The 288,358-nt window shown below is 41.3% G+C and overlaps 7 protein-coding genes, 1 long non-coding RNA gene and 1 pseudogene across 26 annotated transcripts; 5 read left to right on the plus strand and 4 right to left on the minus strand.

Moving 5' to 3' along the window:
* The first annotated feature begins 2,162 nt into the window (after positions 1–2,162).
* LOC133504024 (E3 ubiquitin-protein ligase RNF14-like) lies at positions 2,163–11,351 on the plus strand. Of its 2 annotated transcripts, XM_061826144.1 has the most exons (8): positions 2,163–2,335; positions 2,754–2,769; positions 2,866–2,884; positions 2,962–3,651; positions 3,742–3,820; positions 8,360–8,572; positions 9,753–9,925; positions 10,020–11,351. In XM_061826144.1, the coding sequence occupies exons 1-8, from the start codon at positions 2,188–2,190 to the stop codon at positions 10,146–10,148; spliced, it is 1,467 nt and encodes a 488-aa protein (XP_061682128.1). In that variant the 5' UTR covers positions 2,163–2,187; the 3' UTR covers positions 10,149–11,351. The 2 variants fall into 2 exon arrangements, with proteins under 2 accessions (XP_061682128.1, XP_061682127.1); XM_061826143.1 differs by having other exon boundaries at positions 2,754–2,884.
* A 3,024-nt stretch (positions 11,352–14,375) lies between these two features.
* Positions 14,376–28,396, minus strand: zmat3 (zinc finger, matrin-type 3). 5 transcript variants are annotated; one of them, XM_061825313.1, is made up of 6 exons: positions 27,983–28,396; positions 16,568–17,292; positions 16,356–16,496; positions 15,833–15,999; positions 15,382–15,485; positions 14,376–15,250 (listed from the first exon to the last, which is right to left on the minus strand). In XM_061825313.1, exons 1-6 carry the CDS (start codon positions 28,134–28,136, stop codon positions 15,042–15,044), a joined length of 1,500 nt encoding a protein of 499 aa, XP_061681297.1. In that variant the 5' UTR covers positions 28,137–28,396; the 3' UTR covers positions 14,376–15,041. The 5 variants fall into 5 exon arrangements, with proteins under 5 accessions (XP_061681297.1, XP_061681298.1, XP_061681299.1 ...); XM_061825314.1 differs by lacking the exon at positions 27,983–28,396 and adding an exon at positions 26,203–26,329; XM_061825315.1 differs by lacking the exon at positions 27,983–28,396 and adding an exon at positions 25,011–25,504.
* Positions 26,409–81,566, plus strand: LOC133503582 (phosphatidylinositol 4,5-bisphosphate 3-kinase catalytic subunit alpha isoform-like). 2 transcript variants are annotated; one of them, XM_061825309.1, is made up of 30 exons: positions 26,409–26,543; positions 26,620–26,946; positions 27,282–27,379; positions 30,576–30,821; positions 31,169–31,258; positions 37,526–37,619; positions 37,703–37,871; positions 38,618–38,744; positions 42,586–42,795; positions 45,482–45,576; positions 45,851–46,006; positions 49,578–49,823; positions 50,053–50,138; positions 53,553–53,658; positions 55,745–55,897; positions 56,101–56,235; positions 61,458–61,582; positions 62,047–62,128; positions 62,563–62,727; positions 66,749–66,799; positions 66,939–67,042; positions 67,136–67,307; positions 69,519–69,625; positions 69,737–69,858; positions 69,980–70,058; positions 70,166–70,336; positions 70,459–70,576; positions 76,305–76,456; positions 76,726–76,888; positions 79,258–81,566. In XM_061825309.1, exons 6-30 carry the CDS (start codon positions 37,564–37,566, stop codon positions 79,363–79,365), a joined length of 3,258 nt encoding a protein of 1,085 aa, XP_061681293.1. In that variant the 5' UTR covers positions 26,409–26,543; positions 26,620–26,946; positions 27,282–27,379; positions 30,576–30,821; positions 31,169–31,258; positions 37,526–37,563; the 3' UTR covers positions 79,366–81,566. The 2 variants fall into 2 exon arrangements, with proteins under 2 accessions (XP_061681293.1, XP_061681294.1); XM_061825310.1 differs by lacking the exon at positions 66,749–66,799 and having other exon boundaries at positions 26,410–26,543.
* Positions 81,567–81,890: 324 nt separating this feature from the next.
* On the minus strand, positions 81,891–97,932 carry kng1 (kininogen 1). The gene is made up of 10 exons (XM_061825318.1): positions 97,758–97,932; positions 92,116–92,165; positions 91,490–91,567; positions 87,541–87,678; positions 86,994–87,110; positions 86,735–86,810; positions 85,782–85,951; positions 85,556–85,666; positions 85,357–85,455; positions 81,891–83,878 (listed from the first exon to the last, which is right to left on the minus strand). Exons 3-10 carry the CDS (start codon positions 91,544–91,546, stop codon positions 83,603–83,605), a joined length of 1,044 nt encoding a protein of 347 aa, XP_061681302.1. The 5' UTR covers positions 91,547–91,567; positions 92,116–92,165; positions 97,758–97,932; the 3' UTR covers positions 81,891–83,602.
* Positions 97,933–98,209: 277 nt separating this feature from the next.
* On the plus strand, positions 98,210–106,821 carry lamp3 (lysosomal associated membrane protein 3). 5 transcript variants are annotated; one of them, XM_061825320.1, is made up of 10 exons: positions 98,210–98,345; positions 100,136–100,245; positions 100,729–100,811; positions 100,883–101,690; positions 102,486–102,590; positions 102,722–102,804; positions 105,783–105,908; positions 106,007–106,079; positions 106,174–106,344; positions 106,416–106,821. In XM_061825320.1, the coding sequence occupies exons 4-10, from the start codon at positions 101,657–101,659 to the stop codon at positions 106,553–106,555; spliced, it is 732 nt and encodes a 243-aa protein (XP_061681304.1). In that variant the 5' UTR covers positions 98,210–98,345; positions 100,136–100,245; positions 100,729–100,811; positions 100,883–101,656; the 3' UTR covers positions 106,556–106,821. The 5 variants fall into 5 exon arrangements, with proteins under 5 accessions (XP_061681304.1, XP_061681308.1, XP_061681309.1 ...); XM_061825324.1 differs by having other exon boundaries at positions 100,729–101,690; XM_061825325.1 differs by having other exon boundaries at positions 100,136–100,191; positions 100,729–101,690.
* A 698-nt stretch (positions 106,822–107,519) lies between these two features.
* mccc1 (methylcrotonyl-CoA carboxylase subunit) lies at positions 107,520–124,540 on the plus strand. The gene is made up of 21 exons (XM_061825312.1): positions 107,520–107,538; positions 108,329–108,446; positions 108,550–108,679; positions 109,110–109,153; positions 111,853–111,992; positions 112,086–112,181; positions 112,459–112,580; positions 112,680–112,827; positions 113,847–113,968; positions 114,049–114,160; positions 118,011–118,092; positions 118,166–118,293; positions 118,377–118,560; positions 120,926–121,035; positions 121,107–121,323; positions 121,418–121,504; positions 122,576–122,625; positions 122,704–122,841; positions 123,041–123,148; positions 123,827–123,898; positions 123,984–124,540. Exons 3-21 carry the CDS (start codon positions 108,624–108,626, stop codon positions 124,116–124,118), a joined length of 2,151 nt encoding a protein of 716 aa, XP_061681296.1. The 5' UTR covers positions 107,520–107,538; positions 108,329–108,446; positions 108,550–108,623; the 3' UTR covers positions 124,119–124,540.
* Positions 124,541–124,855: 315 nt separating this feature from the next.
* On the minus strand, positions 124,856–233,791 carry atp11b (ATPase phospholipid transporting 11B). Of its 9 annotated transcripts, XM_061825304.1 has the most exons (32): positions 233,430–233,791; positions 212,843–212,959; positions 211,364–211,453; positions 209,314–209,394; positions 208,875–208,982; positions 206,185–206,313; positions 202,541–202,644; positions 202,421–202,468; positions 201,226–201,290; positions 199,242–199,323; positions 198,998–199,148; positions 193,939–194,136; positions 193,541–193,699; positions 193,255–193,442; positions 191,587–191,655; positions 184,557–184,630; positions 184,309–184,412; positions 177,166–177,347; positions 166,440–166,643; positions 166,150–166,303; positions 163,608–163,710; positions 161,895–162,040; positions 160,613–160,672; positions 153,457–153,584; positions 151,959–152,097; positions 151,513–151,536; positions 150,457–150,522; positions 149,630–149,733; positions 148,347–148,512; positions 147,097–147,182; positions 133,216–133,367; positions 124,856–128,147 (listed from the first exon to the last, which is right to left on the minus strand). In XM_061825304.1, the coding sequence occupies exons 1-31, from the start codon at positions 233,454–233,456 to the stop codon at positions 133,265–133,267; spliced, it is 3,459 nt and encodes a 1,152-aa protein (XP_061681288.1). In that variant the 5' UTR covers positions 233,457–233,791; the 3' UTR covers positions 124,856–128,147; positions 133,216–133,264. The 9 variants fall into 9 exon arrangements, 7 of the variants coding, with proteins under 7 accessions (XP_061681288.1, XP_061681285.1, XP_061681290.1 ...); XM_061825301.1 differs by lacking the exon at positions 147,097–147,182; XM_061825306.1 differs by lacking the exons at positions 147,097–147,182; positions 233,430–233,791 and adding an exon at positions 210,418–210,512 and having other exon boundaries at positions 212,843–212,892.
* Positions 233,792–270,484: 36,693 nt separating this feature from the next.
* Positions 270,485–281,778, minus strand: LOC133503008 (uncharacterized). Its single transcript, XR_009795601.1, has 3 exons — positions 281,691–281,778; positions 280,276–280,376; positions 270,485–270,829 (listed from the first exon to the last, which is right to left on the minus strand). It is a non-coding gene; the product is annotated as an uncharacterized LOC133503008 (long non-coding RNA).
* Positions 281,779–282,303: 525 nt separating this feature from the next.
* Positions 282,304–282,422, plus strand: LOC133504195 (5S ribosomal RNA; annotated as a pseudogene).
* The last annotated feature ends 5,936 nt before the right edge of the window (positions 282,423–288,358 follow it).

The following is a 288,358-nucleotide window of genomic DNA, read 5'->3' on the forward strand; positions in this document are numbered from 1 at the left end:
GTGTCCCAGGCAACTGCAGTAGAAACAGCGCCCCTCCTGTCGGCAGCGCAGGCGCTCCTTAGCCGGCCTGTCGAGACCCTCCACCTGCATGGGCTCTGCCGTGGAGGAAAGAGTGGGCGCCTCCGTCTCTCCCTCGCCCAACGTGTCCATTTGCCCCTGAATGACAAGTCTCTGGTCGACCTTGACGGCCAACGCGATGAGGGCGTCCAACGAAGGAGGGAGATCCACGGCGATGAGAAGACTGCGGATCTGCAGAGAGAGCCCCTGAAAAAAGGTGTTGTGGAGGGCGTCCTCGTTCCATCAGCTCTCGGCGGCCCGGATCCGAAACTTGATGGCGTATTCCGAAACGCGACGATGACCTTGGTGAAGCGCCATGAGCAAGACCGCCACCTTGCGTTCCGGCGCCACTTACTGGAACACCTGGGTAAGAGCACAGACAAAAGCCGTCCAGGAACGACATCTCTCCGAGTTACGACTCCATTCTGCCGTGGCCCATGCTTCCGCCCTTCCCGTCATGTGGGAAATGACGAAGGCGATCTGGGAGCGGTCCGTGGGTAAGGCGGACGACTGCAGTTCAAAATGGAGGCCGCACTGGGCGAGAAAGGGCTTGACGTTCCCTGAGTCACCTGAGAATCGCTCCGGTCGGGAGAGCGGTGTTATGGTGGCATGGTGGGACTCCGCAGCAGGCGGAATGGGCGGAACCGGAACAACAGGCGGAGTGGCCACCATCGGCGTGGCAGCAGCGGTAGCTTTGGAGGCTCGCCACGGCTACAGCCGGGCACAAATCTCATGGAACCTCTGATTCGTCACCTGGAGAGCAGCCTCCTGCTCGACCAGGTGTCTGCCCTGGACTTGCAACGATCGGCAGATGGCTTCGGAGTTGGCTGGGTCCATGTTGTGGCCAGATCGTTCTGTCATGAACGAGACTCGAGGGCGGACCCAAATGCACGACTCCGGAGGCGACCAAGCAGTACAGAGGAAGCCTTTATTTGTTTCAAGGTCGGTAATCAGTGAGTCAGTCCAAACAAGCAGAAGTAGCAGTAGCGGCAGGCTTACAGAGTTGGTCGGTACATGGAAGGTAGACGTCAGGAGTACGGAAGTGCGGGAACGAGGCATGAGAGGCAACGATCTGGCGAAGGACCAGTCGTCCCCAGGGTCCTATATATACCGGGTTCAATCAGTCGTGATGTGGCGCAGGTGTGCGCCTCCTGATTAGCTAGCCACGCCCAGCCCAGGCTCGAAGGCAGGGGCATGACACTGACCACACACCGGAGCCCAGTGCTTCTCAAGTAGTGGGGTTGCGTTGCGATGCCAGCGGGCTATGTGAGATCCTGAAGAACATGATTTGCATACATTTTCAGGGAAAATGATGCACTTCATTTCAGACTGAAAGCAACAATAAATGTATTCTATATTGATCTTGGTCTTCTTTTGTATTTCAATGTTCATCAGGATTAGATTAAATTATCCTTGATATGTAACAGTACTGATATAGAGATGTATTTGGGCTGGAGCGAGGTTGCACTTTTTTTTTTCCTTCTTCCTAGTGGGGTTGTAACAGAAAATTTAGAAGCACTGCCCAAGCCCACACAGCACTGTTTGGGTCCTCTTTTACTCTGTCAGCTCCCCTTGTATAGGTGCACGTATGTGAATTTTTTTTTCTCTTTGAGGTGTACAATGCAAGTATACAGCAGAGTTCGTTGAATTTCCTTTTAAACAGTTTTAATAATAATCATTTTAAGATTTGATTGAACTTAGGTCAGATTCCCGTGTGCCTGGATAAATCTAGTTTGGGATTGCAACACATACAGGCTGAAGTGTGATTGGCCCCAATTAAAAAAAATTCTTATGCAGCCAAGCTAAACTACGAAAGACACCGTTACGATACATTATTCAGCCTACATCTTAAATTGTATTTCAGGAGAATTCCAAGGCATGTCCGGATGGCATGATAATAACAGCATAATGTTCCGATTAGCTGTGTCATACAAGCAGAGCAGGGCAAGCAAGCTCATGGGCAGCACAGTAGTTGGTGCAAGTACTTGTTTGTTACATCATGCAGATGAGTCATCTGATTCCCACCCCCCCCCCAAAAAAAAAAAAAAAAAAAAAAAAAACCTTGGGGCATCCAGGAAACAACAACAGGAAGACAAGGTGAGAGGTGGTGCTCGTCATTTGACTGCGGGAATGGACTTGGAGGAGCAAGAAAATGAACTGCTTGCTCTCCACAGTATCTTTGGGTCAGAAGACTTTGTTCGCCATGAATCCAAGTCTGCCGGAGAAATACGAGTTTCAGTGGAGTTACCGTCGGGATATTTGCTGTCACTAACGGATGGTAAACAATGTTTTGTGTCGTGTTGATTTAGTGTAGAAATGGGACGTGAATTTTGGACAACTGTAACATTTCACATTCATTGCAGTTTACTGTGTAAAACACGATTACAAGATGTGCGTACATAAGTGTAAGTAACAGACGTTGGTTTAAGGAATTGTGGTTCAACAGAATATTTAAAAAAAAATAACTGAGAAAACCTGTCAGAGAAAAGTGCTAAAATATAGAACAGTTGGATTTGTATTCAAAATTTCAGTGAAGCTCAAATTAAGTTTACCCGTAAACACATTAGGTCCATCCTAAATTTCAGCCAAAAGATGAATAATCCAAATTTTTTGTCTGGTGTCTCTAATGAATATAATTGTAAATGCAGTTTAAATTTCACACGAAACTTTGTCATGTTTTTTTTTTTTTCCCAAAGGTGAAGCATTGAAGCAGTACGTGATATCATTCCTTCCTTCACTGATTTTAACCTTTGAACTCCCTGATGATTACCCCTCTTCCTCTCCTCCTTCCTTCACTCTTTATGGTAGCTGGCTGACTCATAAGCAGGTAATCTGTGGTACACGTGAACGTTTGTGTGGACATGTTGAAATGATTCAAACTGGACTTTTGCCCTGAATCTCCAGCTTGCAGCTCTAGGAGCTCACCTTACTGATCTCTACCAAGCTGCCGGAGATGTGGTTCTCTTCTCCTGGATACAATTTCTAAGAGAAGATACTATAACATTTCTCAACATCAATTCGGGTATGGAGCTGTCCAACGAGCCCAGTACCCCATACAACAGTCAAGAAACAAAAGATGTTGCATTCTCAGAACAGAAAAGTCAAAATACCCGGACTTCAGGATCCAAAGATGACGTTTCGTTTTTTCTTGTTAATGAATGGACAGACAGTAGCAATGTTGATACTCGGGAGTGCGCGACCGCAGACCCCTGCAAGATGGACCGAATTAATATAACATCATCATGTGCTGATGACAAAACATGTGGAAAAGGAGCTGGAGACAAAACAAGAGACACTTCCGATGAAAACCGACCCTTCTCTCGTCCCACACTGACTCCAGCGCAAACTCTCCTGTCTGAGATACTGAGCCACGATGCAGTCCAAGGACAGAAAGTTTTTCAAAGCACAATTTATAACTGCGCTGTGTGTTTCATGAGCTACCTGGGTTCAGAATGTGTTCAGATACCAGAGTGTGGTCACGTCTTCTGCCGGGCCTGTCTCGCTGAGTTCTGCAAGGTCCAGATAACAGAGGGAAATGTCCGTGGTGTCACCTGTGCTCAGGCAGGCTGCACAGCCTTACCCACCCAAGCACAAGTGAAGTACAAATGTTTTTTAAACTACTCATGTCCTCTGGACTGTTGGTCATTCTGCCATCTTTAATTGCCTTGAGTTTTGATTTGGAAGGTGAAGAGTCTGGTCGGAGAAGAACTGTTCAGACGCTACGATCATCTTCTTTTGCAATCCACCCTGGACTGTATGGCAGGTAATATACAGTATGTGTGCATTTCATAATGTAATCGAGCTGAACATGAACTATCACATAAAACTCAAAATAAACTGTTATTTTGAATCTCAAGATAAAAATGAGGATTTTGGCATGGACTTTTTGACTTAATTTGCACAGTTTTTGCATGGTTTGCATTGTAACACAAAGAAATTCTTGAATAAGTGAGGATTTGTCGCCAATAAGTGTTTTAAATTAGGAATGAGGGTTGGACAAAAACAAAACAAAACAGAAAGTTAAATACATTTTTAAATTGGTAAAACTAAACAAAGGTGGGCGTGGGGGGGTGCTGCGGCGGCGAGACAGAACAAAGTTGTTGAGGACATGGAGAATGACTTTTAGAACAGCTTCAATGGAATTTTGGTCAGCTGTCCGGTGTCTCAACATGGGCAAGCACTGTGAATAGGGGTCGTGGTCTTCAGTTTCAGGGTCCCAGTGTGGATGAGATCTGCCCAGAGGCTGTGGATGATGTGGGGCTGTCCTGGTGACAGGGCTCTGCAAAACCACTTGGGCATAAGGGACAGTGTTAGACTGGCTTCCCCGCTTGAGCTGCTGCCCCCATGACCTGAACTCGAATAAACAGAGGATGATGGATGGGGAAAAAGAAAAAAACATGACTAGGTTTATCTGTGGATGCAGAGTGGGTGGGCGTCCACTGTATGTTCAACATCAGTCAAAAGTTTTAGAAGATGCACATTTCTCTATCTTTTTTTCCAGTGTAAATTAATCCAGTTTAATTTCTCTTTTTATAATGCCATGCAATCAGAACAAGTAAACTATTCAGGTTACCAAAGAAATCATAGAATTAGTCTACAAACAAAAATGTATTCTAAATCTTTGATTCATTAAAGTAAAGCATAGAAAATGTATTTCTATCACGCATTTTGTACACAAGGTAATGCAATATGCTTTACATATTTAAAAGCATGTAAGAACAAAGAAATAAAACATTTAAAACAGTGAGAAAAAAAGTCTAATCAAAACAGCATATGATGAAAGAAATATTTAAAGACAGAAATACTCCAAAAAGCATGAGAAATAAGTTCTTAACTTGGATTTAAAAACATTCACACTTGGGTGTGATGTCTCTTCGGTTGGCTGGCAACTTAATACATTTTTGTGCAGTATAATAATTAAATGCTGCTTCACCATGTTTGCCTTGGACTCAGCGCTCCACTATTTGCCCTGAGTCAGTTGATCTTGGAGATCTTCTGGGTTTTTTTCAATAAGCATTTCTTCCATGTATTCAGGACCAAAACCATTTAGTTATTTATAAGCCAGCGGCAGAACTGAGTGGGAGCCAGTGTAAAGACTTTAGAATTGGAGTGATATGGTCTGACATCTTTGCTCTGGTCAGGAACCGAGCTGCAGCATTCTGAATGAGCTGCAGCTGTTTAATGCTCTTTTTGGGGAGACCTTTCAGAAGACCATTAGAGTAGTCAAGTGTGCTTGAGATAAAAGGATGGATGATCTTCTCCCGGTCAGCTTGACACATGAGAACACCAAAGTTTCGGACTTGGTGTTTGGTTTTAAAGATAGTCAGTCCAGGTATTTACTAACAGCAATTCTCTTTTCTTTATTGCCAAAAACAATTGTCTCAGTTTTGTTGTGCTTTGGTTGAAGAAAACGTTCGCTCATCCAGTTAATCTGGTTTCGACAGTGACACAAAACCTCAATTGAACTGCAGTCATATGGAAACACTGCTAAATTTAACTGTGTCATCTGCATAGCTATAGAATTTTACCCGAAGGTAGCATATACAGGCTGAACAGGAGGGGCTCAAGAACTGACCCTTGATGGACCCCATAGGTCATAGCCATTTGTTGAGATTGAGCACTTCCAATGGTAACAAAGTAACTCCTATCTTTCAAGTAGGACCTGAATCATTTAAGAACTCTTTCATTTAGTCCTACCCACATTTCCAACTTGTTCAGCTATTTTATGATCTACTGTATCAAAAGCCGCACTCAGATCCAACAAGACCAAAATGAAAACTTCCTGAGTCAGTATTCAACCTTATATCATTGAGCACTGTGAGATTCAGCAGATTTTGTCTTGTGATGAGTTCAGAAACCTGATTGAAATTTGTCAAATAAATAATAATAAAAGGAATTGCTGAGTTGATTGAAAATAACTTTCTCAATCTTGGGTATGAAAAGGAGATTTGACATGGGTCTATAGCTTGCTAACATGCAAACGTCCAGCAGTCTGTTTTTTAGAGACTTAACGTCAGCTACATTTAAGTGCTGCAGGAATCTGGCCAGACTGAAGTGAGCGATTATTTGCTGAAAATCAGCTGGCACAAAACTTCACAATAGTTTTGAAAAAGTCAGATGGTATTGAACTTGTTGATGGTTTCAGCTCCTGAACCCTTTCCTCTAGTTTGTTAGTCAACTGTAAAATTCTGACATGGTAATAATAGAGTTTTCCATGTGGCTTCATATGTAGTAACATTTTATCATTTTGTGGATTTGTGCTGATAATTACCTTGATTTATTAATTTTTTTTCACTAAAATGGGCAAATTATCAGCTGTTAGGAGTTGTGGAGCTATCGGATTCGTGGAGGTTATGACCTTGTCAACCACAGTAAACAGAGTGCTGCATACGGAGCGTGGTGGCAAAGACGCCACAGGGGGACGGATGCTGTAATCCAAGTGAAACCCCGTAGGAGAGGACAGAGCTTGGCGCTTCTGACAATTCATCTTGCAAATCTTCATTCCCTTCTCAACAAAACAGATTAGCTTCATCTCCTGATAAGAACCAGCGAATACTCCCAATGGAACTATAGAGCTAGTACCGTTCATATTGACCGGGCGGATCGCATCGCGGCGCTGACAGGGAAAACAAAAGGCAGTGGGATATCCAAAAGTATATATATACACTTTTATACCAATGAGAAATAGAAATAGAGTCACTGTTCTTGAACTGTAAGCCATATTACTTGCGGTGTGAGTGTCTGAAAATACAGCGAGCAGCCTAGACAAAAACACAGATGTTACAGTGTATGTCAGTTTCTGTGAGTTGTGTGCCCCAAAAATAATTTCATGGATTCAATAACAACAAACCTTGGTTTACTGCCAATCTTAATTCACTTCACCAGGCTAAAGAGGTCCCATAATGTAGCAGGGGATAGGTACAATTTCAGTAGAAACCATCAGACTAAATTGCAAAGAAACTTCGCAAAAGGGATTAGGCAGCAAATATGGAAAAACAATTTGGCGCAAACAACTCCAAATCAGTCTGGCACGCATTATAATCAATAACTAATTACAAGTGACGATCCCCCAGTAGATGACAACAGTGGGCTAGCCAATGACCTGAACCGCTTAACTGCAGATTTGAAAAGGACACTTTGACACCCACCTCGTTTCACCACCGACCACTTCAACATGTTCGACTCCATTGACCATTCATGTAAGATGCACCTTCAAAGAACAAAAGATTAACAAAGCTGCAGGGACAGACCTTCTGTCCCCATCCTTTCTTAAAGTCCAAGAAATACCAACTGGCTTAAAATGATCCACCATCATCCCGGTCCCCATAAAACCTGAAATTTTGGGTCTAAATGACTACAGCCCTGTTGCCTTGACATCTGTGGTCATAAAGTGCCTTGAACACCTCGTGCTGGCCCACCTCTAGAGAGTCGCAGGTCCTGAGCTGGACACACAGCAGTTGGCTTTTTGCTAACTGGTCTGTGGATGATGCAGTCAACATGGGTTTGCACTTCATCATTGAACACCTCAACAGCATGGAAACCCATGCGAGGATCTTGTTCATGGACTTCAGCTATGTGTTCAACACTATTATCCCCAAACTCCTCTCCTCCAAGCTTGTCCAACTCAGAATCTTGCCTGCCATCTGCCAGTGAATCTACAACTTCCTTTCCTTTGCACAACTGTGAGTTAAATAAAATACTCCTTGTCAATTCACTATTGTTTTTCATACTCGAGATGTATGTCGTACTAGGGTGCCTCCAACTACTGGAGACAAATTTTTGTGTTTACATACTTGGCCAATAAAGTTGATTCCGATTCTTACTGATGATTTCAGAAAAGTGTTGCCGTTGACCCATGACTAATTCTTGACTAAAATTACAAAGACTTTGTCTGTTTGAGTCAGAGTAAATTTGGAGTTTAGTTTTTCTCACTTGCATTCTGCTTTCTTGCACTTTGATTTCTAGCTCTTAGCCATCATTGTGCTCCTCTAAGGTGTTCGACATCGCCTAAAGATCGTCTTAGTATTATTAGGAGACATTAGAGGTTACATTACATGCTATAATGTGCATAATGTTAATATTGTCCAATGTAAAATTGAATGATCATAAAATGGATAATTTCAGTTGTGTTTTGTTATTGGAAAACAACAAACGTTTCATAAATCCTGCAGACTGTCGTTGGCCCTTCAAGATATAAACACAAAAGCATTTTTTTGTATGCTGTTGATGTCACTGTACTCCACAAGTCCTTTGTGTTTTAAGCCAATAGCATACGAGTTATATATATTGTGATTTTCTTCAGATGTGATGTACTGTCCACGACCCTCCTGTGCATCGCCTGTTGTTCTGGAGGAGGGCAGCTGTTTGGCGCTCTGCTCCGTCTGTGGCTTTGCCTTCTGCGTTACCTGCAAAAAGACCTACCACGGAACGAATCGTTGCAGGCCAATTGGACTGACAAAGACCCAGCGAAAAAATGACCCAGAGCAAGGCAATGCACACCTGCCCCGATCTCTCGGTAGGTTTTGTAGGAGGGGCTCAGGAACCTATGGCTCGCCAGCCATATCTGGGTGTTTTGATGGTTGCATTTGGCTCAGAGAGCCCTCATAACGACATACTGTTCATGTAAGTTCTGTCATGTAGGCAACGCAAATGAGGCAGAGACAGTTTGTCCTTGTGGGGTTGCTGTAGTTTTCTGTCCAAAATGGAAGTCGATCTGGACAGGTGCAGAAGGGTTGAACGCAAATCGTGTAGAAAGTAATTGTGGAAAATGATGAGGCCGGATTTGAACCCTGGCTTCTTAGAACTGCGAGGCAACCAGTTCTCCATCATTCCATCCAAACCAAAATAAATTTCATGAGTTGATCAAATGGGCTCCGTGAGTTGGCATTTGTTAATTAGTGGAGAATACTGGTGCTAGCAAACGTTTGTATGGCTTTTCTTTATGACAATCACCTACAACGAGCAACTCTGCTCCCGACTTGTTACTGGCCGGCATTAAAAGACAAACCTTTGGAGTATTTCAGATCTTCAGCCCGTTAAAGAGAACAAGCACAGCACACCCACAACTAAAAACATTACAAAAATAATTGCGTAAATGTGAGTTGTATATTGATCATTTGTTTTTAAAAGAAATCCTCTTTATTGTACTGAACATGCACACAAAATGTGTTCTCTGCCTTTTACCCATCACAGTGAAAAACTTGCTGGTGGAATGCAATGAAGCAGGGGGCAAATTGAGGACCCGGGGAGCATTTTGGGCTATTGGCGTCTTACTAAAGGACACCACACCCATGAGTCCAGGAGATATTGACACATTGTCCTTTTGGGGTTTTCAACCTCGATCCCTACGGTGACAAGCATTGGGCCATGGGTTTTATGTCTTTCACTGGCCCATCAAAATCTGAGCCGCTTATCCTTACAATGGTAGTGGGAGTGCTTGAGTCTATCCCAGCTATCATCAGGCAGGAGACCCTGCCCTGAACCCTGAACTGGTTCCCATTCACAACTGCACTGTTAGCTATATAACAGTGATATAATGATGTAATGAAAAATTATTATACATCCATTACGTATCTTGTATCAAACGTACAGTGTTGAAAATGCATAATTGTTCTAAACGTTAGAGGAAATAAATACATAAATAACTCTAAATGTGCGAATATCAACACATTTTGATGTTTCCTTCTATGTTTCAGTGGGCATGAAGGCTCTTTGGGATGACTATGCCAGCGGCAGTGAGCAGAGGAAGCGTCTGCTCGAGAGCCGTTATGGTCAAAATGGTCTGTTTCTCACTCTTGAAGGCTGCTTAAGTGAGCATTGGATTGCTTTCAATAGCAAAAACTGTCCGTGGTGCTTCTGCAGGATACAGGTTCAGTATCTTTACTTTGACTTGTTTTGCTCTTTTGTGGGTACTTTAAAGAAAAAAGTGTTTGTCTAATTCCTCTATGTACTATGTGTTGCAGAAAAACGAAGGGTGCAACATAATGACGTGCTCTCAGTGTAGACAATTGTTCTGTTGGGCCTGCCTGACCAGGCTTCCACACGGGACTGTATATCAACACTTTCAGGACAGTGCATGTTCTCGCTACTAGTGTGACCAAGAGCCTCAGATCGTTTGGTGATCTGAGTGAATGTGTGGTTGAGTTTAGCTAGTTACTAAATCCAAGGGGTCACTTTCTTTTTCTTCCCTGTCCTGTGAATTATTAAATGTTATAAAAATATGAAAGCATAACTCTTCGTATGGTATTAGTGTGAAGAGACTATGCACATGGATGAAATTTTTGGTAGTTATTTGTTAATGAAAGTAAAACCCACAGTGCTCACAGAAATAACCTGAATCTGACAATAACCTGATGAAAATCAGGCATTGCTTCTGAATTGTTGTTCAACTGAAATATTTAATTGAAAAAAAATCATGGAACAGGCATGAACGTAAATGATGGTAACCATCCATTTTATGAGCCGCTTATCCTCAGAAGGGCTCATGAGTGCTGGAGCCAATCCCAGTAGTCATCGGGCAGGAGGCAGGGTACGCCCTGAACTGGTTGCCAGCCAATCACAGGGCACATGGACACAGACAACAGTCACACTCGCAATCACACCTAGGAGCAATTTAGTGTGTCCAGTTAATGTGAGATGTTTTCGGGATGTGGAAGGAGGCCGAAGTGCCTGAAGAAAACCCACGCAGGCACGGGGGAAACATGCAAACTCCACACAGGCAAGGCTGGGCTTGAACCCTGGGGCCCTGAGGCCAACGGTTTACAGCTGCTCCAACGTGCCGCCTGTCTAGTTTCGGTTTATTTAAAAAAATATACTTTACTTTGACTCTTTGGTTTTTGGATTGTTTAGTTTTTTTTAGTTTCAAATTAAATATTTTTTGAGATTCCTGGATTCCTGCCTTGCATCCCCACTTCCCTCCACTTGGGTCCTCCACACCTTGCAGTACCTTCCTCACCATCACCAGCCTCGACTGTGACAATTTGTTCTGTATACAATCAGTAGTACCACTGACTTGTGACTGTTGTTTGTTACTGTTCTTACTATACTGTACTCTACTCACTGTTCCTCCGATAAGTACTTAATTTACTTTCTGTTATAGATACTTACTATTATCAACTCTAGTGATTAGCAGCCTTCCTGAAAGAAGTACCAGTAATAGAAATAATGAGTCATGGTAAGTGCAGCGGAAAATAACAGTTTCACATAACAATGTTGTTTATTCTAACCTTGGACTATGCGAGGTGAAAGAGAATATAATTGCTATAATAAACATTTCACATCGGTTATTATTATAATATTTATGTTTATTCTTCATTAAGAATATACACAAAGTTTGAGCCTTCACTCATCCATAATCATCCAGTGATGAAAGTTAATATCATTCAGTGGCAAATTTCCCTTATGAACAGCATCATGACAATTCTAATGCCCTTGTGTCAACACAGTATAGAAAAACATGACATTTTCATAAACGTAGAGAAATATAGTATATACTCAAAACTAGTTCAAGTTATTGGGTATGCACATATAGAAAATAATCCCAAAAATGCACTGTCTATCAGTGCTGTCTGAAACTCATTTTGGGATGGGGGCAGGGAGGGGAAGGGACAGAAAATACTTCCAATGCTGATTGTATATCAGTATTGTCAATCTTCATTCTGTGTGGACAAAGGGATTGCCTGCTACAAAAATTCTCACAGTAATTTACCAAATTCCTTCAAGTACCACAAAGGATTCATGAAGGGGTCTCAACTTCAGTAAGACTTTAACCTCAATGTTTTTTTATTATGTTAAAATTGTTCACATTGATCATTGTAAGGGAATGTACTTTATTCTCATTATATCCCACAGTAGTTTTTTTGTAGTACAGCAATGTATGAAATAGCCCATTCTTTTCCAAATTAGAAAACTCAGAGGACACCCCTAAGAGCTAAGACCACTTCCAAGGTTCATGTAAAATTTCCTGAGAAATTAATGGACTTTTTAAATCTGGGCTGGAATTGAATGGGTTTATCACGACCGCATGCTGCACTAGCCTAAACCCAGTTACAGAACTTTGCTGTAAGAGGAAAAAAAAAAAAGCAGGTAACGTTTACTCGATTTACTTTCAATGTTCATGCAAACGATCTACATAACTCTTGATAAAAATCATTATTTTTCTTAGAAATTCCTTTTGACAGTCATTTTGTGGCCTCTTCCAGGATACTTGATATAGCATGTCCCCGAAAATGAAATGATCTAAAAGCACAGTTTCCTGTGGCATTTATACAGTTGTACAGTGTATGCATTTGTAAAACAATACAGTACATACTGTATCTGAGATACTGCAACTTTTGCCTATTGGATCCAAACACTGTTCTTTTCAGATAAATAATGCCAGAGATTGCATGTAAATCAAATCCCAGTATTTCTACAAGGAGGCAAGGTTTAAAAAATAAAAACACAGTTCAGCAGTTTCTTCTGTCTCCCTCGTTCGCTCATGTGCATGCTCTAGTCTCGAAAGACCCCCCCTATAATGAATGTCTAGTCATGCTATGAATGATCACAACAACCCAACCAAGTGTGCTGAGAAATGTGACTCTTGTTCCGCTAGCCAAAGTTTATGTACGGGGTACATCTAATGATGTGACTGACTTATATGGGGGTGGACACAATGACACTGCTTCACTGATGATTGATCAGGCAGTTTAGACATTTTGGTTCAGATGAATCCGCTCTAAGGCCTTGAGCAAGACACCAAACCCAGCGTACGGAAAGGTGTCCTGGGATCAGTCATGTGATGGGGTTGCATTGTGTGTGTGTGTGTGCATGTACATTGCAATACCAATTCAAGAATCTTACAAAAGCTTTAAAAAAATCCCAAATAAAAGTTTGAAAAATAAATAACCATCTAAATTACTGATAAAATACTTAGCAAAATTATTCATACCCTGGCTAAATTATGAAAACAAGTGAAGCTTACTTGGTGAATTAATACTGTATTTGAAACTAACCGTATGAGAAAGAGGCACAACCCTTCGTACGACCTGCCAACTGCAGAAGAGCTGACGATTAGATGACTTCAGTTTATTTTGGGAGAAATTCCTCAGCATTTCAGTATCAGAACCCTGTCCTGTGTTTGAGCATATTTTGTGAAAGATGACTTCGTAAACATTGCATAGGTTACAGCTGCCAGAATGGTGGGTCTCTCTCCACCACTTGCAAGTACTCACATTCCAACAGTAATATTTAACTGCATCACTTCACCACCACATTTGGACCAAGCAAGCACGAACAATCAATTTAGCACTTGCAGCTAGAACGAGCTACGATATCTGTTCCTGCGGCATGATTTATTTATTACGAATCATCTGTAGGGTGAGACCGACCTTGTCTTGCGACAGTCTAAACTCAGCTCACGTTCCCTTAATGGGAGAAAAATCAATTGCTTTGTGAATTATGTTTCACAATTACAGGGAGCTTCACATCGAAGCTCAAGACAACGTTGCTTAAAGATGCCAAGATATAGCAACTACCACTCGAAGCAGAGCTGGTTTCCAGATTCAAATTCACGAGAACAGCAATCCCATTTGAACATAGTATTGAACACAGAGGGCAGGTTTATATTGTGGATCTGCACTTTTTTTTCCCTCCCAATTTTTTTCTAAAATTTGCCCAAACTTGTAGAAATGACAAATATTATCCATCCATTTTCCTGAGCGGCTTATTCTCACCTGGCTTGCGGGAAATCTGGAGCCTACGCCAGCTATTGTTGGGCAGGAGGCAGGGTACACCCTTCAACTGGTTGCCAGCCAATCGCAGAGCTCTCATTGAAACAACCATTTGCACTCACATTGACACTTACGGGCAATTTAGTCATCAATTAACCTACTAGGCGTGCGAGGGATGTAGGAGAAAACCGGAGTGCCCGGAGAAAACCTACACAGGGACGGGGAGAAAAAGCAAACTCCACATAGGCGGGGGCGGGAGTAGGAGTAGTAGTAGTAGAGTATGAATAATTTTGATTTTGACTGTAAATGGTTAGTCTTTTTAGTAGATAGATGACAATTATAGATTCTAAATATTTACATTAAGATTATTTGACAATAATATTAACATATCAAATATGTACAGTTGTATATTTGAAGAGTTCAGACACAAAAGCAGATTTATCCATTTTTGTTGTTTCTGTAGATTATTTGATTTTTCATCAATATAATTTGATGATAAATAAAACAATCTACAGAATTGATATAATTTGATTACAAATCAAATCTACAGAAACAACAAAAATGGATATATCTGCTTTTGCATCTGAACTCTTCATCTATACTGTTTGTGCAATGTAATAATTTATTTGAAGATGAAATTATACAAAGCAATTACATACATGGGAATATAGAAAAATCATCAGTAATCTGACCTAACTACATTGCCAGAATAGTCAGACAAAGCTTATATTTAATAACTCAGTTTCCTTATTACTGAAGGCACAAACAAGGCCAGCCATGGTGAAGCCTTAAGCCTGATACAAAGGACCCATCGGGGTCAGCAAATTCTAACAGATTCATGTAACACGATATTTTTCATGTTTTATTCTACTGCCACATGATTTTGGTTGTGCTTCGGATTTGATCCGATTCATAAATAAAACGACCCCGATTGGTTTGGTGTCTTATGTCACCTGTTATCTTTGTGATCCAACCAATCATGCTACATTTGGTGCAGTGAAGCTACAAGACCTCTTTAGATTAAACTGCATCCTGAGTTGGACCGAAACAAACGAACAAACAAGTGGAGCAGATGTGTAATTTCCCTACATACCACAAAGGCTCACTTTTTTTCTAATTTGTCTGGTGGATTTAACAAAGTTGCAGTGTTACGTTTCAAATACATTTTGACATTAATCGCTCAGTAAAATACCCCGAACAAATATTTTCCATCATTTTGGTCTCATCCGGTTCCCTCAATCCTTCTTTGTGCCACTACTCCTTTTCCCTGCGCTCTTAGCTGTAGCCCAAGTTCTCCATCTCGTTGCGGTACCTCAACTCTGACACTTTAGCTTTGTGTTGCTTGCTTTCCAGATGCTGCCGGAAGTCTGTTTCTTGTTCGGCACCACAGTTGCACATGGAGCAGTAGAACTGTCCGCTGGGGGTCACACACATAGCTAAATCCCTGGGAATTCGCTGCCTTGGTCTGGGGTTGTAGTATGGGCCTGGAAACAGAAGAAATTAAATAAAAATTGGAACTCTAACGAAATGACAAAAGTTACATTAAAAGTGTACAAAATCTGCACACTTGGAACAAATCTGAACTATCATATTGCTGTATGATTGTCTAAATTACCTTGCATGGAGGTAGGAAACTGAGGGCTACGGCGACTTTTCACCAGTCTGTAGTCACTGCCATCTTTCTTGTTCCTTCTTTGGTTTACTTCATTACTACAGTCCCTGAAATAAAGAGGTCCTGAGCGACAATCAATTAAACATGACAAGCTGTACAGTATATGTAACGGGCCTAAAACCTAAATCTTAGCATTTAACACTTACCGCTATCAAATCTGATTAGATCAGATTATACATTTTGTTCTTAAATAGGATCCTCTTTGACCTTGGATCCAGAAGGAAAAACATGACTCAACATGAAAGAAACTATTACTCCTGTTTAGATATTCCCAAGCTGTGCAAAAAATGTTTGCATACTTGATTTTCAATGAATGTTTAAATGCATAACTCAAGTGCAAATTGTTTTATTGCAAGCACGTGTTACAGCAAAGTGAGTAATACCATGAAGTTACATGTTATGGGTGCTGTGTTGAGCCTCAGCGAGCCGTAGTTTCTTTGCGTGGTTCTTTCCCTGGTAGTGAGCCTGAGCAACTAACAGTGAGCTGAAGGAGGCATCACACATCTTGCAATAGTCATTCTCTGTGGCCAAAATTACCCTGGTAGGCCCCTTATACAAAGCCTGAAGACACGGGACAAAGGAGTGGTGTTTGATTGTCAGAGGGGTTAAACAGCAAAAGAGAAACAAACAAAAGCAGGAAGTATTTGCACAAATAATTACACTTAGTAAACGATCCTTTTCAAATAGCTAAATCATTAATGCAATCTCTTCAATGTTGAAGTGTTATTCATTTCTCATACAAGTAAGTGTAGCTAGACTGAGCCAAAGTCCATAAAAAGCACACGTGCTGCCCAAATTGTTATTACCTACCACCTCCTTAGAGAAATCTAACTTTAGCTGGCAGATTGTCTACTTCAGCAAACTGCATCTCACCTCCTCCAACAAAACTTGGGAACTCGATAGGTTTGTGCCTTTACCTGGCTTGTAGCATCACCGTCGTTGGATCCTGAGATGAGGTTTGTCTGTCCAGCTACCTCAAGGACTTCAGGGATCCTGATGGCTGGTGGTTGCTGACTGCCAGCTAGAAAATTACGCAACTTTTTATTGTGGTTCTTTCCCTGGAAAAGAGTAAAGTATGTTATTCACCTATTTAAATCTTACATAGGCGAATGTGTTTTAACCTGCTAACCTGGTAGTGAGCCTGTGCCTGCTGAGCTGAGTTGACAGTAACATTGCAGAGTTTACAGTACAATGGTTTGCAAAGTTCTTCCAGAGCAAGAGTGTCCTCCTCCCTGCCCAGAGGAGAGCCCTCTTCCTGAGGCTGCTCACTGGCTGTGGCTGCCTGACCTTGAAGAGGAACTGGTAGAAGACTGGACACTGGGGATGAGAGGAGGGGAGGTCCAAGTCTTAGGGGTAGTTTTGAGATTTCTGGACTAGGGATTAGAGGGGAAGACCTGGGGCTAGGTGGCAGGGGGAATCTGTTGGCTCCTGTGGGCACAGGGGGAACCAACGCGTGCGCACAGCTCAAAGGAGGAGGGCCCAGTGGTTGTGTGAGGTCTAAGGACGGAGGCACCATTGCTTGTGAGTGGTTTAGAGATGGAGGCCCCAAGGTGTGTGGCAAACCAGGAGGCCCGAGCGGCTGAGCTGGAACCATTGATGGGCCCAAACTATGTACAGTTGCAATGGGAGGAGGCCTCAACATGTGACTAGCAGTGATAGGAGGGGGAACCAGAGTCTGGGCAGGAAGTACATTTGGCGGTCCAATTGTTGTTGTGTGGCCAACTGGAGGAGGGCCAAGAGACTGTGTAGGCACCATCGGTGGAGGTCCCAGCTGGTGCAAAGGGTCCATGTGTTGAAAAGGCTGCTGGGCATGGCTGAAGAGACTGAGTGAAGGCTTCAACATGGTCTCTGGACCTGGGGAGGGGGAGATATGATCTTATACTATGCATTTACATTAATTTGACATAGTAGAAGTTTGTTGTAACAGCCGTGGGATTGCTATTACTACAAAGAATGCACAAACACTAGAAGAGCACTCTAATTTGCTTGGCATTTTTTTTTACTGGACTGTATTTTATTTGAGCTTGTCCAACCACATTGGAAAAAGTACCAGTTTTCCACAACTATAAATTCATCATAAAGGTACTACTGTAGTTGGTAATGAATTAGTTTCATTTTAAAGCTACTTTCTAATTCTGTAGATTGACAGGAGATGACTGATGGAATTCTTTCCAGATGTACTAAAAAATGTCATGTTGTATTATTTTTTTCGTTTTGTTTTAATAAGAGACATATCGCTACTCCACAAATTTGGAGCATGAAAATCAACAATCAATAAAACATCTCACCCTCATGCTTTACCTCTTGCCAGGGTTAATAAATTGTGCATAAACCGTACAACCACAGTAACCAACTGTGCTGTTGTGTGACAATCAAAAAGTCAGTTCTGCATGGAAGATGGGGCAATGATAATTCTTAAAACCATGTATACAGACAATCTATAATGCGGAGGCCACATATTAAAGCCACTTTTCACTTTTAATGCTTTATGATGTCACCTTATTCACAGAGTGATGAATGATGATGGTCTGGATTATTTTGGGAGGAAAATTGATAAATACCAATAGTACAGCAACAATAGATTTTACAGAGCTGTGCGGAGAGTGGTCTGATGATCAAACCAGCAGTCATCTGAGAGAAGCCTTGACATCATAGACTTGTTCATTATTTTACACTCATTTTCTCAATGGTCCGATTTTGGGTACATAATCGTACTTCCAACTGTTTAGTGGCTATAGTATCTTCCTTGATTGCAGATGTGCAACTCACTCTAATTTTACAGCAACATTCGCAACCACGGGTAAAATCAAGCTGCATTACTTGGCAACATTATTAAAAGCCACTTGATACCACCATGCATATTGCAAAACAAACACACTTGGCTGCGTCATCCTGACACGTTTCTTGCGTGTTGCGCCCCTCTTTAATTTCTGTCTGTATACATTCTTAACACCTATCTAAAATGTAAGAAACGTAATGCTATTAAGAACAGTGTTTTGATTTTTACACCCAAATTAACTGTAGTATACAGTGAAGAAAATAAGTATTTGAACGCACTACTATATTGCAAGTTTTCCCATTTAGAAATCAGAGGGGTCTGAAATTTTCATCATAGGTGGATGTCCACTGTGAGAGAGATAATCTAAAAAGAAAAATACAGAAATCACAATGTATGATTTTTTTTTTAATGATTTATTTGTGTGATACAGCTGCAAATAAGTATTTGAACGCCTGAGAAAACCTATGTAAATATTTGGTACAGTAGCCTTTGTTTGCAATTACAGAGGTCAAACGTTTCATGTAGTTGTTCACCAGGTTTCCACACATTGCAGAAGGAATTTTGGAACACTCCTCCACACAGATCTCTACATCAGACAGGTTTTTGGGCTGCCGACGAGAAACAACTTTCAGCTCCCTCCAAAGATTTTCTATTGTGTTTAGGTTTGGAAACTGGCGATGCCACTCCTTGGTTTTTCTGGCTGTATGCTTCGGGTCATTCTCATATTGAAGACCCAGCCACGACCCATCTTCAATGCTCTAACTGAGGGAAAGAGGTAGTTCCCCAAAATCTCACAATACAGGGCCGCGGTCATCCTCTCCTTAATACTGTGCAGTTGTCCTGTCGCATGTGCAGAAAAACACCCCCATAAAACGATGCAACCACCCCCGTGCTTCCCAGTAGGGATGGTGTTCTTGGGATGGAACTCATCATTCATATTCCTCCAAACACGGTTAGTGGAATTATGACCAAAAAGTCCCATTTTGGTCTCATCTGACCACAAAACATTCTCCCATGACTCCTCTGTATCATCCAAATGGTCATTTGCAAACTTTAGATGGGCTTTGACATGTGCTGATTTAAGCAAGGGAACCTTCCTGTCACGTCCCATCGGAACACGGGTAGGACCCAAATGCAGGACTCGGATGATGCAAGGTAGTTCAAGGAGAAACGTTTATTATATGCCGAGGTTGGGGATCGAGCAGGCAGTCCGGTGCAGCAGCGGTAGTTGGGACGTCGGGCGAAGAGAGCAGGTGAGCGGGCAGGCAGGAGTCGGTACACAGGAGAACGATCAAGGCAGGCAGAAGTATCAAAGGAGTCAGACTTACAAGGTTGGTCGGAGAACGGGCGAAGGTCGGTACACACAGGTTGTCGATCAGGGATACGAGAGTGCTGGAACGGGACATGAAGCTCAACGAACTGGCCCCGGCCAGTCGTCATCGGGGTCATATAAATACAAAGCATAATCAGGCTGCATGAGGCGCAGGTGTGCACCTCCCAATCAGAGCACCCGCACAGCTCGTGCTGGAGCGGCAGGATCATGACACTTCCATGCCATGCATGATTTCAAACCATGATGTCTTTGTGTCTTACCAACCGTCACCTTGGAAACGGTGGTCCCAACTCTTTTCAGGTCATTGACCAAGTCCTGTCGTGTAGTCCTGGGCTGATTCTCACCTTTTTAAGGATCATTGAGACACCTCGAGGTGATATCTTGCATGAGGCTCCACTACGATTGAGATTGACCGTCATGTTTAGCTTCTTCCATTTTCTAATGATTGCTCCAACAGTGGACCTTTTTTCAACATGCTGCTTAACAATTTCTCCATGCCCTTTGCAGCTGTGTGGAGTTGTACAATATTGTGTCAGGTGTCTTTGGTCTTGACCATGTTACAAGTTTGAGTCTTACTGATTGTATGGGGTGGACAGATGTCTTTATACAGCTAACAACCTCACACATGTGCATCTGATTCAGAATAATACATGATGTGGAGGTGGACTTTTAAAGGCGGATCAACAGGTCTTTGAGGTTCAGAATTCTAGCTGATAGCTGTTTAAATACTTATTTGCAGCTGTATCACACAAATTGTTAAAAAAAAAAAAAATCATACATTGTGACTTCTGGATTTTTCTTTTTAGATTATCTGTCTCACAGTGGACATGCACCTACAATGAAAATTTCAGACCCCTCCAAGATTTCCAAGTGGGAGAACTTGCAATATAGCAGGGTGTTTAAATACTCATTTTCTTCAGTGTATCTTACAATATGCAATCACAAGTTATGAAATGGCAGTTGTATGGCTGTGATTTGGCTTCCAGTAGACATAATTGATTGCTTCAAAGTATTTGTGTAATTTTACATTAAAAAGCAATGACTAATCTACTGTACAGTGACAGTAAGTGAAAGTATGGTGATGACTTCAGTATGAAGAAAGCCCAGAGGCAGTAGTAGGTCAAGTGAAAACTGCAGGACAGAAAAGCTTCACACTCCAATGGGGATTGGAAAGATTAGCATAAGCCAGCAGCAATGCAGTTGAGCACACGGACCGTTTCACAAGGATGCACATTCACAACGATAATAAAACTCTTGGGCTTCTTCAGGTGACAGCCTGAAGTTGGGTCCTGCACATGTAGATCAGAGAACGTACAAAGAAATAAAATAAAATGAAAGAAAGAAATTGAAAGTCGTCTGTTTATTGTTTGGAGACTATACACTCCTTGAGTGACAGATTGTGTGCCTGTGTGTGTGTGTGTGTGTGTTTGTGCACAAACATAGGGTCCGTAATCATCCAACAGCTGCGTCATAGCTTTCATTTCGCATCCTACTGGTTGCCCAATAGCAGCATTGCATGGACTCAAAATAACATTCACTTGTTTATGTTTCCAAATGGGCACCAGTGGCTCAAGTCACCTGGCACGCCTGACCTCAGGAGAAAGCTCTGTTGGACATCACCAGAGTCCTGTCATTTGGAAACTGACACTGTATCCACTTCAACGGTAAAAGATGTGTGGCTTCAATAAATACATCTCATTTTGCATTGATTTCGACAAGTGTCGGGCTTTCTCACTTTCAACCAACCTTGGCAACCAAAAACATGACCAATTTATGACAAAGTATTTTTGTTTATCTATACATGCCAGTAATGACTGGCAAAAAATGAAATGCTCTTTCACCAATTAGCAGAAGGTACAAGGAACTGGTGCATCCATTATTATTGAGGTATACTGTATTGTATACAGTGGACCTTTTCTGCCATTTACACAATGTGGGATGTTAACACACTTAGCTCTTACCTGTTCTGAATGAAGAAGGTTTTACATCTTATAAGGAATAGTTCCTATAAACAGAAATGTCTCTTGCTCTTTGTTCTTGTTACTACGTTGTTCCTTGTTCTGAATGAATGTCGTACCAGGGCAACATCGACTGCCGGAGAAAAATTCCTTGTGTTTTTACACATTTGGCCAATACAGCTGATTCTGATTTTGATTTGTGATTGGTCGTGTGCTCTGAGATATTTCTAATGCAAAATATGTGCCTTGGTCGGTAAAGGCTGTATTATTATACATCTCAATTTGATATTTGTTAGTGCTTGAAGTCATCTTGGTCCTAATGTCATCACACCCACTTTATCTACAGTCATCACAAAAGTGAATCAAAACCTAGTGCATTTGATGAATGAATGCTTGCATGACAAAACCAAATTTTAAAAAGTTGATGACGTAGAAGAATCTAAATTATTTGAGTGACTGTATTTGTTATTTGCATGGTTCAGATTTATGACTTGACTGTACACTGAGGGGGTTCTTGGCTTAACTTTTGAAGGGATATAATTTCGTCCGTCTTTAAATATTAGCAGTGATTGACATGCAATCTCTTGGAAATGCTGAACTGAAACAGACCTGCCTGTAAAGATATGTGCTTTGCAATACACTGATAACTTACTGATTTACCACTTCAATGTACAGATCTTAAAAAGTGACATTTACATACAAGCACAGTATTAAAGTACATGGACTATTCTTTCTTTATTATAATTTTCTGCACATACTCACTGTTTTACAAATATCCCAAAATAGATTCAACCAACAGTTAATGTGTTATTTATTTGGGACTTTTGAAACCTTAACGCAGCAATCTGCAACTAATTTTTGACTGTGGCCAACTTCTTTGCTGACAGTTTAATTATGAGTTGAAATTTTATTTTCCAAGAAAATTCTGATTTTCCCTTCTAAAAAGAGAACCTTTTTGTCTTATTTGACATTTGAAACAAGAATAATATGAGCCTCTGACTCCATTAAGGACAAAGGATTATATGCAACATTTTATAGTCATAAATCAGCCCAAATTAACTTGGCTCGAGATCAGTGTAACTCAATAGGAAATGTGCGACAGAAACTTTTGGTAGAAAAATGCCAATATGTTTCTTATTAGTTGCGATAAAAATGTAATGTTTAAACAGGACATTCTCAGATTTTTCACTGGCCACGTCCGCTTGAATCATCTCTTTGCTGACCACCCAAAGAGCGTGTTAATCAACAGATTTACTTCAAACATCACAGAAAACAGAAATTAATAGTTCATCACATTGATCTACCTGTTCATCCATCCATCCATTTTCTTAGCCGCTTATTCTCACGAGGCTCACAGGAGTGCTGGAGCCTATCGCAGCTGTCAATGGGCAGGAGGCAGGGTACACCCTGAACTGGTTGCCAGCCAAACGCAGGGCACAGAGAGACAAAACAGCCAAACTCACAATCACACCAAGCAGCAATTTAGAGCGTCCAATTAATGTTGCATGTTTTTTTGGGATATGGGGGGAAACATGAGTGCCCGGAGAAAACCTACGCAGGCACAAGGAGAACATGCAAACTCCAAACAAGCAGAGCCGGGATCGAACCCGGGACCTCAGAACTGTGAAGTCAACGCTTTCCAGTTGATCCACCGTGCTGCCCGATCTACCTTTTAATTGTGTCAAAATTTTATGAATATGTGTTTGGGGAGGCAGGCTCGGACCACCCTGGGACCAACCACCCTCCCTTCCTCCGGCTCAGCAACTTCATACACCAGTTTATTAACATTTTTGTCATTGGTGTTCATCCATCCATCCATCCATCCATTTTATGAGCCGCTTGTCCTCACTAGGATTACGGGAGTGCTGGAGCCTGTCCCAGCTATCATCGGGCAGGAAGCGGGGTACACCCCGAACTGGCCAATTGCAGGGCACATAGAGACAGACAACAGTGACACTCACAAGCACACCTAGGGGCAATTTAGAGTGTCCAATCAATGCATGTTTTGGGGATGTCGGAGGAAAACCATGCAGCCACGGGAAGAACATACAAACTCCACACAGGTGGGGCTGGGATTTGAACCTCAGTCCTCAGAACTGTGAGGCCAATGCTCAAACCAATTGCACCACCATGCTGCTAATATGATGTTCATTCACTAATAAGTTATATGGACATGTAATAGGTTTGCATGGTCATGATCCTGAACAGGACAGGTTTAACAAAAGAACAAAAAGGATTTTGGAGCAACATTGCAAGTCCAGGACTGGTGTGATGTGACCTTCAGCTGGTTGAAGTTTGAGCTTTCAAATTCAAAAGTGTAAGGGTAGCGATAAATCCTCCTGTTCCCCAATTTCTCCCCTCTTGTGGTGTCCACGTTTTTTTGCTTCCCTTAGGATACAGTACCCTAGATACAATACTGACTTTCCCTGCAACACAGACAACACTCAACTGTACACCGCACTGAAACCAAATATATTAACTTATCTATCCAAAACATTCTTCACCTAAATGACTCCAGTACTGAATTCATCATAACCAATCAATCAGATTCCTCATCCAGCCATATAAATGATGACTCTCCCCATCTGAGTGTCTTAAGAAAAATAATAATAATCCAAGGAGGCTCTGAATTTAGGTATAATTCTTTGCTTTGATCCCCAGATAACCAAATTCATGCCATCCACTCAAGATTTGTACTAGTAGGGCGAATGAACAAAATTAATCCCTTCCTTTGTCTGTCAGACCTAGAAAAGATCATCCATGCCTTCATTTTGTCTAGGTTACTGTAATTCACTGGATGCTGGCATCAGCATCTAAAAAATTAATCACATGTACAAAAGATATACAAATTCATTCAAAATGTTGCTGCTGGATTTGTAAACTCCACAAAATGAAACACAATACCACTTACTGGCCTTCACAGGCTACATATGAGTTTTAAAATTGATTATGAGATACTGTACTTCTAATTTTTTTTTTTTTTTTTTTTAAAGCATTACACTGTCATGCTCCTTCTTATATATTTTTGAACTGCTAACTCCGCATTAGTCTACCGCTGTGTGAGATTATTCCTCTAAAATCATTTTCAGAATAAATTAAGAGTAATTACAGTATAAGCAGTGGGAGAGAAAAAAAATCTGCATTTTATTTGCAATGACTAAATTACAACCATATAAAACTCGCATTTTGCTTGCAGTTTATTCTCGGTTTCTGCATTCCAAAAATAGGATACAAAGTCAGTTTTCTTGGACTCACTGAGGCCAAATATGTGCAGACTTAAGATTGACTTTTACATTTTTTTTTTTTGTGGTAAGAATAGCATTGCCAGTTCTGATTTGCGCTTTGTCAAATATTTTTATGCAAAATTATTCATAGGAAAGCTTTGATGCAGTTGTGCATATATCAGCTTCTGACATTTTCTTTTGGACACTAAAACTCTTGGAGTTGAATTCCTTGTCAAATGTTTTTGTTTTTTTTAATGTTAAAATGAAGACACACTAACCTCTTCCTTTCTTGGAGTTTTGCAATCTCGTGAGAGCCATGGAGAATCTCTAAATAGCCCAAAGTTTCTTTTTCTTTGGGTGTTTTGTCATGGTGCCTACCCGGATCGGACAGGCTTGGATCGGAGGACCCGGCTGTCGCTCTACCTTGCGTCGGTCCGGGCGACGCCGGGTCTTTCCTGCTGGATCCTGTTTTGGCCAGATCGTTCTGTCACGACCCATCGGAACGGAGGTAGGACCCAAATGCAGGACTAGGCAGATGCAAGGTAGTTCTGGGAAAAACGTTTATTATTCAATGGTCGGGGATCGGGCAGGCAGTCAGGTGCAGCAGCGGTAGTTGGGACGTTGGGCGAAGAGGGCAGGTGAGCGGGCAGGCAGACGATCAAAGCAGGCAGAAGTGTCAAAGGAGTCAGCCTTACGGGGTCGGTCGGAGAACAGGCGAAGGTCGGTATACACGGGTTGACGATCAGGGATACGAGAGTGCTGGAACGGGACATGAACCTCAACGATCTGGTGAAGAGCCAGTCCTCATCGGGGTCCTATATATACGGGGGATAATCAGCCCGCATGAGGCGCAGGTGTGTGCCTCCCAATTAGCGCAGCCACGTAGGCACCCGCACAGCCCGGGCTGGAGCGGCAGGATCATGACACTACGGTATTTTGATACACAAACCATGGGTGACTTGGCATTATCGTACAGCTCTTGGAGGTGTCCAGTATACGTCTACTTCAATGACTGATTAATTGATATTACAAGAAAAAAAAAATACTGGACAGCACAGTGAAAAACCCGTGTTAATTTGGTGACTTTGCGTTTCCTTTGTAATTGGTATAATTTGAATACAGTACTATAAAGCCAGAGAATTTGAATTTAGTTGGCACGGTGACTCAGCTGGTAAAGCGTTGGCCTCACAGTTCTGAGGTCCTGGGTTCAATCCCGGACCCGCCTGTGTGGAGTTTGCATGTTCTTCCCGTGCCTGCGTGGGTTTTCTCCGGGCACTCTGGTTTCCTCCCAGATCCCCAAAACATGCAACATTAATTGGACACTAAAAACACTAAATTGCCCCAAGGTGTGATTGTGAGTGCGACTGTTGTCTGTCTCTATGTGCCCTGCGATCGGCTGTTCACCAGTTCAGGGTGTACCCCTGCCTCCTGCCCGTTGACAAGATAAGATTGATAAGTTCCAGCACTCACCCTTGTGAGGATAAGCGGTTATGAAAATGGATGGATGGATGCCATCTGGTTGGCTGGTGATCAGTCCATGGTCTGTCATGCCCCTGGCATCCTCCCCAGGCTGGGCGTGGCCAGCCAATTAGTCGGGACACACCTGCACCGTGTTTTGACTGATTACACCCGGTACTTATAGGACACAGGGGACAACGAGTCATCCACCAGATCGTTGATTCTCATGTCCCGGTTCACATTTACACCTTGGGACAATTAAGAGTTTTGATTTGAATTAACATGCATGTTTTTGGAATGTGGAGGGAAGCCGGAGTCCTGCAAGTACAGGGAGAACGTCCACACTCTTCACAGTAAGGCTTGAGTTTCAAAATCCCAAATCTCACAACTGTAAGGCAGATGTGCTAACCACGAGCCCATCTTCCGAAGGGATCCCGAGGGGTTCCCAGACCAGCCAAGAGACATAGTCTCGCCTGTTCCCTGAACATCCTAGTAAGCCTGCCTCTTTTGGTACTGCTGCTTTTCCTGACTGACTCGCTGATCATTGACCACGGACCGAATAAAGGCTTTCTGGTACACTACCTGCTTGCCTCTGGAGTCGTGCATTTGGGTCCGCCCTCGAGCCCCGTTAGTGACAGGGTGTGGTCTACCTATCAGGCAAAGTCAGGTGCAATCGGCTCCAACTCACCTGCAGGACCCAATTCATGGGCACCGCCATGGAAAATTGATGAATGGATTAATTCATCCTAATGTACAGTATGTTGCTATTTTGCCTTACTCTAAAATGACTGTGTACTATGTTATTTGAACTACTATTGCAGAACAATATGTGGTATTATTTAATGTTTAAGACATATTTCCCTCAAGGGGTTGTAAAATGTTGAATTATTTCTACTCGAATTAAAGTTGTGATGAACAGATTAATGCCAGTAAAACATGACGAGAGTTGCATATATCTGTGTAAAATTAGTCATTGTATGGATGCTGTGAAAGTTGAACATTCACATTTTAGAGAGCGGCAACTCCATCAAGACACATAGTACGTCTACTCAGATTGCGCTAAAGCGACGGTATCCCTTTGCTGTGCACAGCCCCTAGGGCCCACGTTCAAATGATGTCATGGAATTGCTATGATATGCGATGATGTCTATACCACGAGTGTCGTCATGAATCATTCATGGCGATTGAGGTAAGTGAGAGACCGTCGGTCCCACTCAGAATTCATTCACATGCAGTGTATGCAGAGATTGAAATGGGATTTCTACATGGACAGATGTTATGTGACAAGGACTTGGGAGAGGAATTCTTTAGCATTTTGCTTCAGCATGATGGTCATGAAGAACAACATTAGCGACAACTGTGGGGGTGTAACCCATGAACACTTTTCTGTGGCGTGATGCGTGACTGCATGTCACCATCCGACTGAATGTGTAGAGCCCAAAAATGACAGCCGCATGCACTCAGCTCGGAACCTGATCTGGCAACAACGCTCAACGATGACATAAGTCAACCGTTGCAATTGTGTTCAGTTACAGAATGGGGACAAGATCAAGCCGTGGGTCTCCTTGGGTACTTAATGCTTTAAAAAAAAAAAAAAAAAAAAATCTGTGGATCCGGACATCCACAGCCTTTCCAATGGGCTAGCATCATGCAGTCCTCCTCCTTTTTACATTTACCTCTATCTTTCTCTGGATAATCAGTAAGTATTTCTCGTTTCTTTGTCTCTGCACTGTGACGAGTAAAAAACTGTTGACATCCAGTCGCAGGTTCTGCACGGCAAGGTTGTCCTTACCTGGCAAACGGGACAGGTAATGGCTGCTGCTGTTGTAGGTGATAGGGGACGAAGTGCAACGCCTGCACAATTGTGCACTGTGGTAGAACGCCGCATCCCCGTTCCTTAGCTGCAGCGCCATCACGGCACAGTCATCGCTTTGCCGACTTGTCATAGAACAGCGGGCGTTTGGGCTAGATGACAGCGCCTCGCAGTCGCTGAGGAGTGGCGGTGTTTGCCATCGAGGGGCGACATCCAGGGCTGACGGCTACACAAAGGAAAAGCAACAAGCTCACTCCACACTTTCACAAATGTCAAGTCCCATTTCACATCATTGAAGCATAGGGGTAACACATATATCCACAGAAGAGATCGGCGCTGAGGATGTTTACATAGCACCCCCCTCTGATGGTAAAGTCCACGCCCGATGATTTGCATGACGAGCGAAATAAATTCGCTTGTATGTACACCGACCTCTTCGTCTCTAACACTCATCTCTCCCTTATGGAAAGCAATTATAGCTGGACTCCATGTCCTTCGTATGCAGGTTAAGGTCCTTGTAGGCTACTAGTTGTAACGGGTTTTCTAAATAAAATAAAAAAAAGCCCGACTACCGACACTTTGGGCAACTACTTTAAAACGAAACTTAACTAGTATTGTGCTATTTCAACAACATTGCTAGACTCACATGTGCAGAATCATGTATCATAGAAAATGCTTAATAAATGAGTGTAGTGCACTGATGTCAAACTCAAGGCCTAGGGGGCCAAATCTGGCGCACCACATAATTTTATTTGACCAGTGAAACCAAATCATGGGCACCAAATGCATGTTTCTTACTAAAATACCAAAAGTACAAATTGACCATTTTTAATAATGTTAAGATATGATAATTTTTTGTTACCAATATCCGTTTTAAAATACCCTGAATTGTGTGTGTGTATATATATATATATATATATATATTTTACTAGCTTCTGATTTCAGAACTGTTTATCCATCCCTTTGTTGTATATGTGTACTAAAAATTAGGGGATTATACATTTACGTGGATTCACTCAGCAGCACGGTGCTGTAGAGTGTTGGAGTTCTGTGGACCAGGGTTCAAATCCTGATCCACCTCAGTTTGACTCCCGTGGTAGGAGTGAACATTAATCTGGATAGCTGGATAATATAAGCACTAGGTTGGAGTCGAAAGACTCACAAATTGCTTTTTAACATTTTTAGGCAAACTTAATACAATACTGTGTGAAAGTCAAACTCACTTATTTCAGTCTGTTTTTTTAATGCAGTAAATTTTCCAGCATTAACGACAAATAAGAACAAATATGTACACATTGTTACAGCGTATGCAAACGTGTATGATTGGTCTCACTCTTGTGACCTAGGTGCTGAAGTTTCTATTTTGATTGATATTAGTTTAAATCAGTGAATTCCTCCCTTTCAAGATACATTAAAACATTTAACAATTGATCAATATCGAGGATAATAAGGGTGTACTCCACCTCCTGCCCAAAGTTGGCTGGGATAGGCTCCAGCTATCTCCCGTGACCCTCGTGAGGATAAGCAGCTCAGAAAATGGATGGCTTTATTAAACTAGTCTTGGAAATACCTGAGACAGATTAATTTGGCTTGTATTTATCTCTTATTTCTCCACTTTCTAATCATCCATCCATCCATACATCATTACCATCCTGGAAAGTTAAAGTCTTACAAGATTGATCATAACTGTAATGTTTCATATTTTATATCCAGCATGCATTCCATACGCACCAGAAATGGCTTTATTCTGTGAAATCGTGCAGACTCACATTTCCACTCCCTTGTTACTCTGTTCTAAATAGTCCTAATTCCTATATTTCATTATGGTTGGTGGAGTTAGTATTCACACCATCCATCCATCCATCCATCCATCCATCCAAATTGCTTATCTTCACATGCGGACTGGGGGTGAAGCCAATCCCATTTATCTTCACGTACACTCTGACCTGGTTGCCAGCCAATCAAAGTCCACATAGAAACAAACAAGTATTGACACTCATAATCACACCTAAGGTCAATTTAGAGTCTCCAATTGATGCATGTTTTTGGGATGTAGAAGGAAACTGGAGTTCCCGGAGAAAACCCATGCAGACATGGAGAGAACATGCAAACTCCTATTATGATTATGATTACATGGTTTGTCATCCTGGCAGCACGGTGGCGCAACTGGTGAGAGCGTCGGGCTCACAGCTCTTGAGGACTGTAGTTTGCATGGTCTCCCTGTTGGTTTGGTAAAATGTGACACTTTTAAATACACAAGAGCACCTGGTGAAGTCAGGTGATGCAATTTCTGGGCCATTCAAGAAACTGGGGCGGGACCTCATGTTAAATGCTTTCCTCCTATATTAATCTAAAAATAACAATGACATAGTTCTTATCATTACAAAGGGGACGTGACATAGGTGCAGGCAGTGTGGGTTCAGTTCCCACTCAATGACTGTGTTGAAATGTACCTTGCGACCGATTTTGTGACTTGATAGAGGCACACACATGAGACATGAGGGAGGACCCGCTTTGCTGCAAAACTTGAACTAAGCATGCTGGTCTCGTTCTCTTTCACTATAACAACAAGTTACTGTTGGAACAACAAGGAACACGGTTGCCATGTGGATTAAAGCGTCCACCCAAGGACCGGAGAGCATGGAGATTGCCTCTTTACTTCACCGGTATTGAGAGACATCAACCGCCCCCCACTGAGGAGTTGGCTGGGGGGCTGGCTGGCTGGCTGGCTGGCCGGCTCGCGTTAAACGTGCCAATTCTACACCATCATCTTTACACCGTATCCCGCGTTGACACTCATGGAAAAGGAAACGGGAAGGTAAGTCATGTAGCGCAGTATGTTTTGTCTCGTTGGCAAGATGATGAATGTTTTAGCAAGCCAAATGACAGACTGTACAGACGACTACTAGTGAACAAGAAGCTAGCTAACTGTCCCCAAACGTATACGTATTATTAAAAACAAAATGTGTATAATAATGGACAGAAATAATTTGGCTGTGTGGGGTACTTGTCAGTCAATTTTTATATTGTATACGGTTTATCACGACCCCTCGTTATGTCACTGGGAGCATCACTCTGCTGTCATTTTCAACTTAGCTAGTCTCTTTACTAGCCTAGTTGCTAATATCACCCACGATTGATTTGAGTGTTGTTGTTTGCGTTCAGTTTTCTCACTCTCCACACATCTGAGTGACAGCTTGAGGTTGAATTGCAAGATGAAGGGTGGAACCAGGCCGTCATCTACTGCTCTTTGAGGTTTGTGTACTATTTATCACCATACTAGTGACACATTTGTCTCTACTGAATTTTGACATCCTGTGTTTTTGGAAGGGATAAGCTGATGGTACTTCATTTGAACTACAGAAGTACATTCTGTAACTATAAGTTGTGTATCTTGACCGTTGAAAATGTGATCATTTTTAAAACAGATGTTTAACTTGCTTTTTTTTTTGAAAGTTGAGAATGGTTCTTGAGTTCGTCAACATGTTATTCCACATCCATTCACCTAGCTCTTACTTATTTCCGAATTCAAAGCAAGCCATTGTAGAGGCCAATGTTTCCCTACTCCCCATATCCTGTGTTGTGAGGAAGCTTCCTTTTTTGGCCCAAAGTGGTTAGCTGCATCCTGGTCAGGGTCACAGCTCACAGAATCGCTCAATGCAAATTATTTTCTTACTTTGTTTATTATTATACAAGCTCGTTTTGCATAGCAACACTACACATTATTGGAATTTACTTTGCTGTTAACTTCTCGGCTGTTTTCATTCAGTGGGATAAAAAACTGGAACATCTAAAAAGGGTCGGAATACTTATGATATTTTTGGCACTCGTTTGATTCATTTTGGTATTAAATTGGTAACATTAGAGTTTCCTGCCAATAGACTGTGGATAATTTATTATCCAGTGTATAAAACCTTTTCAGTAATTTAGATTGTGTAAAGTTTTTTTGTTTAACCCAGTGGTTCTCAAACGTTTTACATGGAGTACCACCTTAAAGGTCAAGTGTCATGAAATGGATGCTTTTTAGTATGTTGTTAATGTAAAAGCGGCAGCTGGTATGGAGCTATACGTTTTTTTCACCACAAAACATGATTTTGACGCATGTGGATTTTGTAACTCCCGCCATGAAAATCCTCTCGAGGGATTTGTTTTCGACAAGAGCCAGGAAGTGGTGGAGGCAGTAGGTCGCTTAAGCGGACTCGTTTCTTTCTATTAGTTCTAGCTGCGGGAAGATAGCTTGTTGTTCCTTTGTGTTAGCCAAAATGCCGACTCGTTGCATTGTTGGATATTGCTCGAACACTCTGGAGGATGGATTTACCCATCATAAGTTACCAAGAGATCCAGTTCGTCGTGAAAAATGGATTGCACGGGTGCAAAGGACGAGAGCTTTGTGGGTTCCAAATGACAGGTAGGTGTGTATACAGCTACTAAAAAAAAATAATAGTTTGGGGGACCACGTAATCTGTTTTAAAACATTTCTGATACCTCGCTCAGGAGTTCGGTATCAAATTTTAATAGGATTGTTGGAGATAGGCACACAGAAATGAAGACAAGACACACTTCTGGCTACCAACAATTGGCACTTTATTGGTCCCACACAGAAATGGTAACACAAGCACAAGCACAAATCACGTGGTATGAAGCTAAGTAATATCCAACCAGCTCTTAGAAGAATATCCAGCTCTTACCGTGCGCCAATAGGAGGGAGAGCCAACACTCCAGGTAGAGCAAGCTTCAATACCGGCTGGGCGTCCGTACGCAACCCGCAGCAGACTCTACCGAGAGTATCCAAAGTTCTCCTTTTATACTCTAAGCGTGTGCGGAAGGAGGGGTGAGTGGCCAATTCATCCCACCTGACGCCACACTATTCTTTGTTACCAACAGATGGCGTTGCACGAGCTCATATGTTATGTTGAAACATCCTTTTATGATTTCGCTGGTTATACAGAGCTATTGCGAACATCTTTTAGGGTATACAAAGCTATTGCGAACATATACGAAGCTATTGCGAAACATATACGAAGCTATTGCGAAACATCTTTTAAATATGGAAAAACACCACAATAAAATTATTCATACTTCATAATCCATCTTTCATAACGTAACAAAAGATCCGTGTACGTATGACAGGGGTGCTAAATGTGTCGATGTGCGCGTCGGACGGCTTCCGCGTCGGGCTAGCCGGCGAAGGCTTCTGCGTCGTGCCTTGTGGACGAGCACGGCTTTGGTCGGGCTGGCTGATACATACTGTCTGGGAGTCTGTTGTTAATTAGAAGTGATCCGCATATCATCTAAATATGGCTCGAAACAATAGGGTAATATTGCCCCAGACACTTCACTTGATTGTGAGATGTTCTCTTCTTCAAAAAGAGCTTCCATGTCTGAAGGGACGTGTCCCATAGTAGGGGCCACAGCGTGTTTTCAATGGCGAATGTCCGGGGTGACATCACGGACAGTAGATGCAGCCAATATGGCGACCACTTTGATGTCGAATGACACTTCTGCAACTCCGCTCATATTTATTTTTTCGTATGGACATTGATGTGAATAATGTTATATGTATTTTTCATTTCAATATCTATTTTAGAATGTTTATAGAGATGACACTTGACCTTTAAATAAATACTTTGCTCTCCAAGCACCACCATATAGACCAAGATTAAAATACAGCAACACATTAGAATTAAGTGTTCATAAAGATGATGCAGAGGTTTTATTACTAAAAAAAATACAATGAAATATGATTATGTGCCACTGTAGCATTACAGAGTTTGGAAATTAAAACTGCGCTTAGTAGGAAAACAAGATGTAAGGTAAAAAGTGTAGTTCAAGAATGATAGCTTGAAATATAATGCACATAAGTTAAATAAAATTTGTACTTAAATGTTTGAAAATAAACAGTTCTGAAGGTTCAAAATAAATTAAAATGTTTGGTACTGTACTTAACGGTAAGGTAAATCCAACTCACTTGCACTTAAAAATGAATCCTAATGCAAAAATAAAAAATCTTAAGGACTGGTATATAAAAAATACAGAAAAGCTGTTGCTACTACTCCCTTCTTCTTCTTCTTTTCTTTCCTTTCGGCTTGCCGTTAGGGGTCGCCACAGCGTGTCATCTTTTGCCATCTTAGCCTATCTCCTGCATCTTCCTCTCTAACCCCAACTGCCCTCATGTCTTCCTCACCACATCCATAAACCTTTCTTTGGTCTTCCTCTCGTTCTTTTGCCTGGGAGCTCCATCCTCAGCATCCTTCTACCAATATACTCACTCTCTCGCCTCTGAACATGTCCAAACCATCGAAGTCTGCTCTCTCGAATCTTGTCTCCAAAACATCCAGCTTTGGCTGTCCCTCTAATGAGCTCATTTCTAATCCTATCCAACCTGGTCACTCCGAGCGAGAACCTCAACATTTCATTTCTGCCACCTCCAGTTCAGATTCCTGTTGTTTCTTCAGTGCCACTGTCTCTAATCCGTACATCATGGCCGGCCTCACCACTGTTTTGTAAATTGCCCTTCATCCTAGCAGACATCTTCTGTCACATAACACACCAGACACCTTTCGCCAGCTGTTCCAACCTGCTTGGACCCGTTTCTTCACTTCCTGACCACACTCTCCATTGCTCTGTATTGTTGACCCCAAGTATTTGAAGTCGTCGACCCTCGCTATCTCTTCTCCCTGTAGCCTCACTCTTCCCCTCCACTTTTCTCATTCACGCACATATATTCTGTTTTACTTCGGCTAATCTTCATTCCTCTCCTTTCCAGTGCATGTCTCCATCTTTCCAATTGTTCCTCTGCATGCTCCCTGCTTTCACTGCATATGACAATATCATCTGCGAACATCATGGTCCAAGGGGATTCCAGCTAACCTCATCTGTCAGCCTATCCATTACCACTGCAAACAGGAAGGGGCTCAGAGCTGACCCCTGATGCCGTCCCACCGCCACCTTAAATTCCTCTGTCACACCTAAGGCACACCTCACCATTGTTCTGCTGCCATCATACATGTCCTGTACTATTTTAACATACTTCTCTGCACACCAGACTTACGCATGCAGTACCACAGTTCCTCTCTTGGTACTCTGTCTAGGCTTTCTCTAGATCCACAAAGACGCAATGTAGCTCCTTCTGACCTTCTCTGTACTTTTCCACGAGATCCTCAAGGCAAATAATGCATCTGTGGTACTCTTTCTAGGCATGAAACCATACTGTTGCTCGCAGATACTTACTTCTGTCCTGAGTCTAGCCTCCACTACTCTTTCCCAAACTTCATTGTGTGGCTCATACTTTATTCCTCTATAGTTCCCACAGCTCTGAACATCCCCTTGTTCTTAAAAATGGGAACTAGAACACTTTTTCCTCCATTCTTCAGGCATCTTTTCGCCCGCTAGTATTCTGTTGAATAAGTTGGTAAAAAAACTCCACAGCCATCTCTCCAAATTGCTTCCATACCTCTACCGGTATGTCATCAGGACCAACTGCCTTTCCAGTTTTCATCCTTTGTAGTGCCTTTCTGACTTCCCCCTTAGTAATCATTTCCACTTCCTGGTCCTTCACTCTTGCCTCTTCCACTCTTCCTTCTCTCTCATTTTTCCTTCATCAACTTCTAAGTAAAAGTATTCTTTCCATCTATTTAGTACACTACCGGCACCAGTCAAAACACATTTCCATCTCTATCCTTAATCACCCTGACCTGCTGCACATCCTTCCCATCTCTATCCCTCTGTCTGGCCAACCTGTAGAGATCCTTTTCTCCTTCTTTCGTGTCCAACCTGGTGTACATGTCTTCATATGCCCTTGTTTAGCCTTTGCCACCTCTACCTTTGCCCTACGTCGCATCTCGATGTACTCCTTTCGCCTCTCCTCAGTCCTCTCAGTATCCCACTTCTTCTTCGCTAATCTCTTTCCTTGTATGACTCCCTGTATTTTGGGGTTCCACCACCAAGTCGCCTTCTCCCCTTTCCTACCAGATGACACACCAAGTACTCTCCTGCCTGTCTCTCTGACACCTTGGCTGTCGTCGTCCAGTCTTCCGGGAGCTTCGGTTGTCCATCGAGAGCCTGTCTCACCTCTTTCCGGAAGGCTGCACAACATTCTCCTTTTTCAGCTTCCACCACATGGTTTCTCTGCTCTACCTTTGTCTTCTTAATCTTCCTACCCACCACCAGAATCATCCTACTACTACCATCCTATGCTGTCGAGCTACACTCTCCTACCACTACTTTACAGTCAGTAACCTCAGTCAGATACAGTGCACAAAGATAATCACAAAATATAATCTACCCGCGTGGTTCTACCTCCGCTCTTGTAGGTCACTATATGTTCCTCCCTCTTCTGGAAATAAGTGTTCACTACAGCCATCTCCATCCTTTTTGCAAAGTCCACACCATCTGCCCTTCAAAGTTCCTTTCCTGGATGCCGTACTTACCCATCACTTCTTCATCGCCCCTGTTTCCTTTACCAATATGTCCATACAATCTGCACCAATCACAACTCTCTCGCTGTCTGGGATGCTCAGAACTACTTCATCTAGTTCCTTCCAGAATTTCTCTTTCAACTCTAGGTCACATCCTACTGTGGTGCATAGCCGCTAACTACATTATACATAACACCCTCAATTTCAAATTTAGTCTCATCACTCGATCTGATACTCTTTTCACCTCCAAGACATTCTTAGCCAGCTCTTCCTTTAAAATAACCCCTACTCCATTTCTCTTCCCATCTACTCCGTGGTAGAATAATTAAACCCTGCACCAAACTTCTAGCCTTACTACCTTTCCACCTGCTCTCTTGGATGCACAGAATATCAACCTTTCTCCTAATCATCATGTCAACCAACTCCTGTGCTTTTCCTGTCATAGTCCCAACTTCAAAGTCCCTACACTCAGTTGTAGGCTCTGTGCATTCCTCTTTTTTCTTCTGACGCTGGATCCGGTTTCCTCCTCTTCTTTGTCTTCGACCCACAGTAGCTGAATTTCCACCGACGCCCTGCAGGTTAGCAGTGCGGGGGCGGGCGTTGTTAACCCGGGCCACGACCGACGGTATGGGATTCTTTAGATGAACGCTCATATTTGTTTGGCACAGTTTTTACGCCGGATGCCCTTCCTGACGCAACCCTCTGCATTTATCCGGGCTTGGGACCGGCCTACAGATTGCACTGGTTTGTGCCCCCATAGGGCTGCATTTTGCTACTTCATTCTGTTCAATTTTATTTAATGCTTTAAGTGTTGTGTATTCTATATCTATTTATTTCAATGATTCCTTCGCATACAACTAGAGGGAGCTTCTATAGTGCATACCACTAGTAGTACTCATACCATACTTTAAAAATCACTGGTTTAATCAAATTGAGGGGTAATTGTAAGCTACCAGATGGAAAGGCCTCAACGAAGATGGAGACTTTGATTGTCCTAGTGCTTGTGAATGAATGTTGTTTGTGCTCTTGTTTGATAATACTGTGCTCAGCAATTTATTTTTGTGCCTGGGTGAATGCTGAAGTACAACTATCCTTTTGGTTGCAGCTTTTCTGTGTGGCTAAACTGGGGGACAAGAGAGGAAGATGCCTCCCAGGCCATCCTCAGGGGAATTATGGGGCATCCACCTGATGCCTCCCAGGTAGATACGTGCAGAATTCAGATTAGATAAAAATATTATTTGGTTACCCATGCAGTTGACAAGAAATCAGTGTGTATTTGCAGGATCTTGGTGGACTGCCTGTTGCCCAATGGAATGATTCTGACGTTGGAGTGCCTCCGTGAGGCCACTCTCATTACCATCAAACATGAGCTCTTTAAAGAAGCCAGAAAGTATCCCCTCCATCACCTCTTGCAGGAGGAGACTTCTTATATCTTTGTCAGTGTTACTCAGGTACTTGAATATTCTGACAGACAATAATCCATCACAAAAGGTCCCCAGATTAGTGTTTGTGTAAAAATAGTGGCTGAATGTTTCATAATGCCAAAGCTACTGTGTCAAAAAAGTTCCAGGAATAGAGTCACCAAAGATATATGAAAAATGTGAATTAAAAAAATACAAGATTTCCCCTCCAAAATAATTCCCCAAGAATCTTGAATCTTCCCTGTCTTCTCTGCCAACACATTCATGCAAACCTGGAAGGAGTCTTCCAGAGTTCCTCTGCATCTTTGTTACAAGGACAGTCTTGATGTTCTCCCTGAGATTTCACCCTTGAGCTTTGGACAAAAAAAAAAAAATCACATGCAGCCCAGATTGAGTGATAAACAATGTTGATCTAGGGTGATGATGTTCTTCTCTGATAGGAATTGTCAGATACTTTATGCGTAGGAACATTGTCGTGGTGAAGCAGACACGAGTTATCCTGCCACAACCCTCTCCTGTTGTTGCACTCCTAACAAAACAAACGCCGAACAATCACTTTGTGGACGTCTTGGTTGATAGTTTGGCCCGCAGTGAAGGAGAAACCTTGTTGTTTGTGGTTCAGATTGATGAATAGTTTTATGACAGCAGGTTTTGGACACTTTGTAAATGATTTAGCTGTCTTAGGTTTTGTAACAACTCTCCACAAATCTTCACTGTTGATACTCATGAGAAATGAAATAACAGTGAGGAGACAGACTCACTTGTCCTGTCTACAGGAAGCTGAGCGGGAGGAGTTCTTTGACGAGACTAGAAGGCTGTGTGACCTCAGACTTTTTCAGCCCTTCCTCAAGGTCATTGAACCTGTTGGCAACAGAGAGGAAAAGATCCTTAACAGAGAGATTGGTGAGTCCCAATAAAACCAGACACAGTGGATTCTGTTATATTTTGCCTCATTAATGCAAAGAGTCTTCTTCTTTTCCTTTCGGCTTGTCCCGTTAGGGGTCGCCACAGCGTGTCATCTTTTGCCATCTTAGCCTATCTCCTGCATCTTCCTCTCTAACCCCAACTGCCCTCATGTCTTCCCTCACCACATCCATAAACCCTCTCTTTGGTCTTCCTCTCGCTCTTTTGCCTGGGAGCTCCATCCTCAGCATCCTTCTACCAATATACTCACTCTCTCGCCTCTGAACATGTCCAAACCATCGAAGTCTGCTCTCTCGAATCTTGTCTCCAAAACATCCAGCTTTGGCTGTCCCTCTAATGAGCTCATTTCTAATCCTATCCAACCTGGTCACTCCGAGCGAGAACCTCAACATCTTCATTTCTGCCACCTCCAGTTCAGATTCCTGTTGTTTCTTCAGTGCCACTGTCTCTAATCCGTACATCATGGCCGGCCTCACCACTGTTTTGTAAACTTTGCCCTTCATCCTAGCAGACACTCTTCTGTCACATAACACACCAGACACCTTTCGCCAGCTGTTCCAACCTGCTTGGACCCGTTTCTTCACTTCCTGACCACACTCTCCATTGCTCTGTATTGTTGACCCCAAGTATTTGAAGTCATCCACCCTCGCTATCTCTTCTCCCTGTAGCATCACTCTTCCCCCTCTACTTTTCTCATTCACGCACATATATTCTGTTTTACTTCGGCTAATCTTCATTCCTCTCCTTTCCAGTGCATGTCTCCATCTTTCCAATTGTTCCTCTGCATGCTCCCTGCTTTCACTGCATATGACAATATCATCTGCGAACATCATGGTCCAAGGGGATTCCAGTCTAACCTCATCTGTCAGCCTATCCATTACCACTGCAAACAGGAAGGGGCTCAGAGCTGATCCCTGATGCAGTCCCACCTCCACCTTAAATCCTCTGTCAAACCTAAGGCACACCTCACCATTGTTCTGCTGCCATCATACATGTCCTGTACTATTTTAACATACTTCTCTGCCACACCAGACTTACGCATGCAGTACCACAGTTCCTCTCTTGGTACTCTGTCATAGGCTTTCTCTAGATCCACAAAGACACAATGTAGCTCCTTCTGACCTTCTCTGTACTTTTCCACGAGCATCCTCAAGGCAAATAATGCATCTGTGGTACTCTTTCTAGGCATGAAACCATACTGTTGCTCGCAGATACTTACTTCTGACCTGAGTCTAGCCTCCACTACTCTTTCCCATAACTTCATTGTGTGGCTCATCAACTTTATTCCTCTATAGTTCCCACAGCTCTGAACATCCCCTTTGTTCTTAAAAATGGGAACTAGAACACTTTTCCTCCATTCTTCAGGCATCTTTTCGCCCGCTAGTATTCTGTTGAATAAGTTGGTCAAAAACTCCACAGCCATCTCTCCAAATTGCTTCCATACCTCTACCGGTATGTCATCAGGACCAACTGCCTTCCCATTTTTCATCCTTTGTAATGCCTTTCTGACTTCCCCCTTAGTAATCATTTCCACTTCCTGGTCCTTCACTCTTGCCTCTTCAACTCTTCCTTCTCTCTCATTTTCTTCATTCATCAACTTCTCAAAGTATTCTTTCCATCTATTTAGCACACTACCGGCACCAGTCAACACATTCCATCTCTATCCTTAATCAGCCTAACCTGCTGCACATCCTTCCCATCTCTATCCCTCTGTCTGGCCAACCTGTAGAGATCCTTTTCTCCTTCTTTCGTGTCCAACCTGGTGTACATGTCTTCATATGCCTCTTGTTTAGCCTTTGCCACCTCTACCTTTGCCCTACGTCGCATCTCGATGTACTCCTTTCGCCTCTCCTCAGTCCTCTCAGTATCCCACTTCTTCTTCGCTAATCTCTTTCCTTGTATGACTCCCTGTATTATGGGGTTCCACCACCAAGTCTCCTTCTCCCCTTTCCTACCAGATGACACACCAAGTACTCTCCTGCCTGTCTCTCTGATCATCTTGGCTGTCGTCGTCCAGTCTTCCAGGAGCTTCGGTTGTCCATCGAGAGCCTGTCTCACCTCTTTCCGGAAGGCCGCACAACATTCTTCTTTCTCAGCTTCCACCACCTGGTTCTCTGCTCTACCTTTGTCTTCTTAATCTTCCTACCCACCACCAGAATCATCCTACATACTACCATCCTATGCTGTCGAGCTACACTCTCCCCTACCACTACTTTACAGTCAGTAACCTCCTTCAGATTACATCGTCTGCACAAAATATAATCTACCTGCATGGTTCTACCGCCGCTCTTGTAGGTCACTATATGTTCCTCCCTCTTTTGGAAATAAGTGTTCACTACAGCCATCTCCATCCTTTTTGCAAAGTCCACCACCATCTGCCCTTCAAAGTTCCTTTCCTGGATGCCGTACTTACCCATCACTTCTTCATCGCCCCTGTTTCCTTTACCAATATGTCCGTTACAATCTCCACCAATCACAACTCTCTCGCTGTCTGGGATGCTCAGAACTACTTCATCTAGTTCCTTCCAGAATTTCTCTTTCAACTCTAGGTCACATCCTACCTGTGGTGCATAGCCGCTAACCACATTATACATAACACCCTCAATTTCAAATTTTAGTCTCATCACTCGATCTGATACTCTTTTCACCTCCAAGACATTCTTAGCCAGCTCTTCCTTTAAAATAACCCCTACTCCATTTCTCTTCCCATCTACTCCGTGGTAGAATAATTTAAACCCTGCTCCCAAACTTCTAGCCTTACTACCTTTCCACCTGCTCTCTTGGATGCACAGAATATCAACCTTTCTCCTAATCATCATGTCAACCAACTCCTGAGCTTTTCCTGTCATAGTCCCAACATTCAAAGTCCCTACACTCAGTTGTAGGCTCTGTGCATTCCTCTTTTTCTTCTGACGCTGGATCCAGTTTCCTCCTCTTCTTTGTCTTCGACCCACAGTAGCTGAATTTCCACCGACGCCCTGCAGGTTAGCAGTGCCGGGGGCGGGCGTTGTTAACCCGGGCCACGACCGATCCGGTATGGGATTCTTTAGATGAACGCTCATATTTGTTTGGCACAGTTTTTACGCCGGATGCCCTTCCTGACGCAACCCTCTGCATTTATCCGGGCTTGGGACCGGCCTACAGATTGCACTGGTTTGTGCCCCCATAGGGCTGCATTCATTAATGCAAAGAGTAAGGAGGAGAAATGCATGTTCAGGATAGTCCATCCGTCCGTCCGTCCGTCCATCCATCTATCCATTTCCTTAGCCGCTTATCCTCACAAGGGTCGCGGGTGTGCTGGAGCCTATCTCAGCTGTCAACTGGCAGGAGGCAGGGTACACCCTGAACTGGTTGCCAGCCAATCACAGGGCACATCGAGACAAACAGCTGCACTCACAATCACACCTAGGGGCAATTTAGAGTGTCCAATTAATGTTGCATGCTTTTGGGATGTGGGAGGATACTGGAGTGCCCGGAGAAAACCCACACAGGCAGGGGGAGAACATGCAAACTCCACACAGGCAGGCCTGCGATTGAACCCGGGACCTCAGAACTGTGAGGCCAACGGTTTCCAGCTGATCCACTGTGGCGCCCGTCCATCGGTCCATTACCCTAATTTCAAATAAATCAGGCTTTATAATTGCAAAATAGTCCTTTGAACGGCATCTGCATTACTTCAATTGTGAAATAAAGTCCCATGATGATGCATTGGTATTAATAATATAATAAAGTTGTACATGTGGGTTACTAGAATTGGGAAATGGAATTAAATTATTTAAGGTTAAAATGCCTCAGCACAAACTTTTTCTTTTTGTGGCAGGTTTTGCTATCGGGATGCCAGTGTGTGAGTTTGACCTGGTCAAGGACCCCGAGGTTCAGGACTTCAGGAGAAACATTCTGAATGTATGTAAAGACTCTGTTGAACTGAGAGATGCTAGCGGTCCCCACAGCAGAGCCCTCTATGTTTATCCACCCAACATAGAATCCACACAAGAACTCCCAAAACACATTTACAGCAAGTTGGACAAAGGTAGGCACCTGATCATTTTACTTCCATTATTTGAGATAATGAATAATTGAAGTACAATAGGAAGTAATATATGAGCTTTTATAGCTTTCATTTTGAAACAACAGTTATAAATCAAGCGCTCAGTGAATTGATAATGGTTTGCTACTTGGCATTTGTGGTATTTGAAAAGTACAGCAAGAAGGGGTTCAACTCAAATCGATCGTCTGCAGCATCAACTCAATCATTCAGGATGTTGAAAAGTACAGTAAGTAAGCCCGCACCTATAGTACTCTTGGTGGGCAAAACACTAGTCTTTACACAATCAGGATTTTTGGGGCCGATCACCGGGTTTAAAAAAAAAAAACAATAACCGATCACCGATCCAATCACAAGATGGAGCAATGAGTCTATTTAATTCACCTGTTCATTTACTGTACATACTTGTGTATATAATTGTTAAAAAATATACATTTACAATAAATACTTTATATTTGTTCATCTATTCATACCAGTGAGGTATTGTAACAGACAAATTAATTCTATTACAAGGTAGTAAGCACATCTAGCAATTAATGTGCTCTGAGCCCTTGGCCATTCGTTCATTTGTATCCCTCATTGTGGCCAACCCATACATGGAGAACACAAAAAGGAACTGTTTTCGCTCCAAGTAATTGATACATTGGGTACAGAATGTATTCAGACCACCTTAAAATTTGTCACCGTTATACAGAAGCCATTTTCTAAATTCATTTGTTCATTTCCCCCCCTCATCAATGTACACACAGCACCCCTCCCCTTATTGACCAGAAAAAAACACAATTGTTGACATTTTTGTTTTTTTCTTCGAAAGGAAAACTGAAATTTCATACACCCATAAGTATTCAGACCCTTTGCTGTGACATATATTTAATCGTCCATTTCTTCCGATCATCCTTGACGGTTATATAGCTTTATTGGAGTCCATATATGTTTGATCATACTAATTGGACTTGTTTAGGAAAGCCACACACCTGTCTCAACACAGCTAACAATGCATTTCAGGGTAAATGAGAATCATAAGGTCAAATTAACTGCTTGAATAGCTCAGAGACAGCATTGTGCCAAGGAACAGATCTAGCCAAGGTTACACAAAAATTATGTTGCACTCAAAGTTCTTAAGACCATAATGTGCGTCCATAACCATGAACCTCCTTAAATGGAAGACTTTTGGAACGACCGGAACCCTTACTAGAGCTGCCCATTGGCCTAACTGAACAATTGGGGGAGAAGAGCCTTAGTGACAGAGGTAATGAAGAATCCAAAGATCACTGAGGCTGATTTCCAGAGATGCAGTCGGGAGATGAGACCAAGTTCGAGAAAGTCAACCATCACTGCAGTCCTCCACAAGTCAGGATTTTATGGGAGAGTGGCTGAACGGAAGCCTCTTCTCAGTGCAGGACATATGAAAGTCCGCATGGGGTTTGCTAAAAAAACACCTGCAGGACTCCAAGATGGTGAAAAATAAGATCCTCTGCTCTGATGAGACAGAGAGAGAACTTTTTGACCTTAAATCTAAGCAGTATCTGTGGAGAAAATGAGGCATTGTTCATCACCTGTTCAATAAAGTCCCAATAGTGGAGCATGGTGGTGGAAACAATAAGCCATGGGGGTGTTTTTCAGCTGCAGGGACAGGACGACTGGTCACGATCAAAGAAACATAAATGTGGCCAAGTACAGGTATATCCTGGACAAAAACCTCCAGAATGCTCAGGACCGCAGACTGGGCCAAACAGCTGACCTTCCAACAAGACAGTGACGCTTAGCACGCAACTAAAATAACGGAGTGGGTTCAGAACAACTCCGTTATTGTTAAAAATGGCCCAGCCAGGTCCATGACTTAAACTCAACTAAGCATCTCTGACCTGGACCTGGAAATCAATGTCCACCAATGTTTACTATCCAACCTGACAGAACTGGGGAGGATGTATAAGGAAGAATAGCAGAGGATCCCATAATCCAGGCATGAAAAACATCTACAGGTTTTATCTCAAAAAGGGGCTTCTACTAAATTCCTGAGAAAAGGGTTCAAATACTTATGTAATAATTAAGTTTTTCTTTTTTAATGAATCTGCAAACATTTCCAGAATTTGTGCTTTTTTTTCAGTCAATATGGGGTGCTGTTTGTACATTTTATGAGGATTTTTTTTTTTCATTAAATCAAATGATTTTAGTCCGAAGATAGCTGGAATATTCTTCAGAACTCCTGTGACCCTTGTGAGGATAAATGGCTCAGATAATGCATGGATAACAATGAGGGAAATATTTAAGGGGTCTGAATATTTTATGTACTCACTGCACATCCAGCTCTTCCGGGGGAATCAGGAGGCGTTTTCAGGGCAGCCGAGAGACATTGTCTCTCCAGCATGTCCTGGAGGTCTCTTTCCGTTGGGATGTGCCCGGAACGCCTCACCAGGGAGGCATCTGGGAGGCCTTTAAATTAGATGCCCCAGCCACCTCATCAGAGGACCAAGCTTCTCACCCTTTCTCTAAAGGAGAGTCCTAACATATTAATAAAAACTACTCTCTTCTTGTACACAGATTAAAAACATTTCTACTCATTTATTAGTGAATGAAACCCCGTATTCTTGCTTGACGAAAAACATTGATTTATTGATCCAACAGATTTCTTCAACTGTGCGAACTTTGAACTGTCTCCTATCCATTTTAGGTCAAATTATTGTTGTAATTTGGGTGATTGTTTCTCCAAATAATGACAAACAAAAGTATACATTGAAGATCAACCACGATTGTGTGCCTGAGCAGGTCAGTGAATATCTCCTTACACGTACACACACGTGCACACTCGTATTCACACTGAATAAACCTTACTTAAATGAATGAATGAATGAATGAATTTGTGAGAGCCTTTCTGTACACCACATTATTGTATCTGAATAATCTCCCGAGATATACATATGAAAGCATATGTAGTTGCTGAACATAAATGGATCTGGTTTGCTGTTCAAACATGTATCTTGTCATAAAGGCTGTTTTACCAAACCAATAGTTCAGACTTTTTCTCATTTGTTGATTGCAGGTGATTGCAGAGGCCATTCGTAAGAAAACACGCAGTATGCTGCTCTCCCCTGAGCAATTAAAGATGTGCGTTCAGGAATATCAGGGTAAATACATCCTCAAAGTTTGTGGCTGTGATGAGTACCTGCTGGAAAAGTACCCAATCAGCCAGTATAAGGTAAATGACGGGAGCATAACTTTTATGTATAGCATCTTAACTCATAATAGCAGTGTTGGGAAGTTGCCCAATTACAAGTATTGGTGTTACTAGTTTAACTCTGAGGTTGGAAGTATCGAAGTACTTGAATTTTTTTTTTTTTTTCTAGGGTATTTGCATTTGTATGTCAAGAGTATTTTTCTGGTGACGTTTTACTTTTACTTCTTACCATTTCTTGAACAAATCTTTTCCTTTCTACTCTTTACATTTAAAAAAAAAAATAGCTCGTTACTTTTAAAACATTCAAAATTTAGAGATGACACAACGTAAAAAGCAGGATGTCCAAAACTGAAAGTAAGCGAGCCAAGCGGATCGTAGACTTGACTCTCTACTTTTAGCCATGTGCCCAATGCTGACGCTGAGCCAGTGAGGTGAAGTTTGGGTACGTTCCATTTTGCTCAAATAGTGGGGTCAAAGTGTCCGTTAATTCCATGTTTGGGGAAGCCAAAATAACAAGGATGGTTGTACGATTGCTGACTTGTACAATCACAGCAAGGGAAGTCCAAACTGGAAATAACCCTTTAGAGTGAATATATTTTGGTCTTTTTTTAAAAAGTGCTTACAATGAGTGAACCATGTTAGTTTCGTAAAAAACTATCTTGTTAAAGTCTGTCTGTCTGGCAGCAAATTATGTCACTTTTTAGTGTAAGTTCCAATAACTTTTGGCCAAAACAAAACCATAACGCCGCACAAATCCAGCTTTTCTTTTCATTTTTTTTCTAACAATATAATTTTACTTTTACTTTATTTGAATAGAGCAAATACATGCTCATCCTTTCATTTAAACCTACCTGTTTACTTTGTTTGTTTTGATCATCATTGACCCCAGAGAAAGCACATCAATCATCTGGAGAGAGAGAAAATTCTCACTAAGAGGATTTTATTATTAGGCTGAAAAATGTCCATTTACTTTTTACTTAAGTACGTTTATAACAGTGTACTTTTACTAGTTGTTTTTTGCACCACTATCAGCTCTTATACTTAAGTACTGAATACTAGTACTTTCAAAATCACCGTTTTTTAACATTTCTCAATATTGTTTATGACGTTATTGTTTTCACCATCAAATATACTTTGTAGTGGAGCTAATTTAATGATCACATAACGCAGTGGCATCTACGTACGGGGTCATGATTTTTGGAGCTTATCACCGAGTTAAAAAAAAACAACAGTAACAAAATAATAACTGATCACTGATCCAATCACAAGATGGAGCAATGAGTCTATTTAAAAGACCTGTTCATTTACTAGAAAGAGAGGTCATGAACATGACGTCACAGTTTGCATGGCGCCATATTGCCTGTCAAACCTAGCTGCTCTGCACTGCGGGAGCCGTTGAACCAGAGCAGATTTTTCAAATTGCCCGAGACCTGTTGTGCTTTTGGTTGTCACAACAGATGAGACAGATATTCAAAGAGATCATTCTATGGAATACCAGCTGAAAAGACCAGGAAATATCAATGGATTTCAGCAATTAAACATAATGTATGGTGCCCAACCAAATACACATGTCTGTGTAGCGATTGCATCATTTTAGGTGGGAATTATTTTTCATCTCAAATTACAAAGTATTTATAATGCCAAGTTGACTCATTTGAGAGACAACAGATGAGGCAGAGATTCAAAAAGATCATTCTATGGAATACCAGCTGAAAAGACCAGGAAATATCAATGGATATCAGCAATTAAACATAATGTATGGTGCCCAACCAAATACACACGCCTGTGTAGCGATTGCTTCATTTCAGGTGGGAATTATTTTTCATCTCAAATTACGAAGTATTTATAATGCCAAGTTGACTCATTTGAGAACAATGCATATTTTTTAAAAAAGAAAATAAACCATCTGTCACAGCAGAGAGGTTAACGTGTGGCCGCAATCGCTTCCGTGTACGTTCCGTGGAGACGACTCATAGTTAATGAATGAGAGTTTGTGCAAAACCAGGGCTCATTTATTTAAATATTGGTATTTGTATTGAATACTAGCTGAAAAGATTGGATTCCGGCAAAGGTTAACGTGTGGCCGAATACGCTTCCGCGTTCACGAGCCGTCAACCCGTTGTCTTTTTTTTGTTTCAATCATAGTTAATGAATGCGAGTTTGTGTAAAACCAAAGGTCATTCAATTAAATCTTGGTATTTGTATTGAATATCAGCTGAAAAGATCGATGGATTTTGGCAAAGGTTAACCTGTGGCCGAATACGCTTCCGTGTTCACGAGATGTCTGCCCCGTCAATATGTGGGATTTATTTCTGATTGAGAACAAATCCAGCAACTAAGTACCGATATTTGCATGTGTCCAGACTTTTATACGCTTTCAAACTTTTCTGTGTAAATCTTGACAACTTACTCACTAGATACATGTGTATTTTCAGTTATCCAAGACACGCGGAAGCAAATTAACAGTCCAATTTCTTATTGAGAAAAAACATCGACTTTCGGCATTAAATATGGGTCCTGTATGGCAAGTGTCTCTCATTTTTCCACGTACCTTCATTTATTATCATCTACCATTATGTTTCACGGCATCAGACAAAACTCTGTATGTCGTGCTGTAAGACGTATTTTCGTTTCGTCTCAATAGAATTAACTTTCTACAATGGTTTGTTTGACCGGCAATATGGCGAGTCACATTAAAACTAAAATTATCACACTACAGCAAACAGAATAGCATCCATTTATCCATTTTATGAGCTGCTTATCCTCACGATTCTGACGGGAGTGCTGGAGCCTATTCCAGCTGTAATCGGGCAGGAGGCAAGTTACACCCTGAACTAGTTGCCAGCCAATCGAAGGGCAGATGGAGACAGACAACAGTCGCACTCGCACTCACACCTGGGGCAATGTAGACTCTCCAATTAATGCATGTCTTTGTGATATGGGAGGAAATCGGCGTGCCTGGAGAAAACCCATGCAGGCATAGGTTATTGGTATATATATTTTATATATTGATTGATATGGAATCGGATCGCAACCTAAAGAATCTAAATCCAATTTTGCAGGTAGCAATGGATTTTTATAATGCCCAGCCAAAATGTATCAATTCACAAAAAAGCAGAACTTGATTTTAATAAAGATGTCGCTGCATTCACAATATTCAATAGATAAAATTACAATGACATAATTTAGTTGGACCATGAGACAACAAAAACTGGATAATTGGGGACAAATTAGTTCTTGAAGTAGTTTTATCATTTTCTTAATTCTTTTTTTTTTTACTTTGGTTGCTGCATTTCTCTGTTTGGGACCAGCCTCAGTGTAGCAAAGCACCGTTTAAAGGAGATTTAGTTTAATACACTTTCCATGTACTTTGTTGAATGGAAAATTGATTGCTTGTGATAAAGTTGTAGAATTGTCATAAATGAGATAGTATGTTCTGAAGAAGGTTTTCAGATGTTTTCTCAGGGCTTGGGGGAAAGTACTGAAAAGCAGTAAAACCTGTTACGTAAAAGCTTCCAAAAGTTCCCTTTTCTTCTGGAAGCCTGTTGTACTGTGTGTATTTTATATATGAACCCTGTCTCTTTCCCAATAGTACATTCGTAGTTGTATCATGCTGAGCAGGATGCCTAACTTGATGCTCATGGCGAAGGACAGCCTCTACACCCAGTTGCCTACTGATAACTTTGTCATGCCATCATACTCCCGCCGCATCTCCACTGCATCGTCGTATATGAATGGCGAGGCAGCTGCCAAGTCACTATGGACCATCAATGGAACGCTGCAAATACGGATCCTCTGTGCTACCTATGTTAACGTCAATATAAGGGACATAGACAAGGTGGGAATAGCCATATTTCATGGGACAAATATATATACACTTTTTGATACTGTACTTTCTTTTTAAGTTTTGAACTTACTTTCTTTAGAAAAAAGTGTGTATATGCAACAATAGTTGAACTCATGATGGAGGTTATTGTTAATGAATGCATACCAGTAAACTGTGCTACATCAACATTATGACTGATGTATTTTTTCTTTTTTTTTCTCATATTGTTCAATTCTTGTAGATTTATGTAAGAACGGGTATTTACCACGGAGGAGAGCAGATGTGTGACAATGTGAATACACAGAGAGTGCCCTGCTCGAACCCCAGGTAACATTTCTACCAGCTTTGCTTTTAGTCACATTATAGTCCTTGTTGGAGCGTTTACTACATTTACTCTGCTGGTGTAATAAAACAATCTAAGGGAGAAGGAGAAATACAGTAAATAAAAAAGATAACATTATTTGATTGTAGTCTTTCTTTAAATACATACCTATCAGAAATAAAATCAGATGACATTTTGTTCTTGGAGAAGACTCCTAATGTTTAATCCAGCCCTACAGGGGCACAAGCCAGTGGTATCTGTAGGCCGGTCCCAACCCCGGATAAATGCAGAGCGTTGCATCCGGAAGGACATCCTGCTTAAAACTTTGTCAAACAAATATGAACGTTCAGCAAAAGAATCCCATACCGGATCGGTCGTGGCCCGGCTTAACAATGTCCGCCTGTTAGGTCCAAAGCACGGACTTCTCACTCAATGTGGCTCCGGCACCAGGATAAAATGATTGAGACAGAGGCAGAGTTATTTTTTACCAAACTGCAGTTTGGGGAGAACTCGGGGAAGAAGAACATATTCTTCAGCCCGCACGTAAGACTCTCTCCGAGCCCCTCCAAAGCCACACATTTTATTGAGCTTCACACATAGGGTGGGGGAGAGGAGGTTTCACAAGACAAGTAAGGTTGTTTTGCAGAGACAGTTAATCTTCTCAAGGCCGGGTGTCCTCTGATTAGACACAGTTCTTCCTGTTACAAAAACCCACAAGAATGCAGCTATCATAAATTTGCAGTCACCTCGAGCTCTTAAACTTCCCATAGACAAACAGCACACACACGCATCCCTGCACAGCAACAGAGTCATTAAAAGAGATTTATGACACATGAGGTGATACATTTCACAGGCCTCTGTGAAATGTGTAAGCTTATCTTACACCGCCCCCGACACTGTTAACCCACAGGGTGTTTTATACGTATAATGTGATTTGCAGCTATGTCCCACTGCTAGGATGTGACCTTGAGTTGAAAGAGAACTTCTGGAAGAAACTTGATGAAGTAGTTCTGAGCATTCCAGACACAGAGAGAGTTGTGATTGGTGCAGATTGTAATGGACATCTTGGTGAAGGAAACAGGGGCGATGAAGAAGTGATGTGTAAGAACGGTGTCCAGGAAAGGAATTTGAGGGACAAATTATAGTGGACTTTGCAAATGGGCTGGAAAGGACAGTAGTGAACATTTCTTTTCCAGAAGAGGCAGGAACATAGGGTGACCTACAAGAGCAGAGGTGGAAGCACACAGATGGATTATATTTTGTGCAGATGATGTAATCTAAAGGAGGTTACTGACTGTAAAGTCACGGTAGGGGAGAGTGTAGCTCGACAACATAGAATGGTGGTGTGTAGAATGACTCTGGTGGTGGGGAGGAAGATTAAGAAGACAAAGGTAGAGCAGAGAACCATGTGGTGGAAGCTGAGAAAGCAAGAATGTTGTGCGGCCTTTCGGAAAGATGTGAGACAGGCTCTCGATGGACAGAAGGAGATCCCGGAAGACTGGACTACGACAGCCAAGGTGATCAGAGGGACAGACAGGAGAGTACTTGGTGTGTCTGCTTGTACGAAAGGGGAGAAGGAGACTTGGCAGTGGAACCTCAAAATGCAGGATACAAAGAAAGAGGTTAGCAAAGAAGAAGTGGGACACTAAGAGGACTGAGGAGAGGCGAAAGGAATAAGTTGAGATGCGATGTAGGGAAAAGGTTGCGGTGGCAAAGGTTAAACGAGGCATATGATGACATGCACACCAGGTTGGACGTGAAAGAAGGACAAAGGATCCCTCTACAGGTTGGTCACTCAGAGGGATACAGATGGGAAGGATATTTTCTAAAGTTGATGAACTAAGAAAATTAGAGAAGGAAGAGTTGAAGAGGCCAGTGGGATGGACCAGGAAGTGGCAATGATTAGTAAAAGGAAAGTTAGAAAAGCACTAAAGAGGATAAAAAACTGGAAAGACAGTTGGTCCTGATGACATACATGTGGCGGTATGGAAGCAATTATGAGCGGTGGCTGTGGAGTTTTTGACCAACTTATTCAAAAGAATACTAGTGGAAGAGAAGATGCCTGAAGAATGGAGGAAATGTGCTAGTTTGCATTTTTAAGAACAAAGGTGATTTGGAGTGCTGTGGGAACCATAAAGGAATAAAGTTGATGAGCCATACAATAAAGTTATGGTAAAGACTGTGGACTGTAGACTTAGGATAGACGTCAGTATCTGTGGGAAACAGTAGGGTTGCCTAGAGAGAGTAACCTAGATGCAGTATTTGCCTTGAGGATGGTATAGGAAATGTACAGAGAAGGTCTGAAGGGGCTATATTTTGTTTTTGTGGATCTAGAGAAAGCCCATGAGAGAGTACCAAAAGAGGAACTGTGGTACTGCATGCACAAGTCTGGTGGTGACGGAGAAATATGTTAGAATCGTACAGGACGTGTATGAGGGCAGCAGAACAATGGTGAGGTGTCCCGTAGGTGAGACGGAAGAACTTAAAGTGGAGATGGGACTGCATCTGACATCAGCTCTGATCCCCTTCCTGTTTGCTGTGGTCATAGATAGGCTGACAAATAAGGTTAGACTGCAATCCCCTCTGACCATGATGTTCCCAGATTATATTGTGATCTGCAGTGAAAGCAGGGAGCAGGAACAATTAGAAAGATGGAGGCATGTACTGGAAAGGAGAGAAGATTAGCTAAAGTAAAACAGAAAATATGTGTGTGAATGAGATTGGTGAAGGGGGAAGAGTAAGGCTCCAAGAATAAGAGATAGCGAGGGTGGATGACTTCAAATACTTAGGGGTCAACAATCCAGAGCAATGGTTTATAAAACACTGGTGAGGCCAGCCATGATGTACGGATTCGAGACGGTGGCACTGAAGAGACTACAGGAAGCAGAGCTGGAGGTGGGAGAAATGAAGATGTTGAGGTTCTCTCTAGGAGTGAGCCGGTTGGATAGGATTAGAAATGGTTTTATTACAGGGACAGCCAAAATTAGATGTTTTGGAGACAAGGTTCGAGAGAGCAGACTTCGATGTTTTGGACATCTCCAGAGACGAGAGAGCGAGTATATTGCAAAAAGGGTGCTGAGGATGGAGGCGCCAGGCAAAAGAGCAAGAGGAAGACCAAAGAGAAGATTGATGGATGTTGTGAGGGAAGACATGAGGGCAGTTGGTGTTGGAGAGGAAGATTCAGAAGATGGGTTTACATGGAAAAAGATGACGCACTGTGGCGATCCCTAATGGGACAAGCCGAAAGGAAAAGAAGAAGCGTCCCAATTTCATATTGTTTAAAAGTCTCTCTCTTTCTCACCAAAGTACCGTGTAGTTTCATTGTAAAACCTTCTACGTGATCCTCATGTTTTCCTTTCTAGATTCACTATTAGGTCATTGTGCTGTTTCACAAATATGCTCTCATTTTTTCTATACAGGTGGAGTGAATGGTTGACTTATGACATGTACATTCCAGATATCCCGCGAGCTGCCAGACTTTGCCTTTCCATTTGCTCAGTCAAAGGCAGAAAGGGAGCAAAAGAGGTACATTAGAAAGCAATACGAGATTGCAACATGCCACTGTAGCTACCGTTTGAAATTCATGTGATGAGTTTTGATGTTCTCTCTAGGAGTGAGCAGGTTGGATAGAATTAGAAACGAGCTCATTAGACAGACAGACAAAGTTAGAGAGAGCAGACTTTTATGGTTTGGACACATCCAGAGTGGAGAGAGTGAGTATATTGGTAGAAGGGTGATGAGGATGGAACTGCCAGCCAAAAGAGTCGGAGTAAGACCAAAGAGAAGGTTGATGGATGTCTTTGGTTCTACTTAATGGCTAATCTCGGCGTGTGGTAGCAGAATATGTCATCAGAAATTATCAACAAAAGGGGTGTTCTTTTAGGACAGTACACTATTTGTAGCATGAATATCGGTCTTAAATTGATCACTTATTTGTTATGTGTCAAGCAAGAACCATCATCCATTTCCTACTACTTGTTAAATTTACAGTCGATACTAATCCAATATTTTTTAACAATAGCGTAAATGATTAAATTGTGTAAAATTTTGAGTGTCTGCATTAAATCAAACTTTTGTTTTGCAGACCTCTGATTTATGTTCTCTCTCTCTCTCTCTCTCTTCTCTCTTTCTCTCTCTCTCTCTCTATCTCTCTCTCTCTCTTCTCTCTTTCTCTCTCTCTCTTCTCTCTTTCTCTCTTTCTCTCTCTTTCTCTCTCTTTCTCTCTCTTTCTCTCTCTTTCTCTCTCTTTCTCTCTCTTTCTCTCTCTCTCTCTCTCTCTCTCTCTCTCTCTCTCTGGAAAAGAGTTGAAACACTAGTGGGGACAAGTGCGTGTGCGTGCACGCCAGACATTGATATTGTAAACAAACACCAAGGGTTGGTCCTTTCCCCTGTGGTGCTCTGCCAGGTTCAGGTTAGGTTTGCGGATGTTCTTTCATGAACCACCTGAATTAAAGATGAACACCTCTGTACAGCAGCCTTTTTGTACAAGCATTTACTTTAAATAGACAACAATTTAAGTGGCTGCCAACAAGAAATGCTGTCTACCTCCCCAGCCGTTTATCACTTGCCTCCATCACTGACCTTCAATGAAGACTCACTTTGTAGATCACAATGTTATCTTAAACCTTCCTTTGGTGTCAGTAGAAGTGCTAGTAAAACAAGATTCTTTAAGTATGCCTGAAGATGAAATTAAAACACTATATCCATCCATTTATTATCTGAGCTGCTTATCCTTAAAAGGGGCAGTAGTGGGGTGGGCCCTATCCAAACTATCTGTGGGAAGGAGGCGGGGTACACCTAAATTGGTTGCTAGTCAAACGCAGGGCACATATGAATAACCAATCATTAGCACTCACAATCACACCTTTGGGCAATTTAGATTCTCCAATTTATGCATATTTTTGGGATGTGGGAGGAAATTGGATGCCCAGAGAAAGCCCATGGAGGCACAGAGAGAACATTGAAACTCCACAAAGGCGTGGCCAGGAATTGAACCTCAGAACTCACCCATCTAAGCAATCGCTCCACTGTATATAGGACATAGAAAAAGAATGAACTTTTTTCACTCAGAAAGAAAACATTTTGATGTTCACTCTTGTACTGGGTTTGCTAAGATTCCAACTTTAATGTTTTTCACTGAGCATTATAAATTGACAACAATTTAAGACAGTTAATTTAACCTTTTGTGTAATTGTATCTTTAATGGTGAACGAGTATGGGAATACACATATGTGCTGACTACTACAGTTGACACTTTTTTTAAATAAATGTTTATGTCAAAAAACAGGTTCATTAATTCTTTAAAATGCCAAGACAAGTAATTTCACCTTACAATAATTCCATGGGACTCTAGTATTTTTCAAAACCCATTGATTTATAACTTGTGAAAACAGACCCATGGCAAAGCTGAACAATCCTAAATTAGAATCCGCAACAAATCTCCACAGATACACAACTCCAGCGTGTGTGTTTATTTTGGTATTGTGATTGTTTTTTTTTTTTTTTTTAAGATGAGAAGCTACGCAATGGTTTAAAATGCATAGTCTCACCATGTACATCCTGATTCATTTGGTACTTCCTCTTACTCATTTCCTGCCCCTTTTTCTTTAAGGAACACTGTCCTCTGGCTTGGGGTAATGTCAACTTGTTTGACTACACCCACACTCTGGTGGCAAACAAGATGGCGCTGAACCTCTGGCCTGTTCCTCATGGCCTAGAAGATCTTCTCAACCCTATAGGTGTTACAGGCTCCAACCCCAATAAGGTTAACATCAGCTTCTCAAATACCATAACACAGAATAGACAATTCTGTTGAGTTGAGCTGTCAAAATGCATTTATTGCCTCAGTAGAATTCAGTGTTAGGTCTCTGAGTAGAAGCTCCACAAACAGCCAATACCAAGTTAGCTAAATATTGCACCTCTTTTCACGGATTGGGCTGATATTCACAGTGTGACTCCATTGTACAGGAAACGCCATGCCTGGAGCTGGAATTTGACCACTTTAGTAGTCCAGTCAAATACCCAGATATGAATGCTGTGGAGGAGCATGCTAACTGGTTCATCTCAAGAGAGCTGGGATTTAACTACAACCTCTCTGGACAGGTATCACCCTTTGCCGATTCATGGTTCACCAAGGTTTTTTTTTTTTTTTGTTTTCCATATTTTCACTTATTTTCACAATAGTAAACGTCTTAAATTCTCTTCTAAATAGACGATGCGCCACAGTAGACATGACGCCTGACAATGTGGTAGACCTTATGTGCACACTGAGTTCCAATATGTACAAATGTTGTTGTGTGACTTGTCCAACAAAAGTACACTTAAGCACACTGGTTTCACTGTTAGCATGCATGCCAGCAAGTATTTTAGCGTGTATGTAAGCAGTCCCTGTGATTTGACTGGCGCGTACTCACTCTCACTCGCAAATCTCCATTAGGGTACGAAAAATCACCCATGTAAAATTTGTTACGAATAGAAATACATAGATGTTGAAAAATGTCGCTTATTTTGTGTAGTCTTGACCAATGTTCCCTCTAAGCCGCGCAACTGGGCACTTGCGCACTTGTCCCACACTCAGCGTACATGAATTTTATATCTTTATATCTGCGTGCATGACTGACCACACCCGTACATTTTTCAAATGTGTCAGCTACCAAATGATGGTGATCACAAGGCAGTGATGAACGATTGCATTTCACATCTCGAAGCAGAAGCCCTCCCTGTGTAGGCATGAAGAGTCCTGCAAAGCATACAGGGAGGAGGTAACTAGCATTTAAAGTGCATGTTTTGTCTCCTTTATTTCGTGAGTCATTCTTTTGTTTTATTATTTGGTAGTTATGCTATTCAGTTTGCTGTGGTGTGATAATTTTAGTTTTGATGTGACAACTGGAGTGTGGCCAACATCATCAGTAGTGACCTGCCTACACAAGCAGCATGTGGGGCAATGTAAGCTTCTTCTGGTTACAGATGTGAAATGCAATTGTTCCTCACTGCCTCGTGAGGGCCATCATATTGTAGCTTACATACATGCAGAAATATGTGCTGGCATGCATGCTGACAGTTTAACCAGTGTGTATTAATACTACATTCATTATTCATGGATTTTCGTCGTTCGCTTGGGTAAAAGAAATAATGCAGCCCTATGGGGGCACAAACCAGTGGAATCTGTAGGCTGGTCCCAAGCCCGGATAAATGCAGAGGGTTGTGTCAGGAAGGGCATCCGGCGTAAAAACTGTGCCAAACAAATATGAGCGTTCATCTAAAGAATCCCATACCGGATCGGTTGTGGCCCGGGTTAACAACGCCTGCCCCCGGCACTTCTAACCTGCAGGGCATCGGTGGAAATTCAGCTACTGTGGGTCGAAGACAAAGAAGAGGAGGAAACCGGATCCATCGTGAGAAGAAAAAGAGGAATACACAGAGCCTACAACTGAGTGTAGGGACTTTGAATGTTGGGACTATGACAGGAAAAGCTCAGGAGTTGGTTGACATGATGATTCGGAGAAAGGTTGATATTGCATCCAAGAGAGCAGGTGGAAAGGTAGTAAGGCTAGAAGTTTAGGAGCAGGGTTTAAATTATTCTACCACGGAGTAGATGGGAAGAGAAATGGAGTAGGAATGATTTTAAAGGAAGAGCTGGCGAATGTCTTGGAGGTGAAAAGAGTATCAGATCGCGTGATGAGACTAAAATTTGAAATTGAGGGTGTTATGTATAATGTGGTTAGTGGCTATGCCGCACAGGTAGGATGTGACCTAGAATTGAAAGAGAAATTCTGGAAGGAACTAGATGAAGAAGTTCTGAGCATCCCAGACAGCGAGAGAGTTGTGATTGGTGCAGATTGTAATGGACATATTGGTAAAGGAAACAGGGGCGATGAAGTAATGGGTAAGTACGGCATCCAGGAAATGAACTTTGATGGGCAGATGATGGTGGTGGACTTTGCAAAAAGGATGGAGATGGCTGTAGTGAACACGTATTTCCAGAAGAGGGAGGACCATATAGTGACCTACAAGAGCGAAGGTAGAAGCACACAGGTGGATTATATTTTGTGCAGACGATGTAATCTGAAGGAGATTACTGACTGTAAAGTAGTGGTAGGGGAGAGTGTAGCTCGACAGCATAGGATGGTGGTGTGTAGGATGACTCTGGTGGTGGGTAGGAAGATTAAGAAGACAAAGGTAGAGCAGAGAACCATGTGGTGGAAGCTGAGAAAGGAAGAATGTTGTGCGGCCCTTCGGAAAGAGGTCAGACAGGCTCTCGATGGACAGCAGAAGTTCCCGGAAGCCTGGACTATGACAGCCAAGTTAATCAGAGAGACAGGCAGGAGAGTACTTGGTGTGTCTTCTGGTAGGAAAGGGGAGAAGGACACTTGGTGGTGGAACCCCAAAATACAGGTAGTCGTACAAGGAAAGAGATTAGCGAAGAAGAAGTGGGACACTGAGAGGACTGAGGAGAGGCCAAAGGAGTACATCGAGATGCGACGTAGAGCAAAGGTAGAGGTGGCAAAGGCTAAACAAGAGGCATATGAAGACATGTACGCCAGGTTGGACACGAAAGAAGGAGAAAAGGATCTCTACAGGTTGGCTAGACAGAGGGATAGATATGGGAAGGATGTGCAGCAGGTTAGGGTGATTAAAGATCGAGATGAAAATGTGTTGACTGGTGCCAGTTGTGTGCTAAATAGATGGAAAAAATACTTTGAGAAATTGATGAAAGAAGAAAATAAGAGAGAAGGAAGGTACTGCATGCATAAGTCTGGTGTGGCAGAGAAGTATGTTAAAATAGTACAGGACATGTATGATGGCAGCAGAACAATAGTGAGGTGTGCCTTAGGTGTGACAGATGAATTTAAGATGGAGGTGGGACTGCATCAGGGATCAGCTCTGAGCCCCTTCCTGTTTGCAGTGGTAATGGATAGGCTGACAGATGAGGTTAGACTGGAATCCCCTTGTACCATGATGTTCGCAAATGATATTGTGATATGCAGTTAAAGCAGGGAGCATGCAGAGGAACAATTAGAAAGATGGAGACATGCACTGGAAAGGAAAGGAATGAAGAAATGGCCGAACTAAAACAATATATGTGCGTGAATGAAGAAAGTGGAGGGGGAAGAGTGAGGCTACAGGGAGAAGAGATAGCGAGGGTGGAGGACTTCAAATATTTAGGGTCAACAATCCAGAGCAATGGTGAGTGTGGTCAGGAAGTGAAGAAACTGGTCCAAGTAGGTTGGAACAGCTGGTGGAAGGTGTCTCGTGTGTTATGTGACAGAAGAGTCTCTGCTAGGACAAAGGGCAAAGTTTACAAAACAGTGGTGAGGCCGGCCATGATGTACGGATTAGAGACGGTAGCACTGAAGAAACAACAGGAAGCAGAACTGGAGGTACCAGAAATGAAGATGTTGAGGTTCTCGCTATGAGTGAACAGGTTGGATAGGATTAGAAATGAGCTCAGGGACAGCCAAAGTTGGATGTTTTGGAGACAAGATTCAAGAGAGCAGACTTCGATGGTTTGGACATGTTCAGAGGCGAGAGAGTGAGTATATTGGTGGAAGGGTGCTGAGGATGGAGCTGCCAGGCAAAAGAGCGAGAGGAAGACCAAAGAGATTTATGGATGTGGTGAAGGAAGACATGAGGGCAGTTGGGGTTAGAGAGGAAGATGCAGGAGATAGGCTAAGATGGAAAAAGATGACACGCTGTGGCGACCCCTAACGGGACAAGCCGAAAGGAGAAGAATAAGAAGCTTGGGTAAAAGGAATGTAACCCCCACGAATAATGGGGGGACACTGTACTAACTAAAACCAAGTTGGGGCATAATCATCTCCAGGTGCTTGGTGTTTTCACTTGATGTAATTCATGACTGTTACTCATCAAACAATGTATTGAAAATGTTAGTGGCAATTCTCAAGTGCAACTGATACCACATTTACACGGCTAAGATGAGAAGGGCACATTCTGTTATTGGTTTGTGATATAAGCATGTAGTTCATTGCATTTGCTGAGTACATGCCTACACAAGTATGGATCTGTGATATGGCAGAGACAACAGTGAGTACAAATAAGCACTTCTTTTGCTTCTAGTTAGAGGTGCTGTGCTTTTTTTTTTTTTTTGGGGGGGGGGGGGGGGGATGTCAATTGCAATTTACCGGTCCACTAAACTAGGTATTTTTTCTGTCCTATCCATTGTATTATAAAAGTGGGACTCAGTGGGATACTATTCACTTCACTTTGGTTGTAAAGTATCTTAATTATAATTTTCATTATTATGTTATCGCACTGAATGATAGACATGAGGTAGTTGCTTTGAATTCTAATTTAGGTAAAAGTGGCCATCGGGTATCTTTATCCAGGTCTCTCAGGTACTGGGTGACACAAAGAAGGGACAAAACACAGTTTTATTTATTTATGATAAAGGATTAAGGAAGAGTATTAAATTATACCTTTATGTGTAATTTGAGTTGTTTGAGAAGCTTTCCTAAGAGGTCCTTATGCATCACAACTAGGGTTTCCTTAGAAATTGAGTGATTCTGATTCCAGTTCCTTAGTTCAATTCTGGTTCCAAATGATTCTTGATTAAGATTCTTTTGTGGCATGAGGTTAAAAAACAAAATTCCATGGTTTAAACAATGGGTGTAGAAATTAAAATTTCAATTCCATTAAAATTGGGACGTTGTGTTAAACAAATTAAACCAACACAATGTTTTACAAATCATCGACCTATATTTATTGAATACACTACAAAGATAATATATTTCACTCACTCAGTTAACTGGAACTTGACTTGACTGAAGTTCCCCTCATTGTTGGCTGAAGCTCAGAGCACATCAGACACTACATATTGTAAAAGGTGCCCTTGCAGAATATCATCTTATTCCAAGTGTTGCACTGAGGCATCTGGTCACCCATGTTTACAAATTAACACATTTTTGTCGGGCACCATTGTGCACAGCAACGTCAACCTGTGTATTTTTCTTTGTTGCTTTACGTCACTTTGTTGATTTTAACCACTTATTCACTTGGAACCGAATTTTTTAAATTTGAAGTTTTCAGAGAAAACCAGAACATTGGTCCCAGGTCCAATCGATTCTCGATGCCCAACCCTAATCACTACTGCAGGTAGTCCAGGCTTCTTTTGTTTTGCACAGTGATGACACGGCTGAATGCCTGCATTTCCCTCGAGTAAGTGTACTCTACTGTGCAATAAAACTCGGGGCAGTGATTGAAATCTAGCTTTGTATCCTTGTATTCCTCATCTGACATGGGAATATTATATAAGAATTATATCAATAACAACAGTGTATATGTATCTTATTGCTGTTGTGTTTCAGAGCAATCGTGTGGCGAGAGATCATGCCCTGACAGAGAGTGACATAGATCAGTTGGGACAGCTCAGTAACAGAGACCCTCTCTCAGAAATCACTGAACAGGAGAAAGACTTCCTGTGGAGACATAGGTAGTTGGCTCGATAACTTATAGATATTAATGACTACTAATAAATTCAGAAGTCTAAAGTCACACTTTAATTATGATATAATGAAGCTGTATGAGCCAGCCAGTGTGAAGTTTGCAGGTTCTCCCTGTGCCTGTGTGGGTTTTCTCCAGGCTGTCTGCTTTCCTCTGACATCCCAAAAATATGAATTCATTAAAGACTCTAAACATATATAAGAATGAATTCTTGTTTGTATTTACCCTGAGATTGGCAGGCGACCAGTTAAGGGTCGCTTCTTGAAGATAGCTGTTTCTAGTACTCCCACAACCCTAGTGAGGATAAGAAGAACAGTAGACGAATGAATGCATGAATGGAGCTGTGTACATTCCTGTACAAAATGTTTCTTTTAGCTTTTTAATCACAAATACAGTATTTAACATAAGCTTGTTTTACATAAACCTTGTTGATACATGCCTTCCCTTTACCAGGCACTATTGCATGAATTTCCCAGAGATCCTTCCCAAGATCCTTCTTGCTGTCAAATGGAACTCCAGAGATGAAGTAGCCCAGGTATTGTCATTATTATTCATGATACATCTTGCCAATATTTTAGAGGGTAGTTTTGATGTATCTACTGACAAATGCAAAGCATTATTTATTTTATTTTTTTTACTCTGAACTGTTAGACAGAAACCTGTCAAAATTTGGTAACATTCCTATTTTTTTTTCCTAAACTCTATACTATTGATCAGTCCCCATTTTTATTTTCACAAAATACTGACTAATCTAAAATATTGAAAATGGCTGCCTCTCTTTTACAATACAATGTTAATGGCTCAATAAACATTTTTTGGGGTTTCCTGAAAAGTGGTTGTTTTGGAGATACAAGGATTCTGCGTAACGTCAAGGATATGTAATTTAAGTACAATACATTTTCTTCTCAAATACATTTGTTGTCACTTCACAACAAACTCAATGTTTTTGTCTTTTTTGGTGTGCCCTAGATGTACTGCCTATTGAAGGAATGGCCATCTATCCGTCCAGAACAGGCCATGGAATTGTTGGACTGCAACTACCCGGACCCCATGGTTAGACACTTTGCTGTACGCTGCCTTGATAAATACCTGACTGATGACAAACTGTCTCAGTATCTCATCCAACTTGTACAGGTATGTGTTCTGTCTCTCTCAAGGGTTTGCAAACGTTTTGACTCCAGTGACCCATCATCAAATGCTAATTAAACATTACTACCTTCCCTACCCTAAATACCATAGGAATTTTATAATTGCCTATTTCCAAGTAAAAACTCATAAGGATGGCAAGTTTTTTTTTTTTAGAGAGTAAAAGTAAATTATCAGAATAAAATTGTATTTTTTCAAGAACAAATGTAAGCTCTACAACAGGGGTGGCCAACCTGCAGGTCTTGAGCTGCATGTGGCTCTTTGTCTCCTTTTATGCAGCTCTCGTGAAGCCACAAAAGCATATTGAAGCTCTGTTTATGTAGTGCACGTGCGCGCGCGCTTTGCTAGAGTTCATTGTGGTAGTTGCGAGAGCGCTTGCATTTATTACAGCTTTTACAGGTTTTGTGACAACAAGCTCAGTGTCTTGGGTGTGTGTGTCGATGGCTGTGTGATAAGTGACTGCGCATGGTTAAAAGAGTGCATTGGCAACCGGGGAGAGTGGTTTTATTTTTCCCGCCACCCAACTCAGCTGTGCAATGAGAGAAGGGAGTTAACCCCAAGGAGGATGACCTCTGTTCCAGAGAAGACATCTCCTCTGTGTCTCCCAACCATGGTCATGTGACCATAGCAGGAAAGGTTTACATGGTATTTTCACAAAATTGGTATGTGCATTGAATGAAAACCTGACCCCAGTCGGATCGTGATCTTTGGAGAAAATAATTTGTCAATTTTACCTGAAAAATGCAAAGTTAAATGAAAATATGTGGATGAACAGGGGACATTTTTACCACTTTTTTTTTTTTTTTTTTTTTTTACTGTTGAGCACAATGGCTAGCCACACTGGCTTTTTTGTCAGACGTCTATCGCATTTCACAGCTTCAAATCTTGACTTCAGCTCACTCCATACTTACATCGTCCCAGAATTTCCAAGAGGACTGAACTTTACAGTCACAAGTTTGTCATTTTGAAAGATGGAACAGAAAAGCAGATGCAGTTTTTTAAAGAAATAATTACGTATCCAGAGACTAATGCTTGCATCATGTCAACTGCCTTGGAACATTGCAAGGGGCAAAAAGCCAAACAATGAAGGAGAATTTATTAAAAAAATGCCTTAGCAATGTTTTCTACTCCTGAAAACAAAAAAAAATTAAACAAGTGGTATCAGACCTTCAACTGTCCATTCACACTGAATAGAGAATAACGTTAGAGAAAATAAAAGGTTGGAAAGTCGGACAAATGCACTGACGTGACTGACACAGCCCAGGTGTGAATTTTCATTCGTATGGTGTTTAGTGATCATCAGTGTGAACTCAGACAGTTACAAAAAATTTTTAAAGCTAATTATGTTGTGTAATATTGGCTCATTTGGTTATGCAAGGCACACAAACATACATTTAAACATAAGGCACCCTCAATATACTTTAAAGTAAATATGTTTTAAATTTTTGTAGTGGGTAGATCTTTGTAACTTGGTCATTCTATTTCATTTTCGGTCACTCAAAAAAAAAAAAACGTGAAAAATTGCAAGGGGCTGGATGCTTGAGAAGTAGATCCTGGGGTAAAAAAAGTCTGGACACCCCTGCCATACATTACCATGGCTACTGATTCACAATTGCAGTCAGACGTCCAATCTTTTGAGTATTTTAGTCTTGCATTAAATGATAGTTGTGACATACAAGATGAGACTTGGTTGAGCTGGTAGTTTGTCTGTGTGAAAGAGTACACAATAAAATTTTTTTTAATTACTGGTCTGTGGTCTTGGTGCTCTGTAGGAGTTTTTTTTTTATCACGTTGATATGTGACATTTACAATAAATCTGGCTGAGCAAAGGTATGTTTGAGGAAGGTTAAATGTGGCTCTTTCATGTTTATGATTTGTCTCTTTGCCGTAACGCAGAAAAAAATGGCTCTTGATCGCTGACTGGTTAGTCACCACTGCGCTACAAGAACAAAAACATACAAGATGGGACAGAAAGTACAGATGTTTTGTACGTAAATTATAACTGCAAACAACTTTTATTAACATCAATGTGTTCATATTAAAATAGCATTTGACACAATCAAATGTCTGTCTTCATAGATGCATTTCTGAAGGTTACACTCCCTCAAACATTGCTCTGTTGATTTGGTCTGGGATGTTTGGTCTTGTTTGATCTGTGACGTCAATTAAATTTCTTTTCACTTATTTATTACTTCAGTATATCCATCCATCCATCCATGTCGATTATCCTCACGAGGGTCGCGGGGAGTGTTGGAGCCTATTCCAGCCGTCAACTGGCAGGAGGCGGGGTACACACTGAACTGGTTGCCAGCCAATCACAGTATGTATATATATATATATATATATATATATATATATAATATATATATATATATATTATATATTACTAATACCAATACTGATTGGACCAGCAGGATGTGAGTGAGTGTCCTCACACGGCACAAAACAGAAAAATAGTAGGTTTGCTGATCAAGATTTTAATGACTTCATTGCCAGAGGGGAAATAAACTGTTCGAATGCCTGCTACTTTTGACATTCATTGATCTGTAGCGGGAGTCACTGATAGTGTAGGGGTACACAAGCCTGCATTTGGTGCGGCCAGCGTGCGATCAATTCCCGCTCAGTGATGGTGTCGATATCTGCCCTGCAACTGACTGGCGACCAGTTCAGCGTGGAGTCCGCCTTTCACCCGGAGCTAGCTGGGATAGGCTCCAGCTTTCCCGCAATCCTTGTGAGGATAAGTGGCTTGGATAATGACATGACATGATCTGTAGCGTTTTCCCGACGGAAGGTACTGGAAGAGCTGGTGGCAGGGATTTGGAGGGTCTGAAAGGATCCTGCCTTCTCTGGAGCTAGTTCACGTTGCATCCAAGTCCTCCATAGTGGATAGCATGATAATGACAATCCGTTCAGCAGTTTTGACTGTCCATTTCAGTCTGAGTCTATCATTTTTTGTGGCGGCCCCAAGGCAGACTGTGATTGAGGTACACAGTACTGATTGGAAGAACTGTCTCAGCAGCCCTTGTGACAGGCCGTGCTTCCTCAGAAGCTGCAAGAAGTACTTTGTTTGCTGGGCTTTTTTGAAGGTGTAGTTGATGTTCGTCCCCCACTTCAGGTCCTCTGAGAATGTAAAAAAGACAGATTACAGTCTGCAAAAAGACACCCAGACAAAGATCTTAACTGCTGAAGACATGTCCTCTGGTATGATGAAACTAGAGTGTGGCTGTACGACCAACGTTACATATAAAGGAAAACAGGGGAAGCTTGTAGACCTGAGAACACACTAACTTTGAAGCATGGAGGTAGCAGCATCCTGTTTTGGAGCTGTTTTGCTGCAGCAGGTACTTTATCTTTTCTTGAATTTGACGACATCATGTAGAAAGAACATTACATGGGGATTTTGAGAAAACATCTCAAGATATCAGCCAGGAAACTAAAACTTGTGCGCAAATGGGTCTTCCAAATGAACAAAGCTAAAAAAATGTTTAAAAAGTGGCTTCAGGGTATCAACTTCAATGTCTTTGAGTGGCCATCACAAAACCCTGATCTGAATCCCATTGAACATTTGTGGGCAGATTTGAAAAGGTGTGCAGGAGCAAGGCAACCGACAAACCTGAATCCGTTACACCATTTCTGTCAGGAGGAATGGGCCAGGATTCCACCAGAGTACTGTCAGAAGCTTGTGGAAGGTTACCCAAAATGTTTGACCCAAGTCATGCAGTTCAAAGGAAAAGCTACTTGATACTACAGAAATGTATGTAAACTTTTGACCGTAAAGAATATATTATTGCTGTAATCAGACATCTTAAACATCTTGAAAGAAACTAAAAGGTAAATATAACATCTCTGTTCATCCTGGGATTTAAGATTTGTGTGGTGACCAGTGATACACCAAAATTTAAGACGAAAATGGGTCAAAAGTGCAGTTCTGAGCTCTCTGTATGGATATATGCACCCCCCACCCCCCAAGCAGATATTTTGTAGAAAAATATTTTGTGTCTGCCCCTAGGCTATGGCTTGCACACCCTTGTTTGAGAACCACTTTCTGAGAAAACCTATCGTAAGGAAACTGTAATTTTGTAATTTTTGCATTTGTCTGAAATGGAATACAGTTCATGGATTTTTCTGTTTTTGTGAGGTTTTAGGTGTCTTACTGTCAGTTTCAGTGATTGTTAAAAGTTTTTTTCTCTTTGTGCCAGGTTATAAAATATGAGCAGTACCTTGACAATCCTCTGGCCCGTTTTCTACTTAAAAAGGCACTAACTAATCAAAGGATAGGACATTTTTTCTTTTGGCATCTCAAGTGAGTTAATTCAAATGTAACTTTCTTCTGTCTATCTTTTTGGTACAATTGATTATTTTTATTATTAATCTAATCTTTTTTTCTTTCTCATAGGGCCGAAATGCATAATAAAAATGTCAGCCAAAGGTTTGGCCTACTTTTAGAGGCTTACTGCAGGGCCTGTGGCATGTACCTCAAACACTTAAGCAGGCAGGTGGAGGCCATGGAAAAACTCATCAATCTCACTGATATCCTTAAACAAGAGAAAAAAGATGAGACACAGAAGGTAATCTCATTCAGAATATTTCCCAACATAGTTCTATTTATTTGATAATTATAACAGGTTACAAGGGCTTGTTTTTCTAACTGGCATTCTTGCTGTTGAGGCAAGTGCTCACCAAGAGTAATTAGCAAATCTGCACAACACATATTGTCTCTGATAAACTAATGCAGAGGTGCTCAATGCATCAGTTGATCGTGAGGCAATTTTGGTCAATCGAATGTCTCCCCACCCAAAAAAAAAAAAAAAAGATGCCAGCCTCTCATTCATCCCGTCCCTTGATCCAGGTGTGCCCAATATGTTGATCATGTCTCATCGATTGACTCACAGTCGGTTTGACCAATCCTGGCCTTTTCTGACGTGTCACGAGACATGTGCCCATAAAGACGTGTTCTAACAAACTGACGTATGTCTCTTGCTTTTTTTAACGGCTGTCGCAGCCCCCACCCCATTTATTTATTTATTCCCTCCCCTACCCCCTCGTAGATGCGTGGAGGTTGCCTACTTGAAACGTCGATCATGTGGCAAAAAAGTTTGGGCCCCTCTGAACTAATGTGTTGAATTGTTTAATCAATTAAAGTGAAGAAAATAACTATTTGAACACCCTTCTATATTGTAAGTTCTCCCACATAAAAATCATCAAGGGGTCTCAATTTTCATCGTAGGTGCATGTCAACTGTGAGAGAGATAATGTAAAAAGGAAAATCCAGAAATCACAATGTATGATTTTTTTTTAACGATGTATTTGTGATACAGCTGCAAATAAGTATTTGAACACCTGCCCATCAGCTAGAATTCTGACCCTCAAAGATCTGTTAGTCCGCCTTTAAAAGTCCACCTCCACTCCATGTATTATCCTGAATCAGATGCGCCTGTGTGAAGTCGTTAGCTACATAAAGACACCTGGGCACCCCATACAATCAGTAAGACTTAAACTTGTAACATAGCCAAGACCAAAGAGCTGTCCAAAGACATCAGAGACAAAATTGTACAACTCCACATGGCTGGAAAGGGCTATGGAAAAATTGCCAAGCAGTTGCCAACTGTTGGAGCACTCTCATTAGAAAATGCATGAAGCTAAACAAAACGGTCAATCTCAGTCGGAGTGGAGCTCCATGCAAGATATCACCTCGTGGGTCTCAATGATCCTTAGAAAGGTGAGGAATCAGCCCAGGACTACACGACAGGACTTGGTCAATGAACTGAAAAGAGCTGGGACCAACATTTCCAAGGTGACTGTTGGTAATATGCTAAGACATCATGGTTTGAAATCATGCATGGCACAGAAGGTTCCCCTGCTTCAACCAGCACATGTCAAGCCCTGTCTTAAGTTTTGCAATGACCATTTGGATGATACAAAGGAGTCATGAAAGAAGGTTTAGTGGTCAGATGAGACCAAAATAGAACTTTTTGGTCATAATTCAACTAACCGTATTTGGAGGAAGACAAATTATGAGTTCCATCCCAAGAACACCATCCCTACTGTGGAGCGTGGGGGTGGTAGCATTAGGCTTTGGGGGTGCTTTTCTGCACATGGGACAGGACAACTGCTCTGTATTAAGGAGAGGATGACCTCAGCCTTGTATTGTGAGATTTTGGGCGACAACCTCTTTCCCTCAGTCAGAGCATTGAAGATGGCTCGTGGCTGGGTCTTTCAACATGACAATGACCCGAAGCACTCAGCCAGCAAAACCAAGGAGTGGCTCCGTAAGAAGCATATCAAGGTTCTGGCGTGGCCTAGCCAGTCTCCAGACCTAAACCCAATAGAAAATCTTTGAAGAAAACTAAAACTTTGTGTTTCTCAGTGACAGCCCAGGAACCTGTCTGATCTAGAGAAGATCTGTGTGGAGGAGTGCGCCAAAATCCCTCCTGCAGTGTGTGCAAACCTGGTGAACAACTACAGGAAACCTTTGATCTCTGCAATTGCAAACAAAGGCTACTGTACCTCATATTTACATTGGTTTTCTCAGGTGTTCAAATAGTTAATTTGCAGCTGTATCACATAAATAGTTAAAAAAATCATACATTGTGATTTCTGGATTTTTCTTTTTAGATTATCTCTCTCACGGTGGACATGCACCTACTATGAAAATTTCAGACCCCTCCATGATTTCTAAGTGGTAGACCTTGCAATATAGCAGGGTGTTCAAATACTTATTTTCTTCACTGTATGTGCTCATGTTGTTGGTCTGTGTGTGGGGGTGTTCATGTGGGTAGGTTCAAATGCGATTCTTGGTGGATCAGATGAAAAGACCTGACTACATGGATGCACTACAGAGTTTCACCTCTCCTCTAAACCCTGCGCACCAACTGGGCAACCTAAGGTATCCTAAGGGGTACTGCTTATGCATATATGTGTGAAAGAATGTGCCAATGTGTTAAAAGAAAGCTATAAGAAAAAGATTAATAAATAATGTAAGATTGTTTATTTTCAGGTTAGAGGAATGTAGGATCATGTCATCGGCAAAGAGGCCATTGTGGCTCAACTGGGAAAATCCGGACATCATGTCTGAGCTACTCTTTCAGAACAATGAGATTATCTTCAAAAATGGAGACGGTAAAATACATCATGCATGATGATTCTATTCTCATAGTAGTAATTCATTATTATTGTATGAACATAATAATGTTTAAATGGGTATTATTAGTTTAGACTGTCTTGTGTTTTTGTGCTGTAGACCTCCGCCAAGATATGTTGACTTTGCAGATTATCAAAATCATGGAGAACATTTGGCAGAATCAGGGACTGGATCTACGGTAGATACTTACATTAGCTCATTGTATTCTTTCTCAGTGTATACCATTGCCTTTCCACCTTAATATCAGGAGCTTGTCATTTGTATGCACTTACTTTTTGTTTACAGCATGCTGCCATATGGTTGTCTATCATTAGGAGACTGTGTGGGTCTCATTGAGGTGGTTCGCAGCTCACACACCATCATGCAGATTCAATGCAAAGGTGGCTTGAAAGGGGCTTTGCAGTTTAATTCTAATACTCTCCATCAGTGGCTCAGAGACAAGAACAAGGGAGAGATGTAAGTCCTCAATGTCATCATCGCATCATTGCTAATGCTTTTCAGCCTCATAACGAAATGCCAATTTAATCATCTTCATCCTGTCTCTTCCCATATTTTTATTTTATATAAATAAATTGCAGGTATGATATGGCTGTGGACCTTTTCACAAGGTCCTGTGCTGGCTACTGCGTAGCTACATTTATTCTCGGGATTGGAGACAGGCACAACAGCAACATTATGGTCAAGGATGATGGGCAGGTAACCACATAAACACACTTGTATAAAAGCACTACAATGTTTACACATGAATACAGCTTGTCCTCTTAAAATACGTGTGGATGCACAACTCTAGGACAATTGACCCCTCTGTAGAAATTGCGTCATCGCTGACCAATCAGAGGCCAGAGATCTGCATAAACCACGCCCTTTTTTGGACCCGCAGTTCCCTCAGACAACGTTGCATGGTCCAGTATAGCTTTTGCGAGCGTTTTATCGCGTATTTGGGTTCTTTAACAATAGATATGGTTAAGAGGTGTAGTCACGGACTTTGTAGTAGTGACGACAGGTATCCTGAAAGGCTAGTTGGTGGAGTTCAATTCGTACCCTTTCCAAAACCGAAGACCCAGTACGAAAAATGTCTTCGATGGATCAAACTTTGTTGAAGACCGCATCAACCACTGAATCCATCTAAAATCAACCGGAACAGAAGACCGAGTACGAAAAATGTCTTCGATGGATCAAACTTTGTGGAAGACCGCATGATCAACTGAATCCATCAACCGGAACAGATATGTTTGCACGAAGGTAAGCCCTATATTTGATTTTCAATACATGTCTCATATCAATGAATTAGCAGTTCTTCGCTTGCATAACATAGCTACGTGTGAATGATTGACACACTTGATCTGTGTTGAGCGATATTTTGCGATGATCTGACTGCACAACATGTCGCTTTGTTGCTGGCTACGGTAAACTGGACTGTGTTTGCACGAAGGTATGCCCTATATTTGATTTTCAATACATGTCTAATATAAATGAATTAGCAGTTCTTCGCTTGCGTAACATAGATAAATGTGAATGATTGACACACTTGATCTGTGTTGAGCGATATTTTGCGATGATCTGACTGCACAAACGTGTCTCTTTGTTTGCGGTGAGCTAAGCTAAACCGGACTAGCAGTCCTAAAAGCCTTCAACGTGCACCGAGACACCAAGACTGAAGGACGGATGTTTGAGGACACTAAAGTAGTGATTGTCGTACTCGGTCGGGACTTACGTAGGTTCGGCACTAATTCAAGAATAATTATTGAGGGGAGCGCGTGACGTTACACAAAGAAAACGAGAGAAACAACTCGTAAATCAAACCTCGCCTTCTTTTCCTTCATACGGCGGTTCACAAACGGCTATACAGACACACATACAGAATCTGCACACAAGTGTGATAGGTAACACGAAAATAGGAAACTGTCAATGACGAATTCGTCTTTGGGTTATAATATATTATGTGGCTTCTCGGTCTTCCTCTGACTCCAGAAAGATGTCGCGCTAATATCAATGGTTTCTCCGCCGATATGCACGTAAATACCATTGAAATACCCCTCGCTGAAATACTTGAAGCCCTGCTGTCTGCTTTTCAACGATATTTCACTGTTAGCTAAGAATGCGAGTGAGAAATCAGCCAGTAAATTGGACAGTTTCGCTCTATTCTTTTCTTGCTGCGCCGCCATTTTTGCCAATTGTTTGTCTGACGTTAGCGCACGTGGCGTGACGTCACTTCAGGAGGCGTGGTTAAGTGCCCTGTACGGAGGGGTCAATTTTCCATAAGTCACAGTTTCACTTACAAACGTGAGGACACGTCTCACCTTCTGCACGCCAAAATTCAAATGATCTACTTTTCAAGCACCCAACCTCTCACCATCAACCGCCGCGGCTGGGGGATGAGTGGGGTGGACAGTGCACGCATGGATCGCCCGGAAGTGTTGTGTGCTAAGAGCCAATAAAGCGAGTATAACAGCGAGTTGATGCTTTGTGTTATTACTACTCCCGTCATTGAGCAGACAAAAATAACAATGTACAAGCGTTTAAGCCAGAATAGATAGTTTTTGACTGACGTGACACAACTTCTTTAGAAAGCGTTCGCCATTTTGGATGGGTGAATTCGAGTAAACAAACCGTAACTAAACAGAAATCATTTCAGAAAGGTGTATGAATGGGGGTGCACTGCTATGTTATCAGTTGGTCAAACGAAAGTGGCCTTTGTAAAGTGTCTTTCTTTATACTGCCAGCTTTGATCAAGAACCAGTGCGATAAAAATTAGCAGTTATCAACTAAACTGCGACAACTATGGCTGTCTCATATCAGCAGAGCCGATCGGTATTGGATACGTTTTAGAATTTCACACCGACTTAGCAATAACGAAGTTCTGTGAAGGAGAAGTATTCTTTTGGGCCAAGGGCCTCCATAATACTCGTGTGAATGCAATGCATGTCTCTCAAAATCTGTATTTTCTCTCAGCCCATGAAAGCAACTAAAACTGAATTGAATTCCCCCCACCTCCCACCCCAGTACTCTATAAGGAATCCATAAAAGTAAGTAAGTTTTTTTCGGCTTGTCCCATTCGGGGTCGCCACAGCGTGTCATCTCAGATGAACGCACATATGTTTGGCACAATTTTTACGCCGGATGCCCTTCCTGACGCAACCCTTCTCAGGGAGTGGAAGCCCCAGTGGGATACGAACCCACAACCCCTGGTTTACCAAACCAATGCTCACCACTGAGCTACGGGGCCTCCCTATAAGGAATCCATCTTAATCTTTATTTTATTGTTTCACGTATTCAGTTTGCACTTGCTTTTATCATCCCTCCCAAAGCGATTGTTATGTGCACATTTGCAAAAACTAAAATAATAACACTGTACACCTCTTTTGTTGGTAAAAGCAACATAATTTAACACAACGCTGACTGTAATCACGCGAATGAATACTTTCAACAGCATTCACTCAGAAATTAAGTAGCCTCAGTGTCAGGTTCACCAATCAGACATTCATTAAACAGGACAAAAAAGGAAGCAAAGACACCAGTTCAAGTCTCGCGAGGAGAGAGGAGAGGAATTGTCTCGTACAATTCACTCTCTGATTATCCTCTCCTCAGCACCTCTATTTATTTAGTTTTAAGACGCCCCTTATTTACATGGATGTTACAAAAAAGAGACGACAAACAAAACAGTTTAAAACAAGGTGTGCATGTTTGTTTGTGTGGATGTGTAGAAGATTGCTGAATACATGTGTGGTCATCATTTCTTTAACAGGCAGCAGTTCTAACAGTTCTGATGATTAGATGTTTTTGTTCTTGCTATCTCCTGCTAGGAGGCTGCCACGTTATCTAGGGCAGAGCAAAGCATTTCTTTATTGGAAGCAAATATATGATAATTATGATCATAATTATTCCTACACTCAGCTTACATATTTAAATTGCATTGTGCACTTCACTAACCTTAGCAGTGTGGAGACACAGGTTACTTACAATGGATACCGCCACATCACGAACCCAGCCATTGATGAATTGGTTGTAGGCCTCCAGACCTTTGTAATTCTTTAGTTGATCAATGGCATAAGCGTTTGTCAAGAAGAGGAGATAGTTGGCGATGTCTGAATAGGTTACCGACGCCCACAGTTCGAAATTGTTGCTCCATTTGTGTTTCTCCAAGGCATATGGGTCGATATTGTCGTCTTCTTGTCGTAACGGTTTCTTGAAACAACATCTAAGGAGTCCCGATAACTTTCCAGTCTTTTTAGCTGCCATGCGTCACTTTTAACAGTCGAACAAAAATTTATGTAACTCCGGTCTGTATGTAAAAGCGTGTAGAGTGAACCCATCCAACATGCCCGCATGCCTCGGATGAGGTCACGTGGTCGAAATTATGAGGAGGCGCCACTCCCCAGCTCTTGGTCCAGTACAAGTCCTTTGTCAGGTTGCGGATGACAGTCACGTTGAACCGACCAGAGACACGGGAACTTGAGCTTGTACCAATGTGTCAGGGTGGATACCACCTATAAATCCGAATTTTGAGCAGCCCAGTAACTGAACTGCCGGTGGGAAAAAAATAACCAGCGCCTGGCCTATGGTCTTGATCTTGGGGGCCAGAACAGACAGTGGAGGCTCAAGCCGGGACCATCCTGAGGGCAAACAGGCTGGTGCTAAAGTCCGTGGCCGGTCGCTGTAATAATGTGCACCAAAACTCCCTTCCGGGAGAACCTATGATGGAGACTGGGAAAGGGGAACAGCAGGTGGACCCCATGGTCCAATCGGGGAAGCCATACGCCTATTAATGCTCGCAAGCTTTTGCCTGGTCTCACAACTCCTAAAAGTCTTCTACGGTGCCACGACTAAAACAGAAGCAAAAAGCTTCCCCTGTACCACCAGAACACTCGGAAGAGTACTTTTGAATGTCTCTGACAAGGGGGACTGGGTAATCTTCTTGTGGTGGCTTGTCTGGATCAAAAGAGACATAATCTGATTGAGCTCCCTCGTCATGATAGCGAAAGCTTGCAGAACCACGTTGCTAAAACCCACAACAGAGGGGTATACACTGCTGTCCTGCAGGGATGCAGAGAAAATATAAGATGAGCCAGTGGAGTATTAAAGTCATGCGTTGAACAGCATCATCGGTTTTTGTGAGAATATTGTTCATCACCCAAACACAGAGGCTGAGGACACTGCACGGTAGACCAAACTGGCTCTTCCGGGGAAACAATGAGGGACAATATGAATGGCTCAGCATCCGGCATCTGGTCCAGGCCAGCACTAGCAAAAGCATGCATGCATCATGGCCATTACGTGACAGTCCACTGAAAGCCGATCAAAAGAACCAGCGTCCCTCCTTCACGAATACAGGTCCCTCAATTAATCCCCTGCTGTGGGGAGAGAAAAGGCAGACGAGAGCTTTTTGTCTGAAGGAGGCAGTCTCCGGAGCCAACTGAGACTGTTGTGGAAGATCCAAAAGCAATAGCTCGAACACATTGCCCAAGACAGCCTTCATCAAGGCATCCACCACACTCGATCAGCTCCGAGTCAGGGTCAGGGATATTTGATACATAGACACGGAGTGCTGACCATTATCATCATCCTAGAACAGAAACACCTAAGATGCCACGGAAATGGCTAGCAAGCACTGGCGTTGGTGGCTCATTCGCTGAAGTAGCAGGGTGACACTCCAGCAGGAGAGACCTCATCGTGGCCAACTTGGTGTGTAACTAATCCACCTCCATTGTGAACCGCTGCTTGGATATTCTTGAAGGGGCAGGACCCACTTGTAGCCCCATCATGGCGCTTTGAATGTCTCAGCTAACACATCTGCAGCTGTTCACCAGCATTCCTCAGCCCCAGAGGCATTCAGTTGCCACTCAAGCTCAAGTAATTAGACAAACACGTACCAAGGGGGGCAAAACCGAAGCACTGAGTGCAGTGGCACAGTTACCAGTGGCCTCAAAGATGGCACAGTTGGAGAAGCTGTAACAATGTAGGCTGGTAGAGGGGGCGCAAATGCTGCCATCACAAGTAACTGGCGCCAACCAAATAGAAAAATGAAGTGGGGAAAAAAGAAAATAAATTAGTGAACATAGCTTTTTGGCACATGACTTTGCTCAGTTGTGCATGTGGAGAGGGAACATTCAGTGCTTTCAGCGCCACCTTCTGGCGGTCAGTAGGGATGAAGTGGAACTACATTGGCACCAAAGCCCTGTTTAATAAGAAAGGAGGACTACTTTTCTAAGCAAACAAAATTATAGTTTTTCAACAAATATTGGGGGTAGGTTCCCACCAAAAATCTGAGAGTAGTTGAATTTGGAAGTAGGGAACTGCTAATGGTCTGAGGAACACAGTACTGTACTATATTGAAAGAGATTTTACATCAGAGGGTAAATTACAGTAAGAGAAAAAAAATGAGCAACAACTTCTTCCATCCTTTCCTCTTTCTCCTGTGCCTCAGTTATTTCATATAGATTTTGGACATTTCCTGGATCATAAGAAGAAGAAATTTGGCTACAAGAGAGAGAGAGTACCCTTTGTATTGACACAAGACTTTCTAATTGTCATCAGTAAGGGCTCCCAGGAGTGTGCTAAGACCAAAGAATTTGAGAGGTAGACATGCCTTTTAAATCCATTCCCTACTAACCAGTTAATCTGTTACTTTATTAATAATAACTGTTATTGCTGTTATTTTCAATTTGCAACCTTACCTGAATAATCATTGTAAGTGTTCAACTTAATTAGAAACAAATGCTGTCACACGTAATGTACTTTTAGAAGTCTAATACTGTATCATAATAATGATAATCATACTGCCTTTGATATGTGATCTGTCTTTTTGGGTTGTGCAAGCACATTCATGTTTCCTTTATGCGCTGCAGGTTCCAGGAAATGTGTTATAAAGCCTACCTGGCCATCCGGCAGCATGCCAACCTGTTCATCAACCTGTTCTCCATGATGCTTGGCTCCGGCATGCCCGAGTTGCAGTCATTTGATGACATTGCCTACATCAGGAAGACCTTGGCCCTTGAAAAAACAGAGCAGGTACATTTCAGATAAGATGTTATTGTTTGTTTTTAAAATGCTCACAGCAATGGATGGGCCTTTGAAAATTAATTGTCTAAGATATTTTTCACACCAACATTTTCTTATGAACAGATTTATATGGCAGCACAGTGAATAAGTGTTTATTCGTCAAACAGTTCTGAGATTGGGTTTCTTCTTCTGTAGTATTTGCTTCTTCCCACACTTACCTTGGTTTTCTGAGGGTATTCTGGCTTCGTCCCACATTCCAAAACGTTGCACTTGAAGTGTAATTATAAGTCTGAGTAGTTATCCATTCAGGGAATCGGCATATCTATGTGGTGCATCATTGTTGTAACCAGCACCTGAGTTTGTGGGATTTATTATACACTTAGAAATGTATGTTTAAGACACACTTGTCTGGCATAATTTTGTCAAAAGTATTTGGTAATTTACTAGTGTTATTGAAGAAGATAAGTCAACTTTCATAAATAATGCCTTTATTTTATCATAATCCCAACCTATAAGAGAGAATCATTAATACATAATCTATTGTTTGTGAAACAAATTAATGTATTGCTTGTGTTTACTGAAAACTACATAAAGACCTTTTAGAGGCCTCATAGCTCAGTGGTTAGAGCATTGGTTTGGTAAACCAGGGGTCTTGAGTTTGTATCTCACTGGGGCCCATACTCCCCAAGAGGGGTTGCGCCAGGAATGGCATCCAGCGTAAAAACTATGCCAAACAAATATGAGCGTCCATCTGAGATATCAGGCTGTGGCGACTCCTCACGGGACATGCCGAAAGAAACATATAGACCTTTTTTTAAATTGAATTGCAATTGCAGGACTGACCAGAAAAAAAATCTCAAATTTGATTATTTTCCAAAATTGTTCGGCCTTAGACCAAAGACATATGTAATGTAAAAATATTTGGCCAAGAAATTGAGTTAAAGTGAGGGGAGGAGCTTCATATGGGCAGGCCAAGCAGGAGCAACATAGAATGGCACTGTGCCCGACAGCTTTGCACATCTGCCTCACAGTTCGGAGGACCCAGGTTCAAATCGGGCCTTGCCAGTGTGGAGTTTGCATGTTCTCCCCATGCCTGCCCGTGTTTTCTCCTGTAATCTGGTTGCCTCCCACGTTCCAAAAACATGGATGGTATTTTTTCTCTGGGTATGAATTTGAGTGGGAATGGTTGTTTATACAGCAGTATGCAAATGTCTGGGCACTCCTCTGAGATTTCACCATAATTTGCTCTAACTTTTTAAGAGAAGATCACAACAATAAGATTTTTTTTCTACAGAGATGTAGAGATCAGAGTGTTTTCTAAAATTTGGAGAATATCATTACATAGTTTTATGATGATAAAAAAACAAATAAAAAATTTAAATGGGATGTGAAAAATTCAGCCACCTTTTATTCACATTCATTTCAAACCCTGGTGGAACCGATCATGAAAAAAATCCATTTAATCGTTGCTGGCTTTGCTTGTCCTAGGTTATTTCTGGGGGAGTGCGAACATGGGGGTCTCTAATTAACTCTCCATTGACCTGAAAAACAAGATAATTCATTATTATGAAATCGGAGAAGGGCTCAGATGGTTGGTATAAAAAGTGTAACTCTGGGAGGTTTTTATCTCAACGGTCAGAAATGTAGTGCAGAAATGGACAGCTACAGGAACAGTCCTTGTGAAGGAAATGTATTGTTGGCTTAGGAAACCTACAGATGAAGGATGTTTAGAATGGTGACAGAAAAGCCACAGACCACCTTCAGTCAGTACAAAGCAGTGAACTGCATTATGCTACCTTTGTAGCAACAATCCCTGCTACCTGCAGTGGTCCTCTTTGGTGGCAAACTTTGTTCTTTTTTATCCATCCATCCATTTTATTAGCCGCTTATCCTCACGAGGGTTGCGGGAGTGCTGGAGCCAATCCAAGGTGTCATCAGGCATAAGGCGGGGCACACCTTGAACTCGTTGCCACCCAATCGCAGGGCACACAGAGACAGACAACAGTCGCACTCACAATCACACTCAGGGGCAATTTAGAGTCTCCAATGAATGCTCGTTTTTGGGATGTGGGAGGAAACCAAAGTGCCTGGAGAAAACCCATGCGGGCACGGGGAGAAGATACAAACTCCTACAGGTGTGGCCGGGATTTGAACCCCGGTCCTCAGAACTGTGAGGCAAACACTCTTCACCTGTTCCACCGTCCTGTTCTTTTTAATCTAATTGCTAAAAAAAAGAAAAGACAATGAGTTACTTAAAAATGAGAAAACAGTGATCTTTTGAGTAACCTGGCACCGACACTTGGTGATACAATTGTTAGATAATTGTCCACATTATCCAATCTTTTCTTCTGTCTTGCTGTTATTCTTCCTTTATGCAGGAGGCTTTGGACTATTTTATGAAACAGATGAATGATGCTCACCACGGTGGGTGGACTACTAAAATGGACTGGATTTTCCACACAATTCGACAACATACACTAAACTAAACTATACACAAACTAATTCAAACTTTTATAGTTGCTCTTACATTTACCCCCTCTTCTTCACTTCTTCACACTCAATGATGCCCTTGTTTGGAGTCACCCCTCTTGGAATTTCCTTTTGAGAGGATTGTTGTCTCACTTAATGCAGTCTCTGTTTTTGGTTCTGGAAAACCAATGACCATTGCACTTCAACTACTTAAACACTACTTGCAAAGGAGAAATACCAGTTGCTCAAAAGACTGCATCAGTATTGTATTCATCCAGCTGCACATCTTGCTGATTTCTTAATTCTGCACTGTGGCCCCCACCCTCAAAAAGGTTTTCTTGGAAAACCTTTCCTTGTCAGTGCCATAAAGAGGAAGACACAGACACAAAAATGAAATGAACGCACAGTTATTTCAGTATGGGAACCTGTGATGGCTCTTAGTCTTTAGTCTTCCACTATGCTCGTGGCGAAACTGTCCCTGTGAGCGCCATCTTTGCCAAAAATCAAACCCAACTCGTAGCCTTCAAGGCATATTGTATGTCTCCCCCAACTTCAAAGAAACAGAACTTCACCATCCGGAGAAGTTCTTGGTGGTGCACCTTGAGATTTTTCAACCAACATCAAGGTGATGTTGCCTCTCCAGCAAAACCAAGATCAACAATGACTTTCAAAGGATGTTGTGTGTCAGTTCACTTCAGTAATTTTTTTTCCCTGTTAGCCTGCATCTTGCATCTCCAGTCGTCACATCAAATTGTCAGCGATTAGGTCATATTTGTGTAATGAGGCATGATTTTCTATTTTTTTAATAATCTTTTTAGACCTTTCACCTGAGCAAAGCAGAAACTCCTGCAATGGTTTCTGTTATCTTTGCACTGACTGCAATTTTGATTTCCGTGATTTGCTGTATTTTTGTGATGCAAAACAGACAATGGGGGCAGTTGTTGAGAATTGTGGTTTTACTTTCACAGACATCCAGGCGAATGTCTCGTCTTCCTGTTCTTAAAAAAATGCCTTTTGCTTCACAGCATAAAACCCCAATGTTCCACAATGCTGAAGCCCGTGCTGATTGCTACCACTATTGTAAAATGCATTACCATGATGCTCTTGAGAATGTAGGAATTTACTTGACGATATGGCACCATGTGACTTTTATTACTATGATGAGTATGGAATTTTCAAACTGCTAGGAGGTTTTGAGTGTAACCTTACTTCAATCCTCGCCCCATCCCCTCGATTATCTGCCAAAATGCCACAGCTCAATAATGTGATATATACATAACTCATATACTCTCACTCTCTCTCTCTCTCTCTCTCTCTTTTTTTTTTTTTCGACCAACCACATTGTGTTCCTCTGAGAGGAAGTGAAGTTTCACAGGCCCTAGAAGAAAGTACCTCATACTTCTCATTTTCAAGTCAGAAGAGTGATGTGAAGTTTTAATCTTCCTCTCTCTCTCCCTCTCTCTCTCTCTCATATATATAATGTTAAGACAACATGTGAGTGTATATCCATCCATTTTATGAGCCGCTTATCCTCGCAAGGGTCGCGGGAATGTATGACTATATTCCAACAAAGAATCAAATGGAAAAATAGGCAAGGTGATCAATTTACCAAACGATCGGGTAAGAATGGTGACATAATCTGTGGATTTCTAAGGCAAACCATGTTGCCGTGTGCATGTGGAACAACACTATTTGTTTTTGCCCTTGATTTTTCTCGAGAGCTGTCCAACTCCTTGTTTTTCATTTTTGTTTCTAACTGGAGTTAAATAATCCAGCCAAGAAACTATTAAACTAAATAGTGTCCTTTGTGAAAGGCTGTGTGTGCCTGCATGTGTGTCTGCATGTGTGCATTACAAATGAGTCACACGCCTCCTGTCTCTACAATTTTTGACTGGCTATTGGAGTCGCACTGCCACCATTTATGAAATAATAATTTCAATGAAATTAGAGCCATGAAAGGGGGCCAGAGAATGCTGATTTTTTTTTTTAGCCTGACGTGCCAACGTAATATTTCATTGGATCAGAAAATCCGTTGCGATGTGAAGTATAAATGCAAAGTTACATTGCAACATGGCTAAAATCTATTTAATTGCCTACCACCGGCCGTATATCCACTCACTTTTATGTCGTGTGATCAAATGCATTTTTTTTTTCACGCTGGTCAAGGTTCATCATGCAGTCTGGCATATCTGTTACAGACTTTTTTTTTTTTTTTTGGATGTTTCAGTGTTGGCTCTGTATGAAAACTGTGATGGAGTGTTATGCAGTATTCATGTAAAGTTCCACTCCAACTTTTTAATTTATTATCAAAATGAGTGTGTTTAAAAGTCCTTGTCTGTATGTGTCAATGTACTGTAGTTTTTGTTTATATGGTTGCAGGTTGCAGAACTGAATTGGCGGGTCCCAGTGTGTGCATTTTTGTGTCCACACGTCTCCATGTGTCAGTGTTTTTTTTTTTTTTTTTTTAAACATTGCTTGTAAGGAAATCCAGAGAGTGTGTGTGTGTGTGTGTGTGTGTGTGTGTGTGTGTGTGTGTTGTGTGTGTGTGTGTGTGTGTGTGTGTGTGTGTGTGTGTGGAGGGGGGGTCAAATGAAAATATTCAATGGATATTAAAGGAAGTATAAATTGCACCACAGTTCTGGTGGATTTTTTTACATAGTGTAGATAAACATTGCAGTCTCTTTGCTAATGTGTGCGTTGAGCTACGTGTAAGTGCATTTTTTTGTCAGCCATTTTTTGAATGTGATTTAGCATCGAGGCCACTTTTTCCATGCGTCGTTAAGTAGATGATACTTTTAAAAACAACAGCAAGCCTCAAAATTATAATTTCCAGCAGAGTACGCTTGTTGAAAATGATTATGCTTTATGCTCTATTAAACTGCTAAAATTTAAAGTTTTTTTTTTTTAAATCTGGCTTTTTTGGTGATTTAACCTTATAATGCACAGAGAATTGTGAACTCAAACTGCTTGAACTGTTGGGTCATGTTAACAAATATGTAAACAGGACACAAAAATAGTACAATCCAGTGCAATACAAATGCACATATTAATGCAAAATGATGAAATTGAATTGTTTTTGATTGTGTTACTCTTTGGATCCCAATTTTGTGTTAAATTTTTCAAAAACGTTGTTCTCTCTTGAACCTGCTATAGTTATGAATGTAACTGTTTTATTTCGTGGAGCCTGAAACGGAACCGAATCGGAGGGTTTGAATTTCCTGCTCATGTAAAAATACAGACTCTGCAGTTTGGATGAAGTCATTGTTGGTTCCCACTTGTGATCAATCTTCTAAAAATGACTCAAAGGAGAACAATTCATATGCAGTGATTTATTCATGTCCTATCTTTCCATGACATAACATGGTGACAAAACCTTAGCCTATACTATGAATGTATATTGGGCCGACGTGTTTTATTTTTTTGTGCATGTGATTGGGTGAAGATACCTCTATATTGTGTCTTCCGTCAAAGCCACAAGTCACAAGTACAGTATATTAAATTATGAATGCCTTAAGTTTGCTCCCATTTGGAATGCCTGACAGATTTGTCTCATTACTGTGTTTTTGTTTTTTAATTGTATATTACATTTCTGTCTGGCTGCTTGGTCATAGGGTAAATGTTTTTACCCGAACTGACTAACTAACCAACGGAGTGTTCTGAGATGATGTACAAATACATTTGTTAAACATTCACAAGACTCTGTGTGTTTTTGTACGAAGTTCGGACCCTTCGGTATCAGTGCAACAGGCCTCTTAATAAAACATTTGAACCTCCGGAGGGAAGATGTATTTATTCTTTCGACTCTGTCACCACTTTTGAGATAAATTTATTTGACAAATCTTATCATTTTGGAGGGGAAATCTACAGTACGTTCTCCTAAGCCAAAGTTTTGGGTGTACAACTTTTTCATATAATCACTTCCAGTAGGGGTGAAATCAAATTTTATACCATGACAACAGTCCAGAAAGCTCAAACAACTTTAATTTTTTTGTATGGACCGACTAAGAAAACATTTTGGCACAAAGTCATGATTTCAAAATGTATTCGATGGTATTATATACAAATATTTCTCGCTGTATGTATTGAGTGGACTGAAGTCAATTAACATTTCATGTCTAACTGGAATCAAAAGCTCACATGTCTTGTGATTCTAGTGCTCTTCGTGGCATTAGGATATTTCTTCAAAATAGTCCAATCTCAGAAGAACTCAATGAGAGAGATTACTATGAATTATACTTGAGCCCTTTGATGTATTCACGCCTGGTCTTGATTATGGAGAGGGCTGTTTGGGGGAGTTGGAGGTGTGACATCCAGGGTCGGAGCCACAGGACGGACGGGATGGAAGTCCTTCCATGGCTTGGCTGGGCAGTGAAAGGGGTTGTCATGAGCAGCTTCTGCGGTGGGAGATGCGTTCGTTGTGTCCTCCTCGGATGATTCTTCCTTGACTGGTGCTACCGACGTGGTGACAGTAACTTCTTTCATAGCATCACGAAAGGGAGTCCAGCCAGGGGGGAGGCGCCTGCTGAAAGGCTGAAGATGCAACAAATGCATAAGCGGAATTCGAATTCTGTTCAGGTAACCATCAAACAGGGCTTGTTTGGCTCAGTGAGATAATGCCAGGAGTATTGGTTATTTGGAAAAATCTTTTCATTTTCCTTTTTTTTTTTGTATCTGTCATAAACACCCAATTAAAAACTGACAGTGTCAATCAAACGTAAGCATTATTTGCCCAAACTAAATTCTTAACAATCATCACTTGTTTGGAACATCAGATTGTGTTCAATAATTTCTAATTCATCTTTGTGGATATTTTTTGGATCTTCAATATTTACTGAAAAACTCACCCATTTGCTGTTTTTGTCAGCTCTGGTCAAAGCAATAAAACTGTTTAAGAGCCTAAATAAAAATTCTGTTCTTCAAATATTTTCAGTCAGAATAATTAGTAAAATAATTTCAGATAAGTTTTAATTATGTAATATTGAGTATTCACAAATTGTTTATTATATGTATGCTGTTGATGATGATTATATTGCATTCTGTGATATTTAAAATGAGGATTTGAGGTTTGCTATATAATTGATGCGTCGTGATAACGTAATGAACCGAAAGAAGAACGAAGGTTGGACAGACAAACATGGACAGTTGGGCTAAATAGTTTTTTGTACATCATCATCATCATTAACATCATCATCAACATCCAGCGTCATCCGCAATCCTCATCATTTTTTTGGTACTTTTGTTCATTGACCGGGATTTGCTGTGCCCATTCAATGTGGAAACAATTTTATTTTATTTTTGATGTTTGGATTTGAGTAAACTGTTTTCTTCGAACAAAACACCTGCGTCCTGGATTACTTTTTTTTTTTTTTTTTTGCGCAAGTAAAGAAGGAATGATGCGTCAAGATTAGCCCGATTAAGAAACAACATGTTATTTTTGGGCCGATTCTAGGGCCAGATGCTTCGGGGTGCTGAGCTCCCAGGCAGGCAAAATAAATTTCACAGTTTTGTACATTTTTACGCAGTTTCATTTCCACATTTGTGAAAGAAACGCACAATACATTTTCGTTTAATCTATCACTCAACTGTCAAATCAGATAAAGGTTATCTAACCAGTCGTCCATTGTGCAGCCAAAGTTATCATTTCTTGTTTTGAAATTGGAGGGACACATGGCTACTAGCGTGGACTAAATGGGTGGCAAGAATGGGGAAATGAAATACCAGAATTTTGAGAATATTAGCCCTTCAGCAACATATTGTGGGGGAGGGAGCGGGGGACTTTAAACTAGTTCACTTTTGGGACAGTGAACTTAGCTAAAAATGTGGAATTATTGACAATGAACTGAACTGCTTCAGTCTTGGTACAGTGAATTGAACTTTGAAGTTGTTTACGTAGAAAATGAACTTTACTGACACAGTGAAAATCCGAGGACTAACTGTATTCAAGCATGAAGCTTGTATGGGATATGTCTCATTGTAGTTACTGTATCTCGATATAGATTGGGGCCTACCTGAGGAGGGAGAGGACCTTCTTCACACACTATGTTGACCTGAGGGGCCACATGTCTCCATGGTGCTTCATCCACCGTGGAATTACAGTTAATCATTTCCTGCACACACACACAACCGGAGATAGCATGTGACAAATCCACCCTGAAAACATCACACAGACCAAGAAAGAGGCCAAACGTGTTTTGTGCCCATGTTTACCATTTTCTCATCATCGTGCACACACAAGTCACTGAGTTCATTGTGTTCAGCTTTGGCACAGACGGTCTTCCTCATGTCAAATCTCAGTTTAAATCTGAAACCTGCCACCACCTGAACGGCCACAAAACTGTTAGGAGGAATAGAGCACTTCTTTCCGCACAGCTTTGATTTTTTTCAAGCTTTAATACTTTGCTCTCTTCTACCAGGTCAACTCAATCATCTTTACCTGTCTTGTTGCACGTCTAATGTTGTTAAGATTAAACAGGTGTGTAGAGTTAGAGATGGAGTTGTACTTCGAGATGGAGGCCGATAGAGGAACCTTGATGTCTTCTGAGTTCTTGTCGATCTCCATTGGGCAACCCAAACAGGAAGCTCTTTGTGGGACAATGTAGTCACCTGGACAAAGATTCCCAAAAAAGAAGAAAAAGCTGTTTTAGAGGCTTAAAGAAGTAACTTCATAATTGTTTTTGTTTCTTTTAAATACCACTACAAGTGACAGCAAAGCATACATCCTGGTGTCTCTCAACATTAATAACAAACAAAGACTGGAATGTATAAAGCAAACCCTGTTTGTTTAAAATCTGAATAGACTAATCTCCCCGGCACCACGAGTAATCCTCCTGCATGTTTGGTCGTCCAACTGAATCCGTCATCGGAGTTAACAATTACCACTCAATTGTTTGACGATACACAAATTACTACATTCTGCCCTTTTATTGCCATAGAGGTTTAAGGCAAATATTTTTCTCAATGACAAATTATATGTAAATGTTTGTTTTCTTACCTGTAGTAGAGTGTATCGATCACTGTGGAAAAAAACTCTCAACATTTATGGTTAATCATTCAGGCATTTAGAGATCCCACAGATAAAGTTGTGATCATAAGATTTGCTCATGCAACCACTTCTCAAAATGACAACCTGTAATTTCAGTCCTTGCAGTCACAATCATACCTAGGGTCAATTTAGAGTCTCCAATTAATGCATGTAAGGGAGGAAACTGGAGTCCTTGGAGAAAATCCACAAAGGCACAGAGAGAACGTGCAAACTCCACACAGGTGAAGCCGAGATTTGAACCCTGGTCCTCGTCCACGTTCTTACCAGTCGCGCCATTGTGCCACCCACAGACAGAAAATTCTTCACAATTAAAACACATGCATGACATGAATTAAGTGACTCACCAAGCACACAGTGGACCTGTTTTGTGTCTATTTCAGTCTCTGTCATGAGGACTGTGGCATTGCATGAAAGCGGCAACTGCAGGAAACACCAGAATTTTTTTTTTTTTTTTTTTTTTGAGGACAATCAATCATACAGTAGTTAAAAAGGATAGATTATGCCAAATGTGCACAATGCATACTCCATCATATTCTGTTCTAAGTCAACAAAGTATAAAATACATTTCCTGACAACTGCCAAAACCCTATGAAATATCATTACTTTCTGTCCATAAGGGTGGTAGTTGCACTCTGTCCAAGGTTTGGGGCTTCCTGCCAGGCAGTCACTTCTCCGGCTGGAAAACTGCAGCTGGTAGAACGATTCAGAGCCAATCTCTGACTGAGGATACAAACACACACACATGCACAAGCACACATACAGGATAATTTGTAGTTGTTAAACAAACAACACACACCACAATTTGTAGATGTTCAACAAACTTAAATATGTTGTCTATGGAAATATAGACGTGAGAGGGTAATGATTTGTTTAAGTGATTGAAATGCAAATGCTGTTTGTTGTTCTCTCAAAGTGATGTTTTGCCAAATTTGAGGACACTCTGAGGCATTTTAAAATAAAAGAGGAACCCCTTTAAACTTCCCTCTATGAGAGAAAAAAAAAGTTATCATAATGGAATAGCATTGCATTACCAAATCAGCAAGTTGCAAAAAAACGTTTCTTGTACCCAACATTGTAGCTACATGTAATTTGTAATCAGACAAACAAGTGAGTGACACACTAATATATTGAGGTTTTAAAGCTTCTTTACCTTGGTAGCTGTTAATATCTGAAAGAGAGCCAACTTGTAGCTGGTGCTCAACCTTTCATTGAAAGTGTTTAAAGCATCGGTAGCAGCCTTCTCAACAGACGGGTCATCGCAGAAGATGTGAACACCTGTGGGGGCACCCTTCAAGAGGAGAACGTTGATAAAGTTAAAACAACATTCATGAAAAGGTCCCTTGGAAGGACAAGGATAACATCTTGCATGTAAAAGCAAACCGGTGAGCAGTGGTGGAAATGTGGGCGAAGCCATGGATTTGGCACCTTGTAACAAAAGTTTACCTTGAGCATTAATGGTTCGTTGACATGATTCCAAAATATAATTTTTCTAGGTCCCCTATAGGCCATGAGCCCTGAGAATTGCTATCACTTATCTCTATCTTATTACATAATAAATACATCCGACCAGACATTATCTGAGCCTCTTATCCTCACGAGTGTCGCGGGGAGTTCTGGAACCTATCCGAACTATCTACAGTCTGGAAGCGGGGAACTGGTTGCCAGTCAATCGCAGGGCACATGGAAACAGCCATTTGCACTCACAATCACACCTAGTTACAGTTTAGAGTCTCCAAATTATGCATGTTTTTGGGATGTGGGAGGAGACCGGAGTGCCTGGAGAAAACCCACACAGGCACACGCATTGAAAACATGCAAACCACACAGCCGGAGCCAAGATTTGAACCTGTCCTCGAACCGTGAGGCAGTCACTCTAACCAGTGACCCACCATGCCACCATAATACGTGTACATACATTACATTAAAGGCAAGTTGACACTTGTATTTTAATAAGTCAAGTGGATAAAATATTTCACCATGATAGTCAATCAAATTTTAACTGCTAGATTTGAACTGAAGGTTGTTTTTTTTTTTTTTGTAAGTTACTGTATATTTAGATCCTAACAGGGTGGCGGCAGCATGGTTGCCTTGTTATTACCATGTATGGTTTTCAGTTATGAGATATGGTATTTGAATATTGACTCTGGCCTTACTGTGTGGCTCTAATTCTTGTGCTTCTTTCAGTTTTCATCAGGGAGAGATTCAACTTGTTAAGAACAAGTATTATTAGTTATATGTAATCACTTGAACACCAAACAAGGGGGGAAAAAAAGTTACCAAGCACTCCCTCAGGCCTTTGTGCTATCAAATAATGTGTTCCAATAGCTTTAAAAAATTGCAAATTGACAAACAAAAAATGGTAAATTACATAACGATTAGATAACAACAACAACAAATACACAGAATTCTTGGAGCCATCAACCACAAACATCCTCTAAAATAAGACCATGAACAGAAATTATCTTGTGCTCATAATCCATTGCTCCATCGTCATTAATGCTTCCTGGTACACGTTCCTCGATGTCACTGCTTTTTCTGCTACAAGCACCCAAGATCTCAATCATTCACGTTCTCCATTTATTGTCCTTTTTTTGACTAAATAAATGCTCAAAAAGCAGAACGTGAGTGGAGAAAAATTTAACTCTAAATTGACTATGATCTCTATAGACACTGTCTTTGAATTTTAATCAAGAGTTAGTCAAGGCTAGACAGCAACACTTTTCTGAAATCATCAGTAAAAACCACAATATTCGCACACTGTTTGCTGTGGTTGACAAGCACACAGCCCCCCTGAGTCAGAGAGATTCAGAACTTGGAACAGCCGACAAATGCAATGAATTTGCCCGTTATTTTAGTGAAAAAAATACAATAAATCAGGTCAAACATAAGTACAAATCAGCAAAATGATACTACATGTGAAGCTACCCAGGGAAAACTCCATAACCTTGTCAGAATTGTATACAGTTGACAAAAACTGAAGCAAAAACAGCTCAACAGCTGAAACCATCAACGAGCTGTCTCGACTCAATGCCATTTGACTTTGTCAAAATTATTGTGAACTCTGTGCTGGCATATTTGCATCAAATAATCAATTGCCCACTTCAGTCTGATGAGTTTCCTAAAGGTATTAAAGAAGCTGCCATGAAGCCTCTTCTAAAAAAACGGAGCACTGGACGCTTCCAATTAAGCAAGCTATAGACCCATTTCAAATCTCCCATTCATAACCAAGATTCTTGAGAAAGTTATTTTTAATCAACTCAGCAATTTCTTCAATTTAAACTGACTTTTTGACAAATTTCAATCAAGTTTACGAACTCATCACAGTACAGAATCTCCTCTTATCAAAGTGCTAAAGTATTGTATATAAGGTAGAATACTGACTCAGGAAACGTGTCACTTTTGGTCTTGTTGGACCTCAGTGCGGCTTTTGATACCATAGATCACAAAATACCGCTAAATAGGTTGGAAACGTGAGTAGGACTAAATGGAACGGTCCTTAAATGGAGGACAGGAGCTACTTTGTAACCAGTGGAAGTGCTCAATCTCAACAAATGACAATGACCTATGGGGTGCCTCACGGGTTAGTTCTTGGACCCCACCTGTTCAGCCTCTATATGCTACCCTTGGACAAAATTTTTCAAAACCTTAATATTGACTATCATAGCTATGCAGATGACACAGTTATATTTACAGTAGCTGTGTCTCTAGATGACCACAGTTAAATTGAGGTGTTGTGTCACTGTCTAAATCAAATAACTGGATCAGCCAAAATTTTCTTCAACCACACAACAACAGAACTAAGATCATTGTTTTTGGCAATAAAGAACAGGGGATTGCTGTTTGTAAATACTTGGACTCAGTATCTTTAAAAACCAAGGCAAAGTCCGAAACCTTGGTGTTCTGATTGATCCCAGCCTGACTTTCAACAATCATATCAAATCAATCACAAAAACTGCCTTCTATCATCTGAAGAACATCTAGAGTGAAGGCTTGTATGTGTCAAGCAGACCAGGAAAAGCTCATCCATGCTTTTATCTCAAGTAGAATTGACCATGTAATGGTCTTTTGACTGGACTCTCCAAAAAGAGCATCAAAGAGCTGCAGGTCATTCAGAATGCTGCAGCTTGCATTCTGACCACAACAAAGCGGTCAGAGCATATAACTTCTATCCTAAAGTCCTTGGACTGGCTTCCAGTCAGCTTTAGAATACTTTAAAAGTACTGTTACTGGTTTTTGAATCACACGTATTCAGGGTTAGGCCCTTGAATACATGAAAGAAATACTTACAGACAACAAACCCTGTAGAGCTCTGAGATCGACTTACTCAGATCTAATAAAGGAGTCCAAAGCAAACATGGGGCACACAAATGGAATAAGTTGACAAAAGAGGTGATATGGGCCCCAAGTGGGAATGTTTTTAAATCCAGGTTGAAATCTTGTCTTTTTTCTCACAATTTTTAGAGTATTTTCACTTTTTGATGATATATCTTGCACTGTACGCTGTTTTTAATAGTACTTTTACTTTTCAATCTTTTTACATATATATTTTTGTTGGTGGCACTGTGGAGAAGCTGTAGAGCGTTGGCCTCACAGTTATGAGGACCGGTTTTCAAATCCCAGCCTGTGCGGAGTTGTTGTGTTCTCCCCGTTCCTGCGTGGGTTTTCTCCAGGCACTCCGGTTTCCTACCACATCCCCAAAACATGCATTCATTGGATATTCTAAATTTTCAATAGGTGTGATTTTGAGCGCGACTGTTGTCTGTATCCATTCCCCCTGCAATTGGTTGGCAACCAGTTCAGAGTGTACACCTCCTCCTGTTCAATGACAGCTGGGATAGGCTCCAGCACTTCCGCGAGCCTCGTGAGGATAAGCGGCTCAGAAAATGGATGGATCATTCATTTTAACCAGTTAGTTGGCATACCCCCACTTATTTACATCTTCAACTCTTTTGATTTACCATTGAGTGCAGACTTCGTTATCTCTAAAACTAATTTTGAATTTGTAAATTATTTTTACTTAGCACTAGCACTTCTTCACTTTGTGGGGTCGTTGTTCAGCTAAAATACACAAAACAAAAAAAATGTGGAAATTCTCTTACCTGGGCTAAAACAAGGCCCAACAGAACCAATATACACAGACCTACTCCACTCCTCATGGTGCTTTGTTGTTCTTCACTCTGAAGCAAAAATAAGACAAAGGCCAACAATTTGAGCAGAAGCTTTAACTGCAAAAGGGATCCAGGTAAAAAATAGGTTTCAAACACAAGGCCCAGGGTCAAGATCTTGCCTCCTCCATCATTTTATGTGGCCCGGCAAAATAAATCATGTTCGTCAACTCCCATAAGTCCGATGAAAATCTGGTTAAAAATATGAAACTGTCAGATTTCGTAAAAAACATTTTAGGATTCCGAGCATGTTGTTACCAAATCCATTTTTGCAGTAACTTCAACATTATTTGAATAAACTATCATTGACTTCTGATTTCCAAACTAATTTTCCATTAATTTGTTGTGTGTCTGTAATATGATGATGCAATTCATGATTCATTTGGTTTCATAGTCATAACGTCCCTCTGAGGGAAATCGTAATAACAAGGACGTCCACGAGAGAAATTAATTTGACACTCCTGATTGTAAAGGCAAAACTATTCTACCGAATGAGTTGATATGCTACAAAGTTCAAGTGCTTCAAAAATCTTGAAACAAAAAAAATGCTCCACTCTTACATTTCACAGAGGCCTCCGCTTGATCCAGTTGGTCTCTACTCCTCTTCACCCTGGAATGAATGACTGAATGAAGTTTTCCTGAAAATGTAGGTGGTTGTGGGGTGATGACTCACTTATCAACATACAGGACGGGAGGTCAGACAGAATACACACACACGCATGCAAGAGTAAATGTTTGCTTGTTTGTTTGACCTGTTCAGTAAAAGTCAGGGGGAGCACATGAGACCTGCCATCATCAGTGACTTCAGAGAAGCATGTGTGCGTGCGTGTGTGTGTGCATCATCAACGCACACTGTCTTGCTCATTAATTCATAGCTAAAGTTAGTACATACTGTAGAGAGCCAGAAACATCATTTTGTTAGTTTTTTAGTTTGTCCTATTGGGCTCTGTTTATGTATGTGTGTGGTTTGTGTGTTTAACTGGTACTTTGTCCCTGACAACCTTTACTCCCCTACTTTGATTCAGCCAGTTCAGTGAACTTCTCATACAGATTGGATATTTGTTGCTCACTAGGTACAATTGGACAGCAGAGCAACAAAATTGTTAAATACATCTTTTTAAATTACACAACGTGCCCCAAAAGCCAGCGCTTCTCTTTAGAAGAGCACATTTGTCACTCCTCACCACATCAACAAAGAACCAAAATCAAGGGCCACTCTTAACTTCCTTGAACTACTTAGCCATCCATCCATCCATGACCTGAGCCACTTATCCTCACAATGGTCGTGGGAGTGGTAGATGCTGTCCCAGCTATCTCAGGGCACGAGGCGGGGTATACTATGAACTCGTTGCCGGCCACTCGCAGTGCACACAGAGACAAAGAACTCACAATCACACCTCGGGGCAATTTAGAATCTCCAATTAATGTGTTTTTGGGTTGTGGGAGGAAAATCCACGCAGGCACAGAGAGAACATGGAAACTCCACGCAGGTGGGACCGGGTTTTGAACTCCAGTCCTCAGAACTGTGAGGCTGACACTCTAACCTGTCGTTCACTAGCTGCTCATTCATTCATTCATATTCCGAGCCACTTATTGTCACAAGGGTCGCGGGAGTACAGGAGCCCATCCCAGCTGTCATTGGACAGGAGGCGGGATACAGCCTGAACTGTTCGCCAGCCAATCGCAGGACACGTAAAGACAAGCAGCAGTTGCACTCACAATCACACATAGGGGCAATTTCGAATCTCCAATGAAAACATGTTTATGGGAAGTTGGGAGTAAACCAAAGTGCCCGGAGAATAGCCATGCAGGTGTGGCTAGGACAAACAAACTCCACAAAAGGGGTCGGGGGTGCGAGATATGAACCCCACTCCTCAGAAATGTGAGGCCAACACACACACACACACACACACACACACACACACACATTTCTGTAGTATCAAGTAGCTTTTCCTTTGAACTGCATGACTTGGGTCAAACATTTTGGGCAACCTTCCACAAGCATCTGACAGTACTCTGGTGGAATCCTGGCCCATTCCTCCTGACAGAACTGGTGTAACAGATTCAGGTTTGTCGGTTGCCTTGCTCGTGCACACCTTTTCAAATCTGCCCACAAATGTTCAATGGGATTCAGATCAGGGCTTTGTGATGGCCACTCAAAGACATTGAAGTTGATACCCTGAAGCCACTTTTTAAACATTTTGTTAGCTTTGTCCATTTGGAAGACCCATTTGCGCAGAAGTTTTAGTTTCCTGGCTGATGTCTTGAGATGTTTCCTTAATATCTCCATACAATGTTCTTTCTTTATGATGGTGTTTAATCTATCAAGTATCTGCTGCACCAAACCAGCTCCACAACATGATGCTGCCACCTCCATGCTTCAAAGTTAGTGTGTTCTCAGGTCTACAAGCTTCCCCCGTTATCCTTTACATGTAACGTTGGTCATACATCTACACTCTAGTTTAATCATACCACAGGACATGTCTACAGCAGTTAAGATCTTTGTTTGGGTGTCTTTTTGCAGACTGTAATCTGTCTTTTTTACTGTCTCAGAGGACCTGAAGTGGGGGACGAACATCAACTCCACCCTCAAAAAAGCCCAGCAAACAAAGTACTTCTTGCAGCTTCTGAGGAAGCACAGCCTGTCACAAGGGCTGCTGAGACAGTTCTTCACAGCCGGTCATCCAATCGGTACTGTATACCTCAATCACAGACTGGCTTGGGGCCGCCACAAAAAATGATAGACTCAGACTGAAACGGACAGTCAAAACTGAATGGATTGTCAGCACCACGGTATCCACTATGGAGGACTTGGATGCAACGTGAACTAGCTCCAGAGAAGGCAGGATCCTTTCGGACCCTCCAAATCCCTGCCACCAGCTCTTGCAGCTCCTTCTGTCAGGAAAACGCTACAGATCATGTCATGTCATTATCCAAGCCGCTTATCCTCACAAGGGTTGCGGGAAAGCTGTAGCCTATCGCAGCTAGCTTCGGTTGAAAGGCTGACTACACCCTGAACTGGTTGACAGTGAGTCGCAGGGCAGATATCTACACCATCACTGAGCGGGAATTGATCCTATGCTGGCTGCACCAAAGGGAGGCATGTTCCCCACGACCATCATGAGATAAGCGGCAAAGAAAATGGATGGATGGATGGTTATACAGTGAAGAAAATAAGTATTTGAACACCCTGCTATATTGCAAGTTCTCCCACTTAGAAATCATGGAGGGGTCTGAAATTTTCATCGTAGGTGCATGTCCACTGTGAGTGAGATAATCTAAAATGAAAAATCCAGAAATCACAATGTATGATTTTTTTTAAACGATTTATTTGAGTGATACAGCTGCAAATAAGTATTTGAACACCTGATAAAAGCCATTGTTAATATGAGGTACAGTAGCCTTTGCTTTCAATTGCAGAGGTCAAACGTTTCCTGTAGTTGTTCACCAGGTTGGCACACACTGCAAGAGTGATTTTGGCTCACTCCTCCATACAGATTTTCTCTAGATCAGACAGGTTTCTGGGCTGTTGCTGAGAAACACGGAGTTTCAGCTCCCTCCAAAGATGTTCTATTAGGTTTAGGTGTGGAGACTGGCTAGGCCATGCCAGAACCTTGATATGCTTCTTACGGAGCCACTCCTTGGTTTTCCTGGCTGTGTGCTTCGGGTCTTTGTCATGTTGAAAGACCAAGCCACGACCCATCTTCAATGCTGTGACTGAGGGAAAGAGGTTGTTCCCCAAAATCTCACAATACATGGCCACAGTCATCTTCTCCTAAGTACAGTACAGTCGTCCTATCCCATGTACAGAAAAACACCCCCAGAGCATGATGCTACCACCCCCATGCTTCACAGTAGGGATGGTGTTCATGGGGATGGAACTCATCATTTGTCTTCCTCCGAACACGGTTAGTGGAATAATGACCCAAAAGTTCCATTTTGGTCTCATCTGACCACAAAACCTTCTTTCATGACTCCTTTGTATCATCCAAGTGGTCATTGCCAAACTTAAGACGGGCCTTGACATGTGCTGGTTGAAGCAGGGGAACCTTCCGTGCCATGCATGATTTCAAACCATGACGTCTTAGTGTATTACCAACAGTCACCTTGGTAATGTTGGTCCCAGCTCTTTTCAGGTCATTGACCAAGTCCTGTCGTGTAGTCCTGGGCTGATTCCTCACCATTCTAAGGATCATTGAGACCCACGAGGTGATATCTTGCATGGAGCTCCTTTCTGATTGAGATTGACCGTCATGTTTAGCTTCTTGCATTTTCTAATGAGTGCTCTAACAGTGGACCGTTTTTCACCAAGCTTCTTGGCAATTTTTCCATAGCCCTTTCCAGCCATGTGGAGTTGTACAATTTTGTCTCTGGTGTCTTTGGACAGCTCTTTGATCTTGGCCATGTTACAAGATTAAGTCTTACTGATTGTATGGAGTGGCCAGGTGTCTTTATGCAGCTAACGACTTCACACAGGTGCATCTGATTCAAGATAATACATGGAGTCGAGGAAGACTTTTAAAGGCAGACTAACAGGTCTTTGAGGGTCAGAATTCTCGCTGACAGACAGGTGTTCAAATACTTATTTGCAGCTGTATCACACAAATAAATCGTTAAAAAATCATACATTGTGATTTCTGCATTTTTTTTTTATTATCTCTTTCACAGTGGACATGCACCTACACACCTCCATCATTTGTAAGTGGGAGAACTTGCAATATAGCAGGGTGTTAAAATACTCATTTTCTTCACTGTATATATTTATCATGTATAGTTGGGTTGTAGTTAGTCTACATTGAACGTTCCACCATTATACCCATCCCCAAAAAAGCAGTAGTCTCAGGTCTTAATGACTACTGGCCTGTTGTCTTCATATCGGTGGTCATGATGTCCTTTGAACGCTTTGTGCTGGACCACCTCAAGAGCGTCACAGGCCCCCAGCTGGACCACTGCAGTTTGCCTATCGAGCTAACAGGTCTGCAGATGATGTGATCAACATGAGTCTGGACTTCATCCTTGAACGCATCGACAATGAGGATACCTATGCGAGGATCCTGTTCTTGGACTGCAGCTCTGCTTTTTACACCATCATCCCTGAACTCCTCTCCTCCAAACTTCTCCAGCTCAGTGTCTGCCATCTCTCGGTGGATCTACAACTTTCTGATGGGCAGGTGGGGATGGGGAACACCACCTCATCCACCCACACTATAAGCACTGGGGCACCACAAGGTTGTGTCCTCTCCCCTCTGCTCTTCTTGCTCTACACTAACGACTGCACCTCGTGGCGCAGATGACACCATGGTCATCAAAGAGAGCGACGAGTCTGCGTATTGACAGGAAGTGGCAAGACTGGAGCTGTGGTGTGGTCAACAAAACCTGGCGTTGAACACTCGAAAGACTGTAAAGATGATTGTGGACTTCAGGAGGCAACCTTCACCACAGCTGCCCCTGACGCTATTCAACTGTCTTGTGTCAACTGTCCAGACCTTCAAGTTCTTGGGAATTATAGTCACAAAGGACCTGAAGTGGGAGACTAACATCAACTCCATCCTTGAAAAAGCCCAGAAAAGGATGCAATTCTTGAGGCTTCTGAGGAAGCACAGCCTGTCACATGAGCTGCAGAGACTGTTCTACACAGAGGTCATCCAATCGGTTCTGTATACCTCAATCACAGTCTGGCTTGGGGCCGCCACAAAAAATGATAGACTCCGACTGAAACAGACAGTCAAAACTGGTTAACGGATTGTCAGCACCACGCTACCCACTATCGAGGACTTGCACGCAACGCAAACTAGGTCCAGGGCAGGCAGGATCCTTTCTGGTCCTCCACATCCTGGCCACCACCTTTTCCAGGTCCTTCCGTCGGGAGAGTGATACAGATCAATGAAAGTCAAAAGAAGCAGGCATTCGAACAGTTTTTTTCCCTCTGGCAATTAAGTAATTCAATTCTTGATCAGCAAATTTACTATTTTCTGCCTTGTACCATTGTTGGGACACTCACTCACATCCTGCTGGACCAATCGATATTAATATTAGTAATGTATTTTGTAGACAGTCATACAATTTGTCACTTTAATCTGTTCCCTTGGCAAAATTGCCATTGCACTGTCACTGCACTGGTCTATAACGGGAACTTTGAACGGGTAAAGGGACTCTGTACAAGCTTGACGCAATGTGGGACATTGACACACTTATCTCTTACCTGTTCTAAATGAAGATTTTACATCTTGCACGACTCTTACAAGGAATAGTTCCTATAAATAGAAATGTCTCTTGTTCTTGTTGCTTTGTTGTTCTTTGTTCTGTATGTCGTACCAGGGCAGCACCAACTGCCGGAGAAAAATTCCTCGTTTTTTTTTTACACACTTGGCCAGTAAAGCTGATTCTGATTCTGAGAGAGAGAGAGAGAGAGAGGAGAGAGAGAGAGAGAAGAGAGAGAGAGAGCGAGAGAGAGAGAGAGAGAGAGAGAGAAGAGAGAGAGAGAGAGAGAGAGAGGAGAGAGAGAGAGAGAGAGAGAGAGAAAGGAAGATTAAAACTTCACAGCACTCTTCTGACTTGAAAATGAGAAGTATGAGGCAGGTACTTTCTTGTAGGGCCTGTGAAACTTCACTTCCTCTCAAAGGAACACAATGTGGTTGGTTGAAAAAAAAACGTTGAAAATGTTCATGGTCTAACCACTGTGATCTGCATGAAGCCTCCCGTTATTCTACCATTTTGTTTTACATTTGTTTTATAATGGAAGGATACAAAAGCAGGTGGTATTTGTTTTTCCTGGCTGCCCTAATTTCAGGTAGGTTTGCTCGCAATTTGGTTTTGTCTCCTGCAATTAATTCTCATTTGCAAAAGATTTTTTTATCAGTTCGCAGCTGAGCCCATGCTAACTTTTGTTTCTGACATCAGCCTTACACAATAATTGAAAGATATTAATTATAATTTTAGGAATGTTTGTGACATTACTAATAATTTATTTGAATGAATAATCCACAATGGATGTTTTTTTTTTTACTTTTCAAAGAGTCATGGTTTCACTGAAATGGTGTGTTTCAATAAACTGTCTGCACTGTCACTGACAAAGGTTATTTTGATTTCCTTTCAAATTCATCTACATTTGCAATGAGAACTTAATTTACACGTACTCATCATAGTCATGAACGTCACCTTATTTTGGGGCTTTTGGATTTTAATGGTTATCTTTCCAATGGGGAGTGTAATTGAGTAATGTCAGTGTCCAGCCTTCTAATTTATAATCACTACATCCATCCATCCATTTTCTTAGCCGCTTATCCTCATGAGGGTCGCAGGAGTGCTGGAGCCTATCCCAGCAGTCAACGAGCAGGAGGCGGGGTACACCCTGAACTCATTGCCAGCCAATCGCAGGGCCCATGGAGGCCAACAGTTGCACTCACAATCACAATTTAGAGTGTCCAATTAATGTTGCATGTTTTGTGGATGTGGGAGGAAACCGGAGTGCCCGGAGAACATGCAAGCTCCACACAGGCGGGTCCGGCATTGAACCCGGGACCTCAGAACTGTGAGGCCAACGCTTTACCAGCTGATCCACTGTGCTGCCATATTCACTACATATTACATCAATTACCGAAATTATAATATGACCAGGTAAACGAATCTGAGAATTTCTGTTAATCTACATACTAAAGGTTAAAATTTTAGATGGTTACCTTAGTTTTGTTGATTTAACTGCCATTCTTTGAATTATGCTTTGCCTCCCCTTTGACATAAGCTTCAACAATCTTATTACTCTCAGTTTCTCATATCCACCCATTCATTTCCCAAACTTCTTATCCTTATTAGGATTGCATGCCTTGTGAATTTTGGACAGGAGGCAGGGTACACCCTGAACTGGTTGCTCGCCAATCGTAGGGCACATATAAACAATCATTCATTCTCACATTCATAAAGTCTTCGATTAACCTGCCATGCATGTTTTTGGGATGTGGGAGGAGTGGGAGTGTGAAAGAGTCCATCCTCTCTCAAGAAGGAGGTGCCGCAACTTCTTAACCCCGCACACCAACTCGGGCTCCTACCCTGCCAGAGAGGTGACATTCCACATTCCAAGAGCTTGCTTCTGTTCCCGAATTTCAGACAGCCAAGGTCCTCCCCACCCTTGGCAATCAACAAGCTCTCCCAATATCTGATCACCTTTGCCCCTCCCGCAAGCAGTGAGTCCTTTGGAAGGGGGTGCCGCATTGCCTCTTTGGGCTATCCCTGGCCGGGCTCCATGGGTGAAGGCCCGGCCGCCATTCGGGTACCTTAAAGCCCCACCTTCGGTGCATGCACAATGTGATTTATCAAACCTGGGAAAAGTTACGATCACTGATTTTGCATATCAAAAAGCAGGTGTTATCAACTGCCACTCGTGCTTGGTGTGCAAATGCTTAAACTGATTTATGATAGGTGATCATACATTTTTGTCTTTTTCATTGACTCTTCACTGACCTCTCTTTTGTACACTCATGTATTATGATTGGAGGAACATTTGGGATATGGTGAGTTATGGTTTCACTCAAACGAGCTGTGTGCACCGTCACTAACAAAGGTTATTGTGGTTTCCTCTTACAGGTTACTTGTCAGCGTCACGAATGAGGCTCGGGAGCGGACCCAAAAGCACGACTCAGGTTGTGGAGAAGCGGTGTGGAATATGCCTTTATTTGTTCCAGTATCAGAGATCAGTGAGTCAGTCCAAACAAGTAGCAGGGTCAGAATCGGCAGGCTTACGGGGAGAGTCGGTAGACAGGTGTAGGTCGGTAAACGGGGTCGGAGTCAGGAGTTCAGAAGTGCGGGAACGAGGCATCAGTGGCAACGATCTGGCAAAGGACCAATCGTGCCCAGGGTCCTATATATACACCGGAGTTCATCAGACCGTATGAGGCGCAGGTGTGCGCCTCCGAATCAGCTGGCCACGCATAGCCAGGACTTGATGGCGGGGACATGACAGTCAGTTGGTCACATCTGGAGTTACTGAGAAAAGTTCCTTTACAATCATCACAAGTGTGAATTTCGTATTCATTTTGTCTTTGTAATCACTGATTTGATCTGTTCTTTTTCCAAGGGGAAATTATTCGATGTACATCTTTTGGTTATGTCCCTTACCAAGTTTCACTTCAATCAGTTGCTTTGTGTTACTTGCCATGATTGTACCTCTGCATTTGCAGTTATTACTCAGCTTATGTAAACTTCGTGAACTTGGAGGGCATTTTATCATATGCCAACCCCTGCAAAACAGTGTTCCTCAAAGGTCAGATCTCGTCCTTCATTATAGTATTCCTCTTTCTGCTGGTAACTCACTCAGTCACTTGGAATTTTTAGACATTCTTCTGGACGTATCCTGTGATTAGGCTCTGACATCAGGTTCAACAGTCTCCAGCTTTCTCTCTCCAATTTTCCGTTTCTCATGAATACAAGTAAAACAAACACCAAACGAGATTCACAGCATACTGCTTCCCACTTTCAAAATCTTCTTCTTGAATGGTGCTAACATGAAATTTGTGTCAACACTATAGGTTCTGTTTTGCTAACTAGCGCAACATGCGGCATAACTCCTCAAGTGGGCTTGTTAGAATGGCTTGTCGTGATCTTGCAGGTGCACACAGTACGCATCTGATTACCAGTAAGTTGACTGCTTTCAAGAAGCTAGCATTTGGCACCTCCACAGCATGTGGATTACATGCCTTTTTTGAGGAGGAATAAGGTGAACTCCCCCCCACCTAGTCCACAGTATGTCCTTCCCGTTGGACATACTCTGGCGCCAACACTGATCTTGATTATTTGTGATAGGTACCTTTTTTTTTTTTTTTTTACCTCGAGCATGAAAATGTCTGTGCATGTGCTTGCTCTGCATGAACTAGAAACTGCTCCAGAATCTTTGCACTAACTACAGTTAAGTGAGTTTGACTTGACTGAGTCGTTGCTGACTTAGATGCTATTGCTTCATCAAACTCAACTGAAATTTGCAGATGCCGACATGGACAAGCTTTTTTGATCATCAGACGAGAAAAACATTGAACTATTTAGCCACAAGAACAAATATTTTTAGTCAAAGAAAAGTTTTCAAAACTACCAACTGCCTGTGGTATTGGGACAATGAATAAAGAAGACAGAGGAGGAATACCTGGAGGTATCTCTGCTTCCTCTCTCTCTCTCTCTCTCTCTCACACACACACACCACACACACACACACACACACACACACACACACACACACACACACACACACACACACACACAACACACACACACACACTCTTTCTGTGCAGTATAATTGTATGTAATTGTAACACTATGTGGATTAGAGAAATTCAAATATAATTACCTTTTTTAAAAATGCAAAATTACTATCCCAATTATGCTGGCAACCAGTTCAGGGTGTCACATTGAATATATTAAATTAATCTTTTGACATCAGCTCCTCCCAGAATTTGCACAATATTTTTTGACAACATTGCCCAGTTAGCAGACACAACCCCCGGGTGTGCTTGATTTGAAGTTCAGCTTCCACATCTATTTACACGAGCAATTAAATTTACTCCTGTTTTTGGATGTTCAAATCCAGAGTAAATCAGGCCCTCAATGTTTTTTTTTTTTTTTTTTTAACTCATTGAAGATGTTTGTTGTAACATAATTGCAGCCTGGACAAATAGCAATTGTAATCAACCATAAAAGCCCACAATTAACAACTTTTATTACCATGATGGGATTAGGTAAAATACTACAGTAGTAGGTAAAAATCCCAGTTCAATTCCATATTGGTCATACACTCTTATTTTTAGACTGCATTGGTGAAGTTATTAACACATACAGTATTATTGATATCCAAACAAAAATGGAAACAGATATTTATTTTATACTTTGCTAGACAGTAAATTCTATGCAGCAGTAATTTGTAAGCAGAGGTGATGGGATTCTCTCATAGGTGTCAACTTATTTGGAAATAATAAATCAATCGTTGCTGCTTCAAGTTTTGGGACTCACATCTACCGGCCAGTCCTGCAACCCACGGAGGTCCTCCCTCTGATAGGTATACACAAACACAATATTCATTCACTTGCTGTTCATTATGTTACAAATGTTTTCAGTTTTTATATTTGACAAATATCAGTTTTGGCTCAAGACTAAACCAACTTTAAAGTGTCTTTTGGTTCTGTGCAGGAACCTACACTATGAAAAACACAGAGGGAGAAGTATGCATCAAAGCTTCCCTGGGAGCACAGTACATCGTCATCATTCAGAAGGTTACACAATACACACTACTATATATTTGTATATACATTACAGTATCATTGTGTATGCTGCATCCAGAGATAGACTGACTTGACAAGGTAAAATTGTGTGGACAATATGAAATAGATAAAATATTTTGTTGTTTTGCTCCAGGCATTTTATTTCCTGTTCAATGTTTTTTTTCCTCCCACCATGAGCCGCCACCTTATCGTGGTGGACGGGTTTGTGTGTCCCAATGATCCGAGAAGCTAAGTTGTCTGGGACTTTATAGTCCTGGCATTGTCGCCCATAGCAAACAGGTCCTAGGTAAGGGACCAGATAAAGCACGTTTCCATACACCCCTATGATGATTAAAAACAATGGATTCAGGTTTCCCTTGCCTGGACGCGGGTCACCGGGGCACCCCCTCTGGAGCCAGGCCTGGAGGTGGGGCTTGAAAACGAGCATCTGGTGGCCTGCCCAACACCCATGAGGGTCAGCCGGGCACAGCTTGAAAGGGTAAAGTGGTGCCCTCTTCCCATAGGCTCGCCACCTGTGAGGGGGGCAATAGGGGTCGAGTGCAATGTGAGCTGGGCGGTGGCCAAAGGCGGAGACCTTGGCAATTCGATCCCTGGCTACAGAAACTAGCTTTTAGGGATGTGGAATGTCACCTCTCTGGCAGGGAAGGACCATGAGCTGGTGTGTGAGGTCAAGAATTTCTGAAGTCGGACTCGCCTCCACATACCGCATGGGCTCTGGTACCGGTCGTCTTGAGATGGGTTGAACTCTGTTCCACTCTGGAGTTGTCCATGGTGAGAGGTGCTGAGCAGGTGTGGGTATACTTGTCCGGCTTGGCCTCTGCATGTTGGGGTTCACCCTGGTGCATGAGTAGCCTTCCTCTGCCCTCGGGTGGGAGGACGTTGTGCCCAACAACAGTTCAGAGGACCCACCCTTTTGGAGTCCTCCGAGGGAGTACTGGAGAGCGCTCCTGCTGGGGACTTCAACGCTCACGTTGGTAATGAAAGTGAGACCTGGAAGAATGAGATTGTAAAGAATGCCCCCCGATCAGAACCTGAGCGATGCTCTGTTGCTGCACTTATGTGCTCATAATGATTTGTCCATAACAAACACTATGTTCAGGCATAAAGGTGTCCAGGTGTGTACTTGGCACCAGGACACACTAGACTCGGTTGTAGTTCAATGATCGACTTTTTGTGGTCATGTCATCGGACTTATGGGGAGAGAGGGGTGGAGCTGTCAACTGATTACCATCTGGTGGTGAGTTGGCGCCAATGGTGGGGCAAGATGGGGTCCGACGTGGCAGGTTCAAACATATTCGGAGTCAGTGAAGGCATGAAGAAGGAATTCAAGACGGCTTCAAGTAAATTATGGTCCATCATCCAGTGTCCCAGGAGAGGGAAACAGTGCACCGTTAACACTGTGTATAGTGAGGATGGGGCACTGGTGACCATAATTTGGGACATTCTGAGACGGTGGGGAGAATTCTTCGAAGACCTCCACAATTACACCGACACACCTTCCTGTGAGGATCCAGAGTATGGGTTCTTTGAGGTGGGCTCTCCTATCTCCGGGGTTGAGGTCATCGAGGTGGTTAAAAAGCTCCTTGGTGGCAGGGCCCGGGAGTGGATGAGATTTGCCCGGAGTTCCTAAAAGCTCTGGATGTGGTGGGGCTGTCCTGGTTGACATGCCTCTACAACATCGCACTGACATCGGGGACAGTGTCTCTTGATTGGTAGACTGTACCCCTTTTTACAAAGGGGGACTGGAGGGTGTGTTCCAACTACAATGGGATCACACTCCTCAGCCTCCCCGGGAAAGTCTATTCAGGGGTGCTGGCATTCACTCCCTCTGGGAGTCCTGTGGGAGGTTCTTCGGGAGTATAGGGTACCGAACTCCCTAGTGCTATTTTGTCCCCGTATGACTGGTGTCAGAGTTTGGTTCACATTGTCGGCAATAAGTCGGACTCATTTCTCAAGGCTGCCCATTGCCACCTCCGCCAAGGGCTGCCCTTTGTCACCAATTTTGTCCATAACTTTCGAGGCATAGAGGGGATCCGGTTTGGTGGACTCACTATTTTTGTAGATGATGTGGTTCTGTCGGCTTCAACAAGCCGTGATCTCCAATGCTTGAACTCGGTTCACACCAACTGTGAAGGAGCTGGGATGAGAATCAGCACCTCCAAATCTGAGACTATGGCCGTCAGTCGGAAAAGGGTGGCATGCCCTCTCCACCTCTGGGATGAAATCTTCTCCCAAGTGGAGGAGTTCAAGTATCTTGGGGTCTTGTTCACGAGTGAGGGAAAAATGGAGTGGGAGATCGACAGGCGGATTGGTACAGTGTCTGTAGTGATACAGACTGTCTTCCGTTGTGGTAAAGAGGGACCCAACTCAAAAAGCGAAGCTCTCAATTTACTGGTCGATCAACATTGCTACCCTCACTGATGGTCACGAGCTGTGGGTCGTGACTGTACGAACAAGACAAGCAAGTGACAATGAGTTTTCCTTTAGATTTTGATAGGGTTGGAAGCTTGGTTATCTGGGAGGGGTTCAGTGTTGAGCTGCTGCTCCTCCACATTGAGAGAAGCCAGATGGACTGGCTGGGGCAACTGATCCGGATGCCTCCCTGGTGCGGTGTTGTGGGTACCACCGGAAAGAGATCCCAGGGACGACCCCGGACACGATGGAGAGACTATGTCTTTCGGCTGGCCTGGGAACATATTAGGATTCCTCTGGAAGAACTGGACGAAGTGGCTGGGGAAAGGGAAGTCTGGGTATCCCTGCCAAAGCTACTGCCCCTGCCACATGACCTGGAAAAGTGGTAGAAGATGGATGGATGTTTGGATGGGCCACAATTGGGGTACCAAAAATTATAGCTAATGTTCAATACTCACTTTTTTATTACATTTGTATACTTACTCTTATCGTCTGATGTCAAGGGTAAATGGACCACATGAGTAATGCATCAAATTTGATCATTTGAATCCATTTAGAAGAGGTGGTTTTTCAACTTGGATCCTCTCAAGGTCCTGGCGAGCGGTTCCTGCCACAGGGATTTAGCTGTCTTGTCTCTCACAATTCCTAATAATGGTGCCAGCCTTCAGTTCACTTTCAAAAAGGTACATCACCTTTCATAGTTTTGCCATTCCAAGTAATACATAAAATGTAAACCTAAACAATGCAATAACAGTGAATTGCAAAATATTTCTCTTCTCAGGAAAATAATCATTATTATGTCACCAGGCTGCTAGCCTCGTTGATTCCTCAGCCTGTCTGCTTGGGATGTGCTAGTAAGACCTAAAAGAACTGACAGATGACACAACCTTTCACTTGCTTCACATGTAGACTAAATTTTTCTTTCGTTGTTGTCCCTCACCCCTTCAGATAAGACTTATTCAGGTTTGGTGTCACGTAGCAAGCTGTTTGCAGCATCTTATGGTCGAAGCTTTACCTGCAAATCTGCAAATGTGGTTCTGACATCTTCAGAAATGAGTATTAACATGGTACCTGTGCATATGCAGGCATTCGGTGTGCCCAATGGACAATATGGAGAAGGTGACGGAAGCTTTTATTTGTATCTACATTCACTTAAAAAATAAATAAATTGAAAACCTCTTCTTTTTCAGTGGAAGAGTGTTTGGCTGATTTTATCAAGAGGACCGTCCCCGTTATCGTTTTGGCCATCGGTGTTGGCCTTTTGATGATTGCCGTGGTGACTTTGTTATTGCTTAAAGAACATCGCATGCATGGCTATGAAAGGTTCTGAGATGTCTCTGAAACTGAAAAACTCCCGCAAATATGGACAGTGTTTGCATAAAGCTGTGTTTGGCTGCTGACCACTCCAAGGCGTATCCCACCTCATGACCGATGTCAACTGGGATAAAGTCGAGCTCAACTGTGACCGTGAGGATAACTGGAACACAAAAGGGATGGGTGTTAGTATCATGTTGAGTGATGTGGTATTTTAATCTATGTGAAAACATTTGGATTACAATGATGCCGTTGCACTTGATGTCAATTAAATCCCCTATATTGGATATTTTATTTTTAAACAAAACTACAGAATAATAAAGATGATCCTCTCAATCCAAATAGTCATCCCTTACTATATCAGTTAAATTATAGCTGCTTTAGTCCATTGCAGATTTTTTTATAATACTGTACCATACAGTGCACTTAGTCAACTGCATATCTTATATATATATATATATCCTATCCATTGTGTTTACTATATATTTCAGAGGTAGTTGGGCCATGGTTAAATAGTTTTGCCTTTATAGTTTTGTGTTGTTTAGATTTTTTCCCCAAAATTGTGTTAGTTTTAAATTGACGTTTGTGAACTTTTTTATTTATCAGTTTTTCTTTTTTTAAAAAAAATATTGCGTTTAATCTTAGGTTTTGTTTGATTCAGTATATATTTTTTGTATTTGTCAAATGTGAGATTTAAAAAAAATCAGTTTGTGAGCAACAAGAAGAAAAAAAACAAAACAAAAAAAAAAAAAACAACTTGGGCGTAGACGTTAGATTCGATGCGAAAGTTACGCCTGATCTGGTCACAGGCGAGCCATTAAAACGTCACGCCTGCGCTGCTCGGTTGCGTCACTTCTAGGCGACACACATTACGTCAACTACCGTCCACGAAAGACTTTTTGACCTTCCTTCAGTTTCTGTTCTGCACCTGTATTTATCCCAAATAACACAATTAAAACCAATGCCGAAAGCGCATGTATGACATCAATTGCCAAAGAGGTCATTTCTGCTAAATTACAATTAATTTTATTTTTGCAAACATCAAGCGTCGTTTCAGTTAACATTTTCTTATACGCTCTTGTTTTTGTTTACGAATTTATTTTTCAATTGTAGTTTTAGTTATGTCGTTCTATTTCATTTACTATTCTTGTGTTGATGAGGTTAAAAAAGCGTTGACAATCGTTATCCATCCATCCAGCCATCCATTTTTTTAGCCACTTATCCTCACAAGGGTCGTAGAAATAAAATTAATTTTAACAAGTAAATGATTATTGATAAATAATTTTCATTACGACTTACAATAAAATAATTTACATCTTATTAAAAAAAACAATCCCGCGGCCCTCGTGAGGATAAACGGCTAAGGCAATGGATGGATGTTTAAAAAATCCAACGACGATTAGGTATGTGTATAACTATTGGACGAATATTTTTATTGTTATTTTACACGGGAAATAAATTAACGAATTGTTTAACGAGACATACGAATACAAAAATAATTGTACGATGAAAAACATTCACTGTAATGTAACCAGTTTTAGGGGAAATTGCATCAAATGTTCCAGGAGTTTTAATATAATAATATAATAATGGCTCTTTGTGCCAGGCGCCAGATTACAGAAGAAAACGCGGCTGTCTGTGCTTGAATTTATGACACGCTGCTCTGTACACAATTGTACTGTGCAATACGAAGATACATTCCAAGAAGCAATACTGCACCGTATCTGAACGTAACGGCACAAATGCTTTTGAAATGCTTCTATCTGCTGGTGTTCTGCTGTAATTGCAGCATCCTCGCACTTGTGTCGTCGCGTATTCTCATTGGTTTTCGACGCTACGAGTCCTTGTAAAGTTCATTTTCACAAAACAACCTGTTTTTGATACGTCTGCTACTTTATACCGCGCAGGTACATGAGCCAGTTACGCTTTTATGTTTGTCGATTTTAAAATTTCCTCAGAAACGTTGACAAAGTGTCATTTTTTTCCCCACTTCACCTTTTCCCCACTTAGCCGTGCGAGTCATCGTCGAGTGAGCCAGCATCGCTAGCAAGCTATTGTGCAGCCAGCCGTCCAAGCTGACAGCTATGGCTGCAGTCATCCTACATTTCCCCACGCTGCACGGGATAAGTTTATTCACACAGTGAGTAAATGCAACACGGACACGCAGTTCTGCAAAACAATGCCATTGTTGTTATGTCACCTGGTCGTTCAGCATTTTGTACCATTAGCTCGCTACCCATCACTTTTGAAAGTCGATCTAAGTTATCGCAGCAAGCAGACGAAGAAAAGAAAAAAAAAAGCCGAGAGTGACACCCCCCCCCAAGATGCTAAACCTTTTTGTTGATGATTATTGTGACACATTTGGTCATATTGTCATTAAGGTCAAGAGAAAATGGGTTTGCGTGTGTTCGTATCTGAACAAGGTGAAAAGTGCTGTCGGCTAACGTGGACAAGAATATAGATTGGATCTATGTATTGGACTGTTTGCACACGGATGAATCGTTCTTCTTTGAATTTTATGTTTTATCATTCTCCATGACTAGTGTGATTGAATTAAAATCTCTTTCTAGAAAATTGTTATGGACTAAAAGTGGAGTGAGACTTGTTTCCGGAGGTAAGACACTCATGGCTGTTCTCGCAAATATAGACACACACGGCAGTTCTCAATGAATCAACAACAGGAAAGAACGCAAAATAGCTAAACGTCTGATATTTAAAGTTGCAATCTATTAAATACTCACAAATGCATTTTAGTAGGGGTTGAATAATTTTCAATGCACTTTTACACTCAGCATTCATAACAGTAGACAATACTAACCGATGAAACTTGCTTGCTTCTGTTGTTTATCATTGATTACATTTCAGTATTTGAAATGTGCCAGTATAATGGAGTGCAACTCTGTAGTCGATATGCAATTGTATTAATAAATTTACCGTGTTGTTAAATTACTATCTGACTGACAGTTTGAGTTAAAATAGGCTAGCTCTTAATTTTCTAAAAGCATACATTTTTGGTGTCTCTATTGGATGATGAACGTACAGTGATGTACAAAATAATAGCAGTCCAATGTGACTAACCAGATTAATCCATGTTTTCCGTTTATTTTTTTTTATTGCTCCATGACAAACAAGTTACCAGTAGGTGCAGTAAATTCTCAGAAAAACAACTCGACCCAGCATTCATGATATACACACTCTTAAGGCTGTGCAAGTGGGCAATTTGTTGAAAGGGGTGTTTTACAAAAATGAGAAGTCTGCCGTTGACTCAAAACTTTTGAACAGACTTTTTGTTTCTCGGATTTACTAATCCTTTGAATCACTAAACTAATATTTAGTTGTGTGACCACACTTTTTTTTTTTTTTTATATATGACTGGTTCACATCTGTGTGCCATGAAGTCAACCAACCTGTGGGCCTTTTCAGCATTTATTCCACACCAAGATTCCTTAATGACATTGTACAATTAATTTACATTTCTTGGTTTTGCTTCAGAAATAGCAATTTCTATCTCACCCCACATGTTCCTGATTGGATTCAGGTCCGGGGATTAGGCTGGCCACTCCATGACGTTACCTTTGTTGGTTTGGAACTGAGATTTTCCATGTTGACTAGTGTGTTTGGGGTCATTGTCTTGTTGAAACACCAATTTTAAGGGCTCGTCCTCTTCTGCATAAGGCAACATAACAAGTATTTTGACTTATGAAAACTGATCCATGATCCCTGGTATGCGATAAATTGGCCCAACATCATAATAGGAGAAACGTGCCCATATCATCTTGCACCACGATGCTTCACTGTCTTCTCTGTGTACTGTGGCTTGAATTCAGAGTTTGAACGTTGTATCACAAGCTGCCTGTGGCCCTTGGACCCAAAAATAATAATTTTAGTCTAATCAGTCCACAAAATGTTCCTCCATTTCTTTTTAGGGCAGTTCAAGTCTTCTTTGACAAATTCTAGCCTCTTTTGCACATGCCTTTTTTCATTTGGTCATACAATTCAATGTTAGTTTAGTGATTCAAAGAATTGGTAAATCCTACAAACAAAAAAAGTTTGTACAAAATAGATTTTTTATAAAGTCAACATCAGACTGCCATTTTTTCAACACACTCCTTTTAATAATTTCCCAATTGCACAGCCTTACTAGTGTGTATATCGTGAATGCTGGGTCGTGTTGGTTTTCTGACAATTTACTGCACCTACTGTTAACTTATTTGACATGTAGCGATTAAAAATATACTGAAAATGTGGGTTAAATCTGTTTAGTCACATTGGACTGCTATTATTTTAAACACTACTGTATAACAATCCTTACACCTCAGGTTTTTCCCCATCTCTTGGTTGTTTTAATTAATTTAAGAGGTCTTTTATTTGCACAACTTTATTCAGAATGTTGACATTTTCACCCAAGATATACTTGATAAATGGTGCATCTGTTTCACTTTTCCCTGTTACTGCTTTTTTCCAAATTGGAGCAAATTCATTGTACCTAAAAATTCCACCCTCCCTCCACCATGTATTACAGTTTTGATAAGGTTCTGATCTTGGTGTGCTGTGTCCTTTTTCCTCGATACATTGCATAGTGTATCCCTCCAAAATAATTCAAGTTTGGTTTCATCCATCCAGAATACATCCCCTCCAAGTGTAAGTTCAAACATGCAGCTACGTTGTTTTTTTTTTTTTCCTTCAAGGCAACAATTTCCTCCTTGGTGTTCTCACACGATCATATTTGTCATATGGCAACTTTGTCAACAGATACCTGTACGGTGGCATGTGTCAGTGATTTCTTTGAGTCTTCAGCTGACTGTAGTGTTTCTTTTCGACCTCAGTGACCATCCTGCACTGTTGTATTGCAGTGGTTTTACAGGGCGGCCACTCCTAGAAAAGAGAAGTGCAGTGCTTAACTATCTCCATTTTTACACTGATGGACATCAACATTTCTTGAGATACTTTGGTAGCTGTTTCCAGCTTGATACAAGTTTCTATATAAAGTCCTGACCTCAACCTGACTGATGTTGCAGCATGACATCAAGTGCAAACATCTCAAGAGTAATTAATGGAAACATAATGCACCAGAGCTCAATTTTACTCCTGCGCATATGATATCTTGGTTTTATCTTTAAAACCTTTTGGAAAAAACTCAAACTTGTTTCACATTGTGTGTATGTGTGTGTGTGTGTACTACTTCAAAAAGGAAAAAAATAATGAATTTAATAAATGCTGTGGAAAAAGTGATGCACTGGAAATACTTTCTGGTTGCACTGAATGATGCCTCATAACTGGTGTACAAAATTGTGTCATGTTATTCATTGTTAGGGGTGGGAAGGATAGAGAAGGTGCTGATAGCCAATCGAGGAGAGATCGCCTGCCGAGTAATGCGTACAGCAAAAAAGATGGGTGTGCGCTCTGTGGCTGTATACAGTGATGCAGACATAAACTCTATGCATGTTGCCATGGTGAGATAAAGGTTTGTCTTAAAATATTCACTGTTTCCCAAACATATACAATAGATATTTAATCTCCAGTATTTGTACTGGCTGTATTTTTAGGCAGATGAAGCCTACAACATTGGGCCAGCTGCTTCTCAGCAGAGTTACCTCAGCTTGGAGAAAGTTTTAGAAGTGGCGAAGAAGTCTGGATCACACGTAAGTTAGTGTTTACTCAATGGACACTTGGGCTATTACTACACTTCTACAAACATCGAGACGAAGAACTGTACCGAAAATGTTGACTTTTGACTTATGATTGACATTGTGTCCATTTTCAATTTTATTTGATAAAATGTGCATGTGTAGTGGCTGATGTTAGCATTTTGTCAAATTTATGTAAGTACCATATTTGAAGCTCCACTCATAATGATGTAGTGCATTTCTACAGTATTTGGACATTGTGAAACATAATTTGTTATATGCATCTCTCCAGGCAGTCCACCCTGGGTATGGGTTTCTCTCTGAAAACACAGAGTTTGCTGAGGCTTGTAAACAGAGTGGGATCATCTTCATTGGACCACCATCCTCTGCCATCCGGGACATGGGCATTAAGAGGTACAGTCCTGATTGTTTTTTTTCACATTTTGTATTAAAATACTGTTATTTAACAGAGCCCAGCCCATTGACAATTGTCCTTGCTTTTGTTATTTTTAGTACTTCTAAACACATCATGTCAGCTGCGGGAGTGCCAATCATTGGAGGCTACCATGGAGATGACCAGTCAAATGAAAGACTGCAAGCAGAGGCTGAAAAGATCGGCTACCCTGTGATGATTAAGGCAGTCCGTGGAGGGGGTGGTAAGGTGAGACGACGAATTACAGGAGAGTGGGTAGAGTAATTAAGCCATCCTGCTGGTAAAAAGAAACATAAACCTCAGACGAACAGTTTAAAAAAAAAAAAAAAAAAAAAGCCCCAAAACAATTACATCACAAATGCTTCATCCATCCATTCTCTTCTACTTACACCAGGTCTGGTTGCTAGTAAAGGACAGGAAACGTAAACGTCTAGACAAACAATTATTCACACTCACATTTACACCCGTGATTGACCCATGACCCAGATGTGTGCCCTGCGACAGACTGGTGACCAGTTTAGGGTGTACCCCGCCTCCTGCCCGTTGACAACTGGGATAGGCTCCAGCACTCCGCGCGACCCTTGTGAGGATAAGCGGAAAAGAAAATGGATGGATAAAAAAAACAAAACAAAACACCATGTATGTATCTATGTATGTATGAAAAGGAAGTCATGTCCTTTACCTGTGATGAGTACCTGGTTCTGAACAAAAGATGCAACTACTGTAGTGCATATCTTAATTTTTCCCCCTCTGTTCGGTGTGAATGCAGATGTCACTTCCTGATAAACCCATTTTGGGAATTTTGCACGACCAGTTCTGTAGCTGTAGGTCACGTGACGTTTTGTAAAAGTGGTACGTGCAATGACACGGGGTTTCGCTTAAATGAACTCGACGTATGCGCCGATTCACCGGTGTTGCCCGTCCCGTCACTACCGCTGACATGTTTTTTCTTTTAAAATATTTTTATTATCCCTCAGATATTTAGTTCTATATAAAAGACACACGAGAAGGCTAAAAATAAACTCAAAACCATATTCAAATATATTGGGGATTTTTTTTTTTTTTTTTTTTGCAGAGCCCATCGATGACGTCTTTGATGGGATTGGCAAATTATGACAATCATTCCGATCAACCAATTACCATAAAATGCTTATGTTTGGCCGATACCAAGATTAGCCATCAAATCAGCATAAAGTCTAGTACTGATCTAATCAAATGGGAAACAATAACTTGCCTATGTTGTTTAGGGTATGCGGATTGCACGGTCAGACTCAGACTTCTTGGAACAACTTGAGTCTGCAAGACGAGAAGCCAGAAAATCATTTAATGATGATGTTATGCTGGTTGAGAAGTTTGTGGAAGATCCCAGGTCACAATCAATCAAATTTATTAAAAAAAAAATCACGTGTGTGTCTGGCATTGAAAATTTAATCATTGTTGTCTCCGCAGACATGTGGAAGTTCAAGTGTTTGGGGACATGCACGGGAATGTTGTCTACCTGTTTGAGAGGGACTGCAGTGTCCAGAGGAGACATCAGAAGATCATTGAGGAAGCACCTGGAGTGAGTGCTTGTTTACTAATCACAATGAACAAATCAAAATACATGATGATAATAATTGTAGATCAGTGTTTACATGTTTTTTGTGTTGCGTTTGTAATGTCTCATTTTCATTCATCGTCAGCTCTATCTACAATTGACAACCAGAATGAATTGTTCACTTATTAAGTAAAACTTTAGACCAAACTGAGACATGTTCATTTTATTTTAAAGATCCTGAGTAATTCCAAATCCGAACAGTCAGATAGGCAGACTTCAATCTCTTTGTTATCTCAATATAAAAGTGATACAGTTTTCCCTAGTTGAAAATTATAAGTAGTAGTTGTATGACTTTCTACAGGGTCAGGCAAAATGATCTGACACATTGCCTTTTATTTAACCTACAAATGTGTCAGATCATTTTGCCTGACCCTGTACTTTGCTTGTTAAATAAAGCAATATTCGCAACAATGATTCTGAGAAAGTCATGGACGTTTTGCTACTGCTAATTAAATTTGACTAAAATTGCATTTCTCCAAGACAAGAGAGTATCTCTTCACATCCTGAAAGGAAATCTCTGGTCATTCACTGAACAATGAAAAGCCTTAATCCGATAGGTCATGTACTGTATCTGTACAATTTGAGGTTAACCCGATATCATTTAATGGTGTTTTGAGAAGATTTTTATCGGCAATTATGAATTTTCATGGGCGCCGCCATTTTGCCGAGTCACATGACCTACTTGTGTGGTTGTGACGTATTCTATGCACAAGCAAAGAAATCATGGCCAATTTGTAGTGTTACATGCGGTACCACCACCATCGGACATGTGAAAATTGCCTACTTTATCGCGAAATTTTGCCATAATTCGGATAGAAATAATCTGAGGAAGGCACGGTGGCATATCCTCCCCAGTAAGAAAAAGAAACATTTCAGGACCCAGTGGCTAGCGAAGTGTGGTCGCCCTGAGCCGGACGACAAACAGGCCAGGCTATGCAGTCAACATTTTGGGCACTGTTACGAGTGAATTTAGACTAATGTCCCCCTTTGCTCAAACCAGCAAAATGCGACTAGGTGTTATTGCGTTTAAGACAATTTAATCAAACACAGAACCATACAACACAAACATGATAAAATAACGAACACAATAGAAGTTCAAAGACAGAGTAGTCGAGCCAAAACGGCGAATAGTCACCAACATTGAACAAATGTTCCCAAACAGGCAAAGGTTCTTTCCAGGGAATATTCCAAGTTAGCAAATGTTCTTGAAATGTCCAAATGTACAAAGACCAAAGGCAGCAGGCGTTTGTGTAGTTTGTCCCAACTGGTGTACTTTGTCCCAAAGCAGTGGTGCGGTGTGAATGGCTGGGTTGCCTGTTGAGGTCACGCTTGTTCATCCGGGTACTTGACTGCCATTGTTGCAGACAAGCAGTCAGCTGTCCATTGTCATCATGTCAGATTTTTGTTGGGTCTACGGATGTGGAAATCACGGAAACAGAGACATTGGGAAGCGATTTTTTCCGTGTTCCAAAGATTAGATTGCATGAAGGAGAAGATACAATGGAGTTATTGAAAAAAACGGCAACAAAAGTGGCAAACGACATGCAGATCTGAACAAAGCTTGAGTACACAAGGCAGATGGTTATTTGAAAGTCTTTTCTGATCTTTTTGGAAGCGGTAAGCATGTGTATTTCCAGTGTCTGGACATTCTACTTCAGGGAAGTCTTTCATATCCTTTGAAGGTAGGTCGTTGTGGAGAGTATACGGATCGATATCTTCGTAGAGTTTGATCTTCTGTACATATCAAGCTTTGGCGACATCATCGAGTGAATTAAAGTAGGCAGAAAACATCCGCCGCTCGCCACTTACACATGGGTCTGTGGACGTAGCCATGGTGATGTCGTCTGCAACGCCTAACGTGTCTGTAGGAATGGCGGCGATTGTGACGTGATTGCAACCCAAGGATAAGCCCCGGTGATGGTCTTTCTCGTCCTTATATAGGCACTGCTCGGAACATTCCAGAATTCCGCATCACAAAAGCTCCACATCATAACAACTTAAAAGTATTGATTTGCTGAGCAGGACAAAGGGACACAATAAGCCACTACTGCTGTGAAGCACACTAGTGAGCAATGACAGTTGTGCATGTAATGGTAGTCGTTCAAGTACAAAGCGACGCAGGGCAAGTTATGCAGCTAGAAGTGGTTCAACACGTCACACATAAATAAGTTGCTCAATACTGAACTTTTTTATGCCTTCACCATCATCATCTCAACACTCCCGACTTCCACCAAGCCAAAGATCATTTCATTATCACTTGGACTTGGCCACCCTGTTGGCTGGAACAAACTTTCCACAATATAAGGCCTTCCTCTGTCTTCCCGATAAACCGATACTGCTATTTCTTTATCAGATGAGGATAAATCCAAGAAATCAGCGCTGTGATTGTGTAGAAAGTGATCTGTAACCGAGCCTTTGTTTATTCACAGGATATGTCACTTCCTGTTTTTTTAAGTCATGTGATCTCGTAAAAATCGTCAAAATGGCGCAGATTATACAAAAATGTGATTACTTGGATAAAAGAGCACATTAAAGTTATTTGCAATTTTTTTACTAGAATTTTTGTGGATGTGCTTATATTCATAATGGATTAACAAGATAATCGTCATTTGATCGAGGTAAGCAACGACTGGAGCTTTCCTTTAAAATTCAGCATCACTCACATTATACAGTTAGTACAAGGAAAAAAAAAAAAATCAAGCCCTACGCAAAACAGAATATGCTCGCTCCTCAATGTGGAGCCTCAGCAATTCCATGCAACAGTGATGTGATGTGTAAATTCCCTAACAAGTTCCACAGATTCAGTATAAGGTTTAATTGCTTGTCCCGCAACCACACATAATATTTTATATTAAGATATCAATTTATAGGTTATTTAGACACTGAAAAGCATTCCACTGTGCTGCCTTGCTCATTTTCCACATCCTCTCATATCCTGCCCTTTTCTCCCTTCTCTCATCTTGTCCTATTGGTTAACTGTTGCATGTCCTCTCTGCCCCCTCTCCCCCACCCCATTCGAAAATAAAAACTCTGACTGCTGTAACGTTACACATTGTCAAATATCCAATATCTACACTAGCCATCGTCCTGCTGTGGTTGTTACCCTTGTTCCCTTGTCCGTTCTGACCCTTTGTTCACTAAAACTGTTTTTACCTCAGGCTGTGTTTTCAATAAACATCAGAATAATTAAATAATAAATAACAGAGGGAGTATTTCAAATCCCACTGTTGCACAGCACAACTGCTCCAACACAAAATACAAACAGATCCACCATTGTCTATTAAGGGTGTTTTCAATTAATCAGAGGTGGTCTAATGAAGTCTTATTGAGAGAGGTGAAGTGAGAATTTGAATTCTAAAGATTTAAGAAGAACATGAATGATTACATATTTGTGGTCTAAAATCATTGAGGTTACATGGACCAAGGTTTACAAATAAGCATGTTCATTAAAAGGCACAGCGTGATCAAGTATGACCTCAAGGGGTCTTAAAGATAGGGTGCACATTTTTAGAGAATGTCACTAAACGGTTGCCAACAATGAATTACTTGTCAGAGTCAACAATTTATTAGTTTTGTTGCAGTGTGCAATAAAGATGAGGCCTTGAATCGACCTTTGATACTGAGGAATCATTTTGAGGCCATATTATCCTCTCTCTACTTGGCAAGGTGTCTTTTTGGGTTAAAAAAAAGATGAAAAACCTCACTTTCAGTTTTAGCAGTCACTGTTGTAGTGTGAACAGAGCATAAGACAGATGGACAATTCTTTCATCTAACTTTAAACTGACCTACATCTATGTTTACACATTTTTTTCAGCCTGGAATTAGTTCTGAGGTTCGTAGGAAACTTGGAGAAGCGGCCGTGAGAGCAGCCAAAGCTGTCAACTATGTTGGAGCAGGTCAGATGGGCAGCCATCAGCCCGACATTAGCCCAGGCCGCAACCTGACGTAATTGTAACATTCATTGTGTAGGTACAGTTGAGTTCATCATGGATGCCCGGCATAACTTCTACTTCATGGAGATGAACACCAGGCTCCAGGTGGAGCATCCCGTCTCTGAGATGATCACCGGCACAGACCTGGTGGAGTGGCAGCTCAGGGTGGGCGTGTGCGCTGTTAACCTTTCAGTCGCTGAACATTTCAACACGTGCAAATCTTCTGTGGGCCCGTTTCTCTCTTCCAGGTGGCAGCAGGAGAGCGCCTACCTCTCCTTCAAGATGATATTGTGCTAAACGGTCACGCTTTTGAGGCTCGAATTTATGCTGAGGATCCAAATGAAGATTTCCTCCCGGGTGCAGGTCCTTTACTACATCTGTCCACACCTGCACCAGACCAGCACACTCGGATAGAGACTGGAGTCAGAGAAGGTTTGAGTTCTCAGTCACTTGTATGATTTTCTTTGTTTCTACACAAATGTTCTTTTATTATCCGGATACTTAAATGTGGTAAAATCGTGTGTATAATCCTTAGAAACCTAAAGGGGACATAATGTTAAAAATACACAGGTTGGTCTGAACATTTAAATACATGTCTATGGTAGATCACAATGTACTGCTAAACAGGTTGGAAACATGGGTAGGACTAAATGGAACGGTCCTTAAATGGTTTAGGTCTTACCTGGAGGAAAGGAGCTACTTTGTGACTATTAGAGGTGGTCGGTCTCAGCGAATGGCAATGACCTATGGGGTCCCTCAAGGGTCAGTTCTTGGACCTCTCCTGTTCAGCCTCTATACAGTATGCTACCCTTGGGTCAAATTCTTCAAAACATTAATTTTGACTACCAAAGCTATGCAGATGACACACAGTTATATTTATCAGTGTCTCCAGATGACTACAGTTCAATTGACCCCTCCATAGAAATTGCGTCATCGGCGTCGCTGACCAATCAGAGGCCAGAGATCTGCATAAACCACGCCCCTTTCTGCACGCGCTGTTCCCTCAGACAACGTTGCATGGTCCAGTATAGCTTTTGTTAGCGTTTTATCTCGTATTTGGGTTCTTTAACAATAGATATGGTTAAGAGGTGTAGTCACGGACTTTGTAATAGTGACGACAGGTATCCTGAAAGGCTAGTTGGTGGAATTCAATTCGTACCCTTTCCAAAACCGAAGACCCAGTAAGACAAATGTCTTCGATGGATCAAACTTTGTGGAAGACCGCATCATCAACTGAATCCATCTAATATCAACCGGAACAGAAGACCAAGTACGAAAAATGTCTTCGATGGATCAAACTTTGTGGAAGATCGTATGATCAACTGAATCCATCTAAAATCAACCGGAACAGATATGTTTGCACGAAGGTAAGCCCTATATTTGATTTTCAATACATGTCTCATATCAATGAATTAGCAGTTCTTCGCTTGCATAACATAGCTACATGTGAATGATTGACACACTTGATCTGTGTTGAGCGATACTTTGCGAGGACCTGACTGCACAAAGACCAAGTCCGAAACCTTGGTATTCTGATTGATTCCGACCTGACTTTCAACAATCATAGCAAATCAATCGCAAAAACTGCCTTCTACCGTCTGAAAAACATATCTAGAGTGATGTCTTGTAGGTGTCAAGCAGAATAGGAAAAGCTCATCCATACTTTTATCTCAAGTAGACTTGACCACTGTAATGTTCTTCTGACTCCCAATAAAAGATTACTAAACAGCTGCAGCTCATTCACTATGCTGCAGCTCGCGTTCTGACCAAAACAAAGTGGTCAGAGCATATAACTCCAATCCTTGAGTCCATGCACTGGCTTCCAGTCAGATTTAGAATAGATTTTAAAGTTCTGCTACTGGTCTATAAATCATTAAATGGTTTAGGTCCTGAATACATGAAAGAAATGCTTACGGAATCCAATCCCAGTAGAGCTCTGAGATCGACTAACTCGGGTCAAATAGTGGAGTGCAGAGTCCAAAGCAAACACGGTGAAGCAGCATTTAGCTATTATGCTGCACACAAATGGAATAAGTTGCCAACAGAGGTGAGGTCAGCCCCAAGTGTGAATGTTTTTAAATCCAGGTTGAAAACTCTTCTTTTTTTTTTTCCTCTTCCTTTTTAGAATATATGCACTTTTCAATCATATTACTTGCACTGTATGTGGTTTTAATTCTTTCTTATAATATTGTTTGTCATTTTTATTGTCTTTATCCAAATGTTTTTTCTCTTTATTTTAAAATGCATTTAATCATGTAAAGCACATTGAGTTACCTCATGTATAAAATGCGCTGTACAAAAAAAATTTGCATTGCTTAGTACAAATAATGTATCATTGTACATCAACTTATACGAGAAAATTAGAGTAAAGCCAGCCATTCACCAAACGATGCACCCAAACCTGATGGAACTCAATAAGTGACCCTCACAGATAACTGCCTTGGTGGTGGTGGGAGGGGAGCGTTACAAGGAAACAACATATTGTGCCATGAGCTCATGTCTGTGGTGCCTCCTGCAGGGAAAATATAATCTGCACTGTACTCGTGGGGGCTCGTGTACTTTGGCGTTCGCATTTGCTCTTTTCCCCCTCCAATTATGCGCTGTAAGACTTGTAAGATTTCAAATTATGAAAAAACTTTTTCCTTTAAATTTTATCTCTAATCGCGTATTCATAAACTGACAGTGGACAGTCCTGAATTTGACTTGCTGATCTCCTCATACCACGATATGCATTATTGGAATGATTGCATCTCCTTTTGTATGTGTTTGATTATATTGTGTGTATTTTTCTTTGTAGGAGACGAGGTGTCTGCTCATTATGATCCGATGATAGCAAAGCTTGTTGTGTGGGGGGAGGACCGCTGTGCTGCCTTAAAGAAGCTACGCTACTGCTTAAGGCAATACAATGTAAGCCACGGAGTCCATGCACAGTAAATCCGCTTTGTCATTTACATAAAAATTCTGCTGCCCTCACTCAGATTGTGGGTCTGAGCACCAACATTGACTTCCTGCTGAGTCTCTCGGGCCACCCAGAGTTTGAGGCGGCGAATGTGAGCACCAGCTTCATCCCCCAGCACTACGCCGATCTTTTCCCGGCACCAAGAGCTCCCTCTGGGGCGACCGTGTGTCAGGCCGCCTTGGGCCTGGTGCTCCAGGAGAGGAAACGCACAAAGGACTTCACAGGCACCTCCACAGGTGAGATGCGACTCTGCCCTCAACTCGCCTTTCGAGCCCTCAAGGACTTCTCAAGGAAAGGCTCAACCGCCACTTGTTTGATTATGACCACCAGATCCTTTCTCGCCATTTGGCTCGAGTAGTGGCTGGAGGCTGAACACGCAGTTTCACAGGAGAATTCCGCTGCAGCTCGGAGACAAAAGTAAGTCGCTCGCAACCTGAGAGGGAAGAAAGCTGACTGCCATAAGGCTATCAAGAGTATGGAACGGAAAGAAATCCTCATAAATTTCCTTCTGATTTGGAATAAAAATATTGTCCTGTTTAACGGTGCAGCATGGTTTGAGTTCTGATGTATGTTTTGTTTGGGTTACTATAAACTACAACCTCATACAATGCATAGAGTACAAGGCCATCATCGTGTGACGGGCGACACACTGGCATGAGAAAGCATAAAAAAAAATTAGATGGAGTACTGTTGAAAATTTACAAACTGGACTGCAAGTTTTAATTAGAAATTTATGTTAGTCAAATACACCCCCTACCAAAGTTTAGAAGTGAATTTTTTTAATATATTTATTAAAAAAAATCTTTTCCCATTAAAAAAGAAATGGCTTGCAGATTTAAATTTCCCAAATTGCACCTGACTTCTAAATGTAGCTTTGCGCCGATATGCAAAACGTCTCAATTGAGATGTCACTTCAACATAGTCCTTTGGTCATGAGATGGTGCTTAAACCCCTGTGAAATAGAATAAATACAAATAAGCAGAAAAAGAAAAGAAATTAAAAAAAAAAAAAAAATATATATATATATCTATATAGATAGATATATATATATAGATAGATAGATAGATAGATAGATAGATAGATAGACTCAGCTTTAGTGTCACCTTGTGGCATTTTAGGGTGTTTCAGTAGCCAGCAGGGAAGATTTTCAGTCAACTACTCACAATACCATTGAGAATTTCAACTAATTTGATGTCTGTCGTGCCCTTGTAGATAAACACTGCATTATAAATGCGAGAGTGTAACAGTGCCTGACATGAGTTTTTTTCAGTAGCAACAAGAAATATTTTATCAAGTGTTAACGAGTGAAAAATCCCCCTGCCACCTCCATCCCAGTGGAGATGAATGACTTCAATTAACTTCTGTCTGCTTTGTTAGAGTGAAGACGAAGGGCGTTTATTAAATGCAGTCTCTTCATCCGCTCACTCGTGTGCCTTTGGTCTGTTTACGATTCTTGAAAATAAGCTTTTTTTCTCGTTTGCTTTTTAGAGCTTGAAGTGGTTGTCACATACAGCAAAGACGGGAGCTACACGATGCAGGTGAGGGCCCATTTCTACAGGTCCTTCGCAAAAATATTAAATTGGAGATGTCGTATTTTTTCTGTTGTGTGCTTTCAGTTGGGCGACGAGTTATTTCATGTGACAGGAGAGGTGGAGATGGAGGGCGGTGCGTCTTTTCTCCACTGTTCAATCAACGGTGTCAAGTCTCAACCCAAAGTGGTGATCCTGGAAAACACCGTTCACCTGTTCTCCATGGTAAGTGCTAGGGTTCAGGAGAAGAGGCTGTGGAATCCCTACATAATGACATTTGAGCATTTGTTACACATCATGGAATAAATGGCCTCCCGTCGTTGTCACCTGACTTGAATTGAGCACTGTGGTGGATCCCGTGACTTCTTTTGACCTCTCCCATGATGGAGTCTCACAGTTGTATTGTTGTTTGTGGCGCACGCAGGAGGGGAGCTCTGAAGTGTTCGTTCCAGTTCCACAGTATCTAGCTGCTGTGAGTGGGTCTCGCGCTCAGGGTGGTGCCGTGGCCCCCATGACTGGAACGATTGAGAAGGTGCCTTCATGTCATCCTCACACGCAAACAGCTTTGTCATCATGAGGCTATACTTCCTGCCTGTTTAGTGCAGTGATGTCCAAAGTCTGGCCTTGGGGTGGGCTGCATTTTTTTTTTTTTTTTTTTAACTGGCCCAACACATATCCAATAACATTACAAATAAAAAAAAAAGTGGAAGTCAGTCTTGAAAGATAGCATACTTGAATTTAAAAATAAATGTTGAATGGTAAAACATCACACTTTTTTGTTTTAATTGTTAAAAAAATGTTTTTTATTTGAACCTTTTAGATGTAAAACAATCTATGTCACACCATTTGTTTTAATATCACTTTGGTGAAAAAATGTTGCTTAAAATAATTGTAGTATATTTTTTTGATTCACAAAAAAGCTACCATGCTAATAACTTGTTTTTCTTAGTCACTGATAATTGTTAGACTTTTGGGTTTCATTGCCTTTTGATGCTGCAACTTCCCCCAACTTATTTTGACAGAGTTCGTGTGGGCCAAGTGTTGTCAAAACAATACTTTTATAGAAGACAGTGTTTTGACCTGACTACATAAAGAGAATGTTTATAAAAAAATAAAAAAAACCCTGCAAGTCGGAATCCACAAGCTGCGGGGGACAATGTATGGAATCACCATCTTTGATTGACAATGTGTGTGTGTGTGTGTGTGTTAGGTGCTAGTGAAGGCGGGCGACAAAGTAAAGCTTGGTGACCCTCTGATGGTCATGATTGCCATGAAGATGGAGGTAGGAGAAACTTTAACACACATACACACAGACCCAGTTCCTTTTCTAACGCAAGTGTCCTGGGACTGCTTGAATGTGTTGACAGCACATCATTCGGGCGCCCAAGTCAGGTGTGATTGGAAAAGTTTTCTTCAGTGAAGGCTCACAGGCCAATCGACACGCTCCGTTGGTGGAACTGGAAGAAGAGAGCGGGGCTGACGTGGAAGCGCCTCACAGTTGAGTGGAAACCCGCAGAGCTGTTCAGGTTTAGTCTGGAATGGTTGGGAATCTCTTGAACTTGGAAGCTCAAAATGGATGTTGACAGCTAAAACGCATCACATCCTCAAGAGCTGGTGGCTTTTCTTTCCACTCTGCTGCCTTTATTACATCTTCGAGTCCATGTAATTGACGATAAAAATGGAATCTGGTTAATTCTAATGATATGTGGGGGAACATCTACGTTTTGTCTCTGACTGCAAGTAAGGAATCACCAGAATGCTGGCACAACTGCACAATATTTGAATTGATTACTGATGAGTGATGAAGATTTGTCATTCATGTCGAGCCAAATGCTAGTGTACATTGCAGTTAATAAAAGATAATCAGTGTTTATAAAATGTTTATTCTCCAAATAAAAATGAACTTTCAGTCATGCTATCCCAACACTAATCAAAATGTTTTTATTTTTGAATGAAACAGAACTGTATCCACACACTCCAGAATGTTAAGGGGGAGAAGTCCTCACATTAGTAGTTTTAGCTGTGTTGAATTGACATTTAAAAGCAAAGCATGGTAATTGTCTCCTTTGTTACTGTTAATAAATTAGTTACAAATGAAAAGCTTTATGCTGAGGTCTTGTTTAAGTCATGTACATAACCTACATCTTCATGGAAGATTAACCTAACATGCACAGAATCAGGGTGACATTTTTGAATGCAGGCATCAAAGCACGTAGGTGGTCAACAACAGAAGGTGCTGTTTCTTAAAAATTTATTTATTACATAAATAGAACAGCATTTTCATAAACATTAGCTGTAAGACAATATTGCAGAAAAGAGGAATAACAACCAAAAGGCATCACCTAACAGGAGTGATGTTGGATTGCATTAATAAAAATGATTTCCAGTTAACCAACACACATACATACTGATTAAAATCAGCTGTGCTCTTATGCGCAATACACACTGGTTGACATTTTCATTTTGCCATCTCATTTAATGTAGGCCACTTCCTAAACAAATTTTGATTTTCAGCCCAATGAATTGAGCAGTTCTGGATCACTTGACACTGTTACGTCACTCTAGAGGCACCCTGAACACATAGACTAATTTGACTTGTCATCAGTAGATGGTACTGCACTACTACCAAGATATCACTGTTTAATTAGAAAGTGCTTTAAATGGATTAATGACCATTTGATGACATGGTTGAGTAATGGACTCCTAGAAATAGCGATGGAGCCTTATGTGATGCCATAACAGTCTTCTGCTCTCCTTTGATACTTAGAAACAAAAATGATATACTGTACTGTATGTTGCATTGGCCTATTTGGCTCCTCAGATGAGGAATGGCCAACACCTCTCAGAGATCTTTAACACATGTGTAATTCACCTGCTTTTCTAAGGAATGCTTTTTTTTTTGTATATTCAAACAACTTTAGTAACTACAACCTTAGCTTTCTCATGGTTTTGATTTAGAAATATCACAGGTTGATATATCTTATTCATTCAGGCCGAAGGGTGTAATTTAAGAAAAATGACAAGCATGTTAGACAAGTGACCTTCATGCCCCCACGCCCCCCCCCAAAAAAAAAAGTCACAATGTCCCTTTCAACTATGACAAATTGCAATTAGTCTATCTTGCAATGCTTTTCACTTGCTTCAATGAGGTCAACTGGTTGAAAAAATATACTATGGTCAGCATGGCCGGAGGTACATGTGGAAAAGTAGAAGTTTGGTGAAATTCAAAAATATGTTCGTACCTAATGTTTTATTCAGATTGCAATCAGCTCATTGATATACTGCTACTATAGAACAAACAAAATCAACAGGGAGACATCAAGAGCAATCATTTCACCAAAAGAACAACAGCACAAACACCGCAATTTGGTTGTTTTCCAGCACATGGAAACATTCAAAACCATAACTCATCATGTGGCAGCAATCAAGTTTAAAACGGTTGTCTTGTAGGGTTTCTGAACTCACACATGATTTATTTTCACACCTAAACAAAACAATGTGACCATTGCACATGTACACCAACATGCACAGCTGTCAAAACCAGGTGGGATGCAACACAAATACGAATGCTGAAAAAAATCAAATAAAGCATGATTGAAGAATGATCGACATGATTTTAACGCAATGACGTTCAAACTCCGATAAACATTCGTCTGTCAAGTGTCCGTGACTCTTAAGTGCACGAGTTGCGACTGTTCCGAACCGCGATTGATTAGACATAAAGGAAGGGAAGGATGGAGCAGAACTTTTTTGTTGGAGTGTGGAGACATACAGAAACCTGTGGCCAAAATGAGTAAAACGGCAATAAACACAACAGCCGCAATCTATTTACACTACCTTCAATCATTGAAAAATAAGAAGGGGGCTTTCTGGGAAAAAACAAACAAACATATGGCTTTATTAACAGCGTAATGACGAGAAAGCAGCACGAGTGTGTGTGGAAGTAGGCACAAAAATAACTCTTTGGTATCAGTGTGGAGGTCCACAAGAAGGATTTGGGCCTGGCCAGCAGTGGTGGTCCAAAGGAACGAGGGGATGGTGATGTGCCCGCTGGTCCCTGGAACGAACGTGTGGATGGCAACGCTAAGGCGAGCTTAGTTTTTGGGAAGAGATACGACGCAAGTGAGTCCTGTGGCGGCTCGTTCAAATGCGCCGTTTGCTGGAGTATCTCTGAGATCGATAAAATTTAGGATGGGAGAGTACAAGGAAAGACATTTACACATCGACTGCCTTCACTTTCCGGTCCATTCGTACTAGTACACTTTGTCCTCACTAGTAAGACATATCGGTAGAACAACAATTTTCCACTACTGACTCTACTATTGTATCCATTTTCTGCACATATCTTCACTTGGAACGCAGATGTCAACTAGTACTACTAGTGACACTACAAGTACTGCGCCGATATCAACTTGTGCAAATAGTACTACTGGTGACATGATCAAATTCTAATAGCTGACCTCTAGCACTTCACTATTAGCACCCAGATGTTGATTTGTACTTGTGGTCTCAAATTTCTACTAATTAACATAAAGGACTATTTGCCAATGTCTACCAAAACTGCAAACAAGTGACATGTCAAATACTTACCGATTCCCTGGTTGTTCCAGTAATGCACAGATGTCAAGTGCTACCAGTAATAAAATCTACTAGTTAACATCCAAGGGTTTCACTAGTAACCCAGATATTAATTAGTACCACTAAACATTTCTACGAGTAAACACCAAGGTCTTAATTGGTAGTGGTATAGTACTAGTAGTGTACAGAAGTCAATGCAACCAGTGACATTTTACAAGTTAACATCTAGTGCTTCACTAGTAGAATGCAGATGTCAACTCGCATGACTTCTGACTTTATACCGTTGTAGTATATGACATCATGCACTTAAGTAGAACAACTGTCAACTAATACAACTAGTGTAGATAGTGACAAAATTCTACAAGTTAACGTCTACCCCTTTATTAGTATAGTGGCACAGATGTTAACTATTGCTACTAGTACAACTAGAGACAAAATTCTATCAATGGGCGTATGAGTATTACTACTTGTGTGCAGAAGGCAACACGTGCAGAGTTCCACCTCTCTAGCAGCATGGAGTTGAACTACTAGTACACAAACGTTTGTACTACTAATGTGCAAAAAATGTTGCTCAAATGGAGAATAGTAGTGGGGTGGGTGGGAACTTGACTTGTAACACAGTCGTTCGACTAGTGAAGACAAAGAGTACACTAACATATTGACCTCACTGGACGTCGACGATCTGGACTAAACTCATGGAGTGTTTAATGTCCTTCAAGCAGTTTTTTCCTCTAAGGTTCTCATGCTGCTGAGGACCGTCAACCGTTTTAAGGTGCACAACTGTCCTTTGGCTTCATTCACAGCTCCGATTGAGCTGTAGGGGTGAGTGTGTATGTATTGGGTGGGGAGTCGGGGGTGGGGCGGGGTCATCTCAGCAGTGGGTGACCTCGATTGGAGACAGCGTCAGGACGCTCCGATCGTTGGAGTAGAAGTTGTCCGCATCAGCCCAACACCTGAAACGAGGCAGCAGTAACGGTTAGGGCACCCACTCCGGGAACGCAGCAGGGGGGGGGGGGGGGGGAGCCAGTTTTGCAATTTGTTAATTAGTCATTAGAACCCTCACAAGCAGGCCGGATGGAAAAGGTGACAATGAGGAATGGGAAAGTTGAAGAGCAATTAGAAAATTTATTATGCATGGGGGCCGCAGAGTTAGCACATCTGCCTCACAGTTCTGAATACCGGGGTTCAAATCCTGGCCCTGCCTGTGTAAAGTTTGCATGCTCTCCCCCGTGCCTGCGTAGGGTTTCTCGGGTTTTCTCCAGCATCCCAAAAAAACATGACAGCTTGACTGAAAACCCTAAATGGGCCGTGTGTGTGAATGGTTGCATGTCCATGTGTGTGTTCTGTGATTGGCTGGTGAGCAGTTTAGGGTGTACCCCACCTCTTGTCCGAAGACAGCTGGGAAAATCCTCCAGCACTCTCTCGACCCCGAATGAGCATCAGCGCCACAGAAAATGGAGGGATGGCTGATGCATGGGGTTGAGTACCAAAAACTCATTCAAAATAATGCAGAATCCACTTAATGTGTGATTTTGAGTGTGGACAGATGATCATACAGACTGCGTGTGAGAATTTGCACGAACACACACACACGTCTCATCCCAAAAGATGTTTTGTCATCCATTCACCGCAGTACTTTTCCTTATTAGCGGATTTTGCTGCCTTCACTTTTGTCTAAAACTTTTAAACTTTTGTCTTTTGTCACTTTTGTCTTTTTTTGTGTAAGCGTCCACATGTCAAAGCTTGCTTGAGATTAGAGCACTGACTTTCCATTAAAGACGGTAAACCCTCATTTATTTATTTCATAAAAAACAGGATAAATGAAATTTACTACATAGGAAACAATTACCATTATCTACTTTAGCTAGAGGCAGCACGGTGGTTCAGCTGGAAAGTGTTGGCCTCACAATTTTGAGGTCCCGGATTCAATCCCGAACCCGCCTGTGTAGAGTTCGCATGTTCTCCCCATGACAACCTGGGTTTTCTCAGGGCACTCCGGTTTCCTCCCAAATCCCAAAAAGATCCAAGATTAATTGGACACTCTAAATTGCCCCTCGGTGTGACTGTGAGTGCGACTTTTTGTTTCTATGTGCCCTGATTGGCTGGCAACCAGTTCAGGGTGTAACCCTGGCTCCTGCCAGTTGACAGCTGGGATAGGCTCCAGCACTCCCCGTGACCCTCGTGAGGGTAAGCAGGTAAGAAAATGGATGGATGGATACTTCAATTCCAATGTTTTTTTTAGAGCGGTTTCAGGTATTAATTTGTCCACTTGAGGTCATCCTTTAGACCCGACACGAACATGTCTATGAAATGAAGCCTGCTGTCAGAGGAGTCAAGAATACTCTCGATCAGGTTAGTACTTCATTGCTAAGTCAGCAAAAGCCATGAATGTCCAGCTACTGAAAGCTTGGCAAAGCGTCACAAGGGAGGAAATCTACAATTTGACTTTGCCCATGGGCTCCAGACTTCAGGCTGTAACAGCAAATCATTTTGAATGTCCTTTTCATTTTCATTTTTATATCTGTCATATGCTTTTGATCTCGACTCCAATGTGGTAGGTAGTGTATGAAGGCAAAATCATAACTTTCTTCTCGACCGAACTATGAACTAAAACCAACAGATCAAAAAAGTCCTTTTTTTCCTTAAAGGGAGGAGATGACATGAGGCTCACACTCTAACTCAACCCAAATTAAAATGATAAACACAAATGAACAATGATTTAAAAAAAAGCCATCAACAATGGTCTGACTCATATTGCTAAGTTAAAGACAACCGTTTTAAGACCTGCTAAATCTCAAAAGAGGCCAAATGAGTGACTTTAAACACTGGCTTGGCTGGAGGCAATAGAAACGTCTCAGGTTAATGAACTATTCCAGAAACTGAAGCACTTTCAGGATAAAATCTTACAGAACAAATCCGAGGAAAAACAAGCAGGAACATTTCTGATAAAGTGACACTTGTGGTGTGGGAGGTAGAAAGTGGAACAAGGACACTGTAATAGGTGGCAAGGGGCACAAAAACATACGTACACAGAGTACATAAGATAATAAAATTGACATGCATTGACATTTTTGTTTGGTTGCCTGGGGTGAAACATGACAGGAAGTTGTGGGGTGGACACCATGAACAATCTCAACCCGTGAAAGTCCTATGCTTGGACCACTTCGGACCATAAACAAACATGTCCTCAAGACACATCAACGTAAGGTTTTAGAATGCACAATAAAAAGCTTGGCCGTTGACTGAAATTAGGCTGTTACTGTTTAAAAGGTGTGCATGTGAAGGTGAGCTGACATTTGGAATGGGCCAAGAGTTGTGACAAACACACACAGGCACATCTCGCCTATTCATCCATCAAGGAAACCCTCTTTGACACATCGTGACCACCGTGTCGGTTCCTGCTTTGTCGCCTGGAGACCACTCAGCTGTTGCCAGCATGCGGTACTGCAGTAACTATGTTTTGCGACTGAGAAAGTAAAGATGAACGGGGTGGTGCAAAGTATACAAACAAAACCTGCAGTTGAAGTTTCTTAGTGCAGTTGTAAAGTTGAACACCAAATGCTATATTTGGGATGTTTTATGTTAACCTTTCAAGGAGCTGCTTATGCTGAAGGCTCAATTTGAATAATCCACTCCAGTAGCGCTGGTCCGGAAAATGTTTTGTCACACAGGAATTGGACGATGTATTTCGTGGTTAATATTAAAAGAAGGCCAAATGTCACTTTTAAACAGTGCACTATATGCTGAATAATTGAAGGTCTTTTGAGTTAATGAGATTTTTTACATTGCTCCAAACTGCCGTTCTTGAGTATAATACCTACAATTTTGATAAACAAACATACACTGAAGTAAGACACCGTAGTTCTGTCTTACAAGAAAACAACAACCTTGGTCTCCAATGAGTGTGGTGTGCTTGAGTTGTTTTTTGTCAAGAGGTGCTGCAGTAAATACAGGCCCTATTACAGTGGCGCTTGAAAGTATGTGAACCCCTTGAGCAGTGTAGATATTTGTTGTTTTCCCACAAATATCTCATTTGATTATCACCAGCATTTATGTATGAAATGTTTGGCAATCGCATTCATATGTTTAGTGCGACTTGTTTAAATATCCCCCAAAATTACATGAAACATGGAATTAGCGTAGGTGTGACAAATGAACCCTCACCTGGATTGGTTAAATCAAGCAGGCAAAAGACGCAAGCTAAACATTTTGACTACTACTTTAACCATTTAAGCAGACCAGTAGAATTATCTTTGGGAAAGGGTTTGGCCAGCACTAATTAAAGAAAGCAAATAAAAGAAACCAAACCCACTGTGATCTCACACCAATCAACAAAACCAAGAGCAAATGAGAACACCACCGACATGAAGAGGGTACTGACAGCCCTACCATAGGTTGAGGGTTTTCAGATGATTCTCAAAAGATTATCACGTCATCCTTCGACTGTAGGACAAATATTTTACAAATGGACAGTCGTCAACATAACAGCACAATGCTCAGGGCCCCAATTGACAGCCCTGGGCGCAGCCAGAAAAGCCAGAAGCTGCACATCTTTTCTGACTTACACACATGAGAGCGTAAAACTCTTTACATAGCAGATATATTCTGATAGGATGGTATGGCCTTGATCTATTGTAGAAGCAAACCTGAATTACGGCCAAGGTGGATTTGGACAGCATTCCAATTTTTGGTGTGACGTACATGTAATGTAACATACTATAGTATCTGTTTTGGAAAGTGAGTTGTACAAAGTTAAGGCAGGAACTCCTGCAATGCTACTTTCACAAGGCCTTTCCTAGTCTACTGGACTTGTGATCTGACTTCAGAGTCAATCTTTAGACAACTGTGAAGCATGCAGATCGCCATAGCCCAGTCCAGATTCGTTATCTGCATAAAGTTGCACGGAAAAGAAGACTCTTTGGAAATAACTCGATTTCCTCAAACCGTGCTTGTATTTTATATTCATCTTCTGTAAATCTACGCATGGTTATTGGCCAATGTTTCTTGAAAATTTAAACTTTCAATCAAGCTAATGTGTTTACATGTCCCCTGAAGGCTGTTTCAGTTGGATAAATCGAGTAACTTGATCTGCTATAATTAGGGAGTCATTTGTGTTACCCTTGATACATTTTGGAATGAACATGCAGAAATAATTACACCAAACCCATCGTATTTGACTGAGACAACAGAGAGGCCAGTTTTTACAATAATACAATCAGGTCTATTATCTCTGGCTACCGAAGTTCTGAATTTCAGACACCAGTTGAACATATTTATCATCTTCTCTGCCAGAGAAGTGCTCTAAAATGATTTGCATTACTAATACATATTCTGTAGAAATCTGTTAAAGTGCATAATAAATTTTCCCTGAAATATGGGGGAATAAATGGTGGTATTACACAGAAAAACATGAAGCAAACAGGACAGAGCCAAAGACCATAGTACAGCAAGTACAGACAAACATACTGTACATGAAGCATTTAGATCAGCACTAACGAATGGCCAACACATAACAGGGTACACAGTAATACAGAGACCTGCTGCATGCCTACACATCACGACAGGTCTCTTTTGGAGTATTGGACTGTCTGGCCAGCCAGAGGTTCACATCCACATGCCAGGTGTGACGATTATGAGCAACTGATATATATCTATAATACGGGCTATAAAGTGTCATGTAATACAGTAGAGTAAATAATATATAACTGTGGCTATAATATAAGACTTTTGGCTTGGTCAGAAATGACTTTCCCCATACTGGAGTTGATAGAATACAGAAAATATAGTGATGTTCCTAATGGCTTCTGCCATCTGCAAGGACTTTGACGTAGACCACCATTAACTGTGAAAATGCCACTCCCTCATCATTTTATGTTGGACCAATGAGTGCTTTGCACACGAGCCCTCTTGCCACACTATAAGCTGAAATGTTTAGGCCTGCAGACTGAATATTTGAAACCACGTTGTGGTAGACTTTGATCTGGACTCATAATCATTTCTTGCCGTGGTAGTCCTTCCCACCTGTTGCTGGAGACGTCGCAGTGGTTGCTGGTGGTTGGGCACTGTCCAGTCATTTGCTCCAGGAGGTGGACCAGGCGGGAACAGCCGCTCCGCCCATGTTGGTAGCAGCACAAGGACTCCACACAGCCGAGGGCCTGGGGGGCTGATAAAGACTGGTAGAATGCAAAGGGCAGAGAGCGAGAGCAGAGAAAGAGCACAAGATGGAGGATGAAAAAAAAGAACAGAGTAGATGAAGATGTAAAATGAACCAAACATTAGCATAAACAGACACTTGAACACAAAATTATGGTACATTGGTAAATAAGTTGCATGCTGTCACAAAGAAGGTACAACATTTAAAGCATGCTAACAAATGGAACTGTAATATTAAAATGAATCTAAAACAAAGAGTCTGTAAACAAAAATTCTGAATAAAGACATGACAACAAACACTTTGGCCATGCTTTGTAGTACTATTAAAAAGGATCTTAAGTCACTGATTGTAAGATTCTGAAACTGTGTATAGATGACCTACATGAAGTAAATAGTAAATAGTTTTTTCTCCTATTTACTTTTCTACTGTGATATAGCCTTGGATCCAGCATCTATCACACTGCGATGAGTCTATGAATGGCATTTTAATGTAACGCCACAGTGATTCTTTAGCCTAAGATCAGCTGTGGCAGAGTCGCCTCAAGAAGCTCAGTGCAGGTCAACTTGTCATAGCTGTTCTCCATCACTCAGGATTCAATTCACATTCCACATCATAAGACAAAGCCAGTAACTGATTCATAGGAGGCACATTTCTGATCTGCTTATAAACTTGTAAAAGGTAGAAAAATAACAACTAGCTCAAGGAAAACATGATTAATAGATGGCTATTGTAATGGTCTCTGGATTTCACACTCGTGTTAAATTTTGAAAACCATAATCATAATTTACATTTGAACGAACAAGGTGCACATTGACGTGATGAAGAATCAGGTACTTTAAGTCTACAATCAAGAGAAAGCACCCAGAAGGGTGTACAAATCTGTTACTGCTTTGTACACTGAAATGGCTCCTTGCAGAATACAACCAACTATGGAAGAATTGTGATTTTGTGTACACGTTTGTGTACACAGTTTTTTTTCCCCAAGAACCGCAAAGCATTTATTTTACTTGGGATCAAAATCTAGAGCACAGAACAGATACATTTTCTTAGCATGAACAGAACATGAATGGCAACAGTAAACTGTAAGAAAGAAAAAAAAAAATCTCAGACAAGAATTATTTTTGATTTTGATGATTAAGACTTCCTACACTCCTGCATCTGGTTATGGACTATTACTAAAACAAAAACGGATCTAAGAACAGTAAATATAGCCTTTAAAGTTAATTTTCATTGAGGCATTGAACTGTTAATTGGGGACTATAAAAAAGTCATCTTATAATTTCCATAAAGATCAATTATAAACTATTAGCTCTAAATTGATGAGTCATTTATCTGTGAAACAGCAATCGGTCCTCAAGTGTAGATGAGGTGGGTTTTTGAAAGTGTATGGAAGGTCCAAATGCACCTTTTTGCTAATATTATACTGCTTTTTAATGCAGTGTTTGAACCTCAAATCTTTTATGAAGGAAACATTTATATCTTTTGATTATTGGCAAAAAATTATCGCACAATGCTGGATTTGCCGAAAAAAGACGAAAACAAAGTGGAAACAGGCGAGTAGGAACGTGATGTCAGAACCGGTGACAACGGCAAGCATTGGAATACATTGTAAGAACGACAACGAATTTTCTGATATTTCGAGTAGTGAACACTATTCTGAAGGGTCCCATGAAGACGGTGAAGAATACGAGCTTTATAAAGGCGTTATAGGTTATCAATTTGACCCAGCTAGACAGCACACACGTTCAAATGCAGACGAAATAGCTGGCAATGAAGAAGGTGCCGAGCACGCAGGGAGCAGGATATGCCTCGTGTGGTAAACAAAGACTGGTAAGTATTTGTGAAGTTCTTGTTTGGTTTAGTTAGTCACTAACTGATAAATAGTAAAGGCTTCGATATCCTGAATGTATATACGAAGTTTTCTGTCTTGTTTTAAAATTATGCAAACGCTGTGTATGTGGTAAAGAGGTACGAGGCCACCTTCGCGTTCATTGCACAGTGTGATGGGCCTGCCTGTGCGTACTCGTATGAGAAACTATCTGCAGTACGATGTGTTTACCTGTAGTGACATCAGAGGTCAGCCACACGCGTTTTTCAGACACGGGAAACTAGGTCAAAATTCACGGACTTTGATTCATCAACACTTGTATTTTTTGGTAAAATCATCAAAAAGTTTATGCATTTTGTGGTACATTTAACATCTATTTTCGTCTAGATAAGACAATTTGGGTTATAAATGAGACATTCCATATACTTTAATCACTTCAAATCTACTGTATTTAATAAAGAACAGTGCTCTCCAAATAAGCATATTCAAGATGCGGTTAAGTGGTCAAAGTTGGTCATTTCACAATACAGTAGTTATGTACAATAGCACTGATTTGAATGACCGTTTTTAGGTGCTACAAGCATTTACATGATGCCTTATAATGTTAAGGCAGAAACAACATGGGGACAAACCTCTTCTGTCCTTGTGTTACCCTCATTTGAAAATTTGAAGTAAAAATAAATAATTCAAGACTTAACAGAATACAGGCACCAGACTATATGCTTCAAGGAAAACATGACTAAAAAGATTTTAGCATGCAAAGTACATTCTGCCTAAAAAAAAAAAAAAAAAAAGCAGATAAGACCAGGTATGACAATACTGGCTAAATTGTGGGTCGAGGAAGGACAATATTAGAGGTGGACAAGGGCTAGATAGGAGTGAATGCAAGTAGATCCAGTGGGGAAAAAAAGGTGGGGTGAAAATGAAGCAATGCATTTTGGATGCAAGACTGTTTCCCCGACAGACGCAAACAAAATCATAAATTAAATTAAAGGGTCAGACTGACAAGTATGGGAAAAGGACTGATGAAGAAGGCTTCATAACTGAATGAAGTGTCGGGGAGCGGGGAAAGGGTTGGCTGGTCCATACGAAGTCATACTTCTCTGGGGCAATGACAGTACAGTACAATGGGAGAGTAGAATGTTACTACCTAGGGTATCAAAAGTCTGGGCTGGGGACACCAGGGGGAAAATAAGCAGCTAGCAGGTGCCAATTGTCCTCCCCTGGGCACCGATGGGCTTTAACAGAGTCGTATTCTGGGCTGAGTGAACGCTCACCCGTTTCCATCTGAAGGACACAAGATGCTTACAATGAGCTCTGCTGGCTGGATGATAGAATAGATAGCTCAGCCACCTCAACCGTTTGTAGATCAGACACTCAAAAAAGAAAGCCAGTATATCAAGTATCCTTTATGTCATGCTATATATTTATCCTGCTCTACAGCAGAATTGCAACAAATGGCAATAGTAAAAAACAAAAAAAAACACCCTTTATTATTACTTATATGTTGGGCTTGCCTGCATTACACAGGCAGGTTCAGACCACAGGAAATGCAATTCAGAAAGAGGAAGTTTGTGAGAAAAATCACGCATACTTTACTTAAAAGAGTCAAAGCTCTCGAAAACTCAATATAAGGTTTAATTTATGGTGCAGTGACTAAGCTTCTTTATACTCACTGCAACGCGCCCAATTTGCCTTTACACTTGAGTGCAATCCACACACGGTTTTGTAAATATACTGCTGTTCTCCTCCAAGTTAGGGGTGTCACTAAAATCTAGTATTAGTTAGGACACCTAAGGGTGGAGTTTCCTATACTTTTTATGGCCAATTTCAGTAGTCGCTTCCACCAGGAGTTCGCTGACCTTTGTCCATTTTTTTTAAAGTTTTAGTTCTAGCTTGATAAAGATGGAGATATTTGCGTACCTCCTGGCACAGCCTCTTCTCAATCCGTTCCATTTTTTATATTTTAATGATTGTGATTATTGATGAACCAAGGGGAAAACCGAGTATGTCCTCACAGCATGCGAGTAAAACAGACCAATCATGAGAGATTATCCCCGCAGAATTCTGTGTGCGACAGTTTGTGCACTATGCGCATCAAGTGCTGCATTTTGGCAGTGCAGCCCAATGCGTTTGTCACATGATTCAACGCGGGTGCTGTTGCCCATGCAAGGACTATAAAAAGGCCTTAAAAGCATTAAACAAAAACTAATAATAAAAAGGCAACTGCAGCATAAAAAGGATTTGGCTGTGTTTGGCATAGATAAGGGCATTAGTATGAAAACCAATTAACCTGCTGCCGAGACTATAAGAATAATACGCAAACAATAAACACGAGAGCCTTTTGTAATTACCCAACTGTGACCTAATTATACAGATATAAATGCTGGAATTAATTTTTATAAACGTCATCAATTACATTAAACACCCATAACTTCAGACATTAAGACCTTGCAAATGAAGATTGACTAAAATCTAGGAATACACCCAAAATACCCCAAATACTTATTTTCATGCTATATGGGAATGGATAATTCAATGCTTCTGGACTTCTGTAACACAAAAACTCCCCATATTTTGAACCTTAGGATTCCGCTTTCCCCTCGAGTGTATACTTGGCGACTTAAGCTTAATTGGCCTTCCTAATAAACATACAGCATACAATTTTTACTTGTTGCATTAACTTTTGTAAAGAAAACAATTTTATTAAACTGGAAAAACAACAAATTCATTAATCAGTGGCTAAATATAATGGAATATTCTGTGTTGGAAAAAATATCAGCAAAAAAAAAAAAAAATACATCTATTTATAGACAACTATTCACCTTTTCTTAACACGCCAAATCAAAACTTGATTACTTTGGCAAGAATATTTTGACTTTTGTATTCTTGTTGTCACGGTTGTCGTCACATTATTTATACTATCTATAGTGATGAAAATAAGTATTTAAAAACCCTGCTATATTACACATTCTCCCACTTAGAAATCATGGAGGGGACTGAAATTTTCATCGTAGGTGCATGTCCACTGTGAGAGAGATAATCTAAAAAGAAAAATCCAGAAGTCACAAAGTGTGATTTTTTTATTTATTTGTGCTCCAAATAAGTATTTGAACACCAGTCTATCAGATAGAATTCTGACCCTCAAAGACCTCTTAGTCCACCTTTAAAAGTCCACCTCCACTCCATGTATTATCCTGAATAAAATGCACCTGTGTGAGGTTGTTACCTGCATAAAGTCACCGATCCACCCCATACAATCAGTAAGACTCAAACTTGTACAAGACCAAAAAGCTGTCCAAAGACACCAGAGACAAAATTCTACAACTCCACACGGCTGGAAAGGGCGACGGAGAAATTGCCAAGCATCTTGGTGAAAAAATGCAAGATATCACCTCGTGGGGTCTCAATGACACTTAGAAAAGTGAGGAATCAGCCCAGGACTACACGACAGGAGTTGATCAATGACCTGACCACCATTTCCAAGGTGACTAAATCATGCATGGCACGGAAGGTTTCCCAGCTTAAACTAGCACATGTCAAGGTCTAAGGTTGCCAGTGACCATTTGGATGATACAGAGGAGTCATTGGAGAAAGTTTTATGGTCAGATGAGACCGAAATTGAACTTTTTGGTCATAATTCCATTAACCGTGTTTGGAGAAACACAAATGATGAGTTCCATCCTAAGAACACCATCCCTACTGTGAACCATGGAGGTGGTAGCATCATGCTTTGGGGGGGCTTTTCTGTACATGTAACAAGATGACTGCACTGTAATAAGGAGAGGATGACCGTGGCCATGTATTGTGAGATTTGGGGAACAACCTCTTTCCCTCAGTCACAGCATTGAAGATGGGTCATGGGTGGATCTTTCAACATGACAATGACCCAAAGCACACACCCAGGAAAACCAAGGAGTGGCTCCATAAGAAGCTTATCAAGGTTCTGGTGTGGCCTAGCCAGTCTCCCGACCTAAACCCAATAGAAAATCTTCGGAGGGAGCTGAAACTCGGTGTTTCTCAGTGACAGCCCAGAAACCCGTCTGATCTAGAGAAAATCTATGTGGAGGAGTGGTCCAAAATTCCTTCTGCAGTGTGTGCAAACCTGGTGAACAACTACAGGGAACGTTTTACCTCGGTAATTGCAAACAAAGGCTACTGTACCAAATGACATTGGTTTCTCAGGTGTTCAAATACTTATATGAAGCTGTATCACACAAAGAAATTGTTAAAAAAAAAAAATCACACATTGTGATTTCTGGATTTTTCTTTTTAGATTATCTCTCTCACAGTGGGCATGTACCTATGATGAAAATTTCAAACCCCTCCATGATTTCTAAGTGGGAGAATTTGCAATATAGCAGGGTGTTCAAATAATTATTTTCTTCACTGTAGCTATTATCATTATTAATATCTCATTTTAATTTGTATTTTCACAAATATTTTAGATTGGTTTGCAGCCAGGAGCCGTACCTCTTTATCCCTTACTCAGCATACATATTTTTTCACTTATAACATCTGGGGACATAATGTCAAGGGTCTCCCAGGGTGCCTCAAAGCAAAGTAGATGAAACAGTCATGAGAATCCTGATAGTTTTTTTCAATGCACGCAGTAACAACAACATGAAGGCCCGGTTCCAACTATACAGCATGTTGGCAAAGATCAATTTAAGACCTGGGAAACAAAATCTTACATGTGGTGTAATTTTCATTGTGAGAAGTGGTTATGTACTCAGTAATTGACATTTACACTATATTGCCTAGATTATTTGATCACCTGCCCTGACTCACATAAATTTGGGTGACATCCCATAAACTTGGGAGCATGGAATTGTCCAAAATATCTTTGCATGCAGAAAGATGCAAAGTTTCTTTCAGTGGAAGTAAAAATCCAAGCTCCTTAAAAAAAAAAAAAAAAAAAAAAACCAAAACGCAATCTACTCTATCCTTTACAGAATGCAGTCAGAAAAGCACCATTCTTCTAGCAATCACCAAACGCACTAATCCATCAGATGTAGAAGCGTGGACCGTCACTCCAAAGAACGCCTCTCCAATGCGCTACTTCAGTTATCCTGTGATTTAAACTACTGCATCTGATGGTTTGAATTGCACTTGGTGATCTATGGCTTGAATGCAGGTGCTGAGCCAGGAAAACCCATTTCATGAAGTTTTCTGCGCACCGTTATTTATTCATGTGTTGCAATATTTTTCTCAACTTTTTTTTCGTTTGTTCAATGTATGTATGTATGGATCTATGTTGTTAGTAAATGGCTGAATGCCTAATTCTCTGGGAGATACATGGGTCATCTGCAAATTTTTCTGTCGGGTTGTTTAAAGGAAAATTCCGGTGGTTTGGAGTAACACAGAATCCAATAGGCCATGTAATATGTGCTCTATCTTGATAATGAGATGTTAAAGGTCAAGTGTCATCCATATAAACATTCTAAAATAGATATTGTAATGAAAAATACATAACATTATTCACTTCAATGTCTATACGAAAAAATAAATATGAGAGGAGAGCGCGTCATCAGTCACTCACATTTGACGGGCTCAACCGCGCTCACGCGCCTTCGTGCTCTCAAATCTGATTAGTCGTGCACGAAGGCGTTTCAATTTTTTCGGAGTAGAAAAAATAGATATTGAAAGACGTTGCTCATTTTGTGTGATCTTGACATTAATTTACATGTTTATTTCATAAACATTGTTAACTAAACTAAGCTGCTCCAAAACAATCAGTATTCACCCGGAAACAGGAAATGCAAGTTAACCGTACTGAGCATGTATGGAAGTTAGGCCGAAAGACCATGTTCAGAGCTGCTTCACGTACTGCGAGCGGTTTTATGTCGAAAATCATCAATATAATGAGCCATGTCAAAGGAAATTCAGTTACACCAGAGGCACTCAATGCGTGACGGTGTGGCCCCCCCCCAAAAAAAGACAGACTATCATCCACCTCGTCGCTTGATTCAGATGTGGCCAATACTTTGAGCGCATGCATATAAAGGCGCGCTCTAGCAAGCCGGCCTATTATTTACAGCAGTCCCGCGATGCGTGAAACCCCCCCCCCCCCACCAACAATACTTCACGATTGCCGACAGGAATGTTTGTTACAATGTGTTGCTAGCTTGTTGCCACTAATGCTGATTATGTTGAACTAAACTTTCAGCATCTTCATTACATTGTGGATATTGACCGTTCGTGTTTATTCTTTGACAGGCCAGTGCATTTATCTTTTCTTCAGATAAAGTTTGTCAGATCAAGAATAGAATTATTGATGAAAATCTTTAAATATGATTTTATATCATGTTCTACTTATATCAGTTGAAATTGGAAATTCTCATTTCTGAGTGATTTTTTTTCAGTTTTAATTATGTATTTGTTTATTTTATTTTGAATTTACAGTTATGTTATATTAATCGAGTAAATTATTTTAAGGTCTTTAGATTCCATCCCTAATCACACCCACAACTTCATCTGTGAGCAGGAATGACTTCGCCCGTACATTTTTCAAATGTGAGTGACTGGCGTCATCCATGCGCAAGGTTGTTGATGTCTCATTCGACATCCAAGTGGTCGCCATATTGGCTGCATCTTCTGTCCGTGTCGTCACACTGAGACATTTGCCATTGAGAACATGCCCCTTCTAACACGGAAACTTTTTTCGAAGAAGAAAACATCTCTCAATGGAGTGAAGTGACCAGGGCAATATTACCCTATCGTTTCGAGCCGTATGCGGATCACGGCCAAACTGCATGGAGCCAACCACCTCCCAGTGCGATTGACCTCCGCATGCCGGTGATAAAAAATGCCGCTCGCAAGCAAAGACGCTGGCATGGCCAAACCGCCTCCACGTCCTATCCACCTCTGCGCGGCGATGATAAAAACGCCGCACCCGAGCGACGACAAAACCACAGCCAGATCGCCTCCATGTCCGACCCATCTCCGCACGGCGGTGATAAAAACAACGTTGCCCGCGAGCGATGACGACGCCGCAGCCAAACTGCCTCCACGTCTGATCCAACTCCACCCCTCATGATAAAAACAATGACGCCAGCAAGCGACAACAACACTGTGGCCAAACTGCCTCACCGTCCGATCCACCTCCGCACGACAATGATAAAACCGCTGCCCCGCAAGCGACGACGCCGCCGCGGCCGCCACGCCCAAACCGCCTCCAAGGCCTAACCACCTGCACGTCCGATCCACCTCCGCGTGGTGGTGATAAAAACAATGCTGCCAGCAAGCAACGACGACGCCGCAGCCAAGCTGCCTCACCGTCCAATCCACCTTTGCATGATGGTTATAAAACCTTCGCCCGCAAGGAACGACGACACCACCACGGCCAAACTGCCTCCCCGTCCGATCCACCAACGCACAGCAATGATAAAAACGATGAGCCACCCTGGCCGAAGCCGTGTGGACAATGCCGGCAGCGATTGACAAGGTTGGCTCGGCCTTGTCGACAAGGGGTGGCGATCCACAAGGCCTGTGGAGCCTGTCCTTCAGCGGCTGCTGCACGGAAGCCTTCTGATGCGCACATCAACACATTTAGCATCCCTGATTTATGAAAAATTAGTTTTTTTAAGTAGCTGTATACACACCTACATGTCATTTAGAACCCACGAAGCTCTCATCCTTTGTACCTGTGCAATCCAGTTTTCACGACGAACCGGGTCTTTGGAAAAGTATGAAGCGCGAATCCATCCTCCTGAGTGTTCGAGCAATATCCAGCAATACAACGAGCCGTCAATCTGGCTAATACGAAGGAACAACGAGCTACCTTCCAGCAGGTAAAACTCGTATAAACAGACGAGAGCGCTTGAGTGCGCCACTGCCCTGTACATCATTTCCTGCTTCTTCTCAAAAACAAAGCCCTCGAGAGAATTTTCATGGCAAAGAGCAGAGATGCGATGCTGAGGCCACCAAACTGGACACCCTCTACGCCTTGGCTACACCTAAAAAATAATGTGTCCATAAAAGTTATAAACAAAATCGGTGACAAAGGGTTGGCTGAGTCCAACTCTCACCGGAAACGAGTCCGATTTACTGTCGGCAATGAGGACCAAACTCTGACAGCGGTCGTACAGGGGCCAAACAGCTCGTATCAAGGGGGTTCGGTACTCCATTCTCCCGAAGAACCCCCCACGGGACTACCCGAGGGAAACGGTTGTCGAATGCCTTCTCCAAGTCCACAAAACACATGCAGACTGGTTGGGCGAACTCCTTTGTAACCCTCGAGGATCCTGCCAAGGGTATAGAGATTGTCCACTGTTCCACAGCCAGGACAAAAACGACATTGCTCCTCCCGAATCCGAGACTCGACTTCCTGACGGACCCTCCTCTCCAGTACCCCTGAGTAGAGCTTACCAGGGAGGCTCAGGAATGAAATCCCTCTGGAATTGGAACACAACCTCTGGTCACCGTTCTTGAAAAGGGGGACCACCACCCCAGTCTGTCAATCCAGAAGCACTGTCCCCGATGTCCACGCAATGTTGCAGAGGCGTGTCAACCAGGACAGCCCCACAACATCCAGAGCCTTAGGAACACCTGCAGGCGGAGGGAGGCTACCCTCTCATCAACCGGGGTAAACCCCAATGTATGTAATTCGGCGGTTTGGAGTAACAATGTATGAAATAGGTCACTTATTATGTACTCTGTCTTGATAATGTGATGCTAAATCCTCTCTCATCTAATACTGTTTTGAGAAAATTTTTCTCAACAATTACAAATTTTCAGGTGCGCTGCCATTTCTTCGGGGGGAATGACGCGGAGATCGCTCATGGAGGAGCTCAGCTGATGTGTCCGCAACTCGATAGACTCCACATCATTCCCATTCGAACAACCATCTGAATATTTAACATTATTTATAGCCACAGGTTCAAAGCTGTATGGAAGTATTCCTCCGTCTTCCCGATCAACTGATACTGCTATTTGTTCATCAGATGAGGATAAATCTGACAAATCAGCGCTGGGCATAATAGTGTCCCATGTAATTCAGCTTTTGGAACAGCATGTAACACGTCACATCCCCGCATGTAGGTCATGTGACTCGCGAAAATATTAAATGAGAGAAGATTTAAGGGTGCACTGTCATGAAATGCATTATTTTTAGTATGTTATCAATGAAAAAAATGGCAGCCGGTATGGACCCAGCCGTTTTTTTCCACCACAAAACATGATTTTGACGTATATGGCATTTTGTATCTCCCGCCATGAAAATCCTCTCGAGGGATTTGTTTCCGAGAAAAAGCAGTAAGTGACATACAGGTCAGTAGCACACTTAAGCGGTCTCGTCTGTTTATACTAGTTTTACCTGCTGGAAGGTAGTTTGTCGTTCCTTCGTGTTAGCCAAAATGCCGGCTCGTGTTATTGCTGGATATTGCTCGAACACTTGGGAGGATGGATTCACTTTTCATACTTTTCCAAACGACCCAGTTCGCCGTGAAAAATGGATTGCACAGGTGCAAAGGATGAGAGCTTCGTGGGTTTCAAATGACAGGTAGGTGTGTATACAGCTACTAAAAAAAAACAATAGTTGGGGGAAGGGGGACGTAATCCGTAAGTCAGGGGTGCTAAATGTGTCGATGTGCCTTGTGGATCGCCACCGGGACCGGGCGGGGACGTGGTTTGGCTTCATGCGGTTTGCCCGTGATCTGCATATCATCTAAACATGGCTCGAAACGATAGGGTAATATTGCCCTTCACTCAGTTGTGAGATGTTCTCTTCTTTGAAGTGTTTCTGTGTCAGAAGGGCGTGTTTGTCTCCCATAGTAGGTGCCACAGCGTGTTTTTAATGGCGAACGTCCGAGTGTGACGTCCCGGACAGAAGATGCAGCCAATATGGCGATCCCTTATATGTCGAATAAGACTGTGCACATGGATGATGCGCTCTACGCTCGCATTCATTTTTTCGTATAGTCAATGAAGTGAATAATGTTATATGTATTTTTCATTACAATATCATTATAGAATGTTTATAGGGATGACACTTGATCCTTAAGGAGCCATTATATTCTTACCATAGACCATACCGTACCATCGACTTTGGTCGAACTCGAAGGGCGAATACAACAAGTCTAACAAGAGTTCCTTTGTGAAATCAGTTAATGCGGTTCCCAATCGGCGATATGTCAGTATCCCCTTACCCATTCGCGGTTCACCGTTCGTGGTCCCGCATACTCGTTGATTTCTCTCTCAAAATGTTTTTTTGCCATCCGTAATGTACCTTACCATATTTTCACAACCATAAGGTGCACTTAAGTCTTAAAATATTCTCCTAAATAGACGGAGTACCTTATAATGCACGCCTTGTGTGCACACCAAGTTCCAAAATGTTTAAATGTTGTTGTGTGACTACTCCAATTAAGCACAGCTGAACACTTACGTATTACATCGTTCGCATTAGTGTGTGTTTTGGCGTGCATGCAGTGAGGAACAATTGAACTTTTACATATGTAAGCAGAAGACACATTTTTTCTTTTGTTAGTCACCATGTTGGTCACACCGAAACAATAGCACAACTAGCAAATAATAAAACAGTGACTGAAGACAAAAAACATGCACTTTAAATGCTATAAATAGCCGCAAAGCATGCTGTGAGGCACACTGCCTCGTGAGCCCCGCCCTGTGGTAGCATCCACGCTAACATACACTAGTTTGCATGTATGTCATCTATGTAATGAGTGTGTTTGGTTGTAAATTGAAATAGTTATGCCTAAAAACATTTACAGAATTTGGACCTTGGTGCACACATAAGGCGTGTCATATATTTTTCGTGGATTTTCAGGATTTGCGGGGAAAACGTAAACCCGTGAATAATGAGGGAACATTGTGATATTTATATACACACACACCCACACAAACACACACAAATACAGATCTATAGTAGTCATGCTATATACAGTATAGAAGAGTGATTTTTGACAAAGTCCTCCAGAATGTTGTTGGTTCTGTTTAATTTAATGTAATATAGTGTGTTCCAAATTACACAACACTGTTTTCGTAAATTTTTTCAAATAACAAATGAAAATAATATATTAATATTTTTGATTACCAACTACAATAATTTTATCATAGTGATTTTTTTTTACCAATCCCAAGACACAAATCATGCACAACAGAATGGATTCTGTCATGACGGATTATTAAAAGCAGAAGCTATTTTGACCCCTAACCTTTTATTTGATCACGCTAAATGTTAACAGAAGAGTCCCTTCTCTGTCTGATACCACCTCAATCACTCAGCAATTTAGCGTTTAGTCCTTGGATAGTTTCTGACTGTATCTCATTTCAGGATCCTACACTTGCATCCATGAGTTCTTGTTTGGGGTTTACTGCCACAGACCCCACATTGATCATACTTTCAAAATGCTCCATAAATTCTCAATAGCAGCTTTGAATGCATGTTTTCTGCTGAGCAGCAATTAATAGCCTCTCGCTTACAGCAATGCATTTGCCTGTGAAAGTTTACTAAATATCCGTGGATCTGTACAAACCGGTTTCCTTTCGCCTGTCATGTTTTCTCAGTAGTGTACGATCATTTCATTGAAACATTGTTTGATTTCATTTTTTTACTAAAATTATTTGTGTTTTCATTGGTTTTCATCAGCAGTAAAAACATTTTCAACCAATATGCATAAAAACAGAAACTTGCTTAACAAAAATTTCTCAAGTAATTCAATTCCATTGTTTCATTAATTTTTTTTTTATCTTTGAAATTATTAAACTTGTCTGGTAGTAATATTGATAATCTACCCACACAGTAGAAACAACATATGACCCCCCCCCCAAAAAAAAAAGTAATGAAAAAAAAAAAAGAAAAAAATGTAATTCTTACTCGACTTAAATTCTTTTTGCATAATGACTTGGAACACAGTGTATTTTATCCCTAGGACTGATTCTGTCTCATGTCCTCTACCTAATTTTGCCCAGTGGATTCTTGGATCTGGACAGAGGTTGAAGAGAGATGAAGTCATCACCCATTACCCCACAGTTGGAAAACATCTACACCAGGAAAGGAGTGAAAGCATACAGAGAGGTTAGACACTGAAAACCACACACCCACCCTTCACACGCACACACATGCACGTACGCACGCGCGCGCGCACACACACACACACACACACACACACACAAGGACAATGCTAGACAAATGTTAGAGCAGACATAAGATTAGAGAGGATAATTTTTTTCCCTCAGAAAAAAAATTATGAAATTTGTTCCCTCCTAAAAGATGAACATACACATTTTGACAACTGTGTTAGTGCTTCATATCAAAATGTGGTCATGTACCACTTATTGCCGTACTTCTGCTGTGAGAAAAGTGTGTACTTGCAGCCTAAAGCAGAATACAGAACTCAGTAAAAAGACCATTTTCATTTCAGCGTTCTTTTACAGATTTGTCTACCTCCAGCCCCAGTCATATTTAAAGACACGGAATGTCTTCATTATTAATAGAATCATTATTGTATAGTCAGTTCATACAAGACAAAAGGTAATTACACCAGTGTACAGGCTCCATCAGGAGTCTGTCTCTCCGAGCAAAAGCTGAATTATATTGACATCTTTGACGTAAAATGATTTAGGACCCAGGATGAGGGAGATTATCAGTGGTCCTGTATGTCTTCTAGTTCATACTCATTGTACCCACAGTTGATTTCTTCACACCAAGATGCCTGAGCTTGGTGCAAGTCTACATGTTTGTCTTTGGTGGCCTTTTACAGCTCTTTGGTCTTTGCCATAGTGGAGATAGGAGTGTGATGGTTTGAGGTCATGGACAGGAGTCTTCTATACAGATAATGAGTTCAAACAGGTTCCATTAATAATGGTAATGAGTTGAGGAAAGAAGAACATATTGAGGTTCCATGTCTGAGAGAGCCAGAAATCTTGCTTGTTTGTAGGTGACCAAATATTTACTTCCCACCATAATTTGGTAATTAATTCTTTAAAAATCAGACTGATTTTGTGGTTCTCAAACATGAGATACAATATTCCTAAAATAAAAATGACATAACTCATCTTTTTATGTGGGAGAACATGCACAATTGGTGACTAAATACTTTTTGCCCCACTTCATACTAATACAAGGTACAGTATATAGTTAATTGCTCAAGACAATGTCAAATACCACATTATTATTGTCCCCAAATCCTTTGCCACCCATTCTACCTGACTGTTCTGTGTGCTGGTGGGCAGCAGATGTCGATAGAACACCTTCTTCACAACATCTGGAAAGAGGCACGTTATAATGATGATGATGATAGCAAACCAGGCAGAGCCACTGGATAGCAGTTGGACAAACACAAAATACATATCCTGGGTGTGCAGAAATGGCCTGTAAAAGAAAACAATGTAATGATTATCATAAGGGAAGAATTTGAATAGAAATATCAAGGCTTGAAATAATTTTTTTCCTTTGAGGAGCAGTTCTGCTCATAATTTCGTTATTTGAGGAGCAAGTTTCTAATTTTGAGAAAAAAAGTTGGGAAATTAATTGCACAGGGACCAAAAGCAAGGGCTTTGTGAAACAAAAATAAAACTGGAGGCACAGCTAACTGCCTGATGAGTCGGCTTGTCCTGGACTACAGACTTTGCCGTCTCCTGCCTGATGGCAGCAGACTGAAGTGGCTGTGACAGACAGGTGGCATCCTTCCGATGCTAGTACTCGAGTATCCTCCAAAACCCTCTTCCGTGAGGGTACATAACCCATTTTATCTGTTTTTCCTGTCTGACAACATTTGCCATGTTTTGCCACCTACATGATGCAGCTTCTTATCCTTGCACCAGACTGCAAGAAAGAGGGATGGGGTGGTGTGGGGGATGTTGAACAAATAAATGAAAAACTCGAGGTCATCATGGGTGGGTTCCGTACCCACTGTACTGCCGTAACTTTTTGTGTGGAAAATTTCTTGTTCACAGCTGGAAACACAAACTGTTTTAAATGCCCGGCTGGCATTATTGCATTTCTTTTTTTTTTATGCTGTGCTCATTGTGAAAACACTGCTTGTGTATATAGCTGTGTTTTCAACCGTATGCTTGGCGCAGGCTACATAGCAGGCTACATTGCTTCAAGTAAACATGTAATTCACTTTGTTTTATAATTACTTCTCCATTCCAACTAGTAATGGGAATGTACAGTGAGAACCCTCTTTTTAAAATTATATTTTGTCATTATAATATACTTAAGTGCTACAATATGCTCAAGAGGCAGCCTCCTGTTGTCGTACAGAATCTGTTCCTCAAGTTTGGGCTCACAAATCAAAGCAAAAACTTGCCGATTGATGCTGCATATCGAAAAACTCCCAAGTGGTGTCATTCATGATCTCTAAGCGTCACTGTATTGTCTAAGATTTCAAAAACTCCCACCAACAAATACACACTGGATGGATTACTTGCAGTATGAGATTGTCAGTTGATGATGAAATATATTCAATTTCAGGGATTTTCCTTACCAGATGATTCCTCCATAGAAGAGAGAGAAGATGAAATAGAAGGCTATTGAACCCCATGTCACAAAATGATTCATCCATGTCCAGAAATGAGTTTCCAATGCGAGCTGTTATCAATGTAGAAAAGGAAAGAACAGACAGCTAGATGTAAAACATTTATATGGACAGGTTATGAACCATTCCTCTGTGACAATATGTATCAATGCTACTGAAAAAAAAAATAAGACCTTGGCAAAATAGAATACCGTATCTTCTGCACTATAATGCGCACCCAAGAGCCTTCAAATGTCCCAAAAGTTGACAATGCCCCTTATAATCTGGTGCACCTTATATATGGATCAATACTGAGCCGCAGCAGGTCTCGCAACTACGGTAAGGAGCCGCCGACTCCATTTTCCCCTGTAAAAGTAGCAGCGCACGGTCCATGCTGGGATATATGACTGTGCGAAGCGTGGTGTTTCATTTCCATTTGTGTTTGTCGAAAGACCGCAAAATGGTTCCTATTAAGAGACACGCTTATGACACAGAATTTAAACTCAGTCACGCAGTAGAACACGGGAATAGAGCAGCAGCCAGACAGTTTAACATTAACAAATCAATGGTGCGGAAGTGGAGGAAGCAACAAGGTGATCTGCACCACGTAAAGAAGACTAAACAGAGTTTACGAAGGAACAAAGCAAGATGGCTACCCCAGCCTCTACTGTAGTGTCTAGTTTATGCACCTTATAGTGCGGGAAATATGGTACTTTGAAAACCCACTAAGATCAGCTGTGATGCATGCATGCACATACAATACTATTTTAATTTTAAAGCAAACATTTGACTTTTACCTTTAAAGTGACAGTGATGACCATGACTGTAAAGACCAACGTTCCAAAAGTCCAGTTACCAAACATCTGTAAGTGGAACAAAATTACTTTGGTGATATAAACACAATGAGTCAATTCCTTCAACTGTTTAAATCCAGTTTAAAGTATTTGCTGTTATTTCCTGTTGTCAATAATGTCATTAGAGTTATACAACAGCAATGTCCTTCTTGAACTTTCAACTTGCGATAATTTATAATCTTTTCTTGGATCTTTTTCTCTTGTTAAAGATGCTTACCTAAAAGTTGATTAGCATCTGTTACATGTTTACACAAAAGGCCTGTTGCACACTCCGGCTGAATAAAACTAGACCTGACCATCAAATAAAAATAGTTGCTGACCCCTTTTACGACAATGTGATCTGGATCTCAAGCAGCTTGGGTTCTTTTCTTCACCAGTCTTCCTCTAAACCCTTGGACCTTGATTCCCTAGTGAAAGTCACTTTTGTCATGAAAGAGAATGTTGGAGCACTGGCCAACAGTCCAGTCCTTCTTCTTGGCACAGTTGAGACCCTTCCTACATTGGCTCAGGCTCAGAAGTGGCTTAACCCCTGGAACCCAACAGTTATAGCCCATTTCCCGGATACGTCTGAATGTAGTGGTTTTTGAAGCTGTGACTCCCGCTTCCTTGCACTCTTTCTGGATCTCTGCTAGATTCTTGAATCTTCTCTGTTGGATAATCTGTTGAAGCCCATGGTCATCTCTTTTAGTAGTGTGTCTTCTGCCACATTTTGTCCTTCCATTAGACTTTCCATTGGTACGTATGCTTGGACAGAACACTTAATAAAAAGCCAGTCTCCTTAGCTCTTCTATTATTAAAATCCAACCGTGACCAACTTGGCAATAAATAATTAATTTTAGACAATTTATGAAATCAAAAGTGAGTCTAAAATAATTTATAGTATTTCAAAGAAATAAACCTTTGTTTCTTAAAAAAAATACTGCAAATAAAAAAACGGTCGTCCCCACTTGAGTGTCACCCGCCCCACAGAGACCTTTCAAATGTAGAGCTGATGCTTACCAGCTGCCTGTTAGCTCGCAAGATCTGAAAACATGCACACCATGAAGGCAGGAGTCAATGAAAGATGGCAAGAGAAGATAAGCGAGAAAAGTTAGGATGATACAAATTGCAAACGTGCAAGAGGAAATGGGGGGCAGGAGGGGACAAGAGGCAGGTTTTGAAAATAAAACTAATTCAATTCCAGAATGCCATACAAGTTGATAATGAAAACTTACGATTAGGATAACAAAACATAGAACATATAAAAATGGAGAGTTAAGGGTAGTTAGTGACTGCAAAAAGGCATGCAGGTAGAAATAAAACGACTGTGTACAGTATTGCAATTACTCTAAATGATCATTAACAGAATAAGCAACACTATGGGTAGTGAGAGTTTAAGTTCTTTTTCTAAGGTCTGATAAGACTAACACCAGCACAAGAACACAATAACACAATGACGCACACACCTGACCATTGCCCATAAGTGTAGTATCTTCGCCCATCAGCATGTACGATCCAAAGAAAAAGACAAAAGCATGACAGAACCCCAAGATAGTCCAATAGAGGAACGTTCGGAAAGATAACAAAGAATTCCTGCTGATGTCTCTGAAAGAAATAGAGAAACAACTCTTAAAATATTCTGGTAAACATTAGATATAGTACAGTCTGCATTTACATTGGAAAATTGACAGTTATTAACAGAACTTAGTGCCTTACTGGATGATCAAATACATGATCCACTCAACTGGTAAAGAATTAAAAAAATATTAGCTGTACTTCATAAGTAAAACAGGTTCAGCATGTACTATTATAAGAACTATTTTATTTTTACATTTTTTATTTTATGAATTATTTCAGTTAATGGGAGATTCATCCACAGCAGTACAGTGGTGCCTTGAAGTTGGAATGCCCCAAATATCATGCAACATTAAATGAGACCATTTTTTTCCTGTAAAGATATGCCCAAAACTTCCAAGACTTTGCAAAATGGAGACTTCTCGCTATCTTGAGTCTTTAAGGCCACGTCATACACACAAATTTGACAATGCCTGTATTGCATCACGTGACCCATGCATTGCACCGCACAGCACCTTTCTGTAACTTGTTGGTAGCCTGCCGCGCACACGTCAAAGAAAGTTGCTGCGCGCAGAAAGCTCTGTAGCTCATCTCTTGTGACTGGCCCATTTTAGAAATAGATATATGATCATTTTAGTTTTGATGTGACACCATGATTGTGCATGACATGTAAACTAATGACTTGCCTACACCTGTCATTGTGTAGGAAGGTAAGCTTGTATTTTCTGCGTACAAAAGTAAAAGTGCAATTGTTCCTCACTGCCACGTGAGCACCACAGTATGTTTCATGATCGAGTATGTTATACCGTGCCTCTTCCCAATAATACGGTTTGTCTTATGTATGTGTTATGTGAAAAAAAGAGCACCCGTAACAGAGACTGCGCCTTTTAATATCGAGTGCCTTATGTCGTGAAAATACGGTAATTCGTTGATTAGATTATTTTTCAAGAATATCCTAATAGTTTGAATTATAAAAATAAAGTACAGTATATTGAGTTATGTCAGTTTTTGTTCCATTCCTTTTACTGTTGTTTTAGATTTTTGCAGTGGTATTGTTCCAGTACCGGTATCGACATATATTATGCAGATATGGTATGGAAGTCAGAATTTTGGCATCATGACAGCACCAGGGTCAATGTGACCTGCTCAATGGCGAGTAATACACATGCAACATACATTTTTTTATAAAGGGAAAAGATAGGTCTGGCCCCCCACACGCACTTAATGAATAAAGACATTTAGTAACAGCATTGTGTATTTATTTTCTTAATCAGAAATCAGGAAGGGACCAAAAACATTTTCATGGCACTGTATATTGACTATATACTCTATTACATTTTACATCCCTCACATAGTAAATCTGGTGTATTACAGATATTTAAACAGTACCTGTAGAGGACTGGTTTACTCTGCAGGACGTGTGGATGAACAAGCTGTTCAAACAGACTGTACACAAGGATGGGCAGTGAGGTGAAGCAGATGTTGTACAGTGTCAGGTAAACACTGTCATACAGAGTCTAGAATAGAGAGTAACAACATCAACATATTATTCATCTTCAAATTAGATCTTGAGCAATGTTCCCCCTAAGCTGCGCAACTGCGCATTTGCGCAATTGTTGCAAATTCAGCGCAGATGAAAACAGATCCAGCGCAGTGAAATAATGACGTCTTTTGTTTTTATTTATTTATTTTAACACGGCAGCACCCTGCCTCTCACAACGAGCTGCTGTTCGGCCACACCGGGCAACACACTCCGCTTACTAGTTTACCCCTCCGCACTTAAAGGGGTACACTCATAATTACGAACACCGGCCACCAGCACTACTTTAGTTAGAAACACAGTCTGGGCAACGTAGAGCAAAGAGAGTTAGACATGCTGCTTAAGTTTACTCTCGATAATAATGGTAAAAGTAACAAAAAAAAGTGTTGTTGCTTTAATGAATGTCGGGGTATGTGAATAATTGAAGAAAGTGGTGAAACTGGACAAGCTTTTCTCTTTCATGAGTAAAAAGGTCTGGTCTGAAAAAGTAGAAAGTGCAGGATGAGATAGTGCATAATGTTAAAATTACACCTTGGCACAACCTGATAGAGGATGAAAGCACAGACAATGCATAAAAAGCTAATTCTGTATTTTATTTATTTTATTATTGTATTTCTTCAAAACTTTAATTTTGACTACCATAGCTATGCAGATGACAGTTATATTTAGCGGTGTCTCCAGATGACTACAGTTCAATTGAGGTATTGTGCCACTGTCTAAATCAGATAAATAATGATGAGCAAAAGTTTTCTTCAACTAAACCACAACAAAACAGAACAATTCTTTTTGGCAATAAAGAAAAGAGAATTGCTGTTACTAAACACTTGGACTCTCTATCTTAAAAAACCAAAGATCAAGTCCAATACCTTGGTGTTCTGATTGATCCCAACCTGACTTTCAACAATCATATCAAATCAATCACAAAAGCTTCCTTGTACCATCTGAAGATTATATCTAGAGTTAAGTCTTGTATGTGTCAGGTAGAAGAGGAAAAGCTCATCCATGCTTTTATCTCAAGTAGACTGGACTGGACTACCCCCCCCCCCCAAAAAAAAAAAAAAAGAGTATTAAACAGGTGCAGGTCATTCACAATGCTGCATCTCGCATTCTGGCCAAAACAAAGCAGTCAGAGCATATAACTCTAATCTTAAAGTCTTTGCACTGGCTTCCAGTGAACTTGAGAATAGATTTTAGAGTTATGCTACTGGTCTATAAATCACTAAATGATTTAGGTCCTGAATACATGAAAGAAATGGTTACGGAATACAAACCCAGTAGAGCTCTGAGATCAACTGACTCAGGTCAAATAGTGGAGCGCAGAGTCCAATGCAAACATGGTAAAGCAGCATTTAGCTATTATGCTGCACACAAATGGAATAAGTTGCCAACAGAGGTGAGGTCAGTCCCAAATGTGAGTGTTTTTAAATCCGGGTGGAAAACTCTTCTTTTTTACTCGTGCTTTTTAGAATATCTCCACTTTTTGATCATTGCTTGCACTATATGCGGTTTTAATTGTCTTTTAATATTGTGTTTATCATTTTTATTGTCTTTATCCTGTTTTAAATGTTTTATCTCTTTATTTTCAAAATATTTTAATCATGTAAAACACATTGAGTTACCTCGTGTATGAAATGCACTATACAAATAAATTTGGTTTTGCTTATTTTAATTATAGGACACAACATAATTAACCCTGAAACTGTTTGGGAGCATCATTCAGCTTTCAACATGCATGGCTAAAGATATTCTGGAAGCAATAATTTAGTTTTACACCAAGACAACCAAATGGGGATATCAATTGTGGGTAAAAAATACAAAAATTAAAGTTGGAAGTCACATTTCAAATTTATAGTTCATAGTTGGCTTGGTTTGGTTAACAATGTATTTTTTTGTTTGTTGACATTGTCAGTTTAAGTTTGCAATAACACGATTGTTTTTAAAAATGTTCCGATGGGTATGTAATCTGATTTGAAGCTTTTAATGAGCCATGTAACATCAATGGATGACACTGATTGACCACAGTGCATACGTCTGATGTTGCTCACTGGTCAAAGGGATCGCTCAAGGCCTTAGTGTGTTTGCTCAGACACGTAAAAAATTAGAGGGAACATTGATCTTGAGTAACTATGGATTATCACAGCAGTATAACTCATTGTAACTGTCAATTTCAGGTTCAGTACTTGTTTGTATGAAATAGCATTACACCGTGGTCAACAAATGAGTATGTCTCGTTTAGAGGGTAAGCTAATATGAATTTCTACATGGACACAAGAACAATTTTCAGAATTTTCATTACTCTCTCCCAAAGTTCAACTCCACTGCACGAATTGTTTATGAATACGACTAGTACCCGAGTAGTTGAATGTGAAGACCAATCCACCACCCAAAGGTGAAATCATCAAGGCTATTAAAGAAGAACGGTTAGGCTGGAGGTCCAGACAGCATACTTCCTGAGGCATATCCAACAGTGTCCACAGAAATGCTTGAGCCCCTACAAAAAAGATTTTGGAGAGGGAAGAAATCCCAAAAGAATGGAAGAGAGGCCGCATGACCAAGAAAGGTGAACCTTGACTTAAGTCCTAACCAGTGTCATTCTGGAGAGACCTAAGCAGGGTTTTGCCAGATAACATCACCATCTTACCACTAGTATAAGGTAAACTAGGCAGGACAGTGTGTGGCCGAGCAGCAGGCCATTCTTACAGAAAGTTCCGTGCGCTGATGAAATGTTCATTAAACATCGCTTAAAAGAACCCAGTGACTTCTCCTTTTCATCTTTTGATAGTACCTATGTGAATTGTGCCATTGGATGTAGCAATCAGTCATCCCTCACTCATTGAATCACATTGCAAAATGCCGTAAACTGAATAGCTGTATATCATACTTTCAATTTGCGTTGGATTTTTTTTTTCCCGCAACGCAGAATATCTGTGCGCAGACGCCACATCAGTGGTGCGCAGTTTAGAGGGAACATTGGTCCTCACAATACAATATATATCTTTAGTAGACTTTGAGAAGGCCATTGACAGTGTGGACAGAAATCCCATGTGGAAGCTGATGTGGCACTGTGACATTCCATAGAAATTGATTAATATCGTCCAACTGCTGTACAAGCATTGCACCTGTGATGTCATGTTTTCTTTTGGGGCTTATTGGTCTGTGCTTTTCACAGGTTGTGCATAATGAAAACCATGTTCATGCATAAGGATGTCCACATGAGCACTTGGCTCCAGGACACCATAAGTCGCAGTTCGACAATAGACTCGGCACTGCTGACCTCGACTAAAGACGTTGTTAGGGAATACGGGGGGTGGGGGGACGCTTCAAAGAACTCAATTCCACTAGCACGACTTTCCATTAGTCTGTACTCTGTGGGGTGGGCTTTCTTATCTCCAGGGTTGAGATCACCCGAGGTGGTTAGAAATCTCATCGGTGGCAAGGCCCTGTGGGTGGATGAGATTTGCCCAGAGTTCATAAAGGCTCTGGATGTTGCGGGACTGTCCTGGTTGACACACCTCTGCAACGTCACGTGGACATCATTGTGGATTAGCAGACCGGGGTGGTGGTCCCCCTTTTTAAGAAAGGGGAGCAGGGGATGTTTTCCAATGCACTCCCACTCCTCAGTCTTTCTGATAAGGTCTAAAGAGCTTGTGCACGTGACGTCACCGTTTTCACGATGCCATATTGCCGGTCAAACGGAGCTGCTCAACATTGTGGGAGTCATTGAACCGGAGCAGAATCTGCACAATGCCCGAGACTTGTTGTGCTGTTGGTGGTCACAATAGACGAGACAGTTCTTCAAAGAGATCATTCTATAGAATACCAGCTAAAATTCCAGAAAAGATTGATGGACTCCTGCAATTAAACGTGACGGATGGTGCCCAACCAAATACACACGCCTATGTAGCAATCACTTCATTTCAGGTAGGAATTATTCTTCTCAATCTCAAATAACCAAGAAGTATTCATGATGCCAAGTTGACTCATTTGAGAACAATGCGAATTTAATAAAAAAAAAAAAAGTTTGGTCACAGAGAGGTTTACAGAGGTGCGTGTGGAGGTGTGGTCGCAATACATTTCTGTGTACGGAGGAGACGACACCCTGTCCTAAATTTTTTTCCCCCAATCATAGTTAATGAATGCGAGTTTTTGTAAAATCAGGGGTCATTTATTGAAATATTGGTATTTGTATTGAAAAAATGAGAAGTGTATAGATCTCGTGCACATGATGGATGGTGTCCAACAAAATACACACACCTGTGTAGTGATCATTTCAGGTAGGAATTTTTTTTTCAGTCTCAAATTATTATTAATATATTAAAGTACTTATAATGCCAAATTGACTCATTTGAGAACAATGGATATAAAAAAAAAAACGTCTGTTTAGGTAGGTAAGCATGTGGCAGCAATATGCTTCCGTGTACGGAGGCAAAAAAAATTTCTAGTCATAGTTAATGAATGCTAGTTTGTGTAAAACCAGGGGTCGTTTATTTAAATATTGGCATTTGTATTGAAAAAATCTGAGTGGGTTCATCATAAGGTGGGATTGATTGAGAATAGATCCAGCAACGAAGTATTTGTATGCGTCCAGATTTTATACGCTTTCAAACTCTTCTGTGTAAATCTTGACAATTTATTCACCAGATACATGTGTAGATCCAGTTGTCCAATAAAAGTGCCAGTGGCTTAACAGTTCACTTTCTTATCAGGGAAAACATCAACTTCGGCATTAAATATGGGTCCTCTTTGCCAAGTGTCTCTAATTTTTCCACATACCTTCCTTTCTTATCAACTTCTAAATGTTTAACTGTATCAGACAAAACTCTGGATGTCATGTTATAAGACATAATTTCGTATCGTCTCAACAGACTTAACATTGAACAATGCTTTGTTTGACCGGCAACATGGCCAGTCACGTGATTTCGGTGACATAGGTGCACAAGCTCTATTCAGAGCTGCTGGAGAGGAGGGTGCGTCAGGAAGTCAAATCTCAGATTCAGGAGGAGCAGTGGAAGCCGTGGAACAGAGGACCAACTCTACACGCTTGGTAGGGTCCTTGAGGGTGCATGGGAGTTCAATCAACACTGTGTCCCACGGAGAGTCCTGTGAGGGGTGCTTCTGGAGTATAGGGTACTGAAGCCCCTAATACAGGTTGTTTGGTGTCTGTACAACTGGTGTCAGAGCTTGGTCCACTTCACCAGCAGTAGTTTGTACTCGTTTGCTCCAAGGGTTGGACTCCATTTGTCACAGAGTCTATTCTGGGGCATCTGATTTGGACACCTCTTTGGTGAAGTGTTCCGGGTATGACCCACCGGGAGGAAAACCTGTGGACGATGCAGGACACGCTGGTGGGATTACGTCTCTCGGCTGGCCCAGGAACGCCTTGGGATTTCTCCGGAAGAGTTGGATGAAGTGGCTGGGGAAACGGAAGTCTGGGCATCCTGCTAAATATACTGCCCTCATTGCCCGACCTTAGATAAGCAGTAAAAAATGGATAGATGGATGGAACTAAAACATTTAAAAATGTTTTGAAAAACAAGACCGCTCACTAAAATTAGCTTTGGTCTCGGTGCTCCACCATCTGACCTGTGTTTATACCTCTCAGAGCCCGACTGAGGAGGGGTCAGAGAGAAAAACAAGAGAGTTTACTCAAACTAGCTTTGTTCTCTATGCTCAAGATCTTCAATTGCAACATCAAAGGAGTCATTTATATGAATCTGACATCTGAGACACTGTGAGTGACCACTTTCACCACCAATGACAAACTACTGACCTACATCACCAGTTCCTTAAAACATATCTTGCCCATCAGATGGCCCGAAAGGAAAAAAAATAAAATTACGAGCATACAGACAAGAAGCCCGTCAGTCAGGAAATAATGAGTAAGTGGGCATGGATTGGACACATTTTACGAAGAGCAAGAGACAACATAAGCCAGACACTTCTCTGAAACCCACAGGATACAAGAGGTTGAATTCTTGTGAATTTTCATTTTTAAAATAAAAACATTAACATTTTCACACATTTCTCTCGATCAAACGCTCAAAAGTTCAAATCTTCGTAGATTAAAAACAATAGGCTACTGTGTTGTAGAACGAAACCCAAGATCAAAACCTGTTTGAGACCAAAAATTTGAGAAATATATAAACCTCCTTCCATCCATTTTGCTGCATTTTTGTATAAAAAGAAAAATATAATGTAATCAATGTAATTTTAATGAGGGTGGACAAGATATTATTAATAGCGACTAAGACATATTTTAGACTCTCATTGGCAGTGCCCTTTCCTCCTGGCGCGGCTCCACTGAAGCACCTTGGAGCAGGTGTGTATTTGCGAGTGAAAAACATCGCAATGGGTGATTGTTGGTGGTCTTTTTCTTCTATGTGACAATATTCTTATAAACAGACACGCCACCTTCGATTACGTTTGAGAACTGAAGCTGCGACGAAACTCTGCGGAGCCTCCTGCACGCCCCCACTACTTAGGGTGGGCGATCCCAGGAGTAAGTAGATCAAAACAACCGTTCTGATTCAATATTTGTACTACTTTTCAAAGGTCTGTAGTGAGTTTTGCAGAAATGTGCTCTGATCTCTTAGTTCTGGTCAAAACCCAAGCTGCAACATTCTGAATAAGACGTTTAATATTCTTTTGGGACAGTCGAGACAAAGATTTGTCCAGGAATGGTCTTGGGTGATGGGTCACATGCTATATAAAGTATAAAAGAAAACATGTTCTGCTCACATGAGGCAGTCTATTCTATATAATTCCCATTGAAAGAAACAGCAACATTTTCTAACATCGGAGTGCATTCTTCTTGTGTTGATCATTGTATGTATGAATGGTCACAACGTTTGAAGGGAATCCTGAAATAATAAAATCAGTCTTCAATTTTATAACAAAACTGCTTGAAGTAGGTTTGAATTCAGAAGCCACTTCACGTATTGTGGAGCACAGAAATAATTTCTAAATACATAGGCAACAATAACAATCAAGAGAAAAAAGACTTACTTGCTGTGAAAACAGGCAGAAGAACTGGTATAAAAACTGCGGCGTGATAAAACACACATTCTACAAAAGAAAAAAAAACACTTGCATTGAAGCTACTGAATATGTAATACTTAATTATATATGCAAAAATTCTAACGACTTTTCTCATACACTAATTCTTTTTAGAACAAAAAAACTTCTGATAAACAACTCTGCCAATGAAGCTAGGTTCTTAAACATTTATAAACCTATTTTCCGAACTGAGATAAAAGCCCAACATAACCTTTTCCTTTCGGCTTCCTGTTAGGGGTCACAACAGCGTGTCATCTTTTTCCATCTAAGCCTATCTTGTGCAACTTCCTCTCTAACACCCACTGTCCTCATGTCCTCCCCCTCACAACATCAACCTTTTCTTTGGCTTTACTCTCACTCTTTTCCCTGGGAGCTCCAAATAAAAGCCAAATATAGATATGATAAAGATATGATAAATCTTGTCAAGCCATTCATAAAGTACCGTAATTTCCAGCCTACAAGCCGCGACTTTTTTTCTACACGCTTTCAACCCTGCAGTTTATGCTGTGATGCGGCTAATTTGTGCATTTTTTCTCACGGCCGCAAGGGAGCACTCAAGCGGAAAAGGTAAGAGTGAGGCCGGAATATACTTGCCGAGGAAGTGACTTCAACCGGCCATGTTAGTGCTGCGCTAGTGTTAGGACTGAGCTAGCGTGTCTCAGTGATTTCTACCAGTAATTTTTTTTAACCAGCCCTGTCAGCGCCAGCTAGCGTTAACGTTAGCGCCGCGCTTGTGTTAGCACTGCTCTAGCATTGAACTCTTTCTGTGTACCGTCTTTCTTTGTAATTATCTCGTGTTTCAATGTGGGTTTCAATGTGGGCACTTGCGGCTTTTACACAGCTGCGGCGTATCTATGTACCAAATGGTATTTCCTTTACAAATGTATTGGGTGAGGCTCATAACCAGGGGCGCTCTGTAGGCCGGGAATTACGGTACTCACTCTTTTGTTGAACATGTTCAGACTGAAAGATTTAATTGTTTTTAGAGGTATAATTACAGATACAGTTTCCACGTCAGGAACAATTTAACAATTTAGGAACATGTATCACAGAGACACAGCTAATAGTCATACCATTACATCAACCAATAAAGCATGTGAAGGTTGTCTAAAACATTTAGCGTATAACGAAAGTAACTTTTCCAACACAGAAAGTAAATGTTTCTAGAATTCATCAAAATGGATTGATCACATTTTGGAAAACAGATCTTCATTCGTTTGGCATGACTTACCTTATAGAAAAAGTATTGTACAAGTGTGGCTATTCGAATATAGTAGAAGTGACCATGGACCAACAGCAGTTTTGCAAGAAATCTAAATCTGGCAATTGCATAGTCACTGTTTCTCACAGCCTGGCGACCTTCCTTTCCCATAATTCCTGCAGCAAGAGACAGAAATTTTGGCAGGGGTTCAAAACTGGGAGATTGCAAGATTTTAAAAGTACGATGGGGGTCTGGTAAAAAAAATAAAAATAAAACCCAAACTGCCAAAAAAAAACAAACAAAAAAAAAAAAAACAGGGGCACATAGAAATCGATTTTACATGTCAAGAGAAGAAGATAGGGTTAGGAATCTGAAGCTATTGAAACAGAGGTGTGTTGTACTGGGAGGTAAAAATGGGCTGGTAAATATAGAGATTGTGCACGTAACGTCATCATTGTTTGCGACGCCATATTGCCAGCCAAACACAACTGCTCGGCAGTGCGGGAGTCGCTGTATCGGAGCAGATTTTTCACAATGCCCGAGACAGTTCTTCAGGACTCTTTTCACTGTGGATAATGACACTTTCTTAGTAGCTTCAGCAGCTTTTGATCTGGGCTTGATTTCCACATTTTGGACCAAAACACATTCATCCCTGTGACACATTGCCAGTCTCCTTCGTGAGTGGTATGATGGCTGGATATTCCCATGATGTTCATATTCCTCCGCGACCCGACCCAGAAAAGCGGTAGATAATGGATGGATGGATGGATAAATGTGGGACCTTCAAGCATATGGAAATTGTACCCAAGGGTAAGCCAGACTTGTGGAACTGCATGTTTCCTGGCTTCAATAGACCATATTATATAAATAAAATGGTTTATCTTTAGAAACGTTTATTATTCCTATGTATGGAGACTTATGGGACTCCCTGTAGGTGCCACAAGATGGAACCAAAACACAACTTCTCCATCAACTAGGGTTCTGGTCTATTGTAGGACTATCGCACACTGCACAATGTGGTTAAACCAGATAGGGCCAGATTATTGCATAAAAAAAGTTAGCCCCACACCTTGAGCGACTGAATATATGGCTTATGGGCAGCCTGAACAGCGAGCCTGTGTAGGCGTTTGATGTTGCACACACAGTTTAATGTACTTTATCAAATGTACAAAATCATAAAAGGATAGAATAATTAATCAAGATGCAGGCCAGGATTGCCAATGAGTGTTGACATGACGAGAATAAAAGTGAGTGTGAATATTTTAAGTCTTGCTTGCTCCCATTCATTTGAACATACTCTGCGCCCTACATAGTACAAACACATTTTGGCTGCATGCTTCACTTTTTCAGACACAGGCGCATTTTAACTTATAAATACAGTTAAGTATAGGTAATTACTGGGTTTACTAATACTAGATTTATTTGGGTTCAGGTCGAAGCAGCAGACGTTCTCTTGCTATCTTAAAACACTACCATAACTACTTTTTTGAGTCAACACATTGAGCGAGGGTTAAGTCAGGATTGGCCGAGTCATTTGGTGCGCAGCAGCCTTAATAGAAAGCACTCTCCTGACTTCGACAGTTTCTTGGCATCAAGATGGCGTCAAAGCACTACTTCATATTAGACAGGGCTTTGGCACCATCTTGTGGAATTTCAGAAAGAGCACAAATAATGCAAATAAGTGAATTTTTTCTTAGTTTCGCAGATTACAGCATGAATGTTGTTAGAGTGTAATATGTTTACCTATGCCAACATGGGCTTCTTGAATCATACTGACATCATTGGCACCGTCTCCAATAGCTAATGTGATTGGTTTCTCTGGGGAGCTTTTGAAAAGACGCACCACCTGGACAAAGCACACCAATCACACAAAGAAATAAACTTTGAAGTTCTGTTCACACTACAACAGTCACTACAGTAAAAGTGCTATTTTATTTAGTATAATATAGAACATTTTGTAGGTAGCATAGGATTTTGTTAAACATGCACTTACTATCCACAACATAATGACCACTAAGAGAGCGCCAGCGCCAATACTGAGTTGTATCAAATATTTGCTATTAGAAATACAGAAATGTAGTCTTTATTGGCATTTTTTCTTACATTAAAGAATTTTGTACTGTATGTTATTTATTGTAGTTGTAGGAATGACCTACATTCAGTTAGGTTTTTCTACTGGGTTACCTCATTTAGATACATTTTACATACCATTTTAGATGAAGTAAAGGTTTTGAGTTTGCACACTGTACAGTAATACTAGAAGGGAAACTTGATTATAAATGGGAAGATCTGTGTGGAAGCGAGAGCGTGTGAGGGAGTGTGTATGTGTTAAACAAGGTAGGAGCCAATATTACATCAAGACCATCATAAATATCCTCTCTTCCACAGATATAGACCTTCCCAAGTTGACCCCAAACAGCTTAATTGTCCACAGTTGTCCAACATATTGAGAGGTTGCTGGATGAATCCAACTACTTCTTTCTGTTGTATAAGATTTTCAAGGTGGTTTGGTGGCCTCAGTATCACATCTCAGGTCTATGCAGATGATGTGGTTCTGTTGGCATCATCAAGCCGGGATCTCCAACGCTCACTGGAGCGGTTCGCAGCAGAGTGTGAAGCGGCTGGGATGAGAATCAGCACCTCCAAATCTGAGACCATGGTCCTCAGTCGAAAAAGAGTGGCGTGCCCTCTCCGGGACAGGGATGAGATCGTGCCCCAAGGCACAAGTATCTTGGGGTCTTGTTCACGAGTGAAGGAAAAATGGAGTGTTCGATCGACAGACGAATCGGTGCAGTGTCTGCATTGATGAGAATTTGTATCAGTCCATTGTGGTAAAAAGGGAGGTAAGTCAAAAGGCAAAGCTTTCAATTTACCAGTCGATCTACGATCCTACCCTCACCTATGGGCACGAGCTGTGGGTCGTGACCGAAAGCACAAGATCCCGGATACAAGCAGCCGAAATGAATTTCCTCAGCAGGGTGTCCGGGCTCTACGATATAGATAGGGTGAGAAGCTTGGTCATCCGGGAGGCACTCAGTGTCGAGCCAGATGAGGTGGGAATCGGATGCCTCCTAAACGCCTTCTTGGTGAGGTGTTCGGGGAACGTCCCAACAGAAAGAGACCCCAGGGACAACCCAGGACACGCTGGAAAGACTATGTCTCTTGGCTGGCCTGGGAACGCCTCAGGGTCCCTCTGGAAGAGCTGGAAAAAGTGTCTAGGGAAAGGGAAGTCTTAGTATCTCTGTTGAAGCTACTTCCCCTGCGACTCGACCCAGAGAAGCGGTAAAAAATGGATGGATGGAAGATTTTAAAAATTATAAAATGCTCCAAAGATGAAATGAAGACTCCCCCTGGAAGATGTCACCTTACCATGATGGAGTGGTTTGTGTGTCCCAATGAGCCTAGGAGCTACGTTGTCTGGGGCTTCATGCCCCTTGTAGGGTCACCCATGACAAACAGATCTTAGGTGACGGACGAGACAAAGCACCATGGTCCTCAGTTGTAAAAGGGTGGCATGCCCTCTCTCGGTTGGGGATGAGCTCTTGCCGCAAGTGGGGGAGCTTAAGTATCTTGAGGTCTTGTTCACGAGTGAGTGAAGAATGGAACGAAAGATCGACAGGGATCCGTGCACCATCTGCAGCGATTCAGACTTTGTAACGCTCCATTGTGGTAAAGAAAGCACTAAGGCAAACGGCAACGCCCTCAATTTACCGGTCGATCTATGTTCCTATCCTCACTTATGACAGAAACGAGGTCGCGGATACAAGCCGCCGAAATGAGTTTCTTCCACAGGGTTTCCGGGCTCTCCCTTGGAAAAAGCGTGAGAAGTTGGGTTATCCTGGAGAAGCTCAGAATCGAGTCGCTGATCCTCCACATTGACATGAGCTACGTGAGGTGACTGGGGCATCTTATTTGGATGCCTCCTGGACAATTCCCACCAGGAGGACACCCTGGGAACGACTCAGGAGACACTGGAGGGATTACGTCTCTAGACTGGCCTAGGAATGCCTCGGGACCCCCCCACCGAAGAGCTGGATGAAATAACTAGGCTAGGCAAGTCTAGGCATCCCTGCTAAAGCTATTGGCCCACTGACCCAACCCCATATAAGCGGGAGAAAATGGATGGATCGATGAAATGAGAAAACTCACAATTACTAAAGAGTATCACGTCGTTATGGCATTGACTGATGAGTAAATTTCATTAGAATAAGACTTTTTTTTTCTTTTTTAATTAAAGAAGGCTCATAAAAAAAGTTACACAAAAGGTAAATCACAATTTTTCAACCTTTGCTTTCTGTAGCGGGGCCATACGACAGCAAAGCACAGCAGAACAGTTTTTACAAACTTCCATAAAGAGCTTTTCATGTTGCCTCAATGCTAAAGATAAACTGGCTCCATCTACAACCAATCCATGCTGTAGGAAATGGTCCTCTTTGATCCTAGGAACACATGTTGCAAAAGTACAAATAAGCAATTCCATTTCAAACTGTTAAACATGATCATCATCATTACTATCATAAAAATGAGGAAACTACAAGAAATGCATTTTAATTAAAAAGCAGAAGACACTGTCACCTTCTCGACAGTCTACGGAGCTGCTCAGCACACTCATTGTCAGAGCGTTGCTGTAGGAGCTCCAGGATGTTCATGGTTCTGTGGAAGTGACCACAGGACAGACTGACGCTGACTGCTGTCTCATGTTTATCGCCTGTCAGCACCCACACTTTAATTCCTGCCAGACGCAGAGCCTCAATGGTCTCCTGAACTTTGTCTTGGAGCCTGAAAAATGGGTATCGTAGAAAAGATAACTTTCACCTTGTTTCATTACATGGATAACTTGTTTGAATGTCAGACATGAAAAATAATGTGCACTTGGTGGGAGGAGAGAAAGCAAAAGAGAGACCGTAAATAGGAGGCCAGCTTGCTAGAATGCTCCTTTATGTGCGTGCGATTGACGTATCTGCCATACCTGAGTCAAGCGACAAGATGGATAATAGGTTGACGTCTTTTTTTTTTTTTTTTTTGGGCACGCCGTCACATGATTGACCAAAACTGCCTTGGTGATCGACTAGTTGAGTGTGATCGAAACATTGAACACCCCAGCTTTACACGATCAGGATTTTTAGGGCAGATCAATAAGTTTAAAAATACGATAACCAATCGATCCGATTACAAGATGGAGCAATGAGTCTATTTAAATAACCTATTCATTTATTACACACAGATATATATATACACACACACACACACACACACACACACACGCACGCCCACACACGTATTGTTCAAAAAAATAGATTTGCAACAAATGTATCTTTGTTCATCTAATGCAGCCCTATGGGGCCACAAAACAGTGCAATCCCTAGGCCGGTCCCAAGCCCGGATACATGCAGAGGGTTGCGTCAGGAAGGGCATCCGGCATAAAAACTGTGGCAAACAAATATGAGCGTTCATCTAAAGAATCCCATACTGGATCGGTCATGGCCCGGGTTAACAACGCCCGCCCCCGGCACTGCTAACCTGCAGGGCGTCGGTGGAAATTCAGCTACTGTGGGTCGAAGAAAAAGAAGAGGAGGAAACCAGATCCATCGTCAGAAGAAAAAGAGCAATATACAGAGCCTACAACTGAGTGTAGCGACTTTGAATGTTGGGATTATGACAGGGAAAGCTCAGGAGTTGGTTTTCATGATGATTAGGAGAAAGGTTGATATTCTAGAGCAGGTGGAAAGGTAGTAAGGCTAGAAGTTTAGGAGCAGGGTTTAAATTATTCTACCACGGAGTAGATGGGAAGAGAAATTGAGTAGGTGTTATTTTAAAGGAAGAGCTGGCTAAGAATGTCTTGGAGGTGAAAAGGGTATCAGATCAAGTGGTGAGACGAGAACTATATGAAGTAGTTCTGAGCATCCCAGACAGGGAGAGAGATGTGATTGGTGCAGATTGTGATGGACATATTGTTAATGGAAACAGGGGCGATGAAGAAGTGATGGGTAAGTACGGCATCCAGGAAAGGAACTTTGAGGGACACATGGTGGTGGACTTTGCAAAAAGGACGGAGATGGCTGTAGTGAATACTTATTTCCAGAAGAAGGAGGAACATATAGTGACCTACAAGATCGGAGGTAGAAGCACGCAGGTGGATTATATTTTGTGCAGACGATGTAATCTGAAGGAGATTACTGACTGTAAAATAGTGGTAGGGGAGAATGTAGCTCAACACCATAGGATGGTGGTGTGTAGGATGACTCTGGTGGTGGGTAGGAAGATTAAGAAGACAAAGGTAGAGCAGAGAACCATATGGTGGAAGCTGAGAAAGGAAGAATGTAGTGCGGCCTTTTGGAAAGAGGTGAGACAGGCTCTCGATGGACAGCAGAAGCTCCCGGAAGACTGGACTACGACAGCAAAGGTAATCAGAGAGACAGGCAGGAGAGTACTTGGTGTGTCTTCTGGTAGGAAAGGGGAGAAGGAGACTTAGTGGTGGAACCCCAAAATACACGGAGTCACACAAGGAAAGAGATTAGTGAAAAAGAAGTGGGACACTGAGAGGACTGAGGAGAGGCAAAAGGAGTACATCGAGATGCGACGTAGGGCAAAAGTAGAAGTGGCAAAAGCTAAACAAGAGGCATATGAAGACATGTACACCAGGTTGGACATGAAAGAAGGAGAAAATTATCTCTACAGGTTGGCCAGACAGAGGGATAAAGATGGGAAGGATGTGCAGCAGGTAAGGGTGATTAAGGATAGAGATGGAAATGTGTTGACTGGTGCCAGTAGTGTGCTAAATAGATGGAAAGAATACTTTGAGAAGTTGATGAATGAAGAAAATGAGAGAGAAGGAAGAGTTGAAGAGGCAAGTGTGAAGGACCAGGAAGTGGCAACGATTAGTAAGGGGGAAGTCAGAAAGGCACTACAAAGGATGAAAAATGGAAAGGAAGTTGGTCCTGATGATATACCGGTGGAGGAATGGAAGCAATTTGGAGAGATGGCTGTGGAGTTTTTGACCAACTTATTCAACAGAATACTAGCGGGCGAAAAGATGCCTGAAGAATGGAGGAAAAGTGTTCTAGTTCCCATTTTTAAGGACAAAGGCGATGTTCAGAGCTGTGGGAATGAAAAAGGAATAAAGTTGATGAGCCACACAATGAAGTTATGGGAAAGAGTAGTGGAGGCCAGACTCAGGACAGAATTAAGTATCTGCGAGCAACAGTATGGTTTCATGCCTAGAAAGAGTACAACAGATGCATTATTTGAATTGAGGATGGTAGTGGAAAAGTACAGAAAAGGTCAGAAGGACCTACATTGTGTCTTTGTGGATCTAGAGAAAGCCTATGACAGAGTACCAAAAGAGGAACTGTGGTACTGCATGCCTAAGTCTGGTGTGGCAGAGAAGTATGTTAAAATAGTACAGGACATGTATGATGGCAGCAGAACAATGGTGAGGTGTGCCTTAGGTGTGACAGAAGAATTTAAGGTGGAGGTGGGACTGTATCAGGGATCAGCTCTGAACCCCTTCCTGTTTGCAATGGTAATGGACATGGTGACAGATGAGGTTAGACTGGAATCCCCTTGGACCATGATGTTCGTAGATGATATTGTGATATGCAGTGAAAGCAGGGAGCATGCAGAGGAACAATTTGATAGATGGAGACATGGACTGGTGTAGGAATAATTGTGATCATAATTATCATACATCTGCTTCCAATAAAGAAATGCTTTTCTCTGCTCTAGATAACGTGGCAGCCTCCTAGCAGGAGATAGCAAGAACAAAAACATCTAATCATCAGAACTGTTAGAACTGCTGCCTGTTAAAGAAAAGATGACCACACATGTATTCAGCAATCTTCCACACATGCACACGCACATGAACAAACATGTACACTTTGTTTCAAACTGTTTTGCTTGTCGTCTCCTTTTTGTAACATCCATGTAAATAAGGGGTGTCTTAAAACTAAACCAATAGAAGTGGTGAGGAGAGGATAATCAGAGAGTGCAGTGGTGAATTGTACGAGACAGTTCCTCTCCTCTCTCCTCCTGAGACTTGAACTGGTGTCTTTGCTTCCTTTTTTGTCCTGTTTAATGAATGTCTGATTGGTGAACCTGACATTTACTTGGTCCTTCGAGCCGGATCTCAAGATACCCGAGGTTTCCAGGGGCAGAGTGGACATCCAGCCAAAGACTGTGGCCACGGCACTTGAGACCCTTTCTGGGACAGGGACTCGAGTTTGCGCCTGGAGGCTGAGGGTTGACGAGAAGCCGAAGGAAGTGAAGACATCTCTGGTGAGTAGGAAACTCCCACACTCATGAGGAATGAGTGAATGCGCATCTGGGTGACTGCGGCAGAACCAAACCTCGAGAATACTAGTCACTATCGAGTAGACTAATTAGTCTATAAAACTGAGAAAAGGGCAAGGTGTGTCCTGTACGTGAGCTCCATGAAACGTGTGCATGTGTAAAAGTGTGAGTGGAGGTCCGCTACCTCATTTGAACAGGAAATTGAGTGACAACTGTTTGAGGATGCAGAGGTAAGAATTCTCCGCCACTTGTGGTAGAAGCTTGAGAATTACCTCAAACGGAACGTAATTGTCACCCTGTTCAGGGGGAAGTCAGGATAGTCACCCTAGGTGAACCACTGACTCTAACAGGGGAAAAACAAATAGCAAAATAGTTGATAAGTAAATGGATTTACAGATAAAACAGCAAAAGAAGCAGCAAAACCTTTATGGGATTAGCTGACCATGTAACAAATGAAGACATAGTTTGAGATGATGTGTTAAATAAAATGCAACAACAAAGCTTACCAGCAGAACTAAAAATGTGGAAAAAATAAGTACTACATTACAAAATGGGAATTATGTCAGAACAGATACAAAAAAAATTCTACCAAAAACATTTTTTAAGGGGACGGCAATCTTGAGCCGTGGGAAGTCTCAGGTCTCAACAGGGGGAATGGTAGCCCTGGTATAAAGGCATTACATGATCCATGGATTTAACTTGTATGCAAAAAACTTTTTTGGAGGGCTTGTTTGATCTGTGTGCGACATAATCCACAAGGGAATATAAATCCAAAATGTTGTCAGTTTCCTCAAGATACACATCCATTCATCCCTCCATCCATTTTCTTAGCCGCTTATCCTCACAAGGGTCGCGGGGAGGGCTGGAGCCTATCCCACATGTCAACGGGCAGGAGGCAAGGTACACCCTGACCGGGTTGCCAGCCAATTGCAGGTCACATGGAGACAAACAGCCGCACTCACAATCACACGAAGGGGCAATTTGGACACAATGATTGATTTAGTCTAACTATATATACATGACGAGCATGTAAGGGTCTCATTCCATTCAAAACACTGTTTGGGAGATCATACAAATTACCAATAATTTTCACACAATGAGAGATAGATGAATGATGAAGGAAAAAAACAAAAACAAAAAAAAAACCACACAAGTTGGTCCCTTTCAAGAGTTATTAAGAACCCCAAACAGCTTAAAAAAAATTGCAAAAAATTGTACTTGAGTTCATTTGTTGATTGTAGGAAAGTTATTGCTTTTGAAACTATTGTTAACACAAACAAAACTAATTTGTTTTTATTGGCCACTTGTAAGATCGCTGTTCTCATTCCCACTGCCAAAGTCGCTGTAGTCCGGTTACACATGGGAGTGAGACTGCTGTCATAATGGTGACTAAACTGTGAAATTTTGCTGTGGGTGTTGGATGAAAACGCTATCCGTTATTTTCATTTTTATATTCGAGTGGTACCTGTGGGAACCACTCAAGGTCCCACCCCCCTCAAAAAATAAAATAAAATAAAAACAAAACAAATTGGATAACTACATACAAAAAATGTGTCCAAAAGATTGTATTGTTTGCACAGATCCAGAGATAATACCAATGCTATTAATTGATAACGAATGCAAAAAAAAAAAAAAAACTTGGGGGATTCTGTATATTCATTAACTTCTTTTGAAAAACTAAAAAAACATTGTTTTCTAATGGTGTGTCACAAGGAAATTTCACATGCATCAATTTGATAGGACTAGAAACAAATTGGAAATTTTATCAGCATTGATGTGTGAAGCCATTTTTGTGCCACTATCATGGTGGTGCGGCAGTACCTGTCTTTTTTATTTTTTTTTTACGCCGGATGCCTTTCCTGACGCAACCCTTCTGCATTTATTCAGAGAGAGAGCTGAAGCCAATCCCAGCTAACTTCGGACAGCGGGAGACTACACACCGAATTGGTCACCAGCCAGTCGCAGTGCAGATGTCGAAACCATCACTGAGCGAGAATAGGTCCCACGCTGCCTTCACTCGAAATGTCCCTCTGAGGCAAACCCGAACTACTACGTGGCCCGCAAGAGAAATGAGTTTGACATCCCTGCACTACACCATAAAAAAAAAAAAGTAACAAGTTACTGTGCTTTAATAACCTTATTACTGCCATTTGTTTATTCATCATATGTCTGTTTATGAATTAACATCTACTGTACATGCAGTTTTACCCGAACACTGGCATAGACTGAGCAAGAGCTGAATGACATGGACAAAATAGCAGAAAGAAACATGTGGAAACACCTTACACACTGTAAAAGGTCATCTCAGCTGAGTCACCCAAGGGGAAAGGTGAGCAAAGACCAGCATACGGTGGGTGCAGATTTATAGTATCTGAAAATACCTGAAGGCTGGTGAAGATTTAAAAGACACTTGACTCATTTTGGGGTGACTTGGTCGACATGACTTCAAAATGGCAAAATAATATGATAGCATGTTGGGCTGCAACATTGACAGCCGTAATGATATTTTTGTTCAGATGCTACTTTTGGACACCTGTAAAGCTGACAAAAATACATAACAACAGAACCAATAATTATACTCAGTCAACTACGCCTACCACACATAAGATAAAGAGGCGCAACCTCATTTCAAATAACTTTGGTAAACAACTATGCGGGAGGCATGAGAGGAGGACTCCATGTGTGCCTCCCAGTGAATCAGTTCAGCACTTTTTCAATTCCTTGGAAGAGTCTAATTGCTGGGGATTCCATCTTTGGGCTTATGCTAAATGAAACCCCCACTTTCTTCTCACCATTTGCCAATTTAATGGTACCTTAAACCCGAATGCCATACAAAAGAGTACGTATACTATGGAGGGAGTATTTTAACCGAAAAAGCCTGAGGAACATTTTTTCATTTTTATGATTATCATTTTTAAAAATAGGAAACAAAACTGGTTGTTATTAATGTAGAATGCAGCTAACAAGGTAAACTATAGTTACATCACATGCATGGGCCCTGGGCCACTAATGCGTGTAATTCCAACAGAAATCCCAACACAATGTACCCTGGAGGTAATGACTAAACAACTCCCAACACCACTTGTCAGAAATGAAAAAGTGTTTATCCAACAACTACGGCAGTAAATGATAAAATGATATTTTCTACTAATGTTGCATTGGCTAATTTCTCCTGTGTTAGCTTTACAGGTACAGTTTTTAAGGTGGGAAGTCTCAACAAAACATGGTGTCAGGATATCCATCTGCAAACTGCTCCACTGCTCCCATGCAGCGATTTGTTGTGGTGGTGTGTTGGTCAAAAGTTGTATGACACTGATAAATGCAGTAGGAACGTGTACACTGGTATCACTGCTCTTATCTGTGACTGTGTTTCCATCCAAAGCAGAGGATATACAATTGGCCGCATCCATCTTTGGACCTCCCCTTGGGTTCTCATGAAGGCGAAGGTCCTCTTGGAAAGATGGAGATCTGACATACATTGATGCAAATGGAACTCAACTGCATACCAGATGAGTATAAGTTGGTTAACGAGATTGCTGCAGGATGGGAATCCATCTTGTTATGGATAACTCTGAATAAAAACGTTGACAGAATCAACTACATACATTACAATGTATAGAAACTAGGTAATTATACGGAAGCAGGCTTTATTGCCATAAGGGAACAGCCAGCTGCAACTTCACTCATGATGTTCCAGAACCGCATAGGGGTCGACATGCTCCTGGCCGAGAAGGGTGGTGACTGCTCAATGTTCGGTGACCAGTTATGTTTATTCCAAATATCACAGCACCTGATGGGTCATGCACAAGGGCGATTCAAGGCCTCCGCACCCTGAACCACAAGATGAGGGAGCACTCTGGTGTAAACACAACAGCCAGGTCTGAGTGGTGGGGAAAAAAAAAAAAAGGTTTAGCAAATCTAAAAATGTAGTGTTTTCTGTCCTAGTTTCTTTCGCTGTTTGCAGCTATTCTTGCCTTGTGTGGATGTTGTTGTATTCCCTGCATAAAGGCATCACTTAACCAACTTATAACCACTGCTATTGCCCCGACAAATTCAAAATTGGCAAAAAAATATCCACTATTGGCACAACAGAGTAATGACAGTGATATTGTTGACCACGATGATGACGTTATGACTTCTCTTCCAGACCTGTTCTCTGATCCAGAAGATTACAAGTAATTAGTGCTATATTTTCCTCTGAGTGTAAGCCGAAAGGGTGATCTAATAGATGACTTAAGGATTTGAGCAAATGTAGGATAAACAGGAGGATAATGTAGAAATAATTGTAAATAGCATTAAGTAACTGCTTCTGACTGCAATGAAGAAATGCTTTGCTCTGCTCCAATTCAGTTACTGCTCTGCCTGCAATGAAGAAATGCCTTGCTCTGCTCCATTTCAGTTACTGTTTCTGCCTGCAATGAAGAAATGCTTTGCTCTGCTCCAATTCAGTTACTGTTTCTGCCTGCAATGAAGAAATGCTTTCCTCTGCTCCAATTCAGTTACTGTCTCTGCCTGCAATGAAGAATGCTTTGCTCAGCTCTAGAAAACGTGGTAGCAAATGTAGGATAAACAGGGGGGAAATGTAGGAATAATTGTGATCATAATTCTCATACATCTGCTTCCAATAAAGAAATGCTTTTCTCTGCTCTAGATAATGTGGCAGCCTCCTAGCAGGAGATAGCAAGAACAAAAACATCTAATCATCAGAACTGTTACGACTGCTGCCTCTTAAAGAAATGATGACCACACATGTATTCAGCAATCTTCCACACCTGCACACGCACATGAACAAACATGTACACTTTGTTTCAAACTGTTTTGCTTGTCGTCTCCTTTTTGTAACATCCATGTAAATAAGGGGTGTCTTAAAACTAAATAAATAGAAGTGCTGCGGAGAGGATAATCAGAGAGTACAGTGGTGAATTATACGAGACAGTTCCTCTCCTCTCCCCTCCCGAGACTTGAACTGGTGTCTTGGCTTCCTTTTTTGTCTTGTTTAATGAATGTCTGATTGGTGAACCTGACAACTGGAAAGGAGAGGAATGAAGATTAGCCGAAGTAAAGCAGAATATATGTGCGTGAATGAGAATGGTGGAGGGGGAAGAGTGAGGCTACAGGGAGAAGAGATAGCGAGGGTGGAGGACTTCAAATATTTAGGGTCAACAATCCAGAGCAACGGTGAGTGTGGTAAGGAAGTGAAGAAACGGGTCCAAGCAGGTTGGAACAGCGGGCGGAAGGTGTCTGGTGTGTTATGTGACAGAAGAGTCTCTGCTAGGATGAAGGGCAAAGTCTACAAAACAGTGGTGAGGCCGGCCATGACGTACGGATTAGAGACGGTGGCTCTGAAAAACAACAGGAAGCAGAACTGGAGGTAGCAGAAATGAAGATGTTGAGTTCTCGCTTGGAGTGAGCAGGTTGGATAGAATTAGAAATGAGCTCATTAGAGGGACAGCCAAAGTTGGATGTTTTGGAGACAAGATTCGAGAGAGCAGACTTCGATGGTTTGGACATGTTCAGAGGCGAGAGAGTAAGTATATTGGTGGAAGGGTGCTGAGGATGGAGCTGCCAGGCAAAAGAGCGAGAGGAAGACCAAAGAGAAGGTTTAGGGATGTGGTGAGGGAAGACATGAGGGCAGTTGGGGTTAGAGAGGAAGATGCAGAAGATAGGCTAAGATGGAAAAAGATAACACGCTGTGGCGACCCCTAACGGGACAAGCCGAAAGGAAAAGAAGAAGAAGAAGTATCTTTGTTCATCTATTTATTCCAGTAAGGCATAGTGCCAGACAGAACAAATTAATGGGCTTTATTCGATGGCAGTTACTACACACAGTAACTAGTGTTTGTTGGTGTCCCATGAGATTACCGTAAAGTATGTGCCTTGGGTCCATAAAGGTTGTAACTCGCTAATCTGATCAAAACGTATTCCACAGAATGGCAGCATGTTTAAACACAAACACGAGGGCTACCACGAGCTTGCTAGGCTACGTAATGTTTTGTTTCCTGCTTGCAAGACGTATCATGTTAAAAGTCTGTGAACATACCTGGAGTAAGCCTTACACAAATGTCCCCTCCTGTCCTGAGGACCGTTAACCACTATTATGGTTTTTTTTTCACTATTTTCTTCTTATACAGTAAAACAGTCAGCATGATCCAGCCGTGTTGTCGTCGCCACGGTAACGAGTGTACCTGGTTGCATTTGTGTTGGCAAGATAGAAGCTAATGAGCGTTAAAAAAAAAAAGATGCAGTGGTATTATGGCATCTGAATACAACATTTTATTGCAGTACTCCCTTCACAATCGTGAAAGAGCACATTTTTCTTGTAGTCTGATCCGCGCAGTCTCTCAGCAGTCTTCTCTCTCCCATGCAAAATTACTATTGGATTTATCATTGCCAAGACCTGTTCACAAAGGAACCTGGCACCCCATTTAATGATAAAGATTGTATACTAAGTCATACCAACATTTAGATTCACTTCTGACTATTGGTCATGTCAAATAGTTTTGGTGGTCCCGTGATCTTACAACAAATTAACTCAATTTATTGATTGATAACCAGTTCAAGCTACAATCATATAGCACATATGACAAAGGTATATCCAATGACTTTGTCTTGGCCAATTCGGATTTACTGTCTTCATATCATACTAATGTTTTGGTATAATGTGCAGGTTAATGGCATGTTTTTGTCCATTATGCGCAGCATTGTGTTTTGCCATGACATGATAGTGTCTCAGTCCAACCTGCTATCCACAACTTTGATTAAATATGAATAACTGACTAAGTGCCATTATATTCTTTGATATACACCGTATATAATTCAGGTGTGATATATGAAATAGTGGAATATGAAATATTTACATTAAAATTGACTTTGGATTGAGAGGACTGAAATGCTTCAGAGCAGTGGTGAAAAAAAAACAAGACTTCTAAAATACCATTATGTAAAAAAAAAAACACTAGTAACATATCACATTGCTACATAGAACAATATGATTCATTTACAAGATTTTTACCTGTCTTCCACGCCTGTTGCTCCAAGGAGTTGTAGGTCTTTTTCGATGTAGCTGAAGGCATCTTGCAGTCTCTCTTCCCTCTGCTGCAGCGCAGTGCGGGCACTGTTCAAATGCCTGTCCACTTCAACGTACTCCTCTGAGGTGAAATGGCGACATGCTACTACTAGGGTTCGCAACCCTCTCTGCAGTGGAATGGTGAAAAAGAGAAAAAGACAACAGGGAAGAACAAAGATGATGACAACAGCAGCAACAGGAACAAATAGAAAATAAACACGTAAATATGGAAAAAAAAATGGGGGGAGCGGAAGTACAGTCATGTGAATGTCAATGTGGTGGTCATCATGGAAGAGGACAAAGGAAGAGAATCAGAGTCTAAAAGATCCAGACAGAAAAATTAAAACATGAGATGTTTGGTCCACCCATCAAATGTATACTGTACATCTGGAGGAAAAAGGCAATTTATATTCCAATACTTCATTTAGAGATCGTTTGACAAATTAATCATTCATCCTGACAATACAGGGTTCCCTTGCTACTTCGCTCTTCACTTTTCGCGGCTTCAGTGCTACGCAGGTTTTTGACAAATGAAAAAATAAAAAAAGAAAAATAGAGCCAGATCAGCATATTTCGGAAAGACATGTTGATACAAGCCGCATGATTGGTTCCCGGCGCGACATCAACGAAGGAGAGCAAGAGTGGCTTTATCTCTGCTGCTGAGCTGAGTGGTTACGCATCATCGAAGCATCACACGCAGCAACTTCCCTTGTCCAACCCATTTCCTCATTTTGCCTGTTGCCTCGTCCACGCCGTTGACAGTCTTGCATTTGTATTGTATCTTAGTGTTGTGTTCGTGATAACTTTTTTTTAAGAGATAAAAATTATGTCGTTAAAATATTATCTCAGCGTTGTGCCCTAGTGAAAGCTTCCTCTGCGGAGCCCAAGAAGTGGCAATGGCCCGGGCACTTTTATTCTTTTAGAAATCTAGTGGAAGGAATGGGCTCCTATTTGGGGTCACTTTTACCCTTTTTGGGATCCAGTGGGTGGAATCAACCACTTTGTGGAGCAAATGGCATGGGCACTGTGGAACCTATTGGAATGTCTTCCAGGGCTCTGGAAAGGGCACTTTTCTCCTTGTTGGACCCTGCATTGTGATTCACCCCCTCGAGGATGAGGCTTTTGGCCAGCAAAGGCTGCTTTAAAAAATTTGAAAAAAGATACAGCCTCAGAAACATGCTTCTGTATGGTACTGCTCGTCATTACATGGGGGAATATTTTCCTATCAATGAGGGATGGGGGGGGACCAAGTTTTTAACATGGATGAAACAGACTTTTTTTTTTTGGGGGGGGGGGGCACACCTACGCGTAATTCTTCAAGGACCATGTTTAAGATCATGAGGCAATGCTGCAGGTGAGTGAACTTAAAGCCTCTAACTAAGAGCCTCTACTTCACCAACACGTGTGTGTGTATGCATGTGAGGGTGATCGGGTTGAGATAGTGTTTCAAGGAGGACTTTGTCGAAAAAACACGAAAAACAAAAGTTAGCAGATGAGGGTTTAGTGTTTCTTTTAATGGCAAAATTATCCACAGATTTCAACTGAGAAACATCTCTAAATTGGAAAAGTATTATCGAAATTCCTCTCCCACTCAGACCTTCCAATGACCCCAGCTAGAAAACTAACAGCCAATCAGCATTTGCCACATCTGCAGTGCTTTCTGTTCAGACCGCCCACTGCTTGTGGATATGTTTCAACAAATAGAGAACATACCCTATCTGGCATTTTGTGGCTGATTTTTGTCAAAAATAATTACAAAACCAACATAACAAAAATAACAATGTACAATATTCAAGTCAATGCGTTTGAGCCTGAATACACAGGCGGAACTTGATGTGTTGGAGAAGGGGCATGACACTGATGAAGGAGCACAACAATCACAAAATATGGACCTCGGAGATCTTCCAGACAGACTTGTTTCGAAAGGCTGGTATTCGTGTTCTCTTTGTGACCTGATGCCAATTGTGGCAGAATGCCAGTGTCGTGAGTTTGAAAAGGTCAAATAAAAAATGGAGCGTTTTGGAATGAACTTGGATCACGATCAACATGTCTACATAACTTTCTCAGATTAATACAAAGTTGTTTGTTTGTACGAAGACGCGTTCCGGATTAATTTATTTATGATCCATGACAGTTTGATGAAAGGACTACTTGTACATCTAGTGGAAAATCGGTAAGGACATATTTTTAACCATGCTGCCTCATTAAGTTTGCTGTTGCTTATACAGTACCGCCACAAGAGGCTATAGCTAGGAAGCTAATAACCAGTAATGGTGATGTTAGCTTCTATTATTCCCCACATAACACGTGCACAAATAGAATTTCTTTTCTTCAGCGTTTCTTTTGTCTGTTTATCGATATTTCTCTTGCAGCTGAGTGTTTTTTATGTTCAAAAATAGTAGAACAGGTGTTCGTGTTATCCTCTGTTTGCTGTAAAAATGTGGTGCGATGGAAAATTTAGGGTCATGTTGCAGAAACCATCTTTCAAAGTGATCGCTGCAGATGTGTGCAAATTTCCCTGGGTGATGAATGAGCCTCACTGTGACTGCCAGAGCTTTATCCTGTTAGGTTGACCCCACCGGAGGTTAAAGACTGACAAATTTGGGTGCATTTTCTGTTGCAGCTTGGTGCACAACAGGTCGGCATTTTGGCCTAGGTAGAACGAGTGGTCAGTAATCCTAAGAACCAGCGATGTCACGGGGCGGGGTCAAGGACGTTTCTTCCGGGTCTGGCTGTGAAAGCTGGCACATATCCAGATAATGCGTGGATTTCAAAAATGTTCCTTATTTGTTTTTTCAATTAATCTCCAAAAATATGTAATAATAATATTACTTCAGAATGGAGGGTTTATTGTACATATACATTTTGGACATAGTCCTCCTTTAAGAGAGGACATGCTGATGCTGAGTGCTTAAAGAATCTATTAAAGCCTTCCGAGCAGCAGACTGGTGCTTTGTACAATGATTTTTCCTGCCACCAAGGTGTCTCCTCTGCGTTTTCCGAGCATGCTAATGCAACTGTTGCAGGAAAGATTAACAAAAGTTTTATAATGCAAGATTTAATTAAATATGTGTACTGTTGGAATCTTAGTCTCAAATATGTAAAGTATAAATACTGTTTACATATTTTAATCATTCTGGTACCCAGATACACATACTTGAAAATTCCTGGGGTGTGTCTTGGGGCAGTGAGTCCTACTTTGCGGTTTTTCCACATTTTGTGGGGGGTTCTGGTCCCTAATAACCGCAAAATATGAAAAAAATGGGATTACCGTATATTTAGTCTTACATTGGGTAATCTTCATTCCTTTCCTTTACAGTGCATGCTTCCTTCTTTTTAGCTGTTTGCCACCAGCTCCTTGGTTTACGCAGAGCACGTTGTCTTCAAACATCATGGTCCAAAGGGATTCCTGTCTAACATTATCTGTCAGCCTATCCATCGCCGATTCCTCTGTCATATCGACAGCACACCTCCTCCTGCCATCCTACATGTCCTGTATTATTCTAATATAATTCTCTGCCACTCCAGACTTGTGCATGCAGTACCATAGTTCCTCTCAGAGTACACTGTCATTGTTTTTTTCTCAAGAGGCACAAAGACAATGTACCTCCTTCTGACCTCTATACTTTTCCATCAACATACTGAAAGGAAATAATCTATCTGTGGTACTTTTAATACAGTAGTGTTCAAAATAATAGCATTCCAATGTTTTCAGTATATTTTTTTATTGCTACATCAAACATGTTCCCAGTAGGTGCAGTAGATTCTCAGAAAACCAACAAGACCCATCATTCATGACATACAAACTCTTAAGGCTGTGCAATTAGTCAACTTGTTGAAAGGGGTGTGTTGAAAAATAGTAGTGTGGCATTCAATCAGTGATGTCAGGTGTGAATTAAGATGGCCCCTATTTAACTGTGAAGCCAGCACCTTTTGAACATGCATTTCTCCTTGAAAGCCCGAGGAAAATGGGTCATTCAATACATTGTTCAGAAGAACAGCGCACTTTGATTAAAATTTTGATTGGAGAGGGGAAAGAGGTGCAAAAAATTATAGGCTGTTCATTTTAAGTAATGTTCAATGTCTTAAAACCGAGAGCAAAACCAGAGACATGTGGTGGAAAATGGAAGACAACCATTTAAATGGATCATAACCAGAATGGCAAAGGCTCAGTCAATGTGCATCTCCAGGATGATCAAAGATAGTCTGGAGTAACCTGTAAGTACTGTGACAGTGAGAAGACCTCTCTGTTAAGCCATTCTGTTTACAAGAATTCCACACAAAGGCCCTGTTTATTAAACAAAAAACAAAAAAAACAAACAAAAAAAAAAACGTGCAGAAGAGGCTACAATTTGCCAAAGAATAGATCAACTGGCCTAAAGAGAAATGGAGGAACATTTTGTGGACTGATGAAAATAAAATTATTATTTTTGGGTTAAGGGGCCACAGACAGTTTGTGATGCGATCTCCAAAATCTGAATTCAAGACACAGTACACAGAGAAGACAGCATGGTGGTGCAAGCATCATGATATGGGCTACTTTCTCCAACTATGATGGTGGGCCTATTTATCGCATACCAGGGATTATGGATTGTTTTGCATATGTCACAATACTTGAAGAAGTCATGTTGTTTTATGCTGAAGAGGGCATGCCCTTGAAATGGGGGTTTCAACAAGACAATGCCCCCCAAACACACAAGTAAACATGTAAAGTCTTTGAAACCAACAAAGTTAATGTCAATCCCCGGAACGTAATCCAATCGAGAATTTGTGGGGTAACACCAAAAATGCTGTTTCCAAAGCAAAACCAAGAAATGTAAATGGATTGTAGAATATCGTTATTGAATCTTGGAGTGGAATAACAGCTGAAAGGTGCCACAAGTTGTTGGCTTCATGACACACAGATGTGAAACTGTTATAAAAAACTGTGGTCATATAACTAAATATTAGTTATGTGTTAGTTTTTTTTTTTAATAAATGCAGCCTGTTCAACAAATTGCACAGCCTAAAGAGTAACTTGTTTGACATGGCACAATAAAATATATACTGAGAATGTGGATTAATCTGGTTAGTCACATCGGACTGATTCTGGCTAGAAGGTGATAGTGTCTTCTGCTTTTTAATTAAAATGCATTTTTGTAGTTTCCTCATTCTTATAATAGCAATGATGATGATGATGCCATTTATACCTATTATTTCATACCTACAACATGTATATATGTAATATACGCCTCCCTGCCCCTCACCCACATCATCGTCCCCATCATCATTGCTCACAGTAGTGTTGACTGTTACAACCTAGGTCCACCCCTTTTGATAAATTACAAATAACATGAAAATTCCCTTATGGGATTATGAATGATGCATCTGTAATTACATACATGTGTGTGTTTGTGTGTGGGGGGGGTATTTGGATAGCCACCACTGTGCAAGCTGTCCTACTTAAAAAGATGAAAGGTCTGTAATTTCTATCATAGGCACACTTCAACTGTGAGAATCAATGTGAAAAGAATATAAAATAATATAATATAATATAACATAATATATTTGGATATTCTTGTGAAAAAATAAACATTTGGACACCTACCATACAGCAAGAATTCTCACTATCACAGCCATTACTTAATCTCTTCTATCCTCCATGCATTACCTGTATCAATGGCTTGATATCTGTATGAAAGACCCCTGTCCACACCTTCAGTTAGTCTCCAACCTCTCCACCATTTCTAAGGATACCAGGGACAAAACTGTAGACTTGCACAAGGCTGGATGAGTTACTCTATAAGCAAGCAGCTTGTTGAGATATCAACTTTTGGCTTCATTCTGAAAAGATGGAAAAAATACAACTGACAATCTTCCTCGACCTGGGGCTCCATGCAAGATCTCACCTCATAGGGTATCAATGATCTAGAGAAGAGTGAAGGATCAGCTCAAAACAACACGTTGGGACCTGGCCAACGACCTAAAGGGAGCTGGGACCAACATCACAGAGGTTACGATTAATAACACACTACGTTGTCATGGATTAAAATCCCGTCACTGCTGAACCGTCCCCCTGCTTAAACCAGAACATGTCCAGGTTTGTCTAAAGTTTGCCTTTGACTGTCTGGATGATTTGATGACAATTCAAATTCAAAACGCATCATCTGTGGCATTTCAAATTCAAATCCTATTTCACTTCACATTTCAAATTCAAATCCTGGTGGCACTAATCAACTTCCAGACCAAACATATAGGCCGGGCAACTAAGGAATGGCCACGTAAGAAGCATTTCAAAGTTCTAGAGTGCGTTAGCCAGTCTCCAGACCTGAACCCAATTAGAAAACTCTTGAGGGAGTTGAAGGTCCCTGTTCGCCAGTGACAACCGCAAAACATGAAAGAATGAGAAGAGAAGAGTGGGCCAAAATACCTAGCTGTGCAAAGCTGGTCAAGAACTACAAAGAATGCTTGACTGTGATAATTATAAGCAAAGGTTTTATCAATAATTGTGTTTAGCATTTTGTCAGAATATTTATTCTCCATAAGAATATAAAATTAGTTGTTTGAATATTTTACACTGATTTCCCAGACAAACCCCCCCTCCCCCCCCATACTGACACAGTTGAAGTGTACCTGTGATGAAAATTAGAGAGCCCTCTCATCTTTTTAAAGTGGGAACACTTGCACAATCGGTAGCTGTCAACAAACTTTTTTCTTCACAGTATATATGTAACTGTTGATACAGATGGTGAAATGTTCATATGATTTATTTCTATTTTATGGCAAACAGTGAGGACCTTGTTGTGCCAGTCATTACTACCATTAGTAATGATGATGAGGAGGGTGAGGGTGTGGGTTTGAAAAAAAAAAAAAAAAAAAAAAAAACAATAATAAAAAACACCCAGTGCGAAAAACACAATACCTATCCATTAAGCAACAACTTAGTTTATCCACCACATTGCTACGGTTTGTTCCCTAATTTACTTCTTTAATTTAGTTTTTGCTTAGTACGAGGTAGTATTTAGTACCTTAGATCGATCTGAGCACATATGTGAAAAGAAACATGATATACACGTTACACAATTTTAAAAATAATGAATAAGTACTCACCGAGGCAAACTCATCTACGTGAATTCTTGTCTTGTCTATCTCACCACTCGTGGCGAAAGGAAGAATAGATGACTCTGCTCCCTTGGTAAACAGAACTTTGCCACCTCCAGATTGAATAAAAGCAGAAAAGGAGCAAGTTTTAAAAATATCTACAAAATATTCTCAATTTCAGATGTTAAGAATTGATTTAACAAATCTATTTACATTGTTTTTCAACATGTCTATAATTTTAGCAATACATAAAGTACCTGAAGGGGTCTCAAGTATGACACTCATCCTTCTGCGGTTTGCATCAAATTCTAACACATGGAGCAATTTATACCTGAAAGTGTAAAAAGAGATGACAAGTTAGATAAAACAGAGATTTTTTTTTTTTTTTAAAGGGCAAATTAAATGTGCATATCCCTTGAAATACGAAGGGGGAAAATTAACTCGAATTCCAATAAATTTGGGACATTGTGGAAAACAATGATTTGTAAATCATTTAACCTTTATTAAATTATATACACTAGAAAGAAAAGATGATGTTGAAACTGATATAAATTTTTGCAAATAATCGTTTTGAATTTCATTCTTCCGACACTTTCCCAAAAAGCTGGGACAGGGGTGACAAAAGAGTAAGAAAGTTTAGGAACGCTCAAAAAAAAAAAAATTCAGAACATTCCATAGGTGAACATCTTAACTGCAAACAGGTGTCATGTTTAAGTATAAATGGATTATGACTGAAAGCCTCAAATGTTCACAAGCAATGATGGGGCGAGGTTCACTACTTTATGAACAACTGCATGAACAAATAGCCCACAGTTCAAGAAGGTTTCAAACTCTGGCCTGGGGCCACATCTAGCCCGTTGATCATTTCAATCCTGCCCACCAAGGATTGGTATAGAATCACCCAAATCATATCAAAATCATGACTACATTCATTTGACCCTGTCCTGTTATCTCAAGTGGTTCCACCAGGTTGTTCTGAAATGCCCAGAGGTTAAACCAGGTAGCACACAATGACTTGACATTTGATGTGCTATTGCTTTGAAAGCCTTCCTCAACCATGAGTGGGCCAGGTTTCTGGAGTTTGTACGGACGGCGCTCCAGTCATGCTGGGAAAAAAAGTCTGGTTTTGGTGCGCTAGTAAAAGCCGATGCTCCACACATCATTCTTGCGCATTGTATTCTACTCAGACATGCATTGGCAACAAAAACTTTGCCCCCCAAAACAATAGAAGTATTAAAAACTGTAGTGGAATGTGTGAGCTATGTGCTCGAAGGCACTCTTCAGTGAGCTTTGTAAAGAAATGGCCCAGGTACCATTCTAATGTTCAGTGGTTATCCCGGGGACCTTAATCACCTGGAGTCAACATCATGGAAGCAGAAGAAAACCTGAAGGCTTTTCAAACAAACCTAGTTTTATGGAAACAACGAACAGTGAACAATAACAAATTCGCAAATGTTCCCCTTCTTGACAATTGTGTAAGTAAGATCAGAGATACAGTATGTCTGGAATTGACATTTGTGTACCCATGGAACTGAAACAAGCAATTGCCACGCATTTAGTTGAGCTTGTAAACTCTCTCGACGGATACGAAACTCATATCCAGCATAGGTGAGACAGCCGTTCACATTTGATGTTGAGACAGCAGACATCAATGATGAATATCTCAATGAAATCATTGAAATTCAGCAGAGCCAGGTTCAACAGCAACTCTTCAGAAGAACGCGCTCAACATATTGGTGTCAGCAAATGGAAAAGTATCCAGTTATTGCCAAGAAAGCCCTGGAGTTTTTTTTTTTTATACAATTTGTTACAACATACAGTGATTGAGGGGTCTGAAATTTTTATCGTAGGTGGATGTCCACTGTGAGAGGGATAATCTAAAAAGAAAAATCCAGAAATCACAATGTATGATATTTTTAATGATTTATTTGTGTGATACAGCTACAAATGACCTTCAAAGACTTGTTAGTCTGCCTTTAAAAGTCCACCTCCACTCCATGTATTATCCTGAATCAGATGCACCTGTGTGAGGTCGTTAGCTACATAAAGACACCTGTCCACGCCATACAATCAGTAAGACTCAAACTTGTAACATGGCCAAGACCAAAGAGCTGACCAAAGACACCAGAGGCAAAATTGTACAACTCCACATGGCTGGAAACAGCTATGGAGAAATGCAGAAAAATGCAAGCTATCACCTTGTGGGGTCTCAATGATACTTGGAAAAGTGAGGAATCACCCCAAGACTACATGACAGGACTTGATCAATGACCTGACCACCATTTCCAAGGTGACTAAATCATGTAAGGGCTATGGAGAAATTGCCAAGCAGCTTGGTGAAAAAAGGTCCATTGTGGGAGCAATCATTAGAAAATGGAAAAAGGTATGACAGAATGACAGTCAATCTCAATCGAAGTGGAGCCCCATGCAAGATATCACCTCGTGGGGTCTCAGTGATCCTTAGAAAGGTGAGGAATAAGCCCAGGACTACATGACAAGACTTGGTCAATGACCTGAAAAGAGCTGGGACCAGTGTTTCCAAAATGACTGTTAGTAATACACTTAAGATGTCATGGTTTGAAATCATGCATTGCACGAAAGGTTCCCCTGCTTAAACCAGCACTTGTCAAAGCCCATCTTAAGTTTGTCAATGACCATTTAGATGATACGGAGGAGTCATGGGAGAAAGGTTTGTGGTCAGATGAGACCAAAATTGAACTTTTTGGTCATAATCCACTAACCATGTTTGGGGGAAGACGAATGATGAGTTCTATCCCAAGAACACCATTCCTACTGTGAAGCATGGGGGTGGTAGCATCATGTTTTGGGGGTGTTTTTCTGCATATGGGACTGGACCACTGCATTGTATTAAGCAGAGGATGACCGCAGCCATGTATTGTGAGATTTTGGGGAACAACCTCTTTCCCTCAGTCAAAGCATTGAAGATGGGTCGTGGCTGGGCATTTTACACACTGCTCGGAAAGCCAAGGAGTGGCTCCGTAAGAAGCATATCAAGGTTCTGGCGTGGCCGAGCCTGTCTCCAGACCTAAACCCAATAGAAAACCTTTGGAGGGAGCAGAAACTCTGTGTTTCTCAGCGACAACCCAAAAACCTGTCTGATCTAGAGAAGCGCTATGTGGAGGAGTGGGCCAAAATCCCTCCTGCAGTGTGTTCAAACCTGGTGAACAAATACAGGAAACGTTTGACCTCAGTAATTGCGAATAAAGGCTACTATACCAAATATTAACATTGGTTTTCTCAGGTGTTCATAGACTTATTTGCAGCTGTATCACACAAATAAATCATTAAAAATTTCATAAATTTTGATTTCTGAAATTTTCTTTTTAGATTATCCCTCTCACAGTGGACATGCACCTACGATGAAAATTTCAGACCCCTCAATGATTTTTAAGTGGGAGAACTTGCAATATAGCAGCGTGTTCAAGTACTTATTTTCTTCACTGTATCTTTGCAAGCAATATGGACATAAAAACAAAGAAAAGAAACAGACTTTAATGTGAAAATGACATGAGAGTAGCACTTGCCAAGGTGAAGCCACGCATATCTGGACTGATCTCTCAAAGGCAACACCAGAAGTCACACTGATTTGCCAGTATGTGAGTTCATCCACTATATTGGTTTTGTTCTGCACGGTTCATTGTGAGCACCAGTAGAAAAACTATGTCTTTGATTTGAAAAAAAAATCATATTTTTCACTAAAGTAGGCTTTGGTGAATGCTCATTTGAAACTGGTGGGGTTCGGTAGCTCCAACAATGTTAAGAACCACTGGTCTAACTTAAGAAACCATTGCGGTTTAAGAAGAATAGAACATCAACTGTAACTTTTCTACCAAGCATACTAATTATTTTCCCAGCCAATCAACCCAAGCACTGATGGCTATGGCTGTGTGGTGAAAAATTTACCTTGCAGGCTCAGCAAAACACCTTTATCAGAGATACTGCCAACCAATATTGAGTCACAAAAACCGTGAAACAGCACCAGAGGAGGTTCAGATGGAACAGATTAATCACCAATAAGATATGGTCTAAAGAGAGTTCAACTCTCAAACTGGATGAGTTGTATGCTTCATTAACCACAGACAAATTTCCAAAAATCCAAAAGATGACACAGAGAATGGCGGTATTTGGCTCTACATATGTAGGTGAACACATTTTTAGTGTGATGATCTCCAACAAATCCTACAAATCCCAGCAGTGATGAACACCTCAGATGTAATCTGAGTATTGCCACAGCAAAATTTAACACCAGACTTTGGATGCACTGGTAAAAAAAAATAGAAGGTAGATCAACAAAATAACAATGGTCCCATTAAAAGTCAATCTAAGCATTAACATTACAATGACTTTTTTTAAAAATGTTTTTTTTTTTTTTTATATATACGTAAGCACCTGTGTTCTGGCTTGGCCTCCGTGTCAAGTTTTAAAAGTCAATATGGCCCCTGGGCCAAAATGTTTGCCCACCCCTGGTCTATGGTATCAAAAGAACAGTCAGAGAATCTGGAGAAATCTCTGCATGTAGGCGGCAAGGCTGAAAAACTAAACAGAATGCCTGTGGAGTTCAATCATTCAGGCAGGGAGTGGCAATAAAAAAATAAAAAAAACATCATGCCATGTGGGCTCAGGAACACCTACAAAAAACATTGTCAGTTGACATATTTCGTTGCGGAAGTTCAAACATTACCATAAAAGGTGAAAGCCATATATCGACAACACCCAGAAAAACCCCAGGCTTCTGTGGCCCGGAGGTCGTTTGAAATTGACTAGAGCAAAGTATAAAAGCTGTGGGCTGATTAGTCCAGATTTTAAATCAACATGAATGTCGTAGCATGATGGCACCGACTGCCAGAGACAAATTCCTTATGTGTTGTTAAATAATTGGCGATTAAGGCTGATTCAGAAATTGTGTTTGGAAAATATGTCTTCCAGGCCAGAGTTAAAGGACCACCTGGATTGTTAGGGTATCACAAAATTTAAAATAAAGAATCTTTGATGGAATGGGTGTGTTCGTGCCCATGACAAGAGTAACGTTCATACCTAGGTACCATTAATGCTAAAAGATACATACAGGTTTTGCAGCAACAAATGCTGGCAATGTGTTTTTCAGGGACGTCTCATCTTATTTCAGCATGACAATGCCAACCCACATTTTGCATGTTACAACGGCGGGGCTTCGTAGTAAGGGTATACTGTGGGAGAATGGCCTGCTTGCTTCTGCTTGTTAAAGGAAAATGTGATGTAACGGTGGTACACATTGCCCTGTCCCAGATTTTTGGGAATTTTATGCAGGATTGAAATGCAAAATGAGCGAATATTTGCCCCCACACTCACACACACACGCACACACAGACGCACACATGCGCACGCACACACGCGCACGCACACAAAAAAATAAAAAGCACATCAGTTTGAAAAGTAATAAAATTAATTTAAAAAATGAAATGCATTTTAAGTTTACAAAACCAACAAAAACTATAATTACAGCAAAAATGTCCTAGTTTTCATCTTTGTTAATTTCATACATGAGGTTTCGGGTTTTATTTGGGTATGGCACTATGGAACAAGGAAGGTTGAAAAGCTGGTTGAGAATTGGCATTCTTTGACAATGTGTCACCGAAAAACTAGATCATTGTGTAGCAGCCAATAAAAACGCTGACCCAGTGACGTCGCTTTCAGGTGACGTCCTCAACTCCCCAGATGTGAGCCACTGGCCGGTTGACTTATTTGATTTGGCTCCCATTTGTTTTTTCATGTGTATGACAGTCATATAATTTATCATCGCAACATCATTTGACTATTTTTCCTGTTCTGCAGTGTTTACTAGCACCTTATGCAAATGCTAATACACGTTATATTTTTTAATCATAATGATCACACAATTGCCAAAAATTCTCAGATGCATGAAGTGTTTTTCCTTTTTGCTAGGTGACATACTTGGTTGTTCTATAACCAGTCAGTCCTCACGCACCGAAAATGACAATGTGACTATTGTTGAAGAGATGAAGCAGCATGTACCAGGCTAAGTCTGGAGCAGACAACACCATAAACACTCTCTTTGATGTTGACGACACACACCACACACACACCATGAAGATGACATTTTGATGTCATCGTTGATCCAGACTCTGTCCCTCAAAATGACAGCTTATCCATCGTGGCAACAACTTCACAAGAGCAGGATGGATATGTTTATTTCAACAATATGGTTCAAAAGAAAAGAAATAGACGCCTTGGTCCAAAAAGATAGAAGAAAAATGAATCGTAGAATAAACATGTCAAAGAAATGCCATACCAAAGTAAAAGTGGCAAAGAAATAGGTTAAAAGGTTATGGGTCCTCCTTGTTAATTAAAGTTCTCTCAGCGAGTCTCAACCAGAGACTCCCAATTCATTACAAAAGAGCAGGGGCAGTGGATATTTCAAAAGATTAAACCAATGAACACCTGGGAGGAATGTCGTTTAAATGTCACTACTTTGGGCACAAAAGTTAACAAAGCAAAAGAATGTTGCTGAGGGGTCCTGACGCACTTCATCTTTGTCCATCTTTGTCTACCAACTAAAGCTTCAAGATGGAACAAGTCTCAAAGTATGCAAGGCACTTTTTTCCTCTACACTTGGTCTCGCGAAAAGAAACATTATAGAGTGCACTGGCTGAACAAAGACACCATCGACAAGGGTCTAAATCTGATCCTAAGAGTGGGAAGCATGCAAAACCAGAAACCGATAAAGGATTTCCACAAGGATTAGATTTTTGTCATAGCTTGATCAAAGTAACATATACAAATAAACTTGACTTTCACTTGTTGCATTTCAATTTTTTTGTACTGCTATACAATAACTGTATTTAATTTGTGAGTGGTGTTTATTTAAATACATTTTTAAATGGTATTTTTTTTTCTTCCCATCACTCGACAAATACCCTCCGTTAAAAAAAACTAATAAAGCAGCTGTAAAAGCTAATTAAAACTAACTGAATTTGGAAAAAAAAAGTCTAAATGAACAAAACTATTATGAAAAATCCAAAACAACTACAACCAAGGTTTGAACATTAAATATCTTTTTTTGTGTGCATTTAATTGAATATGGGTTAGTGGTCATAATTTTCCTTCTACTCAGACAGAACATGCCACAGTGTGTTGGTCAACTCAATATAATACCACTAAAATATATAAATTTTTTAAATGTACAGGTATGCAAGGACAACAAACATTCTTTATAAATAATTTCACATAACTGTGAATAAGGGATGCAAACATTTCCAAAACACCTACTTCTCTGGTTTGCCGAATATTTGGATTTCCATTGTATCACCTCTGATACCAGTAAAGGTCACACCAATTCTATGGATAAGAAAAAAAACAATAGTAGTCATTAGAATTTGGAGAATATACTGCGAATTACTGGCAATCAGTCCAGGGTGTAATTCTCCTCTCGCCAAAGTCATCTGGGATAGGTTCGAGTTCACCTGCAACCCTAAGGAGGGCAAGCACTATAGAAAATGGATATAAGAATTTGGAAAGACCGTAAAAATGAAGTGAACACACAACTGCATCTCAATAACATTATGGATTGATAATGCTTGTGGGTTGTTTTTTGTTTGCTGCAAGAGCATCATTCAAATCTTACCTCTAATTGCATGCAAAACAAAATAACCAAAAAGATTTTTTTTTTTTTTTTACATTGTCAGGGTTTTGAGGTAATGTTGAATCTACTCTACCTCACCACATGTATTAAGATGTGCATTTCCGGCAGACTGTGAAACACTTCTTGTATAGTAACAAAATGGCAGTGCAATGCCATTCAAACAGTAACTTTTTAGTTAACCAAAGGGCACAGCTTTACATCAATCTAAACCATGCAGTTACACAAAATACTGTTTCATGCATTCTAATTAATGCAAAACATTAGAACTCAAGAGAAGAAATTTATCAATCAACTTAGTGGAATTATTAAAGGTGATTGTTTCTGATTTACATTACTACAGGTGGTTTCCATTTATTTCCCACAAAAAATGTCTGTGTGGAAAAACCGGCCAGCTTTCAAACCTTAACCAGTCTCGGTAGGATTGAAACAAAACTCGACATTTGTTCTGCAAAATTGTATCCCTCCCTAGTCATCCTGCCTCTTAGCCCCTACGTTGTAATTTTTAGTGATTTTTTTCCCCCGTTTTAAATGTTTTGTCTTTGTCTTCATATCATGTAAATCACATTGCGTTACCTTATGTATGAAATAAGATATACAAATGAATTTGCTCTGCATCTATATCTTCATCTATTCAGATTTATCTTCATTTCAGTGGCAGTCATCAAAGTCGATCTGGTTTGGCTCTCGCTTGTGACTTTGCTCTATTGAAAAGCAGCCCAGTCATCAATACTACGCTAGTGGTGTCATACATGTCTCACTGGTGTAATTCTAGCCATCCATTAATTAATCCATTTTCTGAGCCGCTTATCCTCACAATGGCCGGGGGGAGTGCTGGAGCCTATCCCAGCTGTCATCGGGTAGGAAGAAGGGTGCACCGTGAACTGGTTGGCACCCAATCACAGGGCACACATAGAAGCAGACAGTCACACGATCACACCTTGGGGGAATTTAGAGTCTCCAATTGATGCATGTTTTTGCTGAAATGGGAGGAAACTGGAGTGTGCAGAGAAAACCCACAGAGGCATGGGGAGAACATGCAAACTCCACACAGGGGAGGCCTGGATTTGTATCCCAGACCTCAGAACTTTGAAGTCAACGGCCTACAGCTGTGCCACCATGTCCCCTGTAATTCTATTATTTCTACAAAATGTATTCAACCTTCAATCTACTCAAGTTGAACAAAATATTTTGGATTCCATTCCGATTTTATATGAACCTTCTGCAGTAAGCTTAAACTTGTCGGACAAGGAAAGCTTCTGTATTTTTCTTTCCAAACATTCAAATGAAAATTTTACCTTTTTGCTGCCTCTACTAAAGCTTTCTCATCTGGCGAAGAAGCATAATATTCCATTTCATTGGACGAAAACCCGTTAACATGGGAGAATGGGTCTCCTGCTGTGGAGATGCAGTCTGGTTGGTCATAGCTGATTTGGACTGTGTGGCACAGTGACACTGCTTTGAGAAATAACAATTCCTCTCTGACCTGAGCAAAGGGATGAGAAAAAGTCAACTTATACATTTCAACAATTTGAAATTCAAGAAATTATATATGTATATTTTTGTTTATAGCGTTGCTATTACCAAATTAGGTGCAGAGCCATCAGGTGAATCATTAGTTTGACCCTCAGGCACCAGTTTGCCATTAACTTCCCAAAATTTGTTTCCATTGATCGAACACTCACGGAATTGCATTTCATTTTCTGTTAACGTGCCTGTCTTATCGGTAAACACATACTCCACCTGTCAAACAGAAAATTGCAGGCATTGTGTTGCAATAAAAAACAGAACGTTCATGAGTCTACAGATAAGGAAACTGAAAGTCAACACCACCACCAAATTAAAAATATTGTTGTCCGTTTGCAAAAAACATGCCTTTATTTACATTTGGGTACATTTTGTGATGTTCAGTGCTTTATAGCTATAGCCGTATGCCAATTCAATTTTCCCATCACAGAACTCAAACCTGAGCACTCTCATACCTGTCCAAGCTCTTCATTGAGGTCTGAGGTGTTGACTTGAGCTTTCTGGTCACTCTCCTTATGGTAGAGGTCTAAATCCCAGCCTATGAAAAAGGATCCAAGGAACTTCTGCATCTCCACAGTAACATAGAGTGAGATAGGAATGATGAAATTGTAGAGGACCAGGAATGCCAAGAAGTCTGAGATGAATTTCAAGATCTGTAGGGGGTAAATGAGTAAAACTAATTTTCCACTGTGGGGAAAGAAGACAGTCAGTGGTCAACAAGATAACAAAAATGTATGAGTGCAAGGATATTAGAATATTCAATGATGGCAAAAGGCTGACTTATACAGTGCTGTGAAAAGATAAATTATTATTTAGATAGAGTCTGCAAATTGAAATTCGCGAGCATCAAAAAAAATTACCAGAAATATAACCCAAGTATATAAGACCTGAAGTTTTTAAAACGTCATTTTATTCTTCAAAGGAAAAAAAATCATTAAAAAATATCATATGAAAAATAAATTACTCCCTAAACCTAACAACTGGCCCACCCCCAGCAGCAAAAACTTAAATCAAGCGTTTTGTCGTATTTTATAACTGGCAATGAGTCAGACTTTGGCCCACTCTTCATGCAGAAGTGCATAAACTGTAAGTGCGGTTCACCCTGAGGTAGAACAATTAGTGGGAGACGGGCAACACTCACTGTTGTTTGAGAATTACTGGTTGCAAAATGTAATACCATTCAGGGTTTCCTTTAACTGAAGATAAAATGTCTGTTTTGAAATTTCGCAAACTCTGCATAAATACTCCTAATGTGTACCTTTAATTCAGTGTGCCAACTTTACAGATGGAACAGTGAGATTGAGTACTGTTTGCCTTAATTTGAAGCCAGATGGGATAGAGTCTTACATTGAACCATAAGGAGCTGATTTGCCTGGATTAAAGTTTAAACAATCATTCGATATGCTTGGTCTATGAGTTTGAATACAAAGTTGGGTTTGTTTTAAATTAAGATATGATTTTTAAACCCTTTTTTATGGGTTAAAATTGTTGACTAAATTCAAGGTAATGGGTGTGGAGATCCTCCAGTGTCCACTTCTCTTGGACACACCGCCTGGGCATTTACCTTTTGGCTCATGTCACTTCTTGTTTTTTATTTTTGTTGCGTCTGGCTTCTCCGCTCTCCTGGCTGGCTAATCTATTTAGCCAAGGAGTGGCTTCAGCCAAATCACTTCCTTTTCTGCTGTCTTTCAGTGCCACCACGTGCGCAAGCACCCGCCTCAACCAAGCCCGTGGCGCTTTCCATTGAGGAAGCCAACCAGGCGGCTTTAATTGCTTTTCTTAGTTGCAATCGGCCGTTGGAGCCTCAGGAGGCAATGACCGGCATCGTGTAGTAGTCACACATGCAGAGCTGAGCCTGCCACAAGTTCAATTGGCAGGAAGGTTACAAGTGCACTCAGGCAGGACAATTTTCTTTTTTTGCTTGTTTTTTAATTTTTGTGCATCCTTATTTTTTCCTCCCAACCAAAGCCTTCCCAAGACGATTGAAACAGACCACAGCAAAGACCCCACAGATCTAGAGTAATGAGTAGGACACTTCAATCTTTGAGAGATAGATTCATTTTTAGTTGAGCAACACTTGCTCCTATCTGCCATTTTCATTTATCCTTAGTGTTATTTTCTTTCTGTAGTTAGACTCCTCCGTCTTTCCATATAGATCACGCATAGATTTCATTAAAGATCTAAAATTTCACTCTTTGCTTTATTTTAAGTTTAATAATGATGCCTCTGTAATATAGGATTTGTATTTCATAAAACATAGCAAACTTTAGATTGAGACCAATAAAAGGTTTCCCGTCACTTTTTCTACATGTTATAGATATAAAACAAAGATGTGGCGCCCTTTACCAGATAAATAGCATGATAACGCGTCATCTCCCACTAAACCAGAAGCAACACACGCGTCAACTGTTTTGACGATTTTTAAATCAATTACGTTTTAGTCAAATGCCAATATACACTACAGTGGAAAAAATTTGCCTGCTACAAATCAAACACGCAGTAAATCACATGCTAATTTTTCAGAACTAATTGAAGGCAATCAAAGGATTTGGTTTATCTGTATTAGCAGCTATAACTTTCGAAGATATAGTAGGAAAGCATTGTTTAGGTAATCGACCCCTCCGTAGAAATTGCGTCATCCGCGTCGCTGACCAATCAGAGGCCAAAGATCTGCATAAACCACGCCCCTTTTTGGGACCCGCAGTTCCCTCAGACAACGTTGCATGGTCCAGTATAGCTTTTGTTAGCGTTTTATCGCGTATTTGGGTTCTTTAACAATAGATATGGTTAAGAGGTGTAGTCACGGACTTTGTAATAGTGACGACAGGTATCCTGAAAGGCTAGTTGGTGGAGTTCAATTCGTACCCTTTCCAAAACCGAAGACCCAGTACGAAAAATGTCTTCGATGGATCAAACTTTGTGGAAGACCGCATCATCAACTGAATCCTTCTAAAATCAACCGGAACACATATGTTTGCACGAAGGTAAGGCCTATATTTGATTTTCAATACATGTCTCATATCAATGAAGTACCAGTTCTTCGCTTGCATAACATAGCTACGTGTGAATGATTGACACACTTGATCTGTGTTGAGTGATATTTTGCGATGATATGACTGCACAAACGTGTCCCTTTGTTGCCGGCTAGGGAGCTAAGCTAAACCGGACTATGTTTGCACGAAGGTATGCCCTATATTTGATTTTCAATACATGTCTCATATAAATGAATTAGCAGTTCTTCGCTTGCATAACATAGCTACGTGTGAATGATTGACACACTTGATCTGTGTTGAGTGATATTTTGCGATGATCTGACTGTACAAACGTGCCCCTTTATTCGCGGCTAATGAGCTAAGCTAAACCAGACTAGCAGTCCTAAAAGCCTACGACGTGCACCGAGACACCAAGACTGAAGGAAGGATGTTTGAGGACACTAAAGTAGTGATTGTCGTACTCGGTCGGGACTTAGGTAGGTTCGGCACTAATTCAAGAATAATTATTGAGGGGAGTGCGTGACGTTACACAAAGAAAACGAGTGAAACAACTCGTAAATCAAGCCTCGACTTCTTTTTCTTCATATGGCGGTTCACAAACGGCTATACAGATACACATACAGATTCTGCACACAAGTGTAATATGTAACACGAAAATAGGAAACTGTCAATGACGAATTCGTCTTTGGGTTATAATATATTATATTATGTGGCTTCTCGGTCTTCCTCTGACTCTGGAAAGATCTTGCGCTAATATCAATGGTTTCTCCGTCGATATGCATGTAAATACCATTGAAATACCCCTCGCTGAAATACTTGAAGCCCTGCTGTCTGCTTTTCAACGATATTTCTCTATTCGCTAAGAATGCGAGTGAGAAATCAGCTGGTAAATCGGACAATTTCGCTCTAGTCTTTTCTTCCTGCGCCGCCATTTTTGCTAATTGTTTGTCTGAGGTTAGAACACGTGGGGTGACGTCACTTCAGGGGGCGTGGTTAAGTGCCCTGTACAGAGGGGTCAATTGACCCCTCTGTACAGGGCACTTAACCACGCCCCCTGAAGTGACGTCACCCCACGTGCGCTGACGTAAGACAAACAGTAAAAATGGCAAATACAATACAATACATTCTGAACTGAGACAGACTCCATGCTTTTGATTTCATTCAAATCAACGATATATTATAGATTCTAAATACAATACATTCTTAACTGAGAGAGACGCCATGCTTCTGATTTCATTCAATCGTTCACACGTAGCAGTGTTATGCTAGCGATGAACGTCTCATTCATTTATACGAGACGTGGATTAAAAATCAAATTTAGGGCATATCTTCGTGCAAACACAGTCTGGTTAAGCTTCTGGCCGCGAGCCAGCAAGAAATCAATACATTTGTGCAGTCCGATCATCGCTAAATATCGCTCAACAAAGAATAAGTGTGTCAATCGTTCACACACAGCAGTGTTATGCTTGCGAAGAACTTTAAATTCATTTATACGAGACATGTATTGAAAATTAAATATAGGGCATACCTTCGTGCAAACATATGTGTTCCGGTTGATATTAGATGGATTTAGTTGATGATGCGGTCTTCCACAAAGTTTGATCCATCAAAGGCATTTTTCGTACTGGGTCTTCGGTTTTGGAAAGGGTACGAATCGAACTCCACCAACTAGCCTTTCAGGATACCTGTCGTCACTATTAAAAAGTCCGTGACTACACCTCTTAACCATATTTTTTGTTAAATAACCCAAATACGCGATAAAACGCTAACTAAACCTATGCTGGACCATTCAATGTTGTCAGAGAAAATGGCGGGAGCAAAAACGGGCTTTGGTCTATGCAGATCTCTGGCCTCTGATTGGTCAGTGACGCGGATTGCGCAATATCCACGGAGGGGTCAATTGAGGCCTCACAAAAAAAAAAAAAAAAAAAAAAAATCAATTAATGAAATAGCATCAAAGTGATGCTTGAAATGCATCTTTTCACAGAAGGCTCTATCCCTCAGTTTTTTGGGGGGAAACGAGTATTTTCAAGAAACTTCTTCAACTGCTGTTTATTAAAGAATGGTCAAAGGTAGAAATGTACTTTTTGTGATGAATGAAGGTGGTTAAATCTATCTTTGGTAGCTTCCATGTTTATATAGCTATAGAACAATTTTCTGTAGTCCTTCAAAAATCAGTCAAAATGGCCAAAAATGAATAGCACCCAGCGCTCCCAATTTGAAAAGCACGCCTCCCATTAAGTTAATTAAATTACAGTGAGCACATGGAGCTAATTTTACTAAGACAATGCATATTTATAGAAAAACTGTGTATGGGCATGTGTGCGTGCATGCATGCGTGTTGGTAGGTGGAACTGAAAGTAATTTCATCTCCAAAAGCGGCACACTGGAAAAAAAGTTTGGGAACCACTGGATTAAATAATAAAATAAACAACAGATTAATCAATTATCAAATTAAATGTTAATTACATCCCTAACTGGTTGCTTGCACTACTGAATAAAGGAGAGCTCGACAATTTACCGGGCTGCTGTTTTTCTCTTGATCAGTCTTCAGGTTGTAAAAAGGCTCGTCCCATTTGTCCTCAGCCTGCCAAGCATACTTTAGAATGGTACTGAGCACAGCTTCTGACAGTAGGATGCCCAGGTAGATGATTAGGAAGGTATTCATAGATCTGATGTGGGAAATGTATTTAAAAATATGTATTTGTAACTTCAAGAAAGAAATATTTGTGTATTTGTGTCAATTTGAGAATGAAAATGCTTACTTTTCTACTGCAGAGCGTTTTTGTGACTTGCATTTATAGTTAAGGGCCATTTTTGACTCCATCCCTGTATAAACAGCTACACCTAAAAGACAGTTGAATGCATTGCATGAGGAAAATGTGAATTATTAATTTTAGCATTAAGGTAATGACCTATACAGCAAACTTTTTAAAAACAATACAACACGAAAACGACAAAATCGTATGGCACTGAATAGGCTATGGGGCTTCATGTTAAAAGACCAAAATCATAATCAGTAATTCACCATTGGTTATATGCTAATACGGTAATTAAAATAATATACATATACAGTGAAGCACAGCATATTTGCACTTTTGCATTTGCAAATTCACAAATTGTTTTTTTTTAACTTTATCCAATTTATATGTTTAGTTTTTTGTTTGATAAGGCCAAAGCAATAAAATTGTTACCTTGGCGCAGTCTCCTGGAATCTTGGTGTTAATTTTGATAGGTTAAAGTCGTTGTTTTATGTTTTTTCCATCTGCTCACATTCAAAAGTCAAATTCACCCTAGAGAACCCAAGACAACCAAATCCTGTTTTAAAATTAAAAAGATATGCGGATCACAGCCAAACCGCATGCGGCCAAACCACTTCCCCGCCCGATCCACCTCTGCGGCCGCAATGAGCAACAGCGCCCGCAGTCGCAAGCGACAACGACGACGCCCGCGAGCGACGCCGCCGCCGCCAAACCATTTCCCTGTCCGATCCATTTCCGCGGCGGACATGAGTCACTGCGACCCAACGCCGCGACGAGCCACCCCGGCCAAAGCCTTGTCGACAAGGCCGGCGGTGATCCACAAGGCTGGCTCGGCTTTGTCGACAAGGCCGGTGGCGATCCACACGTCCTGCGGAAGCCGTCCTTCAGCGGCTGCTGCACAGAAGCCTTTCGATGCGCCTATTTGGCACCCATGACTTAGGGATTACACCCCCCCCAACTTTAGTTTTTTTCTTTTTTAGTAGCTGTATACACAGCTACCTGTCATTTGGAAACCACGAAGCTCTCGTCCTTTCCACCTGTGCAATCCATTTTTCATGACGAACCGGGAATTTTGGAAAAGTAAGAAGTGCGAATCCATACTCCCGAGTTGTTCGCGCAATAACCAGCAATACAACGAGCTGGCATTTTGGCTAAAACGAAGGAATTACGAGCTACCTTCCAGCAGGTAAAACTAGTATAAACATACGAGACCGCATGAGTGTGCTACTGCCCTTTACGTCACTTCCTGCTTCTTCTCAAAAACAAATCCCTTGAGACGATTTTCATGGCAGGAGTTACAAAAAGACATACATAAAAATCATGTTTTGTGGTGAAAAAAATGGGTGGGTCCATACCGGCTGCCGTGTTTTCATTAATGACATACTAAAAATCATGCATTTCAAGACAGTGGACCTTTCATTACACTGGGTCATATGTAAGCCCATGGGTTCTCTAGGGTTAGGGTATGTTTTCCTTTTTCTTCAAATGCAGCTACTAATAACTAATGAAGTCTGCTTTGGCATTATTATTTGGAAATGCATCCCTGATACTTATTACTTTCTGTAAATGCCAAAAGTTGACTATGGCGACTTCTGTGTACAGAGTAATCGTCTACATTTGTTGGTCCATGTATGATGTTACATCAGCATGTGGTTGCACAATATTTAAGATAGTACATGAGTTAATATAATTGAGTCACATGTGAGGATGGTTTATGTTGAAAGTTTAAACACTGAATACAGTTATGTACAATGAGATTTTGAGTATGTAAATGCAAGATGAATAGTGTTAATACTTCATGATCCTCTCTGTTTTAAGGGTTTTGTCTAGCAAATAGCGGGGATTCACTGTAATTAGTTTGGTTCACAGATGCAACGTATCTATCAATTCTCAATTACAGAGCGTGAGTGGTTTTAAATAATCTTTTTAACACAAGGTCAAAACTGAACCAAACAAGGCCCTTCTTTAATATTGCATTGTGACTCACCGAATATCTCTTTGGTATTTTTCAACCTGGCCCCTCGTAGCAACAAGTTTTCAGGACCCAGTGGTCTAACATAGAAACAATGTCCCACAATGTTAATGCAAAGAAAGATGGATTTGATGTATGTATACAGAAAACCTGCGTTTAGCAAAAATAAGAAAACTCTCCAGCCCAAAGTAAATGAAATCCACAATCTAATGACTAATTAATCAATATATATATATATATATATATATATATATATATATATATACACATACACACACACACACACAAACACAGTATAGTAGTTTCCTATTTGCATTCCAATGGCAAATTGTGAAACTGCACTTTGGAAAGTGATGTAGATCTTTCATTTGTCCACATGAGGTCACTATCCACACAAAATATAAGCACATGACTAGCAGGCCTCCCGCTTGAAAAACAAACTGCAGCTAATGCAGATGTTAGGCGATTTCCTGGGTTAACCATTTACACTACCCAGAATCACAGTCCTAGCAATGAAATGAGCAGAAAACATTGTCAAGGTACATATTACATGATACACTGTTCATGCAATGCACTGGATTTCCCCTTTAATCCTCTCTCATTTAATGGTGTTTTGAGAAGATTTTTATCAACAATTACGAATTTTCCAGGGTGCCGCCATTTTGGTGAGTCACATGACCTTCGTGCGCGGATGTGATGTATGAGGTGCCGCACCAAAGGCTCGATTACATGGGACACCATATGGCCAGTGATGATTTCTCTGATTTATCCTCATCCGATGAAGAAATAGCGGTATCGGTTGATCGGGAAGACGCAGGAATACCTCCATACAGATTTGAACCTGTGAGTGGAAATAATGTTGAATATTCCGATGGTTCTTCGGATGGGAATGACGCGGTGTCTGATGAGCCAGCTCCGCTGAGAGCGGCGGGGCTGCGTGTGAGCTCCGGCTGTAAATAATTTTGAATATTCGGATGGTTCTTTGGGCGGAATGACGCGGAGTCTGACGACCTCGCTCCGGCGGCGGGGCTCATAATTCGTAATTGTCGAGAAAAATCTTCTCAAAACACCATTAAATAAGAGAAGATTAACATTACGTTGTCAAGATACAGTACCTATTACATGACCTATTGGATACATTGTTAATCCAAACCGCTGGAATTTTTCGTTAAATAACTACATTTAAACACTGAAATAAATAAGGTCTAACCTGACAATGTCCTCCCCATGGTGAGTCACTGTTATTCGACCAACAAACCTGGAAAGGATCAGGAATTTTAGCAGGAGTTGACCTGTAATTCAGATAAAATAGTCTGGAGTGTTAAATTACCTGTACAGGTCAGCTTCTGGTTGCTGACACTCCACAATACCCTGCAAGGTCTCGAGTTGGGAAACCGACTGACATACAGATGTCTCTGCCACAGAGTAGTGTGTCTACAAATACATCAAACTTGTTTCATGTGGATAATTTTTTTGCAAAGCAAATCACTGTTTTCACTCTAAGTTATAGGTGTCATGCAAACAATTGTCCGCCATTTTATCCATAACAAATTACGTCAAAATGAACAATGCAGGGAAGAAAACAAGCATTTGAACACCGTGGCATATTGGAAGTTCTCTCACTTAGAAATCATGGAGGGGTCTGAAATTTTCATTCAGATACATTCAGAGGTGCATGTCCACTGTGAGAGTGTCTAAAAAGAAAAATCCAGAAATCACAATGTATTATTTTTTTAATGATTTATTTGTGTGATACAGGTGCAACTAAGTATTTGAACACCTGAGAAAACCAATGTTAATATTTGGTACAGTAGCCTTTGCAATTACAGAGGTTAAACGTTTCTTGTAGTTGTTCACCAGGTTTGCACACACTGCAGGAGGGATTTTGGGACACTCCTCCACACAGATCTTCTCTAGATCAGACAGGTTTCTGGGCTGTCACTGAGAAAGACGGAATTTCAGATCCCTCCAAAGATTTTCTATTGGGTTTAGGTCTGGAGACTGGCTATACCACGCCAGAACCTTGATATGCTTCCTATGGAGAACCTCCTTGATTTTCCTGGCTGTGTGCTTCGGGTCAGCTGAAAATAAGTATTTGAACACCTGTCTATGAGCTAGAATTCTGACCCTCAAAGACCTGTTATGCCGCCTTTAACAGTCCACCTCCACTCCTTGTACTATCCTGAATCAGATGCACCTGTATGAGGTCGTTAGCTGCATAAAGACACCTGTCCACCCCATACAATCAGTAAGACTTAAACTTATAACTTGGCCAAGACCAAAGAGCTGTCCAAAGACACCAGAGACAAAATTGTACAACTCCACATGGCTGGAAACGGCAATGGAGAAATGCAGAAAAATGCAAGATATCACCTTGTGGGGTCTCAATGATACTTAGAAAAGTGAGGAATCAGCCAAGGACTACATGACAGGACTTGATCAATGACCTAACCACCGTTTCCAAGGTGACTAAATCATGCAAGGGCTATGGAGAAATTGCCAAGCAACTTGGTGAAAAAAGGTCCACTGTTGGATGAATCATGAGAAAATGAAAGAAGCTAAATGACAGTCAATCTCAATCAGGGGAGCCCAATGCAAGATATCACCTTGTGGGGCCTCAATGATCCTTAGAATGGTGAGGAATCAGCCCATGACTACACAACATGACTACGTCAATGACCTCAAAAGACCTGGGACCACCGTTTCCAAGGTGACTGTTGGTAATACACTAAGACGTCCTGGTTTGTAATCGTGCATGGCACGGAAGGTTCCCCTGCTTAAAGAAGCACATGTCAAGGCTCATCTTAAGTTTGCTAATAACCATTTAGATGATACAGAGGAGTCATGGGAGAAGGTTTTGTGGTCAGATGAGACCAAAATTGAACTTTTTGGTAATAATTCCACAAACCGTGTTTGGAGGAAGACAAATGATGAGTTCCATCCCCATGAACACCATCCCTACTGTGAAGCATGGGGGTGGTAGGATCATGCTTTGGGGTGTTTTTCTGCACATGGGACAGGACGACTGCATTGTATTAAGGAGAGGATCACCGCGGCCATGTATTGTGAGATTTTGGGGAACAACCTCTTTCCCTCAGTCAGAGTATTGACGATGGGTCGTGGCTGGGCATTTTAACATGACAATGACACGAAGCACACTGCTCGGAAAGCCAAGGAGTGGCTCTGTAAGAAGCAGATCAAGGTTCTGGCATGGCCTAGCCAGTCTCCAGACTTAAAACCAATAGAAAATCTTTGGAGGGAGCTGGAACTCTGTTTATCAGCGACGGCCCAGAAACCTTTTTGATCTAGAGAAAATCTGTGTGGAGGAGTGGGCCAAAATCCCTTCTGTAGTGTGTTCAAACCTGGTGAACAACTACAGGAAATGTTTGACTTCTGTAATTGCAAATAAAGGCAACTGCACCAAATATTAACATTGTTTTTCTCAGGTGTTCAAATACTTATTTGCAGATGTATCACACAAATACATCGTTAAAAAAAACATGCATTGTGATTTCTGGATTTTTCTTTTTAGATTATCTGTCTCACAATGGACATGCAACTACGATGAAAATTTCAGACCCCTCCATGACTTCTAAATGGGAGAACTTCCTGTATAGCAGGGTGTACAAATACTTATTTTCTTCACGGTATGTGTCGAGAATACCCTGCATAATTCACAACGTCCTCAAATAGCTGATACAATCATCGTTGCGCTTTGTGAGCACCTGACACTCCTGCTGAAAAATAGCCGGTCTGGAGAATGGTGACCAAAGATACTGGTGTACATGGTTAGCATCACTATAACTTCTTTTTTCTAGAAATACACATTTTTCTCTCAAATAACTTTTAAACATATGTGCATAGGAAATGAATAAAGTACTTCATATTGTATAACCCCAATTCCAATGAAGTTGGGACATTGTGTTAAATAAGTGAAAACTGAATACAATGATTTGCAAATTATGTTTAACCTATATTTAATTTAGTACAGTACAAAGACAAAATATTTAATGTTCAAACTGCTATTTTATTGTATTTAGTAAATAATCATGAACTTGGAATTTTATGGCTGCAACACGTTCCAAAAAGCTGGGACAGGTGGAAAAAAAGACCAAGAAAGTTGAGAAATGCTCATCAAACATCTGTTTGGAACATTCAACTGGTGAACATGGTAAATGGGAAGAGCTGGTTAATATGATTGGGTGTAAAAGGAGCTTCCCTGAATAGTTAAATGAACAGTGGTGATGGTCAGAAAAGGTGATGTAGCAGTGGTAAACATGACCGTGTCCTAGCCAAAACAATGATTAAGAGCACAATGGTATTTTTAATAGTGGTAGAACCATATGATTATATAAAAACATGAATCTAATGAATTACAGGCTCTGTAATTAAATCATTGTATTTTGTTGTATCAGGCTACTGTGCACACAAACTAAGGGCATTTTAGGTGCAATTATAGGATGATCTTAAAATGTTTTTTAAGCTGACTATTTACATGGAGGTGTTAAGTCAGAAAGGGCATCTGGGGTAAAAAAAAAAAAAAAAAAAACTGCCTAATAAGTATGAGTTTTCATCTGAGATGACACACTGTGGCGAGACCTAACAGGACAAGCCGAAAGAAATACAGTACATACATACAATACTATAACTCAAATTCAAGTTGGCTTTTTTTCAAGAATGTATATTTTGTTAACTAGAGAACTATATGCAGGTTTTAATCATTCTCCAGACTGAGCTCAGACTGGTACTTTTTGGATGGGTCGGGGATAAAGTACTTGTATGTGTGTTTTAGGACAGACTAATTGTAGTTTTCTCTACGGATCCAACTTCTTTATGTGAAAACACCTAGCTCCATGTTGGAAGAGGCCAAGGCGTACAGAACAGAAACACCAACAATAGTTGTCTGCCTGTTAATGATTTTCTCAGACAATCACACTTCTAAAGGCCACTGTTATTACACACTCACAAACATACCTTAAGATTAGTCTCCCCATCAAGGCTGGCAGTGGTAATGTGACAGGTGCCCTCTGAACGGTCTGATGACAGTAACACCAGATCAGCTGGAAATGTCTCATCTTTAGCCACGCGTACAATATCCCCCACCTATGTAAAGAGACCACAAAACACAAACACATTGACACCAAAATACATCAATAGTGTACAAAAGTGCAAAACCCAATTCCAATGAAGTAGGGACATGGGGTAAAACTAATTAAAAATAAGGATTTGCTAACCCTATTCAACCTACAGTATATTTTTATATCTATATATGTATATTTTCAATCATTTTGAAATTGCTGGCAGCAACACATTTCAGAAAAGCAGGAACAGGAACGTGTTTACCAATATGCTAGATCACTTTTTCTTTTAACAATACTGAAAGCGTTTGGGAACTAAGGACACTAATTGTTTTTATTACAAAGCCAGGCTGCAGTATCACATGAACAATATGGTATGACATTGTGTTGGTGTTGATGAAATAGGCAGGTACAATTCTGAAAAAGACATTGCTTGTGTAACAGCATAGTGTGCTTTAAAAAAAGTGTTTGCCCCTTCTTGGTTTCTTATTTTGTGTTTGCCACACTTAAATGTTTCTTATCAGACAAACTTAAATATTAGCCAAAGAAAACACAAGTAAACACAAAATGGAGAAAAAAAATACAAACCTACCTACAAGTGATTACTCCTCTCCGCTTTAAAATATAACGGTGGTTTATTATACCCGAGTACAAATTCACTAGCCACACCCAGGCCTGATATTGCTATACCTGTTCTCAATCCAGAAATCACTTAAATGGAACCTGCCTGAAAAAGTGAAGCAGACCAAAAGATCCCCAAAAGCTGGACACTGTGCCAATATCTAAAGAGATCAGGAAAAAATGAGAAAATAATTAAGATCAGTTTGAAAAAGGCAAAAAAAGCAATTTCTAAAGCTTTACGAGTCCAGCAAATCACAGCAACACCCATTATCCACAAATGGCAAAACCACAGAATAGCGTTAAACCTTCCTAGGAGCAGCTGGCCGACCAAAATTATCCCACACCAACAACTCATCCAAGAGGTCATAAAACAACCCACATCTGCCAAGGAACTGTAGGATGCACTTGGCTCATTTAAGGTCAGTGCTCATGACTCCAAGATATGGAAAAGACGAGGCAGAAATGTCCTGCATGGCAGTTTCAGGACAAAATGCAATATGAACTTTAACTTGTTCTCAGCCGATGCTGTCCAAAGACGTCAGTAAAGTACTAAAGATGTCAATGGCGTTTTTGAACAGAGATGGGCAAGGGAGGGTCTTGTCCAGTGTGTGATCATCAAGCCTCTGGAAAACTGAAATGAGGAATGGCATATTGTAGATATCAACAACGCATCGAGGTGAATGTCCCTCCCTCAGATTGAACAAGACGAAGAAGCGGGGGGCTAGGTGAAAAAAAAAAAAAAACTAAAAAGCTTTGGGTACTAGAAATTTACTGAGCTAAAATAAGAAAAAGAATGATGCTGTGAGCAATTCCTTTGTTGCAAAGCTATCGCCCAAAATACCAAGATGTTCTAAGCCGCTTGCCATCTGATCACCTGGCGACCAGGATTTGAGTAAATGGGATCCGGAATAGTGGTGATTGAACTCCCTCTTGATCGTGTGGAAGCAGGAGAGCTTCATTCCGAGCTTTCTCCATTTGATAAATGGAGGTGATGGGAAGTCATTTGCAGTTCGCATGAGGACCATTTAGCAAGCTAAAACACTCCTTCAGTCCTTATTATATAAAAACAAAATTAAATCCCACTAGTTCACTTTAAGTTATAGGTCTTACAATGTAACATCTGTTGCCAGGAACTAATTTGAATTTTACATTTCTATCTTGTAGTAATTCAACACCTCAAGATGAGGGTCTTTTAGAATTACGATGAAGTAATATTTTTTGAAAACTTTCAAAACATTGTATTTCTCTTGTAATCATATGTATTTTTTAAAATGTTATGCATTCAGCAGACATTCGACTCCCATTCACGTATGCAGTGCAAACAAAAGGTAACCTGAAGCTATTTTTTTTCCCTCAAAGATATGGAAAGGAAGACCTGGGACCCCTGGCCATCAGTCCAGTCCTTCCTCTCCTTGGCCCAGTTGAGATGCTTCCTACGTTGGCACAGGATCAGAAGGGTCTGACTCGAGGAACCCAACAGTTGTAGCCCATCTCCCAGTTGCGTTTGACTCTGGTAGTTTTCGAAGCTCTGACATAGCCTAACTCCATCCAAACATTTTCTAAGCCTTTTATCCTCACAAGGGTCCCAGCTAACATTTCTCATCATTTCTCTTTCTGGATCCCTGCTAGATTCTTGAATCTTCTCTGTTTGATAATCCAATGATACCCACTGTCATCTCTTTTGGTGGTTTATCTTCTCTTGCCACATTGTATTTCCAGTAGACTTTCCACTGAAATGCTTTGACATAACTCTGTGAACAGTCAGCCGACTGAGCTATGAACATTTGTTGCTCACTCATCCAATGGAAGAGGCTATCAATGATGGTCTTCTGGCCAAATATCAAGACTGCAGTCTTCCCCATATTGAAACAACCAAACTGAAGCATTTAAATGACACCTGGAGAAACTTGTGTTGGAGCTTCTAGTTAGGTCAGATATTTTTGCTTGTGTACGTTTTGCTCGTACCCTGATGTTTTTGGATCTCGTCTGGACCAGGCTTCCGCTGCGAACAACAAACACAGGAGCTCCGTTCACCTCATTGTCAGCCTTGTGTCTCAGCCAGTCCTCATAGCCCTGAGAGACAAACACGCCAAGACATAAGATTAAGGATTGTGGAACATAAAATTCCCTGACATGTCACCATGAACCCATATTATAAACTTCAACTGATCAACCAAAGATAATGAAATAAGTTTTCAATCTGTATAAAGAATAATCTTCACACCATTGTAAAATAAAATTGACCCAGGCTACATTATATACTACAAGTACACTAATTAGCAGCCCCCCCCACCCCACCCCCACAATGTGGCTCCCCACAGAAGCTAGGGAAATTACTGCAAGAACACGATGAGTGTTGTTAGTTCTGCATTTTTAACACCATTAAAGGCAAGTCATGACTCACCTGTTTTATGGCAGTAACTGTAATCACAAAGAAAAGAGGCAGACCACTTGTGACTGGGGAAGTTGGGGTGTCAATCATTAACTGTAAAGACAGTAAACATGCGAAAATAATTAATTCATTCTACTTATACTTCAGGTAATTTAGGAATTTTGTCTTAATGTGTCTGATAAAACTAGAAAAACTGCCTTGCAGATGTCATCATCATAGCAAAGAGGGGTTCTCCATCATACAGTTTCAATTGTTACACATATACTGTATATATGAGAGCAAGACCGATATATTAACAGGTTAACTGTAGATTCTGAATTGTCCTTAGGTGCGAGTGGGAGTGCGAATCGCTGTTTGTCAATCGCCACCCTGCCAGGCAACCGATTGAGAGTGTACACCGCTTCTCGTCCAGTCAGCTCCAGCATGCCAGAAAGGCTCCAGCATGCCCAGAATCCTAGTGAGGATAAGCATGCTATATCCTAATGAGCAAAAACGGGACAGAAAATTCACATTTTAAATAACGGAAGAAGGATTACAAGGATTTCCCTACAGTATATAGAGTATAAAAAATATTTTATATTCTTTTTCTGAACAATACAAAAGGCACTGTGCAGCTACCTGATTTTAGGACAGTAGCCAGTGTAAAAAAGTAGGTGTTGGCTCAAAGTTTAAAAAGAAAAGATTAACTATTTCAACAGATATTTTGAAGTGCTCTCCAGTGGTAATCGTACAAAACAAATACAGGGCTGTGAAAAAGTACGGGCCATATTCAAGTTTGTTTTTTTTTGCGTATTTTTCCCTACTTTGTTAGAGATTATCCCCAAAATAAATAAAATCAATCATACACCAGATTTCCAGCACCACGATGGAGTAGTAAGACACAGCTCTGCGTCCCCAAAATCCAATTTATTGTACTTTATCCATTCATGCTAAGTTTTGTGCATTTCAGATGAAGGATGCACATCACACGAGGTGCCTGCATATGCACCCATGTGCAAAATTTTGCACTTTCCACTTTTTTTGTGGCCTAAAACGTACAAAGTAACGGTAAAAAAAAATGGAAAAAACAAAAGCTTGAAACTGTTTGAAAAAGTTTATAATTTTATCCAAACTCACCAAGCTGGTGTGCTTGGTGGTGACAACTAGCCATGGGAAGTTGAGGTGGGTCGCTTTCATGAGCTGCGGGGAATCAGTCTGCTTCCTATTTCCATCTTTGTTAAGATTGGTTGCCACAAACGATTTGGCCCAAAGGAAAAAAAAAAAAATTTACTGTACCAAAAATATGCTCGAAAGCTCCAGACTGCAGTACTGATCTACAGACATCGCAGTTTACATTCTCTCTCTCTCTCTCTCGCTCTCACCCCCCCCCCTGTATTTTTCTTTTTAGATTATCTCTCTCCCAGTGGACATGCACCTACGATGAAAATTTCAGACCCCTCCATGACTTCTAAGTGGAAGAACTTGCAATATAGCAGGGTGTTCAAATACTTATTTTATTCACTGTATAATTTTGGCCATAATCTTGCAGCCCTAGGTCCAATGTAAATGTACATTGTACTATAAAGCCACTGTAATACTTGATATGATTGGAGGGAAAGAGGTTCACCAGCATGAATCTAGTTATCCATCTATCCTAGTTTAAAAAAATGGATTTGCCTTTTCACAAAGTTAAGATGCAAAGCGCTCTATGAGGCAAATATGACTTGAGATGTACTGACAAGTCGAGTGAGTGAAAATGTAGCCTTGTAGATAAGTCAAAACAGCCAAGTCAATTGCACGGGCTTCACTACACAGGCTCGAATAAATGAGGAGAGGTCTCTCAGTCTGTAAGCTATATTTTACTTGTGCAGGAAGACTGATGCTTAAGTTAGATAATAGTGCTTAAAAAATGTGGTAAAGCAATATATTACTAAATATGAGGACTCGGCAGTTTAGTACAAAAACAGACCTACCGATGTACATAAGTTTTGATTCATTCATGCTCCCTGGACCAAACAAGACAATTTTTATGTCCAAAGGAGGAGGAGACAAGAGGCACAAATGAAAGTGTATGCGTGTTTACCTGTACAAGGAAGATGATGAGAAAGTAAAAGTTCGCTATCCTTCTGAACTGCTCAAACAGATTCTTGGGGACAAAATTCCAAACAGTATACTGGAACAGGAAAAGACATTTAGGGATTTATGACTGAACCCTAAACACAATAAAAACTGTGCACATTGCATTTCAAACTGTTTAGTACTATGATAGTTGGGGTCTGATAATAGCTGATGGAAAAGTAGATCACTATACTTAGATTCCAGATAATACAAAGAAAAACAATTCCTAATATGTATTTTAATTAAAATGTAACTAAACTAGAAGTGCATTGCTGTTTGCTGGGTAGACACCCCAGCTATTAGGGAAACAACATGAAACAGCTATAGGAAATGGGAAATCCTTTTGATGGCAAAAGTGCGATGTTTTAAATATGAATTCATCATGGCAGCTGTCAGAGGATCTCCCAGAATTCCTAGTGATGTGTTAAAATGTTGTTAATCGCCTAATCTTTAGTGTTTTTTTTAATCTTCCACCAGGACTGAACGTGCTATTTGAGCACATGACCTCGCTAGTTTTTAGTACATTGTGCAAGCAGGATGATGTCAATGATCACGTGCAAGGTGAAAAATACGTCTGAAAAGCTAGAGTGTGCTTTATTACGATTGAAACAAGTAAATAGTGTTGAAAATACAGTATTATCATTATTTGTGGGGGGGTTATGCCCCCCCCGCAAATCTAAAAAATCCACAAATTATTGATGCAGTTTTAAAACGCCTTATGTATATGATCTAGAAATGTGGAGGAGGAGGAGACTTTACTTTCAGCGGACGTAGAAGGAAGAATCTACCTCAATTGAATGTTAAATAACAAGAATCTACCACAATTGGCCATAGGAGAAGAATCTACCTCAATTGGTTGTAGAAGATGCCGCGAGTTTTTAATTCCCTGAAGGGAGGATTCTGCACAACACCCACAAATGCAAACTATACATTTTTAATTTAATTAATTTAAAAATCTTTCACAAAATGTAGCTGCATGTGAAACTCTTCTGGTGGATTTAATGCGTGGAGCGTTCACTAAGCGCTTGAAAAGGTTGGACTGCTACGTGAGGAGAACACCACAACTTCAGGGGTAACCTGAGATGAAAATGACTGAGAGCGACTGAGAGGGTGGGGGGCAACACTACAAAGAATGGGTGCGAGCCATTAACCGGTGCGCACTGTTGTCGGGAGAATACGGAACTTGACTATTTTCTACCGGAGGAGACCACTGTTTTTTTTCGTTTTTTTTTTTAATCATACAAGGCTTTGTTTTTCTTTAATGAAACAAGGCTCTAGAATCAAAAATCAGAAGACTGAGAATTTTTTGCACATTTTGAAGCTTCATGAAAAAAAAAAAAAATGTCATGACCTAAACTGTCATAGCGACTAATTCTGACATCTGCATACAAAGAAAACCAGATTGACAACAATAAGAGAAAATGATACAATCAAAATACTGTACCTTCGATGATGTGATTCTGTTGTCAGCAAAACGTTGAGGTATATAGTGACCATGCTGGGGGAAACGGTTTGCTACATAAACTGTCCTAGTGTCACTTTGATGGGGGGGGTCAAAACCCTAGAAGGGAACGGGGATAGAGGGAGAATACAACAGGATAAAGAAAATTGTAATAAAAAAAATGTATGCTAATTCCATAAAAATAACAGAAGTCAAATATTTTCCTAAAAACGCTACTGAATACTAACTCCGATCAAGTTACTTGGTGTAGTGAAATTGGATTGTAAAGTTAACTTACAATATCAATTAATATTCATTCATGTTAATTAACAAAAGACTTATGATTAACAAACAAAATGAACATTTGATATGTGTACTCGAATAAATGTTGAAACTCAACTCTAGCAAACGAACAGTTGGCATAGTATAAAGTATTCTTAACAAGTGAAAATGTGTGTTGGTGGTCACCAGTGATTAGAACGGGAGGATGTTTGTGTAAGGCTTTGTTGAGGTATGTTAAAGTACAGTAGTTTTAATATGATACAACTTGCAAGCAAGCAACAAAACGTTACATAGCCTAGCAAGCTAGTGCTAGCGCTAGTGGTTGTGCGTAAACATCCCTGTTGAATACATGATCTGATCTGACTAGTGATTTCAAACCTTTTTTTCATTTCATGGCACACGAATAAATAAAAATTTGACAAAAAGTAAATTAATTAATTAGGGCAATGGCGTTCAAGCTCGAGGGCATGCCCGCTGTTATGACAGGGGGCTACCATGAACACTTTTTATCATTAAGTTACACTCAGCAGACAGCGCTAATTTTACTAACGAACACAGAAGCCTACACCAGCCCCTGAAATGGTTGTAGGAATTCAACAAATTAAATTTTTAGCAGGAAAAAGTTTTGATTTTTGTTTATTCTTGGTGGTTGGCAACTGGTTAACGTTGTTCGTTTGTTTTTTTAAACTCAAAGATTGGTCATCAGCCCCAAAAATCCTATATCATATAAAACTTAAATATCATATAAAACTTAAATTCTGTAAGTAACTGGAACAGAAATCCCAGCTCTATCCATTCTCTTCCCTCTTTGGCCTGGAGGACACGACATCCTCAATTTCCAAACACAATTTGAAATGTGGCCTCGTCGGACCATAGAACAGTTTTGCACCAGTTCATCTTATGAGCTCAGACCCAGAGAAACTGGTGACGTTTTTAGGTGTTGTTGATAAATGGGGTTTGCTTTGCATTGTACAGTTTTAAGTTGCACTTACGGATGCAGCATCAAACTGTATTTACTGACATTACTTTTCTGATCTATTCCTGAGCCCATGTAGTGATATAGTTTAGACCAGGGGTCGGCAACTCGCGGCTCACGAGCTGCATGTGGCAATTCAGCACAGCCCCAGTGGCTAACTGGAGCTTTTGCAAAAATGTATGGAAAGGAAAAAAATGTGGGAGAATATTATATTTTTGGTTTTAATATGGTTTTTGTAGGAGGAGCAACATGACACCGAGATTCTTAATGTTTTACATCTATCTGTCCATCCATTTTCTTAGCCACTTATCCTCACGTGGGGTGTGGGAGTGCTGGAGTCTATCCCAGCTGTCATCGGGCAGGAGGCGGGGTACATCCTGAAGTGGTTGCCAGCCAATCACAGGGCACATGGAGACAGACAACAGTCACACTCCCAATCACACCCAAGGGAAAATTATAGTCTCAAATGGATGCATATTTTTGGGATGTGGGAAGAAACCCAAAAATCTTAAACTATTATTTTAATTTTATATACTTTACCTTTTCAAAAGGCTGCTGTTTTATTAAGATGTGATTGATCATACTAATATGGAATTGTAGCTTTTGTATTTCTCTGTTGCTGCCATTACAGGGAAAGAGAAAATAATTATTTTATTAATTGAATTTTCCTATTTTCATAAGACCTTTCAAAAAGGCTGCTGTTTTATTGTTTTAATTGCTGTTTATTTTTTAAATTGCTAAGATGGAAAACAATGGCATGCTGTGGAAGGAAAAGAAGAAGATTGCAGGCAAGTTTGGCCAGACAAGGGGGTAAAAGAGGACTGCATTTTAATTCCATGGAGAAGTCTGAAAGAGGCATGTTCAATTTTTTCAATCCTCAAAATAAATGTAATTTTTTTTCTTCATAATATTTCAATAATTTTAATTGCTGTAACAAAAGATAATAATGGAAGTTAAACTTAAAAAACTATCATACAGCAGAGCCGTCATGTGTCATTATCTCCAGGATGCGTTGCAGCAAAGATAATAAAATATCAATTTATCCATTTACTGGGCTGATTATCCTTTCAAGGGTGTGCTGGAGCCTATCCCAGCTGTCATCAGGCAGGAGGCGGTGTACAGCCTGAACTGATTGCTAGCCAATCACAGGGCACATAGAGACAGAAAACAGTCACACTCACAATAACCTGCGGGCAATTTAATACCTCCAACTAATGCAGGTTTTTGGGATGTGGGAGGAACCGGAGAAAACCCACGCAGGCACATGTTTACTCTCGATAATAATGGCAAAAGTAAAAAAAAAATAAAGAAGAGCTGTTGCGTTAATGAATGTCAGAATATGTGAATAACAGATTTGTGCCATAGCACTCTCAAATCAGTATTCACCCGCAAACAGGAAATGCAAGTTAACCGTACTGACCATGTTCCGAAGTGATGCCAAATGCACATGTTCCAAACTACTTCATGTACTGCGAGCGCATTTATGTCGAAAGTCATCAACATCATGAGTCATGTCAAAGGAAATTCAGTTACACTGAAAACATTTCTGGGATATAACACAGGTAATGTTTCAGTATCCAACAAAAATAAATGTGGGATTGTGATTTACTTTGACTTGATCTAAATTCTAACAGACTAGTGTGTCCAAATATCTAAATGTGAAGTTATTTCGCCCCGTGGTACCGCGTTATCTTGAAGTAGAAAACTTTTCCCCTCTACATGCTTTAGGAAGCTATAGATCATCTACTGCTAGCTTTCATCAATGTATTGACAATAGATACTGCCGTAAATTACGCGAGATTATAATACATCATGATGAAATAAAATGATTTCATTGTATGAATATTTAGTTTTGAAATTGAATGTCTATTGACCTCTTTAAAAATGTCTGTCTGAGTGCAATGTCAATAAATTATGATTATGGTATTAGGTAAGCACTAGATACTCGGGTATAACAACTCTAAGTTATTTTAAGGTCTAGAGATTACATCCCTAATCACACCCTAACTTTATCTGCGGGCATGACTGACCATACCCGTACATTTTTCAAAAGTGACTGGAATAATAATAATAATAATGACGAAAAAAGTGGTGACACTGGATGAGATTTTCTCTTTTTTGTGTAAAAAAAATGTCTGGTCTGAAGCCAAAGCAGAAAGTACAGGATGAGATGGTGTATAATGTTAAAATTCCACCTTGGCGCAGCCTGATAGAGGATGAAAGTACAGACAATACAGTGCACAAAAAGCTAATTCTGTATTTTAAAAATAGAAGACAACAAAACATTAACCTTAAAATGGTTTGGGAGCATCATTCAGCTTTCAACATGGATTACTAAAGATATTCTGCAAGCAATAATTCACTTTTACACCAAGAAAAACAGACGAGGATATCATTGTGGGTTAAAAATAAATAAATGAAAAAAAGTTGGAAGCGACATTTCAAATTTACAGTTCATTGTTGACTTGTTTAACATATTTTTTTGTTTATTGACATTCATTGCAAGTTTGCAAAAACACATAAAATTGTTCTTAAAATGTTCTGATGGTAACGTAAATGCTGTAATCTGAATCTTTTAATGAGGCATGTAACTTCAAATGGATAACACCAATCTGCCCAAAGTGCATACGCCTGAGGTTGCTCACGGGCTTAGTGTGTTTCTCTCAGAGACGTCAAAAATTAGAGGAAACGTTGGTCACGAGCATCCAATGTTGGTTTTCGGCCCTGCAGATTCTCTGAACCTTTTGACATTATTGGCCGTGGATGATCCAATCCCTAAATTCCTTTTAATTGTATGTTGACGAACATTGTCCTTAAACTCTTAAGACTATTTTGTCACACACTTGTTTACAAAGAGGTGAAGTTTGCCCATCTTTGCTTGTGAATGATTTGGCAATTCAGGGACCCTCTTTTCATACTCAATCACGGCTCCCACGAATGTTCCCTCTGAGCTGTGTGCATGCTCAATTGCGCAATGCTAATATGTTCTCTGTACACAGACATTTTCACAAAAAAATTACAGAAAATACAGCCTGAATTGAAAGTACAATACAACATACAACTATTCAGTTTGTGCTGTTTTGCAATATGATTCACTGAGTGAGGGATGATTGGCTATGTCTGATTCACATATGTGCTTATGCAGCCTGTCAACAGATGTTTACAATGACAGCATCCTTATGCCCCAGCCACCACCAGTGTTGACTGAACAAAGAGGTCTGGGCGTTGTGGAGCGAAGATGAACGAGACACACTACTTATGTTTACCCTCGTGGTGAAAGTAAAAAAAAGAAATGCTCTTATTTTAAAGATGCAATGACTGTCGGAGTATGTGCAAAAAACAAACAAACAAAAAGGTGGTGAAACTGGACGAGATTTTCTCTTTTTTGAGTGAGAAAGGTCTGATCTGAAAAATGTGCTGCAAAGCCAAAGTAGAAAGTGAGTTTATGGAAGGAAACGTGGACAGAATGGAAGTTGGAGTACCTCAAGCATCAAATTTGGGTCATTTAAAACCAATTAAAATCGTACACAGACGTTAGGAATCAGCATGGGTACCGTAATTTCTCGAGTATAATGCGTCCCGAAGTATAATGCGTACCCCCAAAGTTGATCTAAAAAAATAAACAAATAGAAAAACAAAAAAATCAGGAAATCCTTCCTACCAACGTACAATCCGCACCACCAATTTGCTTGTACCCATATGCTCAAAACATTCGGAATTATCTGTATTTATATTTTGTAGGTTTGTACTTGTTTTGTTTTTCAAAAAACTGTCTGTCCAACAATCATTAATTAGAGATGAAAGTGGACTTTCCTGAAAATTCCTGAAAATACAAAAGCGAGCACTGAAGGTGTGAAGTCCTGCTAGGGGAGTCCGGGAGCATGCCCCCCCCCCCCTTGGAAATTTTTGAAAAATGGATGGCTGTGGTGCTTTCCGGCGATATTTCAAAATTTCAAAATTCAGACAAAAATTGAAAGTAAAATTTCTAAATCGTGACCCAAAAAAAAAAAAAAAAAAAGGGCAAAGTTCCCTAAGGGCCAAGCCCAGACTTTTTTTGCCCCCTATCCCCCTATCACGGGATAGCACAAAATCACATTTGTCATTAAAATATGCTTAAAATATGCCATCTTATCTCAAGACAAATTAATTAAGTGAACTATTCAGTAAAAAGACATCTAAAATTGTCCTTTTGCCCACATTATACATATTATAGTATAGATATAGAATTTACACAAAACTATATCCTAGAATTTCTACACCGTACAGCAAAAAATATTAAAGAAGTTGATCTGCAGTAATTCTATTAACATTTAAGTCTTAAACTTATTACGTCGCGTTGTACTGATACACTTGACCCCATTGCTCACGATCTTAGATATAGATCTAGTAATACTAATAGTATAATGAGTTGCTTTTAATGTTTTGATTAAGACAGTCACTCACATTTGAAAAATGTACGGGTGTGGTCAGTCATGCTCACAGATAAAGTTGCGGGTGTGATTAGGGATGGCCTTAAAATAATTTACTGGCTTAATATAACTGTAAATAAAAAATAAAATAAAAAAATACATAACTAAAATAGAAAACTAAAATTTCAAACTCAGAAATGATCATTTCCAATTTCAGTAGAAAATTATATAAAATATTTAAATTTTTAATTAATAAAAATTCTTGATCTGAAAAACTTTAAGGAAAAGTTAAATGCACTGGCATGTCAAGAAATAAACTTGAACGGTCTATACCCGCAATGTTTTGAAAATGCTGAAAGTTTAGTTCAACATAATCGGCGTTCGTTGCAACCAGCGAGAACGCGCCTTTATGTGCATGCGGCATGATAGTCTAATGTCTTTTTTGGGGGGGGCACACTGTCACACTGCCTCACGATCGACGCAACAAGAACCCCTGGTGTAACTGAATTTCTTTTGACATGGCTCATGACGTTGATGACTTATCTTATTTTGCTCCCACAGCATGTCATCCTCTGTGTCATCCATGGCGTTTGTGGGAAAACATTTTTTGAATCCCAAGAGTTTTGGTTCCGCAGCGGGTGGCTATCAAAACAACGGGAGCACAAACTACGTAGAAACGGGCACATTTTCAAAAAAGCAACAATTCAATTGTGTGCGCTCGCCGTTTTTTTTTTTTTTTTTTTATGTGCCCATGACGCTCATTTTATGTAGTTTGAGCTCTGGTTGTTTTTATACCCAGAGGTGAGCTATCGTTGTTTCAGACTGCAGCGCTACTTCCAGGTTGGCCATGTCATCGGCACGATTGTCCACATTTCTTTTAAAAGCAGCTGCACAAATAACCGTTGTAGTCGACATTTTTTGTCTTGGTTTAAATTAAGACCAACTCACAGGCAGTCGTTTCTGACCTTTGGTGCAGTAGCAACAAACATTCTACGCTAACAATCAAAATGAAGAGGTCATACAGTTCAGGTTGGGGGCCCACATTACAGTAACAAATGTAAATGTGTAACATAAGAGATCGGATATCATATTGAAGGCGGCACGGTGGTTCAGCTGGTAAAGCGTTGGCCTCACAGTTCTGAGGTCACGGGTTCAAACCCGGACCCTCCTGTGTGGAGTTTGCATGTTCTCCCTGGGCCTGCGTGGGTTTCCTCTGAGCACTCCGCTTTCCTCCCACATTCCAAAAACATGCAACATTAATTGGACACTCACTCCCGCCATGAAAATCCTCTCGAGGGATTTGTTTTCGAGAAGAAACAGGAAGTGACGTACACGACAGTGGTGCCACCTAGTGGACTGATTTGTTTCCATTAGTTTTACCTCTGGGAAGGTAGTTCGTTGTTCCTTCGCGTTAGCCAAAATGCCGGCTCATTGCATTGCTGGACATTGGTTGAACACTCGGGAGAATGCATTTACCCTTCCTAAGTTTAAAAGAGACCCTGTTCGTTGTGAAAAATGGATTGCACGGGTGCAGAGGACGAGAGCTTTGTGGGTTCCAAATAACAGGTAGGTGTGTATACAGCTCCCCAAAAAAAATAAATTGTTTGGGCGGACCATGTAATCGGTCTCTCTCATAACGTAGGAAAGGTCCGCGTATGAAATGTGTTGATGTGCGCATATAGCTACTAAAAAAAATAATAGCTTGGTGCGGACCACGTAATCGGTCTCTCTCATAACGTAACAAAAGATTCGCGTATGAAATATGTCGATGCGCGCGTCGCCCAGCCAACAATGTCTCGATTGTGTTCATCGAGTACTGAGGCGACTTTGAACATACCCCTAAAAGCAACATAGCTAGGCTCCACCTCCTCCTTATATTCCACCACGGGCACCGAAACTCAGCCACACCGGCTGAGGTGCCGCGTTCGGCGGTCGCAGCTTCTGCGAAGGCTGCGTGTCGGGCTTTGCGACGGGGGCGCTCTGAAGAACCCAGCCGAGAATGCGTTACTCAGTCGCGTGCCCGCATAAAGCGCCCCGGCTTGACTGTGACTAAAGCAGCACCTCTCGGCTCTGTCATAAGCCACACCGGCCGGCTCTGATGAGCCGCGATGGCTCATCTCTGCCGCGGGTGTGGATCGGACAGAATGCAGTTTGGCCGTGATCAGATATCATCTCAATATGGCTCGAAACAATAGTGTAATATTGCCCTGAGGGCTTGAAAAAAATAGTGTAATATTTCCCCGGTAACTTCACTCGGTTGTGTGGTGTTGTCCTTTTCGAAAAGAGCTTCGGTGTCAGAAGGGACGTCGGAAAAATGCGAATATCTCTATTGTTCGGCTTCCATAGTAGCAGGCACTGCGCGTTTTCAACGACGGAAGTGACGATGACATCAAGGACAGAGGACGCAACTAATATGGCGACCACTTGGATGTCGAGGGACACTCAATTGTGCAACTTTGTGCATGGATGACGCGCTCTCCGCTCACTTTTTTTTTTCCCGTATAGACATTGAAGTGAATACTGTTTTATGTATTTTTCACCACAATATCTATTTTAGAATGTTTATAGGGATGACACCCGGGCTTTAAGTATAATGGGCTCTATTAACTTTTTGAAAATATTTTTGGAAAAATTTGTGCATTATTTTCGAGAAATTACGGTGATTTGTTGGGGGAGAGCGCCAAAAAGAAAAGGAATGAGCTGACACTGGTAAACAAATCGAACCCAGAGCAAGGTTAAAATCCTCATCAACAATGTTCTCCTAGTCGTTAACAGGAATTAATCTCTGCTGTCAGTGATTCCCAACCAGTGTTCCATTGCACATTACTGTGACGTGAGAGTTCTTCTGGCGTGTCATGGGAAATTATCGAATTTCCCTTAATTGCTCAAAATATTATTAATTCACAATAAAAAGTATATATCTTTGTTCACCTACCTATGGCAGCAGCATATAAAGACAGACTATGAGATGGCAGAAAGTGTATATGTTCCTACCCTCATCTATGGTCACGAACTGTGGGTCATGACCCAAAGAACAAGATTCCGGATACAAGCGGCCGAAATAAGTTTCCTCCTCTCCCTTAGAGAGAGGGTGAGAGGCTCGGTCTTCCAGGAGGGGCTTAGTGACAGCTGCAGCTCCTACAAATTAGGAGCCAGGTGAGGTGGCTGGGGCATCTGATCTGGATGCCTCCAGGACACCTCCCTCCCACCGGAAAGACCAAGGACATCCTTGAGAGCCTGTCCCTCAGCTGGCCTGGGAATGCCTCGGGATCCCTCCAGAAGAGCTTGATGAAGTGGCTGGGTTAAGGGAAGTCTGGGTATCTCTGCTGAAGATACTGCCCCCATGACCCGGCCCTCTATATAAGTATTTTCATGACTATAAGGTGCACTTAAATGTCTTGAATTTTCTCCAAAACGGACAGGGCGGCTTATAATGCGGAGCGCCTTATACGTGATCCATTGTCCAAAATTTGTAACAGACTGGAAGCATTTCCTGCTGACACACTAGTTATATAAAGGAAAAGCAGACCTGTGAGAGGACAGCATGTGGAAGTTACAGGAGAAAGTGTGCGAGTGGAGAGGACGCTAAAGTCACGTCCCCCCAGAAGGTACATAATGTTGGTATGTGTTTTGTGCTTAACAACATAGCTTTAGCTAAGGTCCCCCAAAAATGGTAACAACAAAGATATATGCTTACAAAGAACAAATAACCTCCATGAATAAACAAGCCCAGCTAATGAACTCTGAGCTTGTTATACTGAGAGCCTACAAGGTGAGGTGGCCCAAATTGGAACAACAATACAAGCATTGGATTAATTAACAAAGAACAAACGATCGCCATGAAAAAAAAAAACAATGAAGCAACTTCATTTGCTGGACAACGCCGTGAACAAAATAAAAGTGAAGTTGGGAGCGATGGATGACAAATGGCGAACACAACTATTAAGAGGCAGCTCCAGCCAAGTTACGCCACAATTTCTCGTGGCATTGTTGTGGATGCTTGGGCCAAAGTGTCTGTTTCCACTTGAGGAAGTAGGAAAACGAGCTTTGCCAAGTCGACAAGACCAAGCTGAATTTCCGTGGAAACAAGACGAGGTGGCCCAAGTTGGAAGAACAATACGAGCAATGGATTAACAAAGAATAAACAATCGCTGTGAAAAAAAAAGACAACGAAAAAACTTCATTCACTGGAAATCGCCATGAACAAAAAATGAAGTTGTGAGCGATGTGGGAGCGATGGATGACAAATGGCGAACAACGTTATTAAGAGGCAGAAAAAAATGGAACAAAGCTGCAAGCGACCTTTAAAATTTATAGTGCATAGTTGGCTTGGTTTAGTTAGTCACTCACAATTGACAAGCGTGACCGCGCTCGCGCGGCTTCGCAGTCTAAAATCTGCACATTCGAGCACGAAAAATCATGCGTGTAAAATTTGTTACGAGTCGAAAAAGTAGACATTGAAAGACGTTGCTCATTTTGTGTCGTCTTGACATTAATTTACGTGTTTATTTCATAAACGTTAACTAAACAAGCCTGTTCCTAAACAATCAGTCTTCACCCGGAAACAGGAAATCCAAGTTAACCGTACTGACCGTGTCCGGAAGTGATGCCAAAAGGGAATGTTCAGAGCTTCTTCACATACTGCAAGCGCATTTACGGTGAAAGTCATCAACATAATGAGCCATGTCAAAGGAAATTCAGTTCCATCAATGCGTCGATCACGAGGGAGTTTTGGATGATCGTGTGACGGCGTGCCCAAAAAAAGAAAAAAAAAAGACTATCGACTATCATCCACCTCGTCGCTTGACTCAAGTGTGGCCAATAAGTCAAGCGCATGCACAAAAAGGCGCATTCTAGCAAGCCGGCCTCCTATTTACGGCAATCGCGGCGTAGCGCGCATGCACCCCCCACCCCCATCCACCTCCTTTACTATAATACGTATGAGATTGTGATTTACTTTGACTTGATCTAAGTTCTAACAGTCATTTTGCCTGTGGTACGCGTTATGTTGAAGTTCAAAACTTTTCCCCTCTGCATGCTTCAGGAACATGTAGATCATCTACTGCTAGCTTTCATTAATGGATTGACAATATCGAAACCGCCATAAATTACGCTAGATTATAACAATACATCATGATTGCCAACAGAAATGTTTGTTACAATGTGTCGCGAGCTTGTTGCCACTAATGCCGATTATGTTGAACTAAGCTTTCAGCATTTTCAAAACATTGCAGATATAGACCGTACGTGTTTATTCCTTGACAGACTAGTGCTTTTAAGTTTACTTCATATAAAGTTTGTCAGATCAAGAACTTTTATAGATGAAAAATTTTAAAGACCGTTTTATATCATGTTGTACTAATATCAGTTGAAATTGGAAATTAACATTGAGTTTGAATTTTTTTTCTATTTTAGTTGCGTATTTGTTTATTTTATTTTTAATTTAAAGTTATGTTATATTAATCCAGTAAGTTATTTTAAGGTCTTGAAACTCCATCCCTAAATCACACCAGCAACTATATTTGCGAGCATGACTGACCGTACCCGTACATTTTTCAAATGTGAGTGACTGCTGTTAAAAATGTCAGTAAAGTACGGACCACTGAACTTGGTTTCCTATACGGTACCTTTTTAAATAGCGTGCATGGATGCTCCGTATGCTTTAAACTAATGTTGCTATATAGCTACAGTGAAGAAAATAAGTATTTGAACACCCTGCTATATTGAAAATTCTCATACTTGGAAATCATGGAGGGGTCTGAAATTTTCATCGCAGGTGCATGTCCACTGTGAGAGAGATAATCTAAAAAGAAAAATCCACAAATCACAATGTATGATTTTTTCAACGATTTATTTATGGGATACAGCTGCAAGTAAATATTTGAACACCTGTCTATCAGCTAGAATTCTGACCCTCAATGACCTGTTAGTCCGCCTTTAAAAGTCCACCTCCACTCCATGTATTATCCTCAATCAGATGCACCCGTGCGATGTCATTAGCTGCATAAAGACACCTGTCCACCACATACAATCAGTAAGACTCAAACTTGTAACATGGCCAAAACCAAGAGCTGTCCAAAGACATCAGAGACAAAATTGTACAACTCCACATGGCTGGAAAGGGCTATGGAGAACTTGCCAAGCAGCTTAGTGAAAAAAGGTCCACTGATGGAGCAATCATTAGAAAATGGAATAAGCTAAACATGACGATCAATCTCAATCGGAGTGGAGCCCCAAGCAAGATATCACCTCGTGGGGTCTCAATGATCCTTAGAAAGGTGAGGAATCAGCCAAAGACTACTCGACAGGACTTGGTCAATGATCTAAAAAGAGCTGGGACCACCATTTCCAAGGTGACTGTTGGTAGTACACTTAAGACATCATGGTTTGAAAACATGCATGGCATGAAGGTTCCCCATGCTAAAACCAGCACATGTCAAGGCCCGTCTTAATGACCATTTGGATGATACAGAGGAATCATGGGAGAAGGTTTTGTGGTCAGATTAAACCCAAATGGAACTTTTTGGTCATAGTTCTAAGAACTATGTTTGGAGGAAGACAAATGATGAGTTCTATCCCAAGAACACTAACCCTACTGTGAAGCATGGGGGTGGGAGCATCATGTTTTGTGGGTGTTTTTCTGCATATGGGAGAGGACAACTGCATTGTAGGGTTAGATTTCGGGGAACAACCCCTTTCCCTCAGTCAGAGCATTGAAGATGGGTCGTGGCTGGGTCTTTCAACATGACAATGACCTGAAGCACACAGCCAGGAAAATCAAGGTGTGTCTCTGTAGGAAGCATATCAAGTTTCTGGCGTGGTATAGCCGGTCTCCAGACCTAAACCCAATAGAAAATCTTTGGAGGGATCTGAAATTCAGTCTTTCTTAGCGACAACCCAGAAACCTGTCTGATCTAGAGAAGATCTGTGTGGAAGAGTGTCCCAAAATCCCTCTTGCAGTGTGTGCAAACCTGGGGAACAACTACAAGAAACGTTTAACCTCTCTAATTGCAAAGGCTACTGTACCAAATATTCACATTGGTTTTCTCAGGTGTTCAAATACTTAGTTGCAGATGGATCACATAAATAAAGCGTTGAAAAAAAAATTATACATTGTGATTTCTGGATTTTTCTTTTTAGATTATCTGTCTCACAGCTACAATGAAAATTTCAGACCCCTCCATGATTTCTAAGTGGGAGAACTTGCAATTTAGCAGGGTGTTCAAATACTTATTTTCTCTACTGTATATCCTTTGCAGCGCTAAACGTGTATGTAAATAACATTTGAAATTCATGTTTTGTGTCAATTATTTCTTTGATCATCGTTTTGTTGTCTACTGGTTGTACTGTTCTGTTTACTGTAGTGTAAAGAGTTTGGTTTGGTGTGAAACCGTGGCTGAAGATGGTGTGTTGACTTATGACTCGCTTCCACTGCTCGTAGTGGGGGGAAAAAAAGTGTAGGCGTGTTCTTCTGCTTACAAAAATAAAGGTGAAATTGTGCCTCACTGTCTCGCGAGTGCCACCCTGACTTTTAAGTGTGCCTTATCGTCGTGAAAATACGGTACGTGAACATAGCTCAAGCAATCCTTGAATGAAAGTCCTCTCCTGGGATGCAGTGACAAACACCACATTTTTTTCCAGTCTAAAAACAGGTCGGTCATTTAATTTACACAATTCTTAAGTAGTTTGTGTTGGGTCAAATTTCAGGGCTATTTTTCTGACCCTAACAAATTAGTTGGGTCAAATTTACCCATTGTTGAGTTCTGTTATCTTGCGACAGTTCAGTCGGGTTCGGCCCCGTTGCTTTGTGTGTGGCAGCCTTTACCAGACTTTTATTGTGATAATTCTAATTTTTAAAAGAATGTTATGTTATTTAGAGTCACCTGGAGCTACACCTCCCACCCCACTTCATCATCTCGAGGTGAGTAAGGGCGAAAGCTAACAAAGCTTGTGAGAGGCTAGTAAAAGTTGGCTTTACTCCACTGTTATAGGCTTTCATGTACTTGAGTAGTACTCCATCAAATTCAATGGCTTTAAACAGCAAAAAATAATTTTAACAATGGTGCTAGCAAGGATAATAGCATTAGAAAAACTTTTATTTAACTCCCCCTCTCATTACTTTATACATTACATTCTGTTTTTAAAACTATTGGTTCTAAGTCAAAGTGACAACACATTACAGTAATGCCAGTTGTGAACACTGTTTAAAGGCAAGTAAATTACAGCATAGCATTATTTCCTCTTTTTCTTAGTTTTATTAACTACACTTAACACACAGTACATTGTGTTAACATTTGTTCCCCATTTTACAACACAATACATCATGTGGAAATACCATCAAGAGACTTATCTCTCAAACCGCACACAAAGGATCAATGACAGTGGTTTCTTCAGTCCAAGTTTCCCAGTGTAAAAAACGTGTCATAACCTTGAGAAATATTTATTTGTTATTTCAGGGTCTGAGCAATTCTACCATCAGTATTGAAATTTTCATCTGGTGTCTGAAATTGTACCTTGGAGCTAATCAGTTCTTTAATATTAAGTTGTAACATGAGTTGAAATCTATCTGTCCATCAATCTTTAGCCATCCATCCAAGCTTTACTTCCCAGAATTATTCTTTTCCTTTCGGCTTGTCCCGTTAGGGGTCGCCACAGCGTGTCATCTTTTGCCATCTTAGCCTATCTCCTGCATCTTCCTCTCTAACCCCAACTGCCCTCATGTCTTCCCTAACCACATCCATAAACCTTCTTCTCTTTGGTCTTCCTCTCGCCCTTATGCCTGGCAGCTCCATCCTCAGCACCCTACCACCAATATACTCACTCTCTCGCCTCTGAACATGTCCAAACCATCGAAGTCTGCTCTCTCGAACCTTGTCAGCAAAACATCCAACTTTGGCTGTCCCTCTAATGAGCTCATTTCTAATCCTATCCAACCTGCTCACTCCGAACCAGAACCTCAACATCTTCATTTCTGCCACCTCCAGTTCTGCTTCCTGTTGTTTCTTCAGTGCCACTGTCTCTAATCCGTACATCATGGCCGGCCTCACCACTGTTTTGTAAACTTTGCCCTTCATCCTAGCAGAGACTCTTCTGTCACATAACACACCAGACACCTTTCGCCAGCTGTTCCAACCTGCTTGGACCCGTTTCTTCACTTCCTTACTAAACTCACCATTGCTCTGGATTGTTGACCCTAAATATTTGAACTCGTCCACCCTCGCTATCTCTTCTCCCTGTACCCTCACTCTTCCCCCTCCACTTTTCTCATTCACGCACATATATTCTGTTTTACTTCGGCTAATCTTCATTCCTCTCCTTTCCAGTGCATGTCTCCATCTTTCTCATTGTTCCTCTGCATGCTCCCTGCTTTCACTGCATATCACAATATCATCTGCGAACATTATGGTCCAAGGGAATTCCAGTCTAACCTCATCTGTCAGCCTATCTATTACCACTGCAAACAGGAAGGGGCTCAGAGCTGATCCCTGATGGAGTCCCAGCCCCTCCTTAAATTCCTCTGTCACACCTAAGGCACACCTCACCAATGTTCTGCTGCCATCATACATGTCCTGTACTATTTTAACATACTTCTCTGCCACACCAGACAATATCCAGAAAGAAACAATGTAGCTCCTTCTGACCTTCTCTGTACTTTACCACGAGCATCCTCAAGGCAAATAATGCATCTGTGGTACTCTTTCTAGGCATGAAACCATACTATTGCTCGCAGATACTTACTTCTGTCCTGAGTCTAGCCTCCACTACTCTTTCCCATAACTTCATTGTGTGGCTCATCAACTTTATTCCTCTATAGTTCCCACAGCTCTGAACATCCCCTTTGTTCTTAAAAATGGGAACTAGAACACTTTTCCTCCATTCTTCAGGCATCTTTTCGCCCGCTAGTATTCTGTTGAATAAGTTGGTCAAAAACTCCACAGCCGTCTCTCCAAATTGCTTCCATACCTCTACCGGTATGTCATCAGGACCAATTATCTTTCCATTTTTCATCCTTTGTATTGCCTTTCTGACTTCCCCCTTAGTAATCATTGCCACTTCCTGGTCCTTCACACTTGCCTCTTCAACTCTTCCTTCTCTCTCATTTTCTTCATTCATCAACTTCTCAAAATATTCTTTCCATCTATTTAGCACACTACTGGCACCAGTCAACATATTTCCATCTCTATCCTTAATCACCCTTACCTGCTGCACATCCTTCCCATCTCTGTCCCTCTGTCTGGCCAACCTGTAGAGATCCTTTTCTCCTTCATTCGTGTCCAACCTGGTGTACATATCTTCATACGCCTCTTGTTTAGCCTTTGCCACCTCTACCTTTGCCCTACGTGGCATCTCAATGTACTCCTTTCGCCTCTCCTCAGTCCTCTCAGTATCCCACTTCTTCTTCGCTAATCTCTTTCCTTGTATGACTCCCTGTATTTTGGGGTTCCACCACCAAGTCTCCTTCTCCCCTTTCCTACCAAAAGACACACCAAGTACTCTCCTGCCTGTCTCTCTGATTACCTTGGCTGTCATTGTCCAGTCTTCCGGGAGCTTCTGCTGTCCATCGAGAGCCTGTCTTAGCTCTTTCTGAAAGGCCGCACAACATTCTTCCTTTCTCAGCTTCCACCACATGGTTCTCTGCTGTACCTTTGTCTTCTTAATCTTCCTACCCACCACCAGATTCATCCTACACACTACCATCCTATGCTGTCAAGCTACACTCTCCCCTACCACTACTTTACTGTCAGTAATCTCCTTCAGATTACATCGTCTGCACAAAATATAATCCACCTGCGTGCTTCTACCTCCGCTCTTGTAGGTCACTATATGTTCCTCCCTCTTCTGGAAATAAGTGTTCACTAAAGCCATCTCCATCCTTTTTGCAAAGTCCACCACCATCTGTCCCTCAAAGTTCCTTTCCTGGATGGCATACTTTCCCATCACTTCTTCATCGCCCCTGTTTCCTTTACCAATATGTCTATTACAATCTGCACCAATCACAATTCTCTCTCTGTCTGGGATGCTCAGAACTACTTCATCTAGTTCCTTCCAGAATTTCTCTTTCAACTATAGGTCACATCCTACCTGTGGGCCATAGCCGCAAACCACATTATACATTACACCCTCAATTTCAAATTTTAGTCTCATCACTCGATCTGATACGCTTTTCACCTCCAAGACATTCTTAGCCACCTCTTCCTTTAAAATAACCCCTACTCCATTTCTCTTCCCATCTCCTCCGTGGTAGAATAATTTAAACCCTGCTCCTAAACTTCTAGCCTTACTACCTTTCCACCTGCTCTCTTGGATGCACAGAATATCAACCTTTCTCCTAATCATCATGTCAACCAACTCCTGAGCTTTTCCTGTCATAGTCCCAACATTCAAAGTCCCTACACTCAGTTGTAGGCTCTGTGCATTCCTCTTTTTCTTCTGACGATGGATCCGGTTTCCTCCTCTTCTTTGTCTTCGACCCACAGTCGCTGAATTTCCACCGACGCCCTGCAGGTTAGCAGTGCCGGGGGCGGGCGTTGTTAACCCGGGCCACGACCGATCCGGTATGGGATTCTTTAGATGAACGCTCATATTTGTTTGGCACAGTTTTTACCCCGATGCCCTTCCTGACGCAACCCTCTGCATTTATCCGGGCTTGGGACCGGCCAACAGATTGCACTGGTTTGTGCCTCCATAGGGCTGCATTCTTTACCTCATAAAATATATGTTCTTATTTCAGCATGCAGATGAACACACTGTTGTACGGGACCTTTGTGTTCCAGGGGAAAAAAAAAAAAATTATGATGACATAATCGTTATGGACAGAATCAAGGTCCTGACCGCTTTGGGTAACATTCCAAAGGCGTGTTGAATGCACATTGGTTTGTTGTATGCATTGAATCATGCCTATCCCAAAGAGCTGAGGTACAGGCTTTCAGAAACTCTCGAAAAGAACTGTTAAGAATGTGAGCATCTTGTCGTTCAGGTGTTCGCGTTATTGCGAGTTAAAATTTTCATGCACTTTAAATTCATTTTCGTGGCGTATCTGTATCATACAGTATTTTGAAGGCATGTTTAAACATTATTATAGCGACCAGTCAGAGAGCGTTAGGGCTGTGGTCACCAACTGAGGGGAGAGGAAAGGAGATGGTTCAAACTGATAAATTTATATGAGCTGTTGAAAAATAACATTCATGGCGTGTTTAATAATTTTAAAAAATTAACTGTTGTGTAAGTAAATTTAGATAAAAGAAAGAAATGTGGAATTGCTGGTTCCTGTATTTATATGATTATTTATTTTTCCATATGGATTTTTTTGTTTACTATTTTATTTTGTTATCGTATTAATTTATTATGCATGATCATGTTTATTATATTTGATTTTCGATATTCAACACAATCTTCATAACGCCTGCCCAAACCCCCCAATACACAAACACACACCCACACAGATCTTCCCTTGATCAGACGGAATTTTAGCTCCCTCCAGAGATTTTCTATTCGTTTTAGGTCTGGAGACTGGCTAGACCACACCAGAACCTTGATATGCTTCTTACGGAGCCGCTCGTTGGTTTTTCTTTCCTTTCTCCTCCCCGCACACGGCTGCCCACCTTTCCGCCGACCCACCGACGCGCCGGCGGCCCGCCAGCTAACGGGAGGCTGCCGGCTAACGGCCACACTGCCTTCCTGGAACTTTCGCTGGAAATAACATTTGTTCATGTTTGGTGACTATACATCGTTTGGCTAAACTAAACTGTCTTTGTACTTCTATTTTGTTATTGTTTTGTCTTGTATTGCAATACAAGTGCTTTGGTATATTTTGCTGGTTTGACCAAGGGGATTTATTTTAAATTCACACGTAACATGCTAGAAACTGTGAGACAAATTAGTCCCCCCCCCCCCCAAGTATTTTTTTTCAATAGCCCTATACACACCTAACCTGCCATCTGGAACACAAAAAGCTCTTTTTCTTTGCTCCTGTGCAATCCAATTTTCACAATGAACCGGGTCTTTTAGAAACGTATGAAGAGTAAATCCATCCTGCCAAATGTTTGAGCAAAATCCAGCAATAAAATGAGCCGTCATTTTGGCTAACACGCAGAAAAAAAACAGCTAATCTCTCGCTGGTAAATCTGGTATAAACACTCGAACCTGCCACTGCAGGCATCTGCAAAAAACGTCACTTCCTGGTTTTTCTCCAACACAAATGTGGTGAGAGAATTTTCATGGCGGGAGATGAAAAAAATCCATATACGGGAACATTCAGACGTGCTGTGAACAAACGGATGGGTCGATTCCAGCTGATTTTTTTTGGTTAACAACATATTGACAATGTTTTAGTTGTCAGTGGTACTTTAATGTAGATGTTTGTTTTAAATCATAGTTTGTGGAATTTATTAATTTCAGTGGAATTGTGTGCGTGCCTCCTCTTCCTCTGTACCCCACAATGCCATTTTGCTTGTCATGCACCTTCTCTTCGCATCATTGCTCAACGCCAAAGGTAAATGAACATAATTTTTTAATATTATTCACATTATGTACACTTTGAATGCTTATTTGTCATGTTTTTATTATTCTATTCATTATGTGGCGTTTGACTGCTTACTTTTGTCAGGGGGGGGGTGCTGTGTCAGGGGCTTGGAACGGATTAGGCTATTTACATGTGAAATGTGTTTCTACTTACGATCCAAGTTACAAAATGACTTCCGGAATGAATTGATTTCGTAAGTGGAGGTACCAATTTATGTGCCTTGCAATTGGCTGGCAACCAGTTTTCGATGTACCCAACCTCTTGCCAGAAGATAGCCAGGATAGGCTTCAGCATTCCCGAACCCCTCATGACGATTACCAGTCCAGCAAATAGATGGTTGGATGATTTATTAATTAACACTTGTGCCACAATTAGATGGACAATGTCCAAGCATGCATTTATCACATAGCTTCTTAAGTGATTTTGCTGCATAATGTTTGACAGTCCAAGCTTTTAAACGCTCTCATTTTTAAAGATTGTCTTTAAACATGTTGAGAAATGCTTCAAATATGACCCAATTTGTCCTTTCAGTTGAATTTAAGACATTGCTGCGATGTAGTAATTTTGGCTCGTGATTGTGCTGGCATTACAATTAATTGAAATCAGAATATGACAACACTATAACATGAACAATCAGCTATGACTGCCAATTTACCCAGATCTTTAAGAATTGCTCGTAGAAAACACTATTTCATAAATTGAGAGAAATTCGTGTCTAATTGCGCATTAAAACAACGCTCACATTAGACCTTCGACGTTTAGTTTCTATGACCAAGCAACGTCCGATATAATTGCTGTGTAAACCACTGAACTAAATCACAGACAAGAAATGTAAGCCTACTGAACGGTAATCATTCAAGAGTAATGGGGACGTTTTGCAGGGATGAGGAGGCTTGCTGGGTTTTCACAACAAACTGGAGATTCTTTTTAGTCTTGGTACAAGTAATACATTGCAAGGAACCCGCAACGGAGGCAAGGTAACCACAAACACAAGGCCAAACCAACTTCAATTTGACTTTGCAAAAGTTTAACAAAAATGCACTCTTAGCTAGCTGAGTGACTCCAAACTAATCCAAGTTGTAAACCAACTAAAAGCAAGCAAACCGTAAAAGGTAACATAAACGTGAACATCCGACTGCCTGTTTCACAACATTGTCTTGTTTTCACAAACGTTATGTTCGCTTACTGGGTGAGTTGCTCTCTTAGCACAACGTTAAAAGGTTGACAGTTATTTTGACACATCGACATCTGCCAACGTTAACTAGCCAAATATCCAGCTGATGAAACTTCGTCCACATTAATGTGGGCTACTGTTATCCTTAATTCACGCGACAACTATCAAATGCACTTTTCGGCTAACACAATAAGAACGTTGGTTAAGATTTTTTATTTTTTTTTTACCAGCTGCTGTCGTATCCATCGTAGCATCCTTGCAAAAATACGTTCCAAGTACCCTGACAGCCGCTAGCCAGAACTAGCAACTAGCTACTCTCGTAAAAAAATATCCGCCCCAAAACATAAATGTATCCCCCAAAAGGCAACTCTTTTCGGTCGCATTACGCGACACATTCATCCAAGGTCGTGGTACAAAAAACACAGCCGACTCTTCCCATTTTGCAGTGATATTTGGGCAAACGCTCTACCGGAGAAGTGAGAGACGCCAGGGCACACTAAGTCCCTTGTCTAGCTACGTTAGACATAAGCTCTTTGCGTTCCGCCACTGTCGTTTCCTTTCTCTCCTGCACCGTAGTGCGCACTGTGGACTCTAGGCGGCCTCGCAGCGCCCCCTATTGATCCATACATTAACTAACCGCAGTAGCGTACTGGACGGGACCTGTACTAGGTTCACGTTAAATTCATTATTAATACGAAAGAAAATTGCCGGAGGTGGAAAAAGTAATGTGTACTCAAGTGGAACAGTATATAATTGTGTTAGAAAAGGACCATGGTAAAAGGGGAAAGAAGTACTTATGGGTAAAAAGTGTTTTTTTTTAACTATCAAAAATATAATACTATAATACTGTTCACTATTGTACAATAATATGTTTTGCAAATGTAAGGTTTAAAAGTAGAAACATAATCATAATAATAATAATAATAAATACAGGTGGCACGCTGGATCAGCTGATAAAGTTTTGGCCTCATAGTTCTGAGGCCCCGGGTTCAATTCCGGACCCGCCTGTGTGGAGTTTGCATGTTCTCTCCGTGCCTGCGTGGATTTTCTCCAGGCACTCTGGTTTCCTCCCACATCCCAAAAACATGCAACATTATTTGGACACTCTAAATTGGCCCAAGGTGTGATTGCGAGTGTGGCTGTTTGTCTCCATGTGGCCTGCGATTGACTGGCAACCAGTTCAGGGTGTACCCTGCCTCCTGCCCGTTGACAGCTGGGATTGGCTCCAGCACTCCCCGCAACCCTCGTGAGGATAAGCGGCAAAGGAAATAGATGGATTGCTAATAAATAAATAACTAAATAACACTAAGTACAATTTACTAAAGTACAATGACAAAATAGATGTACTCCATGAGTCCGACCATGGAAATCAACAACAAAGAAGCGGGCTGGAAATGATCATCTCAAATGTGGCTGTTAGAAGAAAAAGTTCATAACTTATACCACTCCACAGAAAGAGTGCAGTCATGATGTGATGGAATTCTTGAATTATATATTTGAGGCTGAATCGTTGCATCTGACCACAATTTTTTAATTGGACATTTGGTCTCCCTTACAAACCATCTAAAACATGCAGGATTCACATATTTTGTCCTTAAATTGTAATAACCCCCCCCCCCTCACACACACACACACACACACACACACACTTTTACATCAAGGATTAAGTCAATGAACAGAGCCTCGAAAGGGTTTATTCAGTAAATTACTGACTGTGCCACATTACTTCAAGCATTTCTAGCTCAACAAAGTTCAAATCACATTCAAATAGTTGGTGTTTTGTTTCTTATTGTGTTATCCACAATGTTAGTAGATGCAGAAACACCGTCTTTATAGGATAAATTGACACTGTAAATCCTGTGTTTAATCCTCTATATGACTGTTTGTATGTGAGCCCTCGACTCAGGAGTTATCCCCAAGTGACTGCTGTTGTAATCTCTTTTGCACTGATTTATGTAACTCCACAAACGACTACGACAGTGACATCTGTGAGTTTTATGTGCTAAAATGCATGATATGGACAAGTGTTTGGACTCTCAGACATCTTACCCCTCCAGCACCACATATTCTTCTGCACTCTGACTTTTCAGACTATGAGGAGGACCTTGATTTGTATGACCGGCTGGTTGAGTACGACTCCGATTATTTCGATTATGAATCTCTTCGCCCGATCTTTCATCCCAGTCAGTTCGCTTCACCTCCCCGTGTTTCCAGCACCTGAGCGTCTTCGCCCGTTAGGTCCGAGTAAACCAACCCGTTTGTGGGAACCCGCTTGGCCATCTACCTGGGACCTCCGCGTGGCGGCCGGAGGAGATGCCCTGGCTGGGCGCTCCCTTGTGCCTCCCGCTGCGCGGCAACAAAGACGCCGTCCTCGTCCTCCCACTCCTCACCATCAACAGTGAAACCGGCAGACCCACAGCTGGTGGCCAAGCTTCCAGCCCAGAGGGAGGAGGGGCCGTCAAATCACGAGGTGTTCTGCCACAAAATTCGGGGGGAGAGAGAGCGGCAGAGTGCCGAACTGGCGGCTCTCATGGCCCAGGTTCGGCAGGGATTGGTGAATCAGCCAAGCTACATCGACGTCGCGGTTTCAACGGACTCGTTGCTTACTCTCGTTCACGCTGCAGTGGCAATGGATCCGCTACCAAGCAAGGCTCATCTCGCTGTCGCAACGGATCTGCTGCCGAGACACGCCCACGTTGCATTTTCGACAGACTCGTTACGGACTTTTGCTCACGCGGCAGTGGCAACAGATCCGCTACCAAGCCAAGCACACATTGCAGTGGGAACGGATCCGCCTTCTTGCCATTCCCACGTTGCTGGGGGAACAGATCCGCCTCCTTGCCATTCCCACGTCGCAGTTGGCTGTTCCGAGCAGAGCTAGAGTGCCAGTGGAGACCGATCCGCTGCCGCCCCATGTTGCTGTCCAGGAGGTGGAGACATCTCCGCAGCCGCTTCTCGTCCATGCCCAGGAGTACCGGTGGCGACTGGTTCGCGGCCACTCCACTCTCCTGCTTCGTCGGCAACCAGTCCGCGGTCGCCCCCCTTTCCTGCTCCGACGGCGACTGGCACGCCCATACGTTCCCGTCCAGGAGGAGGTGGCGAGGACGCAGACGCCGCCTTCTCACATTCCTGTCCAGGAGGAGGTGGCGAGGACGCCGACGCCGCCTTCTCACATTCCCGTCCAGGAGGAGTTGGCGATGGTTGCGCCGCTGCCTTCTCACGTTCCCATTCAGGAGGAGGTGGCGAGGACCCCGCCGCCGCCGCCTTCTCACGTTGCCGTCCCGGAGAAGGTGGCGATGGTTGCGCTGCTGCCGCCTTCTACGTTGCCATCCCGGAGGAGGTGGCGATCCCGCCACCTTCTCACATTGTTGTCCAGAAGGAGGTGGTGATGCCGCTGCCGCCGCCTTCTTACATTCCTGTCCAGGAGGACAGGCGGCGACCGGTCCGTGGCCGTCCCACGCCCCAGTCTCGACGGTGACAGGAGCTGGATCCTCTTCCGCCCGCCCCTGGATGTGTTAATTATTGTCTCTGTGTTTCTTTCGTTTAGGCACGTCTGGGAGCCGTACCTTAGAGGGTCATGATCCTGCCGCTCCAGCCCGGGCTGTCCGGGTGCCCGCGCAGCTGCGCCTCATGCGGGCTGATTATCCCCTGTATATATAGGACCCCGATGACGACTGGTTCGCCGCCAGGTCGTTGAGGTTCATGTCCCGTTCCAGCGCTCTAGTATTCCTGATCGTCAACCCGTGTGTACTGACCTTCGCCTGTTCTCCGACCAACCCCGTAAGCCTGACTCCCTTGATACTCCTGCCTGCTTTGCTCGTTCTCCCGTGTGCCGACTACTGCGTGCCCGCTGACCTGCTCTCTATGCCCGACGTCCCAACTACTGCTGCTGCACCTGACGGCCTGCCCGATCCCCGACCTTCTCATAATAAACGTTTTTCCCCGAACTACCTTGCATCTCCCGAATCCTGCATTTGGGTCCTACCTCCGTTCCAATGGGTCGTGACAAAAGGTATGGCCCCTACAGCCCGATCTCAGATAAGCAGTAGAAGATGGATGGATGGAAAGACGTAGTCGGTGTATCATAATTCATCAATGTCATTATATATCACTGTGAATATTATGCAGTAGTTCTCTCTTGTACTAGTTGTTTAAATACTGCTATAGTGTAATTAGGCAACATATTACCTCAGGGTGTACGGTGGAGCGACTTGTTAGATCGTCTGCCTCACGGTTCTGAGGACCTGGGTTTAAATCCCGGCCCAACCTGTGTGGAGTTTGCATGTTCTCCCTGTGATTGAGTGGGTTTTCTCCGGGCACGCAGGTTTCCTCCCACATTTCAAAAACATGCATTAATTGGAGACTCTAAATTTCCCTTGGGTGTGATTGTGAGTGCAACTGTTGTCTGTTTTTATGTGCGGTGTGAGTAGAAGTACAACAAGTACAGGGTGTACCCCGCCTATTGCCCGAAGATAGCTGGAATAGGCTCCAGCACTCTTGTGACCCTTGTAAGGATAGGTGGCTCAGAAAATGGATAGATTACTTACCTCAAACTAACAGACAGGACTTTAGTCTTTGGTCTCCTTTTTCTTCCTGCTTCCATTAGATTTAAATTTCTCATTTTGTTGGTTTCTCCCATAAAAATGTATATTTATGAATGTTGTTATTGTAATTTTCCTCACATATATAAGTGAGGATGGATAAGTGAAGATGAATGAATGAATGAATGAAGCAAGAGAGTAAAGTTTCTCAGTATCTATTGACATCAATAGATAGAGATAGTGTAAACTGAAATAGTCAATTATATTTTTACTCATAGTAATACACCCATCAATTATGGACTACTCTGGAAATTATGATGACGTTGATAATTGTATTTTATTGCTGGGCATCACGGAAAAGTCATCGTTGCGTGTCTCCCTCAGAGTTCTGATGTTCAGGGTAAGACCCTTGGCTCTGGTCTTCCTGTATGGAGTGTACATGTGCTTGCGTGGATTTTTCTCAGTTGTACTTGTGCTTCCCCACACTCCCAAAACATCCACGACTCTAAATTGTCTGCAGATGTAAAGGTGAGTGTGAATTATTGTTTGTTTATTTACGCTCTTGTCTTGTGACCTGTCCTGGGTGTACACTGGCTCTTGCCCAACGTCACAAATGAATGTAATGAGGACAAAGGGATGTATGATGGATGTCCATTGTTTTGGATTACAACTAATGATTATTTTATCAATCAATTAATCTGTTGATTTTGTTTGTGTGATTAATCTGTAATGCTCAAACCATGCAACACTGAAACACATCCTGGTTGGTTGCAAGACCAGCCTTACTCAAGGCTGTTACACCTGGGAGCACAACCAAGTGCTGAGTTGTCTTGCCGGTGTTCTGGAGAACCAGCGAATGAGGCTGAATGCACTTCCACCCTTCTAAACCAACTGCCAACCAAGGCTGTTTGTCTGGAAGGGGGAGAGTCAAACCGGCCACACCAACAAGCCACCAGACAACCGACAGCTGGGCAGTGCACGAGACTGGAAGCTGCTGGCAGACCTGGATAAGAAGCTCTGCTTTTCATCTGAGATTGCAACTACCACCCTACAACCAGATCTAGTGCTTTGGTCTGCCTCTCTCAAGCTTATCTACATCATTGAGCTCACAGTGTCCTGGGATGGGGAAGTCAAGGAGCTGTATGAGCGTAGCGTATGAGCTATGCAGGACTTGTGGCCAAAGTGCAACAGCTGAGCAGAGGGTATGAGCTATGCAGGACTTGTGGCCAAAGTGCAACAGCAAAGTTAGAGAGCAGAGGTGCGCCCGGTGGAAGTAGGTTGCAGAAGGTTTATAGCCTCCTCAACATCCAGGCTACTCAGCGAGATGGGAATCTAAGGGAATGCCCATCGGCAGGCATTCAAAGATCTCTCCAAGGCGCCGGAAAAGGCCAGCTAGTGGCTTTGGATAAAGAGACAAGTTCCCAATTGATGGCTCCTAGGGAGTGAACCTGGGACGCTGGGATTCACTGCTGAACCCTATCGAGAGTGTCATGGTCCTATCAAAGTTCGAAGGCCCACGAGGAAGTACAAAGTATGACTCCCAAACCCCCATGATGACTACAAAAATTGGATCTTGGTCTTCCTTGCCCGGACACGGGTCACCGGGTCTCCCATCTGGCGCCAGGCCTGGAGGTGGGGCTCGAAGAGAGCGCCTGGTGGCCGGGCCTGCACCTATGGGGCTCGGCTGGGCACAGCCCGAAAGGGTAACATGGATCCCCCTTCCCATAGGCTTACCACCTGTGAGAGGGGTCAAAGGAGTCGGGTGCAATGTGAGCTGGGCGGTGGCCAAAGGCGGGGACCTTGGAGACATGATCCCTGACTACAGAAATGAGCTCTCGGGACATTGAATGTCACCTCTTTGACAGGGAAGGAACCCGAGTTGGTACGTGAGGTTCAGAAATTCCGACTAGATATAGCCGGACTCGCCTATACGTACCGATTGGGCTCTTGAGAGGGGTTGGACTTTATTCCACTCTGGAGTTACCCATGAAGAGAGACGCCGAGCAGGTTTGGGTATATTTATTGCTCCCTGGCTCAGGGGCTGTACGTTGGGGTTTACCCTGGTGGATGAGAGGGTAGCCTCCCTCCGCCTGCATGTAGGGGGACTGTTCCAGACTGTTGTTTGTGCTTATGCACCAAACAGCAGTGCAGAGTACCCATCCTTTTGGAGTCCTTAGAGGGAGTGCTGGACAGTGCCCCCTCTGGTGACTCCATCATTCTGCTGGGGGACTTCACTGCCCACGAGGGTAATGCCAGTGAGACCTGGAAGGGCGTGATTGTGAAAAACGGCTCCCTGATCAGAACTCGAGTGGTGTTCTGTTACTGGACTTCTGTGCTCATCACGGATTGTCCATAACAAACACAATGTTCAGGCATAAGGGTGTTTACATGTCCACTTGGCACCAGGACACCCACACAAAGTTGATCATCGAACTTGCGACCGCATGTCTTCGACGCTCGGGTGAAGGGAGGGGTGGATCTGTCAACTGATCACCACCTGGGGGTGATTTGGCAGCGATAGTGGGGGAAGTTGCCAGCCTGACGTGGCAGGCCCAAACATATTGTGAGGGTCTGCTGGGAACGGTTGGCAGATTCTCCTATCAGAAGGAATTTGAACTCCCACCTCCGAAATAACTTTTCCCACATCCCGGAGGAGGCGGGGGACTTTGAGTCCGAGTGGACGATGTTCCGCGCCTCCATTGCTGAGGCGGCCGACTGGAGCTGTAGCCGTAAGGTGACCGGTGCCTGTCGTGGCAGCAACCCGCAAACACGTTGGTGTACACCAATAGTGAGGGATGCTGTCAAGCTGAAGAAGGAGTCCTATCGGGCATTTCTGGCCTGTGGGACTCCCGAGGCAGCTGATAAGTACCAGCTGGCTAAGCGGAATGCAACTTGAATGCAACAAACCCCGGCGTGGCAGGAGTTCGGTGAAGCCATGGATAACGACCTCAGGACGGCTTCGAGGTAATTCTGGTCCACCGTCCGGCGTCTCAGGAGGGGGAAACAATGTACCGTCAACACTGTGTATAGTGGGGACGGGGCTAGGGTTAGGCTCGGACTTCCTAAATGCTCTGGATGTTGTTGGGCTGTCCTGGTTGACACGCCTCGGCACCATCATTCTCGAGGGTGCATGGGAGTTCACCCAACCAGTCTACATGTGTTTTGTGGACTTGGAGAGGGCATTCGATCGTGTCCCTCGGGGAATCCTGTGGGGGGTTCTTTGGGAGTATGGGGTACCGAACACCTTGATACGGGCTGTTCGGTCCCTGTCAGAGCATTACCGACTCATTCCTACCCTCACCTATGGGTATGAGCTGAGGTTTGTGACAGAAAGAACAAGATCCTGGATACAAGCGGCCGAAATGAGTTTCCTCCACAGAGGGTCCGGGCTCTCCCTTAGAGATAGGTTGAGAAGCTTGGTCATCCGGGAGGGCCTCAGTGTCGAGTCACTACTCCTCCACATTGAGGGGAGCCAGATGAGGTGGCTGAGGCATCCTATTCGGATTCCTCCTGGGCACCTCTCTGGTGAGGTGTTCCGGGCATGTCCCACCGGAAAGAGACCCCGAGGACGAACCAGGACACGCTGGAGAGACGATGTCTCTCGGCTGGCTTGGAACACCTCAGGATCGCTCCGGAAGAGCTGGAAGAAGTGGCTGGGGAAAGGGAAGTCTGGGTATCCCTGCTGAAGCTACTTCCCCCATGGCCGTACCCGGAAAAGTGTTAGATAATGGATCGATGGACCTCTACTATTGTTTCATTTCCTTTTCTTTTCCCTCTTCACTCTTGGACAGTGCATACAGTATTGGACAGAGTTAATCCCTCAGGCCTGTTTAGCCATGCCTTGGCTGATCCGCTTTGTAAATACCCCAGCGCTAAGTGGCTTGCAATCATTTCCGCCAACTATCCTTATTAGTATTAATAGGCTTAGGACAAGTTCTCCATCTCCATGTAAACTTCCCGTCTCTCAGTAATGGTTGCTCGCTCTGGCTATGGATTCCATTCTTTTTTATGTGTGTATATTAATGTCTGCTTGCATTAGAATTAACATCTATCTCTCTATGGGGAACTCAGCTATGAGGAACAGAGCTGAAATACTGTTCCAGCCTCATAGCAATTTAGAAAATGAATGAAGAGGCTTTTATACTAAATGCTCCATGGGCCAAATGCCAGTTGGTCATTAGCCTCAGTGAAAAAAAAACAAGACTCTGTGAATCCAGTTCATCTTTGGTGTATGCCTCGTAACGATCTTGTAATTGCCCTTTTTTTTTTTTTTTTTTTTGCCAATATAGTATCCGCCAGGATGAAGGACAAAATTTATAAAACAGTGGTGAGGCCGGCATGATGTACGGATTAGATGGTGGCCCTGAAGAAACAACAGGAAGCAGAACTTGAGGTAGCAGAAATTAAGAAGTTGAAGTTCTTGCTTGGTGTGAACAGGTTGGATAGAATTAGAAATGAGCTAATTAGGTGGACAGCCTAAGTTGGATGCTTTGGAGACAAGGTGAGAGAAAACAGACGTCAATGGTTTGGACATGTTCAGAGGCGAGAGAGAGAGTATGTTGGTAGATTGGTGCTGAGGATGGAGCTGACAGGCAAAACAGCGAGAGATCAAAGAAAAGGTTGATGGATGTTGTGAGGGAGGACATGAGGACAATGGGTGTGAGAGAGGAGGATGCATGTGATAGGCTGAAATGGAAAAAGATGACACGCTGTGGTGACCCCTAATTGGACAAGCCGAAAGAAAAAGAAGGTTTAGTCTACAATAGTGATGTTATGTCTCGTGTTAGTCTCCCTCTTGAGGCCAATCTGTGGTAATACATCTTGTACGAGAAATACTGTTGCAATCCTGTAAATTGCCAAATATAGGATGCCTAATGATATTGGAACCTTGGTGTGAAATTATTATTTGGCTCGTTTGGCATTTAGCAAATATAAGGTAATCCTAATTGACCAACAGGAGGACAAGCTGAGTCTTAATTCATGTGAGACTATAAAAAACAAGGGATACCCGTGCCAATATTTTTGAGCATGATTGGAGGTCCTTCCCGTTTTAGGTGAATCACATTTTCAAAGACATTCCAGTCTGCAGTCTAAACAGCATTGAATTTCAATTGTTGGTTCCTTGCTACAATCGGCACAATGACTCCGCTGGAAACCATTGGCCTCACAGTTCAGAGGTCCCGGGTTCAAACCCGGACCCACCTGTGTGGAGTTTGCATTTTCTCCCCATGCCTGCGTGGGTTTTCTCCAGGCACTCCAGTTTCCGCCCACATCTCAAAAACATGCAACATTAATCGGACACTCTATGTTGCCCCTAGGTGTTATTGTAAGCGATAAAGAAAATGGATGGCTGGATGGGTTCCTTATTACACCTTTTCACTGTTTTTACTGAAGGCTTTGCACATTTACAGTGCCATGAATACTTTTTCACCCCCTTCCTGATTTTTTTTGCACATCACACACAAAGGTTTCAAATCATCAAACCAATTTTAATATCACTCAGAGACACCCCAAGGAAATACAAAATCCAGTTTTCTAATGACAATTCAATTTATTAAGAGACAAAAAGAAAAAAAATCCAGACCTTTCTGACCCTCTGTGAAAAAGTAATTACTATTACTACTATTATTAATAAGGTCTTGAACCTAAATCCCCAATGGTGATAGGTCACCAGCCAATTGCATGGGACGTATGGATGAACAACAATTCACACTGACATTCACACCTATGGACAATTTAGAGTGTTCAATGTTTTGGGAATATAGGAGACCCACATAATCTCCACAGCTTCTTCTGGGTTTGAATCAGTAGCGTTAGTGTTACGATCAATGGTTACAGTACACAATCAATAACACATCCATTAGATCAATATGCGCGACGTGGATACATGAAATGAATTAACAATAATGATCTTTATCATGTTTTAAACTTATCAATACATACATATTAGTATTATATATTATGTATACAGTATTTCAGAAGTGTTTGAATACTGTAAAATTACCTTCAATCTTCTCCATGTAAGGGCAAGAAGAGGTGTGTTTCTATGAAGTTACTATGGTAACTGTGAGGCACACAACATACGTCTAGGTAATATCATGTGCATGTGTTTGTTGTTGCCATAGTAACAGTAGGCCCGAGTGACCTTGGCTTCTTAGGCCGCTTTCCTCTACACTTCTTCAGAGCTGTTCCCCATCTTAGGAGAGACAGAAAAGCAGCTTTTTTATTTTTTCAAATTAGTATTCTTTTGTATTTATGTGTTCAGACATGCTAGCAACAGGTTTATCTGAGAAGATGGTCATCTTCGTCCATAGCTTAGCTGATGGTAGGTAGAAATAGTTTTAGGCTTCACCAGAAGTAGTGGAACATTTGTATTTGCCACTTGTGTCTGTGCATGTGTGTGATTATGATAACCGGGTAAAGGTTTTCCACCTCGAACTGCAAATATGTGTGCCAATGTTATCTGGAAAACCTTGAGTTGAACCCCTTACAGTCTGCACAGATCTGAAAATTGAAGGTGAGATGTATGATTCAATACAAAAACAAAATGCAGTGTATGTGTGACAGCAATCCTGCTTGGGTAAGGTTTGCAACATAGTTTGCCTGTTTGGTCCTCACAGTGCATCTTTTACATTAGAACTGATTTTAAAAAGGGAGAAAACAAATTATTTCACAACTGAGTTGACCGGTAAATATCTGCTACCATGGTCCACACGGTCCTCGGCAGCCTGCAAGCCTTGAGGCAGTAAACCTGTCTGTCCATCAGCGATTATACGTTTTCTAATAGCTCGCTCTGTTTAAATGACAAGCCTTTCATCTATGTGTCTACCCTCTCTTGCTACATGACTTTAATTGCCCTGACATCATGTAAGCCCCAGCAGCTGGCTATGTATTGTGTTGGAGTGTGTGTGTCCTAGTAAATGAACAGGGAGTTGTTGGTACCTGCATGGTGGTGTGGCTCTAATCCTTGTTTGTTCTGCTCCAGCACCAGGAGAGAATGTTCAACCCCCCCAAGCACATACACTCGTATGGCACACCTGCAGACTTGCACACATTGGAACGATGGGTAGTAGTTAATATATCCTGTCTGCCCGGACGTTATTTTTATCCCCCAAAGCTGTGATTGGGATCTCTTAACGCCAGGTAGTGTGAAAATGTGTGAAACATATATCTAAAATATCGACTGGTAAGCACATCTGCCTCTCATTTGTAAGGACCCGGGTTCAAATTCAGCCTCGGCTGTGTGGAGTTTGCTTGTGGCCCTGTGGGTTTTTTCTCCAGTTTCCTCCCATATCCCAAAAACATGCAGGGTGGGTTAATTGAAGACTCTAAGTCAGGGCTCAGCAACCTTTTTGAGGCTGAGGGCTATTTCGTGAGCACCGATTGGATATGAAGGGCTACGTGACCTGTTTGCGGCAAATTTCAGACTCAGTTCATTACACGTACATGAAATATTTTCGTTTAAATTTATTGTAGTACATGAAATTACAGGTATTTTAAAATTTTAATTCATGTAAGCAAGTCAGATTCTGAAATTAAAGCACAAATAATACTAACAATTTGTGGCCTATGGTATTTTTAGAACATACCCCGCGAGTGCCTTATATGGTCCTCACGGGCTACCATTCGCCCACAGGCACTGCGTTGGTGACCCCTGTTCTAAGTTGTCTACAGGTATGAAGGTGAGTGCAAATTGTAGGTTTTTTTATACGTGCCCTTTGATTGACAACCAGTTCAGGGTGTACCCCACCTCCTGTCCAAAGATAACTGGGATAGGCTCCAGCACTCCTGGGACTCTTGTGAGGATAAGTGGTTCAGAAAATGGATGGATGGATAACTTTCAAGGAATATTTGTGTAATATAGAAGCCAAATGCTATTGCTCACTCAAAGTCTGATATTGCTGCCATACAAAAGTAATGTCAAGTCCCATTTTTTCTGTAGAGTGAAAACATTTGGAATTGACGTGAAGAACATTCGCTTTACATTTCACAGGATTGCATTTTTTATTGTAACCCAATTTTTTTTTTTCCTGAGCAAAACATTGGAACAAATAAACTACAACATGGAAAAAAGTTTAAATAAAGTCCAATATTTAGGTGCAAACCTTCTGCTTCCAATAACTGCATATTTTCTACTTTCACCGCAGCCTCTGAGTTGTTTGTTTGTTTTGTGATGTCACTCCTCTCCTCTTTCACAGTAACAAATAAAATACAGTATATGCTCTATTTAATTCTGGAGGTTGACTTGGTCGGTCTTGAAACCCTTCACTTTTTGGCCCTGGTGACAGTGAATGCGCTAATTATCTTTCTGCCTGATAAAGGATCTCCTCATCTGTGTGGTGACGTCTTATATTGGCAGATGAATTCTTTCTTTTTGGATTACGTGCTGATTTTGCTGCTGCTGTTATGCATTAAATGAATGAAGATTAATTGGTCCATGACAGAAGGAGACATGGAAATGTTCATTCACTGAGAAGGGATCATGTGTAGATCCCTTCTTTCTTCAAAGGAAAGCCTCTCAGCAAAGTTTGGAAGATGTTAAGTTTTTTTTTTTAAATCTTAGATGTCCCTAAAACGTATATAAAACATCAGTCACATCTTCCAATAATTTTGCTCACTTGAAAAATAGGTGGATTAAAATATAATATGCTATCTTCTAAATTGGGCATCAGACTCAAAATAAAGACCTGGAAATAAAAGCCAAGACAAGACAATCTTTTGATGTCGAACCCAAAATGTTTAGCAAATAGTAGCAAATAGTGAAACTAATTGACGTCGCTGTTACAATAATTTAGGAGGGGAGTTAAGATTAACTCTCAGATCCAGTCTAACTCTAATGTCTTGCAGTTGAGTTTTACATACCAGTCAGTCAGTTTGTTAATCTACAAGTGAGGATGAGGAGGGGAGGGGGGAGAGACCACCAACACACTAAAACGGTGAGTGTACAACAGACGTTATCGCCCAACTGCTTTGATATGAGCATGAGTTTGAGCTGAAGTATAAAGATTTGCTCAGTTTCACAACTGCTCTTCACTCACTGGCATTATAAATGTGTGTTTCTCTGCATGCACTATAGGGTATATTCTGTAAAGATCATTTATATTACAAATTTGCATCAATGTCTAATAATACATTTTCTGCTTGAATGATTGTCTTCACAACACAGAAAATGAGGAATTATAGCCAGATTGAATATAGAGGCAACGTTATAGCGAGTTCTTATGCCCTGTTTGAGGAACATGACATATTTTGACTCTACACAGGCAAGGAAAATGGTTTAGTAATGTTTTTTGTTGCCGGGAAGTAACAGTAAAATTTCTCTATACACATGAAGTTTTTGGAGTCTTTGATGTCAGTAAGTGTCCAAATTATTTTGTTGTTTGAGGGGAAGAGTCCATACTGTATTTATAAATGCCATCCATGTCACTCTATTTCTTCCAGACCAGCATGTTTATCTGTTGCCTCCATAACACACAGACCAACCATCTGGCTTGCCTTCCTTTCCATCCGTGTACGTTTTTCGTCACCACAGCCCCCACATATCTTCCCTACTGAAGAAGCAGCATGCCATGAAACCCCAACAGTTATCAAAGACAAAAGAGAAGAAAACGGGGGCCTTTGAACAGTACCTGTCAAGAGGCGTATGGTGTTGTGTGACCCATTTCAGGAAAGCCAAACTATTTGAAAGGTCCCTATTCTTTCTGTAAATTATTTGTATTCCTATGAGTAGTATTTTACAAATGAAGAGTTTGTTTTCAAAATGAGACATATCCGTTTTTTTCATTTTGAGAAAAGGGCTTGGTATTGAAGTGAAAACAATAAACTCAATTTATGTGTCTAACTATTGGTGGATGGAAAGAGATGCTAAAAAGTAACTAAACACCATACTACAAAAAAATATTGGCTTTAATATTCACTGAGTTTTTTTGATGACAAATTTCATTTTTTCTCCAAAATGAGACATATCCAAACATTCTATTCTTGGCAAAGTGAGACATATCCAAATTTCGACTTAAACCTTCAGGAGCAGCTGTATTTAAAAAAAAAAAAAAAAATCAGTTGCTTTTGATAGGCAATCATGAAAACTATTTGCCTTTCAACATTTCAAGCATTTGAAAATAATATTTAAGACCATGACCACCACATTTAGAGAGTTAGGTATCAGAAATAAGGGTCTGTCACCAGTCACAATTTTCACAATTAGCTCACTAATGTCAGATGTTGAAAAAGGAGATGAAAAATGGGAATTTCTTTTAAAAAGGTGTTTTTCAGTTATTTAGAAACTGTTTGTTCAGTATGAGGTCTTGGAAAGGCTGAGTTTACATCATTGTAATTTTGTGCATCTGTATGCGATTCTGCAATCCGACATCTGCAGGCATTGTGTCACTAAGTTGATTAATTTTGTTTATAAGTTGATGTGAGATCATTAAGAAAGTAAACTGCTTCAAACCAGTCTACCAAGATTAATATGGGTTGCGAGGGATACCAGCAGAAAAAAAATAGGTAGTCGATCTCACACACACATCTCCAAAATTAAATCAGTTTCAAACTCACAAATTCACTGTTTGAAATCTGACTCATTGAGTCTGCTTTCTTTTGATTTTATTCATAGCTGTAAAATCAAACTCGGCATTAGCATCTCTCTCAAACTTGGGCGCAGCCATTTTGGATGATGATGTGGAAGATACCGGAACTTCCCTCTAGACGAATTCTGATTGGATGCTGCTTGCTTGAGCAGCGCACGCTGATTGAACGAAATTATGTCGCATTTTGCTCTAAATAAGATCTCGATATGTTGCATTTTGAAATAAAACGCGATCTTCCTTGGCTGATATAGAACGATATGTCGCACTTTTAACAAAAATCAGAGTATCCCGATAACTACCATTCGGAGCTGGATAATTTTGGCGCGAGTTTCGTAAATCTGAAAAAATGCCTATGTCGCGTTTTGAAAACAAACTCTTCAAATGTAGTTTAAATTGGTGTTTGTGTCCGGAGTGCCTGTGCTAAAGTGTATATGCACACTTAGAGTATAGTAGTTTTCCATTGCTTTATACTCTATACTGTACTATACTATAACTACTGCCCATAGTTGTTCTCATGCTTTTTATACAACCTTAAAAAAATTGTCACTCAAAATACCACCACAATGACAAACACTGAAATGTAGTAGCGTAGTAACCAGTGTTCTTGAAAAACAATGGTTGCCTGCCAATCACAAGGCACGTAGAGACAGACAACAGTTGCACTTACAATCACACTTATGGACAATTTAGAGTCTCCAATTAATGTTGCATGTTTTTGAGACGTGGGAGTGAAAATCCACACAGGCACAGGGAGAACATGCAAACTTCATACAGGAAAGGCTGGGATTTGAACCCCGATCCTCAGAACTGTGAGGCCAACGCACTACAGGTGCGGCACCGTGCCGCCTCCCCAATAAGTATATTTAATATTAATATTGTAAGATACTGTAACATCACGTACAGTTTCAACATTCACACAGTACTTAAACAAACAAACAAACAAACAAACAAACAAACAAACAAACACAAACAAACAAACAAACAAACAAACAAACAAACAAACAAACAAACAAACAAACAAAAGCAGATCAATGACTCAATCAAAATGCCCCATCCATCCATTATCAAAACTGCTTATCGTCACTAGGGTCATGGGAGTGCTGTAGCCAATCCGAGCTGACTCTGGGCAAGAGGCAGGCTACTGCTTGAACTGGTTGCCAGCCAATCGCAGGGTACATATAAACTAACAGCCATTTGCACTCACATTCACACCTATGGGAAATTTAAAGTCTTCAATAATCCTACTCGGGTGACACAGTGGAGCAGCTGTAGAGGGTTAGCCTCACACTTCCCAGCCCCGCCTGTGTGGAGTTTGCATGTTCTCCCCGTGCCTGTGTGGGTTTTCTCCGGGCACTCCAGTTTCCTCTCACATCCCAAAAACATGCATTGATTGGAGACTCAAAATTGCCCCCAGGTGTAATTGTGACTGCGACTGCGTCTGTCTCCGTGTGCCCTGCAATTGGCTGGCAACCAGTTCAGGGTGTACCCCGCCTCCTGTCCGGTGACTGCTGGGATATGCTCCGGCACTCCCGCGACCCCTCAATCCCTGATTGCTGTATTCATTAAGAAATATGTATGGACAATTATATCCATATCATCAAGGATTGGTCGTTCAGAGTTGTTTCAGACTCCAAGAAAAAGTTTGATATAATCAGCGTGTAAGAATTCTCAATAGCCAACTGAATTCTATAATATTAACTACAACACTTTATTCCAATAGTTAGCCATGAATGTAGACAAACCCCCTCGTGGTTACTTCTTAATGTTATGCAGTTTTAATAACTGCAGTGGCCACAATTTTCTCACGTACTAATAATAATTCTAATATTAATAATGCTAATAATAACATTACACATTATTATCAGTACTATTATTATCATATTACGCATACTAGAATAATAATAATCATAGTTATTATTATAGTATGCATAATAATAATTAAAAAATATATATATTAACATGTAATCTATCATGGCAACATTTTTGGGATGTACCATAATTCTTTTGTTTTGGTGCAGTCCTGAATTGTAAATCCAAATTGTATTCCAGTTCGCATTTTTTTAAATAACCACTAGATGGGAGTACGTACCCAGCAATGAGTAGTAAATCGTCCACTTTCAGAGCAATGGGTGCATCCGTACTGCAGTATGTCAATGTTTTGTCGCTCACGAAACCTTCAAGCTACTGTCCTGTGTTACCTACCTATGTGAAAAGCCTCGATAAATTAATATTGCTGTTGTACACCTGGCCTAAGGTACACACAAATACAGTGGAAGGGTGGACTCTCTCCGTGTTTATTTGCTCTTTTTTCTGAAGCAGCTGCTGTCTCTTTCTAATGATATTGAGCCAAGCCCAAACTGGAAATACGCGTCCACGCACGCGCGCGCACGCACAGCCAAGCTCCTCTACTTTTATCAAAGGCTTCTTTCTCAGTAAATATTAGCTTGTTTGGAACATTTTTGTTTGATCCATTGTCCGTAAAATCCCTTGCATATAAGTTAATATTGACTTCGATGTATTACAGACAACAGTAAAAAGGAGCTGGTGGAGTTGAGGCACCTTAACAGACACGTTGATGAATTCAGAGGTTTTACTTTATTCTCTCAGCCAGGTGTGGCATGTCTCTGAAATCTATTAAAATAACAAATTGCTTTTTGAGGTTAGGCCGATTTATTTTTCACAGGGATTGAGAAAAAAACTTATGTACCGTTCCTACTAGGCGTTAACAGCTTGGATTGGCTCCGTACATTCACCAATGCACATCATCATGTTGGTCAAAATTTGAAAACAAATAGTACATTGGCACTCATTCTGGAGTACATTATGGCGACATAACTTGCAGGAAAGTCCAGGTGACTCAGCTGAATTTGGCACACTAGTAAACAGTACTTTGATTGTCAATGTTCTTGTTTTAATTTGTCATAAATTGAGTTTATTTAGATTTTTTTTCTGGAACTAAATTTTGAGCAACCAAATCTTAGTAATCTTTTATTATTAATATCATTACATTGAATCTTATCTATTTGGACATTTGAAGCCACTTACTGCAGTTCATATTTCAAGCCACATTGATCAGTGTCGTATTCTTCTCAGCAAAACAAAACAAAACACAACAAAAACAACACAAAAAAACGTAAAAAAAAAAACAAAAAAAAAGAAAAAAAGAAAGAGTCTATTTCCTGTGTTTTTTTTTTTTTTTTTTAACTTCGCTTTCACATAACAGTTGCACTCACAATCACACTTATGGGCAATTTAGGGTCTCCAATTAATGTTGCATGTTTTTGGGATGTGGGAGGAAACCGGAGTGCCTGGAAAATTTGTCATAAATTGAGTTTATTTAGATTTATTTTTTCTGGAACTAAATTTTGAGCAACCAAATCTTATTAATCTTTTATTATTAATATCATTACATTGAATATTTTCTATTTAGACATTTTAAGCCACTTACTGCAGTTTATACTTCAAACCACATTGATCAGTGGCATATTCTTCTCAGCAAAACAAAACGAAACAAAAACAACATAAAAAACTACAAAAAAAGAAAAAAAAATAGAAACTAGTACCGGTGTTTGTTTCTTTAACTTCACTTTACAAGCACTGCAAGAAGACAACCACTTTTTAATTACTTATTTGCCTAAACCCTCAGGAACTTTGTAAATAATTTTTGTTCTTCTTCTTTTTCTTTAGGCTTGTCCCGTTAATCAATAATATGCAATTATTAGCATGTGCTGAAATTTACGAGAACAACAAATTTTCCTGGAAAATTGATTATGAAAAAAAAAATTCTACAACCCAGTGGCAATACATTAATTGTTTTTAATTGTTTCCTCCTCTGTACATCTTTAATAAAAATCACTGTGATTTCATATACAATAATGAAACAGAGATTAAGCTTTTATTGATGACTTAAAACAATTGTAATAAGCACATGCAACTGAAATTGAATACGTTTACGATCACTAGTTGTGTATTAATCAAGAATAGTAAAATAGAAAAGTAAGAAACAAATAATCTCGCAATTATTATTTATATTCTGTATTCAGAAAAGAAACAGCATAATTTTTAGGAAAAAAAATTCTGACATTTTTGTCATGTTACCCATGTATGTTTCACTGTTGAGGGAGAGAGTAGTGTCTAATGACCAGGCGCCTCAAAGTGGGGATAAAGCACTTTTGGAAGCCCCTACCCCACCCCTGCTGACGGATTTTTAAGGGAACAACTGTGTTGCACCCAGCCCACCCCAAACACACTGACAAATAATTTTTGTAAGGCAACTCCGAATCTATACGTCTCCACCTCCCAACCGCCCACCATTGACAAATCATTTTTGGATGGGTCCATCCATGAAAGTGATGTATGAGGGCCCATTATGTGGTACTACTACAATTTGAGATTACTCTATTAGTTGGGTTTATATGAACACATTATCAATGCTGAAGAGATGCCTGCTCGGAGAGGGAAGGTGTAGTGTTAAGGCCTCTTTATACTCTCGAGTCGACGTCACTGGAACTCTCCTGCGCGGAGTTTGCCTTTATATTCAAACGCAACCCACGTGTTCAAAGTTTAGAAAATGTATTGCAGTTCTTCTCCAAGTCAGAGATGTCGCTAGGCCTGGTATTGGCTAGGACCCCACAGGGTGTGATTTCCTCAGTATATTTTGGTCATTTCCAGGAGCTGTTTTTACTTTCCTTTCTGTAACAAGCAACAAATCCTAAGCAATGGCGACTGTGGAAGTGTGTCTGCTTGAACAAATGGATCTAAATGACCAGATGATACATTTAAATAAATATGTAGCAAAATCAATCAAGATGGCGGCTAAGTAAGTGTTATGTGGGGCCGGAAGGAGCGGCAAGTATATCTTTACAGCATGTGACTAAAATGGACCAATCACGTGAAATGACCGCCAGGACTTTTTTTGACGTGTACGTAGCAGGCTATGGAAAAGTGTTGTGTGGGGGAATGTGAAGGTCACCTGATGCCATGCAGGCATTGTCCACTGCACGCCTGCAGTATAAAGTAGCCTTTATTAGCCTGAGCCAGCCTTAACTCCAGGTCAGGGGCCATAAATACATGTGACATTGAGAGTGACTTGGAGCGTAGTGAGCTCCATGGCATGCTACTTGTGGGATGTAGACTATCTTTTGGTGCTCTATAACTTTATGTACACAATACAATATACTGTATGGGTATCATTTAAACATGTAGAAAAACAAATATACATGTCTGATCATCTTAAGGGACCGGACTCAAATAAAATTACAGTATTTTCCGCAATATAAGGCACACCACATTATAACCGCCAATGAGTGGCATATTTTAAAACTTTTTCCATATATAAGGCGCACCGGATTATAAGGCACACAGAATAGGCGCTATAGTAGAATCTGGGGTTACGTTATGCATCCATTAGATGGAGCTGCACTAAAGGCTCAATATTGTTCCATATATTAGCCGCACCATCGGCTTTTGAAAAAATTAAAGGCTTTTAGGTGCGCCTCATAATGCAGAAAATACGATAAATATATTTTTGTAAATTTACCTTTGTATGATAACACACATTTAAAATCAATATCTGAGACTTCATATTGAACTCAAGTATTGATCATCAGTAACTTGTAGAGTTGAATATTTCATTTTGATTAGTTTTTGTACAAATAGACATCCTTTTGAATTAACAATAGTCATATCTTGTGCTGAATCTTTGTCATTTGTAGAACAAATCAATCTAATCGCTCTGCTTTTAGTGTAATTTAATGTTCATATTCATGATGGCCTGGAGGTTTGCACGTTTGTGTCACATTCTGCATTAAAGCCAGACTTGTTGAGATGGGTTTTCTCAAGGACTTCAACTTTCCTCCCATATACATACTCCAAAAATATGCATATTTTTTAATTGAAGACGTCACACTTAGGAATGTGAGGGTGAGTGCTAGTTTAACCAAATATTCCGTGATTTGCTAATCTAGCGTGTACTCTGCCTCTCACTTGAATTCAGTTTGGGTAGATGCCACCTCACCCACAACCCCAATGGTCACATGAAGCTATATTATCCAGCCATCTTTTTTCTATATTGCTGTTCACCATTCCAGGGATCTTATCGCATTTCCCCTGGAGCGAAAGGTGGACTACATCCTGGACTGGTTGCCAGTCACATGCAGAGCACATACAACAATTCACTTTCACGTTCACAATGGTTCTGAGTGGGAAGTGAACCCATGATGCCTGTATCAAAGTCAAAGGAATGTACAATTATATAATCAATGACTGATGCTAAACTATTTAAGGATAACAAAAAAATGTGCATTACATTAGGCAACTACAGAGGTCGTGCACCTACATCATAAAATCACGTAACTTTTGTTTACCTCGCCATAGTGCCAGTCAAGCTAAGCATTGCTCAATGTTAAGTCAGTTGGAGACGACGCGGAAATATGTCTTGTAACACGATGCCCAAAGTCTTGTCTGATACCGTCAGACATTTAGAAGGTTAAAATAAATGACGGTACGTAAATTAGATAAAAAATGAAAATATTATTAATTTAAAAATTTGATAAACTTGGCATAGAGGACCCGTATTTAATGCTGAAATCGATGTTTTCGCCGATAAGAAATTGGACTGTTAATTTACTTACCGCTTGTCTTGGACAACTGGATATACAAATGGATCTGGTGAGTAAGTCGTCGAGATTTGCACGGAAAAGTTTGAAAGCATATAAAAATCTGGACGCATATGAATAGTTTGTTGCTGGATCTGTTCTCATCAGAAATAAATCCCACATAGTGACAGTTTTGACAGCTTGTGAACGCGGAAGTGTGTTTGGCGACACGTTAACCTTTTCTGGAATCCATCGATCTTTTCAGCTAGTATTCAATACAAATACCAATATTTAAATAAATGATCCCTGGTTTTACAGAAACTCGCATTCATTAATTATGATTGGGAAAAAAAAAGAGGAGAAGCAAGTCGGCTCCTCCATAGCGTATCCCAAGAAGTTCTTATAATGCTACGTTGCCTCATATAAGAACAATGCGTTAAAATAAGATGGAGCCGGCTCCTCCATACACAAAGAGTATTGTGTCCACAAGTTAACCTACATAAACCTCTGTGTGACCGACGGTTTATTTTCTTTTTTTTAAATACACTTTTGACTCATTTGAGAAGAATGCATATTAAAAAAAAAAAAAGTCTGTCGGGGGGAGGTTGGCCACAACACGCTTCCGTGTATGTTGGAGATGACTCCCTGTCATTTTTTTTGTTTTTGAGTACGCATTGTTCTCAAATGAGCCAAGTTGGCAATATAAATACTTGGGAATTTGAGATTGAGAAGAATAATTCCTCCTTGAGGTGACGTGATCGCTACACAGTCGTGTGTATTTGGTTGAGCACCATCCATCAGATTTAATTGCCGAAATCCATTGATATTTTCTGGTCTTTTCAGCTGGTATTCCATACAATGATCTCTTTGAATATCTCTTGTCTGTTGTAACAACCAACAGCACAACAAGTCTTGGGCATTGTGTATATTCTGCTCCGGTTCAATGTCCCCCCACCCCCGACTGTCAAGCATCTTTTTTTGACCGGCGATATGGCGCCGTGAAAATGGTGATGTCACACGCACGAGCTCTATACCAGAGTTGGTAATGTTTTGTCGCAATTTCCATCTGGGACATGACATGTGCATGAACAAGCAAACTTTGGATATGTTTAAAAAAAAAGGTTTTCAAATAAGTTAATTTCAATTCTACAAAGAGCTGTTTATCATTGATAATGGGAAGGAATATTCATGAGTTTCCCTCTACCTACACTCCATACGACCTCTCTGCTACACAAATTTTGGCCCCTTCGTCATCCTCCACACAAACTATAAATCAGAAGTGACCATGCATTTCCACTTTAAGCCCCAACTCTGTAAAACTAACTTCCTCAAAACGTTATATTTGACAAATCATTGGACTATTTCCAACAAGGCCTAAAGACAAATTATGTCAATATTTTCTTCGACCTCCCTTTTGTTACCATGCACTGTTCTCATTGCAGAGCTGTCAACACATAAAAATTCACTTCCAGAAAATGTTTTTCTGAATTTCCACATTTCGCAACTTTGTCTAGAACATTTGAGTGTGACTGCAAAATTATAATAAATAACTACATAATAATAATTAATAAGTTATAGCTTCAATAGTTGTCATTTTAATGTTTTTATTGGATCACACTTTTAATGGTGGCAGCAATTGCAGCCTGAATCAAAGTACCACTATATCAAATTTCAACATGGAGAAATTAAACTTGGCCTATTCTGTTTTCAATACTCATAACACACACACATGCACACACAAACACACGAACACACACAAAACCACAGGTGTATTAAAGAAGAGTAATCAGACCTCAAATGTCAAAATAAAACTCATCACTATTTTACAAATAACATTACTGAATTGGATAATTTATGTATGCACAGAAGTTTTTGATTCTATTTTGTGCAATGTCCGCACTTTTGTACATGAACAAGAACATAGAAGAAGAACATATAAGGAAAAGAAATATAATTGTCTTCTCTTTCATACTAATTTTATTACATATTTAATTCCCTATATTCACAATTAATGCTAAAATGATGCAAACTTCCCCTTTGTGTGACTAATAAAATCTAAAATCTGATATTAGAAATATTTAATAATTACAGTAACATATTTTTAACCTGCTCGTTTTCTAAAGTGACGTGTGCAGTGACATACTAATTACTGGTCATTTCCAGTTCAGACGCGGCATCTGTATGGACATGTATTATTTTATATTTATATCTCTAAACAGTTATTAATTGTCATTTTATTTTGTTTTTTTCCCTGCGACTGACTGGTGACTAGTTCAGAGTGTAGTCCGGCTTTAACATCCTCTTCACTTCTCCACTCCTTGTCCTCCCTACGTGATACTTGTAAGTAGTACAGTATAGATTGTTCACTCCCATGGAGGCAATAATCAGTGACTTCCAATGTCAAGACATCAGATGCAAAGAGAACTTTCGCCCCTGTGGTTCGTTGTATGTGTGTGTGTGTGTGTGTGTGTGGTGTGTGTGTGTGTGTGTGTGTGATAAAATAGCGTGCACCAAGCAGCTGTTTAATGTTGACAAGTCAGTAATGTCAGACACTGGAATTTTTTAAAAATTCCATATCTGGAACATTGCTACGGCTGCAACACGTTGACGATCTGTGATTTCCATTTCAAAATGGAGATGCTCCGTAACATTTGGCATCTCCATTATTGACTTTATAATTTTTCTTCCAAGTCGATTTTCTTTTAGTGTCATGTTTGCATTTTTGTGTACGTTTGTCTTTTTTAACTTTTCTAAATTATACATGTACATGTTTGTGAAGTGATTTTTTTTTACTGTTTAAAAAGTGCTATATAAATAAAAATGTAGTTGTTGTTTGCATGTTTAATATTTCGACAAAATAGTCTAGTGATGTTAAATCCTCATAGAGAGACTGTTTACACATTTTACATGAACTGTAGCTCTGAATTGATGGTCACAATACAGTCTGTTGTTTGACTTAAAAAAAAACAACGTTACAATTATACAAGGGTTGTAACTTGTGACTTGTGATAGCCAAGAAAAGTGCAAATTTTTAGTGGTGATTAAAAATGAAGAGGAATGAAATGTTTCCATCCCTCTTGTTCTGTCTGCTCTTCTCCCTTTTGCCATCTTGAAAATGCTGAGCTTGAGTATCAATGGTTATTAATGGTTAGTCTTTGTTTTGCCTGATTAATATGATAGTGTGTGTGTGTGAGAGGTAGTCTGAGAGGTAGAAAGAGTCCAACAGGGTACTCCAATGCATGAGTATCTTGGATTATTGCCAGCATGTAAGACCAGGCAACAAGAAATGACTTGGCTTGCTGCAAGGGAGAGACGACGCTGGCATATGCACAGCAACGGCATATGGATCTTTGTTTGCCCGTTTTGGACCGTTTAGTCATTCTGTCACTCCAACTGGACCACTTAGTGTATTGGTGATAGTTGTGGTTCTGAATCTCACGCACTTTTCACAGACACACATGCAAGCCAACATTTAAGTCTGCTGCTTTTCCGTCTGTTACAGTTCACATGACCTGAATTAAATAAATACCTATTTCAATTAATCCTTTTAACTGGAATATGTCTCCAATCTTACCACATCCTTGCCGGGTCAAATCAGCCCATTTCCTCCTTCAGCCACAGTGAATGAGCTTTGATGATGGGCAGCACCAGCGCCAACACCAGATTTCCTCGCACTTCTGAACCCAATATCATAGCTTGTTAAATACTGTACACTGTATCCAAGGCTGAGAGGGCTTTGTTGTGCGCTTGGATTTGGTGGTATAGTTTCTTCCCTATATGTTCTGGGCTGTGTTTATTGACATTGCGGTCAATATTATCCAGTACAATATTCAACTTATGTTTGAGTATAGCCAGCATTGAAGTGAAAGTTGCAAATGTTGCTTTCTTGTCACACATTCAATGGATCAAACAAGCCCCATACAATGTACTGTAACTGCTTTACAATGGCAGAAGCTCATATACAAGCCAAATGACACAGACGAGTAAGTATGGATTTTTTTCTTGACAAGTGCCAGTTTTCCTGCTAATAAATGTTGAGGTGTGTGGCAAACCAAACCTGTTGAGATGATTCTTTATTTAACACTACCCACTTCTTTACGCTCCTCACTTCTCAAGTGATGCTGTTTACTGACTGTCTGATGTTTGAATGTCTATTCAGTTTCCAGGTTCGCCTTGTGTTTAAATGGGTTATCCCTAATCATAGTCAAAAAGCATGTGGGTTAGATTAATTTAAAATCTAAATTGCCTTGACCTGTCCATCTCTGTGTGTCAGTCCTGTGATTGACTAGAGATGAACTTAGAGAAAATGACTGGTTTCTACAGGCCTTAAAAAAAACAAAAACCATCCTTTTCCATGCCAGGCTAGTATTTGAGCCTTTGTATAGAAACACAAGGAACATGAAAACAGAATGCTTCTTGTCACGGGTTTAATCTGAATGCCTTTTAAATTATCTTCAATGTTGTGTGTTCAACTGTTAAATTTGGCATGTATACTCAATGTAGCGTGACTTTGTCAGACAGAATGGCCGGAGAAGCAATACATGATCAAACAAAACAGCAGCTCTGTGGCCCAAGATTTTGTTTTGGGTGGGGCAAATAAAAGGTGGGACCAAGTCATTGCTTTTCAAGCCACAGGTAACTCTCAAGTCTTTACCCTCAAATCCCAAGTCAGGTCTCAAGCCAAGACAGTCAAGTCTAAAGTCTTACATTTCGAGTGTACGGTAGCTATAAAAGGGAAGACTCTTCAGGGAAGGTATTCCACAAGGTTTAGGAGTGGGTTTTGGGGAGCCTATGACCATTTTTTCCAGAATCACCTTTGTGAGGTTGCAAACTGACATTAGACAAGAAGCCCTGCCTCACAGGCCCCGATCTAATTCATTAAAAGTGTTTTATTGGGTTGAAGTTAGGATTGTAGAGGCCAGTCAAGTTCGTCCAGATCAAAATGTCTACTCCATGTCTTTATGAACATTTATTAGTGCACTGATACACGACCACGTTGCAACAAACAGCAAAAATCTCCATACTGTTCCCACAAGGTTGAAAATGTCCAATATATTAGCCCCTGAGCTCCAGTGAAAAAAACTAACTGCTTCAGCATACCAAGAAATATTGGATACTCAAACATTACTCCATCCTGTTTCAACATGTCAGTGCACTAGTGGACAAAGCAAAGTCAATAAAAGTACAACACAGAGTCTTACCCTCAACCTTTTGGTTAATTTTGATAGGACAGTGAAACAGGCCTTCTTATCCAACATTAGTGTACAACCTCACAAAATATGGTCCAGGAAGAAATGAGAAAAATTCCCGTTAACTCACTCCTAAACCTTGTTGAAATCCTTCCATAAGAATTATCGCTGTTATACTGTAGCTGTAAATGATTGACCACACAAAACCATATGGATTTAGAAGGGGATATCACTTAAAATGGCAGCATGGTGTCTCAGCTGGTAAAGTGTTGCCCTCACATTTCTGAGGTCCCGGGTTCAATCCCGGACCCGCCTGTGTGGACTTTACATGTTCTCCCCGTACCCGCATGGGTTTTCTCCGGGCATTCCAGTTCCCTCCCACATCCCGAAAACATGCAACATGAATTGGACACTCTAAATTGGCCCGAGGTATGATTGTGAGTGCGGCTGTTTGTCTCGACGCTTCAGGGTGTACCCTGCCTCCTGCCCGTAGACAGCTGGGATAAGCTCCAGCACTCCCTGCGACCCTTTTGAGGATAAGCGGCTAAGAAAATGGATGGATGGATATCACTTAAATTTAGGTGACTTAAGGAAGCTGAGACAATATTTTTGGCAATACAGGCTACCGTATATAGGGAGCACGGTGCAGAATTGGCAAGCACATCCTCTTCACAGTTGTGAGATGACAGGTTCAAATCTGTTTGAACGTGTGAAGGACTAGAAGGTTAGCAGCTCCGAAAGCAGAGGGTAATTTTGGGATGCATATGTCTTAGACACACTTGGAGAAACAGTCAATGATGGTAAGAATGATGGCGTTAACTTCAGAGGCTGGTTATGAGGTCCAAGGCAATATTGGATCAAAGGTGGCTCAGGATGGGTTAGGGGAGCAGCAGACCAGGCTACAGGCTGACACAAAGTTTTACTTTTGGTACAGACAGAGCAGGCGAGGATGAACTTTCAGGTGTCTTTTACTGTGCTGGGCATGGGAATTCGGCATGAAGAGCCAGTCAGGCGTTCCAATCTCGGGACCTAGTTGGGATCTCTAAGACCTTTTTTTTTTTACCACTTGTTCAGTTTCCCGTGTTACACCCCATATAAAAATGGACAAAGAAAGGATAGGTTCCGTTTCTATAACGCTGTAGGGGGTGAATAAAGGCAGGAGAGGGAGTCAGGCTTGCCATTACAAGAAGCCAAGCCGAAAGAAAGACTGAAGTTCAACCGACAAATTTTGGCAGGGGTTCAGGCACTTGGCGGAATGGAGCTAGGTGAGATTGTTATGGTTAGTCCATATAATAAAAGCAGAAATTGTCATGAACTGCCCTGCAGGTCTAATGTTGTAACCTCAAATGAGTCAGGAGGCAAGAGAATCACAGAGATAGTTTTCTATAGCATCCCTTTCTGGACGCGAAAGGTTAAAGAGACAGCTGGAGTGGAGAGTGACTCCAAGCAGGAGATCAGTGGCGCAGTCGTAGGGGGCGGTGAGGGCGAAATGAGATGGAGAGGTCCTTACTGAACACTGGAGAGAGGTTGTGATATTCTACTGGACCCAGGAGAGATGGATGGGATTAACAGGTGACTGTGGTCTGTGGGATGTCGGGACGGCCAAGAGAAGACTGTCGGAGTGGCACAAATGACTCCAACCAGTGATTGACAGCTCGGTCCAATCTATGCTGGGGTTGTGCTTCTTGAGCCAGGGGATACCAAGAAATAATGGCGTGTCCAGGAAGGAAATGACAAACAAATGGAGAGTTTCACTGTGATTTACCTAGATCAGTAGTGTGGGTGGGGCCATCAGGTGGGTAACTGGGGAGGTGAGTCGCCCTTCCAGAGAACCTATTTAGTAGATGGGAAGGGGTCGAGGGATAGCTGGAGCTCACACGTCAAGCGTGAAGGAATGAAGTAACACACAAAGCCAGTCAAGCCCCCCCCCCCCAAAAAAAAAAAAAAAAACTGATCACACAAATCACACACGCTTCAACTTGTAGCATAGTATATTGCTGTTATCTCAACTGGTACTCACAAGTAGGTGTAAAACGGCTGCTTTGTCTTAATGTGCCTGTCATGAGATTAAGGCTCTGCTGTTGACTATGTCACAGTAAAATATTTAAAAATCTCTTAATACAAAGTTTGTGTTTATTTTTATGTAGTGCCAACATTACTCAGAGAAAAACAAAACCATTTCATTCATGGCACCATGTGGCTAGATAATCTCAAAGAAAATTTTAGATTTTGAAACTCCATTTGGAACTTTCCATCTGGAATTTGAGTCTTTTGTCCATACTTGTATGAGTTTTGTGTGGATACTCTTATTTCAAGCCACATAAAAAAAAAAAAAAAAAAAAAAAAAAATATATATATATATATATATATATATATATATATATATATTTAAGATTAAATCTGTGAGTGTGAATTGTTGTACATGATGACTGCAAAACAATCCTGGACGTAGACTCCCTTTCACCCATTCAGTTAAACTAGGCTTCATCTTTATCGTGACTCTGAAGTGGACAACAGTACAGAATGAAAGGGTGAATACTCGGTTTATCATTTCCAAATGTATTGATTAATGCAATGTAAATAAAATGAAAACAAAAATAAATTTAAACCAAGAGTGTCAAGCGATTTTCAGTCCGTGGGTCACGTTGGCACATTTTCCCTCAGAGGGCTGTTGCGACCGGGAAACCATGCAAACGTTTCATTGCTTCATCATTGTAATATATATACACACACAACAATATCATTCATAACTCATTTTAAAACAGAAGTCATGGATAAAAGCTTTTTTTAACTATAGTTCAGCAAGCCACATAAACGGATCCGGCAGCTCGAATGTGCCTACCTGGCCTCCGAGTTTGACATGTCTGCTATTTGGTTTTATTATATCCACTTGATGGGCTTTTCATCTGAGAGGTGTTACTTGATTATGACGCATGTATTTTGAGTAAATATCAATGAATCATGTGTAACAACTGTATTGATGTGCTATGTGCTGAATTAATATATCCATCCATTTTCTGAGCTGCTTATCCTCACGAGGGTCGCAAGAGTGTTGGATATTATCCCAGCTGTCAACGGGCAGGAGGCGGAACTGGTTGCCAGCCAATCTCAGAGCACATCGAGACAAACAGCCGCAGTCATAATCACACCTAGGGGAAATTTAGAGTGTCAAGTTAATGTCAGATGTTTTTGGGATGAACCAGTTCAGTGTGTACCCCGCCTCCTGCCCGTTGACAGTTGGGATAGACTCCAGCCCTCCTCGCGACCCTCATGAGGAGAAGCGGCAAAGAAAGAGGATAGATGGATATATATACATTGATATACATATATATATATATATATATATATATATATATATATATATATATATATATGTATATCAATGGACGCCGCAGAGTGACCATGCAGTGAAACAGCCAAAACTGCGACGTGGACGTGGCGAGGTGGCGGATCCGTTCCCACTGCAACGTGCGCTATGCTCGGTAGTAAATCAGTGTGAGCCTGCAGTTAAACAGCCAAAACTGCGACGTGGGGGTGGCGGTGCGGCGGATCCGTTCCCACTGCAACGTGTGCTTGGCTCGGTAACGGATCAGTGGGGACCGCAACATGCGCTTGCAGTGGAGCTGTTGCCACCGCGACATGGGAATGGCACCGCGGTGGGTCCGTTGCCACAGCGACGTGAACCATGCTCGGTAGCGGGTCTGTCGCCACTGCAGCGTGAACGAGAGTAAGCAACGAGTCCGTTGAACCCGCGACGTCAGTGTAGCTTGGCTGATTCTCCAAACCCTGCCAAACCGTGGCCATGAGAGCCGCCAGTTCGGCACTCTGCCGCTCTCTCTCCACCCGCATTTCGCGGCAGAACACCTCGTGATTTGGTGACCCCTCCTCCCTCTGGACTGGAAGCTTTGCCACCGGCTGTGGGTCTGCTGGTTTAACCCCTGCCGTTGAGGAGTGGGTGGACGAGGACTGTGTCTTTGTTGACGCGCAGCGGGAGACACAAGGGAGCGCCTGGCCTGGGCGTCTCCTCTGGCCGCCACGCGGAGGTCCCGGGTAGATGGCCAAGGGGGTTCCCACAAACGGATTGGGGAACTCAGACCTCCCGGGCGAAGACACTCGGGAGCTGGAAACGGAGGTGAAACCAACTGACTGGGATTAACGATCGGGCGAAGAGATTCGTAGTCGAAGTAATCTGAGTCATAGTCAGGCAGCCGGTAATATAAATCATTGTCCTCCTCGTAGACCGAAAAATCACAGTCCAAAAGAATGTGAGGTGCTGGACGGGTTGTGGTCGGGACGTATTCATAACTCGCAGGCGGAGCGTGTGACACAGAAGCGAAGGACATCATGGAGCCTACCCAGATTGGGTAGGCTTGGTCCTTCAGCAGTTGGTCTACCTTGCATCAGTCCCGGCGACGCCGGGTCTTTCCTGCTGGGTCCTGTTTTGGCCAGATCGTTCTGTCATGACCCATCGATACAGAGGTAGGACCCAAATGCAGAAGTCGGGAGACGCAGAGGTAATTCGGGAAAAACGTTTACTGGTCCATGGTCGGGGATCGGGCAGGCAGTCAGGTGCAGGAGCGGTAGTCAGGACGTTGGGTGTAGAGAGCAGGTCCGCGGGCAGGCAGGAGTCGGTACACGGGAGATCGATCAGGGAAGGCATGAGTGTCAAGCGAGTCAGGCTTACGGGGTCGGTCGGAGAACAGGCGGAGGTTGATACACACGGGTTGTCGATTAGAGATACGGGAGCGCAGGAACGGGGCATCAGTTGCAACGGTCTGGTGCCGGACCAGTCGTCCCCATAGTCCTATATAAACCGGGGCCAATCAGCCAGCATGAGGCCCAGGTGTGGGCCTCCCAATCAGTGCGGCCGTGCAGGAACCCGCACAGCCAGGGCTGGACCGGCAGGACCATGACAGACCCTATCCCAGCTATTTTGGGGCGAGGAGCGGGATACACACTGACCTGGTTGCTAGCCAATCGCAGGGCACACATTAACATCAAAATTATTCACAATCACATACACGCTTTTGGCCAATTTGGAGTTAACCTACCATGCATGTTTTTGTGATGTGGGAGGAAACAGGAGTGCCCGGAGAAAAATTCATGAAGGCACAGAGGGAACATGCAAACTCCACACAAGTGAAGCCAGATTTGAACTCAAGTCCTCAAAGCTCACTTTTGCATGTGGTGCGTAGTTCTCAGAAAATCTATCCTCACTAAATGACACTTTCTGCCCCCCCCCTCTCATTTTCCCTCCATCTTGAAAAAATATCCACATGACAATTTGGTCGCAGAAACTGATTCTGTATTTACATCTGCACAGATCATGTCTAAATCCTTGCAACAATGGGAAAATGAAATTGCTCATGTATTGATTTATTGGTTGAAAAAAAACTAACTTTCCTTTAATCATTTTCTATACTGCTTATGCTCATCAGGGTCATTAGCGAGCTGGCCCTGGGTGAGAGGCGGGATACACCCTGTACTGATCACCAGCAATTGCAGGACATAGAAACAACCATTTGCATTCACATTTGCAATTTAGAGACTTCAATTCATGTTTTGGTTTGTGGGAAGAAACCAGTACCTAGAGAAAACCCCCACAGGCACACGGAGCATTATGCAAACCATGATTTTAACGAGAGTCCTCAGACCTGTGAGGCAGATGTTCACTCAAGTTGCCCATAATGAAATTAATAATCACTTTAATAATATCGGCTGTAGTGCACACGCTAATGATTCTCATCAAAACCCCATTAGGTGAAAAATGGCAAAAATATACAAATCTTCAGAGGGAAGCGCAAATAACATGTGTGAACATGTGGACACATACAGTACAATCTTGGCTATTTCTGAAAAAACAAACAAACAAACAAACATCAATTAAACATAGAACCTGGGTGATGACTTTAATATCCCTCTTCTTCTGTCCCAATGGGAAACTCTGTTTTCATCTTCTGCTCGTATTTGATATTTAATGTATTTTTAATAGGACAGAACTGTGAGGCAGATGTGCTAACCAGTCGACCACTGTACCGTGAACATAATTAATATCGAATGGGAATTTCGTTTCACCCCAAAATAGGGTAAAATGTTTGACCAATCTTTTTGTGCCTACTTAAGGCTGCAGCGTCCTTTGAATTTCACAACCTTGCCCGATGATTTGGCCGGCCTTGGCTACAATGAGAAAGGTCTTATTAACCTGGTTCACACACACACACACACACACCACACACACACACAACACACACACACACACAACACACACACACACAACACACACACACACACACCACACACACACACACACACCACACACACACATGCACACATGCACACATGCCCACATGCACACAAACATCATCATCACCCTCTCCTGTTCCCACACACTCACCTTACACCATTACCTGACTGCAAAAGCCAATCATCCAATCACAACCCAAGGTTTTGGTCAGGAGACCTGATCAGGAAACTGTAGTAGGGAGATGAGGTTACACACAGCCCTGGTCTAATAACAGCTCTCTGTCTAGCTCCATCACCTTCTCTCTCTCTTCTCTCTCTCTCTTCTCTCTCTCTCTCTCTCTCTCTCTCTCTCGCTCTCTCTCTCTCTCTCCTCTCTCTCCTCTCTCTCTCTCTCTCTCTCTCTTCTCTCTCTCTCTCTTGCCTTTTCCCTGCTCTGCTGCAATTTCCAGATTTTGTTTCACCCTTGCTTTCATGCTAAACTGTTGGATCCTGAAGCCTGATGAAACCGAGTGTGTGTGTTTGTGTGAGTGTTTGCTTTTCTCAGGTAAAAGAAAAGGAATGTTGGAAGAAAATAAAAAACTCTCCAAAAAGAGAGCAGTGAAATATAGGAACGACATCTTATATGCTATGGAACAATTTTCATATGTATTAAATGGTTATTATTTGTATTATATATGTTTATAAAACATACAATTTAATAATTAAGTTGTCATATTCAATGTCAGGCAGCACCAGTGAACAACTGGTTAGAGTGTCTGCCTCACAGTTCAGAAGCCCCAGGTTCAAATCCTGGCTCCACCTGTGTGGAATTTTGCATGTTTTCCTCGCGCCTGTGTGGTTTTTCTCCGGGTGCTCCAGTTTCCTCCCACATGCCGAAGACATGCATTAATAGAAGATTCTAAATTGCCAATAAGTGTGAATGTGAGTGGGGATGGTTGTTTGTCTCTATGTGCCCTGCGATTGGCTGGCAACAGGTTCAAGGTGTACCTCGCCTCCTGCCTGAAGATAGCTGGGAAAGGCTCCAGAACTCTCGTAACCCTTGTGAGGATGAGCGGCTCAGATAATGGATGGATGGATGGCTGGAATACAATGCTGAGCTCAAGAGTGCGACACAATGTGAAAGACAAGTGTCGGCGGTGGAAACTAGAGCACTGACAGAGCCAGGGCCTCTGACAAGGCTAATGTGTCAGTGTACAACATGAATCACTTGACATGCATCTGAATCTCGATCCCAAATCACTTCTGGATACAAGGGAAATGGAAGAAAGTATCCCATTAGGATTAAAATAAAATCTGAAGGGATATAAAGGTTTATCCTGCAGATTTTACATTAAGATATTATGGCCTTTGACTCCAAACACAAATGTAGTTCAAATCAGATAGCTTTATATATTTTTACAAGCAGTAACAGTAAGAGTGAATTCAAGCTAAATAAGAATAACACATACACACAATGTGAACTATATGGCTATGATTACAATCTTCCTACAGACAAGTAACCTTAGAAAGATGATGATGATGATGATGTTTCCTGGTCTGACTCCTCCTTGGAGGTGCAGGCTACTGCTGCGTTGAGTGATTTGCCAGGCCAGTGAAGTAATGCTTCACTGCTCTGATCTGTTGACTGTGAATGACAAGGTCAGTTTTCTGTCTTCTTGTGTGTAACGCGATTCCTGGACGTGAGCGTAGTTCTGACCCTGTGACCTCTGACCCCACCTGCCAGGCCATTCTCATGCCACCCTGACCTACCATGAAACCAGAGAGCACCAAACATCCAACCATCAAGCATCTTCAAAAATGAAACTGCAGGTAAAAACAAAGTGATGAGTCCATTAGAATATACAATATTGACAGGACTTTATTAGCATCACACATGTTTCAACATACTCTACATATTACATCTTGCATTAACTTTGGCAAGTTTATTAATGCAATATTATTAGTTTCATTACTTTTTAACAAGGTGTAGAACTACACAGTGTAAGAGTACTTTTACACATTTAATAAATTGAATCCAGCAGGTAAGATTTGAGTTTTTCCCGTGTGGTCATATCAAAGAATTGTGGCAGTGACAATGGTTGATGTCTGGAAATCATGGAAAATGGATTTTTCCTGGGAAATGTGAATCTCATTGAAATCCAATCCAAAAGATAATGTACACTTAAAAGGCCCTACATGAGAGGTAGCACGTTTTATTATTCTCTATGTGTCAATAAAAGTAATAACTACAGTGAATGAATTTATGTTTGGACGGTCATCAAAAAAAAGATTAGAGGTATTACAAAGATAATTAAAAATTTTGCTTCCATCCATCCATCCATCCATCCTTCCATTTTCTGACTCGCTTATCCTCACCAGTGTCATGGGAGTGCTGGAGCCTATCTTCGGGCAGGAGGCGGGGTATACCCTGAACTGGTTGCCAGCCAATGACAGGGTACATAGAAACAAACAACCACTTGCACTCACAATCACAGCCAAGGACCATTTAGAGTCTTCAATTAACACATGTTTTTGGGATGTAGGAGGAAACCGGAGTGCCCGGAAAAAAACCCACGCAGGCACGGGGAGAACATGCAATCTCCACACAGGTAGGGCTTGGATTTAAACCCCGCTCCTCAGAAAGGGGAGGCCAACACTCTTACCAGTCGCCGCGAGGTTCCCATCACGTTCTATAAAACAATATTCCTCCTCCCACACATGAGATTTAATTAAACTGATTCAAACTTGACAATACTTTTCTACTGGCCCAATTATAGTCCTATTCAAGTATAAAAGCACCCAAATTTGTCAAGGATATTGAAGTAATAATTTGAAGGACAAAGAGGTGGAGTCGGAGACGCAACACGTTAAGAGGCACCATGCATTTTTGTTTGGTCAATGAGGGGTGAAGGCTGTCTGGACCAAAATTTCCCATGATGTTGTTTCCTGGGGAGGCAAATATGTGCTACCACAAACAAAATCTCCACAAACCGCAGACATGCATAAAGGACTGGCTGTAGCCTTCCAGTTACCACCTAATTGGCTGTCACTGCACTAGAAGTACTAGTGGGATCTGGTCTAACTCCAGTGGCTGTGCTCGGAGCACAGCAAGGAGTAGACTGCTGATTTTAAAATTACAGTATTCAACGTACTGTACAATGTTCTTCTGTGTTCTCTGTGTGGTGTGAGCGTATCAATAGCACCTTGTTTCATTCCGTTAACTGCAGATAGTATTGCTTAGGTGGTTGCACTACTATGCACACAATGCATCTCAGCAGCAAAGAGGGGCAGGCTACAAACTTATTAAGAGGAAAACTTGATGTCCTTAATATGAAGGTTTAGTTTTCATTCCATTTCATTTCAAATCAAATCTTGAAAGATTATCGAATTGTAGCAGGCAGAGATCAACTTGCTTTCACGCCTCATGCAAACTACGCTAGAGTTTTTTTTTTTTTATAGTATCAAACCAGTTGATTCTGTCATTCCCTACTTGCACTTACTGCTTGTGACCCCAAACAAAATCACCTTTTAAATAATCTTGTTGGTGAATAATGAATATGTAATTACATGAGAACTGAAACGAATCATGTGACTTTGCTGGACACAGTAAGCAATGGAGTAAAAAAAAAAAAACCTTTGGTGGAGAGAGTGGCCTAACTGTTGTGTGAAAATTTGGGGGCAAGAGACCACATTTTTTGGGGGGGAAACATTTCCCCTGGTGATTTTTCTTTTTCCAATTTTTTCCCCCAATTGGATTGATTGGGGATACTTTGAGGGCCACATGGACATCATCCATCCATTTTCTACCCCACTTATCCTCACTAGGTTTACAGGTATCCTGGAGTTTATCCTAGCTAACTTCAGTTGGAAAAGGAGGAGCATGGAGAACAATTATTTACAAAACAGCAGTCTTATGTAGAGCAGTGATTGGAAAACTTTTAACACCAAGCAGCAGCTCAAAATTACTAAGTAGCGCCGTCAAGACAACAGCATTTTAGGCCAAAAATGTTATTAAAAAATGAGGTAGAGGTTTTATTTAGTATTATTACCGTAACAGTTTGAAGATTGACACTACGCTTAAATATAGAAAAATGAAAAATTGTGTTTAGAATAAAGAGTCAATGAAATAATAGTATACATTAAAATGTGATAAAAAACGTACACAAATGTTTGAAAAGAAACAGTTCTGAAAGATAAAACGTGAATGTATTGTACTTTAAGTGTCATGGATTGTGTTTTAGTTTAGATTAGATTTAGATTTGTTTGATGTTTTCTTTTGCGCTCATGTCTTGTGTGCTCGTTTGAGTATTGTGTCCACTTGTTCTTGTCAACCCTTGACCTTTTGTCAACCAATCAGCTCCCTGCGGCCTCTCGTGTCTTGGCCAGGTGTTCCTTGACTCTTGAATTTGTTTATAGTGACAGTAGTTCCCTGCTTTCTTCCTCTCCTGGATTTGTTGAGTACTGTATCTCTGCTCCATTCCAGTTGCTACTACCTGTTAAACAAATGAAAGAATATTTTACGCTGTGTTTTGCACACATTTTAATCTTAAAATTGGTCAATCTAAGTAAACATTTACTGATAAAGATAGATGAGTGTGGACTCAACGCACATTCCAGCTATTCAGAAAGGTCATGTTTCTTTTTCTCTTATCACGTCAAACACTTCGCTAACCGGCAGTCACATCCCGTGATATAGCTTAATTTGCACAGAAACTACCACATGCCAGAGAACCAGGGCCACCTCTTTCCATTTATTATTATCATTATTATTTATTTTTATTTTATTTATTACATTTTTATAAAAGCTGCTGGATGGCACTGAATGGAACTGTCACCTTGAAAAAGTGAGGCGAGAGATACAGGATCGGCTTCTTGTAAATAATCCTTCTGCAAGGTTAATGGTTACAGTTGTCAAAACTGTCCTTCTGTGTTTCTGCTGATCACCAAGAACGTTAAAGCCTTATTTTCCAAGATCCTGAATAGAAGGTGCATTATTGTCTTCACAGATTGTGTGTGTTGTTGATGGGTGTGTTGGGAGGATTTGGGATACCACTAAAAGTGCAAAGTGAAGACAAATGTAATGGAACTGCGTTAATGGAAGAACCATGACCGAGGTACAGAAAAGAAATCTATCGCTTCTATAATTTTTGGAAATCAAGCAATATTATAGAGGACTGTTTTATTATTATATAATTTTTAACAGGATCTGCCCGTCCTGCATCACATTTTGTTTGACATTAGAAAACCATACCACAAAAACTGCTCTGAGAGGCCAGTACCAATTGTCACATGGGGCTGAAATGACCCAGATGCAAGCTCATGCAGAGGTGAACAGAGTTTTGTCCAGTGATGATGCCATCATTCCTTCTGGAGACTGGCCCTAAGTCAGGCCATAGATCATTGAGAAGCTATAAAATTCCAATAATTGTAGTTTCTGGAGTTGCGCAACTGTTTACACCAGTGAGAAGGATCAATTCTACACATTTGCCAGATGCAATGGGTAGTCGTTCATTTTCCATATCTGTTTGTGTGAGCAATCAACTTTGTGCCTGCTTCTGTACATGCAAACTTTTAGTCAGACACAAATTCTTTCTGCAACGTGACATGATAATTTATGAATTTTATTATAAATTCTGGCGGCACAGTGGAGCATCTGCTGATAGCATTGGCTTCATAGTTCTGAGGACTGGGGTTCAAATCCCAACCACACCTATATGGAGTTTGCATGTTCTTCCCATGCCTGCGTGGGTTTTCTCTGGCCATACTGGTTTCCTTCCACATCCCAAAAACATGCGGCATTAATTGGACACTCCAAATTGCCCCTAGGTGGGATAGTGAATGTGACTGTTGTCTGTCTTCATGTGTCCTGCGATTGGCTGGCAACAATTCCAGGAGGTACCCCGCCTACTGCCCGTTGACAGCTGTAATAGGCTCCAGCACTCCCTGTGATCCTCGTGAGGATAAGCGTCAAAGAAAATGGATGGTTGGATGGATAATAAATTGCAATTAAATTACACACTTTAAAAACATCTTTAAAAATAATTAGAACCGAACAGATGATCCCCCAACAATTTGTTTCCCATTTTATTTCCGTGTTTATGTGAGAATTGTGTTTGCTCTTAGACCTTCTCAATATGTTGAATGATTTCCTCTCCCACTGGCTTTCATATTGAAAAAGAAAATGCATTTATAAAAGTACTTTTTTTCCTCCAACTATTTTCCTCCCCCTCTCTCCTATTCTCTTTCTAACTTGTTTCCTCTGGTTGGATCCCAGGCTATTAGACTCAAGTATGTGATTGTTATTCACTTCAGGGAGATCTTTTGCCCTCCGGGAGAAAAAGTTTAATATACCGACCCCTGGGGTTAATAATAAGTTTGACCTCGCAGATAAAGTGTGTGTGAAGTTGTGCCTTCATCTAAGTGTAGTTGTGTTTGTATGGATCTTTGCTTGCTACCTCCTCTTTACTTGAACTTGATCGTCTTTGTAATAACATGTTTAAGAGATAATACCAATTGTCTTTGGCTGCAGCACCATTAAGATAAGCAGTCAAGAAACCTTTGGATGTTTGACTCGTAATTGTTCTTCTTGACACCGGCTAGGTACATATTAATATTATCATTCCGGTGAGGCATTGTTGAGTGAGCCCTTCAATAGGTGAGGAGTCAAACAGAAGGAGGCCTCTGTTTGTGAAAGAAATGGGAACAATAATCCATGTGTTCCAGATAACCGTTCATAGGCTGGTACAGTTTGAAAATACTCCAAGAGGGAAGTTATGGACATTTTCAAGATCGCCATATACTACTACTAATAATTATAATTAAGACTGCACTGGTTGAGAATCAGCCATTCTCAATTTCTTCATTATTTTTTTTTTTAAAGTAAAAAGATAAATAAATGAATAATAATGTAATGTGTTGCTCCTACAGTATTGGAATAACTGTGCAGCTGAGGATCTTTTCCAACCCTTGGGGGCCCGGGTTCATGCCATGTCTCATCGCAATAAAAAAAATAAAATCCCAGACAATCAAAAACTAATGACAGTTCTTTAGGTGAATCACAGAGCTGTGGTCAAGGGCATTTTGAACGTTTTCCAAAGTTTTCTGCAAACATAAAAAGAAACCCTTGACAAGAAATATGTTCTGCAAGTATTAATAATCTGCCAAAAAATAATTAGCTAATATTACTAAAAGTACTGCGAAGATAAATATAGTAGTTGAATTTGACAGGTGAATGTTGAATCCTGTCCAACAATAAGAGTTTTGGTGACCGGGCTTAACTAACAAACAGAACATACGTCCACGCACATTCACACATATCCACAGCTTGTTATGGGAGGGGCAGGGTTGTACGAGAACATGCGTTAAGACGCATCAACTCCAAATGTGTGACACTAAATCCCATTCATGGCAACAAACACACTGACAGGAATCGCACGAGTGGGATGGAGGTGTAGAGAGGTTTATTACATGCCAACAAAATATACATGCTGCACGAGGAAGAGACTAAATCTGCCATGTCAAATTGTACCACGAAGCAGGAGGAAGCACAGATCTGCTGTCAACATTTCCATGACTCCTGCTCTGTTCAAATGTATTACAAACTTCCAAATAGGTCAAAACTGTTCCATTTAGCAAAAACAACCCCGAAGTTGGGATGTTGTATTAAACAGGAATAAAAACAGAATACATCCATCCATCCATCCATCCATCCATTTTCTTAGCCGCTTATCCTCACAAGGGTCACGGGAGTTCCCGAGCCTATCCTATCTGTTAATGCGCAGGAGGCAGGGTACACCCTGAACTGGTTGCCAGCTAATCGCAGGGCAAAAAAAACATAACACAATGATTTGCAAATCATGTTCAACCTATATTGAGTTGAATACACCACAAAGACAAGATACTTAATGTTCTAATGGATAAACTTGATTGTTTTTAGCAAGTCATTAACCTAGAATTTTATGGTTGCAACATGTTCCAAAAAAAGCTGGGACAGGGTTGTTTTTGTTGTAACCAGGCATTGATCAGTCGACTTCTAGTTCCAAGAATGCAGCCACTTCATTCGGACATTTCCACAGGTACATTACGGTCAGTGTAGTGGGAGCCGCATGATGCAGGTGGTCCTTGTAATGTCTTTAGTTAAAAGATTTGTATATTTCACAAGATAAATGTTCGTTAAAAAGTTTGTTAAAAAGTTAAAAATGTGTTCATTTCGTGATGCGATGTGTTAAATGTTTTAAAAAAGCGTCAGAATGACACCTCTTGACCTGTGAGGGTCATTCAATTTCTATTTGGAGTGAGTCCTCTGTACTTTATAGAGGATCTTTGACATATCTCCGATGAACATTAAGTCTGAGAACAACTCATAACCATGCTGAATGTGTTCTAAATGTGTGAACCTTGGGAATCTTTTGTCTTTTTACATGTATTAATTCATTTACCATAAGAGACCTCCATAAAAGCAAGAAAAGAACTTGTGTACGGAGTTTTCTTTCTAAGTTTGCAGGCTGTCTAGCTTCACATAGTAACGTATTGTGAGGACAGCACAGTAAAAAGACGACCACTCAGCGGTTTCAAGCAACACAGAGCTACATTAAGTCAACATGAGTATACGCTCAGGAAAGAACCATCTTTAACGCTGTACAGTGCACCAGAGAATATGTCGAACAACAAAGTGAGCTACTCGGACCCTTGAAAATAAATGACAATGTATTAGACAGGCAAGTCATCAACCAACCTGTTGACCAAGTTAGAACTGCAACTCCACAACCTCCGCCACCTCTGAACACCAACATCAAACATGAACAGGAAGTAAATCTAGGTCCAACTAACACCTGTTCATTTAATCCTTTAGCTCGCACTTTCCAACCCACACACAACAACCAACCTGAAGCAATTGGACCAAATGATTTTGTAAAATATTTCATTCGCAAACAACTAGTTAGCACTGGTTTACTACATTTTGATGACAAACCAGAAAACCTTTGTCTATGGAAAGACTCATTCACTAGTGCAACTAAAGACTTCAATCTATCAGCTATAGAGGAGCTAGATTTACTAAAAAAGTGGTTAGGCCCAAAGTCTTGAGAACAGGCTAAAAGGATTCGTGCTGTGCAGAGCCTTAATCCCGCTGCAGGAGCAAAAATGGTTTGGAAACGTCTCGAGGAATGTTACAGCTCCTCAGAGGCCATTGAAGATGCACTCTTAAAAAACATAGAAGAGTTTCCAAGACTAACAAACAAACATAGTGACAAGTTAAGAGAACTTGTTGACATCCTGTTAGAGTCACAGTGTGCTAAGTCAGATGGCGCACTTCCAGGGCTTGCGTACCTGGACACAGCTCGAGGGGTGGGACCAATAGTTGAAAAACTTCCCTTCAACCTGCAGGAAAGATGGACTACCGTAGGATCGCAATACAAAGAGACCTATAGTAAGTCGTTTCCCCCTTTCCTGTTTTTGTGCAGTTACTTCAACAACAGGCGAAAATGAGGAATGATCCAAGCTTTAATTTATCCAGCTGTAATAGTCAAGCGTCCACTCGCACAGAAAATTCCACATCACACAATCGCAAAGCTTCTGTGTCAGTACACAGAACAGAGATTCCAGAGAAAAAAACAAGATGGTTCAGAGGAAAATAAAATAAAATAAAAGAAACAGATCGACAGTGCTTGATTCATAAAAAGCCACACCCTCTTCAAAAATGTAAGTCATTTAGAGACACACCAATTGAGGAGCATTGTGCCTTTCTCAAAGAGCATCTGTTACATGTGTTGTGGTTCAGTGCAGCATATTGCAAAAAAATGTAAGGTGGCAGTCAAGTATGCTGTGGGTGACAGTCACAGGCACAGATCAGCGCTTTATCCAGGTCCTGTTCCTGTCCCAAAATGCGACACCTCAGAGAGAGCAGTTACTGAGGAGAAAACAGGAGTTCTCTCCAAGTGCAAAATCCAACCTGTTGATCATCATGCTCCAATCCTCCTACTCCCAGGAAGGGACATCTTCCGGGTTCATAAGGTGCGTGAACAGATAAACGGCTCCAACAATGCTCCTTATGCCCAAAGACCATTCACGCGCCGGGAGTACTGTCAACTGTCAACGGTCTGTATGACCCCTTGGCCTTTTGCTGCTCCCATTGTCATGTGAGGCAAGGCACCATCTTGTCATCTGAAGAGAGAGACTGGGATGCACTTCTTCCTCCAGAAAATGAAGAGATGTGGGTCTCATGGAAAGACTCGTTAAAAGCACTTGAAAATTAAATCAAACAAATCAAAAGCTGCTACAGTCTAGGATCACCAAGTCCCATGGAAAGAAATGAGCTGTGTATTTTCTTTGACACATCTACTGTAGCTATAGGGGCAGTAGTGTACCTGCATTCTTTAGACAGTCAAGATCAGTACCATGTAGGTTTTGTGATGGAGAAGTCCAAACTTGCACCCCGTCCGCCGCACACTGTCCTACGGCTAGAACTTTGTGCTGCCGTACTTGCAGTGGAGATGTATGAGTTGGTCAGAGACGAGTTGGACATCAGAATTGACAATGTTGCGTTTTTCACTTACAGTTGTATTCTGTTAAGGTACATACAGAACTCTTCAAAAAGTTCTACATGTATGTAGCCAACCATGTCACACGCATTAGGTTATCCACACAACCAGACCGATGGTGTTATGTGCCAACGGGGTTAAACTCAGCAGACCAGACAACCAGGTTTATTTCAGCTGCTGAAGCTAAAAACTTGCAACGTGACTGGTTAATCAGCATGCGTTAGAAGTTCATAACATAAGCCAAGTGACCAGGTTTTCAAAGCAGTCCTCTGTGAAATGCTTGGAACATATTACCGTTGACTTTGATTTGTAAGTCCAATGCGCCCTCTTTGTCTTCACAAACCTGGTCCATAACCTTCCTATCTGTTCATCTTTCAGCCATTGATGAAAGCTGACTCCGTCGGCGTTTGACGCAGAACAGCTGTATACAACACACCTCCTCAATATCTTTGCTAGCTTTTTCACTCTTTGGCTAAATGGTATCTAGCTGTGACATCACATTCCGGAGAGAACTGGAAATTGCCGAATCTAAGGGACATTTTGAACGAAATCTTTAGACTGACTTTGATACCAATTTATTTCATTTCTGTTGTGTTGATCATTTTTAAAATATTTTTTAATGAAATGACATTTGTATGATAGACAAATCAAATACATTTCCTCTAGATTAGACCTTTAAAACCTTCAATAAAAACATTGAAAGCTTCAAATACACTGTATTAAGTATGAGTAATGTACATAAATGTAGAAATAAAATAAGTCACGGAAAAAAATACGACACATTTTTCGTTTGTGTTCATGTTTAATGCCTGTGCAACTAAATGAACCTTTATTTTGTTTTGAAGAATAACCCAAATTATATTTAACATGGGTGCCAGGGTGGTGCAGCTGGAAAGCGTTGGCCTCACAGATCTGAGATTAATCTCGGGTTCAATCCCGGACCCGCTTGTGTGGAGTTTGGCACTACTGCTGCTACCATTACTAGTACTAATAATAATAATTTGTGACCTGTGCTATTTTTAGAACATGTCTTGGGGGAGCCTTAAATGATCCTCGTGGGGAGACCCCTGTGTTATAATGAACAAGAAATTGAAGAAACAAAGGTGGGCTAAAATATATTGTATATTTTACAACTCTACATATAAAACAGAGGCGACACCGTGGAGCAGCTGTTCAGCGTTGGCCTCACTGTTCTGAGGACTGGGGTTCAAATCCCGGCCCTGATTGTGTGGAGTTTGTCTGTTCTCCCTATGGCTGCATGGGTTTTCCTTGGGCACTCCAGTTTCCTCCCACATCCCAAAAAACATGCATTAATTGGAGACTCTAAATTGCCCCTAGGTGTGATTGTGTGTGCAGCTGTTTGTCTCGATGTGCCCTGCAATTGGCTGTCATCCAGTTCAGGGTGTACTCTGCCTCCTCCCTGTTGACAGCTGGGATTGGCTCCAACACTCCCGTGACCCTTGTGAGTATAAGCACTTAAGGAAATGGATGGATGGCTAGACCTACATGCTCTTTAGATGTGAAGAATTGGCTCACATTCATATTAAGCTTATTGATTAAGAAGGGGATGTCACTTCAGATCAAGTGAGTCAATGCAAGTGAGCGAATACTTTTGGCAATTTTGTGTGTGTATGTGTGTTTGAGAGAGAGCGAGACCGCATGAGAAAGATATTATTCACAGTGTTGATGGTTTCCCAGTCCCAGGATGCTGGAAATTGGAGCATAATTTCTTCAAAGTCATCTGGAAGTTGTTCTCCATGGCCTCATTGACCTCCCCCCATGCTTGAGTTTTTGCTTCAGTGACCACCAAAACTGCATTCCACTTGGCCAGTTGGAACCTGAAAAATGTTTGATCGGACTACTTCAGGCATCCAGCCAGCTTGACCATCCTTCACCACTGGTGTCCACCAACATATTCTACCTTGCCACCACCTAATGGCCACAGCGCTGAACGGCCACTTCAACAATGGAGGCGCGGAACACGGTCCACTTGGGCTCAATGTCCTTCGCCTCCGCCAGGATGTAGGTGAAGTTCTGCCAGAGGTGGAAGTTGAAACTCCTTCCAACAGTGGACTCTGCCAGTTGTTCCCAGCAGACTCTCACAATACATTTGGACCTGCCAAGTCATAACAGCATCTTTCCTCACCATCCGAGCCAACACACCACAGGTGGTGATCAGTTGACAGCTCCGCTCTTCTCTTCCCCCGAGAGCCCAAGGCTTGCGGTCTCAGGTCTGATGATACGACCACAAAAATGATCCTTGAACTCTGGCCGAGGGTATCCTGGTGCAAAGTGCATGGCTGGACACCCTTATGCTTTAACATGGTGGTTTTTTTTTTTAATGGACAATCCATGGTGAACACAGAAGTCCAATAACAGAACGCTTGTCGGGTTCTGATTTGGTGTGGGGGTGTTCCTCCCAATCATGCCCTTCTGGGTCTCACTTTCATTGCTTGCGTGAGCAATGAAGTCCACCAGCCAAACGATGGTGTCCCCAGTGGGACTGCTCTCTAGCAACCCCTCCAAACACTCCAAAAAGGGGGGGTACTATAAACTGCTGTTTGGTGTGGACACAAACAACAGTCACAGCCAGTCCCACCAACCAGAGGAGGAGGGAGGTTACCCTCTCTCTGAACCTCAATGTACAGGCACCATGCTGGTGGGCAATAATTATACCCACACCTCTCACTATAGGCAACTCGAGAGTGGAAGAGAGTCCAAGAGAACTGGTACCAGAGCCCAAGCTGTGTGTGAAGGTGAGACCTATTGTGTGTAGTCGGAACTTATCGACCTCACGTACCAACTCGGGCTTGTTTCTTGCCAGAGAGTTAACACAATTACCACACTGTACCACAGTTACTGTTACCGCAGTAGTTTACAAGTTTTGCGAAAGTGCCCCTGTGGTCCCCCTAACATTACGTAACCCACAAGGTGTGTGCCTGTAGATGCATACATAACTGTGTTTGTGTGTATGTTCATGCACTGAAGCAACAGCTGATTAATGGAGGAAATTTCTCCTCATCCTATTTTTTTTCTAATGGATTTAATCTTCTCTAGTGGTACAGCAGAGAAGGGCATCAGATTTGGTCACGTAAGCAAGGGCCCAAAAAAGAACCGTAACCCTGCTCAGGTAACTGACACACTTACAGTTTCTATTCATCTCAACTTGTCCCTATGGTGTTCTTGCTACTTCATCCTGGTCTAAATCTGCTCCCACTGTATACACCTCACTGCTTGTTAATCCATCTGTCTGTCTCTTTGCCCTTCTGTCTGTCTAAGACTGTGTTCTCTCACCAGGGTTTGATTACAGCCTCAATTGACGCCCTGTAAGACGAGTAAAAGCCACCGATTCTCTGGAGGCTCGAGGGAGAGGAGAGGGGGTGCGTGGGCGGGTTTCGTACCTGGGAGGGTGCGGTGCTCTGGGATTAGGAGTGGCTGAGAGGGCCCATGGGCATGATGGAGGGACGGATGGGTGGATCCACTGACTGATGATTGTGTATCCCTGGGGCCAGAGTGACATAGATCACAGCAGGTAAAGAGAGACTGGGACAGACACTGTTGAGTTAAGTTACCTTCATGCTGAGTACATGGGAGGGGAAGACTAATTCATATAATGTAAAGTCAAAATGACGTTATATTTTTGATTTTCATAGTTTCTTTGACTTTAATCTTATCCTTGGATATGACCGGTTACTTTTTTTTTTAAAGTGCTAGATGCTGTAAATAAATATATTGGTTAGGCTTACTCTGATATTTTTTCAGGATTTGGGCTCACCTTTTTGCTTTCACTCTTGGTGGTGATAAGAGCAAAACAATGCCATAAGCAAGATCACCCACAAATCACAGAGCTGTCAGAATCAAATGTCAGTTTTGGAATCAGCAGTAATTAAGATAGTGACTTGATAGACAGTGAAGTTATTTATACCAGACACGATTTAAAACAAAGAGATAAGCGCATACAAACAAAACATATCGAATTGAAATTTGCTGCCAAATGTGTAATCTCAGTGAGAGCCCGATTACTTTGGATGTCATACAAGATTTGGAAATGTGGGTATTTTATTAATGATAGAATTATTGTGTGGATTATAACCGCACTTAAACTTCAATCTTTTTGTGCCATTTCAAGAAGAAAAAGAACACATTTCGAATGTTTATCAGCCTGTTCAAAATCGTTATACCGTAGCCCATGTCTACCTCCTTAACAACAATCTGTAATGTACTGTCAAAAAGCATTAACACGGTACACATGTAGATTTTGTTTCTTTTTTAAGAAAGCGGTCACATTAAGATAATTGGAAATATTACTGTCATCCTACTCCTCAAATTACATTAAGTATTTTCTCTAATTGAGAGATCATTTCAAAAATAGAGCAATCGTTTATAATTATAATCAATTTCTTTATACCTTGGGAGTTTAACTTGAAGGGATCAATTTTTTTGCTCAATTTCTCATTTAAATACAGGGAGTCCTCGATCTATGATTATCCCATAATAGTAACTTTACTCGAATTTTGACTGAAGTCAGATTCCACCATTAAAGTCAGAATATACATCAAAATACCAACATACAATCAACAAGATGATGTATTTAGGATTACTGGAGACAGGTGGATGGAGAAGAAGAAGGAGGCTGTGCTTAGCTATTGCGAAGGAACCTGGTTCTCAACCCTCTGTCATGAACAGGGCTCAAGGGTGAGCCAAATGCACGACTCCAGAGACAAGCAGACAGTACAGAGGAAACCTTTATTTGGTCCAAGGTCAGGGATCAGGCAGACAGTCCAAACAAGTAGAAGTAACAGTGCGGCAGGCTTACGAGGGTGGTCAGTGGACAGGCGTGGGTCGGTACACAGAGAGCAGAAGTCAGGCAAACGGGAGTGCGGGAACGAGGCATCAAGGATGACGATCTGGCGGAGGACAAGTTGTCCCCCGGGTCCTATATATACTGGGAGGCATCAGCCGGGACAAGGTGCAGGTGTGCGCTGACTAATTGGCTGGCCACGCCCAACCTGGGCAGGAAGCCAGGAGCATGATACCCTCTCCATCTCGACAAGTATCAAAGAACCTTGTTTTGTGATCATTGTATCGGATATAGGAACGGAACCCTTCAAATGTGCTAAAATACGGGCTTTGTATCTAATAATTGTCACCACAGTCGACTGAAGCCTTGGTGTTGTTGGTGTCTCTCCTTTCTCCAATCTTTTTATGATCTTGAGCTTCGTTTCCATGCTTGGCTGCACAAGGATTGCTAAAAGACACAGCTTTCTTCTTTGGGACGATGTCTAAAAAGGAGGACAAAAAATGCGAAGATACTCTCGGCACAAAGACACGGACAAACATTAGCCAGACAAAATGGCAGACGGGGGACGGGCGTTGCAGTCGAAACGTCTTAGGTCGAGACCGTCTTAACCCGAGGACTCTCTGTACTGGCTTACGGCCACGCTACCCTGAGAACGGCCCATCTCGTCAGATCTTGGAATCTAAGCAGGTTTAGCCCTGGTTAGTACTTGGATGGGAGATTGACTGGGAATACCAGGTGCTGTAAGCATCCGGCGTAAAAAAAACTGTGCCAAACAAATATGCGTTCATCTAAGATGACATGCTGTGGCGACCCCTAACGGGACAAGATGACGGGAAAAGAAGAAGACTCTTAAATCTGGTACAGCTGCCAATCGCATGGGGAATATCAAAAACAGAGAATAATAATCCAATAACCCGTTAAATAAGAACATTACATATACTGTTTAAATACCCAATCTAAAAGGATTTACTATATCTGATTCCATTGCCAAAACCACATTAGGAGATTAAAGTGCTACTGTCATGAAATGGTTGATTTTTAGTATTTTATGAATGAAAAACGGCAGCCAATATGGGCACATGTGGTTTTTTTCACCACAAAACATGATTTTTACGTATACAGCTTTTTATAACTCCTGCCATGAAAATCCTCTTGAGGGATTTGTTTTCGAGAAGAAGCAGGAAGTGACGAAAAGGACAGAACCGCTCCCAGGTGGACTCGTTTGTTTCATTAGTTTTACCTCCGGGAAGGTAGCTCGTTGTTCCTTCGTGTTAGCCAAAATGCCAGCTCGTTTCATTGCTGGACATTGCTTGAACACTCAAGAGAATGGATTTACCTTTCATAAATTTGCAAGAGACGCGGTTCGTCATGAAAAATGGATTGCACGGGTGCAGAGGATGAGAGCTTCGTGGGTTCCAAAAAACAGGTAGGTGTGTATACAGCTACTAAAAAAATAATAGTTTGGGGCGGACCACCTAATCGGTCTCTCATAACGTAACAAAAGATCCGCGTACGAAAATTGTCGATGTGCGCGTCGGACGGCGTTGGGCTGCTGCGTCGCTTCGCCAGCGAACGCTGCACTTCGGGCTCGCGGACTGCAGTGGCTCTGAAGAACCCAGCCAAGAATGCCTCACTCAGCCGCGTGCGCGCAGTCAAGTGCCCCGGCTGGACGGTGTTGTTCATTGCGTACTGCGGCGGCTATGAACAATCCCCTAAAGCAGCACGGCTCGGCTCGATTATATGCCACCACGGCGCCGAAAATGAGCCACACCAGCTGAGGCGCCGCGTTCGGCGGTCACGGCTTCTGTGAAGACTGCGCGTTGGGCTTTGCGGACGGCGGCAGCTCTGAAGAACCCAGCCGAGAATGCCTCACTCAGTCGTGTGCGCGCAGTAAAGCGCCCGGCTCTACGGTGTTGTTCATCGCGTACTGCGGCGTCTATGTAAAAAAACCCTAAAGCAGCATGACTCGGCTCCGTCATAAGCCACACCGGCCGGCTGCGATGAGCCGCGATGGCTCATCTTTGCCGCGGAAGTGGAGCGGACGGGGATGCGGTTTGCCCGTGATCGCATATCATCCGAATATGGCTCGAAACAATAGTGTAATATTGCCGCGAGAGCTCGAAACAATCGTGTAATATTGCCCTAACCCTAACCTGCCAGACAGCCAGAGGCCCCCTAAATACTCATGTGCCTGGGGTAGTTGTCCACCCCGCCCTAGACACTCCTGGACAAAAGCAAGAATACACACCACTGCAAAGGAGACTATCGAGTAATACTGCTTGTCTTGTGTAGTTCAGGTTAGCATAGGTTACATTTTTTCATTTCCAATTTTACATTCTGCGATCTTTCAAAATTGAGATGATTACCTCGTGCTTGGGACCATGGCTGATTAGTTACTAGATAGAGTATGTAAATGCTTTTGTCAACAGCAACAAGAGTTCTATCAAACCAGGTGGTTACTACGCAGTTGGAAAGGGTCATTATCAGTGAAAAGATTAAACTTTTACAACTTTAGTGGTCATTATTACTCCAGGAATGAATTGTCAAAGTTTTTTGGGATAACTGCCCGATGTGTGTGGAGTAGCCAAAAATTGCAGATAATCAAGATCACTGTTACTTTTGAATAATATGACAATTAAAAGTCGTCCTCAAAATAAATACCATTACCTGAGTAACAGTAAATAAGTCCTCAGTGAAAAAAAAAACTAGACATGTAACGATACATTCATCACAATGTATCAATTTATATTCCTATGTGCAGCTGGACCGATCTACTCATGGCAAATTTAGCCTTCTGGTCATAAATATATTGCTTTAAATTATTTTAAAGCCAATCAATCGATTACATCAACACAAGATAAAACACTGGATTTAACCATGGCAGGGTTTTTATGGATATGTGTATATAGTTGCAAGAACAATGCATAATTCCTTTTACTTCACTTGATTTTTCAGTTAGCATACTGCTGTTGGCACTGCTAGGCTCCTTAATTCTTGTGTTTTCATCTTCATTTCCTTTTCCACGCCCCACATTAAGTCACACTTTTGCGTCGTGGCCCTAGTGGTTGAATGAGACACCATAGCATGTACGTGTATGTTGATTTAGCGCTGTTTATGTTTATGTCGGTCTGTCTGGTGGATGACAGATGAGGAGAAGGCGAGCGAGAATGTTCAGGCTCACGTTTGTAATAGGAAGAGCAGATTTAGATCAGTTGGTAGAGCGGATTGTCCAGTAATTGAAGGGTTGCTGGTTGGAATCTCGGCTCTCGGTGGCCTTAAGCATGACACTCAACCCCAATTTGCTCTCAGTGAGTCTTGGCCCACTTTGCATGGCATTGTATGAATGTCTGTTTGAATGAGTGAATGTGAGGCTTTGTAATCTGCTTTGGGCACTGTGATGGTTGACAAAGCACTAAATATGTGCAGTCTGTTTACCATTGAAAAACCTCTCTATGGATATATTAACACCTTTTCCTAAAATATGTTCCTTGTGAAAACCTCATAGCACTTCATTTCTAGCTATGAGTATTTGATGTTTTAAAACAGGGATTCTCAAACTTTGGGTCCTGGTAGGGACGTCTTACAATGGATAAATTTTTCCAAGGGTCCCCTCATAATTCTATCATCAACTAGAGCTGAAAGCAGGGATTAAGAGTCCTCGCACACTGGACATGTTGAGGTATTGGCATAGTGGGGTATTGCCACATTCCACATCCAATGAAGAGATATGCGCACCACACCTTTCCACCCAAAGTTTCAATTCAAACAGATAAAATCTATCAGAGGAGTTTCAGTTTGGCAGTTTACGTCGATTTTTTTGACCGGATGGGGACAGATTTGACAAAAGTGTGACATTTTTTTCCCTAGGTATCTAGATCCAAGATACTTTCAATTTTTGCTAGCCCCCACATCTGCAGGTCATACTGACAGCATGTACACGGCAAAATGCAATTTTTTAGGTTTCGCACTCTGAGAATTGTGGAAAATCGTTGTTAGATGGAAATGGTGAAATAGTAAGTGGCATGTCGGAATTCTCCAAAATTGATATAAGATGCCTGGCTATCTGGTGGTAGATTTATGATGCACAATGGAATGCAAAAATAGTTTGCAACGAAATCTCCCAGAAAACTTTGGGACACAGATTCACTTTGATGTGTTGTTTCCGACCTCATGTCCAGAACAATGTATTCCATCAACACTGAAGATGCTTGTTGCGATGCTCCTAAATGGACCAGATGTCAAACAACACGACTCAAATGACTCACAGGCATGTATGACTATTTCCCAGACCATCCTTTTCAACTTCAAGAACAAAGGTCTATCAGCAGGAAAATCTCGTCACTCAATGAACTATGAACCACCACTGCCTTTGTATATCGAACTTGATATTCACACCTGCTTGAGGTCCAAGAAGATAGTCAAAGAGCTCCATGAACTGGGTTTCAGTGTCACCTATGACCGTATCGTGCAGTTGGAAAATCAGCTGGCAACAGCAGTCTGCTCGCACACCAAGAAAGAAGGTGTTGTGTGGCCACCACAGACTCATCTTGGGCTCTTTCACAGTTGGCGCTATTGATAATTAATAACCACAACCCCTCAAGCATAACAGCAACAGGTTCTTTCCATGACACAGGGATTAGTCTGTTCCAGTCTCCAACATAGGCAAACATGGGATAGCTCAGAGAAGCAATCAAACTCCCAGCACCAGATACAAAGCAATGCCATACACCCCCAGAAAGTTTCACAATAGTGCCACCAGTTGCACTCAAGGAAAATACTCCAAAAGTGCCAAAGCTCACCAGTGCTGCTCAGTCTAGAGCAGATACTGTGGCTGCACGAATACATGAAGAACAACAGTGATTGAGGCTGGCGGTGGTGGAACTTCTCAACAAAAAGAAACCGGAAAAGGGTGATGCCATAGCTTGGTCAGCTTACCATGCAGCACTGCAAGATGATCCACTCCTAAATGACAAACAGGCAGCTCTGACACAACTCTTGCCACTTTTTTATGAGAAGGCTGCCAGAACTGCGATGATCAAGCGCAGCATGAATGTCAATCGAATGGCCACACAGTTCTTGAACTCCGGTCAAGTTCCCGTCCTGGCCATGGATGCTCCACTTTATGCCCTGGCAAAGTACATCCAGTGAAATGGCCACAGGCTCATGGAAAAGACCAGTATGTCATAATGTTTGGAGTAGTCCATGTTGCGATGGCAGTGTGGAAGACCATGGGAGACTACTTGTCAAATTCAGGTTGGACTGCTGCATTTACCGCAGCCAAGCAGGTGTTGCTTCCTCTGGAACCGCAGACTCCTTTCTCCACTGCTGCCATCTCAAAAGAACATGAAGAGCACATCAAGTCAGTGTTGTATGTTGTTGTATGTCAACTGCTAAACCTGACACTGAAGATGCGAAATAGACCTGGAGACATGACATGATCAGCCGAAGCCCAACTTGCCAAGACTATCAGTGATATGGACAATTCTTTCATGAATGACACTACAGAACCGCTGATGCTGGATACTTGTGATGAGGGAGCCAGAAAGAGCCAGTATGATGAATATCTCCAGTCAGTTTTAGTAGACTGCATTCGATCAAGAAAAACTCCCTTCCACTCTTGAAGTGTCCAACACCAAAGGAACAATCGAAACAAGCTGGCAAAATAAAGAATTGTTGAAAGACATTTTCCTAAATGTTGAAAACTCTAAGGGGCTGCATAAGCAGTTATAAACATTAATATTTCTGAAACAAATTCATGTTTTAATGTCATGTTCACTGATGCTCTCGAAGCAAGTTCCTTACAATGTCGCAACATGATTTTTTGGTCTTATGTTCGACTTTTGTCAAACCATAAACAAATATGAATGTTTATTGAGTAAAAAATTATTTGAAATGCATCCTTTTCTGATTTTATTCATGGAATTGATCATATTGCGTCACGTGGCTGGCTCCCATTGGCCAAATTTGATGGGGCCTAGCAAAAAAATTAATAAGTAGGTTCTACAGAATTGCCTTGCAAAGTTTGACACTTTTGCTAAGTTGGTCCCCATCATATCGCTAAGATGCCCAGCTATTTATAAGAAATGATGGTTGAAATAAGGAAAAAAATTGATACAAATTTAAAAGGAAATGCAAAATAGTGGACTTTTGGTTGATTTAGAGTATGGTCGTTAGAGACATTTTTGTAGATCTTGTGCTGTTCCCTGTGCCTCCTAATTTTGGTAAACCAAGGTAAAATGTACAGCCAGGGCTGCTTTGTTGAAAATTTGTAGGGGGTGCGGTTGAGTTACTTTTTATAATTGGACAAAGACAAACGGTTAAATATTGAAACGTTTGCCAAGCTTTATGTGTGCGCAAAGTTTCATGAATTCGCATGCAGAATTTTTCCCCCTCCATAGAAACCCTCAAGTGCGAAATGTCATCAAGTGTGTGAAAGACATTTGGAGTCAAATTCCAACAGTTTTTAAAGTCACAGCGAATAATCACAGTTCACCATGCTGCCATGGCCACGACCTCTGCCTAGGTGCCCACCCATTCATTTTCTGAACCGCTGACCCTCACAAGGGTCGCCTCAGCGCTGGAGCCTCTCCCAGATATTCGGGCAGGAGACGGGGTGCACACTGAACTGGTTGCCAGCCAATCACAGGGCACATACAGTATAAATAAACATCCATTCACACCTA

This window comes from Syngnathoides biaculeatus, chromosome 7, assembly GCF_019802595.1.
Source record: "Syngnathoides biaculeatus isolate LvHL_M chromosome 7, ASM1980259v1, whole genome shotgun sequence".
In the NCBI taxonomy this organism is placed as follows: Eukaryota; Metazoa; Chordata; class Actinopteri; order Syngnathiformes; family Syngnathidae; genus Syngnathoides; species Syngnathoides biaculeatus.

Coding starts and splice junctions, on each gene's coding strand:
- mccc1 (XM_061825312.1), top strand. CDS start 108,624: ATGGCTGCAGTCATCCTACATTTCCCCACGCTGCACGGGATAAGTTTA. Junction 122,842..123,040: donor CCGTTCACCTGTTCTCCATG/GTAAGTGCTAGG, acceptor TGGCGCACGCAG/GAGGGGAGCTCTGAAGTGTT. Junction 123,899..123,983: donor TGATTGCCATGAAGATGGAG/GTAGGAGAAACT, acceptor ATGTGTTGACAG/CACATCATTCGGGCGCCCAA.
- lamp3 (XM_061825319.1), top strand. CDS start 98,291: ATGGAAGGATACAAAAGCAGGTGGTATTTGTTTTTCCTGGCTGCCCTA. Junction 98,346..102,485: donor CCTGGCTGCCCTAATTTCAG/GTAGGTTTGCTC, acceptor ATTCTCTCATAG/GTGTCAACTTATTTGGAAAT. Junction 105,909..106,006: donor TTCAGTTCACTTTCAAAAAG/GTACATCACCTT, acceptor TTCTCTTCTCAG/GAAAATAATCATTATTATGT.
- LOC133503582 (XM_061825309.1), top strand. CDS start 37,564: ATGCCTCCCAGGCCATCCTCAGGGGAATTATGGGGCATCCACCTGATG. Junction 69,859..69,979: donor TATCTTCAAAAATGGAGACG/GTAAAATACATC, acceptor TTTGTGCTGTAG/ACCTCCGCCAAGATATGTTG. Junction 76,457..76,725: donor AAGACCAAAGAATTTGAGAG/GTAGACATGCCT, acceptor TATGCGCTGCAG/GTTCCAGGAAATGTGTTATA.
- kng1 (XM_061825318.1), bottom strand. CDS start 91,546: ATGAGGAGTGGAGTAGGTCTGTGTATATTGGTTCTGTTGGGCCTTGTT. Junction 87,679..91,489: donor TGGGCCTTGTTTTAGCCCAG/GTAAGAGAATTT, acceptor CTCCTCTTGAAG/GGTGCCCCCACAGGTGTTCA. Junction 83,879..85,356: donor AAGGTCCTCTCCCTCCTCAG/GTAGGCCCCAAT, acceptor TTGCATCTTCAG/CCTTTCAGCAGGCGCCTCCC.
- zmat3 (XM_061825313.1), bottom strand. CDS start 28,136: ATGACAAGTCGGCAAAGCGATGACTGTGCCGTGATGGCGCTGCAGCTA. Junction 17,293..27,982: donor TTACCTGTCCCGTTTGCCAG/GTAAGGACAACC, acceptor CCCCCTCCCCAG/GTCCAGAGACCATGTTGAAG. Junction 15,251..15,381: donor GTTTCCTACCTCCATGCAAG/GTAATTTAGACA, acceptor TTCTGTTTCCAG/GCCCATACTACAACCCCAGA.
- atp11b (XM_061825301.1), bottom strand. CDS start 233,456: ATGCTACGATGGATACGACAGCAGCTG. Junction 199,149..199,241: donor AAACGCTCTGCAGTAGAAAA/GTAAGCATTTTC, acceptor TTCCCACATCAG/ATCTATGAATACCTTCCTAA. Junction 148,513..149,629: donor TTCTATGGAGGAATCATCTG/GTAAGGAAAATC, acceptor TTTCTTTTACAG/GCCATTTCTGCACACCCAGG.
- LOC133504024 (XM_061826143.1), top strand. CDS start 2,188: ATGGACTTGGAGGAGCAAGAAAATGAACTGCTTGCTCTCCACAGTATC. Junction 3,821..8,359: donor CACCCTGGACTGTATGGCAG/GTAATATACAGT, acceptor GATTTTCTTCAG/ATGTGATGTACTGTCCACGA. Junction 8,573..9,752: donor ACACCTGCCCCGATCTCTCG/GTAGGTTTTGTA, acceptor TCTATGTTTCAG/TGGGCATGAAGGCTCTTTGG.